Raw genomic sequence first — 213,063 nt, 5'->3', positions numbered from 1 at the left:
AGCAGGGCCTTCTCTTGACGGACGTCTGGGGCCACCAATCGGATGGCCAATGCTTTTTAAAACTAAAGTGAGCCAAGCCAATCGTGGCAGGAGGTCTGGGAGCTGTACAAGAACCAATGGGGTAGCGAGACCCGCAGGCAGGCAGGCAGGCCTGAGGGCTTGGAGGAAACCGGTGATGACGTGAGCCACCATGTGTTTCCCTGGCGGAAGTTCGCTGAGAGTTGGGGAATTAGCTCAAGTGGTAGAGCGCTCGCTTAGCATGTGAGAGGTAGCGGGATCGATGCCCGCATTCTCCAAGGCTGAATTTTATAAAGTTGGGGAGAGAGCGGGGAAGTTGGCGGTTAGCGTCTCTTTCCCCGAAAGGTGGAGTTTGTACCAGGAGATGTGAAGACAAGGTGTGCTAGGTACTCCTATCTGTGCACCCGCCTCTGCTGGGGAGGAAAACTGGATGGATTACGGGGGGGGATCTTCCTTTTGCCTTGCGGAAGAATTTTTGCAGAAGCTGCTTCTTCAAATCTAGTGAACACTCGCTCTGTGCCCCGCCGGCCGGGGTACGCAGGAGCAGAGGGTCCCGGACGTTGGACTCCACCTGAGCAGCACAAGTGAAGAGGCCACAGAGCGATGGTGGTGAGCAGGTGACATTTCCACCCACGGGCCACGGAGGACAGAGCCGCGGGGCTCGGCGCAGGTTGGCAACGAGGGCTCCGGACAGGGAGACTGTGGCAGGTGTCTCTGGGGGCACTGGCTTGGTCAGGGATGATCACTCCGGAGCAAGGAGCGGAGGCAGGCTTTTACTGTGGGGCTTCCCCCAGCTACCCCCCAGAGTCCAGGCCTGAGCAAAGTGACAGGGCTTGGCCACGGGGCTGCCTTGCCAGTGCTCCCCTCTGCACCCCTTTGCCTCGGCCCCAGCTGGCCTTCCACCTCCCTGACTCAGACTCTCTGAGCGCCACCGCCCCCCCACCACCACCCCCCGCCCGTGCCAGATGGCAGGGAGAAAAGAGCCCAGCTTGGATTGGGTCAACCCTGGTGGCATACAATCCATAGGGTCGCAAGGAGTCAGACACTACCTAAGCGACTCAACACACACAAATAGTGCCTGGGGAGCTGGGTCTCTGGTGCAGACATGCCAGTGCCCCAGCTCACACCTTCCGCAAACCTGCAGCTGGAAGCCGACTCAGAAAGACTTCACTGCTGGTGAATCATCATCCCCATTTTACCCTTAATTAACTGAGGCCCAGAAGGAATTTACACATTCATACTGGCTGAGCCACCTTGGCTGGGTAATCTAACCCCTCTAAGTCTCCAGGAAGAGACTGATGCTGAAGCTGAAGCTCCAGTACTTCGGCCACCTGATGCAAAGAGCCAACTTATTGGGGAAGACCCTGATGCTGGGATTGAGGGCAGGAGGAGAAGGGGACGACAAGAGGACAAGATGGTTGGACGGCATCACTGACTCAATGGACATGAGTTTGAGAAAGCTCCGGCAGATGGTGAAGAACAGGAAAGCCTGGCGTGCTGCAGCGACTCAACAACAGCTAAATCTCCAGATCGTATCTGTAAAGTACCAGTGATAATAGATAATGGTGACACCGCCTGTGTCCATGCCCTGAAGGGTATCGGGCCTCTAGAGAGGCAGCAAGCAAGGATGAATATTACTTGCCTGATCCTACTGTTGAGAGAGGCTCGGAGCCTTGCCCAAAGCCCTACAGCTAGTGAAGAATTCATTTCAAGATTGAAGCCAGGGAATTCCCTGGCAGTTCAGTGGTTAGGATTCTGCACTTTGACTACCGAGGGCACAGGTTCAATCTCTAATCTGGGAACTAAGATCCAACAAAAAAGATTGCAACAAGTTCAAAAAGATATGCAGAGGGTTAGGGAGAGGGATCTATATACAGATAACCTGGGTGGGTGGGGGAGAAGCAGGGAACTGCAGAAGCATGTCTGGGGGGAAAGAATGGGAGGGAGGGACTCATGGCAGCTTTGGAGGATAAGCAAAGGAAAAACTTCTTTGCAACAGAGAGCAAATTCAGGGCTGGCCATACTTTAGAATGGATGGTTTAGATTAACAGCAGCAAGGTAGTGCAGCGTCAGTAGTGCTAGACCAGAGAGGCTTGCCCTGGAGCACAGGAGAGGCTGCAGGCAACCCCAGAACAGTAAAAGCACTCTGTATACAATGTGGTGCTTTCAATAACATTAAGTGTAAGATGGACCGTGTGATCAGGAATGAAAACGCAGCTTTGTTTCTAGATCCGCTGGAGCAGAAGCTTCGTGAGGTTAGTTTTTCCTTTATTTGCTGCTGTGCCACAGAGGCGTCCCTGGGGGCTCGGGTAATAAAGGATCTGCCTGCAACGTCAGAGATATGGGTTTGATCCCTGGGTTGAGAAGATCCCCTGAAAAAGGGGAATAGATGCCCACTCCAGTTTTCTTGCTGGGATAATTCCATGGACAGAGGAGCCTGGTGGGCCACAGTCCATGGAGCCGCAAAGAGACAGACATGGATAAGTGACTTAACACTTTCACTCTCTTTTCACCCCAGTACCTAGTACTTAGCACACAGTGAATTGAATTGAAAGTTGCTCAGTCATATCTAACCCTTTGCAACCCTATGGACTGTATAGTTCATGGAATTCTCCAGGCCAGAATATTGGAGTGGGTAGCCGTTCCCTTCTACAGGGGATCTTCCCAACCCAGGGATCGAACCCAAGTTGCCCACATTGCAAGAGGATTCTTTACCAGCTCAGTAGATGCTCAGTAAATACTTGTTAATTTCATTAAAAACTCTTTTTAGAGAGTTCCCTGGTAGTCCAGTGGTTAAGACTCCACCTTCCAATGCAGGGTTAGTGGGTTCAATCCCTGGTCAGGGAACTAAGGTCCTACATGCCACTTGGGGTGGCCAAAAATTTAAAAAAACAAAACAAAACACTTTTTAAAGACCTCCTAAAAAAAAAAAAAAAGACCTCCTGACCTTTCTGATTGACCAGATGCTCTGAGAATTGTCCTTGGTGTGACCCTTCTCTGCACCTGGGACCGTCTCCTTCTTCCAATGTTACTTTCTATCTGGTGAGGAAGTCTTAAGCCTATTTATCTCCTGCCTTTCCTTTCCAAAGAATCCAGCACAAAGCCTTCATCCTCTTCAGTCTGGTCTGTTTCTTGCATATGCATGTCCCTATTCAGGTTTTCTGTCACAGGTCAGTGTTGTTTTTGACAGGGATTGGTGCCTAGAGGGACACCTCTAAGTGTGTGGGCAGGAGGGGGCAACCAGGGCTGGGACTGCCCTCCTGTGGAGGAGTTGGCCCTGCCACCCACTGATCCCTGAATCGCTTTACTCATTCATCCTCAAAGGACTCGCTGGTATCTGCTTCAGACTTCTCCATCCCAGACTCAGGTGGATCACAAAGCCATTTGCACTATAATTAAATGAAATAATGCAGTCCCTCACCCAACATAAGTGAGCACCCAAAGTTTCCATTTACAATGAGCTCCTAGCCTAACTAGAAGGGTTGAAGTCAGGGAGAACTTCCTGGAAGAGAAGGCATCTGAGTTCAGCCTATCTTCTGAGGACCACGGGGAGCCATTGACAGGCTTCATGGAGGACGGTGATTTCAAAGTTCTGCATTGGCCTCACCATCATAAAACTTCTAGATGTCTCAGATCACCACCTTCCCCTTTTTCTCCCTAATCCCTTTGTAATTTGATTTTTCATATTTCAACTTTCAACCCATCTCGACTTTTAAAAAAATTATATGAAAAATTTCACACATACTCAACAGTAGAGAGAAAAGTATAGTGAATACACATGTGCCCATCACCCAGCTATGACTCCTTAACTTTGGGGAATAGACACAGAGCTGCCAGCTTTTAGTTCTATCAAGTAACGATTTTTTAAAAATATTATTTACTATTACTGTGATTTTATGAAAGAAAGGACATTTCGGACTTCCCTGGCGGCACAGTGGATAGGAATGCGCCTGCCAGTGCAGGAGATGTAGGTTTGATCCCTGGTCCAGGACGACTCCACATGCCATGGAGCCACTGAGCCTACGCGCCCCAAGTCCTGAGCCTGTGTACTCAACTCGCGAAGCCCGTGTGCCCTAAGAGCTGCACACGGGAACTGCAGAGCCTGTGCTCTGCCACTGAAGCTGCTGCTGCTGCCGAGTCACGTCAGTCGTGTCCGGCTCTGTGCGACCCCGCAGACGGCAGCCCACCAGGCTCCGCCGTCCCTGGGATTCTCTCGGGCAAGAACACTGGAGTGGGTTGTCATTTCCTTCTCCAATGCATGAAAATGAAAAGTGAAAGTGAGGTCGCTCAGTCGTGTCCGACTCTCAGCGACCCGGTGGACTGAAGCCTACCAGGCTCCTCCGTCCATGGGATTTTCCAGGCAAGAGGACTGGAGTGGGGGCCACTGCCTTCTCCGCTGCAACTAAAGAAGCCGCTGCAGTGAGAAGCCCGTGTGCCACAACTAGAGCAGCCCCGCTCACTGCAACTGGAGAAAGCGTGTGTGCAGCAACCGAGACCCAAGGCAACTGGAAAATAAATAAATAAAAGAAAGTGCATTTTAATACACTCAGAAAAGACCAGCTCAAGATAAAGAAAAGGCTTGAAATGGAATGAGCTTGCCTCGAGAACAAAGATCCACATTGTCTTTCCTTCTGTTATGTCACCAGGGCTCAGTCCTGATCCGAGGGGTGGAATGGGGCTGCCCTGGCAGAGGACATGCCCCAGGAGGGCCCGAGCCAGTGCTGGGGGTTTGCTGGGTGGTCAGGCTAAGACATGTTGAGGCTGGAGAAAAGGGGGCAAATAGGGAACTCTAGCGGGATGTGAAGGTCGGCCCACTTTCACATGGAAATTTAACTTGTTTCTTTTTTCTTTTCCCCATTAGAGGGCTTGGTAGGAAGGAGAACCACTCGGATTGCTAATAATGAGGGTCACGATTGAACTTGCTGGGAAAGAAAAAAGACGGCCTTTGAGTGAAGAAGGAGAGGCCGAGAAGTGGAAATCTGGGAGAGGAGACAGTCTGGGGATTCCTTGGTGGGACCCCAGCTGCATTATCGGAGAGTACGGTCCAAGGGGGTCCCAGTGCTGGAGGCACCAGAGAAGGAACACTGCAGGGACCAAGTGGATCCACGCCCACCCAACTTAGCAACCACCCAGGCTTCCCAGGGACAGAGCCCCCTCTGCTGCCCACATCCTGGGTCTCCAGCATGTGGCCTGACAGTGGACATGCCCAAGATCTGGGCACGTGGCTTTGGTTCAACTGCCCGGGGCAGCTGTAGACCCAAGGGGGCGCTGGACCCCAGACAGGGAAGAGCTCCCACACCCGTCCCGGGGTTGGAGGCAGGCTGAGTTGAACAAATAGATCCCCTCTGATAGGGTCTGTGGGGAAGGAGCCCATTACCTGAGGGAGACCCCACAGGGCTCCGAAAGGGATGACAGAGCCTTGCGAAGTAGTGGGTGACAGTGCAGAGGGAGAGGGTTTAAAGGGAAGGTGGACGCTTTTCTGGCCACACGGAGCAGCACCCAGGGACCAGTTGGTAACCTTTGCTAGATAAAGGAAGAGTTCAAGAAATGAATGAAAAAAATTCTGTCTTTACTTCTTTTTCCCCAAGCTTCGGTTTCCTCAACGACAAGTCGGGGATACCATTTACCTCGCTGGGTTGTCATGAAGTTTAAATGAAATAAGCCAATTAACCTCACCCCCTTGCTGAAGACACAGATTAGATATCACCTCCTCCAGGAAGCCCTCTGTGCCTTCCTGTATATAGGCCCCAGAATATCTCAAAATTATGCTTCCCACAATTTAGGAAGCTGCCTCTGTTACTAATTTTGAGCACCTTTAAGGGAAGGGTCCCATCTGGCTACTGTTTGGGTCCTCTAGCATGGGACTGACAGGCAGAGCTCTGCACACAGTAGGTGCTGAATGAAGGCTGACAGGTTTACTTGGCACATGTGGGAGGCCAGTGGGTTGGCCCCACTCCACCAGCTGACCTTGCATGGCAGGAACGGGTCCAGTGGCATGCACCCTCGGGCACCGCAGGCCACGCCAAGGCTCTATCCAGGGGCCTGCAGGCAAGGGAGGGGAGGACCTCAGAGGGTGGTTCGACCCTTCTGTCAGTGCACACAGCCCAGCCACTCCCGCCACCCCGACCCTGCCGCCAGATCCCTGGCTGCCCAAGGGAGAGGGAGGGCAGGAGAGGGGGGTCTCCCCCATGATGCAGCCGCTCCCCCCTCCCCCACTGGCCGCCTGCATTGCCATGCTAAGTCATTTCAGACGTGTCCGACTCTGTGCAACCCCAGAGACGGCAGCCCACCAGGCTCCCATCCCTGGCGTTCTCCAGGCAAGAATACTGGAGTGGGTTGCCATGCCCTCCTCCAGGGGATCTTCCCGACCCAGGGATCAAACACACATCTCTTAAGTCTCCTGCATTAGCAGGCAGTTTCTTGACCACTAGCGCCACCTGGGAAGCCCCGCCTGCATGAAGACAGGAGCTTTAATGAGCACTGCAGGGTGCGGGGCCAAGTGTTAGGAGTCCTGAGCCTCCGCAGGCAGCTCTGTGGGCAGGAGATCCCGACTTGGGCCTGGGAGTGAGGTGCACCCTCGTCCTGCTGGTCCTTAGTGCTGCGACCTTGAGCGAGTATGTCACCTCGCTGATTACTGAGGACCTGCCACTTGCCAGGCCCCGACTGGGCGAGGCTTATCTCACAGAAGCCTTACTCTAGTCCCAGGGGGCAGGCGACTGCACCCTTCCTTGACAGATGGAGCAGCTGGACGGAGTGGATAAGAGACGCAGCTTTTCCGGCAGAAGCAGATCCGACCCCTGTGGTCTGCAAAGCAGCCTTGGGGCTTTCCCGCTGGTCCAGTGGCTAAGACGCCACACTCCCAATGTGGGGAGCCTGGGTTCAATCCCTGATCAGGGAACGATTGAACTGATCCCACATGCTACACCTAAGACCCAGCACAGTCAAATAAATGCATGCATGTTAAGTCGCTTCAGTCAAGCCTGACTCTTTGCAACCCCATGAACTGTAGCCCCCCAGGCTCCTTTGTCCATGGGATTCTCCAGGCAGGAATACTGGAGTGGGTTGCCATTTCCTGTAAGTAAAAATAAATTTCAAAGGGGCCTTGAGCATGGACCCCACCCCCAATCAACACTCAGGACGGGGTCGCCCACTCTCATAGTTCGTGTGCACCACCGACCGGTCACCCCATCCCCAGCATCTGTTCTTGAGGTCGCAGCAGCGGTGGCACCAGCAAGCCCATCTGTGTCTGCCGCCGTCAAGGCTGGGCCTTGACCTCGGGGGGACTCACAGGCAATCAGGGCTCAAGGGAGGCTCCTCAAAAGTCTGTCCCAGGGCTTCCCTGGTGGCTCAGTGGTAAAGAATCCAGCTGCCAATGCTGGAGACACGGGTTCGATCCCCAGTCCAGGAAGATCCCATACGCTGCAGAGCAATTAAGCCCGTGTGCCACAACTACTGAGCCTATGCTCTGGAGCCTGTGCTCCACAAGAGAAGCCACTGCAATAAGCCCGTGCATTGCGACTGGAGAGTGGCCCCCTCCCTGCAACGAGAGAAAAGCCCTCGAAGCAACAAAGACCCAGCAGAGCCAAACATTTAAAAAAAAAAAGATCGGTCCCAAGAAGCCAGGCCCGTCCCAGCTCTGACCCCTGGGCCCACAGTTGGAGCCCTCACGGCCACTCCATCCTCACCCCACCAGACTCCCTCCTGTCGGCTGTCACCCGTCTCCAGGCCTTGGGGATCAGGAGTGCAGTCTTCTTCCGGGTCTTTGTGCATTGAGACTCTGGTGGAGGGCGCACCAGCACCGCTCCGATTCCCCCCTGACCTCCCACCCACCTCCCCGAGGGTCAGGCCCTTCCTGGCTGTTGCCTTTTCCTTCCTCCCAACCCTGCAAAGGTGGTTCTTCCTACCTGGCCCCAGAACAGCCTAGCCTGCCCACAACACACGACTCTCACAGCCTGGAGCCCCCAGGGCAGGGACCAGGCTAACCCATGTCTCCTCCAGTACCACCTGGGTGGGCACAGGCCAGGCCTTAGGGAGCGTGTATGGACCGTCTCGGTGAGAGCTGGGCTGTCCGCAGCCCGTCCGCAGAGATGGGCATGCAGGGGGCCAGGGAGAGCAGGAGGGCTGGGGTCTCCCTCCCCCACCCGGGGCAAGTGTGGCTTGGCAGCACCATCTACTAGGTCAACACAGATGGCAGGATCTCCAGCGCTGGTTTTTTGTTTTTTGTTTTTTTTGGCCACACCGTGCAGCTTGCAGGATCTTAGTTTCCCAACCAGGATTGGACCAAGGCCTTGGGCAGTAAAAGCGCTGAGTCCTAACCACTGGACCACCAGGTGGGGTGGGTGTGTCTTGATGGGCAGTAGCAGCCCTGAGCTGGCACACACAGGTCAGACAGTAGGAGGGACCAGCCCGGGAATAGCCCGAAGCCCAGGTATATAACCTGCAGAGCCCAAGGCCAAATGAAAATGCAGGGCCTCAGTCTTCCAAATTATCTAGAATTTCAGGACAGCAATCGCAGAGCATAAAGTCAAACATCAAGTCGCGCACGAGTCAGCCATCCACAAAGCTGACCCACCCGCAGGCCTCTTCCCAGAGGTCTCGCCCCTCCGCGGGGAAGCCTGAAGATGAGATGCCCGCACCCAGGAGCCCAGCAGGATAAGGGCAGGACTCCAACAGCTGCCCAGGGTGGGTTGTTCACTCCTCGGGGACACGCAGCTCCCGCACACACGTGGCATGAAAGAATGGCAATGATGTTTTAAAAAATTAGGTTTATAAATATTTTCTCCATTGTACAAAGTTTTTCCCTGTCCTGCCCACCCCATCACTGTTCACATTTCTCCTGTTTTTAAAATCCCAACTATATTTATTTTTTTAAATCATAAAATATATTTTTTTCTTTGTTCATATTTAAAACTATGTACAGGGGTGCTGAGAGGCCGGGGTGGCCCGGCCAAGGTCAGGAGGAGTCCGTGCAGGGGGATGGCGGGGGCGGGAAGAGGTGGAAGTAGCTTCTCTCCGTGGCGGGCGACGGCGGGCAGCTGTCCTCCGCCGACAGGTACTGGCTGTGGGGCGTGGGCGGAGGCGGGTAGGGGTCTGAGTCCGAGTTCAGATCCAGGTAGTATTTGCTGGCCTTCCAGCGGCTGGCGCTGTAATCACTGTCGCACACGTCCGTGCTGCAGGGCGTGGTCGGGGGCGCCACGCCGCGGATGATGTAGGGCCTGGAGGGGATACAGGCAAAGGGAGTCTGCCTTCAGAGTGGCCCGCCTGCACGTCCATCGGTCCCTGGGCCCCTCTGAGCCTCCACGGTACCACCTCTAAGGTGGGCGCGCCTGCACTTACCTTGCAGGCTGCCAAGTCCGGGCCCTGGCCACGACTGCAGTCCCGGGCCAAGGTCAGCTTTATGGAGAACGAGGCCCCCAGAGCCCACTTGGGGCTAAACTTACTTAACCTCTCTGAGCTTCCTTTTCTCCTTAATAAAATGGGAAGCCTGAAACGGTATCCGTTTCAAAAGCGGCTTGTGAGGATTAAACTGAGATTCTGCATGGAACATGCTAGAAACAGTGCCCGACATCAGAAAGTGCTCGACGGCTATCCCCATTTGTATCATTGCTGTAAACAGTGGAGACCAGCCAGTCCCATCTTGATCCCGGAGATGTCTCCTGATGACCCCCGTGACCATCGCCCTGTGGCCTGGGCTCACTGTGGGCAGGAAGGGAGAGCCGGCTCCAAAGGGCCCGTCGCTGAGGAAGGTGCAGCAGGAGGACACCCCACGTGGGGCCCTGGGAGCAAGCAGGAGCCCAAGAGACAGCGCGGAGGGGACAGGTACTGGAGGCAGGCCCAGAATGAGGACAGGCGAGCAAAGCAGCCTGGAGGCTGAGGGGGCTGGCCTGCCGGAGTGGACGTGACCCTGGGGACAGGCTGTGACGCTGAGGCGCTGGGGAGCCACAGCAGGTTCCTGACCAGAGCAGTGACCACCGGTCCGGGGCAGTGACCACCTGTCCGGAGCAGTGACCACCGGTCAAGAGCAGTGACCACCGGTCCGGAGCAGTGACCACCGGTCAAGAGCAGTGACCACCGGTCCGGAGCAGTGACCACCGGTCAAGAGAAGTGACCACCGGTCCGGAGCAGTGACCACCGGTCCGGAGCAGTGGCCACCGGTCCGGAGCAGTGGCCACCGGTCCGGAGCAGTGGCCACCGGTCAAGAGCAGTGACCACCGGTCCGGAGCAGTGACCACCGGTCCGGAGCAGTGACCACCGGTCCAGAGCTGGGCCTCCCGTATCGGCGGGCTCCCCTTCCAGGCCCGGAGTCCCCCACACGGCCACCAGAGGGCGGGCGGCGCCGCTCTCCGAGGGTCCGCGGCTCCGCGGCTCCAGGACCACGAAGCGCCTCCCCCAGCACCCCCACATCCCGGCTCTCTACACGCGGGCGGCGGGGCCAGCCTAGCGGGGCCCAGCCTCCACGTGCTCCGTCAGGTAGCCCGGCCAGGGCGGAGTGGGCCCTGTGAGCTGAGACCACCGGGTGGTTGAAGCTCAGCAGGTTCCGCTCGCCCAGCCTGGCTCGGACCCGCCGCTGGACAGCGGAGCCGGACCCGACGTCCCCTGTAGCAGGCCTGCGCCGGGAGGAAGGAGGAAGGATCGCCCCGTCGAACGCCGGCCTCGCCCTCTCCTTGCTGGGGGAGGCAGCGGGGGGTAGCTGCCCCTCCGCGGTCCCGGAGCCGGATTCGAGCACCGTCTGAGCGCAGAGCCCTCGGGGACCCGGCCAGCCGCGGTGGGGACCCCCGGTGGCTTCCAAAGACCCCCAGGGCTCCCACCCGCGGGTTCCGGGTGCTTTCTGACCTCAGCGCGCCCCGCGCTGCGCCGACCCCTCCACGCTGCCTCGCTCGGGAATGGGGGCCAGGCGCGGGACCGCGGGGAGCTCCGTACCTGTACGGCCTGGCGGCGGCGGGAATGTTGGAAGAGTAGAACACATCCACGTTGTACAGGGAGGGGTCCGTGGCGGGGGACGGCGGCGGGTTCAAGATCTGAGGGAAGGCCAAGCGAGGTCACACGCGCCCCGGAGACCGCGGTCCCCGCCAACCCCGCCCGCCTTGTCTCCTCCCACGACCCCTCCTGGTCTGGGGGGCGAAGCGGCAGCCGTGGTCTGCGGGTGGGCACGCGGGGTGGGGGCAGAGCAGGGTGGCCGCCGGGGCCGCCCCGCTGACCAGCGGTGACCCCAGACCAGCGCGTTCAGGTCCCCGACGGGTCCTGCACCCCGGTCACCAGCGGGGAGGTGTCCCTACTGGCCTGGGCGTGTTGCTGGGCCTCAGAGCGTCTGGCGCGGTTCCTCTGGGACTTTTACTTCCCCATCTCCTTCCACGTGGTACAAAAGTCTAATCTCTATAATTCACTCCTTATTCCAAACACTCCTGGGGGAACCCTGAAGACGCAGGGGGGTCCACCCATCAGGGAGGGGCTACTGCCTAGCTGCCCGCCTGGCCAGCGTCTCAACAAACCAGGAAAGGGTGCCCCTTTCTCAAAGGACTATACTGCCCCCAAACTGTGGTGCTAAAGACACAACTCTTCCCCCCAAGCATGTGTCCTTCAGAGCCAGGCAGCACACGAGGGGCCCCACAAGGGGGGCCGTGGGACCCGGGGGCCCAGACACCGCCGGTCTGCACTTCCCCGCCCCCCTCCACCCACCTCCTGCCAGCTTTCCCTGCAGGGGGCACAGTGGGCAGAGGGCTATCACTGCGCGTGTGCCCTGAAGGACAGACACCCCAGGTCCCTGGGGTGGTAGACAGGGCACAGCCTGTCTCCGGGAAGATGTGGACCGAGTCCTTTGTAGCACCTCCCAGCTGCAGCAGGCTCCCTGGTGAGGGATTTCCCCTTCTGAGGCCTCAGTAGCTTCATCTCTAAAATGGGGCTAGGGACTTCCCTGGTGGTCCAGTGGTTAGGACTCTGTGCTTCCAATGCAGGAAGTGTTGGGTTCAATCCCTGATCAGGGAACTAAGATCCCACATGCCTCAGAGCGAAGCCAAGAAAGAAAAATTTAAAAAAGAAACAAAAAAGTTAAGACTTGCTTCCTAAGGTGGTCCTGACACTTGGTGAATAACCTACAGGAAAGGCCCAGGCCCTTCCCCTGCCCTTCGGGAACCACATGGACCCCTCTCCTTCTTCTGGGGGAAGGGTCCTCTTCAGCCCAAACAGCCAGCCTGGGGATGCTCAGGATTTGACCCCAAAGCTGGGAAGGTACAGCTGGGGGGAAGAGGGGAGCAGAAACCAGTCAGGGAGCACCGCCAGCAGAAAGGGCCTAGCCCCCCGCTACCCCTCACCCCAGGTTGGGGGGGGGGGGCTTTTTCTGCATCTGCCCTTGAACTTGACCAGACCTGGCTCCTCTTCACTTCCGCCTCCAAGGAGCTTTGGGATCCTGCCCATAATCCCCTCCCTGCTGGCTGTCAGAGCTACCTCCCCCAGGGCGCGGGGGAGGCGAAGGTCAAGGAAGGGTTGTGGGGAAGTCTTCCCAGTAGGGCAGTAGGCAGATCTCTAGCAAGTTCTATTGGTGCAGCACCTCGGCCACTTCTTTATCTTCTGGTGGTAGCTGGGGGCTCTTCCCCGTCACTCCCTCCCAGATAATCTGCTTTCCCTGTGTTCTAAAGAGTCCTCTTTACCTCTCACTGGTGAACTCCCTGGAATTCCAATCCCTGCTAATAATGTATTAAACTTTCTCTGTTCAAATCCCCATATGGTTTCTGTCTACTGATTGGACCTCAACTCATAAAAGCTGCCTGGAAGCCATCAGCGCAGAAACAGTCAGTACCTCCAGACTCACCCAGACCTTCTAATTACATTCCAAGGGCAAGTTTTAAATACAAACATGAAATCTTGAGAACATTAAGAGAACATGGAAAGAAACTATTTTTTATGAAGAGGGAAAATCTTTCTGGGCATGACCAAAACCCCTCCAGACTTAATTTCATAGTATAAAGGGCAAAGCACAACATAAACCAAATCAAAAGACCAAAAGCTAGGAAAAATATTTTCGACCCATACCCCAGGCTAATTCTTTTAATCCATCGGTATTTCTTGCACTGTGCTCAGTCACTGAGGCACGTCTGACTGCAACCCTGCGGACTGTAACGCACCAGGCTCCTCCGTCCACTGAATTTTTCCAGACAAGAACACTGGAGCCGGCTGCCATTTCCAGGGGATCTTCCCGACCCAGGGACTGAACCCACATCTCTTGCGTCTCTTACTTTGGCAGTGGCATTCCTTACCTCTGACGCCACCTGGGAAACCCAAAGAGCCCTTACAAACGGATTTTTAAAAAGCCAACAAAACCAACAACCCCATAGAAAAAGGACATAAACATACCTTTCCGAGAAAATAAAACTACAAAGGTTATTAACCATACAAAAAGATGTTTGACGTCATTTGTAATAAGTGAAATATAAATTACACTGCCATACCATTTTTACCCTAAATTGGACCTGAGGCGGGTGAGAGGGACAGTCATGCCGGTGTTGCCCTGTGCTGGTGGGAAGAGGGACTGTCATCTCTGGAGGACCCCCCCACCTTGGCAAGAAAGGGCAAGATGACCTTCAGCCGTAGGTACAGGTCATCTTCCGGCGTCTCCCCTAATTAAGGAAACTGCAGGAGTTCTGAGCATTGCTGTTGGGGTAACAAGATGCGGGGGTGACTAGACACCCACTGGTGTGGCCCAGCCACACCCCAACAAAGGGCGCTGTCCAGTCACCAAGAAGGGGGCTTGCGCTGCCCAAGAAGGAAAACAAACTTCAGGATGCAGGAGGGACCTGGCGGGGAGTGGTCCCCCGGGGCAGAATGGCCCTGGGTGGGGGGGTGGCCACTCAGTCCCTCCGCCTCCTCATTGCGAAGTAGGGTGGGGGTAGCGCCCCCTTCTGGAGTCGGGGTGATGCAGCACACGGGCAGGGTGTTCCTCCGAAGTGCTGGGTAAAGGCCAGCCCTTCACTGAGCCTCAGCAGCAAAAAGGGAGGCTGAGTCAGCTCTAACGAGGCGGATGGCACTGCAGCCTGCTATGCAGGGTGAAGTAAGTCAGAGGGAAAAACACCAGCACAGTATATTAACGCATATGTATGGAACTTAGAAAGATGGTAACGACGACCCTGTATGTGAGACACCAAAAGAGACACAGGTATAGAGAACAGACTTTTGGACTCTGTGGGAGAAGGCGAGGGTGGGGTGATTTGAGAGAACAGCATTGAAACATGTCTATTACCATATGTGAAACAGATCGCCAGTCCAAGTTCGGCGTGTGAAACAGGGCACTCAGGGCCGGTGTACTGGGAACGCCCTGAGGGATGGGATGGGGAGGGAGGTGGGAGCGGGGTTTGGGACGGGGGTACACATGTACACCCGTGGCTGATTCATGTCAATGTATGGCAAAAAACCACCCAATATTGTAAAGTAATTAGCCTCCAACTATAATAGATAAATTCATTTAGAAAAAAAAAGTGAGGCTGAGAGAGGAGCTACCATTACCTTCAGATGCTATCATGCGGGTTTTAAAAAGTACATGTGAAACTACATTGTACGAGATGCTAATGGTGGATACATGTCATTATACATTCGTCCAAACCCACAGAATTCAACCAAGAATCCAAACCACCAAGAGTGAGCTCAGACATACACTGTGGCCTCTGGATGCAGGTTCATGGGTTGCAACCAGCGTCCCACTCTGGTACAGGAGGTTGATCATGGACGGAGGGGGGATTTGGGAAGTCTCCTAACTTTCCTCCCAATTTTGCTATAGATCTAAAATTGCTCTAAAAATAAAAAGCTGTCTTTGGGACCTAACTGGTGGTCCAGTGGCTAAGACCCCACGTTCCTAATGCTGGGGGCCTGGGTTCGATCCCTGATCAGGGAACTATATACACATGCCACAACGAAAGGTTCACATGCTGTGATTAAAGACCCTATGATAACTAAGACCCAGAGCAGCCAAATAAACAAGCAAATAAAAATAGGTTTTTTAGAAGTTGTCTTTAAAAACTGCATATATAAAATTGGTGAACTCTAAATAAAGTCAAAGGGAATTGTATCAATGCACTGGTTATGATATTGTATTATTGTTGTAGACTTATTGTCTGGGTCTCCCCCAAATTCATATACTGAAACCTAATCTCCAACATGATGGTTTAAGAGTGGGACCCTCAGGGATGGAATAAGTATCCTTAAGAAACAGACCCTGGGGGCTTCCCTGGTGGCCCAGTAGTTGAGACTCCACACTTCTACTGCAGGAGGTTGCAGGTTTGACCTTTGGTCAGGGAACTGGTCAGGGAACTAAGATCCACAAGACATGGCCAAAAAAATTTTTTTTTAATTTTAAAAAGACCTCAGAGAGCTCCCTCGTGCCTTCTACCATGTACGGACAAGACAGCCACTATGAACCAAGAATTGGGCTTTCAACAGGGAGAAACCAGAACCTTGATCTTTAACGTCCCAGCCTCTAGAATTGTGAGAAGCAAATGTGTGTAGTTTAAGCTGCCCAGTCTATGGTATTTTTGTTACAAGCAGCACGCATGTGCTAAGACAACCATAGTTACGTAAGATGTTACCAGTGCAGAAAACTGGTGAAAGGGAGATGGGACCATTCTGTATTATATTTTACAACTACAGATAATTAGCTCCAAATTGGAGCTACAATTAGCTCCAAAATTAAAGAAAAAAAATTACTCTCTTTGCTGGGAAGATAAAGTCCGCACTCTCGTATACTCGCTTACGCACAGATTTCCTCTGGGAGGACACATAATAAACTCCGCACAGGCTGCACCCTTGGGGAGGGATGAACTGGTCACGGTAAAGGCTGGGCCCTCTGTTCACTGTGCCCTTTGAATTCTGCACCATGAACATATATTACTGATTCAAAGCAACGTAGTTAATTTTTAAACAGCTGGCTCCACGCAGGGTTTCTTTTGGGGATGATGAAATGTTCTAAATTTAACCACGGTGATGACTGCACAACTCTGTGAATATACTAAAACCCAGGGACTTGTACACTTTAAGTGGGTGGATTGTATGGTGTGTGAACTATATCTCAATAAAGCCATTGTAAAAAACTGCTGGTGGTCACTGTCATCTCTTGCTGCAAAGTGCGATCCCCCCAGCTCCCAGCTTCCCCAGAGGCTGCAAGCATCCTGGTGTCCATGTCGGGGGAGGGGGGAAGGGGCAGGCAGGGAGCTGTTCTGGAGTCAGCTCAGTCTCACACGGGTTCTTGGGGTTTCTAGCTGGTTACATGGAACATCCGAAGGTCAGGTGACGATAGGAGCAGGAAGGACAAGAACAGTGGGGGGAGGGGGGGTTCTTCAACTCCAGTCTCTTGACTCCTTGCTTCCCCCTCCCCTAAACAGCCCAGCCCTGAGGCCTCCAGGAGACTCGGACCGAATCCTTTGGACCCAGGATAATAACCCCCACTGCCTCCTCCTTCCTAGACCCTGCCAGGATCAGGTGCGATAAGGAAGGGCAACAACCTCCTGGATGTGGGGGACACTCAGAAGGGCGGGCAGGCCCCATCCTGGTGGGTGGCGCTCGCTGGGACCCCCCAGAGAAAGTTCAAGGGGCCATCTTCACCTCAGAAGAGTATTCTATCACAGGGAGTCAGGTTGCGAAGAATTAAGAAGCAGAGAACCAGGTGAAGTCAGAACCTGACACATACCCCCAGATTCACGTCCATGCATCAAGCTCACCCAGTTTCCCCAGGGCCATGGTCCTGGCAATGGGGGGGCTTTCCCAGCCAGCATGGAGGAGAAGGTCCCCCTCGGGATCCTGCAGCGGGACCTGGACACTAAGGGCTTCAGAGTGTCACCCTCTACAATCATTTCCTTCTAGGGTGTGGCCTGGAGCCAGCCCACACCCCACTTGGGCTGCCGGAAACTCCAGGAAGCAAAAGTCAGCACGAAAGTCACCCCATGAGTGCCTGTCCTTAGAAAACAATCCAGCTACTTTCTGGGAACCAGCAAGGCCTTAAGGCAGGAAAATAGGGTGTTTCTGGTGGGGATACGGAAGAGACGCTCACGTCCATCCAGACAGGCCCCGCGGATGGGGGAGGCCCTCGGAATAAGAACTGCCACCCAGACGCGAGGACGCCCCTGGGAGGGGGGATTATGGGTGCAACTTCCCCTTTTTAGATGTCATGTGACTTCTGGATTATTCACAATAAACAGGGAGTGCTCTTTTCTAAACAGAAAACCCAGAGGGTGGGAGGGAGGTCCAAGAAGGAGGGAATATGTGTACACACAGATGATTCACTTCGTGGTACAGCAGAGATGAACAGAACACGGTAAAGCAATTCCACTCCAATAACAGAAGAGAAAGGAAAAAAACTACAGGTCAGGACCGGGAGGTGAGTGAATGCATCCACCATCTTAAGGGATGGAACGGCTGGATGGTAATTCTAGAAACTCTGATGTCATGGGTTGGGGACCCCATGCCAGCGGGCTTCCTTCTGCCCCCCACTCACCGGCGGGTACAGTGTAGCCTTGGTGCTGGACGAGCTGCTGGACGAGGCCCCGGTGACGTGGTTCCGGTCATAGAGGGGCACCCCGGCCCGGCCGCCCATCAGGCTCACGGAGCTCATCATGGACTTGCCGCACGAAATGCCTGTGGGACGGGGGCGGGGGGCGGGGCGGGCAAGGCCTGGTCAGGGGCCAGGCGCGCTTTCTCCAGCCCCTCTGCCCAGGAGACCCAAGCTCAGGAAAGGAAGCCCCACGTGACGCGTGTCCCCAGTGGGCGACTCAGACGAGCTCAGGTCAAGTCCAAAGAGCATTTCTGACCCCCTCGCCCAGCAGCCCGCCCTGACCGCCCTCCCCACCGCCTCCAGGGCCCTCGCGGGGCTCAGGCTCGCTCCTCACCGGTGAAGGGACCGTGCTGGGAGCCGCCGGGGGCAATGAAGTTGAGGGGCACGTGGGGGGTCCCGCTGACGTACTCGTGTGGGAAGGGCCCGCTGGCGCCGGCGTAGCGCTGGCACACCACGCGCTGGCACACGAAGTAGACCCCGCCCATGATGAAGAGCGACAGGATGATGCCGATGACCGGCCCGATGGCGCTGCTGTGGGCCGGGCCGTCGTCCGCGGGCAGCTTGGTGATTTCTGCCGGAGGCCGGGCAGGGAGAGACAGTGGACGTCAACCCAAACGGGGCGGGTCTCCTGCGGGGGGGCAGGCGCTGTGTGCCCTGGAGGGCTCGTGCTCACCCCAGCCCAGCACCCACTGGTGGAGCTGCTGGGGGGCCGGGGCAGCACCCCAGAAGGGCTTGCCCCCTCCAGACTGCCCACAGCGGCCTCCTGCCCCTCCTCAGCCAGACTGAGCTCTCCCACCGCCCCCAGGCCCTCACCAGCGACTCCTCCAAAGCAGCCTCCTCCTATTCACGCCCCTGACCTGGAGCTTCCCGGTCTGGGCTCTAGACTCAACCTTGTCCAAAGAACACTCACTTCCCCATCAGGTCGGCACAACGGTTCTAGGGACAGTCAACTCCGTTCCCTCCAGCTGGCCAAACCCCCCAAAGAAAGGGAGGAAAGCTGCTGGCTCCAGCGAGGAGGCCTGACTATGGATAAAAATCACCCCAATGACTGGGGCCACAGTCACACAGGAGGCTGAAGACAGACACGGTCAGCGTGGACACCTGCCCACCAGAAGAGCAGGGCTCAGACCCCCACTGCTGCCCTCTGACCCCAGACCTCACCCCTGAGGTGGTAGCTGAGGGGCCTGCCCTAGGTTGATGGGAGGGTACGAAAGTGCTCAGTGAGTCCCCTGGGGACCCCTCCTTCTTCCCCATTCATAAGTCATCTCTATCTTGCAGTCAGAGCTCTCAACCCTGGTCCTTCTGCCATGAACAAAGAGGCCACATCCCCAGATGCATGGACACATCCCCACTTCCAGGGAATCCAGCTCCCTTCCTGTCTGAATCCGACAGCCTTTCAAAAGCCACTGCCTCCAGGAAGTCCTCTCTGACTGCCGTCATTTCACATCCTCTGTACCCCTATACCCCTGACTGTACAGACCATGCCATTCAAGGGGCCTGCAGCATGTGCGTGTACATATGTGTGCATGTGTGCGTGCGCATGTGTGTTTCTGCTCACCACCACACACGGCTCCTCCTCAGCCAGACTGCAGGCTGCCAGGGAAGGGACCCAGCCCCTATTCCACCAGGTGATCTTGTCTGGCAGACGCTGCTGAGTGAGGTCTCTGGGCAGAGACATGCTGCCTCTGCCTGCCGCTCAGGCCCGGCCCACCAGTCAGCCCCACCCACCTCTGCCTTCTCCAAAGGGGGCCTGCTTCGGTGCCTCTGTCCCAGCTAAAATGCCCCTTAGCTCTCCCTCCTCACGGCTGTCTCCACCTCCAGGAAGGCTTCCCTGACTCCCCCACCAAGGCCCGATACTCCCGACCTCCAGCCTCCTTAGTCCTCACCATTTCCTCCCCACAGTCCTGGAACAGAAGCCCAGCACAGGGTGACCCCGCCCCCCGCCCCTGCCCTCTGCAGGAAGCCAGCTCACCGCACATGAGTTCGTCGGAGCCGTCGACGCAGTCCGGAAAGGAATCGCACTGCTGTTTGATGAGGACGCACTGGCCACTGGCACAGCGGAACTGGTTGGGCAGGCAGACGGCTGCAAGGAGGGGCCTTGCGTTCAGAGAGGCTGGAGGGCATGACGCAGCCAGGAGCACTAAGCAGATGACCAGCAAGAGGTGCACCCAGCCCCGCGACCCCAGGCCCAGCGGCAGAGGTCTGGGATCCAAATGCAGGGCAGACAAAGGGACCCCTTCGAGGACCAGGTCGGGGCATGGTTCTGGCCAAACCAGTCTTCACCCTGCCCTCGATGACCACCCCCCTTTCAAGGCCTGTGAAATGCTGGGGGCGGGCTGGCAGGGAAGAGACCTCAACGACCCAGGGAGGTAATTATTCACCAGGATCCTACCACTGGTCAGGCTTGCAAAGCACCAGACCTCCCACAGCCGGAGCCCAGGCTCTCTCCCAGGTCATGGGGAGGTGAGAGTCAATCAGTGGACAGCCCAGAGGAGCCAGGCTCCTAACCAGGCTGGGCAGAGAACAGCGGACGCGCCCACAGGGCTCTGGGGGTCAGGAAGCGGGGGCAGAGCTCAACCGGAAAGGCAGAGGCTGGCCACGCAAGCAACTGATGCAGCTCTCAGGCTCTCAGGGGAAGAGGAAGAGGAAGAGGAAGAGGAAGAGAAAGGCTGGGTACCGTAGCTGCGGCGGCTTCCCTGCTGACCTGGAAAGGGCGCCTGCCCTGTGAGGAAGGGAGCTGCCAGGGCATTCGCCGGGCACCTGCCCCCAGTACTTCCTGTCTACGCTCCCCACCTGCCCCAGCCCAGGCGCCCCAGGCTCGAAACTGGAGACAAGGAACCCTTGTCTGCACTCGGTGCAACGAGTGGGCAGATCTCCTGGTCACCGAGCAGGAGAGGAAGCTTCTGAAACGGAGGGTGGAACCCAGAGCCTGCACCAGGGCCTGCTGTTCTCCCAGGGCTTCCTTCCACCAGGAGAAACTCACAGCAGGAGGAGTGGGGGCAGTGGTTCCTAATAAGAGCTCCTGCCACCCGCCGAGATCTTGGCCACCAGGCCGAGCTGGGGCCAACAGCGTAAGGCAGGGCTCAGAAAACTCCTCTGTAAAGAGACAGATAGGTCTCTGCAGTAACTACTCAACTCTGCTGTTTTCAGGCAAGACAATATGTAAATGAACGAGCCTAGCTGTGTCCCAATAAAACATAGGCAGCTAAGTTGGTAAAGAATACCAACTTACCCCGGTGTCTCAGATGGTAAAGAATCTGCCTGCAATGCAGGAGACATAAGAGACAGGAGTTCGATCCCGGGGTCAGGAAGATCCCCTGGAGAAGGGCATGGCAATTCACTCCAGTATTCTTGCCTGGAGAATCCCATGGACAGAGGAACCTGGTGGGCTACAGTTGATGGGGTCCCAAAGAGTCAGACATGACTGAGGTGATGTAGCATGCACCCAAAACTTTATTACCAAAATAGGTGGTGGCCTGGATTTAACCCTTAGGCCACAGTGTGCTAATCCCTGGTCTAGTCTCCATCAAGTTCTCAAAGGGTCTATGAGCTGTAAAGACTTTACGACTAGCTTTATAAAAACATTTGGGGAATGACCCCCAGGCCTTCATCTTCCACAGCATGGCTGCTTATCAGGAGCCGGCAGGGAACAGATAAAACCTGAGCTATCCAAGTACAGGACCCAGTGGCTGTGGGGGTAGCCTCTAGAAAGACCTATTAACAGCTAGCTCAGTAGCAGTCAGCACGCGGCCGAGGTGCTGACAATATGTGGCCGGAACCAACCGAGAAGGTCATTTATTTATAAAAGGAAAAACTCAGAGGGAGCACAAACATTTGTTTCACCATCACGGCCTAAAGGAAAATCCTGCTGGTCAGAGTGGACCCAGGCTGACCAGACAAATCTCTCTGTAACTCCTGGTTCAGTGGGATGCTAGAAATCACCCAGAAGTAAGCATTATCCCACAGACTCGTTGGTACTGCCTTTGGGGATGGGAATTAACCAGAGTGTAAACCATGGAAAGCTAGCCGACTAACGCATTTGTCTTGGGATTTCCGTAAAATTCTTGACTGAATGAGGGAAGGCAAGACAGATTCTCATAGCCCACCTTCATGCCAAACTGGTAGGGCAGACGGCAGGAGCCTTCAGGGGGCCTGTAACTAACATTTTTTCCTTCCCAAGCTGACGGACCTTTGGGCCGGATAAAGCCCACGCTCCAGGAGGCCAAGGGGACGCCCTAGGGATGGGCGGGGCCACACGGGGGCGGGACCTTGTTGGGGGCGGGGCGGGACCTTGTTGGGGGCGGGGCGGGGCGGGGCCTCACCGTCGCAGTCCGCCTCATCCGAGCGGTCCTGGCAGTCCGCCTCGCCATCACAGCGCAGCCGCAGGTCCACGCACTGGCCCCGCGCACAGGGGAACTGCGCGGCCGAGCATACTGGGCAGCCCTCCTCATCGCTCTGGTCGTCACACTCGGGGAAGCCGTCACAGCGCCAGGCCCCGGGGATGCAGTCGATCTCCCCAGTAGCGCAGGCGAACTGGTCGGGGGAGCACGTGGGAGGCTCTGCGAAGCAGAGAAAGACCATCATGGGCGCCCGGCTTTTTCGGGCAAAAGCTGGGAGAAGCACGTCTGAGTTTCAGAGCGGGGAATACGGTCAGTTCATACATGCTGTATCCACCTCGTCTCCACTGCCCTGCTTCCTGTCTGCCTTCCCAGTTCCAGCCCCAAGTAGGCCATGAAGCTGTCGACCCAAAGCATAGGGTGTGTGTGCAGGGCCTGGCTACACCGGCGTGTCCACTGCACCCCCGCCGGAAGCAGAAGGGTCAGAAAGCCAGGGGGCCACACCCACACCTATTACACATTTGGGGCAATGGGGCCAGAACACTGTGAGTGCCCAGAGAGCCCACAGGCATGGTGGTGGAGGCTGGTGGAGGACCCAGGCCCTTCACTGAAGGGTGGGCTGAGGAAAGGCAGGCGGTAAGGGTACCGAGGGGGAGCAGGGTCAGTGTGGAGGGGGTTCGAAGGTTCCCTGGTGGAGGGAGTTGTGGGAGGGTGGTGGGCTGAGAGGGTGAAGGACAGGAGCTCTGGGGCCACCTCCTACCAGTGGCCAAGTAAGTCATTCCCCCCTCGGGGTCCACTGCTCTAGTGCAGGCCAAGTGTGGACAGTAGTGCTCGGGGAGGGGCACTGTCCTGGAGGCCTGGATACAGACGGGCATGATGGATGCCGGGGCGCCACCAGAGACACTCAGGAGGAGCCCGTGGGCCCTGGGCTGCCCCCTGCCCTGGGGTCCTGCATCATCTCTCCCTCCTCTTCGGGAAACTCACAGAAAACTGGAGGCCCGGAAATCAGCCCAAACTCCATGTCAAGTTTAAGAACAGTCATCAATATCCATAAAATCTGATTAAGGAAAAAGGTATTGGGAGTTCCCTGGTCATCCAGCAGTTAGGACTTGGGCCCTTTCACTGATGTAGCCAAGGTTCAATCCCTGGGGGGAACTAAGACGCATAAGCCACAGAGGGCCAAAAAAAAAATTAAAAGACATCACATCAATTTCACAAAAGTGTTGATTTCTTGATGTACTAAGCCTTTCAACATTTGAAACCCATGTGCCTCCCCCATAACCACAGGGTCCACACTGGACTGAATGGGGATGGGAGATGGGGGAAGAGATGTGAACAAAAATGAATACAATCCCGCTGCTCCCACTGCGTTTGGCCACAGAGGACACACCGGGGACAAAGGAGCCAAAGACGGATGTGTGCACGGTGAGCTGCCTGCCAAGGCACACAGGGACGCTGGCCACGGAAAGCTGTGTGTGGACAGTGGCCCATGCCCCACTCCTGAACTCCAACCAAAGGCCCTGGCCTTTGACCATTGTTTCCACTGCCCGCCCACCCCCACAGTCCAGCCAGGAGGAAGAGGGTCAGTGTGGGGCAGGCTCTGATTTCCCAAAGGGCCCCTAGTCCTGGCAGATGTAGCTGGAGAGCCAGGACCTGGAGGGGCAGGGTGTGTATGTGTGTGAGCGAGCGCGCGCGCACTGATGTGGGGTTGAACCCAGGCTCCTCTCAGCAGCTGGGCAACCCGAGGAACCTTCAACCTCCCAGGGCCACCGTTTCCTTGTCCCTAAAACAGAAGCACCCCGCCGCCTGGATCACCGGTTCCTCGCAGAAGTAGCAGTGTGCGCGTGCACATGTGAGCGGGAGTATGCGCGCGTGCGCGAGCGCATGGCTGCGCTGGGCTCACACAGCTGGGCCGCTGCGGAGCACACCCTGGCATCGCAGGCCGCGCCCTGCCCGTCTGGGTCACTGCATGAGGCACGAGGCTCCATGGCACCTCCTGGGGACCTCCGTGAGCCCCTGACCTTCTGAGAGCCCCCAGAGAAGAGGCCAGGGAAGAATGGAGATGGGGACACAAGCCTCTTAGGCCCTGAGCAAGGGTGACAGAGGGGCATGTCCTCCCGTGGGGAAACCCAGAGCTCGGGTCCGGGGGAGAGCTGAGCGCTTGGGGCAGCTCTCTCCCTAGGCCCCGTCTCCTCCAGGGCAGTCTGGATGTCTGTGTGAGCTGCAAAGCCACTCTCAGGCCACAAAGCCATGTGGGCCCTGGGGCTGGGACTCAGGAAAGGCCCCCGGCAAGCTCAGGAGAGTTGAGGTGTCCCCACCCGCGGACAGTCATCAAACAGCCCCCCTCTTCTTGGCCAGGGTCTCCGGGGTTTACAGTGGTGAGGTGGGGCAGGAGAAAGCTCCAGAAAGACAAGCCCGTGGTCCTGCTCCCTGAAATGTGCCATGTGTGGGACAAGGTGTGGGGATGATGAGGGTGAGGGTGAGAAGGAAAGGGGCAGGGCAAAGACCGGCCCCCTGGAGCTCAGAGGACAGGAGAGGAAAGGAGCACAGGAAGAACACACCCAGGGTCACCTGGAGGACCTGCAGGAAGAGGAGAGGAAGCCCTGGGGATGACTTTCATCGCGGTGACAGTGACGGTTCAGCCTTTCTATTACCACTGCCATCCTCACGACTAGTAGCAGCTGGCATTCCTGTGCACACAGGGCCATGCAAAGCACTCGGTTACTAATAACAACCCATCAGATAAAAGCTCTCAGTTTCTCTATTTCACAGAAAAGCAAGCGGAGGACAAGAGAGGTGAATGAGCAGCCCAGGGTCACTCAGCTGGGAAGTGGCAAAGCTGGTATTGGAAACCAGGTCTGGCTGACCCTAAAGCTTACATTCTTAACCACTCCCCATGAGGCCTTTGGAAAGAACAGGGTCAAGGGTAGAAAGCGGGGAAAAGACAGAACTACTGAAAAAATCAGACAAAACCATTATTGGGGATTTCAGCACCTCCATCAGTAACTGACAGCACAAGCAGTCAGGAAGGATACAGACAACCTAAATAGCACTGCTCCTCAACTGGATCTAACTGACATTTATAGAAACGCTCCACCCAACAACAGCACATGACATAGCTTCTCAAGCTCATAAGGAGTATTCACCAAGGACAGGCCACAAGCTGGGGAAGAAAACATCTGAACAAAGTTAAAAGGATAGAAATCATATGTGTATGCTTAGACCACAATGACATTAAACTAGAAATCAGTAACAGAAAAATAGATAGAAAATTCCCAACTATTTGGAAGTTACATAACACACTTCTAAATAACACAAGGGCCAAAGAATTATTGAGAACAATTAAAAACTATTTGAACTAACTGAAAATGAAAATACAATTTATCAAAATTTGTTCAGTTCAGTTCAGTTGCTCAGTCATGTCCCACTCTTTGTGACCCCATGGACTGCAGCAAGCCAGGCTTCCCTGTCCATCACCAATTCCTGGAGCTTGCTCACACCCATGTTCATTGAGTCAGTGATGCCATCCAACATCAAAATTTGCCAGATGAAGCTAAAGCAGTACTTAGAGGGAAATTCATAGCCTTGAAATGCATGTGTTAGAAGAGAGGACAAATAACAAGACAGTCTGCTTTGAACACTGGATGCCACAAGGACTCTGGATTTTTTAAAAAAATGCCAGGCAGAGAACCAGGTCCCTGTTCAGTGTCCCAACAGAAAGTGCCAAGGTCACACCTACCACCACAAGTCAGCAGGTTCTGCAGGAGCACGAGGTGGGCTGGGCATGAGCATCGTGGTGTCCCATCGCCCTTGGCGATGCAGATGTGAGAACAGCCTCCGTTGTCGCGGGCGCAAGGGTGGGCTGCTGCGGAGAGAAAAGAAGGAGGGGGTCGGACTCTGCCTCCAGTCTCAGGACTTCAGCCTAGAGGAGGGAGGGGGTGAGGGCCGGGCAAGACCTCACAACAACTGCACTCCTACAGGGGTGCAGTCAACCCTCTCACTTCATTCCTAGGGCAGCCAGGCGAGCCTGTGTCTGTGGATGCTGCATTCTGCCAATGAGGAAGTGGAGGCCAAAAGCATTTCTAAAACTTTCCCGACGTCACACCTCAGCCTTCCGCACCAGCTCCCACCGTGCCCACAACCATCATGCTACATTGCTCGCCTGTGTGTCCACATCCTAATACCTGGAATCTGAGAATGTGACCTCTGCTGGGGAAAAGGGTCTCTGCAAATGATGTGATCACAGTAAAGATCTTGAGATGGGGTCTGATTCTGAATTATCTGGGTGGGCATTAAATCTACTAACAAATGTCCTTATAAGAGACTGCATAAGAGGTGAGGGCTTCCCAGGTGGTGCTAGTGGTAAAGAACCTGCCTGCCAGTGCAGGAGACATAACAGATGCAGGTTCAATCCCTGGGTCAGAAAGATCCCCTGGAAAAAGGCATGGCAACTACTCCAGTAGTCTTGCCTGGAGAGTCCCATGGACAGGGGAGCCTGGCAGGCTACAGTCCATAGGGTCGCAAAGAGTCAGACACAACTGAAGTGACTTAGCATGCAAGCACGCAGGAGGTGAAGACAGGGGAGAAGGCCATGTGATGGCAGAGGCAGAGGCTGCAATGATGCAGCCACAGGAACACCTGTAGCCATGAACCATCCTTGCCCTCCCCCTGGTCCCCATCCCCCCAGCCCCCTCACTCCCAGCCTCCCGAGAGAGCGCAGCCTTGCAGGCACCTTGATTTTGAACTCCTGGCCTCCAGAACTTTGAGGGAATACATTTCTGTTGCTCTAAGTCACCCAGTTTGTGGTTGCTTGTTACAGCAGCTGCAGTAAACTAACACACAAGGAAATTAACATAGTAAAGGTGGTGAACCCCTGGAACCTTGAATATTTCAATTCCATTAACCTCCGGTGCCCAATCTCTGGACAATGGTTAGGAGTCTGGGAGGGTGGCTGACCTCCCCCAAGTGAGAGGAAATGGCAAAGAGCACTCTGCTCCTCACCCCTACCCCTGAAGACAAATCATGGGTTTTTCCTCCTCAATCTCAAGGATTAGGTGTTTTTAAAATGGCAGAGTCATAGTTGAGAGCAGGGTCAGCCAACTTTTTCCATAAAAAATGAGAAAGTAAATAATTTTGGCTTCACAGGCCAGGCCACCGGTCGTGACTCCCGGTCAGCCAGCTGCAGGGCAAAGGCAGCCAGGACGACAGGGACCCACAGGCTGCAGAGTGCACCACCCCTGCTTTAGAGGTTAGCTGTGGGGTCGCGTGCGGACGCAGAATGGGTGGCCCACGTCCCAGATCAACACGGCAGAGCCCACCGAAGGACTTCCCGCGCTCGCTCAAAATGAGGAGCCTCTGCATGGCACCCCAGACCCCGCACACTGGTGCTCACAGACGCGTCCCCGGTTTCCAACCTCACACCTGCTCACTGAACATTTCCTGGCCCTCCCGGCCCCAGTTCCAAGGGGCTTTCTGCCGACACCAGCAGGCAGCGGGTCTTGACCTTTGTGGGCTGGGCATTCACCGCTCTGACCATCCGCCAGTGACACCCAGGAATCCGTGACTTGGCTGAGCATGGACTAAGGGGCCAGATGAACACAAGCTTGCTAACCCATAGGTATGGGGCGCTTCGGTTACCTAGAAGCTAGTTTCCTGGTGACTTCACTTATCTGGGACCCAGCTGATGACCACAAGGGCAGAAATTACCACCAAGCAGGCAACGAAGAAGCAACCAGTTCGGAGGTCACGTCCCTGATTGTGAGCAGGAAGCCTAACAGAAAAAGTCCCAGTGGCTAAAGCATGCGCTCTGGCTGCAAATCCAAGCCTCCTTGTGTTTATTGGCCGGGTGGCAGGGGAAGTAATACCCTCACTGAGTTCTACTCTTTTCAGCTGCAAAATATAATTTCATTTGAAATTATAAATTATTGTGAAATAACATATATAATGTAGTAATATGCTGAAAACAGGGCTGGGGTACAAAACAGTCAAAATGCAGTGTGGCCGAGGCATGAGGCCGGGCTGGGGTGAGGCTGGGCTGGGGTAAGGCTGGGCTGGGGCAAGGCTGGGCTGGGGCGAGGCTGGGCTGGGGTGAGGCTGGGCAGTCCCAGGGCCTTGAAGGCAGCCAGACCGTGGGCATCACAAGACAAGGACAATGATGGCCCTGCTCACTCAGCTGGCAGCCCAGGTGTACGTACTGAATAAAGAGAGAAAAGCAAGAAGACAGAGACAGGTAGACACTTAGACACACACACCTCCATATCCACATATAGCCAAGGACCGGGTAGCGGAACCCGAGGTCCCGATTACAGACATCCCTCTCTCAGGCCCCTGGACACAGCCAGGCTGTGGTAGACAGAATCCTAAAGTGCCCCCAAACTCCCCACCCTGCTTCCCAGCTGGGGAGGATGTGATGAGCTATCATGCCCATGGTTTTATCACCTTTCTTGGCAGAGGGATGCACAGGTGTAATTAAGGTTACTAATCAGTTGATTTGGAGTCAGTCTAGAGGGTGATTCATCTAAAGCTGGGCCAAACAAATCTCATCGCAGGCACTTGGAAAGCAGAGTGGGTTCGAGAGCTAGAAACGGAAGTCAGAGTGGTCCGATCTGTTGCTGATGGAGAAGGGGATGGGGTGAGGGCCTGAGGGTGGCCTCTGGACACCAAGACTGGGCCCAGCCAACAGCCAGAAAGAAAACGGCCTCAGCCCTCCTCTGGCCTTGGTCCGCCCTCCTCCCTTTCTCCAAGGGGGCCAGTCCAGGGGCTGCTGTGGTCTGTGCAGAGGCGCTCCCTCCCCTCGGGGGCCCCCACACACCCCCACTGCCCACCCCCCACGTACAGAACTCCTCCAGGCTGATGTCCTCCACAGCATGAATGCCGGTCAGGTGGGCGACGCGGCCCTGGACTCGTGTCCGTGCGTCCCCCGTGGTCTTGTCCACACGCTCGATCATCTGCTGCTGCCGGTCAATCCAGTAGAGGTGTTTGCCCAGCACAGTCAGGCCCACAGGCTGCACGATGTTGGCGTCCTCCAGGGTCAGGCGGTTGGCCCCTGTGAGAGGGATAAGCACCCCTTGAGTGGCGGCTGACCCCAAGTGCTCAGCTCATGCTCGCTCTGGGAGAATGGAGGGCTGCTGGGAGTCTGGGGACGCCGGGCTCAGGCTGGGCATGCTCCCTGGAAGCAGGCAGACCTGAGACCTCTTCTCAGATAGCCCTGCTCCCACCTGGGTTAGCCTTGTGATCAAGGCCGTGGACCCAAGTTGCTGATCCCCTGAAAGCATGCTGCCTCCCCTTCCCCCAGCCCACCCCAACTTCTGGCAGAAAAGCCCCTCCAAGCTCTCATTCTTGCTCCTCTCCAGCCCAGGGGCCCCCAGACTAAGGCAGCCATGGCCAAGCAGCTGTAAGCGCGGGTGCTGGAGGCAAAGGGCACAGGATCCCAGCTCCATCCCACACTGGGGGCCCGGGGCAGCTGGCTCACCCTCTCTGAGCCTCCCTGGACTCTACCAATCAGGAATCATTTGGGTCCCACATCCTGGAATGTGGCTGGGAGACTCTACGTGCCTCCTCGCAGCAGGCCCCCCAACAGACTGTGGCGTGTGACTGATGACTAGGAAGGTGGGCATCCCGGCAGGTCCGACAGAGTGGCTGTCGAGGGACCAATCCCCAGGGAGGCCCTGGGGCGCGTACCTGACAAGTCACAGCTCTCGATGCGCTTCAGGTCGGCGTCCACCCAGAAGAGCTTGCCCAGCGTGTTGTCCACCACGAGGGCCACGGGGCGGATGAGGCCCGTGGTGAAGAGGACCTCGCGCTCCGTGCCGTCCAGGGCGGCGCGTTCGATCTTGGCGGCGCGGTCCTGCATGTTGGTGAAGTACAGGTACCTGCAGAGGGCGGCAGTGAGGACCTGCTGTATCCTGCCCCGTCCTCGGCAAAGCCCCAGAGAGACTGGCCCCGAGCCTGCGGACATCCAGCAGGTGAGCAGTCACATGACCCCGGCCTCGAGGGGGTGGCCCCCGAAGGTGAAAGGTCACCCTGGAAGGGCTGGAGAATGTCCCCCAAGACCTCACACTACCTGGAACCTCGGAATGTGACCTTACTGGGAAACAAGGTGTTTGCAGATGTAATTAAGGATCAAGATGAGGCCACCCTTGGGACTTCCTGGAGGTCCCAGTTGGTTAAGGCTCCGAGCTTCCACTGCAGGGGGCCACAGGTTCAATCCCTGGTCAGGGAACTAAGATCCCGCATGCTGTGCAAGGGCCCTCAACCAGTGAGAGCGGCCTTAAGAAAGAGAGGAGGCCACGGGACACAGGTCCACATGATAACGGGGGCAGAGTGGAGGGACGCAGTCACAAGCTTAGGAGCACCCAGGGCCCCCGAAGCTGAGAGGCAGGAAGGAGCCTCCCCTACAGACTCTGGCGGGAGCACAGCCTCGCTGCCCTTGACTCTGGCCCCTGGAACCACAGAACAGGCCTCCGTGTTTGAAGCCCCGGTTTGTGGTCACTTGTGGCGGCCCCTCCACTGGTTCCAGAAGAACGCCAGCACTAACGGAGCCCCCGGGTGCTGCACGGGAAACTGAGTCCCTGGGGGTCACGTCACCTGCCTGAGGTCACACAGGCAGGAAGTGATGGAGTCGGGATGTGAACTCGGGTCTGCATGACAGCTCCTGGGCAGGAGCCCCAGCAACATTGCCTGGACAGGTGTGACTCTGGCTCTGAATGGCCAGCCCTGCGGGCATCTGGGGTGACCACCATGCTGCTGCCTCCCACCTCCAGACGTTCCTAACCTCATGTCATGGGGCTCTGGGCGCCCCCTGCCCTGGTCCTTTCCTCCGGGACCCTCCACACTTGTCCACATGTCTCAGCCTACCAGAGAACCTGAGGGCTGACGGTCGGAGGGTCAGGGAGCTTCGTGGAAAGAAGAAGCTCCCAGTCAGGTAGTGACCTCCTAGTGGTGGGACCTATGCAAGCGAATAACTTGCCACCACCTGGGATGCTATGGAAAGGATGGCTGTTCAGGGTTCAAATTTGACGGGATGATCCGACACCTTTGAACCAGAGCTCATATCCTGCCTGTGTCTCTCAGCAAAGCCCCCACCCCTGCACAGGCTTTCAGTTCAGGCCGTCCCTGGCTGCCTCCGCCTCCTCCCCACGACTGGGAATGAGCTGGCGCTGCCTCACCCCGCCGACCCCTGGCTGTGGTGGCAGGGACTCTGGGGAGCTCCTGATGGATGGGCGTGTTGGGGGTGGAAGATCCCTCCCAGCCCGAGAGGCCAGCATGCACGGGAAAGGCGCCCGGCACACCCCCGCAGGGACAGCACCCCAGCCCGCGGCGGCCCCGCACCCGCGCTCGGCGTTGACGACGATGGCCCTCGGCTTGTCGCGGTCCCCCCGCAGCACCACGCCCATGGCATCCCCATTGAGCCGGTGGACGTTGATGGTGTTGGTGGCCTCGCACGTCCAGAACAGCGTCCGGCTGTAGACGTCGATGCTGAGGTCGTGCGGCTGCCTGTCGGGGTTCTGGCTTTGGCCCGGAGAGGTCAGAACGAAGGGCTGTAGGACGGTAAAGAAACAGGCATCCACTGGAGACGCGGCGAGGAGGGCGGAGGCCTCTGACCAGGTCCACAGCGAGCATCAAAATCTCAACCCTGTTTGGAACCTTTCCTTTCCAACCAGCTCTTGCCCACACGTCCACCTGAGCGTGAAGGGGCTCCCTCGACAGCCTCCGGGGGAGTTCTCACCATGAGCTCTGGGCCAGGCCCGGCCACTGGTGACGGCACGGGACCCAGATGGTTGCCGCCCCACCCTGGCTGGCCAGCCTGGGCCTGCTCGCAGAGAGGGGGGCTGCCAGGCGGCCAAGTGGTCAGCCAGGATCGCAGGCCCCCGGCTCAAGGTATCTCCTCCCTTCTTGTTTCCTTAGACCCAGGTTTTGGATTAAGACTCTCAAGTCTTACTGTCTTTTAAAGTACTCAGGGACTGATGCTGAGGTTGAAGCTCTAATACTTTGGCCACCTGATGTGAAGTGTTGACTCACTGGAAAAGACCCTGATGCTGGGAAAGACTGAAGCAGGAGGAGAAAGGGGTGGCAGAGGATGAGATGGTTGGATGGCATCACTGATTAAATGGACATGAGTTTGAGCACACTCCAGAAGATGGTAAAGGACAGGGAAGCCTGGCGTGCTGCAGTCCATGGGGTCACAAAGAGTCAGACACGACTGAGCGACTGAACCACAAAAATTTAGGGTGCTGGGACAACAGGTGTCCAGCTTGGAGGTCTGCCTCTCAGTCTCTTCCCTGAGGGTCAGAGGCTGGGGGGCGCAATTCAAGGGCAGGTGAGGGTATAGAGCCGCCCTGCAGTGTATCCTGGGAGCACAGGGGCACTGCGGGCCCCTCTCAGAGGCTGTTTTCGCTCTGGGTCTCCACCCTGAGCCTCTCCCGGGAGCTCTGCCCGACTTCGTGCCATCCGCTGCATCTCAGGGATGAGCCTGGCTCTCAGAGCCACTGACAGGGAATCCCTCGTTTCATGAACTGATGCTGGAGGAAGAGCACCTCTCATCTCCCTCCCAGGCCGGAGCCCAACCCCTCGGTGGATGTGGTCCCCCTGAGTGCTCAGGTGACTTGACGTGGTGCAGAGGGGCTTCCCAAACTCCTGGGCTGCTGCCCCCAGTGGTCTGGATAAAAAGCCCCTTCTCCTGAGACAGGCATCATCTTCTAATGATGCTCTGATCACAGCTCATCGCAGACCCTCTTTATCTGCCTCTTTTCAGGAGTTAATAAAACCACAAGTCACCTGGTGGGCAAGAGGTGGCTTGCAGGCAAAAGGAAGCCCCCTTCCCCAGGCCCAGCCTCTAGGACCCAGCTGGAGAGGAACCCCACACCGTCCCACCCCCTCCACACCCGGCAGTCTCTGGTCCAGCCCTGCTGAGCAACTAGAAGTATGCCACTCTCATCTCTGCAGGTAACAACATCCACATCCTGGGAGCTGTGGGCCCTAGGAGGCAGCATCAACTCCAACCAGCACCTTCCTTTTTCAGGAGCCACGGAGCTCTCTGGCCAAAGCCCACAGACCAGTGCAGCCGACGGCCTGGGAGTAAAGCAAGATTCCAGCCAGCCCTGGCCAGAGTCGGGCTCCCCGTGGAGAGCCCGGTGGTATGTGGGAGCCGGGCACACAGTCATCGGAACAACCAGCGGAGAAAAGTGCCTGGTATAATGACACAGCGCCCACGTCCCTCCCCGGGCAGACAGGAACGAGGAGATAACTTTACCCGGCTGGCCAGTTTCATAAAGCCCGAACTCCAGGTTTCACATAAGGAACAGCACAATGCCAGCACAAACCGTCTTAACAGAAGCCAACTCAATGTCACCATCAATAGCCCGCCCCCTCACAGTACAGAGTGGTCCTTAACCAAGTGGCCCAAAAGCGGATGCAACCCGTTCCACTGGTGGGTAGACAGATATGCAAAGCGTGTTCTGTACATGAAGTGGGATGTTATTCAGTCTTAAAGAGGAAGGAAATTCTGATACCTGCCATGATGAACCTCGGGGTCACTGTGCTCAGTGAAATCAGCCAGTCACAAAAGGACAGACATCGATCGTGTGGTTCTATCTACAGGCAGGACCTAAGAGCTGTCAGATTCACAGACAGAGAACAGGATGGTGGGTGCCAGGGACCGGGGGAGAAGGAGGCGGGTGGAGAGTTAGTGTTTAACGGGGATAGACTGTCATCAGAGACAGACAGTGGTGATGGGAGTTCAACAGTATGAATGTACTTAATGCCACAGAGCTGTACCCTTCAAAATGGCTAAAATGGTACACTTTATGTAATGTATGTTTACCACAATGAAAGAATAAAAAATTAACTAGAAAAACAAAAGCCAAGCAGATAATAATGAGCTTCCCAGGCGGCACTTGTGGTAAAAGAATTCTCCTGTCAGTGCAGGAGATGCGAGAGATGCAGGTTCGATCCTTGGGTCAGGAAGATCCCTTGGAGAAGGGAATGGCCACCCACTCCAGTATTCTGGCCTAGAGGATTCAAAGGACACAGGAGCCTGGGGGGCTACAGTCCCCGGGGCCACAGAGAGTCAGGTACAACTGAGCACGCAATTAATAATGAAGAACGCCATCCTTGGGGTGGGGGTGGTGCTCCAAATAATCAAAGCCACAGGAAAACAGAGTTCAGTAGGGAGGGAAATGAACGTTATCTAGCTTAAGTGCTCTTAAAAGGGCCTTATTCTTCAAAGTCCTCCCCCGTTTTGCAGACACCATAAAAGAACACAAAAGAACGGCCTCTCTGTGGGACCTGAAGGCAATTTGCACCCAGCAACTTTCTCAGCAGGGAAGCCACAGTCCATCAATTAACACTTCACGTTCTCCAAAGGACTCAAAGTCACCTGAGCCAGGAAGAGATGAAAGAAATCCATTCCCACCATCTTCCCCAGGCTCTGCGCCCACCTGGGCACAGCTGGAGCTGCTAGCATCCACCAAGGACACACTCGTCAAAGGACGGTTCACTGGCCACTGTTGCCGGATGAAGTGTCTCATGATGCCCGCTGTAGAGGCAGCCCTGGTCCCCAGCTCGGGGCAGGGAACAGAAACACTTAACGTCACAGACAGGAAGATCTTCTGAAAGCCCTCCTGACACAAACAGCCTTGCTGTCACGACAGTGCCAAGACTCCCCCACGATGACATAAGCTATTGCAGGGGCTACTTGGTCGAGAAGGAGACGGCTGGGTTTCACAGCTTTTGTGAAAGGAGCCTTTCGAAACTGGCATGACCAGGCTGGCGTGTCCTACTGGGATTCTGGCCACAGTTCCCTGTCACACGGCTGGATACGCCGGATGAGCCTGGAGGCTGCAGCAACAACGACCTTCCTGGCCTGGGTCACACACACCTAACACAGAAAAGCAGTCAGTTCTGCTAGACTCAGGTTTGGAAAATGTGCCTCTGCTCCCACGCTGTGATGCATCAGGGACAAGTTCAGCAGAGCGTGGTTTCCGAGTTTGCACAACTCCATCCAGGAGAAACGCTTGCAGGTGCAGAGCACGCAGCTGGCACCGCACCAAGCAGGGGGTGCGTGAACACGTGCCTCCAGCGCCCCTCAGACCCCGTGCACTGGGAGAAGAAACCGTCCATCCTGGGGTTTCAACGTTACGTCCCATCTCAGGCAACCCTCCTTCCACAGTTCCACCAAAAACCCACAAACTGCAACCCTCCGACTCCCATGTCCGCAGCCAACTTCAGGTCTCTGAAAGGTCAAGGGCCATATCTGCCGTGGCATTTACGTACCGAACCATTTAAAGTGCAGGGCAGGGCCTCTGCATCACCAGGTTCCTCTCTTTGGCTTACTTTGTCGCGGATGGAGTTTTGAGAGCTGCATTCCTGGTCCCGCCCCCCATCAGACCTGGGGTCTGTTCTGCACCATTTTACACAGTGTGGTGATTTTCAGAAACACACACAGTGCCTCATAGCAGAACCGACAGTATACAACTCCTCTGGAATAAAAAATAAATCTAACCAATACCAACTGTCCTTGTACAAAACCACTGTGGAAAGGGGAAAAAAAAAAAAAAAGATCCCACACGGTTTGACATCCACCAGCACTCTGTAAACAACTGCAAAATCCGGTTTCCACGTAAGAGTCATCATCTCAGGGTTTTGCACAACTCAGCCTGACACCCCACAAGGACACAACTGGGGCCCAGATCATCACCTACCACCCACCATGCTCCCCTGGAACCCCCTCTGCTAAGAAAAGGGGGTGGCGGTGGCCTAGAAGCCGCCAGGGCCAGCTCCTCGGGGAAGCGCACCCCCCGGCTGCCCCTCCACACTCCAGCGCTCCCAACAGGCACACTTGCCTGGGTCCCGTCGTCCTTGGCTCGTTTGATGTTCTGGCGCCCGTCCACCCAGTAGATGAACTTGTCCAGCGGGTCGTAGCCGATGGCCTTGACGTTGCGCAGGCCATGCAGCGGCAGGATGAGGTCTGGGCTGCGCTGGTCGTCAGGGATCATCCGGCTGATGGCACACTTCTGGCTGAACAACAGGAAGGTGGTGGGCGCTGGAGGGGGGCAGACAGAGGAAGGGCCGCCGGTCAGTGTCGGCGCCGAAGAGGGAGGGGGCGGGGAGGATGGCATCGCATCCTATGGTAAAAAGTAGGTCCGTGTGTGTACCTACGAGACGGACGTGAAAAACGGCTGGGAGGACACAGTCGATTCTTGGCGGGGGGCCGGGGGGACTATGAGGAATTTGACTCTCTGTGTTACACGTGTCTCTGTCGTTTCAGTATTTTATTATGAGTGCATGTATTATTTTAAAACTAGATATCCATTTCTTTTTGAAAAACATTTACTTGGCTGTGCTGGGTTTTCATTACAGCACACAGGACCTTCATTGAGGCATGCGGGACCTTCAGTTGCAGCATGCACTCTCTGAGTTGATGCACGTGGGACTAGTGCCCTGACCAGGGGTCAAACCCAAGCCCTAAGCATCAGGAAAGCAAAGTCTTAGCCACTGGACCACCAGGGAAGCCTCTCATTTGAAAAAAAAAAACAAAAAAAACCCTTTTTTTGATGTGGACCATTTTAAAAGTCTTTATTAAATTTGTTACAATACTGCTTCTGCTTTACGTTTGGTTTTCTTGGCCGAGAGGCACGTGGGATCCTATCCCCCAAACCAACTCACACCCCCTGCACTGGAAGGCAAAGTCTCAGCCACTGGACCACCAGGAAAGGCCCCCATTTCTTTAGATTATCAAGACTTAAGTCGGAAGGAGGGAAAGGCAGTGAACCTCAGACTCTGGCCGACAAGTGTGTGAGATGCTCTGGTGACTGTGGGATTCTCCAGGGGCTTCTATGAGCCCCAGGGAACAGCCGAAAACCATGTGAACAGTGAGACCAGGAGCGGGCGCTTCCCGGGGCTGCCAGGACCCAGAATGTGCAGAGGCCACTGTCAGAGCTACGGCTGCACCACGTGAATCCAACTGTGGCCCTGGGTCTGCAACCGTGGAAGCCGGCACCCAGGTCACATCCCCTCTGGGGGGTGGATGACCTGCGCCTCCACTTGACTTCTCGAGGTTATGCCCCGCCCCCCGGAAAATGGATAGTAGGACCAAAGGGAGCCCAGGAGTGGGGAGTCCCATCACATACCAGCCGAGGACTGCCCCCAAGCCCCTCGCCCTTCGACGCTGTGGGTCCCTCATCCACAGTTTTGGACCGCGGACGCCCAGTCCTCCCAACACCCAGGGCCGCGAGGGGCTCACACAAGGCCCCAGGTGACAAAGAGCTTTGTAAACTGTCTACAGTTGCTCAGAGGCCGAGTTCTAAGCAATGCTCTGGTGAGGTCACAGGAGAAAAGACTGCCAACAGGACACGTCTGTTCTCCCTGCGGGCCGAGGGGAAGTCACGCCCCAGCTCTCTGAACCTCGCTTGTCTGAGTACCGGAATGAAAGAAAAAAGGCCGACCTCATTTAGAGGGTCAGTGTGAGGATCACACAAGTGGGCGTGAGGCTGGCAGTAAGGGGTTGGGGCGGGGATTCTGGAGCCAGCCTGCCTGGATTCAGACCTGGTTCCAAGTCTCACTGCTGTGTGGCCTTGGGTGGGTAACTACATGTGTCTGTGCTCAGGGTCCCTGTCTGTGAAATGGGGACAGTGATGTTGCCTATCCCACAGACTGCAGGATTGCTGCTGCTGCTAAGTCACTTCAGTCGTGTCTGACTCTGTGCGACCCCGTGGACAGCAGCACACCAGGCTCCTCTGTCCATGGGATTCTCTGGGCAAGAATATTGGAGTGGGTTCCATCTCCTTCTCCAGGACTAGAGGATTAAGTGCCATAAAAAGCATTTGGAACAGTGTCCAAATCGATAAGTGACAGAGACTGCTTTCACAGCCAAAGAGCCTCCCACGGGACACGTCAGCTGCGGGCTTGGCCCATCTGATCATGTCTTGATGAAGCAACAGGTCTTCTACCCGGCTCGGGCCTCCAGGTAGCAGTATGCATATGTGCAGTGCACAACCTGCCCAACTGCCCATGTGCACCGCAGGTAAGACGCGTCTTTCTGCCTTATCTGTCGGAGGCAGGCTGATCTCATGTGGGAGTGAGGGGCAGGGGGAGAGCGAGGCACTTACGGCTGCAGTTGCGGCTGCTGGGGTCCAGGGTATAATGTGAGGCACAGCTGCAGCGGTGGCCGCTGGGGACGGCAAGGCACAGCTGGCCACACTGCCCGTTGTTGTGCATGCAGTCGTTGAGCCCGTCCTGGCGGGAGGAGTGGAACACCAGGATGTCCATCACGAAGTCCAGGTGGCCCTGGATGAGGGTGCGGTTCCGGCCGCTGGTCTTGTCGGCCCGCTCGATGCTGTGCAGGTTCCAGTCTGTCCAGTAGATGTAATCACTGTACTGGGTCAGGCCGAAGGGGTGCGGGAGGTCATCCGCAATCACGACCCGCTCCTGACCTGCGCGGAGACACGGGGGCGCGGTGTCAGCCTGGGCACCGCACGGGCGCCAACCCACAGCCTGGCCACCCAGGACGGGCTCGTAAAGATTGTGAGCACTTTGGGAAACCGGCAGGGCCCACTGAGCCCAGATGCGCGCCCACCCTGAGGACAGGCGACTCCCCGCCCGCAGCACAAGAGATGTGCACGGAGCATTCCCCCAAAGGACACAGGTGAGACTGCACACAGCGGCAAGCGTGTGTAACAGCCACGGCAGGAAACAACCAAACGTCCGTCAACAGTAGGAAGGGTTTAAAAAAAGGTACGATCTTCGTGCCATGGAAATGACGCAGCAGTAAGACAGAATAACAACGTGGGTGAACCTCAGTCCTCAGACTGAAAGGAGCCAGATGCTGAAGAGCATGCGCCGTATGGTCAGTGATAGAAAGTTCTACAAAGGCACAACTGGAGCATGTAGACAGACATCAGTGCAGCAGTGAGCCCTGAGAAGGCCGGTGAGATAGACTAAGAGCCTTTCCGGGGCTGGAAGCTTCCTGGCTTTGATCTGCAATGGAAGCTGCACTGGCTGTGTTGATGCTTCTATGGATGTACAGGTATCGGGATGTAAAAGTGCTCCGACCTGACCACTGTTTTGTACTTTACTGTATTTGTATGTCAGAAAGACTTCATTTTATTTTGGCCACATCATGAGGCTTGCAGAACCTCAGTTCCCTGCATGTCGATAAGATGGGAACCAGGCTCCGGAGTCAGCCTGGGTCCCCCTGCTCCTCCACTGACCACATGACCTCGGGCAATCTGTGTAAGCCCCTTGACCCTCAGTCTCACATCTCCAGAGTGCCCTCAGGACTTTACTGGCGGTCCAGTGGTTAAGACTCTGCAGTCCCAGTGCAGGGAGCCTGGGTTCAATCCCTGGTCAGGGAACTAGATGTCACAAAGTGAAAGTGAAAGTCGCTGTCGTGTCCGACTCTTTGTGACCCCATGGACTCTACAGTCCATGGAATTCTCCAGGCCAGAATACTGGAGTGGGTAGCCTTTCCCTTCTCCAGGGGATCGCCCCAAGCCAGGGACTGAACCCAGGTCTCCCGCATTGTGGGCAGATTCTTTACCGTCTGAGACACCAGGGAAGCCCATGAACACTGGAGTGGGTAGCCTTTCCCTTCTCCAGAGGCTCTTCCCGACCCAGGAATTGAACTGGGGTCTCCGGCATTGCAGGCGGATTCTTTACCAGTGAGCTACCAGGGAGGCCGCAACTAAAGATCCCTCATGCTGCCAACAAAGAGCCGGTGCAGTCTAACAAACTGAAAAACAAAATGTCCTCATGGGTACCCATGATACTTCAAAGTAATAAATTATGATAAAAAAGCAGTGAGGTCTGTGATTACCATTGTGATATTCAGTGAGACCATGTAGAATGCGTGTAGAATGTTCAAAACGCCAGTACCAAGCGAGTGCTTGGTAAAAGTTATGGCAATGCAGGAGACCCGGGTTCAGTCCCTGGGTTGGGAGGATCTCCTGAAGAAGAGCACCGCCCCCCACTCCAGTACTCCTGGTGTTTATCTGTCTGTTTCTGGCCGTGCTGGGCCTTCGCGGCGGCTCAGGCTCCTCCCTCGCTGTGGCGAGCAGGGGCGATGCTCTGGTTGCGGTGAGCAGGCTTCTCTCGCTGCCGAGCACAGGCCGCGGGCTCTAGAGCTCAGGCTCAACAGTCCTGGCTCGTGGGCTTAGTCGTCCCGAGGCATGTGGGTCTTCCCAGACCAGGGTTGGAACCAGCGGCTCCTGCATGCGCAGGCAGATTCTTTACCACGGAGCCGCCTGGGAAGCCCCCCACTCCAGTATTCTCGCCTGGAGAATTCCATGGACAGAGGAACTGGGTGGGACTCATTAATAAGACCCTGATGCTGGGAAAGACTGAAGGCCAAAGGAGAAGGGGGTGGCAGAGGCTGAGATAGTTAGACAGCAACACCTACTCAGTGGGCATGGATATGAACTCTGGGAGACAGAAGGAAAGGGAAGCCCAGACTACTGCAATCCACGGGGTCACAAAGATTCAGACACAATTTAGCAACTGAACAACAAGAAGTTATGAGCAGAATAAAATTCTCCTCCCTCTTCTCCAGGGCTTCCCTCATAGCTCAGTTGGTAAAGAATCTGCCTGCAATGCAGGAGACCCCAGTTTGATTCCTTGGTTGGGAAGATCCTCTGGAGAAGGAATAGGCTACCCACTCCAGTATTCTTGGACTTCCTGGGTGGCTCAGCTGGGAAAAAATCCGCCTGCAATATGGGAGACCTAGGTTCGATCCCTGGCTTGGAAAGATCCCCTGGAGAAGGGGAAAGGCTACCCACTCTGGCCTGGAGAATTCCATGGACTGTATAGTCCATGGAGTCACAAAGAGTCAGACACGACTGAGTGACTTTCACTCACTCACTCCCTCTTCTTCAAAGAGGTCCACGTTCTAATCTCCAGGATTTGTGAACATCGTACCTTACATGGCCGGGGGCTTTGCAGGTGTGACCAAATTAAAGATTCTGAACTGCAGAGATGATCCTGAATTATCCCAGGATACCCGGTGTAAACACAAGGGTAGAGAGAACAGGACAGTGAGAGGAGCTGGCTTTGAAGTTGGAGGAAGGGGCCATGAGATAAGGAGGCAGGTAGCCTCCAGAAGATGGAAAAGGCACTGGGCCCAGACAGCAGCCTCCGGAAGGGAGGGGGCCAGGCCCACACCTTGATTGTAGCCCACTGACCCCATGTGGGGATACGGTTGCTCAGGCTAACACCGCAGCAGAGGACTTGTCAAATGAACCAGGGTCTGATCACCAAGCAGCCACGTGCGGAACACACACACGTGTGGGCAGCTGCTGGGGCTACAGCAGCAACAGGCAGGCTCAGGGCCGAGAGGACGGCGCACGGTGGAAAAGGCGCAGAGGGGGGCTGGGCCCCGCAGGAGGGAGAGAGCACGTGCGGAGCCCAGGGACATGCGACCTCGACCCCGGTGTGGGTTCCTAAGTCTGCCCTTGTCAAAGTGTATGCTGTGCGAACGCCTCACATATGCTCCGTGTGCATGCTGAGTCACTCAGTCGTGTCCAACTCTCTGTGACCCCCATGGGCTGTAGCCTGCCAGGCTCTTCTGTCCATGGGATTTTTTCCAGGCAAGAATACTGGAGTGGGTTGCCATTTCCTCCTCCAGGGGATCTTCCCAACCCAGGGATCAAACTTGCGTCTCTCGCATTGCAGGCGGATTCTTTACCGCTGAGTCAATGCGGAAACCAATATACACATATGTTCCATTTCACGGTAAAAATGATGCCAATGATGGGACTCTCCCTGGTGGTTCAGTGGCTAAGACTCCACGTTCCCAACGCAGGGGACCGGGGTTCGATCCCTGATCAGGGAACTAGATCCCACATGCCACAACTAAGAGTTTGCGTGCTGCAACTAAAGATCGAAGGAAAATCCTTCGTGCCACAACTAAGACCCTGCAGAGCCAAATAAATATTTTTTTTAAAAAATGAAGCCCATGAAAACAAATCAGAGACATGCGGACGTGCTCCTAGTCCTATGTGGGAATAGGAGGAAGCAGAAGGAAATCATCTATGGCACGATTTGAAATAATGTTTTGAAAATGATTTTTAAAAAGGAAAAAAGTGAAAAGCCCCAGGCTCACGATCCATGCTCAGCTCTTACACACAGGCACTCTTCCCACTGGGGCCTCCCCTGTTGTTAACCAAGTGCTCTGAACACGTCTGTGCCGTTCAGTGGGAAACCTGCCACGGCAGAGAACAGCCCGGCCGGATGCACCCGACTGCCCTCGACCTGCAGGCCTGGGCGGGTTTCCAGGGCTTTCACTGCTTTTCCTGAGCGTGTCATCACTCCGGGGTAATCAGGGAGCCTAATTGTTTCGGGCAACCACAGCTGTGCAGCAACCAGTCTTCCCCACCTGCCACCAGCCCTCCTAACTCCCTGCGGGGCTGGCGTGGTGGCCTCGAAGACGCAGCCAAGCCTCGCTGCGGGCCCCATGAACCAGGACAGTCAGTGTGCAGGGCGGGTGCAGGCCCCTGTGAGCAGAAACCAGAACACAGAGCTTCTGGCCCTGGCTCTGTTCACACAGTACCTGGGATAAGCGGTTTGGCCCACCAAGGACTCAGTCTCCTCATCTGTAAAGTGGGTACAACTGTGCCTACCCCAGGTGGCGGCAGCAGCGGTAAGGAAGGAAGCCAAATTCCCTCATTTGCAAAGGGTAGCTCCACCACCTGGTACCACCCAAGAGAGCCTCCCCCACCCCCGCCCCCCCATGAGGAAGTCCAGTCATGTTCTAGGTTCAAATCCTGCCCTCACAACTGGGTGATATGGAATGAGGGTTGGGTTTTTTTTTGGCTTTTTAATTATTATCTATTTATGTGTTTTCAGCTGCGGTGGGTCTTTGCTGCTGCCTGTAGGCATTCTCTGGTTGCTGTATGCAGGGAGCACTCCCTTCCCTTGTTGGGAGCACAAGCTCTAGGGAGTGGGCTCAGGAGCTGCGGTGCAGGGGCTTAGTCGCCCAGGGCCCAGGGGCTTAGAGGCCCCCCGACATGTGGAATCTTCCCCGACCAGGGGCTGAACCTGTGTCCTTGCATTGGCAGGTGGAATCCTAACCACTGGGCCACCAGGGAAGTCCTGGGTTTGTTTTTAATCTAATCCCAGGGTGCTGAGTGGCCCCAGAACGATGCCTGGTACCCAGGAGGAATTCAGGGTCGGGTAGAGATGGAGCATGTGGTCCTGGGGGCTGAGCGACGCTCGGTGACCTTACACAGGTCCTGTGACCTCCCTGGGCCTCAGTTTCCCCATCACCACAAACCTATGCTATGTGATGTCAGGTCAGATTAGAATCCTGGCCTGGGGTTAGCCAGGACCTGGCTGTCAGCACCAGGGCCTCTATACAATGGCACCAGGGGCGGAAAGGGACACCTTGGGTGGCATGCTGGGTCAGCACTTGGGGCCCGTCCACACCTTGCAGGCCCGAGGGCACAGTGCCTTGGGGGCTGAAGGCGGCTAACACCCCACCAGGGGTGCCCCCTCCCGGCAGGACCCACCGGCTCTCACCCAGCATGTTGGATGACTCGATCATGTTGGTGTCCAGGTCCGTCCAGTAGAGACGCTGGTCAGCATAGTCGATGGTGAGGTCGTTGGCCCGGCCCACCTTGTCCACCAGCGTCATGCAGTTGGTCCCATCCATGAAAGCCCGCACGATCCTGGGCTTGCCGCCCCACTCAGTCCAGTAGATGTAGCTGGAAGACACGGGAGCAGGGTGGGTGCAGTCAGCGTGTCCACCCTTGAGTCAGGGCAGGGAGCCTGCCTGTCGCCATCTCCTGGGCCGTGCTGAAGGCATCTTGCAGGAAGCAGGGACCGGAGGAGACCTGGGAGCCCCCCACCACCCCACTGTCCCTCCAGGAGCAGCCATGGAGCTACATCCTGGCTCCTGGGGTCGCAGAGCAGCCCCCCTGCAACCAAGCCCTGATATTCTTGTTCAGGTGCACAAACGTGGTGACCATGTGCCAGGACATCCAGGCTGGGACCCCGTGTCAGAGATAAACACTAACTAGGCTGGACAGGAGAATGTGGGCCAATCAGGGCGTACAGTCCCTTTCCTCAAAGAAGGAAGAAAACAAGAGCCCGAAACAAACAGGCCTTGCAGGGCCGCGATTCGAACTCGGCTCCACCGCCACATCTTTTCTGGCTCTTCAACAGCAGCTCTGGGGAAGAAACCTCCATCCCAGACTTGTGTTTCCTGGTTCTTTCACTAAAATCCGGACCTCTCCCTTTGTTCTGCAGAAATCTTCCTTCCTTAACAGTATGCAGCAGGCAGGGTTTGGGGTGCTCCCTACACATCACTGATGCTTTAGGGGGTGAGCACTGCAGGCAGAGGAAGACTCCGCCCGGCCCTCTGGCCCCAGGACAGGGTCCCCAGGCTGCCTGACAGATCAAAGCATGCGCCTTGCAAGGCAGCCAAGCGGCTGCAAGAGGCCAGGAGGAGAAGCTCAGTGGTCATGGCCCACTGACATGACCTTCAGTGACCTTCAGTCTCTGAGCTTCTCCAAGCCTCAGCTTCTGCATCCATGAAATCAGGTACAAAGACACCCACCCTGGCAGGGCCCCTGGGTGCTCCGACAAGAGGCTCCCCTGGGAAGGCCCAGGCGGTGCCTGATACGGGCGCTTCCCTTTCTTCCTGCTTCTGCTCTGGGCCTCAGTGTCCCGACTGTGAAATGAACCAGATGACCCCCCAAGAGTCCTGCTGGTCCCGGCCACCTCCAAGCTAGTGGCGGTCATTACTACTCTGAACTGCAGCGTCGGCGGGCAGTGGGCAGCTGTCTGCCTCGGGGCATCACTGCACTGCCTGGTGTGGAGAGGTGGTGGGGACACGGGTGCACGGGCTGGCAAAGCAGCCCTTACCCTCTGGTGGGGTCCAGGGCCAGTGACCGTGGGTTGTCTAGATCTCTCCACACGAGGACCTGCCGGAACTGCCCATCCAGCCGGGCCACTTCGATCCTGTTGGTCCCGGTGTCTGCCCAGTAGAGGTTCTTGCCCATCCAGTCGACGGCCATGCCTTCCGGGTAGTCAAGGCCAAACTCAATCACGTGCTCCACGGAGCTCCCGTTCATGAAGGCCCGGCTGATGGTCTGGGAGTGGGGAGGAGGAGAGGACCACCCGTTAGGAACCAGAGTTTCGGCAGACGTCTCACCAGGTGATGCTGGAGCAACTACCGACCAACATAACCACTATGAGCAACTACTGACCAGCTACTGATGAGGGGCCAGATCGCAACATTTGAGTTTCTATTCTTTTTATTTCTTTTAATTATTCCCCCTCAATATTCGAGTTTTTAAAGGAACTTTTGAAACACAACCTTTTTAGAAGAAACAATTTGGCAATATGTATATGTATATATATGTGATACATACTTTAACTATGTAAATATTATATAATAGTACATAATTATAAAGTAATAAATCATTATATAAGCTATGTTATATATACATGTCTCAGGACCCTTCAACATAGTTATACCCTAAAAAAGAAATCATTGGATCTTTCACCCAGTAATCTTCCTCCTGAAATGTTATTCAAAGCAAAGAAAATACAAAAGAGACCTTACACACAGACACATCTGTTACTGTGGTACAGTTTAGAGTTGGGAAAAAACTGGAAGGCCATTTAAAATAAGGCGATGATTAAGAAATATACGCACGGTAGAATACACATTTAAAGAATTATGTTAAAGAGTTTGTAATAGCTTGATAAAATATGTTATGTGACCAAAAAAACAGGATACAAAATTCTATGTAGCATATGACTGATTATGGAAACAATAACATAGGGAAAAAATCCAAGGAAATGCACTACAATGACATCAGTGGCGGACTCGAGATGATGGAGATGTGGGTGTTTTATTTTCTTCTTTATACTTTTCCTGTATATTTTTCTCCCTTTCTACAGTGAACCCTATGACTTTTAAAATCAGAAAAAAATCTTACGAACCATGTAATACCAATGGTAGAATAAAAGATAGATGATTAAACCATTTCAGTTGTCCAGGGCTTTAGAACAGGGGTTAGAGGATTTTCTTGGTAAATATTTCAGTTATCACAGGGTACATGGATTTGCCACTACCTGGTGGCGCGAGTGGTAAAGAACCCGCCTGCCAATGCAGAAGACACAAAAGATGCAGGTTCAAGCCTTGGGTCAGGAAGATCCCCTGGAGGAGGGCATGGCAACCCGCTCCAGTATTCTTGCCTGGAGAATCTCATGGACAGAGGAGCCTGGCGGGCTACTGTCCATGGGGTCGCAAAGAGTCAGACACGACTGAAGTGAATTAGCATACAAGCACAGTGGCACAAAAGTAGGTGCGGACGATCCACAGGCAAATGGGTACCACTGTTCGAATAAAACTTGACTGACAAAATGAGGAGGCTGGCCCAAGGACCAGTTTGCCAAACTCTACTTGAAAAGATAAAGGAGGCTCTCCTGCATTTATCCAGGATATTTACATTAGCACCCAGAACAAAGAAAGTTTGTTAAGTAACTGGGCACTCGTGAGGGAGTGAATGGGATGAATCAAAAGACACATGGATACATAATCACTCTAGAAACGGCCACCTGTGTGTCCACTGGATCTGCTCATTGTAATCATTTATGCTTAGGTATTAACAGGGGTTCACTAGTGTTCTATTGGTTTGAACCAAGCAATAATAAATACTTCTTTAATTTTTGCTTTAATTTTTAAAAATTTATTTATTTTTAGCTGCACCCTGCAGCTTGTGGGATCTTAGTTCCCCGACTCAGGGATGGAAACTGTGCCCCCTGCAGTGAAGGCACAGATTCCTAACCACTGGACCACCAAGGAACTCCCTACAGTTCTTTTCTTTTAATTTTTTATAATCAGCCATAAAAAAGAAAGAAATTTTGCCATCTGTAACAACATGCACAGACTTGGAGGGGATTATGCTTTGTCATAAATCAGAGAAAAACAAATACTGTAGCATATCACTTATATGGGAATCTAAAAACTGTAACAAACTAGTGAATATAACAAAAAAGAAGCAGGCTCACAGATACAGTGGTTACCAGTGGGGAGACAGACTAGGGGGCAACATCAGGGTAGGAGAATAAAAGGTACAAACTACTAGGTATAAAATAAGCTACAGGGATACACTGGACCACTTGGAGCATGTAGCCAGTATATGGATAATTTATTAATATAAATTAATATATTATTAGTGATAAATGGAGTATAACCTTTCAAAATGGTCAACCGCTATACAGGGCACTTGCTACTGACATTGTACAGCAACTAGACTTCCGTTAAAAAAAAACAGAACAAAACTATTGGGCCTTCCCTGTTGGTCCAGGGTCTAAGACTCCACTCTCCCAATGCAGGGGGCCTGGGTTCAATCCCTGGTCGGGGAGCTAGATCCCACAGGCTGAGACCAAAGATCCCGCTCGCCACAATGAAGACTGAAAATCCCAAGTGTCACAACTAAGACCTGGCCCAGCCAAATAAATACACCACTAAAAAATATATTAAGGGACTTCCCAGTGGTCCAGTGCTTAAGACTGTGCTCCCACCACAGGGGGATCATGCACTGTGCTCTCTTCATGATCGGAGAGCTAAGATCATACACGGTATGGCCCCCCCAAAAAAGAAAATCTATTAAAAAAAAGAAAGCCTTTTTTAAGCCTCTGAGGCGATACCATTGCTGGCAGGTATTCAGAGAAGTGAAGAGCAGGACACCCCACCGCCATACCTTCAGGCTGACGTCGGTCCAGTAGATGTGATTGTTGGACACGTCGAAGTCCAGGGCGGACGCCTCCTTGACACCCGTGAGCGGGATGGCCACGTCGTTGTTGTTGGTGTCCAGGGAGATCCGGTGGATGGCAGCCCGGCTGGTGAACACCAGGAAGGCCTCGGGCACAATGCAGGTCTTCATGTCGCTCAGCAGCTCCAGGCCGATGGGGCAGCCGCACTTGGTGGCGCGGGGCGTGAAGAAGCACAGATGGCTGCAGCCCCCGTTCCCATCCGCACACGGGTTGGTTCCTGGACGGAAAGACACAGGTTCTAGGCCCCAGTGGCCCTGCAAGTGGGGGCGCTGGCTCCCTGGTGTATGTGGCCTCATTTCCTCCCGATGCCTCTAGGGGACAGCAGGGAGGGTTGGTGGAAACCCAGGGCCTCCCTGCTGGCTCAAGGACAGGACGGAGCAAGGCTCTGGGCCCGGGGCCTCCCTGCACACTTGAACGCCTCTATCCTCAAGGCGACAGGGACACCCAGCCCTCTGCTCCCCCTTCCCCACTGGGCCTGGCCTCCCCGCCTGCTGACCAGACTGCAGCCCAGGTCACCACCCGGATGGTTCCTCCTCTGAGTCCCCGACATTCTCAGCGCCCTCGAAATCTGAGATTCACCCAGGACGGCCCAAGGCGCCTGTTTCTTATTCCAACAGACAGTAGTCAGCATACATTTTATTTTGGGCCAGCCTGTTAGACTCACACTGCTGCAGTGCTGTTAAAATTGGCTTTAATTTCGTGTTAAATATTTCAGCTAAAAAAAGCAATCCTCTCTGCCATCTTTCTCAGTAAATCCCGACAAGAGAGAAAAAGGAGGTGGGAAGGGACCCAATTTCTCAACTTTAAATCACACCCCATGGAGGCATCATTTTTCTTATCTCTGTGGTTTTATTCTTTGCTTTTCAAACACCCATTTGCTGGTGGGCCTCGCGCTCTGCCATAGATAATGAATGTGTTTTCCAAGGCGGCTGGTAAACCAAGTGTGCTGATTACATCATCTGGTCTCAGGAGGGTAGGCTGAGACCAAAGTCCTCTCCTGGAGACAGGGGTGCACCATCCCCACCCCACCCCCCAGGTGGCCCTCAGGCCGCACCTCCAGGCTCCTGCTCAGCTGTCCCTTCTGCCAGGCAGACCCTGCCCCCATCTGCTCCCCAAATCCCATGCTCAAATGCCCTCCCTTGCATTTTAAAGCCAGGCATCACTTTCACATCTCAGCTTTAATCACCAGCCTGGCAACAGAGCTGACAAAGCAGTGTCTCACCCACTGGACTAGAAGCAACTTCAGCACAAGCCCTGGGCCTCTCTGGTCAGTCCTCCCTCCCTCCCTCCGGCAAAGGTTAACTGAGTGTCTCTGATGAGAAGGCGTAGGACTCGGCACAGGGGCCCCAGGTGGGGACAGAGTCCCTGTCCCCACAGAGCCCACTGTCCCGTCCCCACTTCTGTCCCCGGGGCGCAGTTGGACACCACTGTCCCCAGTGTAGCTGGCGGACTTGCATCGGGAATCCTAGTCGTAAAGAGACAAGTCATTGTGTTAAGGGAACTTTCTGCAGATCCCAGCTTTTAGATTAAAGGTGTGCATTTTAGGGTCCAGCCTGTCACACTGCACGACGATCTCAGCCCAGCCCAGCAATGAGGTCGGGGCAGCCCCAGGCTGAGTCCTGAGCTTGATCGCCCATTTGTATGAGGTTTTGCCTCCCTCTCCCCAGCACTAATAGGGCTGCCTTGTCATTAGTGTAGAAGGCTGCTCTGAGCACTAAGGTGCTTGGCCGAAGCCTGGCACACAGCAGGCACTCAATAAGTGTTAGCCACCATGAGAGCAATTACTGCCAGCCACGCCCACTCACTGTGCCCGGTCCATACCCCACCCCATCATATGTCCTCATATTTTCACCATCTCTTGCCCTGTCCAGCCCCAGAGTGGGTGCCCCAGTCCAGCACGTACAACCCCAGCTTCAGCCTCCAGCTCGGCTGCCTGTGGACCAAAGGGCAGCCACCAGCCTGTGGCAGGACTGACCCCCGGCTGGAGGCTGACCAGACTCACCGACGACCTTGGCCACATTTACGGCCTTGAGCCCCATCAGGTCAGGCAGCTGGTCGATGATGACGTCCCTGCTGGCCTTCACCTTGTGCACACGCTCGATGCTACGCCGCTGCCAGTCGGTCCAGTAGATGAAGTCCCCCAGCAGCGTGAACCCGAAAATGTGCGGGAGCTTGTCCTCCAGAAGCGTCCGCCGCTTCGTCCCGTCGACATTGATCACCTGCAGGAGGGCAGACATGGGGCTGAGCCAGCCTTGGGCCTGAGTGGTCTGGAACAGGACAGGCCCCAGATGCATCTGCCGCTGGCCAGGCCGGGCATCACGGCTCACTGGGGCAGCTGGATAAATGATGTCTTCAGTAAAGAGCCGTTCGGGGGCTCTTTCCTACTGCCTCCCCGACCTGGGTGTGCATGCTGTGCTGAGAGAGGCAGGCAAGGCAAACAGGTATCCTCTGCATCGCCATTGCTGATCGACTGGCGTACCAAGGTGTGGGTCTCAGACTGATTGATTAGCAATGTCTGCCCAGACGCAACACGAGAAGGCGCTGATCACCACCCCTGACACAGAGCCCAGTTTCAAAAGGCTGGACCACAAATGCACTGCAGGCCCCAGACAAGGCCTCCCACTTGCCTGTGGACTAACTTCTTGCTCAATCAGGACCAGGTGAACTCTGAGGACACTTTTGGTTCTACGTCTGAAGCCTAGAGCTCTAAGATAATATCCAACCCCAGACATACTTGTTGTTGAGTTGCTAAGTCCTACCCAACTCTTCTGTGACCTCCACGGACTATAGCCCACCAGGCTCCTCTGTCCACAGGATTTCCCAGGCACAACACTGGAGAGGGTTGCCATTTGCTATTCGATGGGATCTTCCCAACCCAGGGATCAAACCTGCATCTCCTGCATTGGCAGGTTGCTTCTTTACCGCTGAGCCAGCAGGGAAGCCCTCCCAGATACACACTGGTGGTCGTTAACTCTGAGATGTAAAAGCTAAATCTTCTTGAAGAGTCAGTGCTGATTAAAAGCATCAACCACAAAAGCCACAGATGAGAAAAGTACTGTCAAACATAAGAACGCCTTAACCAACCGAAACACACAAACAGGATAAGATGAGACAGCTGAGCCCGTAGAGGCTGATGTGAAAAGGAAGATGATAAAAACGCAACATCCGAACTCTTGGGCTTTCAGGCCAGGATCAAAGAGACACAATGAATTAAAGGCAAGTCTCAACAGGCCTCCTACAGCCAGATTATATTTCCGGCTCATCAGAGAGGATCCAAGCCTTCTGTTGTGCAGGTGGCATACATGTAAGACGGATCGGGTGTGTGTTGAGCGGAGACGACTTTGGTCCTCTGTTGTTGGACAGCACAGGGCGAAACTCAAAATTGCTGGGTCAAACGGTGGAGGAGGGGGGACAGGAAGCTCAGGACCCTGCAGCCGGGAGCCCACCCCTGCTCTGCCCGCAGCCGAGTCCCTGCACCCCACGGACCTCAGTCCGTCCACCTGTAATGAAGGGGAGCAGCTCAGTCCCCCTGGGAACTTAATCAAACTACCTCTGCCCACAGCCGAGTCCCTGCACCCCACAGACCTCAGTCTGTCCACCTATAATGAAGGGGAGCAGCTCAGTCCCCCTGGGAACTTAATCAAACTACTGTGGTTGGGCCCCCACCAGGGGCAATTACATCAGAACTAGAAGGCCAGGTACGGGCCCCCATGGGGGCTCCAACGAGCCGCCCAGGTGAGGGACCATCTCTTGTGTCACGAGCTGGCGTGCAGACCTCGGGCGGCAGGATTTCTGTGCAGAGCTCTGGGCTCCACTTCTGGCCGGCGTGTTAGCCCCAGGGGCCAGGCGATGGATGCAGGAACACTCCCAAGCTGGTGCAGGGTGCTGGTTCTGGTTTTGGCCCCACCACACGAAGGCACATAAAGATGGTGAACACACGCTTCACACAGAACTTGGACCTGGGGAAGGGGTCTCACCTGAGGGAGTGCATAGCAAGAGGAAGAGCGTCTTCAAGAACACACGGTCTGTCTCACACTCACACACACACACAGGCAACACACCCACTCCTTCTCTGACACTGAATACCCAGGGCTAGGCAAGGGCTGTGGATACAGATCAGAACCACAAAAACAACCCACGTCTGGAACCTAAAGACGCCGCCTGCTATACGCTGAAGGGTCAGCAGTATCTCTCTGGAGACTTTTCTCGTCCTTCTCTGGGTCCACATTTTCTTCATTTCCTTTAATAACTCCATTCCAGACACTCCAGTGTTCTTGCCTGGAGAATCCCAGGGACGGGGAGCCTGGTGGGCTGCCGTCTACGGGGTCGCACAGAGTCGGACACGACTGAAGTGACTTAGCAGCAGCAGCAGACATAAGTAAGCACACGTTCTGTTGACTGAGGTAAAGAAGTACATTTTCCCAGCTTAGGAATGATGAACGTGAGCCCACGGAAGACACAGGACCATTGAGGGGGGCGGACGCTGCCCAGAAGAAGCTCCCCGTTTCTGCCTGCCCCCGCCCTCCCCATCTCAGTTGTCCAGAACAAAGTGGGGGAGGCCGTGAGCTGCTCCCTGGGGCCAGGCTGGTGGCTCCCACCGCAAGCACAGACCCGCGGCTCTGGGCTGGCAGGGTGCTCCTCTGCCTCAGAAGCCCTCCCCTCTTCCTCTTTGCACAATTACAGACCCCATGAAACACCCAGCAAGCCCTCCAACTTGGAAGAACATCAAGACTCTAACACTCAAGAAAATAAACGATCCTACGGCAGCCTTTCTCACGGCAGCTTTCAGCACACCTTGAGCAAATCCAACACATCTGTCAAAGTAACTCTGCTGGGCCAGGTCTTTCCCAAATCCTGGAGCAGATGAGGGCGGCTTGTCTACAGGGAGACACGTCAGCCCCCCAGGCTCCCTCTGGGCCCAACTTGGGGACCTCCAACTTCCCTGGGCCCTCTGATGGAGGGTGAGGAGACAGACACAGGGAACCCATCCATCAGCCTCCGGGGTGAGTAACACATCAGAACAGAATCTAGAAAGAACAGATCCGAACCTGGGATATCGACAACATGGGGGCCAGGCGGACGGTCCAGGACAGGGTCTGGCAAGCAATTTCTGAAAAGAAGCGTAAATATTTCCGGCTTTGAGGCCATAAGGTTCTTGTCACAGAAAAACAGCCATGGAGGGAGCCTAAAATAAGTGTGAGAGTGTCCCAATATCTCAGATATGCAGATGACACCACCCTTACGGCAGAAAGCAAAGAACTAAAGAGCCTCTTGATGAAAGTGAAAGAGGAGAGTGAAAAAGTTGGCTTAAAGCTCAATATTCAGAAAACTAAGATCATGGTATCCGGTCCCATCACTCCATGGCAAATAGATGAGAAGACAATGGAAACAGTGAGAGACTATTTTGGGGGGCTCCAAAATCACTACAGATGGTGACTGCAGCCATGAAATTAAAAGACGCTTGCTCCTTGGAAGAAAAGTTATGACCAACCTAGAAAGCAGAGACATTACTTTGCCACAAGGTCTGTCTAGTCAAAGCTATGGTTTTTCCAGTAGTCATGTACGGATGTGAGAGCTGGACTATGAAGAAAGCTCAGCGCCGAAGAATTGATGGTTTTGAACTGTGGTGTTGGAGAAGACTCTTGAGAGTCCCTTGGTCTGCAAGGAGATCCAACCAGTCCATCCTAAGGGAAATCAGTCCCGAATGTTCACTGGAAGGACTGAAGCTGAAGCTGAAACTCCAATACTTTGGCCACCTAATGCGAAGAACTGAATCACTAGAAAAGACTCTGATGCTGGGAAAGACTGAAGGCAGGAGGAGAAGGGGATGAGAGGATGAGATGGTTGGATGGCATCACCCAGTCAATGGACATTAGTTTGAGTAAGCTCCGGGAGTTGGTGATGGACAGAGAAGCCTGGTGTGCTGCAGTCCATGGGGTCACAAAGAGTTGGACAAGACTGAGCGGAATGGAACATGTCCCAATAACACTTCATTTGTACAAAAACAAAAAATAAAAACAAAAAAATTGGAATTTCATATAAATTTCACATGCCACGAGATACTACTCTGACTGTTTTTATTTAAAAGTGTAAGAAATTCCTTGACGGTCCAGTGGTTAGAACTCAGAACTTTCATTGCTGGGGTTCTAGGTTCAATCCCTGGTCAGGGAACTAAGATCCCACAAGCCACACAGGTCAGCAAAAAGATAAGTGTAGAAACCACCAAGCATTTGATAGTGGCACAAATTAGGCAGTCTGGTCTCCAGTCCACAGTTTTAAACCCCTGCTGGAGAAGTTCCCCTGCCCTTGATTTTCAGGAAAGGAAACTAGATGCCTCCAGGAAGTTATGTCCAAATGGCCAAGCCAGATGCGGAAGGGGCCCGCGTGCAGCGTGCTCTCTCTGACCTCTAGGCCTCCGGCCTCCTATGCTCAGCTGACCTCATACACCAGGCCCAGGTCTGAGGTAGGGGAAGTGGGGGGTGGCAGGAGAACACACCCGTCCCCCGACCAGCTCACTGCATGACCTGCAGAACAACAGCTGTGCGATGGGAGGAAGGGTGGGCAGACCCCAGAGAAGCCCACCCTCAGCCATGTCCAAGGGGCAGGACATGTGTGTATTCTTATTACACTCATATGTATATAATGAAATCTGCAAGTCCGTTTGCCACAACAAGGCTGTGGGGTCTGCATGGCCACCCACAAACCAGAGGACCCCAAAACGTCCCCTGACGTGCACTTTCCTTACACTGAATGCTGTTTCCAGCACTTAGCCATGCAAAGGGGTGTGATTCCCAGGACCAATACTTTGAAAGCACAACTTTTAAAGGAAAAAGAGGGACTTCCCTGGCGGTCCAGTGGGTGGGACTTTGCCTTCTAACGCTGTGGGGGTGTGGATTCGATCTCTGGTCAGCGAACTGGGATCCCACATGCTTCAAGGCCAAAAAATTCCCAAAACATTTTTAAGAAAAAGGAAGTAGTGTTGTAACAAATTTGATAAAGACTTTAGAAATAGCCCACATTTAAAAAAAAAAAAAGAGAACTGAAAAAAAAAAAAAAAACCAAGGAAAAAGAGTTCTGCTCTCTGGTGGAATAACTATATTCACATAAAACCCCAAATTAAAACTGCCCTGGTTATTCTGATTCACGTAATTGAAAAGATCTTACACATATACCCACGCACACCCACAGAGCTTGTGGCCCCGCTGCTCAGGGTTCCTGCACCCTTCTTCCCCAGGGTTCATGGACCTGGACACACAGCCCATCCGCCACTCCTCCAATGCGGGTTTATTCCACGTGTGCTGGAGATCACCTCCACCAACTCAGGAAATGTCAGGAGCAGGGGGACGGAGTGTATTTTCATCTTAGTCTGTGATTCCTCCTTGGCCCACCTGCCCCCCGGGTGTGTCTATCCCCGAGGGGTACTTCCCACGAGCACCCACCCTGACAGCAGATGACCACCAGCAGATGTCAGCTGCACGGACACCAGCTCCCCAGGGTCCTGGCTGAGTAAGACATCGGGGTGGGGGTGGGGGGAGCCGCAAGGAGTCCGGGTGAACCCTGGGGCCTCCAGCAAGTGCCAGGTAACCCACACACAGGTGACACTTCCTGCCTCAAAGACGGGCCAAACAGGTCTATGAGGGCGGCCCATGAGACTGCACCCGGAGTCACAGCAACCCTGGGGAGAAGTGAAACTGAAAGGGTTATTCACTCTGTCGTGTCCAACTCTTTGTGACTCTGTGGACGGTAGCCCAACAGGCTCCTCTGTCCATGGAATTCTCCAGGCACTGGAGCGGGTGGCCATTCCCTTCTCCAGGGGATCTTCCTGACCCAGGGATCGAATCCCAGTCTCCAGCATTGCAGGCAGATTCTTTACTGTCTTAGCCGCCAGGGAAGCCGCTAGGGAGGAAGCTTTAGAAGATACCGCAAGGCCACAGAGGGCAAGGCTCGGCCTTGCTCTTCTTCAGGAATGGCTCAGACTGCCATCCAGGGACCTTGCCGGATCACGGTGTGTGCGCAGGGCTGTGTGAACGCTTTGCCCATTTCAGGATTAATAAAGGGCGGGACCCCTGCCTCTACTTCAGTGGTCCCCAGCTTTTTTGGCACCAGGGACGGGTTTCGTGGAAGACAGTCCTTTCACAGGCCAGGGTCAGGGGATGGCTCCAGCACGTTACATTTATTGAGCACTTTATTTCTATTCTTATTACACTCGTATGTATATAATGAAATCTGCAAGTCCGTTTGCCACAACAAGGCTATGATCCATCAACGGGTATGTATTTCATTATACAGTCAAAAGCTCTGGCTGTTCCACATCACGTACAGATGTGAGAGCTGGACCATAAAGAAGGCTGAGTGCCGAAGAACCGATGCTTCCAGGGGAGAGAGCCGGGACAGCTGAGCATGTGGGCTCGAGAACAAGCTCTGGATGGATGGATCCGCCTCGGGGAGAACCCTCACTAAGCTTGGCGTCTACTAAGAAGCAGGTCAGAGAGAAAGGAGGGAGAGGCTGGGCCAAAGGGGCCGATGATTTGAGACAAAATAAGGAGCCAGCAAGTCCCAGATACTTTTACCAATAAAGCTGAATCTCGTGGCGCAAGAGAGCAGGGGCAGGTCGGAGGGGTAGGAGCTGGGAGCCTGGCTGGGGGCGGGAGGGGAAAAGGTGCAGGAAGAGGGTGAGAGGCCGGGGCCCCGGGTGCGGCTGGAGTCACAGGAAGGGCTGAGCACCGGTGGCAGGAACTTCCAACCCCAAGGGCTCCAGACTCAGGACGAGAGTTAAGGAGGCGCCGCAGGGGAACTCCAGACCCAAGTCAGTAGGGCAGGCGGCACAGGCAGCTCTGGGGCTGCAGGGAGGCACGCCCGCACCCACCCCCACCCCAGACGGCTCCAGTCTTGACTGACCAGTCCACCTCTGGCCCCCGAGGCTGGGGAGGGCACCCTCAGGGCTGTCTCCCCGAGCGAGCCGGCCCCGAGCCCATTCCCCACCCGCACCCCACGCTGGGAGCTGCCCTGCGCTAAGCCCCCGAGGGGCTGCTGACCTGGGCTGGCCTGACCCTGCCGTCCAGGATGCCGTCACAGACGAGGCGGCAGGAGGCCCACCTGCAAGGTTTCGCAGCCCCCTCCCGTGGTCTGGACGCTGTTCCACAAATCCATCCATGTGCCGCCACCGCCGGCCAGTGGAAGCCAGAGGAATCCATGCTTCGTGGGCTCCAGAGCTTCGCTCTCCTTCCCGCTCACCCCGGGGGACCCGCCACAGCTGCCCCAATAAGCAGGAGCCGGACTACCGATGGCTTCAAAGGGAAGCCAGCTGACCATGCAGCGCTCCTTTCCACCAGTGCCCCGGCTTGGAGCTCGGAGCCAGGCCACGGGCGCGACCATGCTGAAGGAACCCTCTCTCGCCTCCAAGGCAATCTGGCCAGACAGGCCAGAGAAGATTCTGTGCCTTAGCCTCTGGCGGGGGCACTGGAGACAGAACCACTGCCGGAAGCCGCCCCGTCACCGGGCTGCCCCGGAGGGGGGCCTCCCCTGACCGTCCCACCTGCCTGGAGTCTGATGACGCTGTCAGGAAAGGAGATGCGGCCCCTCACTCAAGGCTGCTCTCCTGAAGCCCCGACTCCATGGGACCCCCGGAGGGGTGTCCGCACCTGAGCTGACGGCCTAACCCCCAAGGTTCGTGAAATTCGTCCTTTGAGGGGCGCACCGGAGAAGCCAGTGGCTCAGGGCTAAAGAATCCACCTGCAATGCAGGAGACGATAAAAGAGATGCAGGTTCAATCCCAGGGTTGGGAAGATCCCCTGGAGGAGGACTCCCGTCCTCCAATGTTCTTGCCTGGAGAATTCCATGGACAGAGAAGCCTGGTGGGTTACAGTCTGTGGGGCGGCAGAGTTGGACACGACTGAAGCGACTTGGCGTGGAAGACGCAGAAGTATCTGCTGGGCACATCTACCCAGACCTGCAGCAGACCTTGTGCTCACTGGGCGCTCAGAGGCAAACTCCGAGACCCAGGAGGGGGCAGCCCATGTGCTTGGCACGTGCTTCCCACGACCCAGTCTCCGGGAAGGCTCAGGGCACCTCCAGAAAGCTCACCCTGCAGCCCTTCACCACTGAAAAACATGCCAGGAAGGTCTGCCCTGTGCTCCGGGCAGGACCCAGGAAGGGGGAGAGGCCCAGGGTCAGGGGCTGACGGGCCAGGCCCCCACCTCCACAGGACAGCTGGGGATCCCTGATGGGGACGCTCACCTCGATTTTGTCCGTCTTGGCATCTCCCCAGTAGAGCTTGCCCTCCTGCAGGTCGAGCGCCAGGCCATTGGGCCAGCCCAGAGAGGTATTGACCAGAACATGCCGCTCCTGCCCGTCCAGGTTGGCGCACTCGATTTTGGGGTTTTCCCCCCAGTCTGTCCAGTACATGAGGCTGGAGAAGAAGCACACGTCCGTGAGGTTGCCCGTCCGGCATGTCCCGGGTCCACCCCTGGGACTGAGAACGGCGCCCACCCTCATCACGCCCGAGCCTGTGGGCAGCCCCAGGGGCTCCGCGGGGAACCGCAGGGGCTTAACCAGGCGGGCTCTGGGACTGCAGCCAGCAGACACCCCGCTGAGGTCCCAGGGCCGCAGGGAACGAGCGCCCAGAGGGAGAGAGGCAGAGCAGAACCTCCTTCAAGTAGCTCAAGGGCCCCACGTGCCAAGCACATCAGGCAACAGGCTGTCTGCTGTCCCAGAAACAAAGTGAGATGCGCGCGGTGGCTGGGCTTTCTGGTGGCAGGGGTGTGTGTGCGCGTGTGTGTCTCTGTGTGCACGCTTCAGTCCAGGGAAGCATCCAGAGCTGTCCCCTGAGCACACCCAGCGCTGGGAAGGACCCGACCCCATCTCACAGGGGAGGACGAGGCCCCCAAGTGAGGCCAGCAGAGGCACTGGCTTGACAGCCTCCATCAGGGCAGAGGTGGGGGGAGCAGGTCCCTGTCTCCCCGGCCCACAGCCCGGGTCCCATCACTGGTGACGAGCTCCTGCCTCCTTGCCCCGCAGACCCAGGGGACGGGCCTCTCGTGCCCACCTGCCCTCCCCGAGGGACGGTCCTGCACCCTGGCAGATTGTACAGAGCCGCGTCTGTCTGCCGGCCCGCCCCACCACGGGCTCCGCGGTGCTCGAGGCGCGAGGTCCGGGCCTGTCCAGCCACAGCCCTGTGACCACCCCGAGGACCGTGCCGCTGGGCTTCTAGAGACAGAGGCAGCTCCACAGGAAGCAGGGCTGAGAGCGCAGGCTCCCCGGGCAGGTGGGCTGCAAGCCTGCTGGCCACTAGGCCCCCTGCGGGTCAGGTCACCCGGAGCCTCAGCCCCAGGGGAAAAAGGAAGAGCACCTGGAGACCCCTAGGGGCTCCGGTTACCATGGTTACGGCCAGTGCAGCTCAGTTACCACCTCAGTGATCGCCCCTGGGGCTGCCTCCCAGGGCGGCCCTCCCAGCTCCTCCAGGCCGGCCCCAGGATTTGGGCCCAGTGAGGGGGGCCCATCCCACACTGAAGGCAGGGGGCTTCCCTGCAGCCCCAACCCCAGCCCTCAAGCGCTCTCAGGGCTCCCCACCGCCCCCCTCCCCGACTTAGGGAAGGCCAGTTTCATGCTCTTGGTCATGAAGCTGCAGGAAGGTGCTCAGTTGCTACCCTCGGAGCTGCTGGGGTGGGTGGGTAGGGGTCTCAGAAAGACTCCTACCCCGGTGGACAAGATTCACAGCCTCCGCCATGGGAAAGCTGGAACCAGACGGCCAGGTCCAAGTCCCGCCTCCCAGCTGTGTGACCTTGGGCAAGTCACTGAACCTCTCTGGGCTTCAGCGTCCCCCCAGTGGGCCTACCCCAGAAGGTGAGGGCAAGACGGACATGTGTAGGAGACCCGGCACGTGCAGAGTAAGGGCTTCGGTGGCCGGCACTCTCGTCGCCACTGCTGGCCCAGAAATCACCATGGTGGACAGCTCTATCTCACAGGTGAGCAGACTGAAGCCCAGGGTGGGAAATGACTTACCCAAGGTCTCTAGGGTTTTCTATAAACCTAACCAAGCTCTGTGGTGGAGCTTCTCAGTCTGGTTCCCAGATCAGCCCATCACCTGGGAGCTTGTTAGAAGGGTGAGCTCTCCTTAGCAGACATCCGTTTCCTCCTGAAGGGCAGAAAGCTCCGGGACCCCCGGCCCCCCTCGGCCTGGCTCCCAGCACCCCCTCCCAGCCTTACCCCATCACGGGGTGCAGCACAATGGCGCGGGGCTCGTCCAGGTCCTCGGACACCAGGATCTTGCGGGAGGTGCCGTTGAGGCGCGTCACCTCGATGCGGTCGGTGCCGGTGTCGGTCCAGTAGAGGTTGCGGGCCACCCAGTCGACCGCGATGCCGTCAGGGTCATTGATCTCGGTGTTGACCAGCGTCTGCGCCCCCGACCCGTCCAGGTACGCCCTGCGGATGGCCCGCACCTCGTCGTCCGTCCAGTAGACATAGCCCTCCAGCGGGTCGTAGTCGATGGCGATGGCGTGCCGGATGTCATCCACCTGCAGCACGATGTCCGTGAAGTCCGGCGTGTCCAGCGAGATCCTCCGCAGGTCCGTCCGCCGGGCCAGCAGCAGCACCTCCTCCGCCCCTGTGACCGACACACACACACAAGCAGCGGGGTCAGAGGCGGGCAATACGACGGGCCTGCGGGATGGGGGTGGGGCTCGGCCAGATCCCCGGGGCTTCCTTCCCGGGGCAGCTAAGGTTGGGAATATTCACGAGATCTTCCTACACAATCCCTAGTCCATCTGGCGCTATTTGCATCACCATCTTACAGACGACCCAACGGAGGCACAGAGAGGTTAAGTGGCCAGTCAAAAGCCACACAGCCATCTGACTTCAACCACTGTGAGAGCAGCTTCATGCTCAGTCCCCCTTCTCCCCTGCAAGCCCCTCTCCTGGCCACAAACGGCCCCGGTTACCAGTCCTGCCCAGGCTCTGGGCTCCAGGTCCTGCCAGCTCACCATACTCCTCAAAGCTCCCACTGGACTCAAATGCCACCTCTTCCCTGAAGCCCACCATGCCTCCCGGTACCCACCCAGAAAGGCAGCTTCAAGTCCCGTGACCACACAGACGATCACGAGTCCATCCTGACTCACCACCACGGGCGAGCGCCTGGGAGGCAGGCGCCCCACCTCCCCCTTTGTCACCGGCCGTATTGTGCTTTGCTGTGTTATTGATTCGCTGTGATTTCCAATCGGCTTGTTTACGACTTAAGTGAAGCTGTTTTGATCTAAAGGTGAGTCAGTTTACATGGAGGAAGCCAAGCCGGGGTGACGTCATCGATACCTTTCACGGCTGATAAGCTCAGCTGGTGACAGACTCCAGGCTCTGCTGGGGGGCTTCTCGATAGGAACAATGACTCAAAGGACATTTGGACTTTAAATATTGAGAATCTGTGAGTCCTGGGCAAGAAGACTCTTGGCTGACCTACACTGCTCTCCAAAGATCTTGAGAGCTCCAGCCATGGCCAGGCCACTCCCGGTCAGCAGTGCTGTGAAAGCATGCAGCCATCTCAGGAAGGGAGGAAATAGCTGTTCCTGCCCTGAAGGGCCTCCTCCACACAGACTGTGGGAGAGCAGCGTCAGGGCCCCTGGAGTAATGACCTTGACAGCCCACCTTGCCCACCCCCACTAGCAAGGGACCTGAGCCAGCAGCCAATACCCAGCTTTTAACTGGATGGACTGACTCTACAGAGAACCAACTCGTAGAAAGGCACAGCTTAACTACACCTGCCTCCCCTTTGCCTGGAACAATAATGTAACTGGTTTTGAGTACAAGGATGTGAGAGCTGGACCATAAAGAAGGCTAAGCGTGAAAGAATTGATGCTTTCGAATTGCCATGTTGGAGGAGATTCTTGAGAGTCCCTTGGACCGTAAGGAGATCAAACCAGTCAATGGTAAGGGAAATCAACCCTGAATATTCACTGTAAGGACTGATGCTAAAGCTGAAGCTCCAATACTTTGGCCACCTGATGGGAAGAGCTGACTCAGTGGAAAAGACCCCAATGCTGGGAAAGATTGAAGGCAAAAAGAGATGCGGGCAGCAGATGAGATGGTTGGATGGTATCACCAACCAAACTCCAAGAGACAATGAAGGACAGGGGAGCCTGGAGTGCTGCAGTCCATGGGGTGCAAAGAGTCAGACACGACTTAGTGACAAAACAACAACAATGCTATTTCTTTATTGACTTATTAAGAGACAGTATCCCTTACAGAGTTGGACTGTGAAGAAAGCTGAGGACCAAAAAATTGATGCTTTTGAACTGTGGTGTTAGAGAAGACTCTTAAGAGTCCCTTGAACTGCAAGGAGATCAAACCAGTCCATCCTAAAGGAGATCAGTCCTGGGTGTTCATTGGAAGGACTGATGCTGAAGCTGAAACTCCAGTACTTTGGCCACCTCATGTGAAGAGTTGACTCGTTGGAAAAGACCCTGATGCTGGGAGGGATTGGGGGCAGGAGGAGAAGGGGGTGACAGAGGATGAGATGGCTGGATGGCATGAGTCTGAGTAAACTCCAGGAGTTTGTGATGGACAGGGAGGCCTGGCGTGCTGCGATTCATGGGGTCGCAGAGTCGGACATGACTGAGCGACTGAACTGAACTGAACTGATTCCTTACAGTATTGGCTTGTGAACTATTAATAGCATAAATCATAGTTCCCCACAGAGAACCTGTGTTAGATAAATCATTGGCAAAGACAGTCTCGGTCTCTGAGCAGAATCTGCCCTGAACAAAACATGTCCTGGATCCTCCCAGGGAGTCGTCAGAACTTCCGGCCGAGGTAGCCTCACGTGCTATTACACAGAGCCTCTCGTGTAGGGCCCTGGGGGTGCTGGCCAGCCCTGACCCGGACACCCCCAGAGGCTGCTGGGGCCAGGATGTGGCCCTCCCCCCCACCACCACCCATTCACTCACTCTGGCCCTCTCTGGTCTCGAGGATCCACAGAAGCAAAAAGATTATGCTCAGAAGCCATCTCTGGCCTCGGGGGGCCCTTGCCTGGTCTGACGGAAGACCCAGAATGGGCAAGGACCCGCCTGAATCACACAGCAGGGAGGGATGCGGACAGGATGGGGACCAACCCAGCACCCCTCAGGCCGAGGCCCCCAGGGCCGGGCTCTGCACTCAACTGCGCGGCCTCCTCACGCCTGGTCCAGCCAGAGGCCTCAAACAGCCGATCAGCTTCTGGCCTCAAGGGTGGAGCCCTTGGAACCTGGAACTTTGCAGCGTGATTCTGGGGTCCCCCCACCCCCGCCTTGCGTTTCCAGTGAGAGCAGAAACTTGATCCGAGGCCTCATGTTCATAACCTGATTCCCCCACTAGAGGGTGCTCACGGACAGCAACGGCTTCACGCACGGAGGGCTGGGGAAACTGAGGCAGATGGGGAGGCGCCAGGAGTGCTGGAGAAGGTGCCCAGGCACCTGGCTTCATTGGAAACCTCCCTGAACTCAGATTTAGCTAGAGGTGCTGATGCAAGTTCTGGCCTGGGGTATGGGGAACAGAGAGGAGGGGAGTTCTGCTGGGCTCCATTCCCAAAACGTTCTAGTGACATCAGGCCTGCTTTTCAAGGGTCAGGTCACGGGCTGCCTCCTCCTCCAGGAAGCCATTCCTGCCTCCCCTCCAAGTGGTCAGAGGGACCACATACACAGGCACCCCCCCCCCCAACTGCCTCACAGGGATGCTGGCCCATGGCCTGCTCTGCTCTCTGCAGCCCCCCAGCACAAGGCCCTGGCCAGAGCAGGTGCCAATACCCCAAGACAAGCAGGGAGGATTCAGGGCAGAAACTTCCTGGACCCGCTCCTGCTGTGTGATGTGGGGCAGGTCCCTAACCCTCTCTGGGCCTTGGTTTCCTCATTTAGAATGAAGAATCAGCCAGACCTGATGGGAATCCCCATCTAGCCCTGACATCAAGGAGAACCATAAACCAAACTCTATGGCGGGTTCTGCCTTAATCTGCCCCCACGGGAGCTGGAGAGAGAGCCCAAAAATGCTGGTTCCTTAGGGAACCAGACACTCGGTTTCCAAACATATTTTGAGCCTGTTTCACCCATCCCTGTTCCCATGATCCTACAGACACAGTTATCCGAGATAGCACCATCCTCACACCAACCTCTGAGATGGGTTCATGCTCCATTTTACAGAAGAGGAGCCCCGATGCACAGAGAGGTTAAGCTCCTCACCCAAGGACACACAGCAGCAAGTGGGAAAAGTAAGGTTCCATGAATACTTCAGTCCCCGGAGTTGGCACACGCAGGAAGCCCAAGGTCAGTGCACTGGCCCAGTGGGTCTGGTCACTCCACCAGTGGCTTTGTGGGCAGCGGCCTCAGGCCAGGCCCCGAACCTGGTGCTGGGGTTGGAAGTGGGCAGAAGAGATGTGGGAATTGCCCACATGGTGCTCCTGCAGTTGAGGACACAGACCTTCAGTGAGCAAGACCATTGATGAACCAGTGCTGGGAGGAAAGCGGGGGGTCATGGGCACCTGCAAGGGGGCCGGCTGAAACTAGGGGTCTGGGGTCCAGCAGGAGCCTCTGGGATCCATGGGGCTGTGACCACAGATGCAACAGATTCCATCAGCCTGTCCCTGATGGGCGCGGAGCCACCAGGGGCGAAGTGTGCCCAGACCCGGCCCTTAGGTAACCAGTCAATACGAAGCCTCGTGCACACCCCACCATCAGGGACCCCCATCATCAGCGTTTCTTAGAATCAAGTCTCTGAGGCTGAGGCCGTAATTAAAACGCTGGGATAAATCTGTAGGTGTTGAATGACTCCAAACCGGGGTGGGGAGTCCTCTGACACCCCTTGGGCCACAGAGCCTTTGAGGTTTTTAGTTGAGCTTTGCAAAAAAAAAAAAAAACCACAGAGACCAGGACCCCCAGTAGAGAGCCACGGTCCGGCCACGGTCAGCCTGAAGGTCTGAGCAGGCAAAGCCCAACACAGAGACGTGGGCTGTGCAGTCCCGGGCCAGGTCGGTGGGGGCAGCTGCAGAGAGAAGACGACAAAGGGAGCCTGGACCCCTCGCTCGGCAGACGCTCACCGGGGCAACCTCCGGGGCTGTCTGCGGCGAGGTGCAAGCAGCAGCTGGCCTTGGAGTGGGCGCAGGGCGCCGGGCCCGCCCAGCAGGAAGACAGGCGACCCCTCCCTGGGTCCAGACACAGGGCCAGGGGACGACTTTGTTTAAACACCAGGGAAGTAAACTGTTTAGAAACTTAACAGTTTGGCCAAATGGTTTTCTTTGAGGTTGTTTAAACAAATAGCCTGCCCCGCGGCACTGCGGAAGAAAGTGAAACCTTCCCTCACTGGCTGGGCAGCGGTCCCTGGAGCCTCCTGGGGGCCGGCTTCTGACCCCTCCCCTCCCCCCCGCACCCACCCACGCAGGAAAGAGGGGCGCACCCCTGCCTTGGGGTCAGGTGTCGGCTCGGGACACAGCCCTCCCCGGCAGAGTGTTCGCCTCAAAATGGAAAAGCAGACTGGAGGGAGAGACTGATGCCACGGACACGTCCAGCTCAAGCCCTCCTCCCTAACAACATAGCACCCGGACCCAGCCACCATCCCCGCAAACGACGAGGGCTGCAGTCACATCCCCCGCAAACTGGGCAGCTCCCATCAGCAGAGACTGCCGCTCTGACAGTCCTGGAGGCCAGTAAGTCAAGGTGCTGAGGGCTTCTCTGGCGGTCCAGTGGCTAACAATACTCTGCACTCCCAATGCAGGGGGCCCGGGTTCGATCCCTGGTAGGGGAGCTAGATCCCACATGCTGCAACTAAGACCTGGCGCAGCCAAATAAGTGAAATAAGTAAAATAAATATCAATCAATCAATAAAATAAATATTAATACATAAATAAATTAAATATTAAAAATCAAGGTGCTGGCAGGGCCAAGCTCCCACAGAAGGCTCTGGGAAGAACTGTTCTCAGCCTCTTCCAGCTTCTGGCCATTGCCAGCAATCCCAGACATGCCCTGGTCAGCGCTGCTTGCCTCCATCTTAACACGCCCTCTGCCCCCGGGGTCTGTGTCTAAGCCCCCCTCTGAGAAGATGACTGGTCCCTGGGGGTCGGGCCCATCCAAACACAGCACGACCTTGTCTTGGCTCTTGCTGCAAAGACCCTATTTCCTAGTCAGGTCACATCCACAGGCTCCAGGGCTGGGGGCTTCACCGTGTCTTTTGGGAGGATATGATTCTGTTCCCAACAATTGGGGAGCATGGGGCGGGGGGAAACTTTCCATAGAAGGACAGGTTCAAGGGCAGGAACCCCAGACAGAGAAGCGCTGTGGAGGCCGCCCTGCAGCCCCACAGGCAGGAGTGGGGCAACCCTCCACCGCCCCCTTCCCGCGGGGTCTGATCTGAGCTCGGAGGCTGGGTACCCGCCGAGGGTGGTCCAGCAGACCACGACGCTGCCCGGAACACCTTCTGCAAGCTGAATGCCGGGGCAGCTCCGAGCCCACCCCTGTCTGCAAGGAAGCCTCGGGGGAAGGGCAGCCTGTGGGGGCAGCAGAGACCCCCCCCCCCCGGGACAAAGGCGAGAGAAAGCGCTGCGACCAGCGACCAGCGTCATCTCCGCACCCTCCAGCCTGCCTTCCAGTCCCCACAGGGCTCCGTGCGCCTTCCGTCCAGGGGCCAGACGGCAAACGCTCCGGGCTCTGCGAGGCCACGGCCACCTCTCACGGCCCCTCGGCTCCACCGCTGCAGCTAGAAGCTGCCACAGTTGACACGTCAGCAAAGGCGTGTAAGCAAAGCGTCCTACGTGGGCGCCGAAACCTGAAGGTCCTACCGCTTTCCCAGGTCACAATACACTCCTCTCGTGACCGTCATTCAACCGAACTCAGCCCACAGCTGCCCCCGAACAGGCCGCGAGCCGTCTGGCCCACGGGTGGGGGCTGGGGGTTTGCTAGCCCTTGCGTGGGACAGGACGTGTGACTTTTACAGTATCAGAACTACAGTGTGATAGCGCGGGAAGCCACGTCAGGAGGCGGGGGACACAGAGGGACTCCACAGGTGCTCTCCACTCCACTCCCCTGTAAGCCTAAAACTGCCTGAAAAACAAAGTCCGTTAAGTATTTTAAAGAAAGTTCAAAGGCATATAAATCAATCAGAAAACTACCCAGACCCCAACAATAAACGGGCAAAGACCATGAACACAAACTAATAGAAGACAAAAAACACAGTCAATAAACACGACAAACGGGTAACTCCTCGGTAGCTTGGCCATTTGAGCCACCAGGGACGCCCAAGCATCAGTCACTCAGTCGTGTCCGACTCTTTGCAAACTCACGGACTGTAGCCCACCAGGCCCCTCTGTCCGTGGAATTCTCCAGGGGTTTTTCCTGACCCAGGGATCGAACCTGGGTCACCTGCATTGCAGGCGGATTCTTGCAGGTAGAAGTGAGAGGCCTGTTGCTACCAGCTGGGTCAGGGTGTCCCCACCTCCCAGGGGACTGTCCCGGGCACGCTTCCTGGATGGCAGTGCGGCTTAGGGACCTTCCAGTCAGGCAACTTCCCCTCCCAGAAGCCAGCCCAAAACAGCAGCTAGAAATGCACATGGATTCTATGTCACAGAGGGTTCCCAAGGCTTCATGAAAACAGCAAAACCCAAACCCGAAGGGAAGAACCCGTAAAGAACCTAGAGATCTCACTAAAGGAAAAAAAAGTGAAAGTGAAGTTGCTCAGTCATGTCTGACTCTTTGTGACTCCATGGACTGTAGCCTACCAGGCTTCTCAGTCCATAGGATTTCCCAGGCAAGAATACTGGGGTGGGTTGCCTTTTCCTTCTCCAGGGGATCTTCCTGACCCAGGGATTGAACCCAGGTCTCATGCATTGCAGGCAGATGCTTCACCCTCTGGGCCACCAGGAAAGCATTACATATATGAAGGGGCTGGAGTCCAGGTCAGTCGTTACACAGGCCCCAACGGCACCCTCTGGAGAAGGCGGGGGCAGCACAGGCTGGGGAGGCAGTAGGCGGGAGAGTCAGCGTGATGCTACACACATGATCCGAACAAATCACGCAAGAAGATGTGAATGCGTGCACAGGAGAAAGGACAGGGTGGGCCCTCTGCCCTGGGGGTCCAGTGGCTAAGACGTCTCGCTTCCATTGCAGGCAGCACGGGTTTAATCACTGGTCAAGAAACTAAGATCCCACACAAGATAGTCAAAAAAATAAATAAAAGGACAAGAAACACACTTCAAAATACTAACAGCAGCTGTCTCTAGGTGGCAAAATTACAAGAGTTTTTTATTTTCTCCAGTTATTTTTTATGTTTTCCTTCCTACAGCAAACACAAATGTCACTTCAAAACAAGAAAAACAAAGGCTTTAAAAGACAGTGCACAAGTTCATCCTGAGGGGATCTCACAGACTAGGTGGGGCGATGGTCTTAATTCTGGGGATGCACCTTCCCTTTCTCAGGTTAGATCTCACAGACTAGGTGGGGCGATGGTCTTAATTCTGGGGATCCACCTTCCCTTTCTCAGGTTAGATCTCACAGACTAGGTGGGGCGATGGTCTTAATTCTGGGGATCCACCTTCCCTTTCTCAGGTTAGATCTCACAGACTAGGAGGGGTGATGGTCTTAATTCCGGGGACCCACCACGGCTTTCTCAAGGGTGACCTGGCAGGGAGTGCCCTAACTCTCCACTAAATTGCCACAGGGGTAGGGAGGTTGGAGGGGGATATATTCGGCCTCCAGGTTCTGAGCTGTTTGAGCTGGAAGAACAGAAGGGAGGGATGGGAAGAAGGGCCTACAGTCCTGGAAGACCGGGAGGACGCTGCTGGTGGTGGTCGCCCAGTGTGGGGGCCACCTGAAAGGGCCTCGTGGTTAACCCCTTCCACACCCCAACTTGGAAAATGGACTTTTCATGATGGGCAAAACGAGAGTGCATCCCAGGGCCTGGACTGACCACATCAATACATACAAGAGGGGGCGGGGCCTGTGAGTTCCCCACCCCCCAACCCAGCAGTCAGGGTGGACAGCACCCTGTCCCCCTGGTGAACCACCTGCATCTCCAAGGTCACGCCCCTCCACGGGAAGGACGAGGCTCAACCTGGAGGTTCCCCCAAGGCCGCACCACCCCCGATGCCGCCTCCTACCAGAGATGCCTCTCCACCTGCCTGACGCGTCCTCAGCCCCGGTCCTGGCTCTCGGGTCTCCCGCATCCATCTCCCCTCGCTGCCCCCCACGGGAGACAGAGCCTGCCTTGACTGTGACCCGGGCCCAGAACCACACGGGCAGAGCCGGGCCCAGGGTAGGCCACGGTCCACGCTGCAGCTTCTAAGGCCATAAACAGCTTCACAGCAGGCAGGCAGCCGGCTTGTTTTTGTTTTTTAGCAATTGATTTTCTCCACTGCCCCCCTGGGGGTAAGCGGTTGGACAAACACTGAGACGACAGGCCGGCACTCCAGCCCAGGAAACCGCGCCGAGCAACCACAGGGTCACAAGGCACAGAGGAAGTGGCCGGGCCGGACGCTGGCTCCGCTGGAAACCTGAGGCCCGAGCAGCTGTCCCCCCGCACGGCCCACCTCGGGCCTGCTGGCCAGGCTGCAGGGAGGCTATGGCCCCTGGGAACCATGGGCCCGGCAGGCGCCCTGGCCTGGGGCTGGGCCTGTGTGCACGGCTCTGGGACGGGGGTCACCCCCGCCCTGGGGCCTGGGGTCACTGGACAGCGGCCAGGTCAGTGCCAGCCCTGTGATCCCCCCACAGCCAATCGCCTCCGGCCCCGTCCCCAGGCCCCTCACATGGCCCTCCATGGGCAGCACCGCCTGGGGGTCTCACCCGACCTCAGCCCCCAGCCCCATTTCCCTCCTGAGCGACCCTGAGCAGGCAAGCTGGCCCGTCCCTCCGGGTAGGACTCAGGTGTGGATAAGGCCCCCACGCGAGGCTGGGAATGAGAGAGACATGTTCCAACAGAGTGTGGCTGGGTGGGCTAATGAGAAGTGGGCAGCCAGGCTCCCTAAAAGGCAGGGATGTGGGGTGGGGGGCTGGCAAAGAGCCCGGGACTTGCACGAGGAAGGCTCCATCCCACCTCTTCAGGCAGGTGGCTCTGTTCTGTAGAAAGCCCACACGCAGGTCGCTCTGAGCCCAGGCAGACCAGAAGTGTCCCATAGACGACGCTGGTGCACTGCAGGCAGACGTCCCCGGGGCCCGGGCAGAGCAGGGGAGGCTTGGCACAGACCCTGAGCCAGGCTGCGAGGGCTCAGGTCCCGTCTCTGCCCCTCCTTCTGTGGCTCTGACTGTGCGTGTGGACAACACAGGCTGGCCAGAGGCCCTGCCGCACACAGCATCACCCTGAGCCCCCAGGAAGTGCTGGGGGCCGGGGCGTCCATCCACCAGGGCCCGGACCTTGAGAGCACAGAACGTGTCCCTGAGGGGAGCCATCTCAGCCCCCGGGGTCCACCCAGGGCCAGGCTGGAGCTGGGCTCAACTACAGAAGCAAGGGGCGCGTCGGACAGGCTGGGAGGGACGGGGCTACGTGTGGAGTGACCGCAGTCTCACTGTGGCCGGTGGACACGGGCATCCACGCGCCTGACTGCACCCCGGAGGCCCGCCTGTCCGCGGGCCTAGCCCCACGATAACACTGTTTTCTTTCGAAGAATATGGCAGGCTCCCCTCTCCTCTTTTATTAGTTTTAAAACATAGTCTTCAGACTCAGACACAAAAGAACACATGCTGTGTGGTTCCATTTCTATGACGTTCCGGAACAGGCAAAACTAATCCGTGGTGATGGAAGTCAGGACAGAGGCCGCCGTGGTGGGGGGGGATGGGGGGTGGGGGGGGTTGGTTTATGGTGGGAGGCTGCCAAGGGCACGGGGGAACTTTCCGGGCGGTGGAAGTCTTCTGTATCTGGTGTGGGTGGTGGTTATGTAGATGTATACAACTGTCAGAGCTAATCAAAATCTACACTTAGAACCTGTGCATTTTACTGTCTGCAAGTTGTATTAAATACCTCGATTTCTTAAAAAAGAAAAAAAAACCAGCACTTGGGCTTGTGACACCATTTCCTGGGACGGTGCAATCTGATTTTCTTGCTATTAAAAATTCACGGTCCGTGGCTGAGAACAGCAGCTGCCTTCTGTTTGCAGAGTCGACGCCAATCACTGCCCGGGTGGCGGCAGCCTGGGCCACAAGGGCCTCCTTTCTTTTCCCTTCGACCTACTTCCCCGATAAGTGACAAGACAGCCAGACTGGGAACAAACGCACCCCTTATCCCTCGGGCCCGAGCCTCGGCTAATCCTCCCGGACAGACGGACGGATGCGAGGGGCCCAGTTGTCAGCCCGCCCATCAGACCTGACAGTGGGCGCCTCTGTCTCTCCCGCTGCCCCCTCCTGGCCACATCCCCGCCGCCCTTTCGTCTCCTGTCCCCACGAACATCTGTTAAAACTCCTTCCTGGCGAGGTGCGGCAGGCGGGCCGTCAATCAGTGAGCCCCCACCTCATCTGGAAAGGCCTGGGCTGGGGGTACGGAGAACGACGTCCCAGCACCGCCTGCCCACCCCCGGGTAGCGGAGCCACAAGCCGCAGGTCACCTGCCCAGGTCACTCAGGCCCCGAGGAGGGGGCTGCCCCACGGGCGTGAGGAAGGCCCAGGGACAGAAGTCAGAAGAACAGGGCAGGTCCCCCGAGGGGCGGGCCCCCGAGCGGCTGGGAGCAGCGGCAAGAGCGGGCGCCCTGGGTCGCTGGTGGTAACTCCCAAATAAGGGCCCACTACTGCTGTTTTTAGCCCATTCCACATAATTGGAAAAACATGGGGAAAACCAAAGCCAGCCGGGCACCTCCGTCGGCGCGGCTGCCAGGGAGGGGGCGGGGAGGCTGGCACTGGAGGGCACGCAGGCTTGCGGTCTGGCCCGGGGCGGGCTCCTGGCCCAGGGCGGGCGCCCCGCCTTGGGGGCCAGAGCCACTCGGTTCCCCCCAGACTTCACTCAGCCCCCAGCAGGGCCAAGGCAGGGGAGGGCCACTTGCTGGACATCCACTCCAGTCTCGGAACCCACAGGTGCCTCCCCGAGTCCCCAGAAACACGGGCCCCTGGAGCCAGTGGGTGTCATATCTGCGCCCAGGGGGCTGTGGGAAACGAGACGCCCCGCGGCCCACAGGCAGGGAGTCCCGGGGCGCCTGTCCTGTCTGCGTGCCCCCGCCCCGCAGGCTCTGCCTCTCCCCTGACACCCGCTCCAGCCCCGCTGAGGGGCGTCCTCCGATCTCCGCACATCGCCAGTGAGGAGGCCCCAGGATGTCGCAGGCTCCCACGTGCTGGGGTCCAAGCATCATCCCATCTCAGCTTTGTCCCTGGGGAAAGCGCTGACCCCTGCACAGGGGCGGCTCTCCCTGGCTCAAAATCAGGAAAAAAACAGGATTCACTCGCATCACACAAATGTCTTCAAATTCAACTCCATGGGCTTCTCTGATGGCTCAGCTGGTAAAGAATCCGCCTGCAATGCAGGAGACCTGAGTTCGATCCCTGGGTCGGAAAGATCCCCTCGAGGAGGAAACAGAACCCACTCCATTATTCGTGCCTGGAGAATCCCATGGACAGGAGCCTGCAGGACTATAGTCCATGGGGTCGCAAAGAGTCGGACACGGCTGAGTGACTAGCACACACACACAAGCATAAAAGGTCAGGCACCTGGGGTGAGAGCGCCAGGAATCCGCACGTTATGCCAGAGACCCTGGCTTCCCACCCTGAGAAGTTTCCGGCTGCGCAGATGGTTCCCGACCCCCTACCCAGCAGCTGCCTTGGGCCCGCATCCAGGGCAGAGGCAGCCCTCCGCCGCCCACATGGAGATTTGCTGGGGCCAGGAACCTGGATGTCACGTGGGTGACGGTAATTCCAAGACAGCCAGGCCCCTGCCCCATCCAGAATCCTTCTAGCTCAATGCTGGCCTTCATCTCCAGAAAGGAGAGCCACATGCCTGGCTTCCCCACTGGCCAGGCGAAGAGGGTTCCCCAAACACTGGGCCCCCCTCCCAGCTCCTCTGGGTACCAGATGGCATCCACATCTACTCCCGATTCCAAATGTCCAGGGAAAAACTGCTCTCCTGCCATCCTGCCTGCCTGGCTCCAAGTTCAAGTTCAACTTCAAGCATAGCTCATATTTGTTAGGCAGCCAGGCCTTCCTCTCAACAACCCCATGAATCGGGTACTACACGCTTACTCGTTTAGTTGTGTGCGACTCTTTGCGACACCGGGGACAATAGCCCACCAGGCTCCTCTGTCCATGAGATTCTCCAGGCAAAATACTGGAGTGGGTTGCCACTCCTTCCTCCAGGGGATCTTCCTAACCCAGGGATCAAACTCAGGTCTCCAGCATTGTAGGCAGATTCTTTACCTTCTGAGCCACCAGGGAAGCTGATCATCCCTTTTTACTGCTGAGGAAATGGAAGCACAGAGAGGCTGAGCCGATTTCCCAAGATCACACAGCCGGGACATGAGTTAAGGTTTCATAAAAGGAAGACTGGACACAGAAAGCCATCGCATGATTGAAAAGTCAAAGCGTGAGTCGCTCAGTGGTGTCCGACTCTGTGACCCTGTGGACTGTAGCCCACCAGGCTCCTCTGTCCATGGAATTCTCCAGACAATACTGGAGTCTCAGGTTGCCATTTCCTGCTCCAGAGGATCTTCCCAACCCAGGAATCGAACCTGAGTCTCCAGCTTTGCAGGCAGATTTTTACCATCCGAGCCACCAGGAAAATCACTCTAAATTCTGGGTTTGCCCGATAGAGCATTTCCTTGCTACCCGAAAAGTCTTCAGCAGGCTCCCAACTGGAGACCAAAGCCGTGTTACATGCCGCGAATGTTGCCTTCGACAGACCTTATCCTGGACGGAAGCCGCCCAAGGCACAGCCCGCGTCCGTTCCCCTCTGTCCCAGGGGCCATCCCCCTAGCCCAGGGCTCCTCCAGAGCCCGCACCACGTGGCTTTGGCTCTCCACCCCCTGTGGGACACTGGACCTCACCGATTCCACAGCCAAGAGGAGATCCCCGAGTGATCCCAGGGCCTCCTTAGCTGGCCCCAAAACTGCATCCTCCCTACCGGACACCCCGAGCCTCGGAAGACCCTGGCGGCCCTCCACGGGCACTGCTGCCTTCCGGTCAGCAAGGCGCCTGCGTCAGATCCTCAGAGCCCTGCCAGTGACATTCAATAGGCTCAGCACCTCGTTTTCTTCATGTTACCCTCGCATTGCCAGCCTCTGTCTCCAGGCAGTGTTTGCAGCTGATACCCCGCACGGCGTCAGCAGTCAAAACCTGCATTCCACACATGATTTACGTCCACCGGGACGCGGAACGACACACGTCAGTGGATGCGGCCGCTCGGGAGGCTGCAGGAGCAGGGAAGGCAGCCACCTCGCTCAGGTCATGGCGGGGGTGGGGTGGGGGGTGGGGGCCATCCTTTCCTTCAAACGTTGTCCTTTAACACGACACTCTGTGGCAAAGAACAGAAACTGGACGCAGGGGGATCAGAGTCCCGAAGCCTCCGGTCCGCCAGGGGAGGCGTCACTGTTTGTGACATCTGAAACCCTCAGCCCCACTGGGTCCTTGCTCACAGAACAGGCTCTGACTCGCTGCATCCGTCGCCGAGACAGCCCAAGGGGAATCCTCAGGGACCGAACCCCCTTCTCATTCACGCCCGCGTTCCTCTGGGTGAACGACGTGGGGAGATGTTTGAGGACCACCTCGAATGTCCAGAAAGCCACCTTGGGGGCAAACCCTTGAAATGCTCTAAGAAGCTTCTGGGTTGCTTCTAGACTTCAATTAAAACATTTAGGAAACTATTTACCCTTTCCCATCCCGGCTGCCCCCAGATCCCTTCAGCTTCTAACAAACTCCAAGGAGGGAGCTCCATAAGCCGCTCTTGACCCCCCAGAACGAACCCGTGTGTCAGTGGGAAGCAACTGGGGTGTGAACCAGCCTCCTAAAAACCGGGCCCTGGGCATCCCATTCTCATGCAAACCAAGACTCCCATCCACGGCTTTTGTCTCCCTGAGCTGTTCCCTCCTCTGACCCTGGTCCTGGTCAGCGCATGTGGAGCAAATGCGGGTGGATGCGGCCTCAGTGTGACGTCCTGTCTGCCTCTATGCAGACCCCCGCCCCATCCCTCGATCCCAACCAAGCAGGGGCCCCTCGGAATGACAACAAAAACATTTTTCTTCCACGAGCTTGGCATTCTCCAGCTGAGTCATTTGAAAAAGTGTCCTTCACAGCTGGGGAGCGGGCAGTTCTGACAAAACCAGGAAAGGTGGCCCCAGTGGCTGACTCCCAGGGGCTCTTTGGGAACTGGATCGGCCCCAGCCCCACCCCACCCTACACCCTGCACACCCCACCCCCGAGGGCTTGCTTCCGACAGGAAAGACAGGCTTTGCTACTAATCCCCAGTTCCTCTAGTGGGTATCCGTGTCAGCTCCCAGCACAGAGCTTCCAGCCCCGGGTACTGCCTCCTCCAGGAAGCCTCCCACCCCTCTCCCTGTGGTTGATGCCTGCAGACGGTACACAATCCTCTCAAAGGACTCGACCCCCGGCAGTGGCCCCCAGAGCTCAGAGGCCCCAGCTGCTGGGATGGTGGAAACCCGAAAGAAGCCTGCAGTCCCCACTTGTTCTGGTTGGAAAGGAACCTGGGCCTCCCCCAGGGGGTGGCAGGATCCTCCGACAATGGAGGCAAACCTAGCCCCATGGACGCAATGTCAATGGTGTGAATGGTGGGCATGGCCACTGTGTATGTAGACCCACTGCCTGCAGGGGGTCCCATACAGCATTTGCAACTCCTGTTGATGCCCTGGGCTCTCCACAGCTTCCCTGGCAGGAGGTGGTCTCGACCCGGCCCACCCCCACCCCCCCCTCCCCCTGCCATCTCACAGATAAGGAAGAGGGGCACAGAGTGACAGGACCCCAGGGCAGTCTGGTCAAGTCCCCTCTGGAACTCCAGGCTTCTCTGGCTGTGCCACTTCACTGGGCCGTGACTCTGGGCTTCAGTGAGGGTTCACAACCCACTTCTGCCTACACCCCACTCCTGGAACTTTGATGCAGGAAGGAGCCACACAGGCCCCTTACCAAAAGCAGCTGCACAAGGCCCCCACTGGGGAAGGCACGACTGCATGATCTACCTTCTTGGGGTTGCGTCTGTCAACTGCAAACTGGCACGTGGCACAGGCACTTGCCATCCCCCTCTACCAATACTAAATCGTGTGCTGCTGCGGCTGCTGACTTTCAACACGTCCTGAAAGGAGCTCAGCGTGGAGAGTAGAAACGGAGGCATCTGTGCTCCAGGAGAAACTGGCAGGACGGGTCTTCAGATGGTTAGATATTTTCAGACGCCAATTTTATGAGCCCAATTCTTATATCTCCTCATATCTAGAAAAGCGCTACAACCGTTCATGTGACGTCTGTTCCTTGTGACTAGCAGAAAACTTCTGCAAAAATATGAGCTTGATTTCATGTACTTCTCCTTCACCAAGATCATATATATATTGACCTTTTCCCCTACCTGTTTGGAGCACTTTCTCAGCTATCTGAGATGCTATCTCTGGGCTATCGTCCTCATTTTGCCCCAAATAAAACGTAACTACAATTCTCATATTGTGTATTTTTTAAAGTTGACATCCATCCCTGGTCCTTCCCCAAATGTCCACATGCAGCCTGGTTCTAGATACTTGGAGTGGGCGGAGATGGCAACCATACCTGTATCCCCCTCCCTCTCCCAGAGCAGGCATCACCAACCAATCCAACACAGGGCTCAGGCAGATAGCACCCATCAATGGCAGATAACAGACAGCAGATCCAGATCCTTCTACCTCCAGGGCCAGGCCCCAAGCCAGCCCTCTCACAGCAGCAAGACTCGGAAATTGCAAAAACACAAATAGAACAGAAATGCCCAACAGGAGGAAGATGATTTGAAGGTCTACACACTTGATAAAACATTCTTCAGGCAGTAAAACATGTGCTCCTGAAGCACCGTGCGTGTGTGCATGGTCATGTCCGACTCTTTGTGACTGCATGCACTGTACCCTACCAGGCTCCTCTGTCCATGGGCTTTTCGCAGCAATAATACTGGAGTGGGGTGCCATGTCCTCCTCCAGGGGATCGTCCCAACTCAAGGATCAAACCCACATCTCCTGCGCCTCCTGCACCAGGAGGTGGATTCTTTATCACTGAACCATGTGGGACATAGCTCATGTAATTGCAAATGCTCCTGCAACATTGTGAACTGAAATGTATAGACAAAAGAGCAGAGAAAGATACACCAAAATATCTCCACTAATTCCAGATTTCCCTTTAGTTTCTGCAATACACAAAGCAGAAATGGCTCCGTAACTTGCAGGGACCACGGCAGAGTGAAAATGCAGGGTGCTTTCGAGTTGACAACGGAGCACACAATGGGGCTCCACGTGCCTGCACAGATCAGACACCTGTGAGGCCAGTCCTGACACCAACTGGCTCCTGCCACAGGGCAGCCACACCGGCTGTTCCTTCTCTCTGTTCCACCCCCTCCTCCCTGCTAGTCCCTAAGTCTCAGCTTAGGTGGTGCCTCCTGGGGTGCACCTTCTCTGGCCATCCACCTCAGGCAGTCAGTCCCCTACCCACCCCCTGTGCATTACAGTAAGCCCCCTACATACAAGCCGTCAAGTTGCGAACTTTAAAGATGCGAACGTGCGTCTGGTTCTGGCGGGGTCAGAACCTGTGCCACGCACACCAAGTGTGCCTGACCCTGCAGCTGGCCCTCCGTCTCCTCGCTGACCATCCCTCAGCTCTGCCGTCTCCCACCTCCTCTCCCTCCCCCAGTCAGCAACTCATCTTGCCCGCTCACTCGATGCCAGCCCCTTTTCGCTGTGCACCGTACTACTGTACTTTTTAAGGTACTATACTGTAAGATAAGAAATGTTTCAAGTTTCATGTTTGTTTGCTTTTTATGTATTATTTGCATGAAAAGTATTATAAGTCTATTACAGTACAGTACTATATACCCCATTGTGTTAGTTGGGTTACCTTGGCTAACTTTGTTAGACTTACCAACAAATTAGACTTACCAGCTCACTCCCAGAAGGGAACTCATTCAGATGTAGGGGACTTACTATATTCTCTGCCACAGCCCCTTTTGTGGGTCTTGCATTGTGAGTGAAAGTGTAAGTGACTATATTCTCTGTCTCAGCCCCTTTCGTGTGTCTTGCATTACTCTGATCCAAATCTGTTAACAACTTTTATTCACGTGTGTGCCCCACCAACCTGACCTAATTAGCACATGTGCTCTGTGAGCGGCGGGCCAATAGGCCTGCCTGGCTCACTACCTGCTTTAGCCCCAGCATATAGCAGGCACGTGGGAACGACCTGGGGGTATATGGAACCTAGCAGATGCCACGTTTTTCAGATCTGCCATCATGAACTTTTGTTTTAAATCCAGGACCAAGTTCTACTACTGCTCCTCCCTTCTGCCCCCAGCCCACAAGGGAAGCCAAGGGCTTCTTTCCCTCAAGTGGGGCTGGCCCAGGAGTGGCTGCTTCCGGTCACCTCTCACTACCCACCTCGCTGGTCTGGCCCGAGTTCACCCTGGTGCTGCCCGGCTGTGCTGGGGCCTGGACGTCCCCAGGGGACAAGCTGAATCCTGGACACACATCACTTCCAGAAGAGCACACCCTGAACCCCACACCTGGTAGTAGAGGCCCCCAGGCAGCGCACCAAGACAGGTGACACCTCATTACAAACAATCACGGCACTAGTGCTTGAAGCAGCAAGGCTGCGACAAGCAAGGGGGAGAAAAAGAGGCAGAAAAATGTCAAAAGCAAAGAATATCACTCGTGCGGGGGGTGGGGGGGGCGGGAAATCAGGTAAACTTCATGCATCCGGAAGATAACTCCCATTAAGGTTGTGTTCACGACCTACGTTTCCAGCAGGTTCGGGAAGAAGGGGGATGATTATGGCACGAAGATCCCAAGGGAATGGGATACAAGAGTCAAAATGAATTATAGGATTTCCCTGATGGTCCAGGGGTTAAGACTCTGTGCTTCCACAGCAGGGGGCATAGTTTCACCCTTGGTCAGGGAACCAAGGTCCCATACTGCCACACAGTATAGCCAAAAAAAAAAGTAGTAATAAAAAATAAAATGTTTTTTCAATGAATTATGAGTTCCACAGCAATGCTTACGAAAAAAGAAGAAAAGCAAAGACAGGAGCTTTCGGTAGGGCCCGTGGTCCTGCAGAATCGGGAGCCCTCGGAAGAGACGCGAGGAGAGGACACTGCCTCCTGCCTCCCGGTTCCTAGCACACGGCCCTCCTTACCCTAATAGTTAACAACGGCCGGCTTTTAGGGTGTGATCACACAAGCAGGCAGGGTGCTCGGCACACAGGGTCTCAGCCCATCTGGCACGACCTCCTCTTACAGACGGGAACCCCAGCGCGCCCGTCAGGCAGCAGAGCCCAGATCTGACCCAGTCCCAGCAGCTCGGGGCCCAGACCGCGTGAGCCCCTCCCCGAGGGAAGCAGACGGTAGACACCCAGGCTGGCGGCTGCCCCTCCCCGGCTCACCTGCCTTGCACGTCTGGCCGTCGTCCTGGAGCTGCACGCCCGTGGGGCAGGCGCAGGCGTAGAAGGGCTCCCTTGGGGACAGCAGGCACAGATGGGAGCAGCCGCCGTTGGCCTCCTCACACCGCGTGTGATCTGCGGGAAACGGGTCGGGGGACATAGTTCCGAACTGACCCTCGACCCCCACTCCCGCCTCGGGCATCCTCCCTGCCCCTCCCCCTCCTCCTCTCGATCTCCTACAACAAGAAACCCCATCTACATCAGGGCCCCTCCAAGGCCACCTCCCCCGTGGAGGCCACCCCCAGCCCTCGCTGGCAGGATCCCAGGACCTGCCCGCCTGGCAGTGGTGCGCCCTGGGTCGGGGGTTCCTGGAGCGGAGGCCTGTCTTATCTGCCACGTGCTTGGACCTCACGGGCTCTGCAAAGGCCCTCGGTGGCCACACGGGGCCGAGCCTCTCGATGCTGATGACGAGGCTTTTCACTCTCCCTGGCACTACCATCATGCACCAACTGATGAACGCTCCCAGGATCTCACTCTGCCCAGGACAGGATGGGACGGGACCCAAGAAACATGAAACACTGAAACTGTTAGTCGCTCAGTTGTGTCCGACTCTTTGCAACCCCATGGACTATATAGCCTGCCAGGCTCCTCCATCCCTGGGATTCTCCAGGCAAGAATAGTGGGGTGGATTGCCATTCCCTTCTCCAGGGGAATCTTCCCAACCCAAGGGTTGAACCCAGCTTGCATTTAAGAACCGTGGAGCTCTCCCCAGAAAACAACTTCAGAGAACTCCACCCCTGGGATCCCCCCACTCTTAAATTCCAAGTTGGGACCTTCAACAGCATCAAGGCCCGGACCCACCCCTCCACCCTCTGTGGTTCACATGGAAACTGGTGGAGGTCCCCATAAAAGCAGGTGGTGGTCCTTGAAGGAGCGGGTGAACGCAAGTCCCTGGCTCTGCCTGTCACAGGGGCTTTTCACCATCAGAGACCCCTCCACAACCCCATGGGGAGCCCAGACTGAGAACTCAGACCTGGAGCAGATTTTATATGAGTAAGTATGTAACCTCCACTGGGCCTTGAAAACAGGGCAACCTTCCTTGGAAATCCTTTTGCCACCCCTGAGGACAGCCCTGCCCAAAGCAGCCCCCGTGCCAGCTCTGCAGAGGGACCTCCCCCAGTCTGCTCCCTCCCCAGGAGAAGACACCAGCCTCCCACACTCAGCCCCAACCCACCCCCTGACTTACAATAAGGCTGCCGCTCAGGGCTGAGCACTTGAATATCCATGGGCGAGTAGAGAGCGCTAAGGATCTCCTTCCTCTTGTCTCCAGTCCTCTTGTTACAGGCGTGGATGGAGCGGGTCTGCCAGTCCGTCCAGTACAGGGTGTCTCCGGAGAGCGTCAGGGCAAAGGGGTGTGTCAGACTGCCCTCCACGACCTTCTGCCTGCAGGGGCGGGTAGAGAAGCCATTCGGGGTGTCCCCATTGCACTCCCTTTTTTGTAAGCCTTCCATCATCACTGCTGACCCATCAACACCACACTGGATCATGGAGCAGTGATGGAGCAGCCTGAGACCCCAGCATCCCAGGAACCCTCCATCAGGCTGCACCTTCCAGACCCAGCCCACCTCCCACCACCCCTGGCAGTGACATGGGAGCCCTGCACACACAACTGCTCCCCGTCCAAGCTGATTCTAGAATAGGGGATGCCGGCAAAATACCCCACAAGGAAGAAACACGGAAGAGAAGTGGCAAGCAAGAAGCCACACCTGGTGATAACATACAGATGACAAGCACACCTGTCCTGCCCTGGTGCTTTAACAGCTTAGTAAAAACCAGACCAAAAGCAACTTGCTCTTTCCTCTGAAACCAATCATTTATTTACCAAAGCAAATTAAACTTGCATTAATGTGAAAATTTAAAAAAGTATTCTCTGTATATTTAGGGCATCACAGGTGGCTCAGTGATAAAGAATCCGCCTGCCAATACAGGAGACGCAGGAGATGTGGGTTCGATCCCTGGTTCAGGAAGATCCCCTGGAGAAGGGAATGCAACCCACTCCAATATTCTTGCCTGGGAAATCCCATGGACAGAGGAGCCTGGCGGGCTACAGTCCATGGGCTCTCAGAAAGTCGGACATGACTGAGTGACTGAGCATTTAGAGGGGCAGGGGAAAAGAGTTCTGTGCATTTATAAAACCCAGCAACAAGAACTTGTTTTTTAGTGAAATTATGGATGCTGGTAAGAGAATCGTAATTCACACAGCTGGTAGCATGCGATTATCTGCTTTAATGACTCTCAGCCCACTTGGAGGGGGTAGGAGCTGTGGGTGGGCGGTCACCAGCATGTCCTCAGCCCCGGGTACAGCACCCAGGAGAGGGCAATACTCGAGAGGCATCACTGACCGAAGACCGTACACTCATGCTCAGTGTCGATCTGACCCGACATTGCCTCTTCCCTGTTTTTCTCGCCGCACCACGCGGCATGTGGGATCTTTGTTCCCCAACCAGGGATCAAACCCAAGCTCCCTGCGGTCAAGTACACAGTCCTAACCACTGGATTGCCAGAGAAGTCCCTTCCCCATTTTCTTGATGTCACTTTTTAAAGCAATTTATTGAATACAAAGGATCATTAGAGAATGTGTTCAGTCATTAAGCCGTGTCCGACTCTTTCACCATTCCAAGGACTGTAGCCGGCCAAGTTCCTCTGTCCATGGGGTTTCCCAGGCAAGAATACTAGAGTGGGTTGCCATTTTCTTCTCCAGGGGATCTTCCCGACCCAGGGATCAAACCTGCGTCTCCTGCACTGCCGGCGGATTCTTTACCATCTGAGCCACCAGGGAAGCCCTCGTGAGAGAATATATTCCAACAACCAGACAACCGAGAGGAAGTGGATAAACACCGAGAACCACACAGTCTTCCACGAGTGAACCATGAAGAAACAGAATCTGAACAGACCAATAACTGGTAACAAAATTGAGTTAGTAATCAATAAACTCTCCCCAAACAGAAGTCCAGATTCAAATGGTTTCATAGGTGAATTCTACCAAATATTTAAAGAAGAGTTAATACCTGTCCCTCTCCAATTATTCCCAAAAATAGAAGAGGAAGCAGAGAATAGTTATCACCAAAAAGACAAGAAACAACGATGTTGGCAGGGACGTAGAAAAAAGAGAAATCCTCCTGCACTGTTGGTGTGGATGTAAACTGGTACAGCCACTATGGAAAACAGTATCAAGCTTCCTCAAAAGACTAAAGATAAAATACAGCAATTCCATATCTGAATAACTTCCCTAAGAAAATGAAAACACAAACTTGAAAAGATATAAGTATCCCTGTGTTCACTGCAACTGTGATTATAATGGCCAATGTATGGAAGCAACCGGTGTCCATAGACAGATGAACTGAGTGAATAAAGAAAAGATGGTGTGTGTGTGTGTGTGTGTGTGTGAATAAAATCCAGCAGAATACTACTCAGCCATAAAAATAATGAAATCTTGTCACTTGTGGCACCATGAATGGACCTGGAGAGTATTATGCAAACTGAAAAAAAGGTCAGAGAGAGAAAAGCAAATACCATATGATTTTCTTGACATGTGAATTCCAGAAGACAAAAGGGAAACAGACCCATAGATATAGAGAACAAACAGGTGGTTGCCAGAGGGCAGGGGGTGGGGAAACAAATGAAATAGATGGAGGAGATAAGAGGTACAAACTTCTAGCTACAAGATAAATCAGTCATGGGGATTTATGTAATGTACACATAAGGAATATGGTCAATAATACCATAATGAGTTTGCTTGGGGATAGATGGTTAACTGTTCTTGCTGTGATCATTTCATAATTGAATCACTATGTTTTACACCTGAAACGAATACAGTAATATTCTATGCTAATTATAACTCAATAAAAAATAATAAAAGCCCAAACTCGTAGATACAGAGAATAGACTAGCCACTGCCAGGGTTGGGGTGGTGGGTGAAATAGATGGAAGAGATTAAAACACACCAATTTCCAGATTTAAGGTAAGTCAGTCCTGGGGCTGCAATGTACAGCATGGTGACTACAGTTAACAATATTGTGTAAATTTACAAGTTGCCAAGACAACAGACCTTGTAAGTTATCATCACACGGGAAAAAACTGTAACTACGTATAGGAATAGAACTGGACGTGGAACAACAGACTGGTTCCAAATAGGAAAAGGCTGTATATTGTCACCCTGCTTATTTAACTTATAGGCAGAGTACATCATGAGAAACGCTGGGCTGGAGGAAGCACAAGCTGGAATCAAGATTGCCAGGAGAAATATCAATAACCTCAGATATGCAGATGACACCACCCTTATGGCAGAAAGTGAAGAAGAACTAAAGAGCCTCTTGATGAAAGTGAAAGAGGAGAGTGAAAAAGTTGGCTTAAAGCTCAACATTCAGAAAACTAGGATCATGGCATCTGGTCCCATCACTTCATGGCAAGCAGATGGGGAAACAGTGAAACAGTGGCTGATTTTATTTTTCTGGGCTCCAAAATCACTGCAGATGGTAACTGCAACCATGAAATTAACAGACGCTTGCTCCTTGGAAGAAAAGTTATGACCAATCTACACAGCATATTAAAAAGCAGAGACATTGCTTTGCCAATAAAGGTCTGTCTAGTCAAGGCTATAGTTTTTCCAGTGGTCATGTACGAATGTGAGAGTTGGACTGTAAAGAAAGGTGAGTGACGAAGAATTGATGCTTTTGAACTGTGGTGTTGGAGAAGACTCTAGAGAGTCCCTTGGACTGCAAGGAGATCTAACCAGTCCATCCTAAAGGAAATCAGTCCTGGGTGTTCACTGGAAGGACTGATGTTGAAGCTGAAACTCCAATACTCTGGCTACCTGATGTGAAGAGCTGACTCATTTGAAAAGACCCTGATGCTGGTTAAGATTGAGGGCAGGAGGAGAAGGGGACAACAGAGGATGAGATGGTTGGATGGCATTACCGACTCAATAGACATGAGTTTGGTTAAGCTCCGGAAGTTGGTCATGGACAGGGAGGCCTGGCGTGCTGCGATTCATGGGGTCACAAAGAGTCGGACACGACTGAGCGACTGAACTGAACTGACTGATAGGGATAGGCGTTAACTAAACTTTTTATGGTCATCATTTTGCAGTATATATGTACAAGGGGGAAAAAATGTAACTATGTAATAAGGGTAGATGTTAACTAAACAACCAAACTTATCATGGTCATCATTTTACAATATACAGGTACAAGGGGAATAAAATGTAACTATGTGATAAGGATAGATGTTAACTAAACAACCAAACTTATTGTGGTCATCATTTTGCAACATACACGTGTAACAAATCACAGTGTCATACACCCAAAATGAACATAATTGTATATGCCAATTTTATCTCAATAAAAACCAAAACCGAACAAACAAAAAAAAATGTCTTGAGGTGAAATTCACATAACACAAACTAACCATTTCAAAGTGAATAATTCAGGGCCACGTAGCACATTCACAACGTTGGGCAACCACCACCTCCAGCAACTTCCCAAACATTCCCATCCCCATAGGAAAACCCCGAACACACCAAGCAATTAATCCTCACCTCCTCAACTCCCCGCCCCCACAGCGCCTGCTGACACCAGTCTGATTTCTGTCCCTAAGGACTGGCCTGCTCTTGACTTTCCGAATAAACGGAGTCACACAATATGTGGTCTTTGGTGTCCAGTCTCTTTTAGGAGCAGCATGTCTTCAAGGCCATCTGTGGCGCGTTGTCTATCTGTGCTTCATTCCTATGTTATGGGTGAGCAATACTCTGCGGCACAGATGTGACACACCTTTTGTATCCATCTAGCATTCATCCACTGGTGGGCATCTGAGTTGTCTCCACCTTTCGGCTATTATGGATGGTCCTGCTATGGATATTCATGTACACGCATTTATTTCAATTCTGATTTTCAATTCTTTTGCAGGTATAAACCTAGAAGTGCTTCCCAGGTGGCTCAGTGGTACAGAATGAGTCTGCCAATGCAGGAGACACAGGAGATGCGGGTTCAATCCTGGGTCAGGAAGATCCCCTGGAACAGGAAACGGCAACCCGCTCCAGTATTCTTGCCTGGAACATCCCATGGACAGAGGAGCCTGGCGGGCTACAGTCCACAGGATCTCAAAGAGCTGGATAGGACTGAGCACACAGGCCCAACTCAGCAGCAACATAAACCTAGGAGCGGAATTGCTGGATCCTACGATAACTCAATGTTCACACCCCGGGGAACCATGAAACTGCTTTCCATGACGGCACTGAGAAGCCAGAGGCCCATCACTTCTCAGGAATGTTTCGCCTCCTGGAGCCCTGCCTCAGCTGGAGGCCACCCCACGAAGCCAGTGCCAGACTCAGCTCACTTCACCCACCCTCACTGCTCCTTTCAGGATGCCCCGGGCCCCTGGATGCAACTCCACCCACACCCCCTCTGCCTCCCGGGAACATCCTGAGCACACCTGCCTTCACTGAGGGCTTACTGTGTCCAGACACCGCGCACAAAAGAGTCAGACCCTGTGAATGCCTCCGGGAAGCACCATTACAGTCCCCAAAGCCCATCCCAGGCCCCAGGGCTCAGAGCAGTGAAGCAACCCAGTCACGGTCATGACCACGAGAGAGGCCTGGCAGGTCCGTCTGCTCCAGGGCTTACCCTGTTTACCAGGAGGTCATGTGCCATCTGAATAGTCCTGGGCACATCCATAATGAGTACTGACCATCTGCAGAGCCAGAAAAATCAGGTAGGTAGAAGAGAGGCTGAAAGGGGGCCCCGGAGTCACAGTGCCTCACTTCCAGCCTTGGCTCTGACTAGCTGTGTGGCCTTGGGCAAGCTCAAGTCCCTCTCTGTAGACCATCATAAGAGGGGGTCATAATAGCAGACACAAGGCTTCCCAGGTAGTGCCAGTGGTTAAAAAAAAAAAAAAACCCTCCTGCCAATGCAGGAGACACAAGAGACATGAGTTCAAACCTTAGGTTGGGAAGATCCCCTGGAGGAGGAAATAGCAACCCACTCCAGTGTTCTTGCCTGGAGAATTCCATGGACAGAGGAGGCTGGAGGGCTACAGTTCATGGGGTCGCAGAGTCAGACATGACTGAGCACAGGCATACTAGACAGCAAACACTTCACAGGGTGGGTATGAGGGTGAAATGAACTGACAGATGTCCAGGAAAACACCAATGTTATACAAGGGTCAGCCGTCACATCACCACGTTGCCACCATATCCTCACCACCATCATGTCATCACCACAGTCATCACCTTCATCACCACCATCAACACCACCACAGTCATCACCTTCATCACCACCATCAACACCACCACAGTCATCACCTTCATCACCACCATCAACATCACCACAGTCATCACCTTCATCACCTTCATCATCACCATCAGCACCTTCATCAATACCATCATCACCATCATTACCACCATCATCACCTTCATCACCACCATCATCACCACCATGTCATCACCACCATCATCACCTTCATCATCACCATCATGTCATCATCACCATCATGACCTTCATCAGCACCATCAGCACCTTCATCACCACCATCATCACCTTCCTCAATACCATCATCACCATCATCACCACCATCATCAGCACCATCATCACCGTCATCACCTTCATCACCACCATCATCACCACCTTCATCAATACCATCATCACCTTCATCACCACCATGTCATCACCACCATCATCACCTTCATCATCACCATCATGTCATCATTACCATCATGACCTTCACCATCACCATCATCACCTTCATCAATACCATCATCACCTTCATCAATACCATCATCACCTTCATCACCACCATGTCATCACCACCATCATCACCTTCATCATCACCATCATGTCATCATTACCATCATGACCTTCATCATCACCATCATCACCTTCATCAATACCATCAACACCATCATCACCACCATCAACAGCACCACAGTCATCACCTTCATCACCACCATCAACACCCACAGTCATCACCTTCATCACCACCATCAACAACACCACAGTCATCACCTTCATCACCACCATGTCATCACCACCATCATCACCTTCATCATCACCATCATGTCATCATTACCATCATGACCTTCATCATCACCATCATCACCTTCATCAATACCATCATCACCTTCATCACCACCATGTCATTACCACCATCATCACCTTCATCATCACCATCATGTCATCATTACCATCATCACCTTCATCACCACCATCATCACCTTCATCACCACCATCATCACCATCATCACCTTCATCAATACCATCATCACCACCATTATCACCTTCATCACCACCATCATCACCATCATCACCACCACCATCACCTTCATCACCACCATCATCACCTTCATCAATACCATCATCACCACCATTATCACCTTCATCACCACCATCATCACCTTCATCACCACCATCATCACCGTCACATCATCCAGCCGCCACCTCCATCAACATCACCATCAACACCATCATCATCATCACTACCACCACCACCATCACCACGAATATCACTACCACCACCACTACCATGATTTAAATGCCACCATCATCCTCACTGCCCCTCATCACACCCCCTTGAGCAGGGCACTCCCACCCGCAGCCTCTGTAGACTCTACTGCTCACCCTTCATAACTGCCTGGATCACTCAGTTCTCCAAGGACCTCGGTTCCCCAGGCCACCAAACCTCAAACAGGCCCCAGGCCAGGCTGTGATCCAAGGACAACGGGAGGGAACGTTTCAGATCAGCTGGGGCACATGGCTCAGCTCTAAGATGCCCAAGAGGCACTGAGGCTTCCGGCCGACAGCCAGGAGAGTGACCTTAGAGGTGGGTCTTCCAGCCACAGTCCTGCCTTCAGTGACCGAAGCCCCAGCTGGGAGCTTGGCTATAACCTCGGAATACACTCAGAGCCAGAACCCCCCAGCTAAACCCCTCCTAAATCCAGACGCCCCCAGAAGCCTGTTCGATGCTTCAGGCCGCCAGGGTCTGGGGTACTTTGTTACACAGCGGCAGATGATCACGGCACATGGCCTGGATAAAACGTGGCAAGGCTGCCTCCTCTTCACATCTGCTCCAGCTGGCGTCTGCCTGTGTCTGCAGAGGTGCGGCTGCTGCATCGCCCCATGCAGTGTCACCACAACCCTGAGCACCCACACACTGCCCGCCTGGCCCAGGAGCCCCACCAGTGTAGGGTCAGGGTCTGTTCAAGCGGGAGAAGTCCCAGGACCTGGCACAGAGCCAGCAGGCAGGAAGTCAGTGAATAAACCACCCTTGACCTGTAAGGGCGGGCAGGCGGGCAGGGGGCAGGTGCAGGGGGTTTCCCACATGTAAAATGTCATGAAGCATTTTAAGCTGTTAAGGTGACCAGCTGACCAGCAAGCCCTAACAGCAATTACCAACAAAGACAACATCCTTTTCATTCATTCAGCCTATTTTATTGAGCACCTACTATACGTAAGGCCCTCTAGCCAGACAGGAATGCAGTGAACAAAATTCTGGCCACGCTTCTGCCTCCAGAAACTCAGTGCTGGGGGGAGGAATGTGTGCAGAGAAGTCATCACACCCCATCAACTCCAGGGCCTGAGTCCACAATCGCTTATCTGCAATACTGAAACCCAAAAAACTCTGAAATTTGAAAGTGCTTTGGTGGAAAAACCTGAATGTGGACGAGAAGTTTTTTATTGCCTTTTCCATCCCACTTAGAATGAACCTTCTACATTTTGCCATAAAACAGATACAGGTGCCTCCCGAGACCCCGCTCGGGTGGGATGTCAGATATGGTGCTCACACCATTACTGATCTCTGTTCTGAGGAGGCCTGCATGCTGAGGCCCCCAGGGTTTCAGATGCAAGACCACTGGCCTGAGTTGAGAAGGGTCAACCAGTGCGCAGAGGGGACTGACGGGCCGGAGATGAGGGGAGGGCCCGGAGCCGGGACTTACCGGAAGGAGCCGTCCAGGTTGGCGCGGTGGATGAAGCTGAGCTTGGCGTCGGCCCAGTACAGCTTCTGCTCCTCCAGGTCGATGGTCAGCCCGTTGGGCCAGTAAATGTCCGAGTCCACGATGATCTTCCGGGTGCTGCCATCCATCCCTGCCCGCTCGATCCGAGGCGTCTCTCCCCAGTCTGTCCAGTACATATACCTACGAGGATAGAAAGCTTGCTTTTGTTTGGTTTTTCTTTCCTGTCTACATGAATGCAAGCATATGAAACAGAGACGATGAATCTGCCCGGAAATCTCACCCACTGTTTAGGCCATGGGATATTATTACTTCTGATTTACTTTCAAGCAATTAGTGCTACATATGTTTTTTTTGTCCAGGAAGCTTATGGGTTCTTAGTTCCCCAACCAGGGATTGAACCCACACCTTTGGCAATGAAAGTGTGGAATCCCCACTAACATATTATTTATTAATCAAAGCTGGATAATGAAATATCCTTGTTTCCACTTGTTCTCATTGAGCAGTATCTTCTGAGCACTCTCTTCTTCTTACTAAAAGGAATCTTTCTTGTTCTTTCAAGGGGAATTTTGTTGTTGTTTGGTCGCTAAGTCACATCTAACTCTTTTGCAAGCCTGTGGACTACAAACAAGATTGCTGGGAGAAATATTAACTTCAGAAATACAGATGACACCACACTTATAGCAGAAAGCAAAGAAGAACTAAAGAGCCTCTTGATGAAAGTGAAAGAGGAGAGTGAAAGAGTTGGCTTAAAACTCAACATTCAGAAAACTAAGATCAAGGCATCTGGTCCCATCACTTCATGGCAAATAGATGGGGAAACAATGGAAACAGTGACAGACTTTATTTTGGGGGCTCCAAAATCACTGCAGATGGTGACTGCAGCCATGAAATTAAAAGACGCTTATTCCTTGGAAGGAAAGTTATGACCAACCTAGACAGCGTATTAAAATGCAGAGACATTACTTTGCCAACAAAGGTCCATAAAATCACAGCTTTGGTTTTTCCAGTAGTCATGTATGGACGTGAGAGTTGGACTATAAAGAAAGCTGAGCACCGAAGAATTGATGCTTTTGAACTGTGGTGTTGAAGACTCTTGAGAGTCCCTTGGACTGCAAGGAGATCCAACCAGTCCATCCTAAAGGAAATCAGTCCTGAATATTCATTGGAAGGACTGATGTTGAAGCTGAAACTCCAATACTCTGGCCACCTGATGTGAAGAACTGACTCATTGGAAAAGATCCTGATGCTGGGAAAGACTGAAGGCGGAAGGAGAAGAGGATGACAGATGATGATATGGTTGGATGGCATTGCTGACTCAATGGACATGAGTTTGAGTTGATGGACAGGGAAGCCTGGTGTGCTGCAGTCCATGAGTGACTTAACTGACTGACTGGACTATAACCCACCAGGCTCCATAAGTTATTTAAGTGATTCCACACTGAACGTTTGCAGTTGTTTCTGATTTCTTGCTCCTACGAAAATGCCGTAAATGAACAATGTATAATGGAATGTTACTGTGCACTGAAAATAAATGAGCTATTGAGCTGTGAAAAGACACGGAGCAACACGAGATGCATATTAGTTAAGTGAAAGAGGCGTGAAATGTCTGCATGCTCTGGTTCCCGCACAGGACGCTCTGTTGAAGACAAAACTATGGAGACAGTAAAGAGATCAGGGGCTGCTCTGAGCTTGGGAGGGACAAATGAGTGGAACGCAGAGGATCTGTAGGGCAGTGAAATGATTCTACAGGATAATACGGGGCTTTCCCTGGCAGCTCAGTCAATAAAGAATCTACCTGCAGTGCAGGAGACCCGAGTTCGATCCCTGGGTTGGGAAGATCTCCTGGAGAAGGGAATGGCAACCCACTCCAGTCTTCCTGCCTGGGAAATCCTATGGACAGAGGAGCCTGGCGGGCTACAGTTCATGGGGTCGCAAGAGTTCGACAGGAAATTAGCGAAGGACTAAACCACCCACCACCACAGGATAACACAATGGTGGACTGCTGCTGCTAAGTCGCTCAGTCGTGTCCGACTCGCAGCGACCCCATGGACGCAGCCCACCAGGCTCCTCCGCCCACGGGATTTTCTAGGCAAGAGTACTGGAGTGGGGTGCCATTGCCTTCTCCGACAATGGTGGACATGTAACATTAAATCTCTGTCAAAAGCCATTAAATGTTCATGGATATGTGGGACCTCTCTTTATACCCCCCCCCATTTTTTCTGTGAACCTAAAACTGCTTAAAAAAAAAATAAAGTCTGTTGGAACTTTCTAGGTGATCCAGTGGTTAAGATTCTGCACTTCCATCACAGGGGGCTAAGATCCCACATGCCTGTTTTATTTTGGTGTGGCCAAAATAAACAAATTATAAACATCTCAGTTATTCCAAGGTGGGCTGTGGGTGATTCTGCTCTGCTTAACCATGATCTCAGGGTCTCCAGCCAGAATCTATTGCCTCTGTAGATGCTTCCTTATTTGATGTCCCACCATGAGAGCGGAGATAATACGCATGCATCTCGGGTGACGGGTTCAAACTCCATCAGGGCCCAGCTGTTCTAGCGGGATGCCCACTCCATGAGGCCCTTCAGTGGAGAGCAGAGGGGACCCACCAGCCTGGAGGGCACGCATCTCCTGGGTTCTCGGTCCCTTCAGCTGTGGGTCAGTCAGAGGACACAAAGGGGCAGACCTGTTCTCTGTCCATCAGCGTCTCTCCACAGTGGAGGGGGCACAGTGGAGGGGGCACAGTGGAGGGGGCACAGTGGAGGGGCACAGTGGAGTGGGCACAGTGGAGGGGCACAGTGGGGGGGGAACAGTGGAGGGGGAACAGTGGAGGGGGCGCAGTGGAGGGGGAACAGGGCCTGGATTCCCCTCGAAGGGCCCTCTTCCCCATGAGACTCCCCAGCTGCTGTGGTTGCCCCCACACCCCCTTTGGGGGCAGCACAGAAGAGTCTTGGGCAATCAGCAAACCCCACTATCCTCGGCCTTAGAGGCTGCTTTAGAAACAAATGATTGGTTTACACTGGGCAAACGGGCGTCAGTCTGGAAGGGGTGGCTCCGAAGAGCCACCTGTCTTGTTGTGGGGGGGGGGACGGGCAGTCAGGGAGGAAGCTCAAGCCCAGACAGGGACCGGAGAGGCTGTGGGACACCGGGAGTGACAACAGGTGACTTCACGGGCATCCTAGTTCCCTGGACCATGGGCTTCCCTTTCAGCTGCTTCTATTACCAATCAAGCTCCTCCCCCGCCCCCCGGCTCTCACCTCCACAACTTCAGAGGTAAAACCTCACCACAAACCCTGTGCTGCCGATCACCAGGGACCAGCGAAGACGGCAGGAGCTTTGGGGAGACCAGGCCCAGCTTTGCCCTCTGGGGGTCTCTGTCCAGCGGGAGAGAGAAAACGACATGCACACGGCTGCCATTCCCCCAAGACGGAGCTCTGAGGACCACCCCCATCTGTGGGGCCAAGTGAGGGGGTCATGTCGGAGCTGGTGCTGCTGGATTGTGACAGATGATGAGAATGAGCTTGCGGGGGCTTCACGTGCAGCGAGGGGCCAGCCATACCCCGCGGTCACAAGCTCCCTTGTTCTCCAGCCCCGTGGGGACAGAGAACTCAGAACACCTCTCCAAAAAGCCTCTTATGCACACTTCTTTGCATCTAGCAAGAAGTGACGCAGTTGTCATTCAGTCCCTAAGTCGTGTCCGACTGTCTGCGATCCCATGGACTGCAGCACGCCAGGCTTCCCAGTCCTTCACCTTCCTCCTGAGTTTGCTCAAACTCATGTCCACTGAGTCAGTGACGCCATCCAATCATCTCATCCTCTGTCACCCCTTCACCTCCTGCCCTCAGTCTTTCCCAGCATCAGGGCAGGGTCATTTCCAAGAGTCGCCTCTTCATATCAGGTGGTCAAAGTATCAGAGCTTCAGCTTCAGCATCAATCCTTCCAATGAATATTCAGGGTTGATTTCCTTTAGGACGGACTGGTTTGATCTCCTTGTAGTCCAAAGGGACTCTCAAGAGTCTTCTCCAGCACCACAACTCAAATGCAGGGAGAGCAGGAATTACTATTCCAGCGGGACAAGGGAGAAAACTGAGGCTCTAAAAGGGTGCTGTGTGCTGGTCACAGGCTCCAGGAGGAGTGGTTTTCTCGTTGGGGCCAAGGCCTGTCCACCTTGGGACACATGGCCCTATGCCCGCCTGGGGCGGTAGTGAACCTCTCCTGGCCCCTGAGACTCACAGGTGCCCTCGGCCAGCTGCAAAGGCTCCCGCAGGCCTGGTGCAGGTGACTTTCCCTCCCTGCATGTTTCCCACCCCCAGCAGCCTGGAACGAGCCCAGCCTCCGGCCGCCCAGCTGCCCAGAAGGTATCAGGAGAATAAATCTCAGAGCCCTCCACTCGTGCCCTCCCCAAAGGCTCCTCGGAGGCCAGCGGGAAAGGCCGGAAAAAGTGCAGGCTCAGGACCTCCGCGAGGAGCATAATTCAAATTCCTTCCCCCGGGTTTCATAACAGAGGCCGGCTGGTTTCCTTAAATGGGGAACTCGCGGGCCGCCCCGCTCCCAGAGCCCGGCTGGTGCGGACGTGCTCGTGCCGGGCCTGGACGCTGCCAGAGGCCCCGCCAAGTTCCACGGAGGAGCAGTGACTTCCGAGGCCGAGCACTGCAGCTGGGCTCAGCGCAGAGGGCCGCGGCTGGTGCGGTTGTGGTCGGGTCTTATTTTAGGGAAGGGCCATTTTGCATTTTAAAGAGGGGGTTGGGTTTCAGCCTGGCTTCAGCCGGAGACCCAGGAGCCACCGCAGCCCCTGGTGGGCTGGTACAGGCGTGGGCCCCACCGCCCGCCCCCGCGCAGGGCCAATGTCCCCCCAGCCCCAGGGCCTCAGGGCCAGAGAGGCCTGCTCTGCCCCCCACGTGGGCACCTGATGCTGGTGGTGGAGGTGCCTGGCCTGGGCACTGCACTGTGCCACTGCTGAAACGGCCCAAGTCCAGTCCCTGGGGTCTGCGGGCCCTTCTGCCTGTGGGGCTCTTGGTCACGTGCAGCCTGGGGTGGACATTAGGACTGAGGACCCTCCTAATGACATCTGGGGCAGTATCCCTTCATCAGAGGAGGGACCCCAGTTGTGAGGCAGAAAGAGGACATCACAAGAGGACACAGGGAGATGGGAGAGCCTCCCACGGGGCTGGGGGAGGTGGTGAGGCCCCCTGCAGCCTCACACCTGTGGCCGGGGTGGAGAAAGAAACCCACTGTCCCAGGACTCAGCTCAAGCTCACACCAAGGGCCACCACCAGGCCAGTGTTTAGCAAGGTTGGGATGCTGCCTATGGTTCCTCTGCACCAGCCTAGAGTCCTCCCCTGCTGGGCAGTGGTGCTTAAGAAGATAAAGCAGGCACTGTTGACCTTAACCACACCCCAGCCAGCCAGCCTAGGACCACAGTGCAGAGTTCTCGCCCTCATTCCAGCTGGTAAGAGTGACACTTGGCAGCATCATTCTCACTCCATCACACATCAGACACATCACCGGGGAAGGAGGAGCTTAGGGGGAGAGGCTGGGGCCTCGGAAATCCTGCCCAAGGTTCAACAACAAAGTCAACTCTGCCCCCAGGGGCAGGGGTGTGATCCCAGCAGGATCTGAGGAGAGAATTCAAAGGCAAGATCAGAAAAGATTTCAAGACAAGCCAGAGCCAGAGATGGACCAACTCCTGTGAATGCTACAGGCAATGCCAGTGTGGGTGTGAGCATGAAGACTGTTCCCCACTGAGCACCAAGCACTTCTCAAACAAGTACCAAGCACCTCCTAACCAAGCACAAATACCTCTCAACTGAGTACCAAGCACATCCTGACTGAGCATCAAGCATATCCAAAACAAGCACCCAGTACCTCCTAACTAAGCACCAAGCACCTCCCAATTGAGCACCTTCCAACCACACCAGACACCTCTCAACTGAGCACCTTTCAAACAAGCACCAAACACCTCCCAACCAAGCAACAGCACCTCCCAATCAAGCACCAAGCACCTCCCAACCAAGATGGCAAAAGGCCGCAAGGAAGAGAAAAAAGAAGTCTGTGCACAGATATGAAGACTACATTTCAGGCAGGCGGGAGGGGCATTTTTAACATAACAACAGTGAGCATTTATTGATGCTACAACCGTTCTTGGTGTTCATGACATGGGGCAGGGTCACAGCCCTGTAGAGACGGGGATGCTGAGGCACAGGGCAGCCCTGCACCGTCCTCCCTTCTTGTCTAAATCCAGACGCTTCCAGCTTCAAAACAGACCCTCCACTACTCAAGCCCACTACCTCTAAGCCATTCACCCCCCACCCACTAGCCCAGTCCTATCCACCTTCTCTTGCCAGGAGCACAGTAACAGCTGCTAATGGAGTTCCCAGCTCCCACCCTAAAGTTTCCCCTCAATCCAAGAGCCAGAGAGAGCCCCTTAAGCATGAGTCAGACCAGCGACCCCTCCCCTCAAAGCCCATCCTGCCCCCCCACACACCCACCCTTGCAACAGGTCCAGGGCCCTCCTACTAGCTGTGCCCTCTGCCCAGAAACCCTTCCCCCAGGTGTCTCCTGCCCTCATCTCTTCATGTCTCTGCTCAAATGCTACCAAGAGACATCCCGGGATCCTGACCACAGCGGGAAGCCCCCGCCCCCGCTCCCTCTGCCCACGCCCTGCCGCCCCCTCCCCTGTGGCACACCCCCCTCTCGGCACCCCCCAGCGCACTGTGACGTCCTCGGGGCTGCTCCCCTCAGCCTTTCCCGCTGCTGACGGATGCCCCCTCTTAGCCAGCGGGACTCAGCCACCCCAGCCACCACGACCCAGAAGACAGTGACCCTCGGTGACCCCTGCGGCCACACTGCGGGATGGGAGAGGCCTGAGGCAGGGACCGTTTCCCAGGCAACGCAGAGAGCCTCCTGGAAGATCAGCCTGCCCCCCCAGCCCCTCCCGGCAGCTGGAGTGGCTCAGCCTTCCTCCGGGGGTGAGGGGGCCTAAAGATAAGTCACCGCCTGGCATGCCCCACCCGGGATGCTGGGGCGACCCTCGGGACTGAGCACCAGGCCTGCCTGGCCTGACCTCGGCGAGCCAGCTACCAAGGGCAATAAATCTCACACACCCACCCCCATTGCGTGTACACACTGACACAGACACACGTGAGTCACAGGTGCACTCAGAGGTGCACTCAAATAGGCACAAACACACACGCTCACACCCTCCAGGCCCACACTCAGTGGCTCAGACACACGTTCCGGCAACGCATGCACACACACACACACTCTCCGCTTTCACACAACCCAGCAGCTCCAGAGGCACCACTCTTCCCTGGTATCAGGAGGTAGTCGAGGGCACTTTCTCAGTCAACACGCCGAGAAGCCCCCGGAAGGAATTTACTCGGCCACTCAAGGGCGCCCCCTCACCTAGCGTGCTCCCCGAGTGCTGCTCAGGCACCCGCCCTGGCAGCACAGGCCTCCGCCCTCAGCCTTCATTCCACCCATCCCAGGCGGGCTGAGAGGTCCCTCCAACCCAGGCTGCAGGCAGGGCAGCCAGCACCACCCCCAGGGCAGCGGAGGGCATCAGGATCAGAAACCAGGGTCCTACTGCGTTTCTGTTCAAAAGACAGCCATCTCTGACGAGCGCACAGCTGAGGAGCCGGCGGACCCAGCAGTGGGCTGGGCGTGGCCAGTGGGCGGGCACCAGGCTTGACACCGCCCAGCTAAGGGTGTGTCCTTCCCAGGCGCTGGGAGGAGGGGACAGAGGGCCAAGGGTGACTAAGTCAAGAGCTCCCACTAGGAAAGCCTGCCACTAGCAAGGCCTGGGGGTCAGCTTGCCATCTCCCCTCCATCCTTCCAGCCCAGCCTTCAACTCTGCGTAAGTTCTTCGTTTTCCCGCCACTCACAACACCCCACCTGGAACTGGGGCTGGGCCCTGAGCTTCCGGGGGTCTCATGAGCTCAGCCAGACCACGAAGCAGGCAGGAGCAGAGGGCTTCCAGAAGACACCAGAGCAACAATTTTGCAAGTTCCACATCTGGATGGGGAGTTTCACTTTTTCCACCGTGTTCAGCTGATGCAGTCATAAAGAAGGTGAAAGGTGTGGGTTCTACCTGGCAGAGTGCCCGAACCCTCCTCAGACACTCACACACACACCGAGACGTTTAACAATTCAGATCCACGGCCAAGCACATCGGTTGCAGTGAGTTTAGAAAAGAAACACATTCCAGGGTGTTTCAACAAATTCTGCAGGGTGGACTCATTTTAAGACTGCGGGTTTCCTCTGAAAAAGGTACTTGGTCTCAAGTAAATTCAAGAGAAAAATCACGGCCCCACCCACTCCACCATCAGGAAAAGAAACTGATGCTGGGAAAGACTGAGGGCAGGAGGAGAAGGGGACGACAGAGGATGAGATGGTTGGATGGCATCACCGACTCAATGGACGTGAGTTTGAGTAAACTCCAGGAGTTGGTGATGGACAGGGAGGCCTGGGGTGCTGCAGTCCATGGGGTTGCAAAGAGCCAGACATGACTGAGCAACTGAACAACCACCACCACCCCCCCATCCCCCAGGGAGGTGAGGCGCTGGGTTTACCCGTGCGCGGGGTCCAAGGCGATGGCCCGCGGCTGGTCAAGGTCCTGCCAGAATAGGACCTTCCGGGACGTCCCATTGAGGTTGGCCACCTCGATGCGGTTGGTCTCCGAGTCCGTCCAGTACAGCTTCTTGCCGACCCAGTCGCAGGCCAGACCGTCGGGCGACACCAGGCCGGAGATGACCACGTTCTGCACAGCAGCGCCCGTCTGGTTCAGGTAGGTCTGCTTGATGGCCTCCTCACTCACATCTGTCCAATACACAGCTCCCTTGGAGAACTGGAAATCCACGGCGGCCGCGTCCTCCAGGCCGCTGACCACGATGGTGGACTCCACCTTGACTCCGCCGGCGTCCACCAGCCGCACATCCCGGCGGTTGGCGAACAGGAGGAGCGGTGAGGCTGTGGGACAGAAGCAAACTGTGAGGACCCTGGCTGAGCTGCAGGCCGCACAGCCTGGGAGGCAGGGCTATGTGCCCGGACCACCCCGGGGCCCCCACCCGGCCTGGGCCCAAGGCTCCCGGCTCCTGCCTTCCATCCCCGGGCACTGCCGGGAAGCCGCCTGGGTGGGCGCAGCACCCGTTCAGAGGCTCTTTCAGGGCAGCTATAGTTACTGGGATCACCGAGGGCTACCATGTGTCCCCACTACCCCCACCAGGCCCCAGCAGCCCTTCCTGCCACGCCTATCACCTTGCCCACAGATGCCACCACAAGGCCACACTGCCAGGGCGCACACCGGCTCACATCCTGGCCCCCCACCCCTGCAGGACAGAGGCCACGTGGAGGGCTCCAGGTCAGGACCGCCCATGGGGCTTCACCACTCCCACCATCACCATCGCCACGTTACATCACACGGCAACAATCAAACAATGGGATGTTATCAGTGCATCCGAGCTGGGCGTCCTGACCTCCTGCAAGGAGGAGATGGTCCACGGAGAACATCTGTCCTGAATCTCACCCCTCCCTGCCCCGAGCAGGTCCGAACAGATAATAAAGAGCGTCATGGGCCTACAGCTCTCTGCCACACGCGGGGCTGGGCAGGCTCTTCTCTGATTGCCCTGGGCCCTCGGTACAGAGGCCTGGGTTGTGGGTGACAGCTGGCCCACTTTACAGAAGGGGAAGTTAAGGCTTCGAGAGGAACAAAGTTCAATAGCACACCAGAGATGCCACACTCTGGAACACTCATCGTATACTGCTTGCGAGCATATATTTAGTTTACAAAAATGCATTCCTTTCCTGTGTATAGGTACCTCAACAAAAAGGTCTTTTTAATTAAAAACGGAAATTTCCGTTTTCCCAGCTACTATAGCATGCTAAGGGTTCCGGTGGACCCTGCACTCCAGGAGGGCTCACCTGCCCATCTGAAGAATGCCCCTGCCCTGCCCAGCCCCAGCACAGGCAGCTGCTCTATAAATGTGTTTCACCCTCCATCCCCCTACCCCCTAGCATCCCAGCTTCAAGACGGTGAGTCGCTTCTGCACTCTGAGAGGGAAGAAGGAAAAGGATGGGCGGCCCAGGAGGGTCCAGAACCCCACCATCAGCCGGAGGCCTGGGAAGCGGAGGCAGGGACACCCACCACTGGAGGCCTGGCCGGCAGCCAGTTGCCCTCCAAGGGTCAGACACCGGCCAGTCAGAGGACAGAGGGTGAGGGGATGACACCCTGGATCCGGGAGGGTCCAGACCTTCAGAGGAGGAAGAATCGTGAAGGCCAGAAGTAGAAGGGGCCCTTCGAAGTTAGATCTGGAGGCATATGGGGGGAGGCAGCAAAGCCAACGCCAACCAACCCCCAACAGCATACTCAGGGCAACAGGACCCCCAGGGCACCTGCCCATTCATTGTCACCAGGGTCGTTCCGGCCACTAGAGCACAGATAACCGGTAATCCTACCGTGCCGGCATTGTTCGATGTGCCCAGGTTCATGAGATTCCTCGCAGCAAGGTATCCCGGCTCATCTCCTCTCGTCTGGTCCTACCTTGGCCAGGTGGTTCCTAACCTCCTGGGGGTCACAAAGCTCCCGGATAAGCTGATCCTCTCCCCAGGGACAGACACACACACAGGTACCCACACCAAGGCCTATGACCTCCCTGCCAACAGAGTGTACCCAGCCCTGGACTGAGGATGCAGATTCCCCTTTCTTCTCTAAATTAGCATCTCTGAGGACTTCCCTGGTGATCCACTGGCTAAGATTCCACACTTCCAATGTTTGGGTTTGATCCCTGCTCAGGGAACTAGATCCTACATGCCACAACTAGAGATTTTGCATGCCACAACTAAGACGCAGCACAGCCAAACAAATAAACACTAAAAATGCATGCTTGCAGTCATGTCTGACTCTTTGTGACCCCATGGAGTGTAGCCCACCAGGCTCCTCTGACCATGGGATTCCCCAGGCAAGAACACTGGAGTGGATTGCCATGCCCTCCTCCAGGGGATCTTCCCGACCCAGGAATCAAACCTGCGTCTCATGTCTCCTGCATTGGCAGGTGGGTTCTTTACCACTAGAACCACCTGGGAAGCTCTAAGTACTAAAAATAAATAGACAAATTAGCATCTCCGGGCGACAATGTGAGGGACTATCTTGGGAAGAGGTAAGCTCCCCGATGCCACAGGTATTTAAGTGGACGTTGGTGACCGCAGGTGAGGGACGAAACTCACCCGACATCCACATCAAGAGATGGACGGCCCACACACAGGGAGTCTCAGACAGGAAATTTTCCAGCCCCGAGGGGAAGCTCTTTGGAGGGAAATAGCCAGGAAGCAAGTCACCAGCCCCAACTGTCAGCCAGAAACCCAGTAAGTAAAGCCTTCCCTGAGGCAAAAGTCCCAGAGGGGGACGGGGAGCCAGGGCTGGGGAGAGATGGGGAGGAAGCTGCCCCGGGGAAAAAGAATCCTAGTTCTGCTCTGTTCTTTCTCCCCAAACTGGAAAGACTACATTTTCACCACCGTTTACACGCTGGGCTGTTCAGGTGCACCCTTCAAAGGCCACAGATGATGTTGGGGGGTGGGAGGGGTGGGCATTCAATTTTCTGTGCTTTTCTCAAACAGAGACTGGAGCGGGGTACCGCCTTGGAGGGTCAGGGGCCGGCAGGCTCTTTCCAGGAGGACCGGCTACTGCTTCAAAGATGGTTGGAGACCACCACACACTCAATTCCTAAGTCTGCTTCCCTTGTGGCTCAGCTGATAAAGAATCCACCTGCAGTGCGGGAGACCTGGGTTCGATCCCTGGGTTGGGAAGATCCCCTGGAAAAGGGAAAGGCTACCCACTCCAGATTCTGGCCTGGAGAATTCCATGGACTCCATAGTAGATGGGGTCGCAAAGAGCTGGAAACGACTGAGCAACTTTCACTCACTTATTCTCCGGGTCACCTGGGGAACTCACAGCGACGGGGGTCTCTGTGAGGGGGCCGCCTGCCCGCCCAGGGCCCCTCCTAGGGCCTGGGAAGCCCTGGCTGATGCGGCCCCAAGCCTAGCAGGGGCTCCAGCTCTTCACGGAGATGTGGCTTCCGGCAGGGGGGCCCCCCTGCCCCACAGGAGGGAGAGGCTGAGGACTGGGCAGGATCAGAGCAGCCAGCGAGGGGCTGGGGTGTGGACAGGCAGTCCTGGGAAGGGATGCGCTGGGCTGAGACCAGAACCGAGACAGCCAGCAGGCTGGTGGCAGAGTGTCATAAAGCCCATGCCAGCCTGTCTGGGACACGCAACCGAGCCAAGAACCCAGCCTCGTGCCTTGTCTTACGTGGGGGGCAAGACAACCAGCATGTGGGTGAGGTGATGTCAGTTGTGGTTTGGAGAAACAGGGCCGAGTGAAGGGTCTGGAGTGGGCGCTGCTATTTCAGGTAAGATGGTCAGGGTGGCCTCATTGAGAAAGTGACCCCTGGACAAAGACTTGAAGGGGGAGAGAGAAGGACAGAGGGAAGGTATCCCGGCAGCGGGAATGGCTGGTGCAAAGGCCCTGGGGTGAGGCCTGGGGGAGGCGGCAGACACTGGTCCTACGTGTTCCTGCCCAGATGATGTGCCCGCAGGCCCAGGACACGGTAGGTCCGAGTCCCAGCTGCACATGCCCAGGTGAGGGCTGCGGCTCTCAGAAGGGCGCCCTGACCTGCCCCAGGCCACTCCGGGATGCTCTCTTACCAAGTGGCCCAAGCTTCTGGAGCAGCGAGAGGAAACAAGGAGTGTGAGGAGGGAGAGGAGGGGAGGGCAGATGGGCTGAAAGCCGAGCCTCCAGCCGGGCCATGTGTGGGCCGCCAGGACCCTCGGGTCGGTGGAAAAACAGACACGGCCACTGGCGGCCCCAGAGGCAGGAACAGCCCTTTCAGGAAATGCCTCGCCTGCTGGTATTTGGGACCACAACCGTTTCAACGCTCTCCCCAGGGATCAGCCTTGCAGGACCTTATCCCAGGGAACACCTGAAGGAAGGAAAACGTCCTAGACACAATATTTGCTGCAGCCTTCCTCATAAGAAGAAAAATAAACAAATACAAAATCTCCAGCATCGGGTACCTAGACTGTTCGTTCTCTCAGTAGAAAGTTGTGTCTGTTAAAGCAATAAGACAATGACTACAGTGACACCAGAAAGTGTGTAAGAAATGTCAAGTCACACACACACACACACACACCTATAAACCCTGGTTTGTACTTGACCTGCAGGTATGAGAAGGTGCTAGGTGGGAACCAAGACTGAACTAGAGACTAGATAATGGACACGATTTAGCGACGGAGCACAGCGAATGACTCTGTGGAGTCACTAGATAAATGTCTTTAAATGGTTGGGTTTGTTTTTGTTTGTTGTTTTTAACGTATCCATTTATTTGGCTGTGTTAGGTCTTAGTTGCAGCATGTGAGGTCTAGTTCCCTGACCAGGGATGGAACCTGGTCCCCCTGCCTTGGGAGTGCAGAGTCTTAGCCACTGGACCACCAGGGAAATCCTTATGTTTCTAAATATTTTAACCCCAGGTTCCATGTATGTTGCTACAGCATCCTCTGTGCAAGTATATATATTTTTAGGACCACGTATCACGAGGACACATAGCCCAGGGCAGCCCTCCAAGGGAGAGACCTAGAGCCAGCTCAGGGGAACGGCTGAGACCTGGGCCTCTCTGAGCTCAATGTTCTGTGAAATGTGGGTCATCACTGTACCCCCACGTCGGAGACTGTGAGGGTTCAGCAGAACGATTCACACAAAGCCTCAGCCCAGCAACAGCATGTTTTGGGCACTCAATAAATACCGTCCAGGGGCTTCCCTGGTGGTCCAGTGGTGAAGATTCTACTCCCAGTCCAAGGGGTGCAGCTTCAGTCCCTGGTCAGAGAACTAAAATTCCACCTGACAACGTGGCGTAGTAGCCAAGGACACTTTTTTAAAAAAATACATATATATATATATATACACACACACACCAGCCAGGGCATGCCAGCAGTTGTAGTTAAATGTTTCATTCATCCAGTCCGGCTACAAAGCAAAGTACTTGGACTCAGACTCAGGGAGCCTGGTGCAAACCTCAGCCTGACCTCCAGCTGGGAGACTTGGGGCCAGATGTTTTATCTCCGCTCTGAGCCTGTTTCCTCATCCATCCAGCAGGAAACGGTAACTCCTTAAGAAAGGCCCCGCTGGCCCCTGTTGCTGTGGTGCAGAGCCTCCCGGCTAGTCCTCAAAGGTTACCCACTGAGCTACCATGTGACCAAGCAATTCCACTCCTAGGTGGGCACCCGACAGACCGAAGTTAGAGGGTGATGACGAACACTTATACACTCGAGCTTCCTTGATGGGTCCGTGGTCAAGAATCCAGCTACTCACTCAGGAGACACGGGTTCGATCCCTGGTCCGGGAAGATCCCACATGCCAGAGAGGGACGAAGCCCGTGTACCACAGCTACCAAGCCTGCTCTCTAGAGTCCGGGCCGGCAACTCTGCACACCCTACAGCCTGTGTGCTCCGCAACAAGAGAATCCACCACAATGAGAAGCCCGCACACCACAACTGGAGAGTAATCCCCGCTCCCTGGAACTAGAGAAAAGCCTGTGCTGCAACAAAGCCAAAAGTAAACGAATAAATAAAACTATTTAAAAAGATACTTGTGCACGCATGTTCATAGACGCATGACTCGTAATTGTCCATCCATAGACAAATGGATAAACCAAGTGTGCTCTGTCCATACAATGAAATGTTACCTGGCCATGAAAAGGCATGGAGAACTAGCACAGGGCACAGCACGGAGGAGCCTTGAAAACATTGTGCTCCGGGAAGACAGACACGGAAGGCCACATAGCACAGGGTTCTGGTCACGTGAAAGGTCCCACGTAGGCAAATCCATAAAGACCGACAAGACAGTAGATTAGTGGTGGCCAGGGGCTGCGGGGGGGGGGGGGGGGGGGTGCGCAATGAGGCAAGATCACTTAATGGCTCCAAGGTTTCCTATGAGAGTGATGGAATGTTCTAGAACTAAACGGTGGCAGCTGCAACATTGCAAATGCACTGTGTGCATGCTAAGTCGCTCGGCAGTGTCTGACTCTTTGCAACCTCATGGACTGTAGCCCGCCAGGCTCCTCTGTCCATGGAACTCTCCAGGCAAGAACACTGGAGTGGGTTGCCTTGCCAACCTCCAGGGGATCTTCCCGACCCAAGGATCAAACCTGCATCTCCGGACTCTCCTGCACGGCAGGCAGATTCTTTACCGCTGAGCCACTGGGGAAGCCCGTGAATGCACTAAACGCCACTGAATTATTCACTTTAAAATGGTTAATTTTAGGGACTTCCCTGTTGGTCCAGTGGTTAAGAATCTACCTTCCAATTCAGGGGACGCAGGTTTGATCCCTAGTTGGGGAAGTTCCCACATGCCGCAGGGAAACTAAGGCCCCCACACAACAAGAAAGATCCCGTGTGCCACAAGGAACACTCTACGAAGCCTAATAACGGAACAACAAATACACTTTTAATAATAATAAGTATGATTTTTAAAAAATAGTTAGGTTTCCGTTGCATGAATTTCACCTCAATAGATTTTTTTTTTTTTTTTGCCACACCATGCAGCATGTGGGATCTTAGTTCTCAGGCCAGGGATCAATCCAGTGCCCCTGCAAGGAAGCACAGAGTCTTAACCACTGGACCACCAGGGTAGTCCATTTTTTTTTTTAATAAATAATTTTTAGAGGCACTGCTGCACACCAAGCCCACTGAATTCCCCCCATGACAGCCGTCTCTGGGCCTGGCTTCCCAACTGGCTTTCTCAGGCAAGGACAAGCCCCTCTGTGACCCTGATCACACAGCCCCTTCTCCACACAGCCCTGGGGACACCCACAAAGTCCCAGGGGTTCTCCCCAGCTCCCTGCCTGGGGACGGAGAGCTGACCACTCCCACCTATTTCTAGGGTAGGTCTCGGGCCGTTCCCAGCACCCTTGGCCCATCAGTGTCAGAAAAAGGCCACTCTCTCCCCTCGCAGCCTGGGTCCTGGGACCATGGCTAACATGCAGCCCACACCGCGGAGGAATCGGGAGGCTGAGAAGCCAGCGCCAACAATCCCATTTTAACCCACGTAAAGTAAGCAGAGCCAGTATTTATATATAGAATTCATAGCAGATGTCTGGGCTTCCATTCCGATAGCCTCTGTTTTACACCGTTCACATGGTTACACTATACACAGCCCGACTCACGGTAACCGAATCCTCCGCTGCGACACCAAAATAAGCAACATCTTAGTACATGCCTTATTGATATTCACCAAGCATCACATTGCTCGTTGGAGCAGCCTGGAACCTGGACGCAACCTACGGATTTCTCGGGCAGGAACGGTCCTTCGTCCCACGCCAGCCCCACGAAGAAGGCCAAGAAATGGAAGACAACGTGGGGCCGCATTCGGGGCCCTCACAGAGCAGTCGGGCAGGGCACACATTTCACACACACACACACACAAACACACGCATACACACACATGCCGATAAACAGCCACCAAGCAGGAAGAAAAGGCAGATGAGTGACATAGACAGGCGCTGCCTGGAGCCTGGAGGAGAATGAGCTGCCATGTGAACCCGAGCCCGGCAGGCTTCCTGGAGGACAGAGAGCTGGCTGTGGGGGCCCCGGTGGGCTTCCTGGAGGAGGGAGACTGGGGCCTTAGCCAGCATGCCGACGCCCAACCCTAAGATGCAGCTAAGGCGCTCAAGGGAATGAATTCTACCCACAGCAGCTTTCCTGACACCTCGTGGCTCCAGGTGCCTTCCAGCTTGGGCTTCTCAGACTGGGTGCTGGCCCCTCTTCCTTCGACCCCGCCGGCCCCGGCCGCCACGGAGATGGTCCCTCCCAGTGTACGTCCGTCGGGATGTCCTGGCTGCCCCAGGCCCACCACGTCCCCTCACACAGCCCACCACCAGCTCCCAAGTCCCATAAAACCCCTCTGGGGCTCCTCATGGCATCGTTTTAAAAAAGTGTTTACAATGTGAAAACCTGCTTTTACTCGTTTAGTGAATTACGGTGGGGGATGGACGGAGGTGACGGCTGGACGATAACGTGAATGGACTTCACGCTACAGAGCCAGACGCTTCAAAATGGTCCAGATGGTAAATTTTAAGTTATACGTATTTTAACACAATTCAAAATAATAACATAAATAAAAACTGATGGTCTAGTGATACTATAGAATATTATAAGCTACAAAAAAAGAATGACTCGGGGGCATCTCTGGTGGCTCAGTGGTAAAGAATTAGCTGCCCATACAGGAGACAAGGGTTCGGTCCCTCATTTGGGAAGATCCCACATGCCACAGAGCAACTAAGCCCGTGTGTCACAACTACTGAGCTTGGAGCTCTGAAGCCGGGGAGCGGCTTCAGGTCCCGAAGCCTGGGAACCACTTCAGAACTACTCAGAAGCAGTTTGCATCGTTGAGCTGCAATTCCTGAAGCTGGCATGTGCGAGAGTCCGTGCTCCACGAGAGAAGCCCGTGTGATGAGAGGTCTGCACACCACGGCCAGAGAAAAGCCCACGCAGCAGCAAAGACCCAGCACAGGCCAAAATGAATAAATAATCATTTAAAAGATTCCAATTAAAATTTTAAAAATTACTGTGAAAAAATAATTCTTTTTAAAAAAGAATAATTCAGAACTACAGCTACAGACTTCATCCAGGGTTTTTTATTTTAAATGCTGGCTGGTCATTAAAGCATGCCCACTACATACAATATTGTGTTGGCCAAAAAGTTCGTTCGGATTTACGTACCCCGTTTCTTTTTGGCCAACCCAATATTTATTAATTAATTGAAGACAGAGTAGACTCATCTACTCCTATTTCATCAAATGGATTAATAAGCAATATCCCCATTCACTTTGACCTTCAAGTGTTTCCCAGGTTTGGACAGTGAGGGTCCCTTTACACAGTCCCATGAGTCTTCTTGGCATGTCCCCACACCATCCCTTGAGGGTTTCTTTACTTTCTTTCTAGAACAATAATATGCTCCAGGCTCAAGTGAATTTCTCCCTGACCTCGCCTGAGAATCGGCCGTTTCTCAAAGAGCTCTGGCTCCTCTGAGTGGAAAGTGATCCCTGGGAGCCAAGAGCTGGGCGCTGGGAGTGCCCACTGCTCCTGGGTCTTCTCATCAGGCGGTGCTGGAAAAACATTCACACAGTCCAACCATTCTCCTGGTTCACAGATGCTGCCTGGAGAGTCGCCCACTGGACCAGATTTACATTTAATCTCATTGATGCTTGGGAGCTTTGTGGTCATTCCCGGACATGCACAGAGTCACCCCACACACGGGCCCCCAGACGAGGTGGCCAGGCCAGCTCCAGGGTCCTGCCTCACACCGGAAATGAGCATCCTCTCCACTCGATACCACGCTGTTTGCATTTCTGTGCTTTTTGTGGGTGATTTCACTGTTGAATTTCACTGTTGGGCTCCCCGAGTGGTTCGGACAGTAAAGAATCTGCCTGCAATGCAGGAGACCCAGGTTCGATTCCTGGGTCGGGAAGATTCCCCTGGAGAAGACAATGGCAACCCGTTCCAGTGTTCTTGCCTGGATAATCCCATGGACAGAGGGGCCTGGTGGGCTACAGTCCATGGGGTCACAAAGAGTTGGACACGACTGAGTGACCAACACTCAATGTTGACAGTGGCCCCAGGCACAGGGCTGCAGGGCTGTCAGAATACAGGGTGGCTGGTGGTGTGGTGTTGGTACAGAGAAAACGAGGGGTTAAGTAAGCTTACAGCGCTACTGGTCTTGGTCAGTGCGAATGAAACAACATGCATGCATGCTAAGTCGCTTCAGTGGTGTCCGATTCTTTGTGATCCTGTGGACTGTAGCCTGACAGGCTCCTCTGTCCATGGGATTCTCCAGGCAAGAATACTGGAGTGGGCTGCCATGCCCTTCTCCAGGGGATCTTCCCAACCCAGGGATTGAACCTGCATCTCTTCTGTCTCCTGCATTGAGAGGTGGGTTCTTTACCATTAGCGCCACCTGGACATGAAACAATAATTCACACTGAACAAGGTGTCTAATTGCCCACAAGACTGTGTACGGATCAGCAGAGGAAAATGAAACCCGAGGCTCTGGGAAACCCAAGCCTGTATCTCCTCCAGGACCAGCAGTTCAGAATTTGCATCATTCGGTGTTTGCAGTGGCTTTATAAAACAGAATGACTGTGAATAATGAAAATCTGTGTGTATATATGTTGTTGTTAGTCGCTCAGTCACGTCTGACTCTTCGCATCCCCATGAACTATATAGCCCACCAGGCTCCTCTGTCCATGGGATTCTCCAGGCAAGAATATGGTGAGGGTTGCCATGCTCTCCTCCAGGGGATCTTCCCGTGTATACGCATGTACACTCGCACACAAACACACATCATATTCTCCATTTCTCTGTGTGTGTGTGTGTTTACGTGGTAAAAATCCACGAGTTCACAGCTCTTCTTGTGAAATGTTATTAAACATTTCCTCAGGGTACTTTCTTTTGACTTCTATGGTTTTTTTTTAAATAAGGTACTACCATTCATTGATTTTTTTTTTTCTAAATTTATCTTTGGCCGTGCCACACAGCATGCAGAATCTTACTTTCCTGACCAGGGAGCAAACCCTGCCCCCCTGCAGTGGAAGCGCTGAGTCTTAACCACTGGACCGCCAGGAAGGTGCCCCCTCGAGATCCTTCCTAACCTTCCCTCTTTCTATGACATTCGTTAGTATTCTCTCCAAAGTGGAAACATGGCTTTTGTGATTGTCAGCATATACACTTATTGGCTCAGTATCACCCACCTCCAACCACTCCCATAGCCCCTGCTGGCCTTCCCCCCCCACTCCTCTGCCCCCAGGTCATGTCACCGCCTCACCTTGGCACCCCCCACCACCACCTGTCCTCAGATTTGGGCACCAACATTTCTGCTCGGGAAGGGGAGGCAGGGAATCCTGCTGAGTCTATAGCTCACTGCGGGGGGAAATGGCATTTCTATGATATTGTCTTCCTAGCCATAAACATTTATTTAGGTCTTCTTCTGGTGTCTCCATAAAATTTTATTATTTCTTGTGCATACAATTTTGCACATTATTTCTTAGATACAGTTCCAGGTGCTTCAAATAAAATTCAAAGCATTAAAAAAAAAATGAAACTAGCATGACTCTAACAGAGAGAGACTGCCAAGTTCCCATGAATCTTACGATAAAACATGAAACTTCAAAGACGCTTGGGTTGGGGTGTGGACAAAGCCTCCCCCAGCCCCCAAACAGAAAAGTTCTATTTACCCCTCTAAGAGGAACTGGGTGAAAAGTGCTGATCCAGCTACAATGACGGGGACCAAGGAGAAACCTGTGGGGTCCCCCAAACTGCCAGCGAAAGAGCTTCCCTAGCTGGCTCTGAGCACAGAAAAACTCCGTCCCTGTCTCCAAGTGTGATACAAGAACCACACACCGCTTTGCCCAGAATGAGGCTCAGAGACCTTAAAATGGGCTGGAAATGGTCATTGCTGAACCATCAGCAGCATCTCCGCAAAATCACAAACGCCTCGGCTTCTTCTGGAACTTTCCTAATTGAGGGAGAAGAAATACTATTCATAAAAATCCAAGCTCACTTTTCTGAGGGCAGTCCCTTGAGGCCGAGAGTCCCTCTGCCCCAGGTTTCCGACCGGACCCTCAGTTCCCAGGGGGCCCTCACCACCGTGCGGCTCCCGCGGGGGGCCACAGCAGCCACGGGGACCACGATCCCAGCCACGGGTTCCTACGTTTCATCCCGGTCTTCGAGCCTTTGAGATGGGCTCGACTCGGGGACACCCTCCTGCAGTTGTCTAAATATTCGAAAGGAGAGACCCGACATTTACGACAATAATAAAAATCTTAGGTCTCCTTTAACTGAACAGATGTTCTCTGCCTTTTATGGAAAGCTCGGCAAACTGAAACTTGCAGGCCTGAAAGTGGAATCTTTGATAACATCTCCGAATGCTGGGAAATGAGTCTCCTCCGCGCCTGCCTTCCACCTCAGCTAAATTTTCATAGACCCTCCCTTCACAAGAAAAGTTCACACACCCCCCATCCGTCCACCCTCCCACCCACCCACCTCTGGACCCACTGCACCAGGGAACATCCCCGAATTTCTCTCTCTTTTCTCCACCCTGGCCTCAGGCCTCCAGGCTCGCTAGCACAGACTCCACCCCCACGCCTTTCGCGGTTCCCACCCCCATCACACCCTCCCTGGCTGCCACACCTGGTGCAGGTGAAGCCTGTGTCCTCCCCGAGCCCGCCCAGTTGGCCCTGCTCCCCTGAGCGCACTGTCTACCTCATCAGGCGGGGCCCACACCCCACTCCCCCGGGGGCAGGGATGGGGTGCCACCCACAGGACCCCATGCAGAGCAAGGACGGCTGCCAGTGGGGGCTGTCCACCCTTCCCATTGGAGGAGCTGTCAGGATAATGATCAACTGACCAAGTGTGTGAGTTGCTGACATTTCCGTACAAATAATGGAAGAAATGCACGCGGGCATGCATACTCAGTTGTGACTCTCTGAGACCCAGAGTTTGCTTCAAATCCGCAGCATATGAAGAAGCCAAGGCAGGCAGAAGACTGGAAGCCACTCTGAAGGACAGCCTGCCTCTTCCCAAGTCCAGGCTGCTTGGGTTATCAAGGGTGTTCAGAGCAGAGCACACTAGAATTTGGCTCCCAGGGTCCGGTGCTTGGGTGAAGTCTGGGAGGCAGTTCAAGGAATCTTCCGGAACACTGGAGGTTCGATCCGGGCAAACAGGTGAGCTGTGGACGTTCATGCGTCAAGCTGTGTTTCCGAGTCTGTGCATATCACTGGGGGAAGGACCAAGGCCACCCCCTTCTGACCTCTTCCCTGTCCTTGCCCAGGCACGTGATCACACCCTGCTCCCCGCAATCACTCCCACCTTCACCCCCACTGCCCAGTTCCCGGTGCCTCCCTGCCTGCCTCCCACACCATGAGCTCCCCACCCAGACCCACAGCCAGGCCCGGGCTCTCAACACACCCTCTCCCCTCCAGCTCAGTCACCCCCATTTCTGCTGTTCCCCAGCCCCCATCCCAGTCTAATTTCCACACACACACTGGGCCCTGTGGGAAGGTGGTAATTAACCCTGGGCCCCCGGCAAGCTTCCCGAGCAGGGACCACATTTCAAAGGTCAGGGAAGCAGGCGAACAGGAAACGGTCAGGGGCAGGTTTGGGGGTGGAGCAGGAAAGAAGAAATCAGTTGCAAAAGATAAAAAGAAAATGAGGTGGTTGGTGTCAGACAACTTGGAGGACAAAAAAACTAAGGACATGGGCTCCCAGTCTTCAAGAAATGGGGAGATGGGCTGGGGTGGGGGGGCATCCCTGCTGTCCCCCACATGGGGGGCCACTGCCCTGACACTGGGCCACAACAGCCCTGGGACAGCAGGCGGGCACGCTGATCGTGCCAAGGACAGGACTGAACCTCTGTTGTGGAAAGAGCCTGGGCTCGGAAGGTTCTGGAAGGCCCGGGGGACAAACAAAGGGCCAGGGCCTGACCCAGGCCCACTGCCTGCAGAGGGACCCCTGGATGTCAGTCAGGGCAGCCCATCAGCTGCAAGGGCCCCTTTGAGGGTCTAGACCCTGAGCCAGGTGACTTGGGACCGTTCCAGGAATGATCATGTGGCCCCATTTCCCACCCAGCAAAAGGGTCACCCCCAGCCCAGCGTCACTCCCAGGGATGACAGCAGCTTGTCCTCAAGTCCCGCACCTTGCGAGTGATGACCACCAGTGCCCAGCCCCCAGCCCAACACCCATGGGGGTGGGGGGCAGGGGGTGCCGCAGACCCCAGCGGGCCGGGCAGAGGAAGAAGCGCCTGCTGTGGGCTCCCCACCCCCTACCTTTGCCCCACTTGCCCTCAGGGCCCCCTGCTGAGACAGGAGCGATCTTATCTACCATTTTAAAAAATAGATTTCCTTTTAATTTGATTATTTATTTGGCTGCGCCAGCTCTTAGCTGCCACACACAGGGTCTTCGATCTTTGCTGTGGCCCGTGAACTCTCAGTTGTGGCCCGTGGGATCTAGTTACCTGATCAGGGATTGAACCTGGGACCCCTGCACTGGGAGCATGGAGCCTTAGCCACTGGACCACCGGGGAAGTCCTCCACAAGTTACGTTTTAATTGGGCAAATATATTCCACTGCAGAGGCTGGGCAGGTGCTGCCAGGCCGGTGGGGGTGCGGAGGGGCTGGAAGCGGAGCCGAGGGAAGAAAACGTGCTGGGGGGCTCACCAGGGGCACCTCCGTCCCTCCCTGCCCCCTGCACCCACACACAGAGACACACACAGACACACACACACACACACACACCACACACACAGAGACACACACAGACACACACACACACACACCACACACATATACAGAGACACAGAGACACAGAGACACATAGACACACAGACACATACACAGACACGCCCATACACACAGACACACACACACCACACACACATACAGAGACACACAGACACACACACATACAGAGACACACAGACACACATACAGAGACACACAGACACACACCACACAGACACACACACACACATATACAGAGACACACAGACACACAAACTCACAGAGACACACACAGACACACAGAGACACACACACACGCACACACCACACACATATACAGAGACACAGAGACACACAGACACATACACAGACACGCCCATACACAGACACACACAACACAGACACACACACACCACACACACAGAGACACACACACACACACAGGCAGACACACACAGACACACACACACATACAGAGACACAGACACACACACACATACAGAGACACACACACACATACAGAGACACACACAGACACACACACACCACACACACCACACACATATACAGAGACACAGAGACACATAGACACACAGACACATACACAGACACGCCCATACACACAGACACACACAACACAGACACGCCCATACACACAGACACACACAACACAGACACACACACACCACACACACATACAGAGACACAGAGACACATAGACACACACAACACAGACACACACCACACAGACACACACACACACACACCACACACATATACAGAGACACAGAGACACATAGACACACAGACACATACACAGACACGCCCATACACACAGACACACACCACACAGACACACACCACACACACACACACACACACACCACACACATATACAGAGACACAGAGACACATAGACACATACACAGACACGCCCATACACAGACACACACAACACAGACACACACACACCACACACACACATACAGAGACACACAGACACACACCACACAGACACACACACAGACACACACACAGAGACACACAGACACACAGACACACAAACTCACAGAGACACACACAGACACACACACACACACACCACACACATATACAGAGACACCGAGACACAGAGACACACAGACACATACACAGACACGCCCATACACAGACACACACAACACAGACACACACACACCACACACACATACAGAGACACACAGACACACACACACACACATACAGAGACACACAGACACACACCACAGACACACACACAGACACACACACCACACACATATACAGAGACACAGAGACACACAGACACACAAACTCACAGAGACACACACAGACACACAGAGACACACACACACACACACACCACACACATATACAGAGACACAGAGACACAAACTCACAGAGACACACACAGACACACCACACACACACACACGAGACACACACAGAGACACACACACACACCACACAGACACACAAACTCACAGAGACACACACAGACACACCACACACACACACACAGAGACACACTCCACACAGACACACAAACTCACAGAGACACACACCACACACACATACACACACACAAAAACATTGACACATACAGAGACACACACCACACAGATACACAAACTCACAGAGACACACACAGACACACACACCACACACACATACAGGCACACAGAGACACACACACACACCACACACATATACAGAGACACAGAGACACACAAACACACAGACACACGCACACACATACAGAGACACACACACACAGATACACAAACACACACAGACACACACACATACAGACACACACCACACAGACACACACCACACACATATACAGAGACACAGAGACACACAGACACACAAACTCAGAGACACACACACCACACACACAGACACACACAGACACACACAGACACATACCACACAGACACATACACAGACACGCCCATACACACACCACACAGACACACACACACATATCAGACACAGACACACACACACACCCCACACAGCCCCCCCCACACCCCACATACACACACTCCCAAACACCCCCCCACACCCCCCCCCCACACACAGCCCCTCACCACACACACACACACACAAACACATCCCCCCACAGCCAACCCCCACACCCATTCACTCCCCCCCATACACCCCACATACACACACACCCCCACACACACACCCAAACATACCCCACACACACACACACACAGCCCCACACCCCCACACACAAACCCGCACACTCACCCACACACGCACTCCCCTCTGGAAGCCCTAATTTAGCAGCTGTAGAAGGTTACCCACTCAGTGATACCAAGGACTAGTTTTTAGGGAATATGACATTTGATTTATGTCTGCCAATGTGCGTTTTCACTAATTAGAAGGTTTAGGGCAGAACAGGAAAAATATGTATTTCAGAGTCCCAGTTTGACTTGCCAGAAACCAGCCCATTACTAACATTCTTATTTTCGACAAAATATAGCATTCTGATTACATACCATTTCGGTTCCTCGGCTCCGGGCCTGCCAGGCTCCCGGAAGTTGCCCAAGGTCACCACAAAGATGGGAGACACAGGTCCTTGGATGGGGACGGACTCTGTCCATTCTGGGGGAAGGCAAGCCCGTGGCTTTCGCCCAAAGTCCCAAGGGCCCAACCTGAACAGGCATCAGGAGGCCCCCTGGTTTGTACAGAAAGCAGGGCTCCCCCCAGAGAGGGATTCCCAGGGCAGTGCCCGCTGCACGCCTCAGTTTCCTCGCCTGGTAAATGAGGACAGGGAGGTCTGGGTGGAGGCCTCAGCACCACACTTACTTAAATGCACTGGGGGCTTTTCAGGCAATTCCTTTTAGATGGAAAGAAAATACTTTTGTAGTTCAAAGAGCAATTAAGAGGCAGGCACTGGAGCATCATCTGTCAGCCAGGTGTAGTGCCTGCCTGACCCTAAGAGCTCCTCAGCTCTCCCGGCTTCAGCTTCCTCACCTGTAGGATGGGGGCCGGATGGTACCCAGCCACCTGAGAGGCCAGAAGGATTCAATGAGTCAATCAGTGAACATCTCTTAGAACCTGCCTGGTACACTGTAAGTGTGCACAAATGTGAGCTATTTTTATCTATTAAGTCTAGAGATCTGTATCTTCGGTGTTTTAAGGCAGGATGCAATGATCAAAAAAATAAAGATTTTCGTTAAATGCATGCTCCAAATAAAGTGATCCCATAGAGATCGTTCTTAATGGAGACCAGTATCTGAACAGCCCTAAGTGCAACTTTTCAGGGTCTCTTAGCTGTCCTTGGAAATCAATTAAGGAAGCACTTCTAAGGGTACTGTATGTGTGCGCATATGTGTGTGTATGTGTTTGTGTGTGTGTGTGCCTCACAGCTCCCATAAAGAGCACATACACCCTGTATGTCAAGTAACGAAGTGACTGGGCTCTGGTGATGCCCACCTGGTTCTACTTGGCTCTTCAGCAAACTCTGCATCTGCACTGTGTCCCAGAGCTCTGCCCTTGGCGTGAGGCCGGTATTTAACACAATAAAGACAAAAAATAAGAGGAAAGGGGCCTGATCAATTCCTGTGTAAGAGCGTACCGAGTCCCAGGTCCATAAACGCCATGCAGACCCAAGAATTTAGCACAAGGCCACGTGGCAAACTCAAGGACTGGGGATGAAGGTGCAGCCTGCAGTGCCTCTTAAGTCACAACCCCCGGATCACCCCCACGACCAGCAGACCGCCAGGCCCCCGACAGGCAGCCAGGGCCTCTCACCAGGTTGGCACGAGCTGATCGTTTCCACCGAGGTGGGGGAAGGTGGGATGGTCCCACCTCCCCCCGTGCCCACTGGCAAGGAAGGCAGCGTGTTCCCCATGTGGTTACAGAGACCTCATTGTTCTGCCCCGCAGAGAGGAAACCGGAGAGCTGAGCTCAGAATGCATTTTGGAATTGGCAGAGAAGAACATCTGGGAAAGGAAACTCACTTCAGAAACAAACATACCTTTGTACCAGCTTTTCTTCTCTCTAAGTGTTGTAGAAAATAATAATAATAAAGATGTGCCAAATTGACCATCACTCTACAAAATCTCCTTTTTATGGGGCAAAATTGGGAGGTTCTGTTTTCCAATGCTCCTGGAGAAAAAAATAGCCACCTGGGTGCCAAGGCCCAGAGGCTGCCCCAAGAGCCAAAACAAAGACCTGGGTTCAGGACACCTCTGTCCTGCGGAGAGAGGGGATGGATGAAAACCATCAGATAAAAGAAAACGCGAATAAAAGAAAACTCTTGCCCCCTGCTCCCTGCTGGAGCCTTTCAGGACGTTGACATTCTTTGAGGGGCTGGCAGCTCTCAATTCCAAATATTTATGTTACTTTGGGGTGCAGTGCTGAGGAGCAGCAACGATTCTCTCATGAACTAAGCTGAGTGTTGGGCCTGCAGGTTCATATAAACGTGGATACGCCCACAGTTAGGGCTTTGCAGGGCCCTAGCATGCTGGGGGACCCTGCAGACAGGTACAGAGGAAACCCCCCACTCCTTCCCTCCCCGGCCCCTTCCTCACTCACTGTGCCTGGAAGCCTCCGCTTCCTCACGTCTGACCACCCCTCCCGAGTTGCAGCACATGTGAGTACCGAGTGCTCCAAGTACTTGATGTCACTTGGTCCTCATAGGAGGTGGAGCTGCTGAAACCCCATTTTATGGACAAGGAGACTGAGGCACAAGGGGACCAAAGTCCCACTCGGCCAATGATGAGAGATCGAAGAGCTGAGTTTCTTGCCACACCTGAAATCCATTCATTTTACGTAACAGGGCAATCAAATGACCTGAGATCTCTCTGCAAAAAGACTGGACACCGAGGCAACTGCCACCCCCCAGGCACTGCCATGACCCTTGGCCTCTGACCAGGTTCCCTCGAGCATTTCAGGACAACCCCCCTGTCCTCGGGCAGCAGAGACACATACATCAGCCTGACGCTCCCAGCTGTTCCTTCTCAGGCAGAAAGAGCCCAGGAAGCAGGACTCTGCTCCCGGTGGGCGTGAAGGGTTCGCTGGCCAGGCTGCTGGGTCAACAGCCCCTCCTGCTCATCTCTGGGGCTCCCACCCTGGGCCCCCACTTGCCAGCGTGGACAGGGAAGGTAACTGTCCCTGCACACCATCTGAAGGACTGGACAAACCACAAGCTTCAGCCATTCAACCAACTAAGAGTCCAAGTCCACGTCCCCCAGGGGCTCTCGTCACAAGGACCGTGTGGGCTTGGGGGGGGGGGGCGGAGCTCAGGTGTTCTCAGCATGGAGTTACATGTACCCTGCATAATGGAGCCCTGAGTCTGGGGGCGGAGGGAGGGGGCGCATCCCCTCACCGGGTCACCCGATAAACTCATGTCCCCACTCTGAGCCGCATCAGTGACCGTGGAGATGAGGCTGACCTCCCTGCACTCCGAGCCAGTCGAAGGAGTGGAAGAATAGTGCTCCAGAAGGCAAGCACTGCAGGGGGAGAGGCCGCTGCGCTTTCTCAAGAGGGGGGCCGATCCAGAGGAAGACGGGGTGCAGGTGGCACCCCCGGGGCAGCAGGCACGGGAGGGAAGGCCCTTCACAGCCCTCAGCTCAGGTAGAAGCACCACGGGCCTGGGCTGGCCACGAGGAGGGAGCCCCTGTCTGCCGGTGTTTATGCGGCTCCTGGGGGCGTGGTTCTGGGCACCCCCTGCCAGAGGCTAGAGGAGGTGACAGCGGGGTCAGCATCTAGCCTGGGGCGGAGGCCCGTCCCACCAGAGCAGCTATTGGGGTGGGGCGGCGGCGGCCAGGAGCTCAGGGCCGCAGAGGAGGGGCGGGGGACTCCACCCTCCAGGCGCTGAGCGGGAAGCCACGTGGAGCTCGGACTGCGGTCAGAGGGCGAAGAGCGGGCACCTGGGCTCCCTCGTCGGCCTTCAGCGCCCAGGGAAGAAGCGAGGGGCGGGCAGGCTAGCGATGACGGGGGCTGGAGGGACTGGAGGGCGGGGTGGAGGTGACTGGAGCGGGGCCTAGTCAGCCAACCAGAGGAGGCCCTGAGAGTCGGCTAGGCTGGCAGAAGGACAGAGGGCTCTGAGGAGGGAGGGGCAGGGGTTGAGCAAATAAGACAGGCCGGGCACCCCTGGCCACGCCCTCCAGGCCACGCCCTCCAGGCCACGCCTCTCACAGAGGCCCCAGAAAGGACCCCGCCCTCAGACACCTGCACCTTTGCCCCCAGCCCCAGGGTTCCCGCAGCCCACCGCGGCGGGCTTCCAGCTACAGTATAAATGCCGTCTTGACCTCAACGAGGAAGAAAGTCCAGGACTACAGCAATCAGGCCGCTCGGGGCAATTTAACGCAACTAGACACTCGCCCTCTCATCCGAGATGGACCGAGGTGGTTCCCACCAGGCCAGCTTTTCAGCTGGAGTTGAACCTGATCCCAGAAGCCCTGAGGGCCCTCTCCCTGGAGAACCACAATTATGGCTGCCATAATAACCCTCATCGCTAATAATCACCAAGGGCTCACAGGAGCTGGCCTCGCTAAGCGCTTTACAGCCTCATCTCTGTGCATCCTCGGGCGTGTCCATGTGGGCGCCCTACAATCACACACACACCCCCGCCCCCAGACGGTGGGGAAACTGAGGCCAGAGGAGTTCGCTCACTTGTCGGAGGCCGCAGAGCTGGGAGTGGAGCCAGAAATGTGAGCCGAAACAGGTGGGCGGGGCCCGATGTGCCCTGGGATTCCAGGCCGAGGAGGCTGGGTGGGCAGCCCCCAGGCCAGGGCCCCCAGGATCGCAGCTGGGATTCCGCCAGCCGCCCCCTCAGCTGTTCCCAGCAAACCAGGGCGGGTGGTGACAGGGAAGGAGGCCAGGCACTCAGGGTGTCCTCTACCCTGGGGTGTCTGAGCCAGCAGGTCTGCTCGGAGGCCAGCACTGGACAAGGCTGCTGGAGGGGACCGCACGCCACACCAGGGTGACCACCCGGAGTGTCCACTGGGGACCAAGCTGGCTTTAGGTCCTGTGGGCAGCAAGAGGAAAGAGAGGTCCCCCTGTCCTCTTCACACCTGCAAAGGGGAGGCAGGGACACTCGTACACAGTGTGTCCCTTGAAGCCACAGGACCACACATCACAGATCAGAACACGTTCCTAACTGGGCACCCCCACCTGTGTGACCACCCTGCGCTGCTGACACCAGCTCAGGGAACCTGGAAAAACCCTAAACCTCGCCAGTTCCCCACTGAAAACACAACATCCCTTGAGACCCCTGCCTTCCAGAGACCTTAACCCTTATGATGGAAGATCAGACTGGGGACTAAATGCCCAGAGAGTCTGGAAAACTGCCCCCTCACAGGTCCAAAACCCACTCCAGTACTCTTGCCTGGGAAATCCCATGGACAGAGGAGCCTGGTGGGCTGCCTTCTATGGGGTCGCACAGAGTCGGACACGGGAACTGGCGCAACTTAGCAGCAGCAGGAGCAGAGGTCCAAAGTCCCTAACAATCCTTTAGGCATCCAAGGCTGGAGGGCAGAGTGTGGGGTGGGGTCCCCACTTCAGCCATCTTCCACCCTGGCAGGGCGGGGCACTGGGTACCTAGACAAATGTGATGTTAAGACCCGGGCCCTGCAGAGAGGTTCACTGGAGCCCAGCAGGAGAAAGTCACCTGGTGGGTGCTCTGAATGGGTCTTCCTGAAACCTCACGGACGGAGCCGGGCAAGGGGGCTGCCTGAAGCCCAGCGCCCACCTTGAGGCCAGATCTGCGTGGATCATGGAGCCAACCCCACATCCTCCTCCAAATCAGTTCATTCCCAGCCTGGCTCCACAGCCCAAGGGGCCACATGGTGTGCTGGCCCCAAGAGGCACTTTCATGGCTGAGAAGCCAAATGCAAACTCCCTGGTGAGGGATTGATGGAAAGCCTGCAAGCCCGGCTTGGCGATTGTGTGCGTCTGGGATCAATAAGCAGAAAAGTTTACTACTTAACAAGTGTACTTTCCCTGAAAGGAAAAAATCTTTCAAAAGAGGCAAAATCTTTTAAAAAAAACTAGACCTAGTAGCCAAAAGGATGGAAATACTCTTTGGTATTAGATGTTCTCCATACATCTTGAACCACTCACTGCTCGTAGGAGGTGGGGATGGGCCACCCCGAAGGCAGACCACTGTCTGCACCAAGGTGACCAGGACTGTGCCCTCCGGGCAGGGATGCATGCCCAGGTCCCCTGCACTGGGGCCCCCCGGCAGAGAGCCAGCACATCAGCCCTGTGAGCTGACACTCCAGCTGGAGAAAACTCTGTCAACACAGGCAACATGGTAAAAGCCAGCACAGGCCACTCCTCCTCTGGGGCACCCTGAGCAGGCAGTCAGCAGCTCGTGGGTTCTGGGCAGCTCAGAGCCTCAGTGGGGAGCCAGGCAAGGACCCGAGCTGCAGTGGCCGCGCGCAGAGCAGTGAGTCTCTTAAAGGAGAAGGCAGAAGTAGCAAGCCCACCGCGGCCAGGCTCGGGAGCTGGGCACTGCCCGCTTGCCCACAACACAGCACAAGCCCAGGAATTAAATGGTGCCAAGCAAACTCACGCCAAAGCCCGGCAGTGCCAATGCAACCAGAACAAGCTTCAGATGTCTAAGGGGCAACTTTTTACTAAAAATTCATTTAACTTATTCCAATGCTTTGAATGGACACTAAATAAAATGATATAGAGATAAATATACCTAATCAGAAAGTTTCCAACACATAAACCTGCTTAAATATAGAAAAGACAGTCTTTTTTTTTTTTTCGGGGATGTTGACCATTTTTAAAGTCCTTATTGAATTTGTTATAATATCACTTCTGTTTTATGTTTTGCGTTTTGACCGTGAGGCATGTGGGATCTTAGCTCTCCGACTGGAGATCAAACCCACACTCCCGGCATCAAAAAGCGAGGTCTTAACCACTGGACCACCAGGGATGTCCCTAAAAGTCTTACTTTTAGTTAAGAAATTTTTCTAGATTCAATTTTAACAAGTGATACAACTGAGAAAAGAACTAAAATATCTCTCAAGGGGGCAACCTTAAAGGGGTATTGCTCTCTTAATGCTTAAACTCCTGAAAACTCATTAACAGTGTCTGTCACTCAGCTTCCTATTCTGCAGTTGTCACTCAAAATCACACAAGCTTTCTTTTTTAGCATAAAAATCCTTCTCCCACCACTTCCACTATTTTTGCATGATTGAAAATGTTCTATGCTATTTTGAAAGATGATACAAACTACGAATGAAGAATGCAGGTGTCAGGACCCCTGTGACGTCTCAGTCTGGGCTGTGGAAGTTGTTCAGTCACTCAGTCATGTCCAGCTCTTTGCGACCCCCCAGGGCCTACAGCACGCCAGGCTTCCCTGTCCATCACTACCTCCCAGAGTTTGCTCAAACTCCTTTCCATGGAGTCGGTGATGCCATCCAACCATCTCATCCTCTGTCACCCCCTTCTCCGCCTGCCTTCAGTCTTTCCCAGCATCAGGGTCTTTTTCAATGAGCTGGCTCTTCACATCAGGTGGCCAAAGAACTGGAGCTTCAGTTTCAGCCTCAGTCCTTCCAATGAATATTCAAGGTTGATTTCCAAGTGGTGGGGAGGTGTTATCTGGGCCCAAGACGTCACAGTCAAGTGCATCTGAGATTTGCTGGGTTTCTTGACGTAAAACAAAGGCCAGCTTTATTTATAGCAGGCCATCTTAGAATCCCAGGCGGCTCAAATGGTAAGGAATTAGTCTGCAGTGTAGGAGACCTGGGTTCCATTCCTGGGTCGGGAAGAATCCCTGGAGAAGGAATGACTACCCACTCCAGTATTCTAGCCTGGAGGAGCCTGACAGGCTACAGTCCATGGGGTTGCAGAGTTGGGCATGACTGAGCGACTAACATTTTCACTTTTCATCTTAGAACACAGACCTCAGAAATATGGCTTCTAGGACTTCCCGAGCAGTCCAGTGGTTCAGACTTCATCTTCCACTAAGGGGGTATGGGTTCAATCCCTGGTCAGAGTTAGGGTCCCAGAGACCTCATGGCCAAAAAAACAAAAGGTAAAACAGGAGCAATATTGTAACAAATTCAAGAGACTTTAAAAATGGTCAAGAAAATCTTTACAAAAAGAAATAAGGGTTCTAAGTGGGGGGAAGAGGGTCCTACACTTGCCCCAGAAGCCTGCTGTCATGAGGCAGGACAGGTGTTCTGCAACCCAGGAAACATAATCAGGGTGGAGTCTGGGATGCAGGCGGGAGTTCACAGCACAGTAGATTTAGGGGCCAGAGGGAGTAAGGATGGGTAAGATCCACTCCCCAGGCAGACGGGGCCTTGGGCATCCTCAGGGCCTCTGCCCACCAGACACCAGGCCAGAGGCAGAAGGAGGGGATGAAGACATCTGCCCCCCCAGGCCCTCAGACTGGGTGGACCGCGGGAGGTCTCAGAGGAGACCATGGACTTGGAGGAGACAGATCTGCCTGGAGAAGCGCTCACCTTGGAGAGCAGAGGAGAAGGCTAATGCCAGCTCCGCGGCGGCGTGGAACGCCAGGCCCAAACGTTTCAACTCTGGACACCGAGAAACCAGTGTATGTTTTCTTAAAAAGGGGAGGACATAATGAAACTAGCTTCAGAAAAATGAATCTGGCCAGAATGAAAGAGAAATGGGCAAGGGGAAGGTTCTGGAAAGCTGAGACCAACTAGAAGCGAGGCTTCCCAGGTGACACGAGATTCGCCTGCCAAGCCAAGGGCTGCAGCTCTGATCTCTGGGTCGGGAAGATGCCCTGGAGGAGGAAATACTGCGACCCACTGCAGTGTTCTTGCCTGGACAACCCCATGGACAGAGGAGCCTGGCGGGCTCCAGTCCAAGGAGTCACAAAGAGTCAGATAGGATTTAGGGACTGGACAACAACTAGAAGCTGACGTAGTCCTCTACCCGGAATTTCATCTTCTGTGGGGCCCCATGAGGGCCCAGGGGGGCGGCCTCGGAGCTGGGAGTCTGGGTACGGGAAGGAAGGGAGACAGACCACATCCAGAGAGGAGAGGAAGACCAGGCACCAGAGTGGCCCCCACTTCCAGTCTGAGTAGAGAGGAATCAGGGCTGGTGGCTGAGATGGCGCCACCCCACCCCAATCCCCCATCCAGTCTTCTTCGGGAGACCAAGCTCACTCTGGGGAAAATTCAGAGCCATGGCCGTCCCCAGTGAATGCCAGCTCAAGAACACACCTTGCCCGGCAACCAGCTTGTGGGGAAGACATCCCATCGAGGACGATGCCTGCTCATGCCAGGGCGGAGTCCAGGGTGGCAGCTGCCCACAAGAGGCGGGTCTGGAAGGCCCCCAGGCCCCCGCACTCACGTGTCTGGGCTGGGGCCACACACTCAGGAGGCCTTTAATGCCCATTGAGCAATTTCCTGAGAGTTCTGCTAGACGGGTACCGCCTCCCCATCTGGCTTAATAGAGGGGTACAGCCCAGGGAAGAAATTAAAGTTGCTCACATTTTGTTCTGGAATGAACGAGGGCAGGAGAGCAATCATTTAAGAGGTAATTATATTTGCCTCCAGGCTGGCGCTGGAATTAGTTGCACTGGAGCTCGTTTCCCCAGTGGACGCGGGCGGGAGCCGGGCAGCAGGAGTTGCCCAGGCCATCCAGCAGACACTCCGCCTCTGAAGCGCTCCGCGTGCTAACGGGAACCAAAACTGCGAGGACCAGCTCCATCGTGGCCGCACACGGATTTCTTGCCACAGCCGGAGACCAGACTGCTTGCCGGCGGCCACGTCTAAAGCCCAGTCCTCTGACACCCATCGAATGCCACCAGTTACTGTCCCCAGATCAAGAGAGCAAACGATAGAATCTCACAGGCTGACTGTGAAGTTTATTCCCAAAGAGTAAACGCACAAGAAGAGTCAACACAATTTCTCAAAAAGAACAATGGAAGGGTCATTTCACAATTGATCTCAAAATATACAATGATGCTACAGAGATTAAAAACAGCAGCAGGCTGGTACAGAAAGACACCAGTGGGTCAAGAGAGGAGGGAAGGTCCCAGAACGAGGAGGCAAGCACCTGAAAACACTTTAGGTGAAAAAGTGGCATTTTACATGAATGAGGATTAGGGTTAGATAAGTCACACCATTCACTCCCTGTCCCCTTACTGGGGAGCAGGGGTGGACAATTCAGATCCCTACCTCATACCATATATCCCCAAAACCATAACCACACACACACACACAAAAACAAGAATAATGTCTGAATATAAAACAACAAAATAACAACAGTCCTGGAAGAAAATAAAGTAAGATGCATTTATCATTGAGGGGTAGAGAAACAAGGCATGGGATCCAGAATCCATAAGAGAACAGATTGAGTTTTATTACACGGAACTTTCTGATGTTTCTGGAATAATAAACCACTAAAAACAAAGATGAAGGACTAGCTACAGACCAGAAGAAAAATCTGGAGCAAATATATTAAAGAATTCATGTCCATACCAAATAAAGAGTTCCTACAAATCAGTAGTAAAAGTGAAAGTAGCTCAGTTGTGTCCAACTCTCTGCGACCCCATGGACTATACCACCCATGGAATTCTCCAGGCCAGAATATTGGAGTGGGTAGCCTTTCCCTTCTCCAGGGGATCTTTCCTACCCAGGGACTGAACCCAGGTCTCCCACATCGCAGACAGATTCTTTACTAGCTGAGCCACAAGGGAAGCCCACAAATCAGTTGAGTTCCTACAAATCAAGATGAACTATCACCCTCTTGATTAGGGTGAAAGAGAAGAGTGAGAAAGCTGGCTTAAAATTCAACAGTCAAAAAATTAAGATCATGGCATCACTTCATGACAAAGAGATGGGGAAAAAAGTGGAAGCAGTGACAGATTTTATTTTTCTTGGCTCCAAAATCACTCTGGATAGTGACTGCAGCCATGAAATTAAAAGATGCCTGCTCCTTTGAAGGAAAGCTATGACAAACCTAGACAGTGTATTAAAAAGCAGAGACATCACTTTGCTGACAAAGGTCCCTATAGTCAAAGCTACGGTTTTTCCAGTAGTCATGTACGGATGTGAGAGTTGGACCATAAAGGCTGAGCGCCAAAAAACTGATGTTTTCAAATTCGGATGCTGGAGAAGACTCTTGAGAGTCCCTTGGACTGCAAGGAAATCAAACCAGTCAATTCTAAAGGAAATCAGTCCTGAACATTCATTGGAAGGACTGATGCTGAAGCTGAAGTTCCAATACATTGGCGACCTGATGTGAAGAGCCAACTCATTGGAAAAGACTCTGATGCTGGGAAAGATTGAGGCCAGGAGAAGTGGGTGACATAGAATGAGATGGTTGGTTGGCATCACCAACTCAATGGACATGACTTGGATCAAACTCCAGGAGATGTAACAAATCAAAGTGTGTTATAATTTTTAACCAAATTGACTTTAAAAAATAGAATCTGGTAATTTCTAGCAACAGAGGAGAGGGGAAAGTGTGTACCCTCAGAGATTCCTGATAGGGTAGAAACTGGTGCAGGAAGGAATTTTGCAGGAATTTGTCAGTATCTTTAAAATTGTATAAATGGATCTACTCTTTGATGAGGAAGGTTTCATACAAAGAGCTTATACACAGGTGCATAGGTACACATGCCATGTTATTCACTGTGTTATGACCTGTAATAGCAATAAAGCCTGAAAAACATAAATGTTCCTCAACTGGATAAAAGCCATGAAATACGGTGTCCGCATACTAGGAAATGGGCTTCCCTGGTGGCTCAAATGGAAAAGAATCCTCCTGCAACGCTGGAGACCTGGGTTCGATCCCTGGGTTGGGAAGATCCCCTGGAGGAAAGCATGGCAAACCACTCCAGTATTCTTGCCTGGAGAATCCCTATGGACAGAGGAGCCTGGTGGGCTACAGTCCACGGGGTCTCAAAGGGTCGGACAGGACTGAGTAGTAAGTACTACACTGCATACTAGGAAATACTACTTAGCTTTCAAAAAAGACTGAAAATGCAAAAGTAAAGAAAATGTGAGTGACACAATAGCAAATGAAAAAGAGAAGATTATAAGGTGACAGGACTTACGTAAAAAAGGAGCACATGCTACTGTGTTTAAACAACACATTAAACTGGGTGTTGAGTGTATGGTCACCTCTGGGGGAGAAAACAGGCCATCAGGGACGCTGGTTTTCACAGAAAGAGGACACACATAGTTAAGTGTTAAGGCTGTTTGTATGTATTCACGTATGTTCTGCATTTTAATATATACCTATTTGTAAAATAAAGTGGCCAACAAGCATGTATGAAGTGTTCAACAGCATTAACCACCAGGAAAACGCAAGTCAAAACCGCAGTGGGGAACCACTTCACACCTGCCAGGCTGGTGGGGCCCAAACAGCGTCAGCACTCACCAGCGCTGGCCGGGATGGGGAGAGACTGGAACCCTTGTGTGTTGCTGGGGGAGGGTGTAAAAGGGTGCGCTGCTACGAAGATGGCTTCAGGGTTCCTCAAAAATTAAATACAGAATGGCCATATGACCCAGAAATTTCACTTTTCTGGGTAAATCCCCCCAAAGTGAAAGCAGAGCCTCAAACAGATCCTTGCACACCCATGTTCACAACAGCAACAGATGAAGGTGGAAACAACCTCAAGAGTCCATCAAGAGGTGAGCAGATGAGCAAAGCATTAAAATAAGCCAGACATAAAAGGACAAATGCCATATGATTCCACAAAAAAGAGACACCAGAAAGGCAAAGTCACAGACACAGCAGGGCAGAGGAGAGGTTCAGTTCACTGCAGTCGCTCAGTCGTGTCCAACTCTTTGTGACCCCATGGACTGCAGCACACCAGGCTTCCCAGAGCTTGCTCAAACTCATGATGCCATCCAACCACCTCGTCCTCTGTCGTCACCTTCTCTTCCTGCCTTCAATCTTTCCCAGCATCAGGGTCTTTTCCAATGAGTTGGCTGTTCCCATCAGGTGGCCAAAGTATTGGAGCTTCAGCATCAGGCTTTCCAATGAATATTCATGACTGATTTCCTTTAGGATTGACTTGTTTGATCTCCTTACAGTCCAAGGGACTCTCAAGAGTGTTCTCCAACACCACAGTTCAAACGTGCCAGTTCTTCAGTGTTCAGCCTTCTTTACAGTCCAACTCTCATATCCATACATGACTATTGGAAAAACCTTAGCTTTGACTATCTGGACCTTTGTCAGCAAAGTAATGTCTCTGCCCTTTAATACGCTAAGTTTGTCGTAGCTTTTCTTAAAAGGAGCAAGTGTCTTTTAATTTCATGGCTGCATTCACCATCTGCAGTGATTTTGGAGCCCAAGAAAATAAAGTCTGTCACTGTTTCCACTGTTTCCCACCTATCTGCCATGAAGTGATGGGACCGGATGCCATAATCTTCGTTTTTTCAATGCTGAGTTTAAGCCAGTTTTTTTTTCATCTTTCACTCTGCTCTTTCACTTACATCAAGAGGCTCTTTAGTTTCTCTTCGCTTTCTGCCATAAGGGTGGTGTCCTCTGCATATCTGAGGTTATTGATATTTCTCTCAGCAATCTTGATTCCAGCTTGTGCTTCATCAAGCCCAGCATTTTGCATGATGTACTCTGCATATAAGTTAAATAAACAGGGTGACAATATACAGCCTTGACGTACTCCTTCCTAATTTGGAACCAGTCCATTGTTCCATGTCCGATTCTAACTGTTCCTTCAGTTTAACCACTAGGAAAACTACACCAGGCAAACTGAAAGTACTAAAAAAATGTACAATGAATTAAATATTGTTTTTGTTGTTTAGTTGCCAAGTCATGTCCGACTCTTTGCAACCCCATGGACTATAGTCCACCAGGCTGTTCTGTCCATGAGATTTTTTTCAGGCAAGAATACTGGAGTGGGTTGCCATTTCCTTCTCCAGAGGATCTTCCCATGCCAGGGATCAAACCTACGTCTTCCGCACTGCAGGCAAAGTCTTTACCACTGAGCCACCAGGGAAACACCAGTGGATCCGGTATCAACCAAGAAAGCAAGTAAGAAAACACCCCCCCCCAAAAAAAAGAAGAAAACACCCAAAAAGTACAGTATCTCCCACTCCTGCAAAATGGTTCAGAGGTGACATCACCATGACAACTTCCCAGGGGTTGCTAGGCAAGAGAGATCCTGAGAGGAGGGGACAGAGGACAGCGGACATGTGACTCTGGGCACCGATGCAATCAGATCCTGAGGTTCCAGCCCCACGTGGAGCCTGAGGTCAGCTGGCCCGCAACACCTCTCTGCGTCTCCCAGCCTTCCACTGGAGGAGGGTGTTTGGGACAGACCCTCGGGCTCTTTTAAAAGGAAACAGCTGGGGCTTCCCTGGTGGCTCAGTGGTAAGGAATCTGGCTGCCAGTGCAGGAGACACAGGTTCAATCCCTGATCCGGGAAGATCCCACATGCCCGGGAGAGACTGCACCCACATGCCACAAGCACTGAGTCTGTGCTCTAGAGCCTGGGAGCCACAACTGCTGAAGGCCGAGCACCCTACGGCCGTGCTCCGCAGCGAGAGAGGCCCCCTCAACGAGAAGCCTGCCCCGCCGCCACACGGCGGCCCCCACTCGCCACAAGCAGAGAAAAGCCCGTGCAGCGAAGATGACCCAGTGCGCCCAAATAAATCAATAAAGTTAGTTTTCAATTGCTCTTTCTTCATGAAGATGGTGCCGAAGGCGAAGAAGGAAGCCCCTGCCCCTCCCAAAGCCGAAGCCAAAGTAAAGGCTTTGAAGGCCAAGAAAACAAGTGTTGAAAGGTGTCCACAGCCACAGAACAAAAGAAGATCCAGACATCAGCCACCTTCCGGCTGCCCGGGCTCAGGAGGCAGCCCAAATATCCTCGTTAGAGCGCCCCTAGGAGAAGCAACCTTGACCGCTGTACCATCATCAGACTCCCCCGCCACGAAGTCAGCCATGAAGAGAACAGAACTCACTGCGGACATCAAGGCCAACGAGCACCGAATTAAACAGGCTGCGAAGAAGCTCTATGACACCGACGTGGCTACAGTCAATCAATACTCTGATCAGGCCTGATAGGCAGAAGAAGGCCTATGTTCCACTGGCTCCTGGCTATGATGCTTTGGATGCTGCCGACAAAATTGGGATCATCTAAACTGAGTCCAGCTGGCTAATTCTAAATATAAACTTTTTCACTATGTAAAAAAAAAAAAAAAACCAAAAACAGCTTAACAAAAAGGAAGAGGACTCCCCCGGCACCGTGTCCTTCCCAGGATGGACCGTCGGGAAGGCGGCTTCCTCCTCGCAGACTCTGCCTTCCTGAACCCCCGCCAGCACCCCCAAAAAACACATGCCATCCTCCTCATTTTGCAGATGAGGAAACTGAGTCCCAGAGCTAACCAACCACTTCCCAAGCTGGAGAGGAAGCGGACAGCAGCCCACAGCAGGGGAGGGGCCCCGGGGCCAGCTTTCCAGGTCACTGCTGTCCCCATCGGCCTCCACATCGGCAGCGTTCTGACCCGTGGTGTTCCTGGGGCGCCCGCAGGGTGGACAGCCTGCTGCTTCCTGCACAAATATGTCCCGGGCCCGGCAGAGGAAGGGGCTGGACGCAGCCCCCACTCCCATCAGAGCCTCCCCATTCTGACAGCGTGTGACCATCCCGGAGGCCTTGTAAGCCAAAAATGTCCAGCTCCTTCCAGGGCTTCTGTGATATTGAAGCATTAAGTCCACCAGGGCCCCTCCCAGGGTCCCTCACCCCACCAGAGGCCAGCACGGGCCCTCAGTCTGTCCCCCAGCCAAGCTCCCTTCACCACGGGCTCTCCCATCTCCGAAGCTAATGTGCTCACGTCCCCAGCCCAGCTCTAAACAGCCTCCGCTGTCCAAACCCCACGGGGACAATGGGCTCCTAGCCCGTGCCTGCTGGGAGAAGCACCCACGCAAGGTCAGCCCATCAGCGGGTGGATGGACGAGCAGATGTGCCCTGTCCACGCAACGGAAGGTTGACCAGCGGTGAAAGGAGCAGAGCACTGTCCCACACTACAGCGTGGACACACCTCGAAAGCATTCCACTAATTATGAAGCCAGAGGCGACAGGCAACCCAGCCTGTGAGTCCCTGAGGACTAAGTATCCAGAACAGGCAACGCCATAGAGACCTGGGGCAGAGGGGTGGGAAGTTTAAAGGGTGCAGGGTTTTATTCTGGGCCGATGGAAATGTTTTGTATTTTGACAGAAGGGGGTGCTTGTATACCACTGCGAATGTACCACTGAATTGTCTTCTTTAAAATCATTAGTTTTATGTGACATGATTTTCACCTCAATTTAAAAAAAGAAAAAAAAAAGATCAATTCAACACCTCTCCCCTGCGTTTCCTATCTCCCTCCCCCAGCTAAAGTCTCCGGAAGCTTCCAGTGCCTTCTGGACCACATCCAGACTCTGCAGCGTGATCTGGCCTCTTTCAGCAGAGACCACCGGATCTCTGAGGACAGGGTCCTGGGACGGAGCCCACCGCCCCCAGAGCTGCACAGTCAGCTTCTCCCTGCCTCCCTGTCAACCAGACACCCTGACAACAAAGGCCCGGGCCTCCTCCGCCATTCTGCCCCATCCTATCCCCAGCGCTTCAGCAGGTACCAACAGTAACAGCATCAATAAAAGCAATGATACAAGTGCCAAGCATGTGTCAACGCCCTGACCTACTGGCAGGAAGTACTGTTATGCCCATTTTACAGAAGAGAAAACTGAGACACAGGAAGGTGAAGTCAACTGCCCAAGCGCCCCCAACAATCAAGGCTCAGCTCAGCTCACCACCACACCCTTCACCCAGCGCTGCAGCGAAAAACAAGTCAGACAGTGGATGGGATGTTCAAGGTTCCACACAGGAGGGAAATCCAGACTGTGTGATAAGAGCTTTCAGACCTTCCAGGCCAGAAAGATCAAGGACCTTATTAGCCAACAGGCCCCACAGCTCTGCCACCAACAGTTCCTCCCCTAGGCCAGGGATGTGCTAAGGGTTTCGCAGGCAGGATGCGACACTCCTGACCGGGGGAGGCCACCAGGTGGGGACACAGGATACACAGAAGCTAAGCAAGATGTCCAAAGTCAGACAGCCACTGAGCTTCCAGACCAGTGGTCCCCAACCTTTGTGGTACCAGAAACCGACAGCATGGAAGACAATTTTTCCACAGACCAGGCGGGTAGGGGAAAGGTATGGTATGGGGATGATTCAAATGCTTTACATTAACTGGCCACTTTATTTCTTTTATTATTATTGCATCAACTCCACCTCAGATTAATAGGTATTAGATCCCGGAGGTTGGGGACCCTTGCTCTAGACCCAAGGGGTCTGACCCCCAGGGCTCCTGACCTTAGCCCTGGCAAGCCCATGTGGCAGGACAGGAAATCCTCACCTAACTAACTACACTCCCCCACCACCCCGTGAGCAAATTCTGCTAAATGCCTGAGCAATGACACAGCGCAGCTGAAATTAAACGGGTTCCAAATACGACGGGATGGCCACAGCATATGCTGGGACGTGCGGGTGGACTGGGTAAATTCTTGGAACTGCACGGGAGGGTTACAGGCACGTGGGCCCCCGCTTTGGGAAGCAGAGGGTCCCGCCAGCGGACTCTCCATGGACTTCCCACAGCACTTAGTTAACTGGATGCCCACCTGTGGGCCAGGCAGTAAGCATCTGCAGGAACCGCCCCCACCCCCACCCGCGGGGATGGTCCTGGGGCCAGTGCAGTGGGGCCAAAAGGGAGAGACCCCGGCCGTGGAGCTGGGGCCGACCACTCCCAACTCCAGGACCACTCCAACAAAGGCATTTCCTTGGGCTCACCACTTCAAATTACAACAGGAAGCAATCAGGAAAAATAATTAGCTACCAACTTACGGGCTCCACTCTAGACTGTGGTGTAAATCTAACACAAAAATCAGGGACATGACATGTCAAGAGCAGTCAAAATAGTTTCTGCAGAAAGTTCCCTCCCTCTCCTTCCATTTTAGGACCAGATTACCACATTAGCCGGGGCTCTAAAAACCTCGTGTTGACATGCTTCCTTAATGTTAAAATAATCAACTCTATTTTTTGCCTCCTACGCAACCGAGCTCCACAAATGTGATCCTTCTCCTCGGGGGCTCGAACCGCAGGACAGGCACTCCAGTCCAGCAACATCACCACCCCAAGGTCCAGGAAATCCGAAACTGCAACGCAGTGAAAAGCTACTCTGCCGGCAGAGTAACCCCACCTTTAAAACAAACATCTCCCCCCCCCCAAAAGAAAAAAAACTCTTTTGCCTCCGTGATCCAGGCATTTCCGGAAAGAGAAGCAGTGGTGTCGGCCTGAACTACCCAGATACTGTCATTGTTTTTTTGCTGGTATCAGAAGGGCCAAGAATGTAAACAGACTCCTGAGAGAGGCAAATTCAGCCTGAAACTGACAAGGGTCTCCGAGGATCGGGGCGGGAGGCAAGAAGACTTGAGGAATTACCCCTTCTCGCCCCCCCAAACCTCAACGGAGGGGCCGCAGCCCCGGGAATGTGACCACAGAGCCAGGCCAGGACACCTCCCCGCAGTGTCCTCGCTGGAAATATTCAGGGAGACAGCTGTTTGCCTTAAAGAGGCCCAGACAAAGGGACCCGAGGCCCCCCACCCCCAACTGCCACCAGCAGAAGAGCAGCCCAGGGCGCACAGGACTCCCGCTCCGGGGTCCACTGGGCCAGCCACACTCCAGAAAAACAAAACACTCACGTCGGAAGAGAATGATTTAGGTAGCGAGAGAGGCTTGCTTCAAAAACCACATGGCAATCTCCAAATTAAAAGAACATGTGTAGCTTTTCACAAGGCGCTTCGTTTCCTGAGTCCTCCTGACCTCAACTCCACCCCTTGGGACACACCAACAGTTGGAGAGAAAGGTCCCCAGGCTCCGATCTCCCAAAGGGGGTGTGTGTATACAGCTGAGGCCCCCACGCCGCAGGCTGGGGCCCCGTCTCCCCCCGCGGTGGCCCCACGCAGCCGGACCCCCGGGGTTGGACACCCGCGGGGTGTCACGATTTGGGGGCCCCAACGGCCCAGATGAGTGGTCCGAGTCGACCGAGCACACCTGGCAGGTGTCAGTCCGCTGGGAACCCGACAGCGACGCAGATGAAAGGGGCAGCGCCGCAGGCCAGGCCGCCCCGCGCAGGGTTCAGAACTTTCTCTGCGACTTAAATCAGTTCCCGGAGCTCGCAGGCCGGCCGCGCGGCCATCGGAAACAGGCTCGGGAAGAGAGTTCCCGACGCAGGGCGGCCAGGCCTGCCTCCGGGCCGAACGTCCCGGCTCCGTGCCTGCCCGCGGGGCCGGGGTCCCCACGGTGCCCGCACGGCCTCGCCCGGCCGGCTCGGGGCGGGCGCACTTCCGAGCGCGCCCCAGGGCCCGGGCAGGTGAGAACCCGCCCGCGCCGCACCTGGCGGGGTCGGCGGCGCCCGCGCGCCCTGCTCGCCGGCCCGGGACGCGCGGGACGGGGCCCGGCGTCCCCGGGAGGGGCCCGGGCGGGCGAGACAAAGGGCCCGCGCGCGGCCCCCGGGCGGCGGGCGCGGCGGGGGATGGCGGGGCCCCGCGGCGCGCGCCCCAACTCGCCCCCAACTTGCAAAGTCGTTTCGGCGGCGGCGCGACGCACTTGGCCGCGGGGCCAACCGAGTCTCCCGGACGCCCGGGCCATTGTCCCCCCGGCCCGCGCCCACCTACCCGCGGCGGGGGCCAGGCTGCAGCAGAGCGCGAGCAGCAGCAGCAGCGGCGGCGGAGGAGGAGGAGCGGGAGACCGGGGCGGCGCCGCCTCCATGTTGTCCGGAGCCGGACAGGCCCGCGCCGCGCTCACTCGGGCTCCATGGCGCGGCTGCCGGGCTCCTCGCGCGGCTCCGGGCGCCTGCAGCCTCCCCCCCTCGGGCGCCGCGGGCCAGGACGACGGGGGAGGAGGGAGGAGGCGCGGGAGCGGAAGCCGAGCCGCGTCTCCGCCCCCCGCCGCCGCCGCCACCGCCCTCCGCGCCCCCCGCGCCGGCCGCGCCCTCCTGCGGGCGCCCCCCGGAGCCGGCCTGCCGCTAGGCGGCCGCCGCGCGCGGGGTCCCAGCGCCTCTGCCCGCGCCCCCTGCCCCCAGGGGCCGGGCGCCGGGGCTCCGCGGGGGCGCGGGGGCGGGCGCCCGGTTTGCGCCCCGCCGGGCCTGCGGCCGGATCAAGCCCCGGAAGCAGGTGTGTCACCTGTTAAGAGCGGCCAGGAGTGGGCTCGCCCGGTGGGGAAACTGAGGCACGGGGCCGGGTTGTGCGAAGAGGGCTGCCCCAGGGCACGGGCGGTCAGGCAGTTTCGGGGCTGGAAGCCAGGGGCCCCGAGCCAGGTGCGCGCGCTTTCCGGCGACCGCAGCCACCCCAGCAGCGTCCTCCTCGGGGCGGTCCCACGGCACCTGTGCTCACCGGGGAGGGGGCCCGTGAAGGCGACCGCCAGGAGGGTCCGGGGCAGGGACAGAAGCGGTGATGGCGAAAGGTGGGAGCTGCAGGGGAATCGGGGTGGGTTTGAGGTTTACTTTTAAACTAAACGTACACCCTCGACATTAACTAGGGTAGGCGAAGACTGAGTGGTAGACACGTCGTTCTCCCAAATATGCTTGTAGGCGGCCTCTAGGATGCAGACCTCACCTTTGATCATTCAACAAGCAGGCTCTGAACCACCCCTCCCCGGCCCCCACCCCCGCCCCGTGCCCACCTGTGCATCAAGCTCGGCTACTGAACCCTGCGGGGCACAGGAAGCCCTGGCAAGGAGCAACAGGAACTCTGGAACCCATAGGCCCAAATTCAAACTCTGGTTCTGCTGCTTCCTAGAACCAGGTGTGCCCTTGTTGAGAGTGTGTCCTTCACTCGTGTCCTACTCTTTATGACTCCCTGGACTGTAGCCCACCAAGCTCCTCTGTCCTTGGGGTTTCCCAGGCGAGAATACTGGAGTGGGTTGCCATTTCCTTCTCCAGAGGATCTTCCTGACCCATGCATCAACGAGTCTCCTGCATCACAGACAGATTCTTCACCCTCTGAGCCATCAGGGAAGCCCAGGGTTTGTGCCCTTGGGCAAGTCCAAATATAACCTCTCTGGGGGATTCCTCCTCTTATAAAGCGGTGAGAACACCACTTACCTTGCAGGTGCTGAGACAGCAATGGACAGCTCGCCAGAACGGCCCGTCCATGGATACAGGCATTCTTCATGTATTTGTGACAACTTTACAAAGTTGGCGCTCAGGCAGAATGTCTCTGTCCCCTAGGGTTTATATTCTAGGGAAGAAGACAAACAAAAACAAGAAGATAGATACATTTAAAACCAATCCAAACAAACCAAAACACCACTAACAGACTCAGGAATGCCGTGAAGAATGAGGGTGTTGGGCTGCAATGCCTGGGGAAGTAGGGATGTCTGAGCTACTCCCAGGGAGCAGTAGGAGAATCTGCCTGCTAAGGCAGGAGACGCGGGTTCAGTCCCTGGGTTGGGAAGATCCCTGGAGAAAGGCATGGCAATCCACTCCAGTATTCTTGCCTGGAGAATCCTATGGACAGAGGAGCCTAGCGGGCTACAGTCCACGGGGTCACAGAGTCAGAGACGACCGAAATGACTTAGCTCACAAGGGTCTTAGCTGCTTTGTGACCTGTGGGACCTTTGGTTGCACTATGGGAACTCTTAGCTGCAGTACGTGGGATGGAGTTCCCTGACCGGGGACTGAACCCAGGCCTCTGCATTGGAGTGCAGACTCCTAACCCCTGGACACCCAGGGAAGCCCCTGCGCTGGAACTGTTTTTACCCCTGTTACCCCCATGGCTTGCTCCCTCACATCTGCAGCTCCTCAGCCAGACCCTCCCTGACCCCACTTGGAGATTGCAAACCACACCCCCTCCAACACCCACCCTTGCCAGCACTTCCTGCTCCCATTTCTATGCCTAATTTTTCTCCTTTGCACTGACCAACATCTGACAGACTACTGTTTACTTATCTTTCTTCCCTCCACAAGAATAGACTTTCACTTCTTTTATTCCACGTGTATTCCCAGAGCCTCCACCAGGGCCTGACACAGTATGTGCTCAATAAATGTTTGTTGAATGACTGAATGAACTGAAAAGATCCGATTTATATTTATAAAAGGATCATTCTGGCTGCTGAATGAGGACAGGATGAAAGAGAAGATGCTGGGAACTGGCCAGCAGTGGGTACCACAGTAGCACCCAGGAGAAATGGCAGCTTGGATGGGGGGGGGGAATCACAAGGGGCTGAATTCCAGGTGCTTTAGGAAGAGCTAGTGGGACTCCCCAAAGGTGCTGGTTGTGGGAAGGAAGAGAAGGGGCCCTAGGGTGGCCCCTAGGGACTCTGCTTATTCAGTCACTCAGTCATGTCCCACTCTTTGCAACACCAGGCTTCCCTGTCCTCCACTATCTCCTGCAGTTTACTCAAACTCATGTCCATTGAGTTGGTGATGCCATCCAATCATCTCATCATCTGTCACCCCTTCTCCTCCTGTCTTCAATCTTTCCCAGCACCAGGGTCTTTTCTAATGAGTCAGTTCTTCACATCAGGTGGCCAAAGTATTGGAGCTTCAGCTTCAGCATCAGTCCTTCCAGTGAATATTCAGGCTTCATTTCATTTAGGCTTGACTGGTTTGATCTCCTTGCAGTCCAGGGGACTCTCACAATGACCACTCTGGAGGGGTCACCAGAGACCACCTGTGGGGGACAGGACTGTGCCCCATGTCTCAAAGCATTGGAGTGAGAGCCCACGTTGCCTGACTGATCAGAGCTTCGAGGAAAGCTGTTTGCAAAGAACAATGAGATCAAATCACTGTTTGATTCTGCAGGAGTCCAGCCTCATAAGGGCAGTCATTTTTAAACTCTTCACTAATGTAAGAAGCAACCAGAGAACGTGCTAAGCTTCTACTTCCCCAGAAGGCTGCCTGTCACAGCTCATCACGCCACCCAGCTTTTCTTAGGCCTTGCATTTGCAAGTGTTCACTCCCAATTCCTTGCTCAGATGCGAGTTCCATCGCAGTGAAGTAAGGGGGGCTCAGCACCTGTCAGATCTAATCGTTTCTGGGGACAGGGGCTCATTTGGGGTCCATTTAGGGCCCATCAGAGGATGACATTTCAGCCCGTGACACTTGGGGGAAAAGTGCCTCTTTGGTTTCCCTCCTGAGCTAGAACATGCTGACTCTGGAGAGTTATTCTGGGCACGCGAGCCCTCCCGCCTGGCAGGCCTGGCTGCTGTGGTCAGAGGTGTGCCCTGGGCTCCAGCATTTCCGGGCTTCGGAGCCTCGAGCATTCTCCCGAGGCGTGCAGTGGGAACGTCGTCATCTGACAGGCCATCCTTCCCATCCCCGAGGGCCTCTCCCCGCCATGACACTACTGCCCACCCTCAAAGAAGAGAAGAGGACTTGTACCAGTGTTCTCAATACTTTAAAGCCCTGCATTAACATGACTCATGATTGACATGGGTGCACGACAGGGCGTGGGGCTGGATTGCCAGGCACCCCTCTCATGTAGGCACCATCTGCTTGCTCGTCTCCCTCCAGTAGTTTTCATCCATCCCTTAGATTCTGCGGCCCTGATCCTCAGCCCTCCCTGGGGTTTGGCTTGCCTGTAACTAACGTCCTGGCGAGGACGCCCTGGGCAGCCCCAGGAGCATCTGGTCCACTTGGCAGTTTTATTTTCACTGCAGCTGAAAGAGTCAACATTCAAAGTTCATTCTCCTTTTTAAGCATTTTAAAGATACCTGAAGTAGGTTGAATGTGCTCAGTCGCTAAGTCTTTGCAACCCAGTGGACTGCAGTCTGCCACTGGAAAGTGATGTGAAAGTGAAAGTCGCTCAGCCTGTAATTCTCCAGGCCAGAATACTGGAGTGGGTAGCCTATCCCTTCTCCAGGGGATCTGCCCAACCCAGCACTGGAGCGGGTTGCTATTTTCTCCTCCAGGGGATCTTCCCAACCCAGGGGTTGAACCTGCATCCTTCTGCTTTGGTGGGCAGATTCTTTACCACTGAGCCACGTGGGGAGCCCCTAGTAAGCTGAAGAGGTGTTGTTCAGTCACTCAGTCGTGTCCAACTCTCTGCGACCCCACGGACTGCAGCACACCAGGCTTCCCTGTCCATCACCAACTCCCGGAGCTTGCTCAAACTCCATCAAGTCGGTGATGCCATCCAATCATCTCATCCTCTGTCGTCCCCTTCTCCTCCCGCCTTCAATCTTTTCCAGCATCAAGGCTGTTTCTAGTGAGTTGGCTCTTCCCATCAGGTGGCCAAAATATTGTAGCTTCAGCTTCAGCACCAGTCCTTCCAATGAATATGCAGGACTGATTTCCTTTAGGATTGACTGGTTTGATCTCCTTATGGTCCAAGGGAATGCTCAAGAGTCTTCTCCAACACCACAGTTCAAAAGCATCAATTCTTCAGTGTTCAATCTTTTTTATGGTCCGACTCTCACATCTGTACATGACTGCTGGAAAAACCATTGCTTTGACTCTACAGACCTTTGTCAGCAAAGTAATGTCTCTGCTTTTTAAAATGCTGTCTAGGTTGATCATAGCTTTTCTTCCAAGGAGCGAGCGTCTTTTAATTTCATGGCTGCAGTCACCATCTGCAGTGATTTTGGAGCCCAAGAAAATAAAGTCTGTCATTGTTTCCATTGGTTCCTCATCTATTTGCCATGAAGTGATGGTATCGGATGCCATGATCTTAGTTTTTTTAATATTAGTGTGTTAAATGTTAAATGTCTCTTTATGTTTTGTTAAATAGTATGTTAAATGTTATGCGATGCCATGATCTTAGTTTTTAGAAGAATCTGCAATGCAGGAGACCCTGGTTTGATTCCTGGGTCAGGAAGATCCCCTGGAGAAGGGATAGGCTACCCACTCCAGTATTCTTGGGCTTACCCTGGTGGCTCAGGTGCGGGAGACCTGGGTTCGATGCCTGGGTTGGGAAAATCCCGTGGAGGAGGGCACAGCAGCCCACTCCAATATTCTTGCCTGGAATCCCATGGACAGAGAAGCCTGGCGGGCTGCAGTCCACGGGGCTGCAGAGAGTTGGACATGACTGAGCAACCAAGTACAAAAAGTACATCCACACCCTAATCCTGGAACATATGAATGTTAACTGGTTTGGGGAAAGGGTCTTTGCAAGCATAGTGAAGATCTTAAGAGCAGGAGGTCATCTGGATTATCCCGGGGTACCCTGAATCCAATGACATCATCTTACAACAGAAGAGGAGAGGGCTGTGCAAAGATGGAAGCACAGGGCAGAGGGAGGAGGCCACAAACTGAGGGACACCTGGAGCCCCCAGAAGCTGGAAGAGGTGAGGAAGAGTCCTTCCCTAGAGCGTTTGGAGGGAGCCCAACACTGCCCATGCCTTGATTTCAGACTTTCGGCCTCCAGATGTTGAAAGAAGACATTTCTGCTGTTTCAAGTATCCAGTTGGTGGTCATTTGTCATGGCAGACACAGGAATCTATCACAGTCCCTAATCTTCATAAACCCATTTTACAGGGAAGGAAACTGAAGTCAGAGAGGTAAGGGCTTATCCAGGGATCACCTCCGATTTATTCTGTACAATAATAGCAGAGATCAGTGGTCACAGCAGAGGCCGTGTGGCGTGTGAAGCCTGAACTGTTTACCATCCAGCCACTTACAGATGTGTTTGCCCACCCCTGCTCTAGGTGGCCCTATGGCATGTCCTGTCCCAGAAAAAATTAAGCAGGGCAAGAGGGACAGAGGTAAGGAAGGCTTCACTAGGACAGTGAACATTTGTGCAGGGACCTGGAAGAAGGGAAGTCCATGCAAAGGCCCTGAGGCACAGTGAGGGGCCTGAGCAGCTGAAGCAGAGAGACAGCCAAGGTCAGAGAGGAGCAGAGGGACCTAGCTGGTGGTCCAGTAGCTAAGACTCCATGTTCCAAATGCAGTGGGCCTCGGTGCAGTCCCTGGTCAGAGAACTAGATCCCAGATGCTGCAACTAAGAGTTCGCATATTGCAACTAAGACCCAGTGCAACCAAATATATATATATATATATATATATATATATATATATATATATATATATATTTTAAAGAGCAGGCCAGCTCTGCAGGGCCCTGGGAACCACCTCCTCCAAGTGAGCTGGGGACCATCAGAGGGCCAGGAAGAGAGGGAGCCTGAGATTTGATTTCCATGTTATAGGCTCTCTCTGCTCCTGTATGGGGCGGGAGAGGGGCCCAGGAGGCCAGCTGAGGGGCTGCCATTCACTATGACATCAGTGTTGGTGAACGAAAGGAGTGTGGAGTCCTGCCTTGAACTCATCTATCCGAGATCCTAGTAGACTTCCCGGTGAAGGAGTAGAGTGGTCAGGATCTGGGTTTTGGGGAGGAGGGCTAGGCTGGGCTTAGAAACATGGGAATCTTCAGTACCTGAGGCCGTGATCCTGGAGGAGCTGTTATGAAGGAGGTTCAAGGGCTGAGGGTTTGGGGCCCCCCCAAGCTCAGAGGAGAGCAGCACCGGGAGAGGGCAGCTCCCCGGAGCCAGGGAGGAGGCCGAGTGGAGGCGAAGGGCCCCGTGTGGCCACCGCCAGGCCGTGGGACGGGTGTGAACATGTGTCCACGGGGCCCGGGGCGGCCATTCATCTTTGACCTTGAGGAGCTGTTTGGAATCACAAAGTGGATCGCATACACCCGGCTTCTGTTGAGAGCCGCGTACACCACGGGCCCTCAGGAGTACACACAGGAGTCCACGGGGCGAGGTGGAGGCCTTACCCAGCATCTGCATGGAGCCCTGGGCAGCTGCCACACCTCCCCGGTCGCTCTCATGGGCAGTAAATCCTCAGGTCCCTTCTAGTCCCAGGGGCCGCGTCCGCTTAGGAATTACAACTCCAGTTCCAGTTTAATGATCAAATCGAAGGTTTATTCCCAGTCACGGCTTCTCCTGGTTTCTCCCCTCCTCCAGCTCCACTGGGCTTCGAGCAGCAGAGAACCTCAGCAGGGGAGGGCCAGCTGGGCCTCTGCCATCCTCCTCCAGGAGGGAGGGTGGGAGGGGACTGAGACCCTCCAGGATCGGGGGAATTCCAAGTGCTGATCTCTCTCTTTCAGGCTGTTTGCGGGACCTGAGGTATTTCTTGGATGGTGCCTGACCCCCCAGGGCACACACCTTTGCCCAGTCATCCAGGAAACACAGCCACCGGTCCAGTTCCACGGCCAGCTGGGCAGCAACAGGGATGACCTTGGCCTTTGATGCATCTGGCGTGGAGCAAGCAGCAGGAGACACCTGTTCGCCTGGGTCCTTGAAGCCCCTCTTGCCGGTCTCGGGATGGAAGGCACTCTCTCCTACTCTCAAGGTGGGCCAGGAACTAACTGGGGTGATCAACCAGCTCGGTCTGCCTGGAACTGAGAGATTCTCAGGATGCAGAGCTTTCAGAGCTAAAACTGGGCAAGTCAAGGCCTTTCGGAGCCAGGCGGTCACCCTTGGGTTGGTGGAACCAGGTTTCCCTCTGTGGGACCCTCACCCCAGGCATGTGGGGCTCCAGGACACAGGTCCAAGGCAGGCCCAGTTCCCCGCCTGCCACTTAAAATTATAAGTCACTGTCAACACACCCATGCCATTGTTGTTTTTTTTTTAAGTGGAGGGATATTTTGGATAAAAAGAGACAACAGAGTGATCCTGATGGATCATTTCATGCTTGTAAAAACAACTCTGATGATATTAAGAATTATGAGTGTTTTTTTAAGAGGAAACAAAACTCTTCTGTTTATGTGAGAGAATGTTCTTAGACTGCTTCCAAACTGTTTAATGGAGACACATCATACTGTCTGTGACATACTTTCGATATTTTTGTTTTTGGCAAATGTGGCAAAACCTTAACGAGTTTTGAACCTAGATAATAAAATTATGGGTGGTAACCATAAAAAAATAATGTTATAAATCAGCCCACAGACTGTGGAATAAAGAGTGTGGGTTCCTTCTTTATCTGTTGGCTGGACAAATCCACAGTCCTGACACCAGGTAGGGAGTGCTAGGTAGAACTTTTTGGACTCTTCTGTGTTGGAGCCAGGTGACAGGAGACCCAGCCCAGGACCTCTCTGGACTTTCGCCCCAGGGCGAGGTCTGTGGCAGGAGATGGGGTCTGGGAGAGGCGCCCACACTGCCTGGACCCCATGCTGGGGAGTGGTGGGTGGGAGGGTCACCGGGGAACAGGTCTCCTGTGGGGAATGGGCAAGCTGGAGGGACAGAGTGGGCCCCTCCGAAGCTTGGAGCCCCGGGCAAGAGGGCACTTACTGTTCTGTTTTAGACCTTCAATGTCAGACAAAATGGGCTTCCGGTAATGAACCTGCCTGCAGTGCAGGAGACACGGATTCGATCCCTGGGTCGGGAAGATCCCCTGGAGGAGGGCATGGCAACGCATTACAGTATTCTTGCCAAGAAAATCCCACGACAGAGGAGCCTGGCGGACTACCGTCCACGGGATCGCAAAGAATTGGTTACAACTGAACGACTAAGCACGCACCAGCGTCAGACAGAATGGAGGCAGAAAGTCCCGTCTTAACTGCCCCCCTCGAGACTGGAGAGAGAGATCAGCGCTCGCGGGAGGTCAGGCAGCTGGACAGTGACCAGGCCAGGATAGGGACCCTGCCTCCAGGCTCTGCCCCTGCCAGGCTTACCCCCTCCTTACAGCGACCACCTCCCCTGCCCCAGGTCCTGGCCCCCTGCAGGGACCCCTCAGGTCTGGCCACAGGCCAGCTCATGCTGCTCAGTTTGCGAACACCAGCAAGATTCTCCCTTCTTAAGAAAGGGCAGTGAAACCTCACCATCCCCCGCCGTGCCTTCCTCTCTAGCTGCCAAGCCCTTCCAGCCCACCGTCTACACTCGCTGCCGCCTGGCCTCACCACCTGCTCACTCAGTCCTGGCCCTGCAGTGACCTTCGGTCGCCAGCTGCGCAGGCCGTTGCTGCTGCCTCCATCTTGGTGAGGGTTCTGCAGCTCTCCGACGCCCCCTCCCCAGCCTCCCTCCTTTGCGCCCCTTCCCCCTCCCAGACTGCCCCCCCTGCTCACAAGCTGCCCTATGTTAGGCATATCCCTCTTTGCTGCAGGAGGCCCTGGTGGCTCTGGCGGTAAAGAGTCTGCCTGCAGCGCAGGAGCCCCGGGTTCGATCCCTGAGTTGGAGGAGGAAGGGCAACCCACTCCAGCGTTCTTGCCTGGAGAGTCCCATGGCCGGAGGAGCCTGGCGGGCTACATACAGTCCATGGGGTCACAGAGTCGGCCATGACTGAGCAACTTCACTCTCTTTCTTCTCTCTGCTGCTCTCTGCGCTGTGGCCTGTCCCTCAGTGCGGCTGGCATGGTCTCCCCCTGGGTGTCTGCAGGCCTGTGGGTCCCCTTTCTAGAGCGGGTGGCGAGGTGGGCTGAGCCGTCACAGAGTGGGCTGGGACAGGCACCCACAGGGGCCGGCGCTCCCATGGGAGGCCGGGGTGTGCAGGGAACAGAGACCCCCCAGGCCGGGGGCCAAGAGCGGCTGTCTGGTGGGGTGTGGAAGGGGAAGGGGGCCTGTGGGCAGTTCCGGGGGAAACTTTGTGCAGGAACGTTCCTGGCGCTCAGACTTGCGGGGTGGGGATCTGATGGTCCCCAGAAGCTGTGATCACAGATTCTAGAAGGAAGTCACCGTCTGTCTCCGCGGTGGAGGAGGGTGCCTGGTGCGGGGGGGGGGGGGCGTGTTTTGAATCCTGGGTCCCCTGAAGGCTCCGCCTTCTGCCCCTGGGGTCTTGGAAGCAGCAGCAGCCCCAGGCTCTGGGGGGAGTGGGCGGGGGTTATCCCCTCCCCCACCTACACCCCCACCCCCGCCCCGCGCAGATCCCCTGGATACCCGGGTCTGGTGTTAAGCCCGGAGAGACCCGTGCTGGGGCGCTGGGCGCAGGGAGGACACAGACCCTCAGGCGGCGGCGAGGCGGGGCGGCGCTCGGCCTTGTCCCTGCGCAGCGCCAGGTGCAGCCGGGCGCGGGGCGCCGCCCGCGGGGGAGGAGGCGCCTCCTGCCCGAGCGCGTCCCGGGCCGAGATCACACATCCTCCCTGCTTATCAGCGAGACTCCGACCAAAGCCTCCGACCAAAGCTCACCGCGGGCAGGGCGCGCGGGCACATTTGATGAGCAGCCCCCACCGCCCAGTCAACAAACGCTGCAGACTTTGCCCCGAGAGTGTTTACTCCCGGCAAGCACGGGTGTGTACCCCCCGCGGGCTGCCCGCTGCTTTCTCTGGGGTGGGGGTGAGGTGAAGGCGGGGATGAGGGAGCTACCAGTGAGTCTTCTCCAGCCCAGGGTTCTGGGTTCTCCAGGAGCACCTGCCTGCTCACGAAATCCTCCTAACTGAAGAGGGAAGATCTCACTTATGCCCATTCTACAGAGGGGAAGACTGAGGCCAGGCTGGTTAGGTGACTTGACTGAGGTCCGTCAGGGAACAAAGGACAGAGCTGCAGACTTGTTATTTCTCCTCTCTGATGCTACTGAAATCTTGGCTTTCTGTGTGCCCACGAAAACCAAGTAAAAAAAAAAACACATGGAGACAGTTTGGAGGAAGTGGAAAAGCGGCTTTAATCCTCAAATGGTGGAAGGGAGAACACAGTAGGTTTGTGCCTCAAGAACTGTGCCTCCTTTTCATGAGGAATCTGGGGGATTATATAGATGAGGGCTCGCAGTCAGGGGTTGGCGATGAGGAACAAAGGTGTCAGGATCTTGCATTCTTCTTCCTCTAGCATTCTTTCAAAACATAGGCTGGTGTCAGGTAGCCCAGTAATTGGGTCTGGCTGTCTGGTAATAGTTGGGTCCATTGACTTTTGTGTATTGTACTGAGGCCTTCTTTCTATAATGCAAAAAGAGAAAAACTACAAGGGATAGTCTTCAAAGAGTTCTGTAAAGGTGAGCAACAGGATGTAATTAGCATGGAGTCAAAGGATAGTTGGAGGAGGGCATGGAACCCACTCCAGTATTCTTACCTGGAAAATCCCATGGACAGAGGAGCCTGGCGGGCTACAGTCCATGGGGTCGTACAGAAGTGACTTAACACGCACGCGCAAAGGCTGGTAGATGCAGAATAAAGCTTATGCAGAGTTAGGGGGCAGAACAGATTAGGAACAGTTAAAGTAAAACCTGGGGCTTTCCTGGTGGCTCAAGTGGTAAAGAGTCTGCCGGCCAGGACAGGAGATGAAGGAGACACAAGTTTGATCCCTGGGTTGGGAAGATCCACTGGAATGGGAAATGGCAGGATGGCAACCCCCTCCAGTATTCTTGCCTGGAGAGTCCCATGGACAGAGGAGCCTGGCGGGCTACAGTCCAAGGGTCACAAAGAGTCGGACACGACTGAGCCACTGGGCGCACACACCAAGTGAAAGCTAGGAGTGATCAGGCCTGCTCGCTGTTCCATCTTCTTTGTTCTTAGGAAAGAAAAGAAAAACTCATGTTCTTTTTTCACCTCTTCACTGCAGCATCTCTCCCAGGCCCTGGAGGGGAGCAAGGAAGAGACTGAGGGCCTCCAGAATCAGGGGTTCAGGCTGGACCCTGCTCCAGGGGCTCCTAGCTCAGGCCTTCAGTGATCCGCTTAGCCACGAGAGGGCAGCAGCATCCTGCCATGCCAGGCTCTCCAGGTGCTCAGGGATCCAGGGACAGCGCTTGTCAACACGGAGGGGCGTGGAGGAGGACGGCCAGCCCTTGGATCAGGGAGCAAGTTCCACCCCACTCAGGACCTTGGGCAAGCTGTGGAGCCCCTGGAGACCTCCGTTTCCTAATCTGCGCCGGTGGGGATAACAGGAGCTGCCTGCCCCACTTGGCGGAGCTGGGAATTAAGAAAACCTGGCAGCAGATAGAAAACTTGCCCCTAAGGCACAGGTTCTAGTTCATATTCTAGAACTAACACCAAAAAAAAGACATCTTTTTCATAATAGGGAACTGGAACGCAAAAGTAGGAAGTCAAGAGATACATGGAGTAACAGGCAGGTTTGACCGTGGACTACAAAATGAAGCAGGACAAAGGCTAACAGAGTTTTGCCAAGAGAACACACTGGTCATAGCAAACACCATCTTCCAACAACACAAGAGATGACTCTACACATGGACATCACCAGATGGTCAACACCAAAATCAGATTGATTATATTCTTTGGAGCTGAAGATAGAGAGGCTCTATACAGTCAGCAAAAATAAGACTGGGAGCTGACTATGGCTCAGATCATGAACTCCTTATTGAAAAATTCAGACTTAAATTGAAGAAAGTAGAGAAGACCCACTAGAGCATTCAGGTATGACCTAAATCAAATCCTTTATGATTATACAGTGGAAGTGACAAATAGATTCAAGGGACTAGATCTGATAGAGTGCTTAAAGAACTATGGATGGAGGTTTTTAACATTGTACAGGAGGCGGTGATCGTCCCCGAGAAAAAGAAATGCAAAAAGTCAAAATGGTTGTCTGAGGAGGGGTTACAAATAGCTGAGAAAAGAAGAGAAGCAAAAAGCAAAGGAGAAAAGGAAAGATATGCCCATTTGAATGCATCGTTCCAAAGAATAGCAAAGAGAGATTAGAAAGCCTTCCTCAGTGATCAATGCAAAGATATAGAGGAAAACAATAGACAGGGAAAGACTAGAGATCTCTTCGAGAAAATTAGAGATATCAAGGGAACACCTCATGAAAAGATGGGCACAATAAAGGACAGAATTGGTATGGACATAACAGAAGCAGAAGATATTAAGAGGAGGTGGCAAAAATACACAGAAGAAGAACTATACAAAAGAGATCTTAATGACCCCGATAACCATGATGGTGCGATCACTCACCTAGAGTCAGACATCCTGAAGTGCCAAGTCAAGTGGGCCTTAGGAAGCATCACTATGAACAAATAAAGTGGAGATGATGGAATTCCAGCTGAGCTATTTCAAATCCTAAAAATGATGCTAAAAATAAAAATAGTTTTTCTGGTAGTCATGTTTGGATGTGAGAGTTGGACCATACAAAAGGCTGAATGCAAAGAATTGATGCTTTTAAACTGTGGTGTTGGAGAAGACTCTTGAGAGTCCCTTGGACTGTAAAGAGATCAAACCAGTCAATCCTAAAGGAAATCAATTCTGAATATTCACTAGAAAGATTAATGCTGAAGCTGAAGCTCCAATACTTTGGCCACCTGATGGGAACAGCCATCTCATTAGAAAAAGCCCTGATGATGGGGAAGATTGAAGGCAGGGGGAGAAGCGGACGACAGAGGATGAGATGGTTGGATGGCATCACCGACTCGATGGACATGAGTCTGAGCAAGCTCTGGGAGATGGTGAAGGGTGGGGAAGCCTGGTGTGCTGCAGTCCATAGGGTCACAGAATTGGACACAACTGAGCAACTGAATAGCAACCAACAGTAGACTAGACATCCAGAGAACTCCATTTGTTACAAACACATACAAATACAGGAAACAATACTAATTAAACATTTTTTAATGTATGGCAAAGTTGGGAAAGGAAGGGATTTCGTTAGGCCCAGAAATAATAAGAAAGCAGCAACAATAAGAAAGCCATCTCATAGTTATGTGGCAACTGACCATTTGAACACTGATTATAGCAGAAAACAGAACACTGATATTAAGAAATTACTGTTTAAAATTTTAGGTGTGAGTACATATATTGTGACTTTATTTTGAAAAGAGTTCTTATCATTTGGAAATGTATACAGAAGAACTTTCAGATGAAACAGTATGATTTCTATAGTTTGCTTCAGAACCACACAGAAGGTGAATGAGCTTTGAGACTGGCCAGAGGTTAATGACATGTGATGAGTTTGTTGGGATCACTATACTATTCTTTGTATGTGTATATATATTTGAAATTCTCCATTACGTATTAAAAGATAATGTATATCAGGGAAGTCTGCAGGTGGCCTTTTGCTGGGGGTGTCTCCACTTCCAGGAACCTCCCTGAGAAAAGAGGAAGGTCAGTCAGATCAGAAACTCCCAAAAATCTGAGAACCCTCCAAAAAAGGACCTTCGCAGTGGGTAAATAACAGTAAAAATCCACCCACCGAGTATCTGCAGGTGGGAAGGGGGAGATGTCCCCATGTTGGCCTTGGCTCTAAGTAGACGAGAAACAGTTAAAAGGAAGAAAAAAGTCCCCCATGAGTGTCTCAAGCCAGATTGCACATCAAGACTCACCCTGAGGATGTGATCTAAAGTCGACCCAGGTACCATTTGCAGCATCGTGATGAACGTAGAGAGTGTCCTACTGGGTGAAGTAAGTCAGACAGAGACGGAGAAATGTCACATGACAGCCCTTATGTGTGACATCTAGAAAGAAACGATGCAAATGAACTTTCTTACAGAACAGAAAGAGACTCAGAGAAAATGACCTCGTGGTTGCTGGGGGCAGGGGAGATAGTTAAGGGCTTTGGGAAGGTCAGGTACACACTGCTGTATTTAAAACGGATAACCAACAAGGACCTACTGGATAGCACAGGGAACTCTGCTCAGTGTTATGTGCCAGCCTGGATGGGAGGGGAATTTGGGGGAGAATGGATCCATGTATATGTTAGACTGAGTCCCTTCAGTGTTCACCTGAAACTATCACAACATTGTTAAAATACCCCAATACAAAATGTTTTGGGTGTTAAATAAATAAAAATTGAATTTAAAAAATTAAGTGGGCCCAGTTGGTGGTGGAGCCTCCAGAGCCTGGCAAAGCAGAGGCAACTCTGGAGAAAGTGCACTTCAGAGCCAGCCCTCAGAATCCCCAGGAACAAAGCCATAAACTTCTCTAGGGAGCAGGGAATGAACCACCGTGACACTCTCCAACTGTCAGTGTGAAGTCTTCCTCAAACATTTCAAGAGAGAAAAGAGGACATTCAAAGTATGACAGAGAAGCGAGAAGCATCAAATTTGCAGAAAATGACTGAAAAGCAATTCCAGAAATAAAAATTACAACTGAAATCAGAAACTCAATGAGCAGGTTAAACACTCGACAAGACTCGAGAGTGTGCTGGAGAGGGATGCACAGAACTCCGCAGAGGGGCTCAGAGAGATGGACAAATCCGGGAAAGGAGCTCATGTGTCCCTGGGGAGTGTGAGCCAGTGCAGCCACTTTAGAAACAGTCTGGATGGAGGGTTCTCCGAAGGTTAAACGTGGTGTTCCCACGTGACCCAGCAGTTGCACTTCTAGGCATTCACTCAGGAGAAACGAAGGCATAAATCCGCACAAAAACTTCCACTAAATAGTCACAGCTTCATTATTCCTAAGAGCTAAACGGTGGGAACAATTCGAATGTCCATCAACCGATGAGCAAAATGGGGTATGTCTATACAGCGGAATAGTATTTATCCCCAAAGAGAAAAGAAGTACTAATACAGATGAAAACACTGAAGCAGTGAGAAAAGTGAAAGAAGTCAGGCACCAAAGGCCACATGTTGTATGATTCCGTTTGCTTGTCCAGAGAGGCAGATCCATAGAGAGAGACAGTGGATGTGTGCTCAGCAGGAAGCGGGGGGAGGGGGGGATGGAACGTGACTGCTGATGAGCTCGGAGCTTTCCAGTGGGAGAGGGTGATCAAAGTGTTCTAACAGCGTGGTGATGGGTGCACAACTTGGTGAGTATACCAAAAAAAACCCCACTGTTGTACATGAGATGTGTGAATTGTATAGCATGTGAACTATAGCACAATAAAGGTTGTTGTGGGTGTTTTTGAGGTTGACACATAGAATATGGACGAGAAGATCTAACAGACAAAATCAATGTTATAGAAGGAAAAATCAGAGACAGGGAAAAGGCGACATTCAATGTCATCATGGTTGAAAGTTTTACAGAGGTTATAAAGCAAGCTATCAAGTCTTTGGACTCAAAAAGCCCAATGAATCCCAAGCAGGATTTTAAAAAGGAAAAAAAAGGAAAGAAATCCACATATAGACACGTCAGAGGGGTCTGGTTCAGGGTCCAATCCGGAGACAGAAATCACATAGTCAGTGGATAGGGAAAGTTTGTTCTGAAGAGTTGCTGACCATAGCAGGGGATGGGAGTCACGCGGGGGTTGGTAAAAGAGATAAAGACAGCTTTAAAGAAGGCAGGAAAGGTGGGACTTCCCTGGTGGCCTGTTGGCTAAGACTCTGTACTCCCAGTGCAGGGGGCCTGGATTTGATCCCCAGTTGGGGACCTAGATCCCACACGCACAACGAAGAGTTCGCATGCCACAGCTAAGACCTGGTGCAGCCAAATAAATAAATCAGTAAATAAATACATAATTTTTAAAAAAGAAATGCAGGAATAGTACATATAAGGAACAACCACAACCCCAGGGCTGAGACAGAGGCCCCTCGAAGGGGGTCCCTGGGAGGCCATTGAGTTGTGCCAGCCCAACCCCCTGGAAACCCAGCCCCCCCACTGTCCCTGCAGTACCCCACGCCTCTTTACCGCGGAGCAGGCAGTGAGGGGGGAGTTTGGGCCTGGCAGGCAGCATATCCGGAAGGCAGCAGAACAGAAAGAAAACTCTTAAACCAGCTGGAGAAAATGACAGAATGCCAGAAGACAGGGCACAGCGGAGAGCGGCCTTGGAGGGGAAGCCCAGAATCCAGCAAAGCCAGGAGAGCGATCTTCAAGTACAAGGGCCAAAGGAAGATTTTTCCAGACAGAACTAAGAGTGGTAAGCAGTAAGCCCTCGGGTGGAGAAGCGGCTTGACAAAGCTCTTCAGTGGGAAACAAGGTCTGGGTCACACGAGGAAACCGTGAGCAAAGAAAATGGAAGACGTTGGATTAAATGGAAACAAATGACTGTACAAAATAATGGAAACATCCCATCTGCGGGTGCAGGAAACAGTGTAGGCCAGAAAGACTAGGTGACAGGGACTTCCCTGGGTGCCTGGGGTTGACTCTACTTGCATGGCATGGAGTGCTGCTCAAAAAAAGGAAGGATTAAAAAAGAGAAGAAACCAGGTAACAGCATTCTCCCCAGTTTATTCACTTTCTTCAGTTATTTATGCCAATACGGACTCATGGATTTTGGCTTTATTCTCTGTGTTATAACCAGGTACTATCATTATTTATTTTGTTATTTCAGTTGCTCCAGCTTCTGTCTTTGGGGCCACTGCGGTTGGCTCCCATGACCTTTTAACATACACCCATCATTGTGGGTACTGTTTTCTTAAAGCACTTTCATTCTTTCTGACTCTCACACCTACTATGTGCCTGGTAGTGCTTTGGATACCAAATGAAGAGCCCTGCCATCCTGGGGCTTATACTTTAGAGGGAAGGGAAGCAGATAATAGGTTAGAAATGTCAAGACTTCCCTGGCAGTCCAGTGGTTAAGACTCTGCGCTTACAATGCAGGAGGCTTGGGTTTGATTTCTGATTGGGTCGCTAAGATCCCACATGCCTTGGGGCCAAAAAATCAATGCACAGAACAGAAACAATGTTATAACAAATTCAATAAAAACTTTAAAAGTGGTCCACGGTAAAAAATCTTTTAAGATTATTTAAGAATAAAAAATTTTTAAAAATAAGTAAGAAATGTACTTGTGTAATATGTTGTTGCTGCATGTCCCACTCTTTGCGACCCCATGGACTGTAGCCCGCCAGGCTCCTCTGTCCATGGGATTCTCCAGGCAAGAATATTGGAGTGGGTTGCCATGCCCTCCTCCAGGGGATCTTCTCAACCTAGGGATCAAACCCAGGTCTCCCACATTGCAGGTGGATTTTTTACCACCTAAGCCACGAGGGAAGCCCAAGAATACCGGAGTGGGTAGCCTGTCCCTTCTCCAGGGATCGTCCCGACTCAGGAATCGAACCGGGGTCTCCTGCATTGCAGGCAGATTCTTTATCAGCTGAGCTACCGGGGAAGCCCGTAGTACGTTGGAACTACTACAGAAAATGAAATGTAGAGCAGCGTTGGGGGTCAGGGGAACACAGGGCAGTCAGGAAAGATCTCCTTGAGAACAGAGAGAAAGAAGCAAGGGAGGATGAGGTCAAGCGGTCATCTGGGGAAAGAATATTCCAGACAGTGGATACAGTCAATGCAACATTCTTGGGTTGAGAATGTGCCTAATTTTTTTTTTTCCAAGAGCATTTAATCACAAGGCCATTTTCCCATCTCAATGAAACAGTTACAAAACTGTTTCCTGAATTCTAGGAAGAACAAGTAAGGCTGATGCTCTGTCCGGCTGCTCCCTACCCCCAGCTACTAGGGAAGAGCTCTTTCCCACAGGGTTCTCCATATGGCCCTGCGCGGGTCCTGGGAACGGTGACTAGACTATGAGGGCTGTGACATGTCCACACTAACTCCAGCACAGCTGGCCGGATGCCAAATAAAAGGAAAGAGTTAATTCTTGACTTTTGACTTTCAACGCAGACCCTTGAAAGTCACAGAAGAGGCAAGCCCTATTATATGTGTGTATATATACAGTTGATTTACTTTGTTTACAGCAGAAACTAGCATCACATTGTAAAGAAGCTGTATACTACACCCTACCCCCCCCCCCAAAAAAAGAACCCTATGCTCAGTGACATAGAAAATAAAGTTACAGTTACCAAAGGGAAAGGGGAGAAGTGGTAAATTAGGAGACTGAGATGAACATATACACACTACTATATACAAAATAGATAACCAGCAAGCACCTACTGTATAACACAGGGAACCACACTCAGTATTTTGCAATAACCTAAAAGGGAAAAGAGGACTTCACTGGTGGCTCATGTGGGAAAGAATCTGCTTCCAATGCAGGAGACCTGGGTTCAATCCATGGGTCGGGAAGATCCCCAGGAGGTGGGCATGGCAACCCACTCCAGTATTCCTGCCTGGAGAATCCCATGGACAGAGGAGCCTGGCGGGCTACAGTCCATGGGGTCGCAAAGAGTCAGACACGACTGCAATGACTGAGCAGGCACCCTCCTCCCTCTCTTCTCTGGAGGTCCTGTTGCCAGAGCTCAGTCCTCCGGATCCATCTTCCAGATCTCCTGTCTCTTGTCTGGATTTCCATTTCCACAGTCATTTTGTGCTACATTGTCAGTTTTATCATCTGATCTTCCAGAAGCTTCTCAAAAGAGACTCTCTTTTTTTTTTTTCACTTCCTCTTTTGAACTTTTCGGTTTGTCTGTTTGTTTTTAATAGTTTATTTACGTGGCTGCGCTGGGTCTTTGTTGGGGCACACAGGCTTCTGTAGCTGTGAAAACAACTCTAGTTCTCTAGTTGTGGCAGGAGGGCTTAGTCGCCCTGAAGCCACATGTGGGATCTTAGTTCCCAGTCCAGGGACTGGATTCTCGTCCCCTGCTCTGGAAGGCGGGTTCTTAACCACTGGACCACAGGGAAGTCCCTGAACTTTCAATTCTGGAAGCTGTGTCTTTTTCATTTAGGAGGCTGTCTTCATCTCTCTGTACCTCCTTTGGGTTCCCGTTATTCTCTTTCAAAGCTTCTTGAGTTCTGACTTGGCAGGCGCCTCTTCTCACTCCATGGAGGCTGTTTTCTCTGCTGATGCAAACATCCAGCTCCTTTGGCTTCTGGATCGATTGGGCTTTGGGATTCTGTGGTGGACACTGCCAGGCTGGTCAGGTCCCCACTCCCCTCCTCGGGGACATAAGCGCTCCCCCACCCCCTGCTTAGAGTGTGGGCGGCTGATCACTCTCAGTGGACTTCCTCTCCTGGACAATGAAAGCTGCCTCTTCAGGGTCGTGACCCCTTCCTGGGGCAGCCAAGGTCAACAATAGGTCACCCAGTCCCCTGTAAAATCAGCTGAGGCCTTGCTGTGAGTGCATCTCATTTCGGCTTCCTCCTTTGCCCAGTTTTGCCCCCTCCACTTCCCCATAGGTGTTGATCCCAGGAACCCTCCTCAGTCAACCACCTGCACACAAAGCCAGCGTCTCAGAGTCTGACTTCCAGGAAACATGGCCTGCAGATGTGTCTCTCGGCCAGAAGAAAACCCACAGGTAGTGGAAGATGAAGGCTTCTTTGTTCTAGAGTGCAGGAAGGCATTCAGCAAGCTAGGCCCTCAACACAGGTGGGCAGGCAGAGCCGTCTTTACTCAGCTGCGAGCACGGGCGTGGGAAGATTCTGCCACTCCCAAGGAGGGTTGCTTCTGTTGTGGGCAGAGGTAGATGGAACGTGAGGAAATAAACAAGGAGCTCCCCAAGCAGAGCAAGCAGAGGCTACTGATTCAAAGCTGGCTGTAGCAAGGGGGTCAGTCACCATCATTCCCATCTGGTAGATACTCAAAGGCAGACGAAGGAGTGGGGAAGCCTTATGGGTGTGGGGGAGACCCCTCAGGTGTGCCCTGGCTGGAGGCTGTTGACCTGGGGAGCTGGAAGTGGGCTCAATAAAAGTGGGGTATCCCATGTTAGGGGGTTATATTTGACTTTCTCTCATTGGTCCTAAATTGGAAACAGGGACAAAAATTAAGGAAACTGGCAGTTCATCATCAGATCCTGGCATATTGGACTGATGGTTACAAAAGTGATTGTTTTGCTTCCTGCAGTGTTGCTAGAGATATGAATGTGATTTCTTGTGAGCCTGATAGCAGGCTGGCTTCCTAGGAAGTTTATCATGGATAAAGGCATTGGTTTTCTGGACAGCTCATGCAGATTGTGGGTCAGAGATTTATTTTCATATATGGTTTGCTCATTATCTGTTTGTGTATTCAGTCTCTCAAAAGAGATCCTGTACAAGGGGCTCCTCCTTTAGAGCAAAATCAGGATTTGGTCAAGGGCAGAAGGACCTCACATGGCCTGCCTAGCAGGATTGCATCACTATGATGGACCACCATCTCCTGGGTATCATTCGTTGTTTCTCCTCTGAATGGAACTCTTCACTGCAGTTTACTAGTCCTGCTTCACCATTGTGAATTAGAGAAGGCAGGCCAGGGAGTTGCAGAACAAGAAAAAGAAATTCACTCTGAGATACAGCATACAGTCAAAAACAGTGAGAACATTCCTAAAAGCTACAAGAAGAAAAGGCTCATGGCCTTTGGAAGAGGAGCAGTAAGACTGGCAGCTGACATGGCAGTAGCATCAGTGGAAGGAAGACCGACAGTGGAAAGATGTCCTCAGAGTACAAAGAGAAAATAACCGTCAATCTTGAGTTTTATGCCGAAGGAAAATATGTTTCAAGAGTGAAGGAGAGGGGCTTATCTGGCATTCTAGTGGTTAAGACTTTGCCTTCCAATGCAGGGGATGTGGCTTCAATCTCTGATTGGGGAACTAAAATTTCACATGCTGAGTGGCAAAAAAAAAAAAAAAAAACCCCAAACCCCCAGAAAACAAAAGCAAAATTGTGGCAAATTCAATAAAAACTTGAGAGAAAGGCTGAAGGGGATGTTAAAGGAGATAAATTCGAAGTGAAGGACCAACCATAGAGAAGATCTGAAAGGTTGTCTCTTAAACCTGTCCCTCCAGTGCCAGTTCAGTTCAGTTCAGTCGCTCTGTCGTGTCCGACTCTTTGTGACCCCATGAATCGCAGCATGCCAGGCCTCCCTGTCCATCACCAACTCCCTGAATCCACCCAAACCCATGTCCATTGAGTTGGTGATACCATCCAACCATCTCATCCTCTGTTGTCCCCTTCTCCTCCCGCCTTCAATCTTTCCAAACATCATGGTCTTTTCAAATGAGTCAGCTCTTCGCATCAGGTGGCCAAAGTACTGGAGTTTCAGCTTCAACATCAGTCCTTCCAATGAACACCCAGGACTGATGTCCTTTAGGATGGAATGGTTGGATCTTCTTGCAGTCCAAGGGACTCTCAAGAGTCTTCCCCAACACCACAGTTCAAAAGCATCAATTCTTCTCAGAAAGTGCTCAGCTTTCTTCATAGTCCAGCTCTCACATCCATACATGACCATTGGAAAAACCATAGCCTTGACTAGACTTCCAGTGCCAGAGCCCAAGCCTAAAAAGCCCCCCTGCAAAGAAGGGGGAGAAGGTACCCAAAGGGAAAAGGAGGGGAAAACTGATGCTGGCAAGCGTGGGAATAACCTTGCAGAAAACGGAGATGCTGAAACGGGCCAGGCTCAGAAACCTGAAGGCGCTCCATGTGCCGACGGAAGTGTGTGCATTTCTGGTAACTGGGTACTTCTGGTGACTGTCCAGTTTGAAATACTGTTTTTTTTTTAAATCAAATTTTATAAAAATGCAGAACTTTGGTTTACTTTTTTTTTAAGCCATGTTGTTAGCACACCGGATCCTTCATTGTTGTTTCTGGGTGGAAGGGTACCTGCCATTAATAGAATGTTTCCAAAGTTGAATTGATGAGGGTAAAAAAGCCTTTCCCGTCTAGTTTTGAAAGACTTCCTCTTGGTTCCTGGGAAGGAGGGAACCCTGATGCTGACCCACATTAGCCACCTTGCCTCAAATACCTTGTGCGGAGGAAAAACTCAAGTTGGTTCTTCTGTCCTCTTCTCCCTCTGTACCTTTAGCTTAGACTCGGCTCCCTTAAACACAGAGACCTGTTGGAACTTGACCTCCACGAAGGCCCCTGGGACGGGGACAAAGAAGGAGCTCTGTTATACTGACAGCTGATCAACATAATTCTTGGAAAAATCATTCAGGTTTTACAAGACTGTAACAGATTTGTTTCATTGTTTTTTCCTCTAAGCAAAACAGTATCAAATCATATCAAAGAACTATTTTTCCATTCCTTTGTTAGGCCATTAACTTGAATTTCTAACAACAATCTAATAAGGGATGAATAGATTCAGAGAACAGAGAAGGGTTTGCATCTCTGTAATTACGTGTTATACTATTTTTAAATGTGTAATGTGTTTAAGTTGTCTTTTTTGTTGCTAAAATGGAAGACTTTCTTTACTATAAAAATCATACACATTTTATAGAAATTTTGCAAAATACAGAAAGGCACTATAGCTTATTTGCTATCTTTACCATTTAGTGCCACAGATGAATGTTAGAATTATTTTCTCAAGTTCCAAAAAAATTCAAAATGAGGTTTTGATTAGAATTGTATTAAAACCGTAAATTTGAGGCTGGGAAAGATTGAGGGCGAAGGAGGAGAAGGGGGTGATAGAGGATGAGATGGTTGCATGGTATCACTAACGCAGTGGACATGAGTTTGAGCAAACTCCAGGAGATAGTGAAGGACAGGGAAGCCTGGCATGCTGCAGTCCATGGGGTTGTGAAGGATCAGACTGAACAACAACAAAACTATAAATTAATTTGAGGAAATATACCTCTCTACAAGGTTTTGCTTTCCCATCAACATGATACACCTCTCCATTTTTCCAAGTATATTTTTATTTTAAAAATAGCATTTATTTACATACTTGTTTTTGGCTGCACTGGGTCGTCTTTGCTGCATGGACTTTCCCTGGTTGCCGAGAGCAGGGGGTACTCTCTAGTCTTGATTTGTGGGCTTCTCCTTGCAATGGCTTCTCTTTTGCAGAGTTCAGGCTCTAGGGCAGTACTTGTGGAGCACAGACTTAGTTGCTCCGAGGTATTTGGGATCTTCCTGGACCAGGGATCAAACCCATGTCCCCTGCATTGGCAGACAGATGGATTCCAATCCATTGTGTCACCAGGGAAGTCCTCAAGTATATTTTTGACTCCTCCATAGAAAGAACACTCTAAAACTTGACAGTCCTGAATATTTCTCACTAATGTATCACTGTCTATTTTATATTTTTGTTACAAGAGTAACTGACATTTTTAAAGCTTTTTTTTTTTCCTCTTTGATGGCACCATGCCACATTGGGATTTTAGTTCCCAGAGTAGGGATCAAACCCAAGTCCCTGCAATGGAAACACAGAGTCTTATCCAAGGGACTGGCAGGGAAATCCTGTTTTTCATTGTTGGTATACTGCAGATGGTGATTGCAGCCATGAAATTAAAAGACGCTTACTCCTTGGAAGGAAAGTTATGACCATCTAGACTGCATGTTAAAAAGCAGAGACATTACTTTGCCAACAAAGGTCCACTAGTCAAGGCTATGGTTTTTCCAATGGTCATGAATGGATGTGAGAGCTGGACTATGAAGAAAGCTGAGCACTTTCTGAGAAGAATTGATGCTTTTGAACTGTGGTGTTGGAGAAGACTCTTGAGAATCCCTTGGACTGCAAGAAGATCCAACCATTCCATCCTAAAGGACATCAGTCCTGGGTGTTCATTGGAAGGACTGATGTTGAAGCTGAAACTCCAGTACTTTGGCCACCTGATGCGAAGAGCTGACTCATTTGAAAAGACCCTGATGCTGGGAAAAATTGAAGACAGGAGGAGAAGGGGACAACAGAGGATGAAATGGTTGGATGGCATCACCGACTCGATGGACACGGGTTTGGGTGGACTCCAGGAGTTGGTGACGGACAGGGAGGCCTGGCATGCTGCAGTTCATGGGGTCACAAAGAGTCAGACACGACTGAGCGACTGAACTGACTGACTGACTGATACAAGAAATCTACTGACATAAACTTATTTTGCATTGGGAAAGTTTATTAACCTATACATTTTAGTTGACTTTAAGGTGACTCTCTGAGACATTCTAGGTAATTGATCATACCTTATGCAAATAATGAAAATTTGTCTTTAAAAAATACACTATATTCATTGCTCTTCTCTCATTCCTTTGACTAGAATAATGTTCATTAAGACCTCATCCGTGATCTCTCTAAGAACAGCTCTAATTTTTTAAAAATCATATGTATGATGTAGGATGAGGTTTTCCAGGTGGCGCTAGTGGCGAAGAACCCGCCTGCCAATGCAGGAGATGTAAGGAACTTGGGTTCAGTTCTTGAGTCAGGAAGATCACCTGGAGAAGGGCATGGCAACTCACTCAGTATTCTTGCCTGGAGAATCCCCCTGGACAGAGGAACCTGGTGGAGTACAGTCCATAGAGTCGCAAAGAGTTGGACACGCCTGAAACAACTTAGCACACACGCACAGCACATAATGTAGAATAATAATCTGAAATAATTATTCTCTTTCATATCAAGTCAATATTCTTCTATTTCTAGTTAACTGAGTTTTAAATGCAGCTACATTAGCCCTTTTTAAAAACTAGGGACTTCCTTGGCGGTCCAGTGGTTAAGACTCTGTGCTTCTAATGCAGGGGACACGGGTTTGATTCCTGGTTGGGGAACTGCGATCCCATATGCCTGCAGGGCCAAATAAAAAACTAAGAATTAAAAGATAAATTTGTAATATAAATTCCTATCACTTCCTCCTAACCCACATCATACATAGTGAATATATGCTTGTGATGACCACACAGAATTCCTCATCAAGATTTTATCTCTCTCTTCACAATTCTGGTAATCATGATATACAAGATATGTTCTTCGTGTAAGCAGGAGATAAACATTTAAACCCGCCCCCCCTTTTTTAAACAACCATTTCTGACCAGAGTCCCTGCTCTATCACAAAGTTCCTCCACCTTTGATTTTCCATTTCTTGGACTCTGAGCCCTGTTTCCTGATTCCATGGAACATGAACACCTCTGACTGCATCGCTACCCTTTTTGGTGAAGGGTTGGCTGACTCCGCGGCTGCTGCTGAAAGAGACGCCCTGTGACAGCCCCTCAGACTAGCTCAGTGTCTGCCGCTGTGGTCCCCGGGGTTGGTCACCAGACATTTCTCTGTGCTGATGCTCTCTACAGAACCCTGGACACGGTGGCCCTGGGGGACCGACCCAGGGGCCAAAGGTTGAAATGCTAGTGTTATCTGCAAATTTGATAAGCACACTCTTAGCCCTCTTCCCCAGGACATGCAATTAAGCTATCAATTACTCAGTTATTAGGTGGAATGATCTACACATGTTCATGAAGCCAGGAATTCTTAGCAATGTCATCGAAGTCTTTAACAATCTTACTGGTTTTTTTGTGGGGGAGGCAAGTTCAGCTTGTTCTATACACTACTAAAAGAAGCATATTAAAGTCTCTCCCTATGTTGGGAATTTTTCTATTTCTTCTCTGCCAGTTTTGCTCTACATATTTTGAGGTCTTGGAATTGGGGCTATTCCAGTTTTGAATATTAGGGATTATACATCTTCCTGGTGTGTTGAATTTTGTGTAAGTAGGAAATGTGTCTCTTTTTGCTTGTTTTGCTATGCTGCAAGGCATGCAGGATCTTAGTTCCCTGCCCGACCAGGGATCCTGGGATGCAAGCCCTGCAGTGGAAGTGTGGAGTCTTAACCACGGAACAGTCAGGGTATTCCCAAGGAATGGGTCTCTTTATCCCCAGTAAAACTGGGGAAAAAATCCAATTTTATTGGATTTACATATGACAATGCATTCCTTTTGTGTTTGTTTCCACTTATACACATATGCACGTGTGCACACATACACACACTCATGTAACTGTCATCACAATCCTGTTTTCACTTTTGCCTTTCTTTACAATCCCGTGTTTAGTGTTTTAGTGAAATTCATTGAGGCAGAATTTACATTCAGTAAAGCTCACAGTTCCATGAGTTGGGACAAATGTATATAGTTGTGTAACCGTCATCATAAGCAAGATACAGAATATTTCCATCAAGAATTCCCTCAGGTTCTTCTGATGGAGCAGTCAGTTTCAGCAACTTTAGCCGGGCAACGTGCACTTTATCTGGTGACCCTGAACCAACCCTTTTCCTCATCCCATCCCCCGGTGACCTCTGGTTCTGTCTCTATACTTCAGTCTTTTGATGAAAACTATGTGAATGGGATCATATTGTAGCCTCTGACATCAGGTTTCTTTCTCTTAGCATAGTGCTTCTGTGACTCACCAGTGTTGGTGAATGCAGTAGTCCATTGTATAGACACAACACATTTTATCTATCCATTCACCCACTGAGTCATTTGGGTGTTTCCAGCCTTTGGCAATTATGAATAAAGTTGCTATAGACTTTTTCATACAGGTCTTTGTGTGAACAGATGTTTTCATTTCCCTTGGGTGAATACCCAAGGTGAGTGGGATTGCTGGGTCATATAGCAAGTGTATATTTAACTTTATGAGAGACTGTCAAACTGTTTTCCAAAAGACTCTACCATTTTGCATTCCCATCACCAATGTGTAAGAGTTCAAATTGTTCTGAATCTTCGCAGATACTTGGTAGTTTTGGAGGGACTGGGAAGGAGGACAAGGGGGTCCCCAGGATGCTGGTACTGGCTTTCTTATCTGAGTGGCTACACAGGGGGTTGTTAGTGAAAATTCATCAAGCTATAAATCTGCACATATTCTTTTCTGTATGTATAATAATCATCAATAAAGATTTTTAGACTATACAAGATACCTTTGAATAATTTTGCTAAATTAGTGATGTGTTGAAATTTAAAATGTGCTTTTTTAAAAATTGAAGAAGTCAATGTATATCTGTAGCAACCTGCTTTCGTAATCTCTAAAAAAAAATTTCCAGCTAGCCACAGTAAATATCTGAAAGGCAAGTTAATATTTCTGAACATTGCAACTGACAGGTCAGCAGGATCAATCAAATAATGTGTATATAATTATATTCCTATCTTCATAAATTATCTATTTTTATTCTAAAAATTCTCATAATTTCAATGTCCTCAATTTTGTGTTTGGAGTGTAAAAATGACTGTAAAGTGTAGAGCGTGAGGGGAAGTATCGGTCTTGTTTTCTTCCCTAGGAGCAGTGGTTCGGCATTCACTAAGTCCGAATTCACGGCAATTTTATTAAGGATAACAACCACAAGTCATGAGAATTGACCGTAGGATAAACTGAGGCACAGAGTGGCTTAGCCTCTTGCCCGCCGTCACTCAGCTAAAAGGTAAAGCAGCCAGGATCTGAAGCCTGGCAGTGCTACTCCATGGCCCTAACATTTACACGGGGGATCGCGCGTGGCATTACATTCAAATGACATTATAAATCAACAGCTAAAAGGACCAAGCTGAGTTTGTTATTTAGCCATTTCTGCATGGAAAGAACCTGAGGGCATCAGTGCCCTGAGTCACAGCGTGAGGATTTAAGCTTATCCTTCCTTCTCTGTCTTTAATTCGTCCCCTGCCATCAGAATCAGCTCGCCTGGCCTGCTTCATTGCTCAAAATACTCTGCACAAACAGTAACGTGGTTCCCAGAGCTGTGTTCAGTGGATTCGAGGTGCCAGGTGACCCCAATCCACTGAAAGTTGCCAAATTCCCCTACGAGAGAATGAGTTTCCCTGTATCCTGGACCACCTCAACAAGGTATTTCCACTGCTGTCTGAAACCATTTCCTTGCAACATATATTTCCACTGCTGTCTGAAACCATTTCCTTGCAACATTCTAGACTGGGGGTTTGCAAGCAAATTCTGAAGGGCCAGGCAGTAAATATGTTAGGTTTTGGCGAGCCAAACAGTCTCTGCTGCAACAATTCAACTCTGCCCTTGCAGTGCAAAAGCAGCTAGATAATACAGAACAAAGCGGTGTAATGATATTCCAATTAAAGTTTATTACAAAAGCAAACACTGGGCTTCCCTGGTGGCTCAGTGCTAAAGAACCCGCCTGCCAACGCAGGAGACACTGTTCAATCCCTGATCCGAGAGGATCCCACCTGCTTCAGAGCAACAAGAGTGGCTAAGCCTGTGCACTATAACTATTGAGCCTGTGCTCTCGAGTCCAAGAACCACAGCTGCTGGGCCCACGTGCAGCAACTGCTGAAGCCCGTGTGCCCTAAAGCCCGTGCTCCACAATGGAAGAGGCCACTGAGATGAGAAGCCTGCACGCCACAGCTAGAGAGTAGTCCCTGCTTGCTACAACTAGAGAAAAGCCCTCGCTGCAACAAATACCCAGCACAGCTAAAAATGAACAAGCAAATAAATAAAATTGTAAAAGCAGACAGAGGGCCAGCAGACCCTGCTGTAGACCATGAGCTCCTTAAGAAGGAGGGCTGTGTCTTATCTTTGTAATTGCAGCCTTTGTAGTAAAAATTGTTCCGGTTTTGCCAAAGAGGAAATAACACATAGGATCACAGAAGTTAACTTTGAGGAAGGCAAGCACAGAACTATAACTGGTTGCTTGAGTGTATTTTCACTTCTGAATTGAACAGAGATGCTGTACTTTTCATGTTAGATTGGAGCTAGTTGGGAAAATTAAAGCAAACACAAACCAAAGGAGCTTGTCTTCATGAAACCTTCCATCTGATCTACATCTCAGCAAACCTATGTCTTTCAGAGTAAGTTCTACACAACCTGAAACCATGGGGTACTGGGCAGTGCCATCACTAAAGTGAGTTTCAGGTGGTCCGAGGGCTCACAGCTGGCTAGCTGACTTTGTCACACACCTCCAGTTTTCTGTGTCACATTTAGTTTCTCAGCCCAGGGCCCTGCTGACTGAAAAAAACATACAACCTACAAGTTGAGAATTATGTGTTATTTGGTGGACAAAACTGAAGACTTAAGCCAAGTACATAGCATCTCAGAAAATTCTGAGATACTGCCCCGAATAGGTAAGGGAGGAACCAGGAGATATAGGAGTTTCAGCAACAAAACCCAGCAAGTTGAAACATGAAAAGATTACTGTTCAAGAAAACCAAGAATCTCAAGTCAACGATTTTGTGCTTTTCCTTGTATTTGTGTGCTATGCTTAGTTGGTCAGTCATGTTTGACTCTTTGAGACCCCATGGACTGTATCCCACCAGGCTCCTCTGTCCATGGGATTCTCCAGGCAAGAATACTGGAGTGGGTTGACATGCCCTCCTCCAGGGGATCTTCCCAACCCAGGGATCAAACCCACATCTCCCGCATTGGCAAGCGGATTCTAAATCGTTCAGGCACCAGGGAAGCCCATACATACAGGCATTCCTTTTTAAGATTCTTTTCCATTATGGTTTATCCATGGGTAAGGAAGACCCCCTGGAGGAGAGCACAGCAACTTAACTCCAATATTCTTGCCTGGAGAACCCCGTGGACAGAGGAGCCTGGCAGGCTATAGTCCATGGGGTCGCAAGAGTCGGACGTGACTCGGCGACTAAGCCACCACCACCAATACCTCTAGAGCCTCTGTCTCAGCCCTCAAAGCCTATTTCTAATGAAGGTCAAGTCCCGTCAGCTTTACTCTGTACTTCATTCTGCCCCACTGTTATTCACGGCTCAGAATTAAAGAACATTCTGTGAGCTTCAGTTTCAGCGTCTGTAAAACGGGTGCGAAGCGTGACACAGGGTTACTGCAGAGTAAAATCACTGAACCAAGCTCAGGGCTTGGCGCGCGCAAGTGCTCAAGACCCACGGGTGGCCATCTCTACTATTACTTAGTCCCAGCGCTGGCCCCTGGGCCTGGATAAAGTCTGTGGGATGGGGGCGGGCACATGGCACAGCCACGCCAAGGGAGGTCTGAGATGACCCTCTTCGAGACCCTCCGCCGGACAGGGCGGTATACGCGTCCAGGTGGCAGAGCCCCAGGAACCACCACTTCCGGCAGAGACCAGGCCAAAATAGCCACTTCCGGCCGCGCTCCCGGTGTAACCAGAGCCGCTCCGCGGTGGGCGTGGTCCTGGGTGCGGTCACGCCCCTCACTTCCGGCTCGCCTCCGGCAGCGCCACTCGTTTCGGGAGTCGGGCTCCAGGGTCGTCCAAGGCTGCCCCGCCCACCATGGTCCGCCCTTCCGTGACGTCACCTCCGGGGCGGACCGGGGCGGGGCCGAGCTGGGGCGGCTGCCCTGAGCTGTCTTGGCACCAGGTCCCGCGGCTCCGCTGCCGGCCACGTCCCCACGCCGGACCGCGGGCGCTTCCCGCCGCCCGAGGGCCGCCGGGCCGCCTCAAGGCCTGCCGCGCCCGGGTAAGCGGGCCTCCCTGCTGTCCCGGGGAGCTGTTGTCACTGCTGCCTGTACCGGCTTGGGGGCGGAGAGGGGAAGGTGGGGTACATGGGGGACTCAAGGGGCGGCGGAGGGAGGCAGCGACAAGATGAATGGGGATACGGAGTGCACACTGGTGACGATTGGAGGTGAGGAAGGAGGAGAGGAAGGATCGGAAGGAGGAGTCAGCTGGGGGAAGGATCGGGGATGGGGGAGCCCAAGAGGCAGGAGGCAAAAGGGGGCCTTAAGAGGACCCAGAACCGGAGAAGAAGAGACGCGGTCGGTCCAGTTTGGGAGCGAAGGAGGGAAAGTTGGGACACACCCGGATGGGTGGGGAGCTTAAAAGGCCCTGCCCGGCCCAAGTCTGGGCCCCAGGAAGTGTTGCCCTCAACGACAGAGGCGGCCCAGGCCTCCCCCAAGCCCTCTGTACCTGAGAGGGGCTTATGCATGTCCACTTAACCTGCCTGCCTTCCCCCACGTGAGTCTGGGTAGCCGCTTAGTCTCTGCCATTAGCCGTTAAGCTAGTATGAGGAGCCAGCATCCACATGGTTTGCCATAAGACATAAATACCTAGTTAGAAATCTACTTTAATAATATTTTTCCCTCCTCCCTGGAGGAATCATCTCTAAAATTTCAATACAGATGTTCAGCTTATAGGCCAGACTTGCCTGATGGACAAAGGAATGTGGAATTTACCCACGTGGCCAGCAGAAATTAGGCTCTTGATCAGCAGTTAGCATCATATCCAAAATTCCAGAAGCCTGGAAGGAAGCAATATAATTAAGATGCTCTCCAGCGCTCCAGGTTCCCATCTGACACAGACACACATCCTTTGGAACCCAGGACAATGTCTAAAGACACAAAACCACACACCTGTGTTCCTTGCGTTCTGATACCAAAGTTCAGCCAGGTGACGTGTCAGGACAGATGTCTGTGGTTTGCCCTGCGTTTGTTTCTGCAATCCCTGTTCCTTGGTGTGTGTTTCTCCAGTTGGAGTCACATTGCCGCTGCCACTGATAAATAAGTTACTAGTGTGATGGAATGTGGCAGGTAACACTTGTGTTGGCCCAGGAACCTGTGTAAGCCAGAAAAAGGAATTAAGCAATTTGGAGTCTGATTTCAGGTAACTTGCATGCCTGTATATCACAGTCTCAAAGAAGTTTAAAAGTCAAGCCAAGATTGAGAGCACAGAAGTCAGAAGTGGGAGATGTTGAGAGGCAGCACAAAGTCAAGGACCAGAGAAGGATGATGACGTTGGCGCCCAGGGCCATGTCTCAGGGTGCCTTTCTCATGAAGTGTTGCCTGGCTCCTGTCCCTTCCCTGCACAGCTCGTGAAGAGCTGAGCCCTGAAAATGAGAACTCTGAGAACCAGCCTAACCTCCCGTCTTTCCTCCTGGCCTGCTCTCCTACTTAACACCATTTCCTTCCTGCTCCAAGGGTGTCTTTCTGAGATCTTGACCTGCCCAGTCTTTCTACACCAGATAATGAGAATAATGGCCAGACCCTACATTAAGGCTCACTGAAGCATTACTGACCCAGAGGACATGAGTTTGAGCAAATTCTGGGAGACAGTGAAAGACAGGGAAGCCTAGTGTGCTGCAGTCCATGGGGTCACAAAGAGTTGGACACAACTGAGCGACTGAACAGCACCAAAAGCCTCTGCAGGGGAAACACAGATACTAAGTCTTGGTGATGGTTTCTCCATTGGGCTTCCCTGGTGGCTTAGATGCAATGCAGGAGACCCAGGTTCAGTCCCTGGGTTGGGAAGATCCCCCAGAGAAGGAAATGGCAACCCACTCCAGTATTCTTGCCTAGAAAATCCCATAAATGGAGGTGCCTCATGGGCTACAGTCCATGGGTTGGCAAAGAGTGGGACACAACTGAGCGACTTCACTTACACTTTCCATTGTGAGTCAACTTCGATTAGCACAGGTCCCGACAGGGGAATCTTGACATTTAGAATACGGGGTTGGAAGGTGGGGGCTGTACCATACCAGAGGGATGAGGTCATGGCACAAGGGCCTGCTCTTGACTCTACACAGCGGCCAATTCCTGTCTCTGTAGCAGCGATTACCAGCCGCACTGGCTGGGGGAAGAGGCTGTGATGGGAGCCATCAGAGGTTTCTTGAGAGACCCGTGGAGCTCCCTGAGATAGCTTGAGAGATGCTCCGTGAGCACGCTCACCTCGTGTATGTAACTGTGTGTGTGTTTGCACACACGCACAGGTATGATTGCACGTGTGCATGCAGGGCAGTGTGCATGCGTGTGTTGCCTTGTGCACGTGGATATGGGTGCATGTGTAGCTCTGTGCATGAGTGTGACTGCCTATGCATGTGTGTGTGTGTTGCCAAAACCTTGACTCTGTGCGCCATGGCCAAACAGATATGGAGACAGAGTCATGGAGGAGAAGGAAAGAGTGGCTTTCTTACCTTGGTATGCAAAGGTGAGCGCAGTAGGCTAGTGCCTCAAGAACTGTGCTCCCTTCCCTTGGAAGAGGTTACTGTCAGGCATGGGGATGTGATAAGGAACAAGGCAGTAACTTCTGCAAAGTTTCAAAAGGGTGAGGTTGCTGACAAGATTAGGGTGTGTGCAGGGTGGGCCCGCTCCTAATCTTGATGATTCTGTTCAGGTCCATTAGTCTTGCCTTGAGTTTCATCCTGTTCCTCCCATGGTTAGCAACTGCTAGGCCATTTGGAACTCAGAAAAGGTCATGGAGCCTGGAGTCTTGCCTATAAGAAATGGGGGACAAAAAGATCTGTGTGCCCAGGAGCCCCACAGGGTCCTGGTTGGCACATGTGCACGTGGTGTCTGTGATAGTGAGCCAGCCAGTGGTGGTCCTCAGGCATCACCACCTACTTGTGTCTGCCACTCTTGAAACTGGTGAGTTTCTTGCATTTCTTCCTGAGTATGTATCAGATATTCACCAATGACAGAATCATGCTTGCTGGTTCATATCTTTACACCTGTATCCTGGGCTCCTCTGAAGTTTTGGTTGGCTCCTAGGACAATGCTCCCTTCTCACTGGATATTACCCCCTGCTTTTCCTAAGGAGCGCTTACTCTTTTTCAAACCCTAGATGCATCTTTTGCCAGAGTGGAGCATCTGCCTGGATCCCACCTGCGCCGTAGAGCGTGCCATGGCCTGGGAGTGCCCCGCAAAGCTGCCCTCACCTCCCGTAAAGCCATTCCTCACCCTGCGAGCCCTCAGTGCCAAGCCCTCAGCTCTCCAAGGAGGATGGCCCAGCCTGGGAGCGTGCCCTGAGCAGCTGCCTCTCGTGAGTGTCCAAGGTCCGCGGGCAGGGCCGCCTGCTCAGTGACAGGACAGGGAACCCAGAAACAGCCCTGTGGGGGCTTTGCAGGGCCAGGGTGGGCAAAAGAAAGCGTGGACATCAGAGAACTGAGCCATCCAGTGACCAGGAGGCCTGGCCGGTGGTGCTGCACCGACAGAGCCTCTGCCTTCTCTGGTGGCCCCGGACATGGCTCCCCAGGTGGGCATGGGAACCATGTGGTCCTCTGGCCATCTTCTGTTTCTGGGAGGTTCCCTCTAGGCCTCGTGTTGTGACACCACGAGACTGTGGGAGCCCCTTGGGGTGCTGCATCTTAGCAATGCTGGGGGTGGAGGGGGCCTCTCATAGCAGAAGGGGCCCCGGGAAGAGGCCGCCTGGAGGCCGTCCCTGGACCAAGAATGGTACAGTCCACGTCTGTTCCAGGGTGAGGAGCTGGACAGAAGGAGGAAGTTCGTTCAGCCCCCTGAATCGGTTCCTCCTGCTTTAGCTGGAATGTCAGCTCTGAAGCTCAGTGAAGTCCCAGAGCTGGGGGTGGGGGGGGGGGGGCATGTCCCGCCCACTGCCTGTCTTTGTAAATAAAGTTTTATTGGGACACAGTCACACCCATCACCTGCCTAGGGTCCATGCCTGCTTTTGCAGACTTGAGTAACCAAGACAGACTATATGGCCCACCGAGTCTGAAATACTTGCAATCAAGCTTCTCACAGGAAAAAGCTTGCTGATCCTGCTCTCGAGATTTGTAGTGAGGGGGCAGCGGAAGGCCCTAAGGCCCGGGGTGCATTCTGGAAGCCCTGAGATCCAGGGTTCAGACAGGGAGCACGTGGGGCTCGGTGGTGGGGGTATTGTCAATGCACTTGCTGGGTGTGACTGGCCGAAGAGAGAGCCATTGCAATACGTTTATTTACGGAGAGCCCAGCTGCGTCTGCTTCAGCCGTGGACGGGTGGGGGTGGTGGTGGTGTGTGAGCTCTTTGTGCCTGAGACCTCCCTGGTTCAGTCCGCGCTTGTGACATTGGTCTGTTTCTTCTCTGCCCACCCTACCCCCACGTGTTTCTGTCAGAACAAAGAATGCCTTTCGCACTCAAGAGAGCAGATGCAAATCTGTGGTTTGTAGGGCTGAGGGACCTTTTGACACCTGTGAGACCCCAGGAACCCTGACAGGACGGTTTTGGCAGGAAAGCGCACCATGAGGCTAAACTGAAGTTAGTGACACTTAGTTAGAAGCCTGGGGTGGGGTGAGGTGGTGTGGAGGTGCGGAGCACAGCCTTCCAGCAGAGTCTGTGCTCTGAGGGGGTTTTTTCCAGTTCTGGGGCCACCCAGCAATGTCCCCAAGGGGCCCCTTTATGCTGTACGGGGGCGGGTGGGGGACTGCAGGTCTTTCACGCGTCTGTTGGAAGTGAGTGCATCCAGGAGGGGCCGAGGGTCAGATATGGAAGGCTACCTCGCCATACTGACAGCTTACTGACCAGAGACGTGTTAATGCGTCTTCTGTTACCTAAACATTGCTGTTCAGTCATTTAGTCGTTTCCAACTCTTTGTGACCCCATGGACTGCAGCACACCAGGCTTCCCTGTCCTTCACCATCTCCTGGAGGTTGCTTAAAACTCGTATCAATTGAGTCGATGATGCCATCCAACCATCTCATCCTCTGTCGTCCCCTTCTCCTCCCACCTTCAATCTTTCCCAGCATCAGGGTCTTTTCCCATGAGTCGGCTCTTTGCCATCAAGTGGCCAAAGTATTGGGGCTTCAGTTTCAGCATCAGTCCTTCCAATGAATATTCAGGGTTACATTTCAGTATTCACTTACCTGACAAATCACCAGCCACAGGCGATTTAGTTCCTGCCAGAATCCCTGGTCAGTAAGCTTTGGAATTATCCTGGGAGAGTAGGGGTTTAAGCAGCGGAGGCAGGGTGGGCTTTGTGGGTTATAGAACTCTCTCTGGCAGCTGTGGAGTGGCAGATGGCACAGGGCCAGGATGGGGACGCTTGAAGGTGACTCTCGGGGCTGTTGGGAGGCCAGGGAACCAGCCCAGCTGCTGGTCCGTGCAGAGCAGCACTTAGCATCATGCCAGGCAAGGAATGGGTCAGCACATTTCCTTTAGGATGACTTGAAGGCTCCCTTGCAAGATGTTCTGTGGAACTCCAGAGCTTCGCGCTGATAGGGTGCCTGCGGGCAGGACTGCTTGTGGGGGGTGCTCTCAGGGGCCCCAATCCCCTCACTTGCCCCCAGACTCCAGCAGCCTATGCTCCGCCTGCCCTGGGCCTTCGTGGAGTGCTGGGCTGCGGGACTAACCTAGGGTGCGCGCGGCTGGGCCCCTGTCCAGGGAGGGCCTAGGCCTCGCGGGTGACCACGTGGGACTTGGTGGTTGGGCGGGGCTGAGAACAGGCTCAGGGCCCACCCAGGACCAGCAGGGCATGAAGTGACGGGCCCCTCAAGGCTACCAGGCCTCTCGGTTGCCCTGCAGCGAGGAATGGGAGAGTGCTAGCACATGGGAGAGACCGGGGTGAGCATAGGGAGACTCGTGTGCCAGGGAAGTCAGTCCTGGCTGTGCCCAGTCCTCGTTCTGCTGACGCTCAGCCGCAGTGGGGACTCTCTCAGTCCATGCAGCTGCACCGTCACCCTCAGAGACCAGGGCTTCTGCAAGCGGGCCCACTCAGCCAGCCCTGTCGCTTACCGTGGAACTCCCAGGCTGAGTCTCTCGGCCTTCTCGGACCCCGCCCCCTCCCACCTGCATCGCCCCGCGAGATGCCCGTTGCCTGGAACCCCTGTGTATACTTGCACACCCCTGCCTCGGTCGGACCTGCAGGGGCTCCCATCCCCCCACCCCCAAATCCAAACCACACCCGGGTGTCTGCCCCTCTTTAGTTTAGCCCCAGGTCTCACCGCACCATCCCCTGGTCCCCATTGTCATCACCCGCCACTCCCTCCTACCCACCTCCCTCACCCCTTTCCCAACAGGTGGATCCCATCTGTCTTTCAGAACATGGCCCAGATGGCACCCAGGAAACCAGCCCGGCACCCTGCCCCAGCCCCCACCAGCTGAACTCTGGGCCCCCTCTGGGCCCCACAGCACCCAGCCCCTTCCCACCCACCTCTGGGGCCTCCACTCGGAGGGCCAGCCTCCCCTTCCCGCTTCACGGCCCGCCCAGGTGCCATCCCCTCGCTGTTTCCCGACCCTGAGTCACGGTCTGGTCTGCACTGGCACCAGCTTGCTGTGACCCCTCTTCTGTGCCTCCCTCTGCAGGAGAGAGTCGTGTGGCTCTCATCTTTCTGCCCTGAGTCCATTGCTTGGCACGTGAGCAGGCACTCAGGGCGTGCTGGACGGGTGGATGGGTGGCCGGATGACGGATGAGTGATGGCTGGCTGCTCGTGGCGTTTCCCCGTGCGGTCAACCATCGCAGGTCCTGCAGGCTGCAGGACACGTTGAGGAGGACTTGGGTGATCTCGGTAGCTGGAAGTCTTCATACCTTCTCTCTGCTGCTCTTTTATGTTCTGAACTCTGGGGTGGGGTGGTGGGACTCGTAGTGAAATTGGGTCAAGAAGTGCTCTTAGCCCATGAAAGCAGGCACTGGGCCAATCGCTGGACACGTGGCTGAGAATTGGCACACCCTTCCCGCATGGCAGGCCCCGGGGGGACGTCTGGCTGGGTTTGCACCCTGCGGCCCGCCGGAGCCCTCCCTCACCCGTGACAGGGGAGCCCCTGCCCCCGCGTTCCTGACCAGACGCCTGCTGTCTTGACCATAGGTCCCTCGGCCAAGCAGCAGGGAGCCCTTAGCAGCCTGAGGCGCGGCCGGCTGGGAGCCCCGGGGACCGCCCAGCCTCGCTCCCGGCCCACCTGCAAGATGTGGACAGCCCTTGTGCTCATTTGGGTTTCCTCCTGGTCCTTATCCGAAAGCCTGCACACATCCGAGCATCCACGTAAGTGAGAAAGCCGTGCGTCTGCCGGACGGGCCTGCCGGGGCCCCGGGGGCTGGGCTGGGAAGGCTTGTCCGGCCGACATGGGACCCAGCCTCTGAGCCCTGCGAGGATTATTCACTGGGTCCTGCAAAATTTCATTTGTTCCGTAAACCCAGTCTTTACTGGGGAGCTGGTCGACCCAAACAGCACTTGTTTAGTTGTGCTTCTCCTCTGTGCCAGGCACGGTGCATCCCCAGAAATATCTCCGTAAGTCCTTCCATAAAGCCAAGAGTTGTGGCACGGTGTGAATATCTGGGCAACGATTTATTTATTTATTTTTTTTTGTTTTTGGCATACAAATTTTTTTTTTTTTTTTTTATGCTGTACGCTGCATGCCCATGCCTTTTATTTTTTTTTTTTTGGTTTTCGTCATACATTGAAATGAATCAGCCATGGATTTACATGTATTCCCCATCCCGGTCCCCCCTCCCACCTCCCTCTCCACCCCATCCCTCTGGGTCTTCCCAGTGCACCAGGCCTGAGCACTTGTCTCATGCATCCAACCTGGGCTGGTGATCTGTTTCACCCTAGATATACATGTTTCGATGCTGTTCTCTTGAAACATCCCGCCCTCGCCTTCTCCCACAGAGTCCACAAGTCTGTTCTATACATCTGAGTCTCTTTTTCTTTTTTTGCATATAAGGTTATCGTTACCATCTTTCTAAATTCCATATATATGTGTTAGTATACTGTAATGGTCTTTATCTTTCTGGCTTACTTCGCTCTGTATAATGGGTTCCAGTTTCACCCATCTCATTAGAACTGATTCAAATGAATTCTTTTTGATGGCTGAGTAATATTCCATGGTGTATATGTACCACAGCTTCCTCATCCATTCGTCTGCTGATGGGCATCTAGGTTGCTTCCATGACCTGGCTATTATAAACAGTGCTGCGATGAACATTGGGGTGCACGTGTCTCTTTCGGATCTGGTTTCCTCAGTGTGTATGCCTAGAAGTGGTATTGCTGGGTCATATGGCAGATCTATTTCCAGCTTTTTAAGGAATCTCCACACTGTTTTCCATAGTGGCTGTACTAATTTGCATTCCCACCAACAGTGTAAGAGGGTTCCCTTTTCTCCACACCCTCTCCAGCATTTATTGCTTGTAGACTTTTGGATAGCAGCCATCCTAACTGGCGTGTAGTGGTACCTCATTGTGGTTTTGATTTGCATTTCTCTGATAATGAGTGATGTTGAGCATCTTTTCATGTGTTTTTTTGCCATCCGTATGTCTTCCTTGGAGAAATGTCTGTTTAGTTCTTTGGCCCATTTTTTGATTGGGTCATTTATTTTTCTGGAGTTGAGCTGGAGGAGTTGCTTGTATATATTTGAGATTAATCCTTTGTCTGTTGCTTCATTTGCTATTATTTTCTCCCAATCTGAGGGCTGTCTTTTCACCTTACTTATAGTATCCTTTGTTGTGCAAAAGCTTTTAAGTTTCATTAGGTCCCATTTGTTTATTTTTGCTTTTGTTTCTAAAATTCTGGGATGTGGGTCATAGAAGATCCTGCTGTGATTTATGTCGGAGAGTGTTTTTGGGCAACGATTTAGCTGCTTTGAAAACCTGGTGTGTGTTGGATAGATTTTTTTTTTTTTAATGGTGAATCACACCTGTGATGTGAGACTTTGGTATTTTGGGAATTGGATCAAAGGGTGAAGCTCTGAAGTCTTCCATGCATCTGGGGTTCAGAGAGCAAAGGAGTTTTTAAACCACAGTGCTGAGCACCTGTGTGATGGGCTGCAGGCCAGAGGTGCGCGGTGAGCCAAGAGGGAACCCTGGGCCCGCGTCACCGTCATCCTCCCTGGCCAGCCCCACGGGCCAGAAACTCAGACTGGCTCTGAATAATCCACCTGAGTAATCCACTTTTCTAATGAGAAGACGATCATTTGTCTTTCTCCTTTTCTGACTCTTACCGGTACGCAGTCCTCAACCAGACGTGGGACCACTCGGACACAAACTCGTCCGTGGAAACAGTGACCGGAGTCTTGAACAGAACAGCTGATGTGACCCCGGCGACACGGTCTCCCATCACACTGACCAGAGGGACTTGGGGAGGCGACCACACCTCTCCTGCAGTCACAGCGGGGACAACACACAGGACAGACGTGGGCACTTCCCTGACAGCTGGAGGGACCCGAGCCGGAGCCGCCTCCAGGGCGCCCACGCCGCCCGCCCCTGTGTCTGCCTGGAGGACCCCGTCCTCACCCGGCACGCGGGCGCCTGGCAACAGCTCGTCGTCTAGGCCAGTAACAGCCATGCCACCCGCCACACCCACACTGGCCACGAGTGCCCAGCCCGCTGCCACGACCCCCGCCAGTGTCAGCAGCCCCGCAGGCTCACCCGGTCCTCCCGGGTCCACTGCCAGCCTCTCCACAGCCAGCCTGATGCCCTCGAGTCCCCGAGTACCCAGTGTGTCTGCGCAGGGCCCCACCGTCCAGGCGCCGACGCCAACGCCCGGGACTGTGGATGACACGGCCCGGAGGCCCACACCCACCCTCTTAAACACAACCGCAGAGCCTGCCTCCCCATCTGCGGCTTCCGTGTCCACAACCGTGGGCACCACAACCAAGGCCCCTGCGCTGACCGTCAGCTCAGCAGCAGCACCCACACCTCACACCAGCCCGGCCCCCACGGTGGAGGCCACGACCCCCACGACACAGCCCAGCCCTGCCACATCCACGCCGGGGGCCCCAGAGCCGGGGACAACTCAGATGCTGGAGCAAGCCAGGCCTGTGACCACGCGTGGTATTACTTCCCCAGGGCCGACCCCTGGGGACTCCAAGGTGCCCCCCACAGACTCGTGCCAGCCCAGCACCCAGGGCCAGTACCTGGTGGTCTCCAGCGAGCCCCTGACCCTGTCCTCCGTGAACAGAAGTTTCCTCCTGGCGGTGCTCTTGCTGGGGGTCACCCTCTTCATCACGGTCCTGATCCTGTTCGCCCTGCAGGCCTACGAGAGCTACAGGAAGAAGGACTACACGCAGGTGGACTATCTCATCAACGGCATGTACGCCGATTCCGAGATGTGACCTGCGGGTTGGGGCCTGCGGCTGGGCCCCCCCGCCTCCCTTTCCGGGTTGCCTCTGAGGCCAAACCAAGTGCTTCCAGATTCTTTTGGTGCAATTTAGGAGACATGCCAGATGCTTAAACACATTTAATTGCTGTCAAGATTAATTCCACGATCACTAAAGAGCGGCTGCTTTTTTCATATTTATTTTTGTAACGATCATGTTGACATAGGGCCAGTGGTTCTGCCTCAGGATGGGGCGGGCGGGCCCCCCAGGGTGGGTCCTGACCTAAATTAAAGCAATGACCCCTTTCCACTCAGACCGCGTCTGACCATTTGTGTGGGCTGCGTCCTGGCCCCCCCCCCCACCCCGTCACGCCCCAGGGAGCCTTTTTGAGATCGTGCGATGGCGTGCAATATTGTCGATGTTGAATGTACTGTGAGGTCCCGGATGTGGGCTGTGTCTGCTGCTCTCCTGGGCTTCGCTCTTAGGCCTGACCCTGCCTGAGCCTGGGCGGGAGAAGCCTCCGCCCGTGAGGGTCCCTAGCACCGCATGGACACGAACCCTTTCCTCGAATCCTCCTTTCTTGGGACTGTGATGTGGACGCATGGAGCCTGCTTTGGATACGAGAGCCAAGTGCAGCACACAAACCATGTGTGAGCAACAGTGTAACCAGGTGGGTGGGGTCTGCGCAGGCCCAGCTCTCGAGGACCCGGCACGGCTCACGTTGTGCTCTGGCCACGTGGGAGCCTGGTCAGGTGGTGCCGTGGCTGTCATTTACCAGCACTGCACCCCAGGGGAGCCCCAGGGCCGAGCGAGCCCGAGGCCAGGCCCCACGTGCCCAGCAGCCCTCCGAGCCCACACTGCGCTTGTCACGTGCCACACTCTCTTAGTGCTCAGCGCACGTGGCTCGGCGCCCACACGCGCCCCAGGACACCAGCGCCCTGAGCCCTGTTTTAAAGGCGGGACCACCGAGACTCAGAGGAGACCTCACTCAACCGCAGAGGGCCAGAGTCAGAGTTTCACCGGTTCCAGAGGCCGGCTCTTTCCTCAGCAGCTTTGTTTTACAGCTGCCTAGACCACACTTGGCTTTCGGGCCTCACCACGTGCCTGCCCAAGGCAGCGAGAGCTGACCCGTAGCACGTGAGACCGGTTTCCAAGCCACGTCTCTGAGGTGTGTGACTTGTAGCACAGGGACACTGGTGGGGACTCAGCATCCTGTGGAATGCGGAGGCAGTCACATCTGTCGTGGCCCTGGGGTCATGCTGCCTGGCAAGATTCGAGGACTGGGGTTGACTCTTCCTTCTCAACTACTCTGAGCCCTGAGGAGGAGACTCTACCTGGAGACGCCAGGTTCCCCATCACAGGGGTCTCCTGAGCTAGACCTGTGTGTCTGGATCCTCCTATTTCAGTTCTGCCTCCAAAAAGAATTTCGAATGGTGCATAAGAGACAATGACAGGGGCTTCTCTGATAGCTCAGTGGGCCAAGAATCCACCTGCCAAGGCAGGAGACGTGGGTTCCATCTATGGGTTAGAAGATCCCCTAGAGGAGGAAATGGCCACTTACTCCAGTATTCTTTCCTGGAGAATCCCACGGACAGAGGAGCCTGGCGGGGTACAGTCCATGGGGTCGCAGAGTCAGACAGGGCTGAGTGATTGAACACACACACAAAACATGAAGACAGTGAAACCATCTGAAATGAGAGCCATGGGTGGAGGATATACAGAGCAGAGTGGGGGGATCCGAACAGTCCTCCCCTGTCTTCCAACTCCATCTGGGGTTTCCCCAGCCCCTCTCTCTCACTGGTTGGTCCAGCAGCCCCCTTTCCTTCCCCAGCAGCCATGCTGTGCCTCCGACAGCTGGGCTCCCACCAGCCTCTGCCGTGCATACATGCTCAGTCATGTCCGACTCTGCGACCCCATGGACTGTAGCCCTCCAGGCTGCTCCTCTGTCCACAGGATTCTCCAGGCAAGAAGACTGGAGAGAGCTGCCAGTTCCTATTCCAGGGGATCTTCCCAACCCAGGGATTGGTCCCACGTCCCACTGGCCTACACGCCTCTGTTTCTCCCTGCCCCAGCAGACCATCTTATGCTTGAGCCCGTCTGCTCTTTGATCCCAGGTACTGGCACTCCGATTGTGGCTGAGAAGGTGTCAGCCTTACCGACCGGAGCTCCAGGCCAGCCTGCAGCTCCATCCTCAGATCTAAGAAGTCATCTCTGCATGTCAGGGTGAACAATCGGGGGATTTAGGGAATGACCTTTCTCTGCCCGCATCACCCCAGCGGCATGATGGTACTGGCCTGTTAAGGGCAGGCTCCACATCCTATCCTATCTGGATGAGTCCCTCGACAGACAGAGCCCAGACTCCCATGTGAACCACGGCACACTGGGCGCTGTGTTCCTTTGCAGGGATGTAGGGCGAGGGGCAACCTGCAGGGCTGGCTTTCATCCTTAGCTTGTGACCAGGGATCTGCCTCCAAGGAATGGGGGCGTGGAGTGCCACAGGGCTCGCCAGTCCCCCTGCCCCAGCTGGGACTCCCAAGTCTTTTCGCCCCAAGAACCCGCTGTGCTTTCTACTCCTCCCTCCTAGGGTCCTGCTGCCATCATTTTGGCTCCTGTCTTTTGTTGTTGTTCGGTCGCTAAGTCGTGTCTGACTCTGCGACCCCATGGACTGCAGCACGCCAGCCTTCCCTGGCTTTCGCCGTCTCCTGGAGTTTGCTCAGATGCACCTCCATTGAGTCTGGGGCTCCTGCTGGCGGACCGCAAAGCTGTAACCTGCAAGGTCAAGCTCAGCTGTGGCCCCCAGGAATGTGATTGACCCCCAGGGTTCTTCCTAAAGCCAACAGCATCACCACTTACCTGAGCTGGATACCCGGGCTTCACCCTCGAGTCCAGCTGGCCATCCCAAGCTTTCCTGTGAGTGGGCCTCTCCCGGCCTGAGGTCTCCTGCCCTACCTGGGGGCCCACCGCCACCTGTCCGCTCCTCCCCAGCCATCCTCCACCCTGCAGCCAGGGCACCCTCAAAAATACGAGCCTGACCACAGCTGTCCCTGCCAACAGTCTTTCCTGGGATGAGGACCAAACTGCCAGGCCGGGCCTTCCAGGCCAGGGCAAACCTTCCAGGGGGCCCTGGCCCCCAGCAGAGCCTGCAGGGAGGGGCAAGTCTCAGGAAGGCTCGCAGGAGAGGGGGAGCACACGGGGCCCCTCCACGCAGGCCTTCCACTCTAGGGGCCGCGTGTCTGAGCCCAGACTGTCCCCGGCCCGGAGGCCACCGGCCTGCAGGAGCCAGGCGGAAAGGCCCTTCAGACCTGTTCGGTGCCCCCTGTCTGGCAGCCAACTGGGGGTTCAGGCCTGCGGCTGCCACACACTCCCCCACAGCTTGAGATCTGAACGATGACTGTGAGAGGGAAAGAGGAGACACACGGGGTGCCTGGCCCGCTGGGGATGCTGGGGCGGGGGGCTGTCTGGCAGAGGGGCTCGAGCCTCTTCCCCGGCTCTTTGCTCCAGCGGCAGGGGCTGTGGCTGCTTCGGGAAGGAGCAGGCTCCCAGTTCCGTAGGTAAGAGGTGCCAGATCAAGGTGAGATGCGTCAGATTTGCAGCTTGGCCCCCAAAAGCGAGTTCTTCCCTTCACAGTGCGGAAGGTGAGGCACATGAAGGCCAAGTGGCTTGCCCAAGGCCACTGCTCACCCTCCAAGCAGTGGCGGGACAGGGTTCACTCCGGGTCGGTCTGTCCGTCTGCGAATACCGGCCACCACGCGGCGGCTGTAACATTCCTCCGGGCGCAGCCCCGAGTCCGCAAACCGGCGCAGTCCCTGGGCTCCCCCTGGTGGCCGAGCTGCCCTCCTTCACCCTGGGTGCTGGCCCTGGCCTGAGGCTCTGGGGGTGGGGGAATCCCTCCAGCCTGGCACTGGGGACGCCTTCCCGGTCACCCCACACTGGAAGGACTCCCCCACTCATTGCTAGACCGGGCCTCCCTTGTGGTAGACACAATGCTGTTGGTGGCGTTGCATCATCCGTGCCTGTAACTGTCTCCCCGCGGGACGAAGCCAGGCCAGGGTTCAGGAGCGTGCAGTAAACGCATACTCGGGCTCAGGGGCTTCTCTCCCGGAGCCCCACCAGCTGGGTTACTTGGGGCAGACAGTTCACCCTCAGCCACTTTTTATTCCTGCAACTCTGCTTAAAAAGGGAGGCCAAGGTTTATCCAGCAGGTACTGACAACAGCTGGTATTTTTTGAGCACTCACTATGTCTCAGGCTGGAGTGCCTTCCAGCTTTCATCTCGCTGAATCATCTCAGACCCCGGCGGCCTGCTTCCCCACCCACCCACAACATCCTCCACACAGAAGCCCGATCACCACGTGCTCCTGCCTAGACCCCCAGATTTTTGTTAGGACAAAAATCCAGACAAGGGAACTGAGAACACAGGTGGCCAGGGGGAGGCATTCATGAAAAGCAAGGGAGATGGGGGACCCAGGTGGAGAGACCATGAACGCAGAGCCCCAGCCCAGGGAACAGACTGGCCAGCGGGGGGAGGGAGAGGAGAGGCAGGTCAGGGTCAAGGCCAGGATGAGGAGGTAGGGCCCCAGGGGGGTTTTCAGCCGAGGAATAATGTCATCCAGCTTGGGGGATGTCCAAAATCCCCAAAGTTACTTTGTTGGGAATTCCCTAGTGACCCAAGGGTTAGGACTTGGCACTTCTACTGACACAGCCCCGGTTCAGTCCTTGGTGGGGGAATGTAATTCCCACAAACCAGCTCAGCGCAGGTTGAAAAAAACTACTTTGTTGAGCATAGTACTTCTTACAGGTGAGGTGATGTGCTGTCTGGGGTGCAGGAGGGGAGCATGGTGGTGTGTCGGGGGGGACACATCATGGTAGTCCTGAACACGGAAGATGGTTGGTGGGCTTGTCACTGGTCATCCTGCTTGCTTTGTGCTTGTATGTCTGCAGTTTCCATGATAAAAAGTTAGAAGAAGAGAAAGGAGGGGGGTAGAGTTCGATTTAACTCTCTTAAGTGAAAGATCCTTCTGGTTGCACCCCGTGGTGGGGGAGGGTGGCTTGGTGGCTGGAAAGGTTGCTCGGCTGCCCCCCAGGGGGAGATGGACCAGGGTGTGCTCACAGACAGACAGACGCCCATGAACTTGGCACGTGTCTTGGAAGCTGAGTCAGCGGGACGGCCACTGTTTCTTTACACACGTCCCACACGCACAAAGCAGAAGCCGGGTTGGCCCCAGTGTCTTTGGCTGGATGACCTGGGATGCTGGCGGTGTCCTTTCCAGAGCTTTATATGTTAGTTTGTTTCATCCTGACTCCTGAGCATCCTCCCCTCCCCCATCACAGAGGGGACTCCGAGGCCCCGGGGGACTGGTGAACCTTCCGCATGTCAAGGGGCGGGGGCGACAGAGCCCAATTCACACCCAAGGACCACCCCAGTTTCTACACACTTACCAGAGGCCCCCCTAGCTCCTCGTGGGAGGACTTGGGGGGCGGAGTGGGCACCCCACCAAGAGTTCTGTGGATGGGCTGAGGCTGAGAGGTCTGTCAGACACGGGATATGAGTCTGAAGTTCAGGAAGGTCCCCAGAGGAGAGAGAACTCTGGAGCCTGCAGAGCAGAGATGATCCGGGGTTAGGGTCACAGTTAGGGTTAGGGTCAGGGGCGGAAGGGTAGGAGCCCAACCTGGCCATGGGGAGGAGAGTGAAAGCGTCTTCCTCCACCAAGAGGGTCCCGGAAAGAGGCTGTGGACAGCCCTGTTGGCCAGGCAAGGAAGGGGCGAGGGAGTGGCCGCTCCTCCCAGGACGTCCCCATTGGCCTCGTGAGGGGGCAGAGGAAGGCAGGCAGGTGAGCATGTGGGCAGAGATGCCGGCCGCCTTCTCAGGGGGTTTGCTGGGGAACGGGTTGGGCCAGGCAGCGGGCTCAGGTGGGTAGGGGACCAGGAGGGATCCTTTTTATGCTAGCAATCTAGAGCGTATTCATTTGTTGATGAGAATCCCCATGTGAGAGGCGATGATGAAAGGGTAAAAGGGGGACAAGGGGGGAGCTGAGCCCTTAAAAGGGAGACCAAGAAGGGGTTCAACACCCAGAGCAGGCTTCCCTGCCTCCCCACCCCATAGGAGCTCATCTTACGCCCATTTCCAGGCGGGGAGGCCGACTCCTTGGAAAAGACCCCGATGCTGGGGAAGATTGAGGGCAGGAGGAGAAGGGGACGACGGAGGACGAGACGGCTGGATGGCATCCCCGACTCGATGGACAGGAGTTTGAGCAAGCTTCGGGAGATGGTGAAGGACAGGGAAGCCTGGCATGCTGCAGTCCACGGGGTCGCAGATAGTCGGACACGACTTAGCGACTGAACAACAGTGGCCTTGGATTATGTTCTCGTGTCCTTGCATTTCACCCTGGAGGGCTCCTTTCAGCGTTTCCTGTAGAGAAGGTCTGTTGGGAGTGAATTCCCTCAGCTTTTGTTGATCTGCATGCTAAGTTGCTTTGGTCGTGTTTGACTCTGTGACCCTGTGGACCATAGCCACAAGGTTCCTCTGCCATTGGGATTCTCCTGGCGAGAATACTGGAGTGGGTTGCCATTTCCTTCCCCAGGGCATCTTCCTGACCCAGAGATTGAACCCGCTTCTCTTACATCATCTGCATTGGCAGATGGATTCTTTACCACTAGTGCCACCTGGGAAATATCTTAATTTCTCCTTCATTCTTGAAGGAGAGTTTTGCTGATATAGAATTCTTGGTTAACAGGTGTTTTTTGTTTTTGTTTTTTTCTTTCAGAACTATATATATACATATATATTATTCCACTACCTTCTGGCCTCCATGGTTATTGAGGATAAATCAGGTATTAATCTCATTGAGGACCCTGGTATGTATGAGTTGCTTTGATCTTGCTGCTTTCAAAATTCTGTCCTTATCCTTGGCTTTTAACAATTTCACTGTAATATGCCTTGGTGTTCATCTCTTTGAATTTATCCTACTGGGGGTTTGTTGAGCTTCTTAGATATGCATATTCATGCTTTCTTCAGACTTGAGATATTTTTCAGCCATTTTATTTTCTAATATTTTCCTGCCTCTTTCTCTCTCTTTTATCCTTCTCAGACTCCTATAATGCATATGTTAGTATGTTTGATGGTGTCCTATAGATCTCTTAAGTTCTGCTCATTTTTACTCATTCTTTTTTCTTTCTGCCCCTCAGACTGGATAATTTCAATTGTCCCATTGATCCTTTTTTTTTTTTTTGCCAGCTCAAGTCAGCTATGGCACCGACTATCCTTCAAGAATGAAGGAGAAATTAAGATATTTCCCAGGTGGCACTAGTGGTAAAGAATCTATCTGCCAATGCAGATGATGTAAGAGAAGTGGATTCGATCTCTGGGTCAGGAAGATCCCCTGGAGAAGGAAATGGCAACCCACTCCAGTATTCTCACCTGGGGAATTCCATGGACAAAGGAGCCTTGCTGGCTGTGGTCCATAGGGTCACAGAGTCAAACATGACTGAAGCGTGCAGATAAACAAAAGTTGAGTGGTTCTATAGAACCACGCTAGTGAATCTTTTAATTATTATACTTTTCAGCTTCAGAATTTCTCTTTAGTTCTCCTTATTTATATCTTCCATCTCTTTATTGATAGTCTCCTTTTCTTCAAAGATCATTTTCCTGATTTCCTTTGGTTCTTTGTCCATGGCTCCCTTTAGTTCATTGAGCATATTTGGGACAATTGATTTAATGTTTTTGGCTGTCAGTTCCAATGTGTGGGCTTCCTAAGGGTTGTATTAAATCAATTTTTTTTTCAAAGTGAATGGGCCATACTTGGCTGTTTACATACTTTGTTGTTTATTTTTATGTTCTGTAGTTTTAAATGAGAACTAGACATTAGGAATATTTTATTGTAGTAACTCTATACATCTGATTCTCGTGCATGCATGTGTGTGCTAAGTCGCTTCAGTCATGTCTGACTCTTTGCAACCTTATGGACTGTAGCCCACAAGGCTCCTCTGTCCATGGGATTTCCCAGATAAGAACACTGAAGTGGATCTTCATGCCCTCCTCCAGGGGATCTTCCCGACCCAGGGATCGAACCCACATCTCTCACATCTCCTGCACTGGCAGGCGGGTTCTTTACCACTAGTGCCACCTGGGAAGCCCTCTGATTCTTCTGCTCCTCGGGAACTGCTGCGTTTTGTATGGTGAGGCTGGAACAATCCATTTGTGACTTTTCCAACTATTATTGCAAAGTTTATGTCCCTCATGCATGGTCATGGAAGCTTCTGTTCTATTAAATTGGTGGTCAGCAAGTGACCTGACAAAGCTTTCCTTAAATGTTTGACTTCCTCCAAAATAAATAAAGGTTCCCTCTCTTTAAATCTCTCCATAGATCCTGCAAGGGGAAGCTGCTGTAGCTGAGAGGGCTGAAACCAAGGCAGGTATCTGCACTGGCCTCTCAAAGCACTGGCAGACCAACTGAAATGTACAACCTCACATTTTTGGAGAACAAGAACCCTAGTGCCCACTCTGCCACCAACCAGCCACTCCAGAAACACGAGCCACTGCCCCCAGAGCTGTGGCAGCACCGAGGAACAGGAAGTGGTAGTTGGTTAGCACACACGTTTCTCTTACCAAAGAAGAGCAGCTTCTCTCTCTGTTAAACATTCCTCTGAATCAATCCATTGATTAATCAGTTTCACTGATTGATGAGTGTCCAATCAGGTTCCAGAGTTCTAAAATGGTTGGTTCAAGTCACTATTTCCTGCTGCATGGGAAAGATTGAAGGCGGGAGGAGAAGGGGACGACAGAGAATGAGATGGTTGGATGGCATCACCGACACAATGGACATGAGTTTGAGTGGGCTCCGGGAGTTGGTGGTGGACAGGGAATCCTGGCATGCTGCAGTCCATGGGGTCGCAAAGAGTCGGACACAACTGAGCGACTGAACTGAACTGAATTGATCTATGCTTCAGTGGAGGGTCAACTCACAGAGCTTCCTCCTCTGTGATTTTGTGTGATATCACAACTGTGCAAAATACAATCACATACACATAATCACTTACATCCCATCACCTTTGCTGCATCCTATTGGTTAGAATAAGCAGGTCCCGGGTCCTGCCCATCCTCAAGGGGAGGGAAATACACAAGGTTATGAAAACCAGGGTGGCTGAGAACATGGGGCAAATAGATGGAGGAAAAATGGAAACAGTGACAGACTTTATCTTCTTGGGCTCCAAAATCACAGTGGACGGTAACTGCAGCCATGAAATCAAAAGGTGCTTGCTCCCTAAAAGAAAAGCTATGCCTTAATTTCTCCACCATACTGCTTACAGAATATGTTATTTCTAAATAAAGTAGCATACATATATGTATGAAAGAACGGGAAAAGTGCTGGAAGAAGATGCACTGAACTCTTAATAATAGGAGAGGGGCAAGAATTGTTTATAGGGGATGGAGAGAAGTAAGGAGGTAAAACTTTAATTTTTGGAAAGAAAACACATTCAGATAATAACAGAATATGACTAAGGAACTGTAAGCATCTCCTTCAGAGAGGCAGTATAGATTAATATTTGAGCTGAGTCTAGAGCTCCTCAGGAAGAAGGAAATATCCATTAGCTTAAGAATTTCCCCAGGCCAGAATACTGGAGTAGGTAGCCTTTCCCTTCTCCAGGGGATCTTGGAATCGAACCCAAGTCTCTCACATTGCAGGAGGATTTTTTACCAGCTGAGCCAAAAGGAAAGCCCTAAGAATTTCCAGTGATTCCCAAACCTTTGCAGAGCCCAACCCCAAGAGTACAAAGGGAAGCACAGAAAACATACGGCTAAACTAGTGAACACTTGGGGCTTCCTTCGTGGCTCAGATGGTAAAGAGTCTACCTGCCATGCAGGAGACCCTGGTTCAATCCCTGGGTTGGGAAGATCATTGGAGAAGGGAATGGCTACCCACTCCAGTATTCTTGCCTGGAGAATTCCATGGACAATTAGAAATCTCTTTGATTTCCTGTTCTTTCCATTCCCGTTATAAACAATGTGGTCCAAAAGCCATGAGGTAGGGCACAAAATAGAAGATGTTCAGGTAGATGTTCAAGAAGAGCTATAATACCTTGGAGGAGGAAATGGCAACCCACTCCAGTATTCTTGCCTGGAGAATCCCCATGGGCAAAGAAGCCTGGCGGGCTACAGTCCATGGGGTTGCAAAGAGTTGGACACAACTGAGCGACTAAGCGTGTAATACCTTACAGCAAAGTGAAGATACAGGGCAAAGACTAGGGTAAGGCAGATGAGGCGCTTACCTTGCATAGGAAATGTAAGATGGTTCCCAAAAACTAGTAATGAAGATAAATAACATTGTGATACATTGTTTTTCTAAATCAAAATTAATGCAAAAAAAAATCTATAGTGAGCAAAATACCAAAATGTTTAACTCAGGATCAGAACCATTGATATTTTTTATTTTGCCTCAAGCTCCATATGGCTCACCATGAAACTCTTACTTGTCCCTCATATGGGGGTATGGACTGATGTGGGGTGTCAGAACCTAACTGGGGTCCATGAGGTGCTCAGCGTGGGGTTGCAGAGCCTGAGTGGGGAGCCTGTTCACACAGGAGGCATCTGGTGTAGACGGTCAGAGCCCCAGGAGGGTGCAAAGACACTCACACAGGAGTGGCCAGGTGTAGGGACTGGACTCCAGGAAAGGTAAGGAGGGTGTTCATGCAGGAGGGGAGACTGACATGGATAGGCAGAGCCACCGGGCGTTGACAAGAGCTTCCAGGTGGCTGTGTGCCTCCAAGGTAAGTCGTTAGAGTTAGAGGAGGACACTTGTGGTGGGGAGCAGTAGAGACAGAGTTGGTTACACTGAAGGCAATTGATCAAGTAAGTAAATAGATCCAGGATTTAGGGAGATATGTTTCTCATAGTTGCAGAAGGGAGGGACACATTTCAAAAAGGAAGAAATCTAAAATGGCATCCAGTCCCATCACTTCATGGCAAATAGATGGAGAAAAAATGAAAACAGTGACAGATTTTATTTTCTTGGGCTCCAAAATCACGATGGATGGTGACTGCAGCCATGAAATCAAAAGATGCTTGAATCAAAAGATGCTTGCTCCTTGAAAGAAAAGCTATGACAAACCTAGACAGCATATTAAAAAGCAGAGATATCACTTTGCTGACAAATGTCTATGTAGTCAAAGCTATGATTTTTCTAGTAGTCGTGTATGGATGTGGAAGTTGGACCATAAAGAAGGCTGAATGCCAAAGAGTTGATGCTTTTGAACTGTGGTGTTGGAGAACACTCTTGAGAGTCCCCTGGACTACAGGGAGATCAAACCAGTGAATTCTAAAGGCAATCGACCCTGAATATTCATTGGAAGGACCAATGCTGAAGCTAAAGCTCCAGTACTTTGGCCACCTGATGCAAAGAACTTACTCTCTGGAAAAGACCCTGATGCTGGGAAAGATTGAGGGCAGGAGGAGAAGGGGTGATAGAGGATGAAATGGTTGGATGGCATCACTGGCTCAATGGACATGAGTTTCAGCAAACTCCAGGAGATAATGAAGGACAGGGAAGCCTGGTCTGCTGGAGTCCAAGGGGTTACAAAGAGTCAGACATGACTTAACAACTAAACAATGACAACATGATATGGTTAGGTTTAAATCTATCATCTTGCTATTATATTCTATTTGTCCCATCTCTTCTTCATTCCCTTTTTACTTTTGTCTTCTTTCATATAATTGAGAATTTTTAGGATTCTATTTATCTCCTCTGTTGGCTTATTAGCTAAAACTCTTTGGCTTTATATTTTAACGGTTGCTTTGTAGTGTATATCTTTAATTTATCACGGTCTACCTTTGAGTGCTATTTTACCAGTTCCCCTGTGAGAAACTTACAATGAATTTCATCATCTCCAGTAGCTTTGTTCATAGTGATGCTTCCTAAGGCTCACTTGACTTCGCATTCTAGGACGTCTGGTTCTAGGTGAGTGATCACACCATTGTGAATATCTGGGTCGTGAAGATCTCTTTTGTATAGTTCTTCTGTGTATTCTTGCCACCTCTTCTTAATATTTTCTGCTTCTGTTAGGTCCATACCTTTCTGTCCTTTATTGTGCCCATCTTTGCATGAGATGTTCCCTTGGTATCTCTAATTTTCTTTCTTTCTTTTTTTTTAAATTCTTTATTGAATTTGTTACAACACTTCTTTCGTTTTATGCTTTGTTTTGGGGGCTGTGAGGCATGTGGGATCTTCACTCCCTGACCAAGGATCAAACCCACAACCCCTGCACTGGAAGGTGAAGTCTCAGCCACTAGACTGCCAGGGAAGTCCCTCTAATTTTCTTGAAGAGATCTCTAGCCTTTCCCATTCTATTGTTTTCCTCCATTTCTCTGTCTAATCTGCTGTTAATCCTCAGAATTGCATGTTTCATCTCAGACATTGTACTTTTAATATCTTGGAGTTCAGTTTGGGTATTTTAACAAATAGTTTCCATGACTTTGCTTAATCTTCCCTTTGGTTTTCTTAGCATATGGGATATAAATATTAGTGTCATAACTATTTTAATGTCTTTGTCTATGAATTCTATTATCTGTATTATTTCTGGGTTAGTTTCAGTTGATTTCATTTTCTCCCCATTATGGCTCATAGTTTCTTGTTTCTTAGCATACTTGGAAACCTCTTTTACATGCCATATACGGTTTTTGCCATTTTTAAGAATGATGTTACATTGTCGTGTGCCATTTTTGTATTCACACATGCATTCTTGAACTTTGTTCTGGGACTTGGTTAAGTTCCATGGAAATGGTTTGGGTTTTCTTGTTTTGGTTTTTGTTTTAGCTGCAACAGATCTTCGCTGCATGGGTTCTTTGTCATGACAAGTGGGCTTCGTGGGGTGTTAGTTCCCCCACCAGGGATCAAACCTGCGTCACCTGCATTGGAAGCCCAGAGTCCTAACTACTAGACTGCCAAGGAAGTCCCTCCATGAAAATAGTTTGATTATTTCTAGTCTTGCTTTAAACTCAACATGAAGAAAAACAAACAAACTAAGATCGTGGCATCTAGTCCCATCACTTCACGGCAAATAGAAGGGGGAAAAGTGGAAGCAGTGGCAGATTTTGTTTTCTTAGGCTCCAAAACCACTGCAGCCTTGCTCCTTGGAAGGAAAGCTATGACAAACCTAGACAGCATGTTAAAAAGCAGAGACATCACTTTACTGACAAAGGTTCGTATAGTCAAAGCTATGATTTTTCCGGTAGTCACGTATGGATGTGAGAGTTGAGCCCTGAAAAACTGGTGCTTTAGAATTGTGGTGTTGAAGACTCCTGAGAGACCCTTGGACTGCAAGGAGAGCAAACCAATCAATCCTAAAGGAAATCAGTCCTGAATACTCATTGGAAGGACTGATGCTGAAGCTGAAGCTCCAATACTTTGGCCACTGGATGGGAAGAACCAACTCACTGGGAAAGATCCTGGGAAAGACTGAGGGCAGGAGGAGAAGGGGGCGACTGAGGATGAGATGGTTAGATAGGATCACCAACTCACATGAATTTGAGCGGACTCTAGGAGATAGTGGACTTCAGAGAAGCCTGGTGTGCTGCAGTCCACGGGGTCTTAAAGCGTCAGACAGGACTTAGCGACTCAACAACAGCAAGCCTTGCTTTGTTCGGCAGGACCAGAGCAGGATTTCGCTGGGGCTAGTTTTTCCCACAGTGAGATGGGGCCCTTGCGAGTACTTTGCTTGAAGTTCCGTGACATTTCCATCTGACCAGTGGGGGCAAGGACTACCTTCCGGGCCCTGTCCGAGCTCCTGTGACTGCCCCTCTGATCCTTTGGGTTTCTTTCTCTGGCCTTAGCATCTTCCGCACAGGCCAGCACTGACTAGCGCTCAGCACATTGGTGTCTCGAGGGCTCAGCAGATCTCCAGAGCACAGTCAGCTTCTCTGTCTCCTCCTTCCCAGTGTCTGCCCGTGAACTGTAGCCAGCCCCATCTCAACTCAGAACTGCCAGCCTAGGCCCCAGTTCTCCTTTACACTGCACAAGGAAACTCCTCCGGCGACAAGAGGGCTCACCATCTTTGTTTCTTCTCCCTCGGGGTTCATGACTAACGAGTAAGAACAATAAAACTCTACCACTTAAAACAGCTCCCCAAAGTCTTAAGTACTTAAATTTTTTTCTTCTTTTTTTTGGCACACCACCCATAGGATCTTAGCTTCCCAACCAGGGATGGAACCCTTGCTCTCTGCACTGGAAGCACAGACTTTTAACCACCGGACCACCAGGGAAGTCCGTTAAGTACTCAAATGTAAATTTAACAATGCCTAGAACCTATAAACTGCAAACTACAAAATACTGATGAATGAGATCAAATAAGACCCAAGTAACAGATATAAGGGAAACTGGGTCTTATTCTGATGGGCAGGGCCGTGCTCAGTAAATCTTTAATCCAATTTTCTGTTGATGGGCAGATTTCTGTTTGAGTCCCCGCTATTTGGCCTGAGACCGAACTATGGTGGAGGTAATGAAGGTGATGGCGACCTCCTTCAAAAAGTCCTGGGCATGAATTGCTGTACTGAGTGTCCCCGACCCTGCAGCAGACTGCTGCTGACCCGTACCTCGGCAGGAGACTCGAACACAGGGCCAGCTCAGCCTCTGTGGGGTCTCTGGGTCCTGATGCACACAAGGTTTGGTTTGAGCCCTCCAAGCATCTCTGGAGGGCATGGGGTTTGATTCTAAAAGGGATTTTGCCCCTCCTACCATCTTGCTGGGGCTTCTCCTTTGCCCTTGGAGGTGGGGTATCTTTTTCTGGTGGGATCCAACATCGTCTTGTCGATGGTTGTTCAGCAGAGAGTTGTAATTTTGGAGTTCTCACAGGAGAAGATGAGTGCACATCCTTCTACATCCACCTATGAATTGCAAAGATGGACACAATAAAGGACAGAAATGGTATGGACCTAACAGAAACAGAAGATATTAAGAAGAGGTGGCAAGAATACACAGAAGAACTATACTAAAAAGATCTTCATGACCCAGATTACCACGATGGTGCATCACTCACCTAGAGCCAGATGTCCTGGAGTGCCAAGTCAAGTGGGCCTTAGGAATCATCACTACAAACAAAGCTAGTGGAGGTGATGGAATCCCAGCTGAGCTATTTCAAATCCTAAAGATGATGCTGTGAAAGTGCTGCCCTCAATATGCCAACAAATTTGGAAAACTCAGCAGTGGCCACAGGACTGGAAAAGGTTAGTTTTCATCCCAATCCCAAAGAAAGGCAATGCCAAAGAATGTTCAAACTATCACACAATTGCACTCATCTCACACGCTAGTGAAATAATGCTCAAAATTCTCCAAGCCAGGCTTCAACAGTATGTGAACTGTGAACTTCCAGATGTTCAAGCTGGATTTAGAAAAGGTAGAAGAATCAGAGACCAAATTACCAACATCTGTTGGATCATAGAAAAAGCAAGAGAATTCCAGAAAAACATCTATTTCTGCTTTATTGACTATGCCAAAGCTTTTGACTGTGTAGATCACAACAAACTGTGGAAAATTCTTCAAGATATGGGAATATCAGACCACCTGACCCGTCTCCTGAGAAATCTGTATGCAGGTAAAGAAGCAACCTTTAAAACTAGACATGGAACAATGGACTGGTTCTAAATTGGGAAAGGAGTATGTCAAGGCTGTATATTGTTACCTGCTTATTTAACTTATATGTAGAGTACATCATTTGAAATGCCAGGCTGAATGAAGCACAAGCTGGAATCAAGATTGCCAGGAGAAATATCAATAACCTCAGATATGCAGATGACACCACTCTTATGGCAGAAAGTGAAGAGGAACTCAAGAGCCTCTTGATGAAAGTGAAAGAAGAGAGTGAAAAAGCTGGCTTAAAACTCAACATTCAAAAAATTAAGATCATGGCATCTGGTCCTATCATTTCATGGTAAATAGATGGGGAAACAATGGAAAAAGTGACAGACTTTATTTTCTTGGGGCTCCAAAATCACTGCAGATGGTGACTGCAGCCATGAAATTAAAAGATGCTTGCTCCTTGGAAGAAAAACTATGACCAATCTAGACAACATATTAAAAAGCAGAGGCATTACTTTGCCAAAAAGGTCCACCTAGTCAAAGCTATGGTTTTTCCAATAGTCATGTATGGATGTGAGAGTTGGACTATAAAGAAAGCTGAGCACTGAAGAATTGATGTTTTTGATCTGTAGTGTTGGAGAAGATTCTTGAGAGTCCCTTGAACTGTAAGGAGATCAAACCAGTCAATCCTAAAGGAGATCAGTCCTGGGTGTTCATTGGAAGGACTGATGCTGAAGCTGAAACTCCAATACTTTGGCCATCTGATGCGAAGAACTGACTCACTGAAAAAGACCCTGATGCTGGGAAAGATTGAAGGCGGGAGGAGAAGGGGACGACAGAGGATGAGATGGTTGGATGGCATCACCGACTCGATGGACATGAGTTTGAACAAGCTCCGGGAGTTGGTGATGGACAGGGAGGCCTGGCGTGCTGCAGTCCATGGGGTCACAGAGAGTCAGACACAACTGAGCAACTGAACTGACTGACTGAACAGATATATTTATAGTTGAGATGGCAGATCTCTACAGATTGATCTACAGATTGCATTCAATCACAATCAGAATCTGATTTTAAAATTTATGTGGAAAGACAAAAGAATGAGAATTGTCTAAATGAATTTGAAAAAGAACAAAGTTGAAAAGTTCACAGTAGTTCCAGATTTTTAACAAAGATGAAAAGGTGAGTTAATTAAAGAATAGTCTTTCAATAAGTGGCACCAGGACAATTGGACATCTGTATTCAAAAGAGAGACAGAGAGAAGGAAGAGAAAAAAATTCCTCAACTTGTACCTCATACCTTACGTGGAAATTAAGCAAATGCGGTCCAGAGAGTTCAATATAAAACACACAACTATAAAATTCTTAAAAGAAAATATAGGAGAAAATCTTTATGATCTTGAGCTAGGCAAAGAATTCTTCGTTATAACATCAAAATCATGATCCTTAAAAAAGCTGATAAATTGGACTTTATCAAAAATAAAAAGCTTGTTCTGCAAATGACATTGCTAAGAGAATATGACATAGACTGGAAAAAGTGTACAAATAACCTACATATGTCTTCGGAGTACGTAAAGAACCCTCAAAACTAAACAATAAAAGCAATCCAATGTTAAAATGGGCAAAAGATCTGGGAAGACATTTCAACAGAGAAGATGGAAGCACGGCAAATAAGCCCATGAAAAAAATGTTCGTCGTTAATCAGTAGGGAAGGGCAAGCTAAAAGTACCTGATACACCCTGTAGACCTAGTGAATGGCTAAGATAAAAGAAGACTGACGTTACCAGGACCTTGAGGAGCTGCTCTCTCACAGGCTGCCAGTGGGGATGTAGAACGTCACAGCATCTGGAAAGCGGTTTGGCAGCTTCTCACAAACAGAAACAATCCCACTTCTAAGGATTTATCGCACCAAAACCTGTACACGAATGTTTATGGCAGAATAGTGGTGAAAAACTGGAAACAACCCAAATAGCCTTCAATGGGAGAATGGACAGACGGAAGTACACAGACAATGGACCAGTACTCGGCAACATAAAGAAACCAGCTAGTGATGCACCAGCAACTTGCAAGGTTCCCCAAAGGATTACCCCACTGAAAGAAGCCAGTCTCAGAAGGTTACTTAGTGAAGAATTCCCATTTCCATGACATTCTAGAAAAGAAAGGATGGACAACACATCAGTGATGCCCAGAGGCTAGAGGATGCTTTGACTACAAAGAGGCAGTGTGAGGGAATCTGGGGGACAATGGGAGTGTACGGTAGTCTTCTGCGTTGGCGCTCACCCGAACTATGCATAGGTTACATCTCATCAACCTGTATACCAACACAAAACAAGACTGCTTCTAATTTTAAAAAGCCCCTGCTATACGTTAGAAATGATTTTTTATATATTTCATCCAGCATTTCCGGGTGCTAATAAGCAGTGAGGTTTTCAGAATAATCGAACGCCACCTTCTTGCCAGAGCTGGGCACCTTCCTGAAGGTTTGGCCTCCTTATCTCCTGGGCCCCCTCCTCTCCAGTCCAGCCATCCACTCCTGTGTCCACACCCTGGATCTTACTGCCGCCAGGAACCATTCTTCCTCCGAAATATGCCATAACTCAGACAAACCCCTCGCTAAGCCAATAGTTCTTCAACAGGGGTGATGTTTCCCCTCTCTGCCCCCAGAGCAATATCTGGAGACATTTTTGTTCATCAGGACTCTGGGTGGGCTGGGAAGGATGCTGCTCAGCCTCCTGCAATACTCAGGACAGCCCCTATGACTGGGAATTGTTTGGCTGTGGATGTCGTGAGAGGCAAGACGCATGCCCTGCCCAAGGCTGTCCTTCTTCCCTCCTGCACCTCCTCTCCAGCCCACCCAGACCACCCACCTCTCATCTCCAGTGGGGAATATTCTCATCTTAGTTAAGACTCTTCTTGTATACAAATACAAGACTGGGCTTCCCTGGTGGCCCAGCAGTAAAGAATCCAGAGGAGACACAGGTTCGAGCCCTGGCCTGGGAAGATCCCACATGCAGTGGAACAACCAAGCCCGTTCACCCCCACTGCTGAACCTGCGCTCTCAAGCCCGGGAGCTGTAAGTACGGAAGCCCACACGCCCTAGCGACTGAGCTCCACTGCAAGGGAAGCCGCCTCGGCGAGAAGCCTGCACACCACGGCCAGAGAGCGGCCCCCACTCACAAGCAGAGAAAAGCCCTGCAGCAGCGAAGACCCAGCGCTGGCAAAAATAAAGAAATAACAGCATCATTTACAAAGAGAACACAAGACAAATCAAAACAGGGAGGGCTGAGAGGGGACTTTACTGAACAACACAAAGGTAAAATGATGAGGAACTTCCCTGGCCGTCCAGTGGTTAAGACTCTGCCCTTCCAATGCATGGACCATGGGTTTGATGTCTGGTCAGGGAACTGAGACCCCACATGCCGTGGTGTGTGTGTGTGGCGGGGGGGTGGGCAGGGTGGAAAGCTAAAGCGATGATGGCTGAATTAGAACTAACATTCACTGAGCACTTAACATGGACTGCCTCCAAGCCTTCACAGTCCCCCTTGGAGGTGGGTACCGCACTCTCCCATTTCACAGAGGCCGAATGAAACCCACGGGTGGGAAGGGATGCTTGGCCACTCCAGAGTCTGGAACAGGAAACCAGGAAGACACTCAACACAAGTGGCTGTTCTCCCAGCTCTGCCTCTTGTGTTGGACCTTTCTCTGAAGAGTTGCTTGCTCCTCTCTGTAAACCGGCTTGTTCCATTTGCCCTAGAACATGGCATTGGGCAGCCAGCCAGGGGCTGCCAAACTTACATGAACCTAACTCCAGGAGACCAGCAGAATACAAATGACATTTCCAGCTGGCAGATTCCTATCCTCTGTTCAGTTGTCTTTTTAAATTAAATCTGATTTTTTTAGGACAGATTTAGGTCTATGGAAAAATTAAGCATATGTGCAGGGTTCCCATACACACCCCCTACCCCTTCCTCCCTAGTTTCCCCTATTATTAGCTTCATGTGTTACTGTCAGACAGTTGCCACACTCCATGAGCCAGTATTGATACATGATTAATTGAAGTGCATCATTTACAGCAAGGTTCACTCTTTATGTTGCATGGTTGTATGTAGCCACCAATACTGTGTAACACCCGACAGTTTCACTGCCCTGGAAGTCCCCTGGGTTCTACCTTCTCCACCCCAGCCCTAAATCCCTGTCCCCACAGATCCTTTCACTGTGGTTATAAGTTTATCTTTTCCAGAGAGTCATATGTTGTTGTTCAGTCCCTCAGTCGTGTCTGAATCTTTGCCACCCCAGGGACTGCAGCACGCCAGGCTTCCCTGTCCTTCAGTGTCTCCCAGAGCTTGCTCAGACTCATGTCCGTTGAGTTGATGATGCCATCCAACCATCTCATCGTATGGAGTGTCATATAGTTGGAGTCATTTGGTATGTAGCCTTTTCTCACTGGCTTCTTTCACTTAGTAATATGCATATAAGTTTCTTCCATATCTTTCTGTGTCGGGATGGCTCATTTTTTGTACTTTAAATTTTTTAAATTGAAGTATAGTTGATTTACAATGTTGTGTTAATTTCTGGCATACAACAAAGTGATATACATATATGGGTGTGTATATATATATATATTCTTTTTCATATACTTTTCCATTACATCTTATTATATGATACTGAATATAGTTCCCTGTGCTATACAATCAGACCTTGTTGTTTGTCTATTTTATATATAGCAGTTTGTATCTGCTAATCCTGAAGTCCTAATTTATCCCCTTGACAACATACATGTATTTGTTTGTTTTCTATGTCTGTGAGTCTATTTCTGCTTTGTTAATAAGTTCATTTGTATCATACTTTAGATTTCACACATAAGTGATGTCATAGGTCCTTTGTCTTTCTCTGTCTGATTTATTTCACTTAGTATAATAATTTTAGGGCCATCATGGCTCATTTTTATGACCGAATAATATTCCATGTATGGATGTACCACAGTTTCTTTATCCTTTCATCTTATGAGGGACATCTTGGTCACTTCCTTTTGTGGTGATTATGAATAATGCTGCTATAAACATTCATGTGCAGGTTTTTATGTGGACAAACATTCTCAACTCAGGTAAAAACCAAGGAGCACAGATGCTGGATCGTGTGGTGAGACTGTGTTCAGTTTTGTCAGAAACCATTGATCTGTCTTACAAAGTGGCTGCACCACTTTGCATTCCACCAGCAATGACTGAGAGCTCCTGCTGCTCCATATTCGTATCAGAATTTGGCATCATCGATGTTTTGGATTTTAGGCATTCTGGTCAGTGTAGGCAGTATCTTGTTAATTGTTTTAGCCTGCAATTCCCTAATGATGCAGGGTGGTGGGAACTTGCCTCTTCTAACTTACTGTTCTGAGTAAGACATATAGGACTCATACGATTTCTTCCTTAAATGTGCACTAGAATTGTCCAGTGAGACCATCTGGACCTGGAGAAGGTTTGTGTGTGTGTGTGTTTGTGTGTCTGTGAAGGGTTTTCATAATGAATTCCTTTACTCAGATAGTGGGCCAATCAAAACATAATTTTTTCTTTAATCAGGGGTAGTATTTTTGTTTTTTTTTTTTTTAAGAAATATGCTCATTTTATGGGGTAGAAGGTGGGAGGGAGGTTTAAGAGGGAGGGGACATATGTATACCTATGGCTGATTCATGTTGATGTCTGGCAGAAACCAACACAATATTGTAAAGCAATTATCCTTCAATTAAAAATAAATACATTTTAAAAATAATAATAAAGAAAAAAGAAATATGCCCATTTTCCATCACTTATCAAATTTATTAAAATAAAGTTGTTCATAATATATACATATATATGACTTGCACCCCAAATAAACTTAAAATGCTTATAATTCAATAATAAGTCAAAAAAATCAGTTTAAAAATTGGCAAAAGATTGGAAAAGACACTTTGCTGAAGGAAGATATACAAGTGGACAATAAGCATGTAAAGAACCGCTCAGCATCATTGGTCATCAGAGAAATGCAAATTACAGCCGCAGTGGGATACTAGTACACACTCCTTGGAATGACTAAACTGAAGATGTCCAACAGGTCAGATGGTGAGGATGTGGAGCAAACAAACTGTCACGCTTTCCTGGTGGAGCCATAAAATGGTGCAGCCACTTTGGAAAAGATTTTATGTGGCAGAGTCTTGTCATTAAACATACACCTACCCTTGACCCCACCAATTCTACTCCCAGGGATTTCCCCAGAAGATATGAAAATATTTGTCCACAAAAAGACTTGGACCCAAATGTTCACAGCAGTTCTATTCATAATAACCAAAAACTTAAAACTATCTGTTTGTGCTGTGGGGCTCCCCTGGTGGCTCAGATGGTAAAGAATCCGCCTGCAATGCAGGAGACCCTAGTTCGATTCCTGGGTTGGGAAGATCCCCTGGAGGAGGGTAAGGCGACCCACTCCAGTATTCTTGCCTGGAGAATCCCCAGGGACAGAGGAGCCTGGTGGGCTCATAGGGTCCCAAAGAGTCGGACACGACTGAGCGACTAAGCGCAGCACATGACATTTGTTCTGTGTATCTATGAGTCTGTCTTCATTTTGTTTTGTTGGTTTTGAATTTTAGATTCCACATATAAGTGAGATCATATGGAATTTACCTGTATCTCTCTGACTTATTGGGGTTTCCCTGGCGGTTCAGATGGTAAAGAATCTACCTGCAATGCAGACGACAAAGGAGACGTGGGTTTGATCCCTGGGTGGGGAAGATCCCCTGGAGAAGGAAATGGCAACCCACTCCAGTACTCTTGCCTGGAGAATTCTATGGACAGAGGAGCCTGGAGGGCTGCAGTCCATCCATGGACTCGCAAAGAGTCGGACACGACTGAGTGAATTCCACTTCCACTTTTCTGACTTATTTCACTTAATATAATAACCTTTAGATCTATTCGTATTGTCACAAATGGCCAGATTTTTTTATGGCTGAATAATACTCATTGTACGTATATCTACCACATCTTCTTTATCCATTCATCAGTGGACACTTAGATTGCTTCCATTTCTTGGCTATGTTAACTAATATTGCAATGAACATTGGTGTACATATATCTTTTTGAGTTAGTGTTTCTCTTTCCTCCAGAAAAATTCTCAGAAGTGAAATTGCTGGATGATGTGGTTGCTGTATTTCTCATTTTTGGAGGAAATTCCATACCGTTTTCCATAGTGGCTGCCCCAATGTACAATCCCACCAACAGTGCGCCAGGGGTCCGTTTTCTCCAAACCCTCACCCAGCGCTTATTGTCTGTTGTCTGTTTGATGATAGTCATTCTGACAGGTGTGAGGTGATATCACGTTGTGCTTTCAATGTGCGTTTCTTTGATGATCAGTGATGTTGAGTATCTTTTCATGTGTCTGTCGGTCATCAGTAGGTCTTCTTTAGAAAAATGTCTTTTCAGGTCCTCTGCTACTTTTTTAACCAGATTGTGTGTTTTGTTTTGTTTTGATGTTGACTTGCATGAGTTCTTTGTATACTTTGGACATTAACACCTTACTGGATGTATCATTTACAAATATTTTCTCCCTCTTGGTAGGCTGCCCTTACATTTTGTTGATTTGATGCACCAAGAAGAAATCAGCATCACTTCTGTATGTTCTTGCCCAAAATGCACAACTTAAACCTAATCATGAGGAAACTGCATGTTTACATGTTAAGTTGATTCAGTCATGTCCAACTCTGCGACCCTATGGACCGTAGCCCGTCAGGCTCCTCTGTCCATGGGACTCTCTAGGCAAGAATACTGGAGTGGGTTACCATTTCCCCCTCCAGGGGATCTTCTTGACCCAGGGATCAAACCCGCATCTCTTACGTCTCTTGCATTGGCAGGTGGGTTCTTTATCATTAGCACCACCTGGGGAAACACCACAGGGAAACAAGCCCAAGGAAACAGCAGAAAATCCAAATTGGAGGACATTCTATAAAACAAGATCAAAAAGACAAAGAAGGACTGAAGAACTAAAAGGTATGACGTAACAACAAAGGTCATGGAATATGTGATTTTGGACTGGTGCTAGACTGAGGGTAGAAGCTGTTATATAATAGTATTATATCACTGGTAAGTTTCTGTTCTTATTGAAATATAATTGATTGACTGATTAACCATGAATCAAGCCCCTCCCCAGTGCCACTGGTGAATTTCTTGATTTTGATAACTGTATTGTGATTATTGGAGAAGGCAGTGGCAACCCACTCCAGTACTCTTGCCTGGAAAATCCCAAGGACAGAGGAGCCTGGTGGGCTGCAGTCCATGGGGTCGCTAAGAGTCGGACATGACTGAGCGACTTCACTTTCACTTTTCATTTTCATGCGTTGGAGAAGGAAATGGCAACCCACTCCAGTGCTCTTGCCTGGAGAATCCCAGGGATGGGGGAGCCTGGTGGGCTGCCGTCTATGGAGTCGCACAGAGTCGGACACGACTGAAGTGACTTAGCAGCAGCAGCAGCAGCATTATGATTATGCAAGAGAATGACCCTCTTGGAAACACACTGAATTACTCAGGGCTCCTGAGACATGTTTCCAACAGATGACCAAAGAGTTCAAAAATAATATTTACTTTTGTATATTGCATATTGTATTTGTATATTGCAATTATAATTGTATATATTGCAAAAATAAATAAAGCGAAAATGAAAGTGTTAGTTGCTCACTCGTGTCTCTTTGTGACCCCATGGACTGTAGCCTGCCAGTCTCGTCGTTCCATGGATTCTCCAGGGAAGAATACTGTAGTGGGTAGCCATTCCTTTCTCCAGGGGATCTTCTTGACCCAGGGAATGAACCTGGGTCTCCTGCATTGCAAGCGGGTTCTTTAACCTCTGAGCCACCGGGGAAGCCCAAATAAAGGAAATCGCATTCAGAACGCAGAGCCACAAGAGGGAGCTCTCACCCACAGGAAACCAGCTGCAGCTTTATTCTGGGTAGGAAGAAGCTTTCTCTACTACCTCAGCAGGAGGCAGGAAGATTTCCTTCTTGCCCCGCCACAGCCCCGGGAAGGAATAGCCACCACCACTCAGCCAATAAGAAACTGTCCCCACCCAGACTCTTGCTCTCCTCCAAAGGATCGTTCGTTCATAGCAGCCCCTCCCACTTTCCTCCTTTTTCTCTACAAAGTAAAGTTCCTGTCCTTTGTTCTCCAGGCTTGCCTATGGCTTTGCCATCACCTGCACACCCCAAATTGCAATTCCTCTGCTGTTCCCACATAAACTTGTTTGCTGGTAAAATAACTGGCTATTTTATTTTGGAAGGTCTGCAATATGTTCAGGCAGTTGATATTCACTATTAGTGGATTCTGTATTTGCAAATTCACCTCAAGCTAAAATGTATTTGCAACCCTAAAATTGATACTTGGGGTGCTTTTGTGGTCATTCATGGACACACACACATGAAGAGAGGTGACAATATTGAGTTGCTAGAACTGAAGTCAGACTTGGTGATGCCCCTCCTCCTCATTCCTGCTCTCATACTGTAAATAATTATCCTTTTCACAGTCTATTTAGTGCCTGATTTTGTCATTTTTGTGCTTCTTCTTGGTGATTTTGCTAAAATGACTGCTGAAGAACTGTCTGTGCATCACGGAGAAGTCACGTGTGTCACATGAGCTTCCTTCATGTTGCACTGCCGTGCTGTTGGCTGTGGTGTTGGTGTTAATGAATTAACAATATCTATTAAATAAGGTCTCTTTAAACAGAAATCAACCCTGAATATTCACTGGAAGGACTGCTGAAGCTGAAGCTCCAATACTTTGGCCATCTGATGCAAAGAGCCAACTCATTGGGAAAGACTCTGATGCTGCAAAGATTGAAGGCAGAGGAGAAGGGGATGACAAAGGATGAGATGGTTGGATGGCATCACCGACTCGATGGACATGAGTTTGAGCAAACTCCAGGAGACGGTGAAGGACAGGGAAGCCTGGAGTGCTGCAGTCCATGCGGTTGCAAAGAGTCTGACACTACTCAGCAACTGAACAACCACCAATAAGCTACATGCTTTCACGTGTTTTTCTCTGAGGCTGTATCTGTGGGACCAAGCCTGAGACAGTTGGTACCAGACACGGTCCTAGAAAGTGGCCCCTCAGGATGGGATCCTTTGCCAACCAGAGGGTCACCAGGTGCCCACTGCTGAGGGGCGTGGGCTGGTGGTGTCTCAGGCCCACTGTAAGCCCTCAGGCTGAGACTCACATGGTGGGGGGACTGGGTCCAGGTGGAAGAGGACAACTGGCCTGACCAGTTGAGGGACATGGACGCCAAATGAACTCCCAGGACAGCAGAAGGGATCGGTGGGGCTGGACCGAGGGCAGAGCCCTGGAGGAGGGGACCATCGGCCCTACGGCCAAGGACTGACCATGGAACACATGTGAGCCAGAAGGCCCTACGCAAGCTGTATAGCACCCCGTCTTCTACGGCCAGAGGGCAGAACATGCCAAAAACGGAGGCCCCGGATCTGGTGGTCAGAGTGTCCTTCTGCCAGAGGAGGTGGAATTCACAGTCCCCACGCTGACTGCAGCGCCAGGACTTGGAATGACCCGCAGGACCGTGGATCGTGCCACACTCCTGATCAGGCGCACATGGGGCCGGAGCTCTGCCACTAAGACTATGTGACCTCGGGCAGGTCGCTCTGAGGCCCTCATCTTCCTCATCTGTAAGCTAGGGCCACAGTGCTCACTACTAGAGCCTTGCCCAGTATGTAGCACAAAACAGAAATTCAGGTAACAGGGCTCTGGTATTTGATTTTTTTTATTTGAACAATTAAATTAATTGCTCCTTAGAAGAAAAGCTATGACCACCCTAGACAGCATATTAAAAAGCAGAGACATTACTTTGCCAACAAAGGTCCGTCTAGTCAAAGCTATGGTTTTTCCAATAGTCATGTATGGATGTGAGAGTTGGAGTATGAAGAAAGCTGAGCACCGAAGAATTGATGCTTTTGAACTGTGGTGTTGGAGAAGACTCTTGAGGGTCCCTTGGACTGCAAGGAGATCCAACCAGTCCATCCTAAAGGAAATCAGTCCTGAATATTCATTGGAAGGACTGATGTTGAAGCGGAAACTCCAATACTTTGGCCACCTGATGTGAAGAACTGACTCATTGGAAAAGACCCTGATGCTGGGAAAGACTGAAGGTGGAAGGAGAAGGGGACGACAGAGGATGAGATGGTTGGATGGCATCACTGACTCAATGGACCTGAGTTTGAGTAAACTCTGGGAGGTGGTGATGGACAGGGAGGCCTGGCATGCTGCAGTCCATGGGGTCACAAAGAGTCGGACATGACTGAGCGACTGAACTGAACTGAAAGTTTATATTTTATATCGGAGTATAACTGATTAACGATGTTGTGACAATTTCAGGCTGACAGCGAAGAAACTCAGCCACACATACTTGTATCCCTTTTCCCCCAAACTCCCCTCCCAGGGGCTGCCACACAACAGTGAGCAGAGTTTCCTGTGGGTGGCGGTGTTACTTTAACCAAGTGAGATACAGGGAACAGAACGTAGCGCACAGTTCGCAGGCACTAAGTGCGTTCCTGTGGTTCTGCCACCATCACCACCATCCATCTCCAAAACCCTTCATCCTCCCAAACTGGAACTCCATCCCCACTAAACACTCACTCCCCTCTCCCCCATCCCCAACCCCCGGTAACCACCATCCTGTTAATACTTCCCGTCTTTATGCTTTTGACTAGCTACCTCTTGTAAGTGAAATCACGCAGTATTTGTCCTTCTGTGACTGGCTTATTTTACTTAGCATAACTCAAGGTTCATCCACATTGTATCCAGTGTCAGAATTCCCTTCGGTGGGAGAAGGAAGTGTCCACCCACTCCAGTAGTCTTGTCTGGGAAAACCATGGACAGAGGAGCCTGGCAGGGGTCCAAGGGGTCGCAGAAGAATCAGACAGGACTTGGCGGCCAAACAGCAAGGTATACAATGCATAGTTGAGTTAATCAAAACCTGGTCTTATAAGGAGTACGCTGCTAGCATTTTTCTTCGGCAGTCACCGGTTGCTGATGAGATTACATGAGCTCAATGTAGGCCTCCTACTGTGCCTTCCTCCTAACTCCAACTGCACACGAGTCGGGTACCTGGGAGTGTTTTCTGAGGTCAGACAATCTCCACTGTATCTGAAAGGATGGTTTCTGCTTGTCATCTTTTTTATTTTTTTTATTGAAGTAGAGTTCATGTCCTATATTATGTAAGTTACAGGTGTACAATGTAGTGATCCACAGTTTTTAAAGCTTACAGTCATTTAGAGTTATAGTAAACTACTAGCTGTAAAAAAAGAATTCCCTTCCTTGACAAGGCCGGAGAACACGCCACTGCATGGAGGGACCACATTTTCCCCATTGATTCGTCCATTCGCGGACATTTGGGTTGCTTCCATATTTTGGCTGTTTTGAATAATACTGCTATGAACACGGATGAATGGCTTTATTATTTTAATTAAACAAGCAAGCATTTGCCGAAGGAAGACCTGGACCAAATACTGGAGCCTCTCCTGATGGAGCGCCCTTGCCCTTAAGCTATATTTTATGGTTGGAAGAAACTCTGTTCCCAGGTGGAATGCAGAGGCAGGGGTCAGGAGGCATGGTGGGGGCCAGGGGCTCCTGCCTCACCTGATACCAGCTGTGACTGCTGCCAGCTGCCTCAGCGCCCAGACAGGATGGTATAACCACCAATGTCCCAGTCACGTCCCTATGCCCGTGGCTTTACTTGCATCATCCCTGGGACATGTGCGTGTGTTGAGTCACTTCAGTCGTGCTCCACTCTTTGCGACCCCATGGACTGCAGCCCACAGGCTCCTCTGTCCATGGGATTCTCCAGGCAAGGATACAGGAGTGGGTTGCCCTGCCCTCCTCCAGGGGATCTTCCCGACCCAGGGATCGAACCTGTGTCCCTTACATCGACGGACGGGTTCTTTACCACTAGTGCCACCTGGGAAGCCCCATCCCTGCAAAAGCTGGTCTTCATTCAGAAAAAACTCTGCCCTTCTTTCCTTTGCTGCGATCACTCCTCACTTCCAGGAGGGGTTTAAAGATTCAGGTCTCCTGTTCTTCGCCCCCTCCCCTTTCCTTCCCTTCCTGAAAGTTCCAGTCAAGAAGCCATTAGCTGAGCTGAGGTGGGTGCCCCCTGCCTGAGAGGAGGGTGTCCACACAGGAGGGCAGCGGGCCCAGGGTGGGAGGAGTGTGCCTGCATCAGTAGGGGTCCCACGTGGGGGGCTGGAGCCTGAGCGGGGTGAGGGGCTCCCGTGCCACGGGAGGGGAGGGTGGCCCAGCACAAGGGGTCAGAGTTGAGTGAGGTGGGCGTCCACACCGGGGCGGGGGGGTCCAGGATGGAGTAGAGGGGCCTGAGCCGGCGGGCAGGGGATATCATTCACGTGGTGTGGGGGGCAGCTGGCTGTGGCTACGCGAGCTCGTTACATACAGGGGCGTTGACCAGTTAGAGTAAGTCCCCTCCATATGAATGAGTTCCATTCCAAGAACATGTTTGTACGTCCAATTTTCTTGCCAAGTCCAACAGAGTTAGCCCAGGGACTCAACTGACACCATTGGCTATATAGTGCTGTTGTGCTCGGTTGTCAGCTGTGTCCGACGCTGTGACCCCACGGGCTGCAGCCCACCAGGCTCCTCTGTCCATGGGATTCTCCAGGCAAGAACACTGGAGTGGGCTGCCACGCCCTCCTCCAGGGGACCTTCCTGACCCAGGGATCGAACCTGGGTCTCCTGCATTGCAGGTGGACTCTTTACCGCCTGAGCCACCCGCGAAGCCCCTATAGTACTGTGCTGTAATAAGTTTATAACACACAAATAATTCATATATAAAACACAAACACTAAAAATAAAACATCTCTAACCTTACGGTATAGCACCTTGAAAAGCGCAGTGGAACAGTTCAACAGCTGGCACACGGGGGCTGGCATCGAGTGAAGAGGCCAGAAGACCTGCTGACTGGGGGAGGAGAGGCGGCGGGAGACGGCGGAGCTAAGGGATGGTCAGCGACGGGAGACGGAGGGCCAGCCGCAGGGTCGGGCACGCCTGGCGTGGACGGAGCGCGTGTTCGCGTCTTTCAAAGTTCGCAACTTAAAGGCTCGTATGTAGGGGACTTACTGTACCACGACAAAACAACTCACATGAGTTTTTGGCTTCGCAGTGCATATAAAATTTATGTTTACATGATTCTGTACTCTTCTAAGTATGAAATAGCATTATCTTAAAAGACTGTATATGCCTTGATTAAAAAATGCTTTATTGCTAAATGATGCTGAAATGGTGACCATAATAATATCAAAGCCCACTGATCACAGATTACCATTAACAAACGTACCCAAGGTTTTGAAGTATGGCCATAAATGCCAAAATGTGACAGAGGGACACAGAGTGAGCAAAAGCTGTTGGAAGAATGTCACCAGCAGGGTTGCTGGACACAGGGTTGCCAATCTTCGATTTGTATAAAAGCACCATATCTGCAAAGCACAATAAATGAGATGTGCCCATTTTAAACCTTCCCTGTTCAGACTTCTATGTGGTTTGTCTCCACTGGTACCTGGCTGTAGACAAGGGCTCAGGTTTTGGTGTGTAGAAGGGATGCTCAAGGAATGTTGGATCAGATGCTAGGGTCTGCCTCATAGCTCTGGGTACCCATAGTGGGATTCAGGGGAGGGGCCCCTTCTTCCACCACCATCGGCCCTCAGCTGGGGCTGCTCTTGTGCTGGGTGTGAGAATCCATTCCATTTGCCAAAGGGAGAAACTCCAGTTTGGCCGCCTGCCCCCAGCAAGAGAATGAAGAAACCAGAAAGCTAGTGCTAGGCTTGCTTCACGCCTGGAGGAACCGAGGACTGGGGTGAGCTGGGAGCCCCACGTCCTGGGCAGGGAGGGCAGGTGCAGGACAACATCTCCCCTGCTCAAGTTAGAATCAGTTAAGCAAAGCCAGGCAGACTGTGGAACAACCAGGAAGGATCAGAGCTTGGTCCCCACTTGAACTGACTTCATTGTTGTTCAGTCACTAAGTTGTGTCCAACTACTTGCAACGCCGTGGATTGCAACACTCCAGGCTTCCCTGTCCTTCACTATCTTTTAGAGTTTGCTCAAACTCATGTCCATCGAGTCAGTGATGCCAGCTGACCATCTCATCCTCTGTCGCCCCCTTCTCCTCCTGCCCTCCATCTTTCTCAGCATCAGGGTCTTTTCCAATGGATTACCTGGATGGGTCTAAATCCAGCGAAAAGGGTCTTAGGGAAAGGACAGGGGGATTTGACACAGAGGAGAGGCCACAGGAAGATGAAGGCCGAGGCTGGAGGGACAAGACCATGAGCCTAGGGACGCCTGGAGCCGCCAGAGTTGGAAGAGGCAGAAAGGATCCTTCCTGAAACCCCCGAAGGGATCACAGCCCTGCCCACACCTTGATTTGGGACTTCTGACCTCCAAACTGGGAGAGAACAATTTTCTGTTGTTTTAAGCCACAGGAAACTCACACAGATGGGAAGACGGTCCCCTGCCTCTGGGCCGAGCCCTTTCCGGGTTGAATGACTCTTCTCTGCTTGATTTAAAGCCCTTTGAAAACAGACGGACCCTGTGAAGAGCCTGAGCTGGGGTCAGGCTAGAAGGAGATCCCCACATCCGGGTCTCCCTCCAGAGGCTGGGATGCAGGGTGCGGGGCCCTTAGACCAGCGGGGGTGTGGCCGTGGCCTCCCGTGTGTGGGAGGGACTGTACCTGTCCTGCTCCTGCAATCCGGGGGCTCCTTTGCCTTCTCCATCCTTGGATGCATCCATAGGTCCATTGGGCCTTCTCCTGGAAATTTCCATCTCTCCAGCAAATTCTCACCAGTCTCTGAAACTTGCTGTCCCAAACTGGGCTCCACCATAGCCCAAGGTTGCCACAATGTCCAGTCTCCTGAAGGTCCCTCCTGAGGCCTGGGCATGCAGGGGCAAGGCCTGGGGTCCTGCATGCAGATTGTGTGTCTGTGGACAGTAGGGACAAAGGAAATGAGGATTCTGTGTCTTTGTGGCCCACACTTTATGTTGCTCACAGAGCTGTGGGGGGTAGATTGTCATGTTTTCTACTCTTTGATTAAAGAGAGGGAAAAACCCCACAGAGACAGTCGAAGCCCCTCATTTCCCTCTTGGCGAGTGCTCCCTTCACCATCCTAACGCCTTCTTGAACCCCTTGGGGCCTCCAACTCTGAAGCCAGGGTTTCCACTCCAAATGCCAGGGCCGGGGCCCCAGTCCCCTTGTCTGCCTGACCACCCAGGCTGGAAATCAACTCTACCTTTGACTCAGGAAACACCACCCCTAGGGATTCACCAGGGGACAAGCCAACAGCCCGAAGAGGACACATGGGATATGACAAGGGAATCGCGGATGTTGTGATGGAGCAGAGAACTGACTCTGTGCAGCTCATATGTCCTGGCCAGAGAAGACCAGGGTCGACTTAAAACTGGCTGGAGCTTCCCAGTTCTGTGCATGTCTGACAGCATCTTGGGATGGCCCTAGGCCCTGCAGCCTGGAAACTCACCTGGTGGTGGAGGAAACAGCAGCACCCCCCCCCCCCATCCCTTTAAGCATCACACAGCAAGAGCCAGCTCTAACAGGCCAGATTGCAGAGCAAGAACCTTCAGGTTCCTCACCTGCACCTGGAACCTGGAGTGTGCACTTCAAACCTGCGTCATTCCCAGAAGCAATGCTTATGGAAGAGCCAAGGAACAACTATTTTGCAGTTTGCTCAACCACAAGTCTTGGAAAAACTGGAGAGGTCTTCATTGTGCAGTAAGCCAGTTCAGTTCACTTTTTTCCCAGATTGTTCCTCTCTTGTTTGAGGGTATAACTGACATTCAGTAATTTGTACAGACCTCACATTTAAACTGTACATACCCAGGTAGCCAGCCTTGGATATAGGATGTTTCCATGACACCAGAAAGTTCGCCATGTCCCTACCTAGTGAATACCACCTGCCGGGAGGCAAACGATGCTTCAGACTTCTATCCCCATAGATGAGTTTCTTTCTCTTCTAGGACATCACATGTTTGAAACTAAGCAATTTATACTCTATTGTTTCTAGCTTCTTTTCCCAACATAATGGTTTTGAAATTCATCCTTGTTGTGGCTCACTCATTATTATTTCTGATTAGTATTTCATCACATAGCTAGACCACACTTTATCCATTCTTTTGTTGGTTAGCATTTGCTTTGCTTCCAGTTTGGGGCTTTTATAAATATAGCTGCCATAAATATCTTTGGAGGGAGAGAGAAGAGAGAGGGGAAGAAATGGGAACATAGATTCTCCAACTATATGTTGGTGAAGACTCTTGAGAGTTCCTTGGACTGCAAGGAGATCCAACCAGTCCATCCTAAAGGAGATCAGTCCTGGGTGTTCATTGGAAGGACTGATGTTGAAGCTGAAACTCCAATTCTTTGGCCACCTGATGTGAAGAGCTGACTCATTTGAAAAGACCCTGATACTGGGAAAGATTGAGGGCAGGAGGAGAAGGGGATGACGAAGGATGAGACGGTTGGATGGCACCACTGACTCAGTGGACATGAGTTTGGGTGAACTCTGGGAGTTGGTGATGGACAGGGAGGCCGAGCACACTGCAGTCCATGGGGTCGCAAAGAGTCAGGCATGAGTGAGCGACTGAACTGAACTGAACTAAATAGGAGCCCATCAGTCCATACTGAAACAATATATATTAATACATTGAAAGTTTGATGAGAATCAGATGTTTATATCCTCCTGAAGTTCATCTCCACAGAGTACTTATTATAAAGAATCTTCAGACTCTCAACAAGCGACTTTCCCGTGGAGAAGCCCTGACACACACCCCTTAATCAAGGGACCCAAGTGAGCATCATCAGTTACGGATCAAATTGAAATGCTTTGCCACCTGAGAGGATGCAGTGACAGAAACTCAGCCTCACTCTGCGACATTCCCGCCAGAGGTACCTGACCTTAATCTAATCATGGAGAGCTGTCAGAAGAAAGCTAAAGTGAGGGACTCCACAATAATCTAACCTTCATGATTGCCCAAATCATGCAATTAAAGGGAAGGGTGAGGAACTGCTTCACGTGGAGGAAGCTGAAGCATCACCAACCGAAGTAACTGGGGGCTCTGGGCAAGCTCCCTTGCTATAAAGGACATTACTAGGGTCATTGGGAAAACATGAGTCTGGTGTGGTGATGAAACCGCATCCACCCACCTGTGTAAATGTCTCAATCGTCATCGCCTGGTTTTGTGGGGGGCCCTCTAGCTGCCGGAAAACACACCCAAGTCTGCTCAGAAGTCTTGGAGCATCGCGGCAGCAACTTACAGTTTAGGAAAGTGAGGTTTTTGTGCTATGCTTGAAACCTTCTTGTAAGTTTGAAATTATTGACTAATAATAAGAGGACGCTTTCCCTGCCCTTGAGGAAACCAGTTTTTCAGCAGCCACTGATCCTCTCTGTGTTTATCCGAGGTGTGTCTGAGACGACAAGGGTGGCTATTTTATGTCTGGGTTCCTTTCTGGTGCTGGTGGGAACCGGAAGGAGTACCAGCCCTCAGCATGGGGCTGTTTCTGGGACCCTATGGGTTGTCCTAGGCAGACACGAAGCCCAGGGCACTGCTGAGCTTGAAAGGGAGGGAAGTCTGTGCACATGTAGGGGTGGGTGGTAGAGAAACCTCTATGACTGGAGCTTGAGCCTCAGAAACAGGGGAGTGGTTAGAAACTTGCTTACAACTCGTCTTATCCCTGTAGCAACCCTGGAAGGTTAGCATTATCTTTCGTGAATTAAGCCTCTGCACCAGGGTCCCAGGCACTGTTCCAGATGTTGAGGACACAGCAGTGAACAAGGCAGACAAAGCCCCCCACCCTTAAATAACTTACAGCCTGGGAGAGAGATGCGGTCAGGAGATGCAATGGACAAGTGAAAGATACAGGATGCTAGGGCGATTCTTGGCGGCTCAGATGGGAAGGAATCTGCCCGAAATGCAGGAAACTTGGGTTCAAACCCTGGGCCAGGAAGATTCCCTTAGAGGAGGAAACGGCAACCCACTCCAGTATTCTTGCCTGGGAAATTCCATAGACAGGCTACAATCCATGAGGTCGCAAAGAGTCAGACACGAGAGAGCAACTCACACACACACACACACACACACACACACACACACACACACACAGAGGATGCTAGATGGTGATGTGTGCTAAGGAGAAAACCAACCAAACCAAACACAAAGGTCATTAAGGAAACTAAAAGCTAGGTACTGGACCCGAGCAAATGGTAAAGGTCTCTCTCTGGGAAGTGGAATTTGGCGTGCATGTGTTTTCAATTTTAACCTCGCTTTATCTGAAATGCCTATGAAACACCTAAGTGGTGCTGTCAGAAGTTTAGAGACACGCAGGCAGGGATGGGAAGGTGGGCATCTTTGGTACATAAGCCGTTTTGGAGATACAGAGGTGACTCCTTGGGCAGGATCAGGACTGGCACCTTTGCACAGGTGAGAGAACAGGTATGTAGACAGGCTGCCTCACTGAGCCCAAATCACATGGCTGCTAGGCTGTGGAACTGAGATTCAAACCCAGGTCAGACTTATGTCAAGGCCCTAATCACAGCTGCCCCGGAGTCTTGCCGCTGTTGACTTGGCCTTGGGCAGGTCACTTGACCCTTCCTCCTCCTACCAAAGGAGAACTGGGCAGTGGAGGGGCAAGCACGATGCAGGGGGCGCTGCGATGCTCAGGCGGGTGGCCGAGGAGCCAGCAGCTGCCCAGACGGGGGAATCACCCTGGGTATGTCCCCCGCCCTCTTCCTGCCGCCCACTCTGGCACCTGCTCCCATCAGAGCAGCCCTGCCTTCTGGGCAGGGGTGGGGTCGGCAGGGGTGAAGGGGAGACAGGAAAGCAGAGTCTGAAAGCCAAGGTATCACTTTACATTGAGAAGCACCTGCCACCCAGCCTGATATTCTGGGCTCAGCAGGACCTGTGGGCTCTCCCTGTGGGCACAGGATCCCAGCAAGCAAATCCCTGCCAGCCAGTGGCTGGGTGAACCTGGTATTTGAAGAAGGGGCGTGGGAGAGGGATGCAGGTTTGGTGGGACTCAGCTGGGTCTCTGCAGTGCCCCCTCGCCCCTGCTGGGGGGACTGGAAAGGATCCCGTGGCAGGGGTGCGGCGCCCAGGTCAGCTGTGGGCTGGACTGGCACTCCTGGGCTTCCGGGGCTGGCCCAGGCTCCTTCCGCCAACTCAGTCTTCCTTTCGAGTTGTTAACATCTTTCCATCTGTCCAGGACTGGCGGGGCCCCACCGCCTCTGTGGCTTAGCACCTCCACTGGGGCATCCAGCGGCTTCACGCTGTAAATGCCGGTGGCTCCTGTCACGTGGGGGGCTGGGCAGGTGCCTGGCCACACTACTTCCTGTCCCCAACCCCCCTCCTCTGCCAGCTGGCAGGAGGCGGCCTCCAGCTGGCCACGCTCACTGTGGGGAAGTCGAATTTCCAGTTTCCCCCAGCAAAGCTGCTCTGGGCTGTGGCCTCTGGCCAGCTCAGAGAGCTCCGGCCCACCCTGAGGGCCTCTCAGCGGAGGCTGGAAGAGCAGCCAGCAGCACAGGGGGTGCGGGGTGCGGGTGGGGGGTGGAGGCAGGCTCAGAAGTGGGGACCCGGAGGGACTTGTGTCTGGGGTCACCCATCTGCCTCCCCTGCGCCAGGAATACTTGGCGCTGGGCCGGGAGCGGATGAAGCCAGCGTCTTGGGAGTCTGGGGACTTGTCAGGGTCGGATTTTGGTGTCAGCCGCAGGGGGCGCTGTCGGGATGGACTCTGGAAAGCTTCTAGTGGGGAAGACAGAGATGTTTGGGGCTGTGAGGGGCTGCCCGGACATGGCTGGACTTGGGGCCTGGGCACCGAGACCTAGGGGGAGCCACACAGGACTGTGGTGCCCATGGGGTTTCTTCCTCCCTGGGCACCAAGCGAGGAGACAGGGTGGCAACGGCAGTCTCAGTGGGGTGCAATTTGGGGATTTGGAGCCAAGCACTATGAAAATATTGGAAAGTTTAGCCATAAATCGGAAGCTAATGAAACTGAAGCAATCATTCATTAGTTGTGCTAGCAGAGAGGAACGTAGCAAGGCAGCTTCTGATGTCAGAGACGCCCGGAGGCTTTCAGAGCAAAAGAGCAGAGCGTGCAGGTTCCTGAGCCGATCGGCTTCACCTGAGGGGTGGTCAGACCCCGCACGGCCGCATCCCCGCCCAGTGGGCTTCCCCAGGAGGAAAGGTGAGGGCAGTGGGAGGAGCGCTGGTGTTTAAGATCTAGTCCCGCCTCCACCTCTGTAGATTCATGTCCTCAGCCAATCACTGTGCCTCAATTTCGCATCTGTGAAAGGGGATAACAGGCGCTATGTCTGCCACTCAAGGTCAAGAGGGAGAGAAAATCAGGTAAGCAGTCGTGTTGGTGGTGGTGGTTTGGTGGACCACAGACCTTGTGGTCATCGACACTGTCCACGGAAGCCGCCTTTCTGGCACGCCTACTCTGTGCCAGGCCCTGGGAATGGCAGGAAACCAAGGAAGGCCCGGGGCTCTTCCTGGAATAGAAGGACCCGCCTGCCCTCCTCTCTGCAGGACCGAGCTGGGCTCTTTACCACCTCCTCCCCCACTCCAGCCTCAGGGCTTCTGCACTTCTCGGGCTCACCTTTCTCAACCACTCCCTTTTCCTTCCATACCCATATCCACTCTTCCGGGTGGCGGAGACATTTAGGCACCAATACCGTGCCATCTGCCCGCTTGTGGCAACCCCAACTTCTTGGCATCTGCGCTTTTTACCAGGATAAGGGCTCTGCTTCAAGCCCTGACTGATATTGGAGGTCGCCTCACCTTTTGATGCCTGTCTCCCTACGTATAAACTGGGAAAAAACGGTCCCCACCTCCTGGGAGTCGTTGTAAACGAGTTAGGGAACCAAAGCTTGAGGATGACGCCTGGTATCCAGGAAAGGCTGTTCCTTTCATGATTGCTATTCTGTAGCCATTATTGTCAACCTCGCAGGCAGGATCCAGAGGGTGAGGCCGCGCGCCCGACCCGCGGGAGCCTCTCAACAAATTCCCGACCAGCCTGAGACCCAGGAGGGGGCCCGTATCCTTGGGTACCGGCACTGCCCAACGAGGGAGTGAATCGGCAAAACCC

The 213,063-nt window shown here is 52.9% G+C and overlaps 2 protein-coding genes, 2 long non-coding RNA genes and 1 other non-coding gene across 11 annotated transcripts; 2 read left to right on the top strand and 3 right to left on the bottom strand.

The window, feature by feature from the left end:
* Nucleotides 1-223: 223 nt before the first annotated feature.
* TRNAA-AGC (transfer RNA alanine (anticodon AGC)) lies at nt 224-296 on the top strand. Its single transcript has one exon. It is a non-coding gene; the product is annotated as a tRNA-Ala (tRNA).
* Nucleotides 297-8,763: 8,467 nt separating this feature from the next.
* Nucleotides 8,764-134,340, bottom strand: LRP5 (LDL receptor related protein 5). Of its 2 annotated transcripts, none has more exons than XM_070457758.1 (23): nt 134,131-134,340; nt 97,728-98,124; nt 89,143-89,340; nt 80,404-80,600; nt 79,161-79,292; nt 59,866-60,262; nt 57,898-58,069; nt 49,664-49,880; nt 47,589-47,878; nt 44,737-44,963; nt 43,390-43,574; nt 37,989-38,312; nt 35,724-35,923; nt 31,213-31,421; nt 29,563-29,753; nt 28,718-28,927; nt 25,622-25,747; nt 21,868-22,104; nt 19,518-19,658; nt 17,880-18,116; nt 17,489-17,628; nt 10,939-11,036; nt 8,764-9,233 (listed from the first exon to the last, which is right to left on the bottom strand). In XM_070457758.1, exons 1-23 carry the CDS (start codon nt 134,222-134,224, stop codon nt 8,972-8,974), a joined length of 4,881 nt encoding a protein of 1,626 aa, XP_070313859.1. In that variant the 5' UTR covers nt 134,225-134,340; the 3' UTR covers nt 8,764-8,971. The 2 variants fall into 2 exon arrangements, with proteins under 2 accessions (XP_070313859.1, XP_070313860.1); XM_070457759.1 differs by having other exon boundaries at nt 19,518-19,628.
* A 6,954-nt stretch (nt 134,341-141,294) lies between these two features.
* LOC139031903 (uncharacterized) lies at nt 141,295-144,484 on the bottom strand. 2 transcript variants are annotated; one of them, XR_011484422.1, is made up of 2 exons: nt 144,265-144,484; nt 141,295-144,091 (listed from the first exon to the last, which is right to left on the bottom strand). It is a non-coding gene; the product is annotated as an uncharacterized lncRNA (long non-coding RNA). The 2 variants fall into 2 exon arrangements; XR_011484423.1 differs by having other exon boundaries at nt 144,329-144,484.
* A 476-nt stretch (nt 144,485-144,960) lies between these two features.
* LOC139031904 (uncharacterized) lies at nt 144,961-148,775 on the bottom strand. Its single transcript, XR_011484424.1, has 2 exons — nt 148,577-148,775; nt 144,961-145,253 (listed from the first exon to the last, which is right to left on the bottom strand). It is a non-coding gene; the product is annotated as an uncharacterized lncRNA (long non-coding RNA).
* A 16,129-nt stretch (nt 148,776-164,904) lies between these two features.
* Nucleotides 164,905-175,660, top strand: C28H11orf24 (chromosome 28 C11orf24 homolog). 5 transcript variants are annotated; one of them, XM_070457756.1, is made up of 5 exons: nt 164,906-165,076; nt 167,157-167,281; nt 168,169-168,366; nt 172,122-172,295; nt 174,260-175,660. In XM_070457756.1, the coding sequence occupies exons 4-5, from the start codon at nt 172,220-172,222 to the stop codon at nt 175,360-175,362; spliced, it is 1,179 nt and encodes a 392-aa protein (XP_070313857.1). In that variant the 5' UTR covers nt 164,906-165,076; nt 167,157-167,281; nt 168,169-168,366; nt 172,122-172,219; the 3' UTR covers nt 175,363-175,660. The 5 variants fall into 5 exon arrangements, with proteins under 5 accessions (XP_070313858.1, XP_070313857.1, XP_020736442.2 ...); XM_020880783.2 differs by having other exon boundaries at nt 167,157-167,317; XM_070457754.1 differs by having other exon boundaries at nt 167,135-167,317.
* Nucleotides 175,661-213,063: the final 37,403 nt, after the last annotated feature.

This window comes from Odocoileus virginianus, chromosome 28 (genome assembly GCF_023699985.2).
Source record: "Odocoileus virginianus isolate 20LAN1187 ecotype Illinois chromosome 28, Ovbor_1.2, whole genome shotgun sequence".
Lineage (NCBI taxonomy): Eukaryota > Metazoa > Chordata > Mammalia > Artiodactyla > Cervidae > Odocoileus > Odocoileus virginianus.
This window is presented reverse-complemented; position numbering and strand designations above follow the sequence as displayed.

What these genes read in the sequence shown, in the direction of transcription:
- LRP5 (XM_070457758.1), bottom strand. Translation starts at nt 134,224, where the DNA reads ATGGAGGCGGCGCCGCCCCGGTCTCCCGCTCCTCCTCCTCCGCCGCCG. An exon ending in GGACCGACGTCAGCCTGAAG is followed by an intron (nt 44,964 to 47,588) that starts GTATGGCGGTGG and finishes CCCCACTCCCAG; the next exon opens with ACCATCAGCCGGGCCTTCAT. An exon ending in CATCAGCCTGGAGGAGTTCT is followed by an intron (nt 25,748 to 28,717) that starts GTACGTGGGGGG and finishes TTCTCTCCGCAG; the next exon opens with CAGCCCACCCTTGCGCCCGC.
- C28H11orf24 (XM_070457757.1), top strand. Translation starts at nt 172,220, where the DNA reads ATGTGGACAGCCCTTGTGCTCATTTGGGTTTCCTCCTGGTCCTTATCC. An exon ending in GCACACATCCGAGCATCCAC is followed by an intron (nt 172,296 to 174,259) that starts GTAAGTGAGAAA and finishes ACCGGTACGCAG; the next exon opens with TCCTCAACCAGACGTGGGAC.